Below are 288358 nucleotides of genomic sequence, written 5' to 3'. Positions count from 1 at the left end.
TGAAATTTTACCGGTGAAAAGAAAATACTGACTAAAAACATACTTTGGTGACCTCATCACCCTTGCGTTGATCCAAGAACCTTGGCCATCTGTTCACTACGTCAGTTAAAACTGTATTTACACCTCAGACTGGATATTACGTGCATACCTTACGTGAATATGTGTGGTAACTCTGCACCTCTGAATCTTGGTAACGGATAGTTATAGTGAAAATACTTTTCTAGGTTCAGGGAGAGCATTGGCGACGCTTTTCAATGAATAGAAAATACAGAAGCGCTCATCTCCACGTTAGGTACTTTCCGCACACAAATATCTTAGATTTACGCTTGTATCTTGACAACGAATATACATTTTCGAGAATGGCGTTTATATATGAATGTCTAAAGTACGTACAGTTAATATTTGAGCCATTAGATGTTTATTTAGCTGCAGTCCCTTGTGTAAAAGCGCCTAAATCCGTTTTTATCCGGTTTTGTGCATACGTACGGTTACATTGAACCTCTGGATCAAGTTAACAAATAATGATATCGAAAAAATGTTTCAAAGTTCTCAGAGAACATATGAAAATAATTTCGACGATCTGCCATGAGTGAGATCATAGAGAGACCATACCCTCAATTGACCCTTTTCGTATCGAAAACTGATTTTTCGGGGTTTTCTCACGAATTACCCGGGTTCAAGCATTGTTGCAAGCTACCTAACGCCCACTTAGACCATATCTAATGCAAAAGAACCAACTGAGCTGCCCAATTTTCCTGGGCTGCAGGAAGTGTACAATGTGGAAATTTTTAACCTATACTGTAGGATAGCTACAGTATGCCCGTTCTGCCGATAAGGTGTACAAATGGCCGCTAGGCCAGGGGCTATCAAACACACTTGACCCCTTATCTCCGTGACCAGTATAACCCGTGATATGACCCACTGATTAACACTTTCTCGGACTACTTTTTGGAACACGTTGGTACTGTAACAGCAACAGAAAATGGTATAATCTTAGTAGGGTTCATTGTAAATAAGAAGGTAGGGCAAAGAATGAGTTACTGTGGGCAGATTATACTCACCACGAGGGAAACTGAAGCCAACAATCAGAGGTCAGGCATAAAAGCCGCCGCCACCAGCAGAAGATGAAGTTACTTTTGAATACATAGTGGGAACAGACAATGATCAATGTTATTACTAATAGTTGCTATTAAAATCATTCTTGATAACAAATTTATTTATTCAGGTAACCGGTTTCGACCACGTCTGTGGTCATCTTCAGACCTCAAAGTCCAATACAAAGTCTGATCAGAGGGTTACATACATAAAAGAAAATTACATAAAACTACAAAGCTATTAAGCGATGAATTACCGAAATGCCGTATGAGCAGGTAAATCACTGCTAGATAGAGCAGTGCAAGTGTTGTTTATATACTGGGGGATCCGCACATTTGACAGAATGATGTCATCGCTTACTAATGGTTTAAAAAGTGAAATGACAACGCAAAATTTCGTAATTAAAGGAACAATGACAAGAATGAAAAATAAAAATATATGGAACTTATCTGGTACACCAGCTACTGTCAGATAAAATATCTAAAAATATTTAACATATGAGATAAATGAAAATCGTTTCGACGGTACATGGGCTGCCCTATCTGGGCCTGTTGAAGAGCCATTTAGAAGCTACTGGTGGCCATGGTAAGTATAGACGCCATTCCAAAGATGTGGTAGCACGCTACTTTCAAACGAGGTTGTTGTAATATCGATAGATAAACACTGTCACGTCAGACGACGTACCATGAACAGCAGCATGTTGTTATGAAAACAATAAACGCTCTACCAGAGCGGTTTCCATTAAGGAGGCTGCAAAAATCGTTAACTGACGTGTTGTAGTAAATGCTACAAAGATACAATTCAAAGGTGTAAGAAGAGACATCAATTTATAAACAGAAAGAGATTTTCACTCTGCATTGGAGTGTGCGCTGATATGAAACTTCCGGGCAGATTAAAAGTGTGTGCTGGACCGTGACTCGAACTCGGGACCTCTGGCTCTGGCGGCCAAGTGCTCTACCAACTGAGCTACCAAAGCACGACTCACGCTCCGCCCTCACAGCTTTACTTCTGCCAGTACCGCGTCTCCTACCTTCCGAACTTTACAGAAGCTCTCCTCGCAGGGGAGCTGCTGTAAAGTTCGAAAGGTAGGAGACCAGGTACTGGCAGAAGTAAAGCTGTGAGGACGGGGCGTGAGTCATGCTTGGGTAGCTCAGTTTAATCAGCCAGGAAGTTGAATCTATTTGTATTGATTATAGGATAGATAATAATGATTAGTTCTTGCAGGTGAAACCTGAGAAAGAAGGTATTCGAGAGGGCACAGTACATGTGCATATTCTTACATATTGCCAATGACACTCCTATATATACAACAAATTTTACATGTGACAATATTAAACGGCATTGCTAAGTTATATTTTACGTATCAGTCTTATAAACAAAAATATAGTTAAAGAATAGTACTATAAGACTAATAATAAAACAATGACAGTGTAAGGTAAGAAATTAACAGATACCTGTGACGAACATACAAGCAGGTGACATACATTATTGGTCGATAAAATATATGCACAAAACTGTATATATGATAACAGTTTATATTGACTTTTTTTCTTAGTAAAACGTAAAGGAAGAGGAAGAAATGGCTAAAACTTATGAGACAGACTACGTTGTAATAGATTAAGATCAGTTGCACATAAGTATATAAAAATATTTATGAAACAAATATAGAAACATAAGTGGTGTATATACCGATAGTCAGAAAGTAAAGGGAATTTAAAATACAATACTACATGTCATAGTGTCAAAATATTAAAATGATTTTAATTTGCATTATGCAGTGTTAAAGTGAGACAGAAGCAAATATTGTAAAAAACAGATTGACCGTCACAAACTAATTTTTGGCAAAATAATAAAGGTTTCAAAGTATAAAATGTTTCATAAAGGTTTGAATAATTTTGAAATTGTATCTGTGCAGCATTTACTACAACACGTCAGTTAACGATTTTTGCAGCCTCCTTAATGGAAACCGCTCTGGTAGAGCGTTTATCGTTTTCATAACAACATGCTGCTGTTCATGGTACGTCGTCTAACGTGACAGTGTTTATCTATCGATATTACAACAACCTCGTTTGAGAGTAGCGTGCTACCACATCTTTGGAATGGCGTCTATACTTACCATGGCCACCAGTAGCTTCTAAATGGCTCTTCAACAGCCCCAGATAGGGCAACCCATGTACTGTCGAAACAATTTTAATTTATCTCATATGTTCAATATTTTTACATATTTTATCTGACAATACCGCCCCTGGTGTACCAGGTAAGACCAATGTATTTTTATTTTTCGTTCTTTTGATTGTTCTTTCAATTATGAAATTATGCGTTGTCATTTGACTTTTTAACTCATTTCTTAGCGATGACATCATTGTGTCAAAAGTGGGTGGAGCCTCCAGTATATAGGTAACACTTGCACTGCTCTATCTAGCAGTGATTTACCACAAGAAGGAGGATCCTGCTCATACGGCATTTCGGTAGTTCACCGTTTTATAACTTTGTAGTTTTATATAATTTTCTTTAATGTATGTAGCCCTGTGATCAGACTTTGTATTTGACTTGTAGGTCTGAAGATAACCACAGGCGTGCTCGAAACCGGTTACCAAAATAAATAAATTTGTTATCAAGAATGATTTTAATAATAACTATTAGAAGATGAAGTGATGTAGCACGTGAGGACACTGAGTGCTGTAATGTATTGATTATTCCTTGCTACTATAGTGTTATCTTGAAGCTGTGGGAAAGGAGGAGAGGCGCTCCAAGGCGCGGAAGCAGAGATGATGCTGAGGGCAGACGTAACTAGGAGAGATATTGTTACATGGAATAGACGGTTTGCGAAAACGCGTACCCCCAGACACGGTCCCAGGGCGGTAGTTACTCTTCAGCGAATTAGCATGTAACTTCATACGTCGTCTAGACGCTGTGGTAGGTTGCCACCTGAGAACTTTGTAACAAACAGGCACGTATTAGCGTATAAAGCCAGCTTGATACCAGCCCTGAAAACAGCAACGTCAGTAGGCTCACAAGGGTTAGAAAGAGAGCGAAAACGCCAAAAAACTGTTGACGTAGCAGTCCCTACTCTGGGGAGCCCGAGGGGCTGGGCTTAATGACGTACAACAATAATGTTGTAAGCCTTGTTTGGCAGAGAAGTTACGTTTAACTTTCAGCGGAACAATGTTGATACTAAATACGGACTTAGTTAGTGCAACTGCATTAACATCACCGCCTTAGGAGCAGGAGAGGGGACCTAACTAAACCGTGATTGGCAGGCTGGGTGGCTTTAAGTGGGAAAGACAGTGCCCCCACGCGACTCTTTAAAATCCCTATATTCCGCATTTTGGCGGAGTTCTCAGTCAGACGATCTGGGTGCTGAATCCGCGTGGGTCGACTCCAGCTCGGTCCAGCTCCGCGTAAGTCTGCTCCCTCACTTGGGGTGCCTCAGTGAACAGTGTCAGATTCCGTATGTTTTATTTTGCAATTAAGTTGTTGCCTTCAGATGCTGCTAGTGTTTGTTACTGTGGTTAGCGTCCACACCTGGGACTTCTGCACTGGTTTCTGTTGTAACAGTGTTATTCATGCTTTTTCTAACCTTAGAACTAGCCTCCAGTACACTAGTTAGTCCTGTCTGGAATAAACAACTATTTCAAAACCCTGTTTGTCCAAGAGTCTCCACACCGAGTTCCCTACCAAGTCTCACCACCTCCATTTCTAGTAAATATATGTACCAGTGTTCGCTCAGGTAGAAGAAAACAATCAAATGCCTTCACTGTGAGTTGTCCTTCTGCCTTCTGCTCTGTACCTCTCGGGAGTGCAGACTGAGCAGTAACCCCTTTTCTCCCTCTCCTCCCTATGTCAGGACATGAAAGTGTTTATTTTAGGGGAACAAATGAAAGTGAGACTAAGAGAGTAATGGGCTAGAAATGCGAATGAGCGAGGAGGAAGACTGGGATCCGTAATAAATTTCTACTGGTAACTCAGCAGATACAGTGCTCAAGAGTCACAGAAGAAAGAGGTATGCTTGAAAACGGATTCGAGACATGTAAAGTTACCAGTTGGGGTAAACCATTGTTAGATAGAGATTCCAGAAACAGGTATTATATTCTAAGGTGTACTCAGGAGTGCATATAGGCTCAGGTCACAGTGCAGTAGTGTAGAAGGTAAGGAGAATCATCCGGAAGAATCAGTGAGGAAAGAAGTGGGAAACTGAAGTACTCAGTAATGAGGATGTGGTTTGAAGTTCTCAGAGGCTGTACTGCGATAGTGAAACCAACAGCAAGCAGTTTCGTTGCAGGACAACGAAAATCCCTGAAACAGATTCGGAGAATATCAATAAGGGATTCAAAAAGAAAGTAAGTGAGAAGAAAGGCCATGGCCTTGCCACAATGAATACACTGGTTCCAGTGAGATCACCGAAGTTAAGCGCTGTCGGGCGTGGCCATACGTAGATGGGTGAGCATCCAGCCGCCATGCGCTGTTGCCATTTTTCGATGTGCGCTCAGCCTCGTGATGCCAATTGAGGAGATACTCGACCGAATAGTAGCGGCTCCGGTCAAAGAAAACCATCATAACGATCGGGAGATCGGTATGCTGACCACACGTCCCTGAGGATGACACGGCGGTCGGATGGTCCCGATGGGACACTTGTGGCCTGGTGACGGAGTGATAATTGAGAAGAAACGTTTAGTGGCACCAAACATACTTCCATTTACCAATGAAAGTAGCAAGTTAAAAAAATCGGGAAAAGAGGGGTACGTTAGGATGTGACACAGAACTGGAAGTCTAGGCAACTGAAAGCAAAGTTGCTGCAAGAAAAATGTGACAAATCGACAACGATCTGGAAATCTGAAAGGCAGCTTCAGCACATCGAAAAATCAGTCTTGGCAGTATGAAAAGAAAAGCTGCCAACATTGAGGATGCAAAAGGTTCAAATGGCTCTGAGCACTATGGGACTCAACTGCTGAGGTCATTAGTCCCCTAGAACTTAGAACTAGTTAAACCTAACTAACCTAAGGACATCACACACATCCATGCCCGAGGCAGGATTCGAACCTGCGACCGTAGCGGTCTCGCGGTTCCAGACTGCAGCGCCAGAACCGCGCGGCCACTTCGGCCGGCGAGGATGCAAAAGGAAATCGGCTGTTAAAATGAGAAGAGAAAGCGGATAGCTGATAGGTAGAAAGCGTGCATTGATCGCCCTAGCATAGAGGAATAGTCTACTAACTCGACAGAAGAACAAATAGACGTCGATGAGGAAGATGAATGACATGTAACTCTTAACTTCGATGTTCACAGAACTTTGGAATACTTTCGAGTAAAGGTGGCAGCAGGAAAAGACAACATTCATTCGGAATTTCAAAAATCAAATAGAGAAAACAACTAAATTGGGTGATCATGAACGCAGCAGTAGTTAATAGAGCTCTGACTCCTCATTGATGAACATGTATTGACTGAAAGTCACATCTACCAGATGCAGTCCCCTGTCCTGTACTTCCTAAGTAAAGGGAGGAAACTGAATAATTTGGACGCCCTGGAGATCAGTAAACATAGGCTACATAATCTTTGTTTAGTATCAAATGGTTAAACACAACCTAATATTCCCCCCTCCCCCCCCCTCCTCATGAACATCGTTAAGAACCTTGTTTCCCCAATTCTCCCACACTGTGTACATCATTCTATTCCTCAAATGAACGTAAAACGTAAAATAACAATTTAAAACACGTAACAAATGTAAGTAAATTAATTAGAATGAAGATGAATGGTTAGATGATGTAATTAGATATGTTGAAAATACGCCCACGCTACATTGTGCACAGCATATTTTCCAAAAATATTATTTCAGAAACCAGCTTTATTACATATGAATTACGTGGCTTGAAAGCTTCTGTAATTTATGTTGTAACAAAAGGTATCAAGTTTCATAAGTAATTAATGTTGGTGGGATATTCTCAAAATTTTATGTTGTTACAAGAGTTTATGATGCAGGTTTCAATAACGTTAATTACGTATCAACCTTTACCTGAAAATCACTCTTCATATATCGTCGTTTGCGAGGTGTTTCCTCTAAACGTAATATTCCAAGTAACCTTTAGTGGTTATGCTTCACCCCTCAAAAGTAAAATTTTGTACAACAACAAAAAAATAAAATAAAGAAAAATGCTTATTGCATTACTTTGCCTCCTCTACACAACCACCAAGTTTCATAAGGTTCGTTTATTTACACTTGGGAATGTTCCGTTTTCAGGTAGGCCATGAGCAGTATCAAAGAAACGATAAACATCTAGTTCAACTCACTGTCTACCCAAACCGTCAAGAACTGCTCCAACAGGTGCTGAAGAACACATTCGCCCATGAGGCAGAACAATGAATCTCCATTGATCTCTAACTTTCAGAGCAACTACACTCCTGGAAATGGAAAAAAGAACACATTGACACCGGTGTGTCAGACCCACCATACTTGCTCCGGACACTGCGAGAGGGCTGTACAAGCAATGATCACACGCACGGCACAGCGGACACACCAGGAACCGCGCTGTTGGCCGTCGAATGGCGCTAGCTGCGCAGCATTTGTGCACCGCCGCCGTCAGTGTCGGCCAGTTTGCCGTGGCATACGGAGCTCCATCGCAGTCTTTAACACTGGTAGCATGCCGCGACAGCGTGGACGTGAACCGTATGTGCAGTTGACGGACTTTGAGCGAGGGCGTATAGTGGGCATGCGGTAGGACGGGTGGACGTACCGCCGAATTGCTCAACACGTGGGGCGTGAGGTCTCCACAGTACATCGATGTTGTCGCCAGTGGTCGGCGGAAGGTGCACGTGCCCGTCGACCTGGGACCGGACCGCAGCGACGCACGGATGCACGCCAAGACCGTAGGATCCTACGAGGTGCCGTAGGGGAGCGCACCGCCACTTCCCAGCAAATTAGGGACACTGTTGCTCCTGGGGTATCGGCGAGGACCATTCGCAACCGTCTCCATGAAGCTGGGCTACGGTCCCGAACACCGTTAGGCCGTCTTCCGCTCACGCCCCAACATCGTGCAGCCCGCCTCCATTGGTGTCGCGACAGGCGTGAATGGAGGGACGAATGGAGACGTGTCGTCTTCAGCGATGAGAGTCGCTTCTGCCTTGGTGCCAATGATGGTCGTATGCGTGTTTGGCGCCGTGCAGGTGAGTGCCACAATCAGGACTGCATACGACCGAGGCACACAGGGCCAACACCCGGCATCATGGTGTGGGGAGCGATCTCCTACACTGGCCGTACACCACTGGTGATCGTCGAGGGGACACTGAATAGTGCACGGTACATCCAAACCGTCATCGAACCCATCGTTCTACCATTCCTAGACCGGCAAGGGAACTTGCTGTTCCAACAGGACAATGCACGTCCGCATGTATCCCGTGCCACCCAACGTGCTCTAGAAGGTGTAAGTCAACTACCCTGGCCAGCAAGATCTCCGGATCTGTCCCCCATTGAGCATGTTTGGGACTGGATGAAGCGTCGTCTCACGCGGTCTGCACGTCCAGCACGAACGCTGGTCCAACTGAGGCGCCAGGTGGAAATGGCATGGCAAGCCGTTCCACAGGACTACATCCAGCATCTCTACGATCGTCTCCATGGGAGAATAGCAGCCTGCATTGCTGCGAAAGGTGGATATACACTGTACTAGTGCCGACATTGTGCATGCTCTGTTGCCTGTGGCTATGTGCCTGTGGTTCTGTCAGTGTGATCATGTGATGTATCTGACCCCAGGAATGTGTCAATAAAGTTTCCCCTTCCTGGGACAATGAATTCACGGTGTTCTTATTTCAATTTCCAGGAGTGTATTAATCCCGATCATCACTCAATAAGGCAGCTTGAAATCTAGGTGACAAATTGGCAGGGAAGAAGGAATATTCTGCCAGAACAAGTAAAATTCATTTCTGCAACGACGCTACCTCAGGAACTTGTTTCTCACTAAAAGGTCCATTTACAGGAAGAATTTTCACGCCAAACTCACTACTGTCGCATAGGAACTGGGATAATCTAAACATAACCCGAAAACGTTACTGAATAATTTCATATTCTTACCAGACGTTAGGTATTCATCAAAAATACCTTCATGTAGCTCTGTGCACCCCCACAAACTATCAACCTATAGCGAGGGAGAATGTATTTAGTGCATATCAAGGATACCTTATTACAATCCACCAGCGTCTCTGAACCACATTCGGCTGCTATATTGTACACTGTATTTCTTATTTCTTGGTTGTCACTGGGAATAAAAGTACTTGTTGTGGTATACTTTATTCGAACTACTCGTAGAAAGTGGAAACGTATCTTCGCTTACATTTTCTATGAGAACATATGCCAAATCCACTGTCGTGAGGCACTGAGCTTACACCATGGAACTGGATGAAGTATAATAGATATCCAGGGCAATCTTCTGGAAATAAAATTTACATTCTGTTGATACCGTTATTTCACTTCTCGAATCTTTGTTTCACAACATCTTAACTCATTAACACAGTTTATTTTCACGTAACTCTACGAGTGTATTAGAATGAAATACAGATCTTCACCATCGTATACCAAACACTATACCACTCAAGGAACAATAGAAACGTATTGCCAAAATTTCTCGATATGTTCTGTAAGGAACTCGGAAGCCAGAGATGTACCAATAATCTCCTGGGTCGGCAACGAAGGCTCTTCAGATTTATGCTCAAACCTGTCTATAGCAAGACATCAAATAACGTCACTCATCTTGTGAATTTTTGAAACCGTTCTTTTCTCTTCGTTGTTTTTGTGACATTGTTGCAGCTTTATCACCTCTACGTTTTACTTACTTACGTCTGATATGAATAAATATTGCTGTCATCAGTCTACTTACAAACATGTATTCTTTGTCTGCCCCATATGGTATATGCTAAATAAATTAATAGGCTGTCGTGGCTGAATATGCGGTTGCCTTAAGGTCCGTCGTACAGTTGCTGAAATTGCGTCACGAAGTTCGATCGCAGAGTACCCACCAGTGGCCACGCTGAGCCTTGGGGATTGGCGGTTTCGCGTCTGTCCCGACGCGGCCACAGAGCGCTGTAATCCCCCGCAGCGACCCACACAAACACAATGGGCCCAGACGGCCTCAGAACGCCTCTGGCGGTTGGCGGTGATCGGCTTTTCGACCGTTGAAAACCGGATCCTCTCCAGGAGACTGAATTTAATTTCTGCTAACAATTCCTCACATCGTTTCTCTTTTCTTGAGCCGCCTTTGTTAATCGGATACTAACATACCTATATTAAACGCTTACCAGATGTAAGAAACTACCCGTAACTTGACTGTATCGAACAGTACTCGTGTAGCGCATGACTGGTTAATGCCGGAGAAATGATAGTCATTTATACTTTTCCTCCAACAAGTAGATCAATATCTGTGTCCACCTATACATATGCGAACGTCAACCACCCAAAACCAGAAAAAACTGTAGGCATTATAACAGTCATGTACATGAACAGGTGGGCTGCCACATTCATCGGTTACAGTCAGCTCTTGTTGAGGCAATATGCTCCTCAAGGCAGTGCAGTTTATCGGCTTTTCTGATTTTTGTTAGCCTTATTGTAGTTCGAAATTCAATTTTCATACCCGAGAAGAATTTTGTCAAAGATGTTGGGAATTCTACACTGATCAGCCAGAACATTACGACTGTCTACCTGATAGCAAGTATGTCCACCTTTGGTACGGATAACAACGGCGAAGTGGCGTGGGACTGACCAATGAGGCTTTGACAGGCTGCTGGAGTTAGCTTTCACCACATTTGCACACATGGACAAGTCACCCAATTTCCATAAATTCCGGGGAGGGAGTCGATGAGTTCTGACAGACATTCAGTTACATCCCAGATGTGTTCAGTCTGGTGCGATGGGATGTCAGCACATCTCTCGGAACTCGCCACTATGTTCCCCATATCACTCCACCACACTCCTGACCTTTGACTTGGCGCACTATCTTGTTAAGAAATGCCTCTGACTTCGGGAAATATGATCGTCATGATGGGGTGTAAATGGTCAGCAACCGATGCACGACACTCCTTAGCTATCATGATGCAATGCAAGAGCTCCACTAAAACCATTAACGCCCACGTGAATTGAGCCGTGCTGCGGCTCGCGTTGGCGCTGTTCGTAGATTTCCGACTTCTGTTGGAGGCCAGACCGTATCGTTTAGTTGGCATGGGCAGTTGTTTGTCTTCTTGTCGTCTTGACTGGCGCCACTCGTTTCGCGAGCGTTGCCTGTCCGCTAGTGGGAGCAGCGGCGATTATCGATATGTAGTAACTGTTGCCCTATCTTAGGGGCGACGTCATTGTTTTTCCGTGTCGTGTGAGTGTGGCAATTCGGCCTCGGACTCATGAGGAGCCAGGTTCCAGTAGTGCGAGAACACGCCGGGACCAGGGTGGCACGCATGGACTGCCGGATGTAAGGGCTGTGGGCATGAGGGTGCACGACCTCGTCGTAAACTGGATGCAGCAAGCATTAAGATGAGTGTACTTCAATCCAAGTAGAGCGGAGTCAGTCATCCGTGTAGGCCCCATAGTACGTACGTGATGTTCTGACAGATTATCGTCGCGCCGTCATGTGCAGTTAGGTGGATCTGCCTACCGCTTAGTACTTGAAGACCCTACCATGTGAAAAGCACTTGGCTCAGTGATTAGACGGTGTGGTTACTCAACTGTGAATTAATAAACCAGTGAAGACATTTGTTTCATTCGGCCAACCGTCGTTCGAGTTGTCACATCTAGTTCAGTATGCGTTGTGTGGCTAACGACGTGTGTTTGCTGATTCTGGTTGGTTACATTTCGGTTTTGCCTCGCACGCAAATCGAGTGGGGTTTTAGTTACTGTTAGTTTCTATGGTTTTCTGTACTGTGAACTTGTTTGTTCAGATTTTCGGGTTTGTGGAATTGGACGGAAATCTGGTAGTGGTTCCTTTCTCGTTCCGGGCGCTGTAAACACAGTATTGGTTCAAATGGCTCTGAGCACTACGGGACTTAACATCTGAGGTTATCAGTCCCCTAGAACTTAGAATTACTTAAACCTAACTAACCTAAGGACATCACACGCATGTATGCCCAAGGCAGGATTCGAACCTGCGACCGTAGCGATCACGCGGTTCTAGACTGGAGCGCCTAGAACCACTCGGCCACAATGGCCGGCAAACCAGTATTCTGGGGACGTAGTGCAGACCGACGGTTGCGGTTTTGGCGTATTGTTCCATTGTAGCATTTGGTTTATCGAACGTCAGGTGGCTTCAGCAAGATTATCATTAGTAATTCATTAGACTGCCACTAGTCTGAGTTACGATCTTGTGAAGTGAATGCAACTCTTGGCTGCCTATCTCATCGTTCGCGAAAGTGTTTGTTGCCTGACCTCAGAGGTCGATTCCTAGAGCACCGCCTGCGACTGGTCCTTGTGTTGTATTATTGTATTATTTATTACCATACCTTGTAATGCCTACATTGAAGCTTATGTATGTCTAGTTGATTTTCAGGTCGCTTTCTTGAATAAATCTGGCAGTGTAAGGGTTGAGTTACAAGGTTACCATAATTTTATTTCACCCGTTTGGTGGTCAGTTGCATGTTTCTTTTAATTAACCTTTGCTTGTATTTGCTGTTTTACAGTAGGGTTTTGAATTTTTTTTATATATTTGCCGTTCCTCGCGTGTAAGGCCTTCAGCCGTGATTGTGGTCATTTGCTTTGAAAAAATAATTCGATATCTGTACTTTAGCAGTAAGCCTTAGAACCGTATTTACTGCCATTCCTGGCGTCTGATACCTTCTGCTACGTTTGTGGCCACTTTCTTTTAATATTTCAATACCTGTAAGTTGTAATTGCAACGAGTTCCTAAACATTCTTAATTTATTGTCATTCTTGGCGTGTAAGGCCTTCAGCCGTGATCACAGTGGCTTGTTTTTCTTTGAACATTATCTGTATCTGTATTTTATGCTGATTTGCTAAATTGTAACGCACTGAAAACACTATTATTTACACAGTTCTTTATTCGTTCATTAATAACGTGTGTTTTTTTTTATTTATTGTTGAGCCTGGAATTACTGTTTTAAAAATCTATGTGTGTAACTGTAAAAGGCAACCAATAGTAACTGATCACGGCCCTGTCCACAATCGTAACCGAATCCTACCTTACCTTGACCACTTTGGTCTCGTGAATAACCCCCAGAGCATAATAGAGCTTCCGACAGCTCGTCTCCGTCCTGCAGTACACCTGTCAAGAGCTGTTCCACTGGAAGGTAACGGATTCGCGCCCTCCCATCAGCAAGATGAAGACGTTATCGGGATTCATCAGAGCACGCAACGCTCAGCTACTGCGCCAACGTCCAGTGCCATTGGTCACGTGCAATGTCACAGTTGGCGACGTCGTGATGTTAACATTGCCACATGCATAGGTCTTTGGCTGCCGAGGCACATCGTTAGGACTGTTGGGTTCACTGAGTGTTCAGACACACTTGCCAGTCTGCCAAGCATTGAAGTCCTATGATAGTTAAGCCACAGTGCGCCAGTTGTCCTGTTTTACCAGTCTGCTCACCCTACGACATTCGACACCTGTTATGAGTGTTGCCCGTCCAAACCCACTCCGTCTAACTTGATTTCATCTTGGCTTCGCCACGTGTTGAAGACACTCACCACAGCAGTCTTTCAACACCCGACAAGTCGTGAAGTTTCCGTACCAACCTTCCGGGCCATGATAATCTGTCCTCGGTCAAACTCAGATAGATGGCGCGCCTTCCCCTTTCTATTCATAGACAGCCCCACGCTCACTTTTACTACATAGACCGTGTGTGTGAGTGTGTGTGTGTCTGACTAGCTCTCATGCCTCGTCAGATGACGCTGCTATCGCCTGTTCGTGTTTTTCTTGTGTAACTGTGTGGAATTTTAATCCCAATCAGACACAATATTTTTCTCTCCGTTATTTCAGGTTCAAGCGACACCTGGTGAAAATATTATATCCGATTGTGCTTGATGAACAACGTGATTAGGTTTCTGAATTACCGTTCTGCGTAAAACTTTACGTCAAATCACGTCAAGTTTAACTCAGTGCATAAAAATTTCCTGCGAATAAAAATATATTTAATATCTCTTCATGCTTTACTAACATGAACAATAGATGCCTGTTAGGAATCTCCATTGGTCACTTTTCGATTATTACCAACCACGTGTCACGCGCAGTGTTCTGTACCATTCCAACAGAGAACACATGGGGGAAAACCAATGCACTTGTTCACTGTCTTTGTATCCCTCCGTTAATTCCTGTTACTGTATAGTCATCAACTAATAGCTGATGAAGTGAAAACTGCAACGGGAAATGGATGCCTGTTTCACACATTTTAAAGAACAATTTCTAGAACTTAATCATAGCTAACACTTGGTTCAAGAATCATAAAAGAAGGCTGTATACATGGGAGAATCCTGGAGATACTAGAAGGTATCAGATAGAACACATAATGGTAAGACAGAGATTTAGGAACCAGGTATTAAATAGTAAGACATTTCCAGGGGCAGATGTGGACTCTGACCACAATCTATTGGTTATGAGCTGTAGATTAAAACTGAAGAAACTGCAGAGAGGTGGGAATTTAAGGAGATGGGACCTGGATAAACTGACTAATCCCAGAGGCTGTACAGAGTTTCAGGGAGAGCATAAGGAAACAATTGACAGGAATGGGGGAAAGAAATACAGTAGAAGAAGAATGGGTAGCTCTGAGGGATGAAGTAGTGAAGGCAGCAGAGGATCAAGTAGGTAAAAAGACGAGGGCTAGTAGAAATCCTTGGGTAACAGAAGAAATATTGAATTTAATTGGTGAAAGGAGAAAATATAAAAACGCAGTAAATGAAGCAGGCAAAAGGGAATACAAACGTCTCAAAAATGAGATCGACAGGAAGTGCAAAATGGCTAAGCAGGGATGGCTAGAGGACAAATGCAAGGATGTAGAGGCTTATCTGACTAGGGGTAACATAGATACTGTCTACAGGAAAATTAAAGAGACCTTTGGAGAAAAGAGAGCCACTTGTATGAATATTAAGAGCTCAGATGGAAACCCAGTTCTAAGCAAAGAAGGGAAAGCAGAAAGATGAAAGAAGTATATAGAGGGTCTATACAAGGGCGATGTACTTGAGGACAATATTATAGAAATGGAAGAGGATGTAGATGAAAATGAAATTGGAGATACGATACCGCTTGAACAGTTTGACAGAGCACTGAAAGACCTGAGCTGCAATAAAGCTCCGGGAGTATACAACATTCCATTGGAACTACTGACGGCCTCGGGAGAGCCAGTCCTGACAAAACTCTACTATCTGGTGAGCAAGATGTATGGGACAGGCGAAATACCCTCAGACTTAAAGAAGAATATAATAATTCCAATCCCAAAGGAAGCAGTTTAATAAGTCACGGATGCTAAATACTAACACGAATTATTTACAGACGAATAGAAAAACTGGTAGAAGCCGACCTCGGGGAGGATCGGTTTGGATTCCGTAGAAATGTTGAAACACGTGAGGCAATACTGACCCTACGACTTATCTTACAAGAAGATTAAGGAAAGGCAAACGTACGTTTCTAGCATTTGTAGACTTAGAGAAAGCTTTCGACAATGTTGACTGGAATACTGTCTTTCAAATTCTGAAGCTGGCAGGGGTAAAATACAGGGAGCGAAAGGCTATTTGCAATTTGTACAGAAAGCAGATGGCAGTTATAAGAGTAGAGGGGCATGAAAGGGAAGCAGCGGTTGGGAAGGGAGTGAGACAGCGTTGTAGCCTCTCCTCGATGTTATTCAATCAGGATATTGAGCAAGCAGTAAAGGAAACAAAAGAAAAATTCGGAGTAGGTATTAAAGTCCATGGAGAAGAAATAAAAACGATGAGGTTCGCCGATGACATTGTAATTCTGTCTGAGACAGCAATTTACTTGGAAGAGCAGTTGAACAGACAGTGTCTTGAAAGGAGAATATAAGATGAAAATCAACAAAAGCAAAACGAGGATAATGGAATGTAGTCGAATTAAGTCGGGTGATGCTGAGGGAATTAGATTAGGAAATGATACACTTAAAGTAGTAAAGGAGTTTTGCTATTTTGGGAGCATAATAACTGATGATGGTCGAAGTAGACTGGCTATAAAATGTAGACTGGCAATGGCAAGGAAAGCGTTTCTGAAGAAGAGAAATTTGTTAACATCGATTATAGATTTAAGTGTCAGGAAGTCGTTTCTGAAAGTATTTGTGTGGAGTGTAGCCATGTATGGAAGTGAAACATGGACGATAAATAGTTTGGACAAGAAGAGAATAGAAGCTTTCGAAATGTGGTGCTACAGAAGAATGCTGAAATTTAGATGGGTAGATCACATAACTAATGAGGAGGTATTGAAGAGAATAGGGGAGAAGAGGAGTTTGTGGCAGAACTTGACAAGAAGACGGGACCGGTTGGTAGGACATTTTCTGAGGCAACAAGGGATCATAAATTTAGCATTGGAGGGCAGCGTGGAGGGTACAAAACGTAGAGGGAGACCAAGAGATGAATACACTAAGCAGATTCAGAAGGATGTATGTTGCAGTAAGTACTGGGAGATGAAGAAGCTTGCACGGGATAGAGTAACATGGAGAGCTGCATCAAACCAGTCTCAGCACTGAAGACAACAACAACAGATATACAGGTTTAGATTTCGCCGCTGGTATGTCAAACTGTGAGAACTCCAAGACTCGACTGTTTGGAGTAAAAAGATCAGCTGTTACGCCAACCCAAATCGAGGCTATAGTTCGGAGATTCAGTTGAGTTGGGACACTTTGGAAAACAGAAGATGGTTCTGTTCCTCACAAAAGAATCCTTGTGTTCCACTGTGAAGATGCGGAGACAATACTGCGTGATAATGGAACCGTTCTTACGGACAGGGCATTTTACAGTATGTCAGACAACTGTACACAATACATTCCGACTTCGCAAGCACAGAAGAGACAATGACATCTCTTTCATTCCCTCCAAGACAAAATTCTAAACAAATATGAAGAATTTAAAAATACGATGTCTTGGTGGTCACCGAAAACTGCAGATAGGCTCTGAAATGGTTATAATTAATGTATATGGAATTTCCACGACGTCATGAAGTCTCTACAGTTGACAGCAACGGGTCGTCAAAAGCTTGATACTTTGCATAAATATGAAGCGACAAGAAATCCGGGAAGCATTTATCTAAGAATGTCATCGCTAAAAACAACATTTTCAGGTCAAATGGATGTATTTAAAGGGGTAGTAGTCATAATGTGTTCTTTATTTAATAGCTTAATTCAGAAAACCAGACTGCTACAGCAATATCAGAAAAATGTTTCGTTCATGGCCACAGCTGTACAGGAAAAACCGATTCTTAAGTCAGCTCTTCGTCTCATTGAAAGAAATAAAACCACACAGATAATATTAAATAGTAAACACTACCTAATATTCTGCAGAATATATGTTTATTTGATCACGAAATTGATTTCCGCTTCATATTCATGTTCAGGCGAAAACTGAATGTCGCAAACACAGAAATAAAAGACATGTAACTAACACATATATTATTCGCACAGAATATACGAAAGAAACAAAAATGTTGGCATGTAGAGTATTTACGTAGAAGATTTTATATTTTTTGTGACCCAGAAATATTAACATTAAGAAAAAAAGGAAACAGTGTTTTTGAATGGGGATACATTTAACAACTGACGAAAAGTGAAGCTGAAGGTCTAATTCCATTCATGTACTTGCAACTAAGACTTCATTTAGCATAGGTGAAAAAGAAAATTGAGAATGGTCATTAAATATTGAGTTGGAGTTCTCTGTCTTGTGTTTGCGACATTCAGTTGCCTGCTGAAGATGGGCTAAGAAACTGAAAGCTGTTCGTGATCAAATAAATATAAATTTTTCAGAACATTAAGAAATCTTTCCTGTCTAACATTACTATCAATTTCTGCCAAGCACCGTTGGAAAATTCAGTTAACAATAAAAGCACAGATGTTGCCGCAAGCAAGACTGCCGAAGCAACGTTTTCTCGCTGCTCGTCATGTTGATTAAATTACTACTGTGTCGGGAGCAGGCGAGGGCCAAGTGTAGAGTTGTGGCGTACAAATCCAGTAATTAATTTTGGTCGCATCCAGCAGCATGCAGCTCTCTCGGTGCTGGGAACGTTTCTCACAAAAAGCGTATATATGTTGTGACACGAACAGGCGTTGATACTGGGCAAAGTAAGAGTCCGCTAATATGATATACGGCGTATGTATAAGCTTTACGTGAAGTGAGGTCACAATACACTTCGAATAAAAGCGATTTTCAGAAGAATATATGGTACTGGTGTTGTGGAGGCAAAAGGGTAGTTACTCTTTCGCCTAAGAGTGTACGACTGCGTTATATAATCCCAAATCCAAAGTCCTGGCAATTTGTCTAGTGGAGTGGTTCGTGATTTTATTGTCTAGAGGTTCAGATTCTCAAATTTTTTGAAGTTGTTTGTATTACGTCGGTTCCAGTTTACAATCATAGAGAAAAAATGAGTTCATTTTTTATGCCGTTTATTGCACTTGCAGCCATTTAAGTTTCCGCCTTACATGAGAATAGCTGCCCATTCTTGATGCAACATGAAGTATTTAATTTGTTTTTACAGACAGACAGTGAAGACTGCCACACGTCTCTCAAATCTGGCTTAATAGTGCAGATTTGCCAGTCTATTTCGTCTTTTTGTGCGCATGGCTTTTCCACACATTAATTAATATACAGGGTGGTCAGAAAAAATCTGAAAATCTTGTAAGTATATTGCAGGGTAGTTTGTGCTAAGAAATAATTGTTTAGAAAACATTCGATACCTTGCGTCGTTTTCGAGTTAATTAGGGCTGAAGTTATCCGATCAATCCGTTGCGTGGGCAGATTCAAGCAGCCCATCACAGATGGTGTCGCAAGCGTGTTATTAGTTTGGTTTCCTAAAACTGAACAAGAGGGCGATACAGAAACGGGATGTGGGAAGGTAGTAAAGCTCGAAACCGAGATGAAGGCTGGGCAATCTCGTGCATTATCACCCACGCTACAAGGCTAACGACCTAATTGGCTAACTTCAAAGGTAATTGTCCTCGAAACAAAACTTAGTATCGAATTTTTTGCTAACAATTATTTTTCATCGCAACCTATCTTGCAACATCCTTACTTTTCACACTGCTTCTGACCACCCAGTATAGCTTTCGTGGTTGAATTTGTCTGTGCTTCTGATACCACCCACAGCCAGTCACTGTTTTTTTCACCTCATGCTGTTCCTGGTGACCGTTGTGCACTGTAGTGGTTGTACAGTGGTGCTATTGTGGTTGTGAGGAGGTGAATGTTTGTTGTGGCTGCCAGGACGTCACCTGTGTCTTTTCCATCAATGTCTTTTTCAAAGGAAAATCTTAGAAACGGCACATATCATATAGATCTGCCAAATCATCTTAAGCGATGAGTTCTACGAAACACAGAGGAACACCTCATCCAAAAATTTATTCATTTACAGAGAGAAACTACGAAGATAAAGAAATATTGAGCATGGGTGGACAAACTATAAGTAGAATTTAAAATACTACTACATCATAGCAAAAGCCAACCACCGGAACTGTTTATAACCTGTAATACGTTGTCACAAAATGTAAATTAAATCGTAAAAAAATATGTACATATTCTAGGCCACTGAAGATGCCTTGCAGAGAATAAAGACGAAACGAGTATGGCACGAGAACATTCAGCTGCAGCTAGATGCTCGAAAAATAAAAATAATCAATAAACTGTAATATTACACGCAACTGAGAAAGACAGGACTATAAAAGTTGAAGAAGAAAAATTGATTAAGTTCAACAAACAAATGAAGGAGTATAGCATTTGGTATCAGGCGAAGAAGAAATGTTTTAATCCAGTGATACAATTACAAATCAAGACTAAACCGCAAACTTCTTAAAACGGAAACCCTAAGTACTTGTGTTATCATAAGACCTCGAAAAATGCAAACGGGAATATTAAATGGAAAAGAAAAAGGCTATTATTCATACCACGAGTATCACCCAAGTCAACTAACATATAATAGTTTTAAATTGTCATTAGCTCTGTTGGGAAAGTACCAGAGGACCAAGGGCTGATAGAAAGCACTCATGCTCAAAACGTTAAGGGGCTAAAGGCTGGCTAAAGCCAGAGTAAAGTTCCGAAGGATCTGATAGTGTTCAGAAAGGATAGGCTTAATACAGTTACCTGTGCCGTATTTGGAGCTGTTAGAAGTAGTTCATCTTGCAGCAAAATTGAAGTGCCAGTTCCTGTGAATTTGTGTGGGTAGAAATCATTCTTGGAAAACGGAATAAAAAGTAATAATTGGGTCCCTTTACCGACTTCCTAACTACGATGATACAATTTCCGAAAAGTTCAAAGAAAACTTCAGTGTAATTTTTAAGTCATACCCGACTCATACGATTATAGTTGGTGGTGTCTTCGATTTACCCCCTACATGTTATCGAAAACACGTGTTTAAATCCGGATGTATGCATAAAACTTCATGAGAAACTCTGCTAAGCTCATTCCATTAAATTTATTTCAAGCAGTTAGTTCATGAGGCCACACTGATTGTACATGACTGTGGAAAAACACTTGACCTACTAGTGATACTTAATCCTGAGCTGATAACGAGCATGAAAACGGATACAGGGATTAGTGAACACACGCTCGTCGTAGCGAGATTGAATACCGTAACTCCCAAATCGAACCCAAAATCCCCTAGAAAGGCTATCTTTTACGAAAGCTCGAAATTTAGCGTGGACCTCAGTGCGAGATGGTTATAATAGTACCCACAACAAAACTATATCTAGAAACCCGACAGAAAATGTAAAGACTATGCTAGCAGCAAGACACAATCAATGCCTTCAATGCGCAACAGCAATGGAAATACACTCCTGGAAATGGAAAAAAGAACACATTGACACCGGTGTGTCAGACCCACCATACTTGCTACGGACACTGCGAGAGGGCTGTACAAGCAATGATCACACGCACGGGACAGCGGACACACCAGGAACCGCGGTGTTGGCCGTCGAATGGCGCTAGCTGCGCAGCATTTGTGCACCGCCGCCGTCAGTGTCAGCCAGTTTGCCGTGGCATACGGAGCTCCATCGCAGTCTTTAACACTGGTAGCATGCCGCGACAGCGTGGACGTGAACCGTATGTGCAGTTGACGGGCTTTGAGCGAGGGCGTATAGTGGGCATGCGGGAGGCCGGGTGGACGTACCGCCGAATTGCTCAACACGTGGGGCGTGAGGTCTCCACAGTACATCGATGTTGTCGCCAGTGGTCGGCGGAAGGTGCACGTGCCCGTCGACCTGGGACCGGACCGCAGCGACGCACGGTTGCACGCCAAGACCGTAGGATCCTACGCAGTGCCGTAGGGGACTGCACCGTCACTTCCCAGCAAATTAGGGACACTGTTGCTCCTGGGGTATCGGCGAGGACCATTCGCAACCGTCTCCATGAAGCTGGGCTACGGTCCCGGACACCGTTAGGCCGTCTTCCGCTCACGCCCCAACATCGTGCAGCCCGCCTCCAGTGGTGTCGCGACAGGCGTGAATGGAGGGACGAATGGGGACGTGTCGTCTTCAGCGATGAGAGTCGCTTCTGCCTTGGTGCCAATGATGCTCGTATGCGTGTTTGGAACCGTGCAGGTGAGCGCCACAATCAGGACTGCATACGACCGAGGCACACAGGGCCAACACCCGGCATCATGGTGTGGGGAGCGATCTCCTACACTGGCCGTACACCACTGGTGATCGTCGAGGGGACACTGAATAGTGCACGGTACATCCAAACCGTCATCGAACCCATCGTTCTACCATTCCTACACCGGCAAGGGAACTTGCTGTTCCAACAGGACAATGCACGTCCGCATGTATCCCGTGCCACCCAACGTGCTCTAGAAGGTGTAAGTTAACTACCCTGGCCAGCAAGATCTCCGGATCTGTCCCCCATTGAGCATGTTTGGGACTGGATGAAGCGTCGTCTCACGCGGTCTGCACGTCCAGCACGAACGCTGGTCCAACTGAGGCGCCACGTGGAAATGGCATGGCAAGCCGTTCCACAGGACTACATCCAGCATCTCTACGATCGTCTCCATGGGAGAATAGCAGCCTGCATTGCTGCGAAAGGTGGATATACACTGTACTAGTGCCGACATTGTGCATGCTCTGTTGCCTCTGCCTATATGCCTGTGGTTCTGTCAGTGTGATCATGTGATGTATCTGACCCCAGGAATGTGTCAATAAAGTTTCCCTTTCCTGGGACAATGAATTCACGGTGTTCTTATTTCAATTTCCAGGAGTGTACTATCGATAACAGTTGTGCTAAGGCAAATTTACTAAATACAGCCTTTCCAAATACTTTCGCTAAAGAAGACGAAGTAAATATTCGAGAATGCGAATGAAGAACACCTGGAAAGCTGGATAACTTAGAAGCAGATATCCTCGGAATAGTGAATGAACTTAGATCACTTAATAAAACCAAGTCTCCCGGTCCAGATTATATACCAGTTAGGTTCCTTTGAGAGTATACTGATGCAATAGCTCCATGTTTAACAAGTATATATAACCACTTGTTCGACGGAAGATCCGCATCCAAAGACGGGAAAGTTGCACAGGTGATACCAATACACAAAAACGCAGTAGGAGAAATCCAATACTCAATTACAGGTCCGCGCTACGAACGTCGGTATGCAGAATGATTTTGCACCGTACGAGGGTTGGAACTTAAATAGTAGCAACTATTTATCCACAACCAATACAAAAGAGTTACATGTTTGTACCTGTTACTGTCCTTCAAAATAGTCACCAGAGTTATGTAGAACCCATTGCCAGAGATGTGGAAGGCGTAGTGTACCGTTAGCAGAGCCCGTACTGCTGATTGTGTGACTGGAGCGGTCTAAAGTTATGGAGATTCTCATGGACGACAGTGATGGTGTTTTCCTAACGCATTACGTTCCTCCTCGGCAGAAGGTCAATGCACAGCATAACTGTTCGTTTATGGAGCATCACCTGCGACCACCTTTGCGAAAGAAGCGGTGACACTTCCTACGCCACCCACCCATCATTTTACACGACAATGCGCTGGCGCATACAGCACAAGTTATGGCTGCTCTGTTCGGCAGATGGGACTGGGAAGTACTGTACCATCCACCACACTCCCCGGCTTAAGTCCTTGTGACTTTGATTTGATTCCGAAGATGAAGGAACCACTTCGTGGCATTCGCTTCAGAACTGTTTCAGAGATTCGACAGGCAGCAGTCCGCTCCATTTGCACCATCAACAGAATATGCCCTGCTAATGGTATACTACGCCTTCCACACCGCTGGCGACGGGTTCTACACAACGTTGGTGACTACTCTGAAGGCCGGCTGGAGTGGCCGTGCGGTTCTAGACGCTACAGTCTGGAACCGAGCGATCGCTACGGTCGCAGGTTCGAATCCTGCCTCGGGCAATGACGTGTGTGATGTCCTTAGGTTAGTTAGGTTTAATTAGTTCTAAGTTCTAGCCGACTGATAACCTCAGAAGTTAAGTCGCATAGTGCTCAGAGCCATGTGCACCATTTTGCACTACTCTGAAGGACAGTAACAGGTGCAAACATTGTAAGACGTCCATGACTGAGGAATTTATTGTTAGCGCACTTGAGCAGATGTAACTTCGATGGATTGCTCAAGCGCTTCCTGCGATGTGTGTGTTACAATAGAATAGCACAGCACAGAGCAGTGGAGGCAGCAATAGTAGTAGTAGTAGTAGTAGTAGTAGTAGTTGGAATCGGGTGGTCGGGTCAAGTGGCTCTTAGAGAGCAGTTGTCTAGTTGTATAGGTCACAGAGAGCACTTATATCCTATATGGAATTACCAGGGCCGGTCGTGGAGAACGATGGCGGTGCCTGAGCGATCTAGTATAAGGTAAAAGCAAAAATTATTATTTCTTACTGCCGTGCGCGTATGTAATTTGCAACAACTCATTTTGTACTATTGTTATATCAAAGTCAGATGTAAGTAATTATCAATAATTTTTCAATAATAATCTTTCTTATAAAGATAAAGTTTGACAGTCATTCATCTGAATTTAAAGTTATTACTAATTGCTCCTATCCATAGTCATGCCAATTATCGTAAACAGAATCATTTTTTTTATACATAACAAAATCTGGAGGCCAGCATTGCACTGGGCCGTGCCCGAAAAGTTTCTTATACGAGCAGATATGTATGAATTATCCGGCAACATAAATGAGGTAAGAATTTCCAGTTTATTCAGAACGACTTTTCAGGTCCACGACGCAGCATTGCTGACGTCCAGATTTACCACTTTAGATTCACAGTCAGTTAATTATTGAAAGGTTATATATGAGGCACAATTTTACTGGGACTTAGTCATTATTATTGCGAGGTTACGGAAATAATCTGTTGGAAGGTTACACTTGGCGACAGTCGCCTAGGATCGTATTTGTTCTTTTTTTTTTGTGAATTTCCGAGAAGTAGTCAGTTCATATCTGCTCCTATTTACCTAATGTTAAATGTAGTCCGCACCTGGCGCAACGTATTTACTAATTTGTCTCTCCTTCTTTCACAAATCATCGGCAATTTATTGCTCTTTGTTGTTATTGTATTTGTTAAATGTTTTGCTTTATCCTTCTTTGATTTTGTGCCTATCATTGACTTGTGAAAATTCCGCAAAAAACTGCCAACAGTACATCACGATGAATAATTTGACTGATAATACTAGCGACACTCAGTGTCATAATGATAATCCTCCAGTTACAGATAATCAGTGTGTGACGAACACCAGTAATGATCCTAATCTAAATGTTGAGCAAACAAATTCAATTGCGTCCACAGTAAATTTAACGACAATTGATGACGTGGCACGTTCCGCTGCGATGAACGCTGCCCTGTTTGACACACCTGATTTGCAAAATTTAGACAGTGAGTTAATGTTTCTTACGAAGATGAACAATGTACTCGAAATGCGTCTAATTTATTTGATTCCGATGTAGTAACCAAAAGTGCTCATCCAGTTAGCAAACCTTTCCAAGATTCAGACAATGACCAATCGGTAGCCGGCCGAAGTGACCGTGCAGCTAAAGGCGCTGCAGTCTGGAATCGCAAGACCGCTACGGTCGCAGGTTCGAATCCTGCCTCGGGCATGGATGTTTGTGATGTCCTTAGGTTAGTTAGGTTTAACTAGTTCCACGTTCTAGGGGACTAATGACCTCAGCATTTGAGTCCCATAGTGCTCAGAGCCATTTGAACCATTTGAACCAATCGGTAACAAAAAACGTGACAAATGTAGATACACCATCACACAGCACAAAGAATAGCGTCGCTAATTTTGGCATGGATCAAGTTGTGGCATTATTGCTACAACTTAATGTCCAGATACACGTGTCCTGTAACGTTTTTTTTGCAGAAGAAAAAGGGGCCGTAAACTTTAAACCGTGAGATTGCACAAAACATGTTAACTTTTGGTGAATTGCGAATTTGCTGCACGAATGTGCAGCTGTGAATCGAACAAACCAACTAATGAAAAACAAGACAGGTCGATCAGACAAACTATTGAGAACTTTAGAAAGATTAATGAACAGATTACAGCCGTTGCCGTGCAATGTAATGAAACTAAAGAACAATTATGTGGAGTACTTAAGGCTTGTGCTAGGAATAGTAGCGAAGCAATTGGATCCGTTGCACAAGAAATACAGGGCTATTGGAAATGATTGAAGCGACTTCATAAATTCACTGTAGCTCCATTCATTGACATATGGTCACGACACACTACAGATACGTAGAAAAACTCATAAAGTTTTGTTCGGCTGAAGCCGCACTTCAGGTTTCTGCCGCCAGAGCGCTCGAGAGCGCAGTGAGACAAAATGGCGACAGGAGCCGAGAAAGCGTTATGTCGTGCTTGAAATGCACTCACATCAGTCAGTCATAACAGTGTAACGACACTTCAGAACGAAGTTCAACAAAGATCCACCAACTGCTAACTCCATCCGGCGATGGTATGCGCAGTTTAAAGCTTCTGGATGCCTCTGTAAGGGGAATTCTACTGGTTGGCCTGCAGTGAGCGAAGAAACGGTTGAACACGTGCGGGCAAGTTTCACGCGTAGCCCGCGGAAGTCGAAGAATAAAGCAAGCAGGGAGCTAAACGTACCACAGGCGACGGTTTGGAAAATCTTACGGAAAAGGCTAAAGCAGAAGCCTTACCGTTTACAATTGCTACAAGCCCTGACACCCGATGACAAAGTCAAAAGCTTTGAATGTTCGGCGCGGTTGCAACAGCTCATGGAAGAAAATGCGTTCAGTGCGAAACTTGTTTTCAGTGATGAAGCAACATTTTTTCTTAATGGTGAAGTGAACAGACACAATGGGCGAATCTGGGCGGTAGAGAATCCTCACGCATTCGTGCAGCAAATTCGCAATTCACCAAAAGTTAACATGTTTTGTGCAATCTCACGGTTTAAAGTTTACGGCCCCTTTTTCTTCTGCAAAAAAAACGTTACAGGACACGTGTATCTGGACATGCTGGAAAATTGGCTCATGCCACAACTGGAGACCGACAGCGCCGACTTCATCTTTCAACGGGATGGTGCTCCACAGCACTTCCATCATGATGTTCGGCATTTCTTAAACAGGAGATTGGAAAACCGATGGATCGGTCGTGGTGGAGATCATGATCAGCAATTCATGTCATGGCCTCCACGCCCTCCCGACTTAACCCCATGCGATTTCTTTCTGTGGGGTTATGTGAAAGATTCAGTGTTTAAACCTCCTCTACTAAGAAACGTGCCAGAACTGCGAGCTCGCATCAACGATGCATTCGAACTCATTGATAGGGACATGCTGCGCCGAGTGTGGGAGGAACTTGATTATCGGCTTGATGTCTGCCGAATCACTAAAGGGGCACATAACGTACATTTGAGAATGCCTAAAAAAACTTGTTGAGTTTTTGTATGTGTGTGCAAAGCATTGTGAAAATATCTGAAATAATAAAGTTATTGTAGGGCTGTGAAATCGCTTCAATCATTTGTAATAACCCTGTACGTAATTCACGTGCAGTCACAACAAAATTACTTACAGATGAAATCAGTGCAGTCGCTAAACAATGTTCAGAAAACGCAACACAGTTACGAGACAAATTTAAATTAATGCCAGCAGAACTTTCACGCACTCTGGCTGCGAAAGTCGACAAGAAATTCAAACAACAGAACAGCCAAATTGACGAACGTTCCAATCACCACCTTAAAAACAGTGAAACGCGTTACCGTAAATTCATACAGGAACAGAAAAAAAAAGAAAGAAATAAGTCATTGAAACTATTACTACACAGAGACGGGAAGACAAGTGTAAGTTGTTTACGAAAGCAAAAACATACGTAGACACCAACATTGCTACAGTATCAGACGAAACCTGTACTATCAAACAGTTGAAAACTGAATTGCATGGTGAAATGTCCGATCTAAAAACAAAAACAGCCACTAGTATTCAGACTTTGGAAAATACATACACAGTAGACTTTCAGTGACCAGCAGACTTAAACAATTGGAATTAATACAGGATCCCGATGCCATTAAAGCAGACGTTAAGAAATTAAAACCACACGTAAAATGTAAAGACAAATGGTGCCAGCGACACTAAAAATGACGAGCAGGTAAAAGCACTGACTGAAAAATTTGATGAATTAGCCAGTCGTATTGACGTTATCGGAAATAACAATGACACCAAATCAGACGATACGTGACCAGTTTCGTTCAGTCAAACACCTGAGCTCCAAAACATACAGCAGACAGTCAGTGAGATAGGTACATCTAGTAACACATTACGTAGAAAACTGTCATCTTTAGAGCAAGAAGTGACAGAAATGAAAAATGTTTCAGCCTCTAACACGTCACAGCATATGTCACATTCTGAACATTTGTCGCAGTCACAAAGCCAGTATAACTTACGTAATTTACAGAGAGTATGTGACTTAGATTCCGAACAGACACAGACAAACAGATTCTCATAAATCCTGAACCTGATCTGACATTTAGAAACGATAATTTTGATTACAAGCACTTTATATCCGTTACGAAATTTAAGGTATTTAAAAATGATAGAACACAAAAACATCCTTTAGACTCGATACAACAATTTGATTTTGAATTTCCATCGACTTGGCCTGTAACGCAGAAGCTAAAATTTATTTGCAGTTTTCGACCTCAGAGGATTCATTATGCTCCGATGAATATGTGCCATAGCGAACACAGGACCCCGCGCCACAGCCGTGCTATTTCTTCTTTAGTTTTCCGCACTGCTGCCTACTCTTTTACTAACCTTTATATCCATCAAAACAACTCTTCAACTATCGATCTATCTAGGATTAGGAATGAGTATAGAAAACCTGATATGAAAAGTTTTACATGTAAGTCACAGTTTTCATTAGACACTCCAAAAATCACAAGAACTACCAGCATAATTTTAATAACCTACCAAATTTTAATTATCAGTATCGTCAAAATTATCAGCAACAGCAAACACATTTTGGCGACAATAGAGGCTTTTCCCCACAACAACAATAAAACCAGCCGGATAGCGTACCTAACCAACAATGTAATGTGCGAGGTCAACCAATCTTTAATGTTTCGCCGCGCGCTCGTATAGCGTCCGCTTCGCCAAATAGTAACGCACAAAACAAGGAAATCAATAAATACAGAAGACACATCATTTCAACTCCTACCGCAACGTGCCGTATAGTAATGACTATCATGACAGACGTAAGAGTAATGAGCACAGTTTTCAGCGCACGTTTAATAACAGTGCGTTTTATCAGCAGCAGTATCATCCACAACAACAGATTATCATGAATGAACCAGACAGTCGATATCATACCGAACCAGATACGTCAGGACGAAGTAACAGAACAGTACAAATAGTTGATACGTTACAGCATCCTTCCGCAAATAACAGCGCGTCAGAAAATTTTTTTACTAGATACAGCGCAGGTTGCATCCTCCAGCAACGTAAGCAATACTTATGATACACAGAATCGTGTTCACGAAAGCGTCATTCCCTTTGGCGACAACCGAGACACACTTTTACATGAAAACCCGTTATACAAAAAACCATTTCCCGCTGTATTTTTGAAGTAAAGATTGGATCATCCAAATTTTCAGCAGTAATCGATTCTGGGTTACCTATGTCAGTTATAAATGAAGAAACTTTCAACGTATGAAATAAAGACAACACCTATCCTATGTTACAATTAGGCAAAACTAAAGTAAAAGCAGCAGTATCTGGTAACGAATAATGAAGATTTTCTTCTTTTTTGCAGATGAGTGTAATGATAAAGTTTATGTAGTTATTTAAGTATTTGTTGTAGTTCTATTTCACAGGATGCCGTATACCACGTAGTATAATGACTGAATGTGTTGGAAAGGGACGCCTGGAGTACATGCATATTAAGCTGATATGTCATTACCTGTTAATTAGAAGTTTACAACTTTTCAGCATAATATATATTTCTTCTTTCAGCCTAATAATCCACTTTACCTTTTTTCCAGGAGAAGCTTTTCATGACATTAAAATCATTTCGGAAATATGTCGTTATGTTATATGCCACAAGCACTTAGTTATTAAACCTGTTCTAGAACGCATTTCTTTTATCCATTTGCCTCTATCATTCGTGAATGTGATCACATATACTCTACTTGTTTGATAGCCTTATTACAGTTGACTCACAACGAATGATGTTGATAATCCTTATTTCTAGCCCGCATCTCGTGGTCGTGCGATAGCGTTCTCGCTTCCCACGCCCGGGTTCCCGGGTTCGATTCCCGGCGGGGTCAGGGATTTTCTCTGCCTCGTGATGGCTGGGTGTTGTGTGCTGTCCTTAGGTTAGTTAGGTTTAAGTAGTTCTAAGTTCTAGGGGACTGATGACCATAGCTGTTAAGTCCCATAGTGCTCAGAGCCATTTGAACCATTTGAACCAATCCTTATTTCCAGCAATAAGTGAAAAGCAAATATTTTCATGCCCCAACAATGGTCTATTGATCCCAATGCAATGCATTGCTATAACACTAGTCCCAACTATTACCAGTATACAACTAAATAATCCTACCTGTTTAAGATATATTTCTAGTCCTAAATATAATGCAAATTTTTCTGATGTATTAATTCCATTATGTCTATCTATTATTGGACTAAACACCTTGAGTACTAGTTCCAGTGTCTTATTTTTTAAATGTGTCTTATGTCACGTGCTAGATATCCAATGTAGTCACTAGTAGCTTGCTGCTACACTCAATAATTTCCGTTTTGAATGATGACTTCTCAATAACACTGAATAATGTTCTGTAATACTCAATAAATACTTTGTAACTGGCCAATGAGTGCCAATAATTGTTCAAATCAGATGAATCACTAGTGTAATTCTGAATGATGACTAGCATAACGCTTAATGTTTCCTTCACCTTCTGAACTAATTACCATCAATTACTGCGATATCCATATGTCTTGTCCATCCTAATGATCATGGAGCACTATATTTGCGTTTTGCACTAATTCTGTATTGCTGTAAGAGTATGGATTCTACAAGAATGTGGTGTTGACATCAAGCTGTCCACCACCTTGAAAGATGGAGATGTTATTATGGACCTACTGTTTGGTGTAACTAATGTACTACCAAAATGATACCATAAAATGTTAATACAACATTTCAGTGTCAGGGCTACACTGATAAATTCGTCAGGGAAGAGAACATCAGATTGTCTCACTTGGTGTTGTGCTTCTATAGAAAGATATGGAATTTTAGTGCAGCTATGTACAACCTACTGTGCTACAACCATAATGCTATACTTCCCATTCCTTTCCTAATACATGTAAAGATGCTAAAGACTTATACAGCGCATGTACACTTTACTTCATTTCTCAATGTGTTTAGTTCTTGAAAAAAATGTTAAAGACTTATACAGTGCATGTGCAGTTTACTTCATTCCTCAATGTGTTCAGTTCTTGTATAAATGATAGACTTATATAGTGTGTGAGCACTGTATGTCATTTCTTAATATGTTCTGTACTTATATTATTTATCAATAATGTGATATATATATATATATATATATATATATATATGTATATATGTATATATATGTATATGTATATAGACTTAGTAAACTAAATGTGTTGTAGGAACATTTTTTGCTCATGGCAAGTCCAGTTGACTCACCATCGCTGCCAAATTTTTACCCCCCAGTGGAGGGTTGTGTAAGAGGTCCATAACTAAAGAATTTATTGCTAGCACACTCGAGCAGATGTAACTTCGATGGATTGCTCACGTTCTGCCTGCGATATGTATGCTACAATAGAATCGCAGACCAGAGAGCATTTTCGGTAGCAGTAGTTGTAGCAGTAGCTCGCAGTCAGGTGGTTGGGTCAGGTCGCTCTAAGAGGGCAGCTGTCGAGTTGTATAGCTCACGGAGAGCCCTTATCTTTTATATGGAATTACCAGGTCTGGTCGTGGAGAACTATGGCGGTGTCTGAGCGATGTAGTATAAGGTAAAAGCAAAAATTATTATTATTTATTGCCATGCGCATAAGTAATTTGCTACAACTCATTTTGTACTATTGTTATATCAAAGTCACATGTAAATAATTTTCAATAATTTTTCAATAATAATCTTTCTTATAAAGATAACTTTTGACGGTCATTCATCTGAATTTAAAGGTTTTACTAATTTCTTCTATCCATAGTCATGCCAATTATCGTAAAGAAAAATCAGATTTATCTTATACATAACAAAATCTAGTGGCCAGCATTGCACTGGGATGCAAAAGAAAAATTTCTTATACAGGCAGATATGTATGAATTATCTGGCGACATAATTAAGGTAAGAATTTCCTGTTTATTCAGAATGACTTTTCAGGGCCATGACACAGCACTGCTGACGTCCAGATTTACAAGTTTAAATTCACAGTCAGTTAATTATTGGAAGTTATATATGAGTCACAATTTTATTGGGAGGTTAGTCACCATCATTATTGCAAAGTTACGGAAATAATCTGTTGGGAGGTTACAACACATAACTCTTGAGTATCGGTTGTTAATAAACAGTTGCCACCATTTAAGTTCCAACCCTTGTATATTGAGCTCGAACATTATGAATAACTACGAAGGGAACTTTTTATTGAATCGTAATTAACACGGATTTAGAAAACATAATTTTTGTGAAACAGGTCTATGACTTTACTCACTCATGTTGAGTGCTAAAGCTAAGGAATTTCAGATTGATTCCGTATTACATAGGAAATATTGGAAAGTCATTGGATAAGAAAGAAGTGATTTTTGCCGTTCCCCAAGGTAATGTTATAGGCCCTCCACTGTTCCTTGTCTCATAAATCATCTAGGAGTGGTTCTGAGCAGCTGCCTTAGCTTGTTCGTAGAGATTGCTGCCGTTTACCGTCTGGCAAAGTCGTCAGAAGATCAAAACCAATTGCAAAATGATTTAAATAAGATATATGTATCGTATGAAAATCAGCAATTGATACTAAGCAGCAAAAAGTATGAGGTTATCCACATGAATGCTCAAAGTAATTCGCTTAACTTCCTTTAGACGATAAGTCAATCAAATGTAACGCCGTAAATTCAACTTGAACCTTCTGCCATGTACTTAAGTGTGATTTGCAAAGCAGCCACTTAGATGTGGAACGTACCTCGGATTTAAAAGGCTGCAATATTTGGTAGGATTACCGAACAGCAGAAGTATTGTTGAAGTACGAGGATAAGCATTCCAACCTTGTGAACTGAATTGAAATAAATTCGTTTCTGACACGGATAACTAACGGTAATGTGTTGTGTTTGACAGTCTTGGCATCCAAAAGCTAAAAGCTAAATATACATTATAAAAATTAGTTTGTATACGTTAGAAGCTGTTTTAAATGGTGTGCATGTGGGATGATTCATTGCACTTTATCTACAGTTCAGAAAACAAATAGAAAAATTGAAGCACGTTCTTTTCAGCTACATTTACAGCATGCGCAACTATGTACAGCCAACCATAGCAAAACACTCAAATATATAAATCAAATTTTGATAATATACTGTGTGAACAAGTTTCTCTCCTTAACACATTTAAGATGTGATTTTACTTTCAGTTCTCGCAATACTAAAGAGATAAGACTAAGTGGAATCCAAAGTATACCCAGAACCAATTACCGCAGTCTGAAAGAAGAACAAGAAGATAGACGTAATCCAAATTTCGTTCAATTACGTCTGGAGCAGACTTTTTCCTATGGAAAAGAAGAAAAAGAAACTAAAGCACTCCTATGTCAGTAAAGATAAAATTATTTTCTGGATAATATTAATAAATAGTGTAGCATTAGAAGAAATTATAGTTGCAATAATCAATGACAAAATGAAAGGGGGCAGAAATATATGACAGGAATATTTAAATAGGTTGGTCAATGTAGAAAGCAAAACGTTGTCTATAACTACACGCTGTTGGGCTGAAGGACAAGTGGAATACCTAGAAAGCGATCGTGAAGGCGAGAGCTGGAATGGGTTGTGTGTTGTAAAGGATCTGCACTTGAAAGATAAAGAACAGGAGTAGGAATAGAATAATTAATCAAATAGAGTAGCATTCGTCATGGCGGTGAAGAGTAAGACAACGTTAATACAGTATTAGCTGATTCCAGGAGCGTTCATTGAGAGGTTCCAGAACTACTTCTGTTTATATTAGTCTAGACAATAATGCAGATGTAGTACTAGAGATCGAAAGGCAACTGAAACCAGACGCCAGTAGCAATGACATTCTAAATTGCGATTGAAATGTTTTTCGTGATGATGCACAGTGCAACAAAGTTGATGGAGCCCTTTTTCGAAACCCCGCAATCGTCTCCCATTGCAATGCGTATGTTTGGAATTCGGACTTGAAGGTGACTCCAGTCTTCCTCCGTAATGGTGCAGAAGTGTGGCGCCATGCGACAGCACTCTTGGTGACGCTCCAAGCAGCAAGCCGTCGACACATCCGAAAAGAAGGCCACAGCTCAGCATCTGAGTTGTAAAGTGGGTTAATGACGCCACATTGGTATCAAATTACACCACATTTCTGCCCAGAGCCGTGTTGGACGTGCCACACGATGGGAAGGATTTCGTCACATGCTCCTAATACCCACATTTCCTCTCTTCTTCTAACGTCTCTACGATGGATGTTAGAACCGCACCATCCAGCGTTGAAATCGATCCGTTATATTATGGATGGCCGGGGAAAACATTTCACACACATCGCCGTTCAGAAACACGAAAAGGCCTCATAGGGTGGCATAATGGGCGTCAACGACACCACCCCTTTCCCAGAGCCACTAATTCCAACACATTTCGATGCTGAATACCACGGTTCACAGTGCGATGGGTAACAGGAAGATTTTATTCACAACCTCTGACACTGCTGACACCCTCGAACGTTTTAACCCTTGTGTAAGGACAAGTGGAGCTGCATCCCATTGTACGTGATCGCACCTCTTTGGAGTGCAGCGCGACTGCGATCTTCGCTCTCATATTCAGTTTGGATTCACTAGGGACCGTTCAGCCCCTTTAGACAGAATTATAACGTGGTCAGAAGCCATGGGGTACTTACGCTTTTTCAACCGTTCTCTTTTCCGCCATCACGTGATTTGATCAACATTAACATAAGCGTGAATAAGAACACTAAATTCTGCAATACGCAGGGTGCCACCCTAGTAACTTTGTTTCGCGTGCTACAAATGTACTTGTTAGAAACTCTGACTCATTCACACTGGCATCTGTTCTAGCACCTGAAGGGAGGCAAACCCCATCCAAGAAATGGCGAAGGGGTTGCCTAACCGCCACATGCGAGACCATCCGCCAGGCTGATTTCGTATCGAAGTTTCTGGATGTATATTTCTACGTTCTGTCTCATCACAAAAGGGGAAAAATATATTCTGAGGTTTGATATGACGTCATTTCGACTGCAACTTGAGTGTTTCCAATGCTTTTTCCCCCTATCATCATCAAGAATAAAAAGTAATACTTCATGCTGCGCCTGGCACCGTTTTCCGTTTATATGGGCATCATCGCAGCATCTGCCACCATTCAGAGAGGGCTGAAGTGACACGTGCCCGGGAGTTGATTTGGGCGGTTCGCTGTAGCTCCAGTCCGACGAGGGGCCAGTGACTTCAAGTGACGTAAGGGGTAGGCGCCTTATTTGAAATTGCCGCTCCCGCTTCCCTACAAGCGTCATGCACCCGTTTTCGCTCCTTTCGCATACACAAAGTCCGTCATCACGTCCTAATAAGTGTGTGTCCATGGTCTCTGTTAAAATTGTTGCTGTTTGTTCTAACGATGGCGACTGAACTCCCGGTACTTGGCCACTTCTAGTAAATGTAGCATCTGCTGGTGGTAGTCTTAAAAATTCAGGACCAGGGAGGCAATTCCTTTGTCGGCTGCCAAGCGAATCAACTCCCCGTTCTCATTTAATTTGAATAAGCACGTCCTTCTTGTTAGCTACTGTTACAGTTCAGTGGCTTAGCTTCACTTCCACTCATATCCATCGTCAGGAAGAAAGGGAAGTCATTAAAGGGCTATGGTTTACTAGAAGAATTGGTGAAGAAATTAGTGCCTCATGCCACTAGACGTCTCTGGTTTCATTAACTGCTGATTATACGCAATGGAATGTGTACCTGATTGACCTATAGTTAGTGTAACAAGTTCACCCACGTACAGCAGGCTACCAAAACATCTGGCAGGTTATTAGCATCCAAATTGGGACATCGTTTGCACCATTCTGTGAACTCTCAGGAATTTGATGAGATACTCAGAAAAATGAAAATAGGCTGAAACGATGTTACTCAGGAAACTGTGTCACTTTTTTATGAGGGTGCCAGTGAAAGATCGACTGTCTCTTTTGGCCCAACACCTCTCACATAGAATCTTAAAGTTGTACCACGACGAATATTATGGCAGAGCGGTGGCATAATCTCTGTCTGTGGCAGTTGCAAATTTCTTCATGGAGCACTTTGCGAACATAGCTCTGAGCCTGGTGACTTTGCGTCCGTCTTGCTTTCTACAACATCTTCCTGACGTGCTTCACTTTGAAAATGCACTGCAGCAGATAGTCGATCACATGAACGTTTACTTTCGAGATGGAGAATCATGGTGACCTAACATTCTTGGATGTTTTAGTTGAGCAGTAGGCTGAAAACCAGCTTGGTCTTTCAGTGTACAGGAAGTCAACGTACGAGGTGTGGCTAGAAAAAAACCGGACTAGTACTGGTGAAACAATAAAACGAATGCAATAAGGCTGAAAGTCGCGTGGTCTGTCACGTGACTCTCGCTCCGCCTACTGCTCGAGTTTCATCTGCCTCCTGGACTCAGTCTGCCCGTGGCGTCTGTTTTAAGTAGTTGACGTTTTGTCTGTGCGTCGGAAAATGTTGAGTGTACAGAAAGAACAGCGTGTTAACATAAAATTTTGTTTCAAACTAGGAAAATCTGCAAGTGAAACGTTTGTAATGTTACAACAAGTGTACGACGATGATTGTTTATCGCAAACACAAGTGTTTGAGTGGTTTAAACAATTTAAAGATGGCCGCGAAGACACCAGTGATGACACTCGCACTGGCAGACCATTGTCAGCAAAAACTGATGCAAACATTGAAAAAATCGGTAAACTTGTTCGACAAGATCGCCGTTTAACAATCAGAGCAGTGTCTGAGTTAACAGGAGTTGACAAGGAAAGTGTTAGGCAGATTCTTCATGAAAGTTTCAACATGAACAAAGTGTGTTCAAAAATGGTCCCAAAGTGTCTCACAATTGAACAGAAGGGACGCCGAAAAATGATTTGTTCTGACATCCTGGAAAACATTGAAAGTGATCCCACCTTCTTACAAAATGTTATTACTTGCGATGAATCGTGGTTTTTTACTTACGATCCCGAAACTAAACGCCAATCGATGCATTGGAAAACTCCTGGTTCTCCACGACAAAAAAGCACGAATGTCAAAATCGAAATTCAAGGCAATGATGATTGTTTTTTTTGACATCAAAGGGATTGTGCACATTGATTGGGTACCAGAGGGACAAACAGTGAATCAGCATTACTACATTTGCGTCCTGGCTACCCTACGTGAGCGAGTACGGAGAAAACGGAACGATTTGTGGAGAAAAAAGTCATGGATCATTCACCAAGACAATGCCCCAGCTCACAGTGCGTTGTCAGTGAAGACGTTTTTGGCAAAACACAACATTCCCATCTTAGATCATCCACCCTACTCACCTGATTTGGCCCCCTGTGACTTTTTTCTTTTCCCTAAAGTCAAGTCAGCTTTGTAAGGAACTATATTTGAGACTGTTCAAGCAGTAAAAGAAAAAGCGACGGAAGTAATGTATGGACTGACCGAAAATGATCTGCTGCATTGCTATGAACAGTGGAAAACTCGTATGGAGCGGTGTAGAGACCGAGGAGGAGAGTACATTGAAGGAGATAACATGAAATTGTAAATAATTGTAAATAAATGTTTTTTCCAGCATCAGTCCGGTTTTTTTCTAGCAGCACCTCGTACACTGATTGATACTTGAACACCAGTTGTTTTCAAATCGCTCATGAAGACGTTAGCACACAGAGCAAAGATTACTCCTGATAATGATTATCTACAGTCTGAACTGAATCATTTGAGAACTGTGTCCAGAAAGAATGGTGACAGTAAGGGAGATATTGCCAACACTTTCAGGTACGACCGACTAAGGACGCTTTGTGAATCTGCAGGAAAGGCCATGCTGACTGTTTTTCTGTGATACTGTGGGGTAACGATGGGCAAGTTTGCACATGAGGTGGAGAGACATGGACTGAGACCGCTGTTCCGGCCCGTCCCCGAGACACGAGATATTGTGCGCCCTGCTAGAAACTACATAGCCCTTCATGCCCCCGAAAGAGACCAAAGACGGATTCTTGAAGTTTGTAGGGAGGTGGGAATGGCAATTTCAAATGTGTCGCAGACCACTCGTGCCTTCTGGTCTCGGAAGCGGACTGGAGTTGCTCAGAGCTCTACAATTCTAATGCGCACGCGTCACCTCGGCCTGTGATTCGTGGGAAATAATGCAATAAGTGGAAAACCGTGCCAGTCCCTGATGTCTGTGGTCTTTTACTACTGTCGACGGTGGCGGAGATAGTCACTGAAAATTTGAGTGCTATATTCGAAATGATCCGGCTTCTAAACAAAGAAGATTTTGTTCAGCAATTTCAACGCGAAGGTCTCCAAGGATACTGGCCAAGGGAGTTCAAGTCAGGACTATGGTGAGGCCGCCAGACATTCAGGAACATTATAGCACACAAACCATGGCCTCACGGACGATACTTTGTGATCGGGTTTGTTGTCATGCTGGTACAATAATCTTCTACAAACTGTTCCTCTACTGCACCCAGTACACACGCCTTAAAATTTAATCATATCTTTCGTCATTTAGCACCTTAAGCTAAAGGGACCATACCTGAACCCAATTTCTTAAAACCACCTCTTCTGTACGTCACTGTTGCCACTGCATGTGATGTCAGGTACGTACCATAGGAATTGGCGAAACGGAAACTCTTCCATCGGATTGCTACACAGCGTTGAGTAATATATCAGTCCAAAACACTCGTTTCCAGGTATCGTCCTTTGGCGTCACATTTTACACCACCTGAAGGGTCCTTTATCACTGGCTATAGCAATGTACGGATTGGGAGTTGCTGTTTGACCATTGTAACTCACTGCATATAACACCCCATTCTAAGTCATTGTGCTAGCTGGATTGCGGTTAGCACTTTGGGATTCATGAATAATTCCTTCTGCATATTTCATGCGTATTTTTATAACCATCCTCCGCAATGCCTGTTCCATAGAACTTGAAACTGTTTGGTCTCGATTTAGCTGCGATTGTTTCTTCACGTTTCTATTGCACAATCACATTTTCAACTTGGGCCGTTTTAAAAGGGTTGAAGAGTCCTTGATGGATTTCTTAAGAGGCATCCATTGTATCATTCTGGTGTTAATGCTTCTCTACTTACAAAATATCCCCCCATTTCTTTTGTTCGCCTCTCGTGAATCTGTTGATCTGTTCCGCTTTACGTAGAAAAAAGTGATCAGATGGGTATAACAGTAAAACGATGAGTACCATTTGTCCAAACATTATGGCCTCCAAACGGAGGTTAGAGTGTAGGTCGAAATACTGAACTCCTTTGTGCAAAACTACTTCATTCAGGAAGATTGCGTGGCAGTTTTCTCTTTAAATCGTAGCAAGTACGTCAGACATTCAGGTGTCGAATAACAATAGAAATTCAATAGAAATTCAACTGAAATTACTCAACAGAGGACACATTGTAGGATCTGATGGGATATCTGTATGATTCTGCACAGAGTACGAAAAAGAACTTGCTCTTCTTCTAGCAGCAGTGTTCTAAACGTAGCTGGCGGAGGTGTAGAATCCTAGTGATTGCGAAATACATTCCACCTTGTTCATCAGTACCATTTTGCATTTATATAGGAAATAAAGGAAACCGAGAAAGCAGAAGCGTGGTTTGTTACTGTTTCATTTTTTAAACGCGAAAGTCTCACAGAGATGCACAGCCAGTTCCAGAGGCAAACACTAGACGTTGTGTATAAGCATGTGGTTTACCGTTAATATTATACTAGCGAACTTTCCTACTAAAATATTAATTTCTCCTTTGTGCTTCCCGTGGAAATACCATGAACGTAAAATTCGAAAGATTCGAGCTTATAGAGAGGTCTTCCAACTATCAAAGCATGTGTGGTGGATCCTTGTCGGGTTGTTTAAGTATGTTTGTCTCTTAAGGTATTTCTTTAAATTAAAAGAATCTGAAACCCTTGATGTATATTATCTGTGGTCGTGAGAGATTGTTAGACCCTTCAGCAGTGAAGGTCGCCCAGAAAGATGACGTTTTGTCGGAACTAAGCCCAAAAATTATCAGGAGAGAGCAGAGGGGGAGCACGTCATACGTATCTATCTGGAGACCAGAGAGAGAGTCCTATCTTTAACCGAGTCCTGCGCTCAACAGGTAATTTCTTTCCCACACCCCTTATTGGCTGTCGAAAAAGTTGTGCTTGTTGGTCAGTGCATTTTATCAAAACAAACATTCTTTGAGAGGAGGGATCCAGCTAGGCTCGTGGGTCAAAGTGAAGTGTAGTCAGACATCGCACACTAAAATTTAAGTAGAAAAATCTTAGAAATGATACCTAAAATTCGCAATTCACCTCTTCCTCCTGACGCCCCCACCACCCCCCCTCCTCCGCCAATTCTGGATAGGCGATTCTCCCTTTCAGGCTCACATATATTGATGGTAGGATGGCATGTCATTGCCCCTTTTTACCTGTCCAGCAGCTGCCCTAGAGTCATACTGTGACACTACTTCCTAGTGGTTTTAAGTTTCCTACCTGGGCCTTCATCTTTATTGGTGCAATACCCAAAGGTAATTTGTTGTAATTAAAAATTGGAGCGCTTCCTCATCCATTTAATGCCCAAAAGGTGTCTTCCCCAAAGATTCGACTGTGACAAAATGTAAATTAGACTATATTTTTTTATTTTACTATTTTATTACAATTACTACTTCATATCTAAATATTTATCTATTGAGTAGAAAAGGAGTTGTCATTTAGGAAACATTTTAGTATGTTTTTAAATGCTGGTCTGTCCAACTTTTCATGCTATTAGGTAGATGATGAAACACTTTTATGGCATCTTAATTCATCACTTTCTTTGTAAAAGTCATACGTAATCCGGAATCTTGATCATCCTTTCTTGTAGCATGCTAGCTATGCACTTAGCTGTTTTTTTAAACTGGGGTGGATTATTAATAATAAATTTCGTAAGTGAATATATGTATATTGAAGGTGCTGTGAATATTCCTAGTTCCTTGAATAAATGTCTGAATTTATTTGCAGTAATCCTAATAGCATAAGTATCTGATCTCACATGTTTCAGCTGTTCATAAATGTGTTTCTTCCAATTCAATTTCTCAGCAATGCACACACTCATGAAAGTTGAATATTCTACCTTAGCAACTTCTGTTAAAAGTTTCTATTTCTCAATGGTGTTATGCCATTTATTGCATGTAACGGTATACACAGTGTTTTCCTTTTTTTTTCAAAATTTAGTGAGATTCCATTAGCAGGGAAGCATTTAATAACTTTCTAAAAGATATTATTGACAATTTCATCAATTAATTCTTGTCTGTTGGGTGTGATTAGTACACATGTATCATCAGCAAAGAGAATTAGCTAGGTATCTTCCTTATTGTAGAGTGAGAAGTCATTAATATATATTAAGAGCAATGTGGGACCGAAGACTGAACCCTGTAGAACACTGCCTCGATATGTCTCCAGTTAGAGGAATCCGCTGAACCTTTTAAACTATCTGTAGTGTTAATTTCAACATTTGGCATTATTCCAATTAAATATGATGTAAACTGTTTGTGGACTATCACTCTCATAGCACAATAATTAAGCTTATCCGGAAGAATTTCATGATTCACAAAGTCAAAAGCCATTAAGAGGTCACAGAAAATCCCTGTGGATGATGTTAAGTTATTCAGTGCATTTAAGATGTGATCAGTGGAAGCACAGAAATAGCATTTTCTCTTCAAAAGCCTTTCTAAAAATCAAACTGACATTTTGTTAACAGTTCATTTTTACAAATATATAAAGCTACTTTTGAATACATTACTTTTTCAAGGCTTTTAGGTAAAGCTGTCAGAAGTGAGATTGGGCAGTAGTTGTTAGCATCAGACCTAAGTCCTTTTTATGCAATGTTTTAATGATAGCATATATTAATCTGTCTAGAAATGCCTTGTTTTAGTAAGCTAGTACATATGTGATTAGCAATCCTACTACTCTGTTGGGAACAACCTTTTAGTGCTGTGGTGAAAATACCATGGGTTCAATGTGCGCTTTTCCTTTTGAATTACTTTATTATTTTCCTAATTTCAGTAGGAGAGATAGGTTGAATTTCTGTATTATCAGTGTGCATAGGTATTGCCACATCCAAATACAGCCTTGCATTTACTAATGAACAGCTGCATCTTATTTTCTCTGCAACACTTTAAAATTTTTATTGAAAGTGTTTTCGATTTTTAACTTTTTGTTAGTAAATTTTTCAGTGCGTTTGATAGAAATACAGTCTTCCTGTGCACTCAGTCGCCTTGTTTCCCTTTCAACAATAAGCCAAACTGTTTTAATTTTATTAACAAACTTGATGCACATACTTCAGAACTTCTGAATAACTTATCTTTTCACAGTACAGTTGTTTTTATAATGTTAGACTGTTTCTGGATCAATGCTCCTTCTATATACATTTCCCTTTTCTGTTTACAGGATGTCTTTATTCCTTTAGTGAGCCGTGGCTATTCTTGTAACAGTTATGTTTCACTGTTTTCGTAGTGAAACTATTTTCTAATACACTTATGAAATAGGCTAAATTTTAAAATAGCATCCGGTTTCCTGTACACCTCATCCCAATCTAACTGTTGCAGGCTTCCCGAAAATTTGCTATTGTTAAATCAATAATTGAATGCACTGCTTTGGAGAACAGCTTTGTATGGCTATATTGAGCTGTGTCATATACCTTAATCAGCTTTCCATTGCGGTCAGAAAGCCCATTCTAAACAGAAAAAGTTTTAAATTGATCAAATTTATCTTGGTCTATAAAAATATTATCTATCAGTGTGTTGCTTTCCTGTACTACCCGAGTAGGAAAATCAATAACTAATGTCAAATTGAAAGACGAGGTACTACTTCAAGGTCACTTTTTCATAATACCTACATGGAAATCCCAACAAATAATAATTCACTTTCTTCTGTCTGACAGATAGCACAACAAAAAATACAAGTTCTTGAGAAATAAGTGCAAATTTCTCAGTTGGGACCCATACACAGCCAGAGCTATAAATGTACCATTATTTAATTTAAGCTCAAAGGCTCATGTTTTTTGTGTGTGGCTCTGCACAAAATCTTTTTGTTTCTAAATTTTTCACATTGTGATAAATTTTTACATGTATGGAACACCTCCTCTATGCATAGTGTCTCTACTTACATGTATTGTAAACTTATACCCATCTACATTTACCTTTCCCACATCTGCATATGGCATGCACTTAGCCCATGTTATAAGAAAGATTCTTAGTGATGGTTTCTTGTACTCTCTTCAGCTTTCCACTTGTGCTGGAATGGAAAGATGTTATATTCCTTTTTTTTACGTGCTATAGTTCACGAACTTGAAAGAATAATGAAGACATGAACTTTGTCCACTAATCAGAACGTATTTCAACAGGACTTGCAAATAGGAGAACCAAATCTGTAGCAAAAGCTTTTGCCTGTTTTTCTGCTGTCATGTCAGCAATCGGAACCAAGATCAGGCAGGGTGAAAAGTGATCAATAATCGGTAACATATACATATGTCCAATCTGTGTTTCTGGAAATGGTCCTAGTATGTTGAAAACCACTATTGCTGGAAGTCTTTGCGATGGATTTTAAGGCTTCGTCTATTGTGCTCACTGTGTGCACAGATATAATCTCGGTACTGTGCTTTGAGCTTTCCATCACTTTTTACCTAGTACTTGAGTGTTTTTTGCCTGTTTTGTACTATGACTAACTTTAATACTGTCATGACACTATACAATAATAAGTCGATGAAGTGCTTTTAGTATAATTAATCAGTTCCAGTGTGGATTTATGCCCTTTAAAATACCATCTCTTGACAAAAATTATGGTAGGGTGGCGAACTTCTTGCATCCTACGTCCTTCTCCTGCAAATTTTCGAGGATTGTCATGAAATGCAGGAGTGTATTCACTTAGCTTGATGGCCTGTCATATCAACTGATGACTCAGATAACTAATTCTAGGAGTGACAGTAGAATTGTATTGCCAGTCACTACTGTGAAACATCTACTGTAAATAATGTATAGTACTTGTATTAATTTATGCTGAAAACCAGTGCCACGATTCTCGGTAGCACTTTAACTAAATTCTGTTTCATTAAGCTGTTCAGACGCATAACCAGTGGGTTTCTCGACATCATCTTGTTTCTAACTTAGAAGACAGCTAATGGTATAATCACTAACATCACATGACAGAAAGAAATGTTTTTGAACCCAGATGAACGAATAGAGGAGATTTAGTCAAAACATCTTTAATTCGTTGCGTCGGCACATCACATTCACCAATAATTTAAAAAGGCACTAAATTTTTCAGTAACTTACAGTCTTTCGTGACATAGTCTTGCATGAATCTGTGATAATAATTGGCAAGATCGAGAACTGATTGTAGTTCATTTACGTTTATTGCTGTGGGAAAATTATCAACGGCTTCAGTGGGATGTAGATCTGGTTTAATGATAACAGAGCTTATAATGTACCCCAGATATTGCACCTGAGAATTCGCACAAGAGCACCTCTCTAATTTCGGACTGAAAATAGCAGGTTGTAGATGTGACAGTACGCTTCTTAACTGATCACCTTGTCCCTCGATTGCCTGCGGAAAGTTAGTGATATTCCCATATCATACTAGTCGCTTGGTGGGTGTCAGTCCCCGCAATAATAAATCTGCAAACAGCTAAAATGTAGTAGGCGCAATTCTTAATAAGAGGCATTTAGAGGAATTCATATAGCGCAAATGGGATAGTAAACGCAGTATTGGGTCCGTCCTCAGGAGCTATTGATATATTCTGATATGCTTACCTCGTAAGTTGCTTCGTAAGACATTTGTAATCTCCCAAATGGGTAATAAATCTCTCAACGCGAGGCAGCAAATATGTATCCAATGCGGTTGTACAAGATACCACTCACATTTTCACACAAAGATGGAAATTTTGCTCTCCAAAGACGCTATTTTTAGGTGATTGTAAGAATGGACGGTGCCCGTGGGCTAGAGGAATGATGAATTATTTACACGTGTAGCTGCAGCTGAATGAACTCCTCCATGACTGATTTGAAATAATAGGGAATGTGATTTGGTTAAAAAATGGCTCTGAGCACTATGGGACTCAACTGCTGTGGTCATAAGTCCCCTAGAACTTAGAACTACTTAAACCTAACTAACCTAAGGACAGCACACAACACCCAGCCATCACGAGGCAGAGAAAATCCCTGACCCCGCCGGGAATCGAACCCGGGAACCCAGGCGTGGGAAGCGAGAACGCTACCGCATGACCACGAGATGCGGGCGAATGTGATTTGGCTTCTGAGGCATTCCCAGGCACAACTTTAACCTGCATCTGTTGCTAGTAGATACTGTCTTTCCTAGGAGAGCCACAAGAATCCCTCTTATAATGGATGCACTATTTTTACGTCCAGCTCTGACAGACGCATTAACTACTCTCTCAATTGGCTCATTGAAGCGAGTGTGATTGAGCGATCTTCCCAGATGGCAACAATTCTTTGTGGAAGGTTTTCTGTGTCTCCTAACATATTTTTGAGTCTTCAGAAATTTCTGAGTGTCTCTTTCTTGTACGCTGACCAGTTCTGCTCCACACAGGATCATAAAGTTATACATTCCAAATCATATACGCAAAATGAAACACACAACTCTCCATTAATGATTCATTTCTCATGTCTTTTGAAGCTATCTGGTACTTCGTTTACAGCGCGCAGATAGACCAGAAAGATACTTCTGGCCGACTCTTGGATTTTCGGCTGTTATCCAGAGAACTTTCCACATTCCACCATAAATAGTTGCAGTGGCACGTGCCTTCAATGTTAAGATCAATGGTTTAATGTGGAATTGAGAAACAGGCATTTTCTTCGAGTTACTTGCGCCTTTGCAGTGCCTTTTCCATCCAATCAACGCACTGAGTCACCAAATTAACGGATTAAGAGTGAAAGTCCACGACTCTCTGCGTACGAAGTCATTGCCGAAAATGACATCAGAGTCCTGTTCTCTTTTCCTTAGCACCTCAGTATGAAATAAAATTTTCTTTTATTGTCCTCTACTTCGGTAAAGTATAATCCCTATGGGCTAATAGTTCTATTTCAAATCCAGTTAAGTGAGACTGAGGTAGCTTCAATACCTACTAAGCAATGAAACAGTAAAAAGGAGTAATAACCTGAGTGCTCGTCTCCGTTAAAACCTTGAGCGGCTTGCTTTTATTCTAGCCTCTCATAAGCAAGTTTGTCACCTCAGTTAATCCTTGATAGCTTATGGGATTCCCAGATTTTATTGATAAACTGGAGTTGCAGCTACACCAGCTACTATCTGTATTAACCAATCTATTTCTTCTGTTACCTCTAGAACCTCACATAGTTCTTCTCGACCTCGGTTTGCTTATTCTGTATTTACTGTCTGCGCTTAAATGGCTGATCTCTCTGCAGTGAGAACAGCAGAGGGCATGACGCATTTTGTTTTTGTGTCTGGGTTACTTACTACAGTTACAATTTCTCTTCGCAGTGAATATAGGACGTGGATCATTTCCGCAAAAAGAAGCCGTTCTCAGGCTGTAGACACAGCTTCTTGTCAGGACGCGGATGAAGTAATTTTTATTTCTATGGCCACATCCGGATTTAAATCCTTGATAATGCCGTCCACAGTTCTCGCCTCTGCCTCTTCAAGAAGCACGTCATTTCTTCCCTTGTCCGGTCTCAGGACCTCAGTACGACAGGAGACAGCTCGTACACGGTCGGGAAAATAGTTAAACCTTTCTTCACTCCACTGACAAAATATGGAGAAACTAACACTCTTTTTGTCAAAGTATCGGCTAATACATTAAAATTTCTCTCATCGTGAAGTGAATCAACTGAATGTACACTGAATCTTGGGTGTCCATTTACTTAATTCGTGCAATATACTATAGGAACCTGTAAGGCCAAGGAAATTTTGCCACTAATGAACATGTTTCACACAAATGTGAAGATATTTTCAGATTTCTTCCTCATGAGTGGAGGTATGAAATTAACACCAGAAAACTTCATCACACAGTACTGCAACTCTTTCGACGTGTCTAATAGGGTCATTAAGCTCTGCCTGTGCGGTTAAGTCTATTTAGCGATGAGACTGCGATGCTCCAGCAGCGCCATTTTCGTAATAGCTAGTTCCGTTATATTATAAAGCAACGCCTCAAAGGTCCTTTGCTTCCAGTGGTGAGGTCAAGTCTCTATGTGGAATATTTAATTTATATTGTTATTTTCAAATTTTTCGTTTCTTACACTGAACATAAACCGAAATAATGTTCAATATTTTGTATTTATAAATATTTTCATAAAATTCTAGGAAAGGAAAATGCAAAGGATAATTTGGGTTTTCAAATAAATTTCCAAGAAAAGATTGTCATTATAGATCACAGAACGTCTTACTTATTTACTTTCATTTTGACCTTCGAACAGCCATTAGCAGCTGCATGCGAACAGTGGGTACCTCGTGCAGCTAAAATCAGCTCAACGAGAGAGAAACAAATAAATCTCGAGGGGACTGCATCAATCTACGTTCCAGGGTTCATCACCAGCTATCCTCGACAATATTTGGCGAAATGCTGCATTACGCATGGTTTGTTGTCAAACAGTGTGAAGAGAGGTCTTTTGTGAATGTGAACCATGTTGGTTTCTCTGTAGAAACTTTAAAACATCATATAATTGTAAATATGCAATGCTTGTAACGTGTACAAGATGTTGGGGCAGTTACATCTTCTTTTACTTTTACAATGAATGTAACCTCAGCACATGCAAATTATCAACCATAAAATAATAAATTTATTTATAATCCCAAATTTCCATTGGCTTTATTTTTCATTTCTTTGGTTAAAACATTAATAAATACAGTGCACTGAGCATCAACTCAGTTTAACTGTAGTGTAAGTAACATAAAAATTTAAAATAAAATGTTGTTTCTGGATAGGCACTCAACCTCACATGCATCGGATTATCTTTTGTACTCTTCCTGTTGTGCCACCTGTTGCTTGGCAACTAAACTAAAGCTTCTCCCCACCCTCCCCTCCACACAGAGTGGGACACTGACCAGCTTTCGTTTGGGTACCGTGCGACTATGTGGCAGAACTAACAGCACCTAGTCCTGTGGCAGCTTTCGCCATGGCAAAACAGAAGGAAAAAGGGTTAGGTGTCGGGTGGCAGTGAAAGGGTACAGTACCGCCCAACATTGAAAATAGGTACGAAATTCTTGTCAGAACAACACATTTTTTGTGTAAAAGTAACTCAATTTCAATTAATACAGCGTAGCCGGACACCAGTGTGGGAAAGAATGACAATTTATTTATTTAATTGATCACATGTGCACTCCCTCAAAATAAATCCCTACATCCAGTTTGGTGAGATCTGTGAAAGGAATGAATGTATGGTCGTCTGCTAACCACAGTTAGTGAATCGGAATATATGATCATCTTTGAGTCGATCCTTTGGCTACCTTTGGTGAGACCAAAGAGATGGAAGTTACCAGAGCTTTGAGCGTCTGAAATGTGGCTGACCAATAAGGTAGCAGGGTGCTTCTCCCACTTCGAGAGAGGTGCGAGAGAATCGGAATACGGCCATGTTTCAAGCACTCTGCCGCTGAACCTTCTGCTGTAAAGACCTGTTTTTTTGTTGTGCTCCGGAATGAAAGAGTGGAGGCATGGTATGGATGTGGAATATTTAAGATTAGTTAGAATTAATAATTTCTCTTTCACAGGACCTTTTGTGGGGAAAATTACAAAGTGAGGCAGGTAATTTTAAGGGGATTGTAGTAAACCAACGGTCACAAAGAGCCCACGTGTAGATATAAGTTGAGATACTTCCGTGAGCTTAAGCTGAAATATTTAAGAATAAATAGCGTGTGTATCATAAGTTGAAGTATTTAAGAAATATCATTCCGTGTGACGCTGAATTTAAACTCTGAGAGAGAATCAAGGTGAGTCGGCCGTTTTTCCAGCAACGCCACATGGCTTGCATTGCACAGGAAGACGTGCGTTTATCTCCAGAGTTCACATTAGGAAAGTAGAAATTACAAAGTGGGGCAGTGTCGTGTGAAACTGGGATAAATATTGATTGAAGTGGGAAAGCGGAAAGTGATGAAGTTGTAACCGTTCTTTGTGTAATATTTCATATTGTTGTGTTGTGTATGTATTGTAATTTGGGTATGTGTGTTTTGCATGGGAGTAGCAAGGTAGTTTCGAAAGATTTGTGGGTATGCCTGTTCCTTCTGTATCGCTCGATCTGGAGGAAAGTTTCGTGAGGATTATTGTGAGAGGCGAAGTGTGAGGTATAATAAAAGATCCACCATCCGATCCAGGGAGTGCACTGTTGCGGTAAATAGATTACGAGACCATAGTATAGAGATTCACTAACGTAAAGCCATGCCCACTGGGCGGAATTTCTCATGTGATTTTGTTGTAGGTTGTAGAATTTGTGTGTTTAGGAATAAATCAAATAGTGAAAAGAAAGAGATTGGTGGCCTTTTTCATTAAATTGTATGTTATCGTAATGTCCCGAATTTATATAAAAGCCGTTAAATCAAAGACAAAAGGTAAATGTGGTATTGCCAGTGCGTAGTGTACAGTCAGAGTTCTATAAATCACTGATAGTCAGATGCGTGTTTCCGTTGCGTATTATTCATACAGGAGGATAATTTGTAACTAAATAGTAAGATACGAGAATTCATGTTGCTCGATAAATTAAGGAAGATTCCACTCGCTTGGCAAACCACACATCTTGCAGGCCTGACTGCTTGATGCCACAGTAAGAGAAAGGCAAGTGGGTGCCTCTCATAATTTCGACCCTGCCAGGATTCCGTTTTTTTTTGCCACGATAATTTTGTTACCTGGGTATTTAATTTGTTGCCAGGATTCCATTATTTGCCACGATAATTTTACCTGGATATTTAATTTGTTGCCAGGATTCCGTTTTTTGCCACGATAATTTTGTTACCAGGATATTTAATTTGTTGCCAGGATTCCGTTTTTTGCCACGATAATTTTGTTACCTGGATATTTAATTTGTTGCCAGGATTCCTTTGCCAGGATCGTTTTTGTTAGGATATTTTGTTTTTAGGGTTTGCTGTTAAGATTTTTTTTTATGGAATGTATTGTGATAGCGTTAAGAAGTAAAATTTTTTCTGTTTGCAAATTCTTTCTGGATTGGTGAGGATCTTTTATTTTATTTTATGTAATTAATTGCTATATCGCACAAGGCTGGAAGATCGTTTCATAATTTTTTTTGCGTAATGTCCGTAGTAACTAGGTCGCAGTCGAAAAGTGTAGCCACCATGGAGAATAGCGATTCTGGGGTGGACGTAGCAGTGCAGCAGGAAGTAGCTGTTGACCATGGGTTAATGAGCGAGAAAGACAAACGCTCCGAAGGGGCTGTATTGTTCAGTGGACCGCTGCAAGGGGAACCTTTATGCGGCGGGCTTTGTCCACAAACGCGGGCTTTTCCCGACGACGCGGGCTCGGGACTAGGTCAGGTATTCAGTGAAAGTGAAGCTACCCTTAGCGAAGCTACCGTTTCTCAGGCGAACGAGGTGAGCGCGTCGAAAGTAGGAAATAACGATGTGATACTGCAGTTTTTACAAGCGATGAGTAGGGAGACTAACGAAAGATTAGAAGCGATGAGTAGAGATAATAAAGCGATGAATAGGGAGACTAAGGAAAGATTTGAAGCAACTAACGAAAGATTAGAAGCAATCAATAGAGATAATAAGGAGAGAGATAGGGAGAATAAGGAGAGAGATAGGGAGGCTAAGGAGAGAGATAGGGAGGCTAAGGAGAGAGATAGGGAGACTAAGGAGAGATTGGAAGCAAATAAGGAAAGATTGGAGGCAATTGATAAGGGAAATAAAGAGGCAATGAGGAAGCTACACACAGTTATCGATGAGCGTCTGTCCGCAGTTAATAATCGGTTAGATGAGGGGGAGAAGAATCTGGATGCGGTGCAGCAAGAATGTGATGCTGTGAAAGAAAAGGCCAATAATTTGGAGGTACGAATAAGTGCAATAGAAAGCGATATTACAGAACATAGGGGCGTGTGGCCGGATGAGCGAATCAAAGAGATAGTGGAGGACTTACTTGCAGATAAACAAGGGGCATTAGACAGCGTGGAAGCTCAAGTCACACGGCAGGAAATGGCGCTAAATAAACACAGGGATGAAGTTGCGGAGGTAGTGGTCAGAATGAATACGATTAGCGCAGATGTAGAAAAGATCAGTATAAGAGGCGAAACAGGCTCTGACAGTACGCAGCGAGAGGTTTATGCCGACCAGGAGGAGATACAATCACTATTACAGTTTAAAGAGGCACAATTAGAAACAAATAGGAAACATAGGGAAGAACTAGCACAGTTGCAATTAGCGTGCAGAAGCGAAGGTGAAACACCACCAGGTAGACTGCGGAGGGAGAGTGAGATAAATTCAAAAATCGAAAATAGGCAGAAAGAGGATGACGAACTCAGAGAGTTAGAAGAACGGTTGTGTCGGATAAAACAGGTGGCAAACCCAACTGGGTATAGCCCAAGGTCGGAAAACATAAATGCGGAAGAAGAATGTAGGAGACACTTCGTGTCGGTACAAACGTACACTTGTTTTCCGGATCCTGATAATTACCAACATCCATGCCTGTGGCTGTCTCAATTTCAAGATTCATTACCTTCATCGTGGGGACCGCTCCTAAAAATGAAGTTTGTGTGTAACCATTTGAGGGACGAGGCTAGAGCGAAAATGCAGGAAGTTATTAAAGACTGTAGTAGCTACCAGATGTTTTGTGACAAATTTTTAAATGAATTCTGGTCGAAAAGTAAGCAGGACCAGGTTAAGCAAAGCATATTGATGATGCCAAATTGTAACGAAGGTGGTATAAGAGATCCAGTGTCGTGTTATCAGGAAATGCTGAGACGAAACAGGTATTTGGATGTGCCATACGAAACTGGGGAGCTCATTAGGATCTGTATAACGAAGTTGCCAGTGAGATTGCGCAGAGATATAGTGATAGCAGGCAGAGGCTTGAACGATTCTGCGTCATTTCAGCACTTATTACAGGAACTGGGTAACGAGAGCAACATTGTGAACGGCGACATGACTCTTAGGTCAGGCAGAGTTGAGGATAGGAACGGTAGAAACTATCAGAATGACAGGAGAGCATGGAATCAGAGGAATGACGGAAATGGAAGATGGCGAGGAAATAGGGGGCAGAATTCATGGGGATATCGACCAGCAAACCGGGAAGATAGAAGATGGGACAGAGATGGAAGAAGGGAAAATGAAAATGATGGGCGAAGAGAGGATAGGCAATTATTGGGTTCACGACAGGACAATCATTGTCACAATGACGGAGGGACAAGAAGGTGACTACTTGATAGACGGGTACAAACCAGGACTATTAATGATGTAAATATTAGGTATATCGATTACGGAAAACTAAGGGAGAATCTGTTAGAGGAGGTAGGAGATGTGGGGAGTGAAGTCCACCCAATAATTAGCGTAGAAATAAATAATATAATCGTACCTTGTGTCATCGACACAGGCAGTGTAATGAGTGTTTTGAGGGAAGATGTGTTCAAGTGTTGTAGCCTTACGAAACCATGGCCAACGTTGCCATTGCAAAGGACAACAGTGAGAGGGGCAATTACAGGAAAGGGAATTGAGGTGAAGTTACAAGCGCAGGTAGACTTCGTGTGCCAGGCGAAGAGGTTTAGTACAGTGTTCATGATTGTGTCATCTCTAACTGTTGAAGGGATATTAGGGGTTAATTTTTTGAACCAATATAAAGCATTCGTTAACATGAGAAATGGTTCGATGGAGTTGAAACGAGATTCGGAGGAAATTACATTAAGATTCGACGATTGCTTACATGGTAAAGATAATGCACACTTAGCATTATGTCTGGCGGTAAAGTCCGGTAAACAGGCACAGAATACGGGGTTCGAACAAGAGAAGAAGGAAATTCATAAATGTTTGGAGGAGGAGATCAGGGAGAAAATCTGGCATTTACGAGGGACCACGGTCTACGGGGAATTGCAGAAAATTTTATACGAGAATAGAAAGGTATTTAAACATGCTGCGGGTACAATAAGAAATTTTGTGTATAGATTCAAGGTCAAGCCACATAAACAGTTTAGGGCCCAAGTGTACCCGATACCTGTTGTGTACAAAGAAAGAGTGGAAGCTGAGATCGAAAACATGCTACAACAAGGGATTATCGAACCAGCATCCAGTCCGTACAACAGTCCTTTAGTTTGTGTTGAAAAAAAGGATGGGTCAATTAGATTAGTTTTGGACGCAAGAAGGATTAATAAGATAATAGAGCCAGAGACAGATCGGCCGCTGACACTTGACGAATTGCTACAAAAGTTCCACGGGATCAGAGTTCTCAGCTCAGTTGATTTGAGAATGAGTTTCTGGCAGGTGGAGTTAGACAGGGGGTGTAGAAAATACACTGCTTTCTTGTGCTACGGGAAATCGTATCAGTTCCGGAAACTACCATTTGGGTTAAATGTATCATCCGCGGCATTTATCAGAGCGCTAAATACTGTCATTCCTAATGAAATAAAAGATAAGATAACACAGTACGTGGATGATGTCCTGATAGCCGAAAGAAACTGGGAAGACCACAATAGAACGTTAGGCATATTGCTCGGTGCACTGGAGAGACATGGGGTGACCGTGAATTTGAGAAAGTCAGAATTTGGACGAAAAGAAATCGAGTTTCTAGGTCACATTGTGACACCAGAGGGAATAAGACCAAATCCAGACAAACTCGAAGCAATCAGAGATTTTCCGGTGCTAAGAACAAAACGTCAGCTACGGGGTTATTTAGGATTAATCAATTTTTACAGAAGGTTCATTAAGATTGGGGGTGCATCGACACCCAGACTATGTCAGCTGACTGGAAAGAAAACGGTATGGAATTGGGACCCTGTTGCGCAGGAAGAGTATGAGGCGTTAAAGAAGGCACTGCTATCGGCACCTCTTCTCGGGCATCCAGACCTAGGGAAAGAGTTTTGTATGGCCACGGACAGTTCCCGTAGTGGACTTGGGGTAACATTGTTCCAAGAGCAAGAGCAAGGAGGAGAAGTAATACAACAACCTATTGCATTTGCGAGCCGAGTGCTTAGCAAAGCTGAGAGAAATTACACGGTAACTGAGCTTGAAGCTTTGGCAATAGTATGGGGTTTTAGTAAGTTTAGATACTATTTGTATGGAAGGCATACTAAAATCTATACTGACCACAAGTCACTACAGTTTCTGATGTCGGCCAAACTTAACCATAGACGACTCGCTAGGTGGGCACTCTATTTACAGGAGTTTCAGTTTTCGGTCATGTATATTCCTGGGCCACAGAATATAGTGGCAGATGCGTTGTCAAGGAATCCAGTAGGTCACGGTCAATGCTTTGATGAGGAGGTAAACGAGAACAGATATTATATATTGTATATGCAGGGCGTGCCGTTCGAGAAATACATAGGGACGGTACTCACAAATATCGCGAAAGAGCAGGATAAAGACGCGTCATGGAGAATGGTGAAGGACAGAGTTAGAGGGAACTTAGATGCCAATATAGCACGTTTTTATACAATTCAGAACGGGGTCCTTTTCTACCGTAGAAATCCGAACATACAGGACTGGGTGTTGTGTATACCAAATGAAATAGTCAACAAGCTGATCTGGTACACTCACCTAAGTTACGGGCATTACGGGGCAAGGAAATGCTGTAAGAAGTTAAGGGAATCAGTTTATTTCATTAGTATGGAGAGGAGGATCAAGAACGTGCTTGGTAGTTGCAAATTGTGCCAGAAGGCAAAATCGTTAACTATCTCATGCAAAGCACCGCTTTTTCCGATAGTGCCAGGTAGATTGAGGGAATTCGGAGCAACAGATTTGTTTGGCCCGCTACCTAAGTCAGTGCAGGGATATAGATATGTTTTAGTAGCAGTGGAATTGGTGTCAAAGTATGTGACTTTTACCGCATTGAAACGTGCGACGGGAAGGACAGTGGCAGCAGCGATCGTTAAAAACTTTTTGCGAGAAGTAGGAACTGTAGAAAAGTTCATAGCTGGCAATGGACCGCAATATAGATCCAGACAATGGCTAACCACACTGAAGAGAAGAAGGATAAAACCGGTGTTCATATCCCGATACCATGCTGCAAGTAACCCCAGTGAAAGAGTGGTAAAAGAACTGGGAAAATTGTGTAAGATCTATTGCCATAGGCAACACAGAAGTTGGAGTATTTTTCTCAAAGATTTTCAGGACATCCTCAATGAGCTACCACATGGAGCAACTGGATTATCACCAATTACGGTACTAAAGAATGAACCACCACCAGATCGAGTCAGGGAGCTGGTAGATTTTCCGCGATCAGGAAAGCAGAGGCACACAGAAATTGTCAAGGTTGCGATAGAGCGTATTAAGAAAGCAGCTAAGGATAGGCAGGAAAAGCAGAAAGGAAAGATCCGTAAGATCGAATTGGCAGTAGGAGACAAGGTTCTAATTAAAACTCATCGATTATCAAAGAAGCACAGATTCCTAACTAGCAAATTCTTTACTGTGTATAGTGGACCATTCAGAGTGAGGCGGATTGTCCATGAAAATGCTGTACTGATTGAGACGATCAAGGGAAAACAGTCTCGTGGGCTTCATCACATTTCTAACATCAAATTATGGAAAAGTTAAGGATAGATCTAAAGTAGGCAATTTATGGTAGATAGTCAGTGTATTTATTTGTGGTGTGTAACGTTGTGCAGGGTCAAATCGAACATAAGAATTTTCAGGCGGGATGTCAGGAAGTATGACGGAATAGACTGGTCAAATGAGTCATGAACAGGAGTCGACAGAGTGGTGTATGTACGTATTTTTTGTCGTAGGAATAAGGATCAAGCAGAAACGACGTGATGATTTATGAGGGAATAAAGATGGTAGATAGAGAAGCGACGTGATAAATAGTAGTGGATAAAGGTGATAGGTAAGGGAAGAAGCGACGTGAAGCAGTGTGATTAATAAATAGAGATTCGACGTGATGAAACAGTGGTAAATAAAGGTGAGTAGAATTGAATAATGTGGAGATGTCTTAGATGTATGTTACAGAGAGACCTGTGTATGCTGCAATAGAGATTGATGCGAATGGCGAAGGAAGACCAGGAAATGATGGAGTAATGGACGGACGGAGAGCCGAAATACGAATGAAGAGATGAGGACAACTGCACAATGTGAAAGGACATAAAGGGAGTATGAGATCCAGATGGTGAACGTTGTGGAACACTGACGTAAGATGTAATATAAGTGTAAGATCTAATTCTTAGCATAACATTTGCGATTTGGCAAAAATAATATTTATTGTTGCTGTTGTTGAAGCCTGGTACCAGGATAACTAATCAAAACGGTACCAAGAATGTGTACAGTTATTTTGCAGGTTGAATAATTTGTGTATTTTTGTTTCTTAGATGAAATGTCGCAATTCTAAGTTGATATTTAGCATGAAGCGAATGCGGAGGTAAGCCGATGGAGAGAGGTGCCAGAGTGAAAGGACGAATTCGGAGACTGGAATGCTATCTCTGAAACAGCTTCATGTATTATGTGGTTGAGTATAAGGGAGCTAAGGTATGGTATGTTGTCGTGAGTGTGGTGGTGTTAAGGTTAGCCGACTTCTAGACCTATTCTGTTAGTGTATCTATGGATTGAATGAGAGGGAAAATGTGATGTCTGGTGAGTGAGAGTCGTAGAGTAGTGTGATCAATGCGCACACTCCTGTAAAGGGGATGCTACCGTTCTGTAACTACAAAATTATTATGTATTGTTTGATTGGGATGAACCTCGATGGCAGGTCAGGATCTGACATCATGTGGATGGTTCATACATGTCCTAGAAATGTTGTTATATATAATAAAAAGGTAAAACATATAGAAAGATACTAATTTCAGTCTGTCACAAGCACAAAGGTGCATTGTATGTTGTAGATTTAGAGTCATCAGTTTCTAAAATGTTTGTTGTGTTAGGATGTTAAAGTAGTTTACTATTTAATAACATGTGGTAGGTAATTGTGAGCTATGTAGATTATTCTTATTTTTTGTTAGAACACTTTCAAGGGGTATTAATTTCAGTGTGTCACAAGCACAAAAGTTCATTGTATATTGTAGTTTTAGGATAAAGTTTCTAATATTTTCACTGTGATAGGATGTTAGAGTAGCCTACTATTTGATATTGTAATTATGAGCTGTATAGATTGTTTATTATTCCTTTTGTTTTTTTTTTACACTTTCATGTTTTGTATGAGGGACGACAGGTACAATGAATAGAACGAGTGTGAGCTGTCTATAGAAAAGAGATAAATGTTGATGTTGTATGTGTAGAAAACTAGGGTGTATAATTTTAATGTAAGAATTTCCTTTTGTCTGTAATGTTGCGAGATGCACGGAAGGCTAACTGATTGGGTGTCGTAACGCCCATACCGCTAGCGGGCCGAGCTGACGATGCCATGGCGACAGGCGACAGAGCCGCGGCACTCCCCACTCCACTGTCGGACGGGGTACACTCCACGCGCCCGCTACAGCAGGTCAACGGCCTGGGGCGACACGCACGTACCACTGGCCATTCATGAGTTCCGCCACCCTTACGACTGGGGAAGGTATCCCGCGGAGGCAACAGCGGGTGGTTTCTTCTGCTCAACGGCGCGCGCAGCGGCGCTCCTGCAGAATGGACGAGGCGCGGCAGAGCCCGGCGAGCATTTTTTTTACCAGCAGCTAATAACTAGTACTGGACTGTGGAGCCGTGAAACAAGATGACTGCGACTTTCCATAATGTGGAAAGTGAAGGACTGGTGTTTCCACGTTGTGAGTGGTGGAAAAGATTTTGTCTTTAGCAGACAGGACGATCGTTTTGTTTTGTCTTGACCACTGAATGGTGGGATCCATAAACTTTTGGCAGTGACTTGTTAAGTGTGCTTTGTGAATTGCACGTGGGACACTTGGTATACTTAGAGGACAGTTGTCGTTTGGTGAACAATTATTGTATGAAGGCAAGAAACTAGAGTGGGACATTGACATTTGCGTCTGTAGTAGGAGACATTTCTTGAACTGGTGCGGGAATAAGTGCTGTTTGTTGAAACTTACGACTTTTAATTACACCATGAACTGAAAGGACAGAACCGTGGGTAATAGTAGTTGTAGGGCCATTTTTTTGGACGAACAGATTCGTGTGGATGGTACTCTGACAGTGACTATGACATTTGTGTTTAATGTGAGATACAGTTTACTGTTCGGTGCGTGTTCAAAATGCCGATTTGAGTGACTTAAAGACTTTCGTCCGGGTAACCATGGGAGAGCTTTGACACCGAGACAGTGTTTCTAGGAAAACTATCAGCAACTTTTTGACCCCAAGAAAATCACAGAATGAAAGGTTTCCGTGTGACTCGCAAGATAGGGAATAATGTATTTGTAATTGTGTAAATGTTTTTTTTATGTGTTTCATTCCTGAAGGGACAGCAAGTGTAATTGTATTTCATCAACATTTGTGTTCAGAATAGTTAGTGTTTGTTTTTTGTCTGTTCTGGGTTATCAAGTTCACGTAGCATGTTTATTAGAATATTTAGTACAATGATGCTCTAATTATAAGCCAGTGGCGTAATACTAACGTAGCGGTTCATGTAGCATTGATCAGTAAGATTGTCACAGGGGACAAGAGTTTGCATTGCACAACAAATATCGGAATTAACTGATGTATTTTGATGTCGTCCATAGTAATAATCTTGTTGGTGTTTTGACTGAAGCCACTTATTTTTATCACAGTGGTGACATTTCACACTAAAGTGTAACGAAGGCTAGTCGAAATGCAAGTTCTTGTCGTCTATATGTGTGACAACAGAGAAAGTATTTTTTTTTGTCTTAGAATTAGTGAAATTTGGATTACTCATAAAAATAACGAAGATCCCAGTAACTAAAGCAAAATTTTATCTCAAGATTATTTTTTCATTTCTATGATGTGATGTTTTATTTGTCATGTAGATTGTTGTAAATTTGTATGTGTACGTTACTCCGGATTGTGGAGAGTACAATAATGCAACAACTGCCAATTTGGTAAAGTAACAACATTTGGTCGTCAGTTTGAGGTCACCAGGGGAAAAGGTCTCCTCCTGGTTACTTTGATGATTTGCTACGTTTGTTCTAATACAGTTTTCTTAAAAAAATGTTCGGAACTACCCTCGCATTGCAAGGATAGTACCGTGCCATTTTTTTCTGCATGGGTAGCCGGTGGTGAAAGGGTACAGTACCGCCCAACATTGAAAATAGGTACGAAATTCTTGTCAGAACAACACATTTTTTGTGTAAAAGTAACTCAATTTCAATTAATACAGCGTAGCCGGACACCAGTGTGGGAAAGAATGACAATTTATTTATTTAATTGATCACATGTGCACTCCCTCAAAATAAATCCCTACATCCAGTTTGGTGAGATCTGTGAAAGGAATGAATGTATGGTCGTCTGCTAACCACAGATAGTGAATCGGAATATATGATCATCTTTGAGTCGATCCTTTGGCTACCTTTGGTGAGACCAAAGAGATGGAAGTTACCAGAGCTTTGAGCGTCTGAAATGTGGCTGACCAATAAGGTAGCAGGGTGCTTCTCCCACTTCGAGAGAGGTGCGAGAGAATCGGAATACGGCCATGTTTCAAGCACTCTGCCGCTGAACCTTCTGCTGAAAAGACCTGTTTTGTTGTTGTGCTCCGGAATGAAAGAGTGGAGGCATGGTATGGATGTGGAATATTTAAGAGTAGTTAGAATTAATAATTTCTCTTTCACAGGACCTTTTGTGGGGAAAATTACAAAGTGAGGCAGGTAATTTTAAGGGGATTGTAGTAAACCAACGGTCACAAAGAGCCCACGTGTAGATATAAGTTGAGATACTTCCGTGAGCTTAAGCTGAAATATTTAAGAATAAATAGCGTGTGTATCATAAGTTGAAGTATTTAAGAAATATCATTCCGTGTGACGCTGAATTTAAACTCTGAGAGAGAATCAAGGTGAGTCGGCCGTTTTTCCAGCAACGCCACATGGCTTGCATTGCACAGGAAGACGTGCGTTTATCTCCAGAGTTCACATTAGGAAAGTAGAAATTACAAAGTGGGGCAGTGTCGTGTGAAACTGGGATAAATATTGATTGAAGTGGGAAAGCGGAAAGTGATGAAGTTGTAACCGTTCTTTGTGTAATATTTCATATTGTTGTGTTGTGTATGTCTTGTAATTTGGGTATGTGTGTTTTGCATGGGAGTAGCAAGGTAGTTTCGAAAGATTTGTGGGTATGCCTGTTCCTTCTGTATCGCTCGATCTGGAGGAAAGTTTCGTGAGGATTATTGTGAGAGGCGAAGTGTGAGGTATAATAAAAGATCCACCATCCGATCCAGGGAGTGCACTGTTGCGGTAAATAGATTACGAGACCATAGTATAGAGATTCACTAACGTAAAGCCATGCCCACTGGGCGGAATTTCTCATGTGACTTTGTTGTAGGTTGTAGAATTTGTGTGTTTAGGAATAAATCAAATAGTGAAAAGAAAGAGATTGGTGGCCTTTTTCATTAAATTGTATGTTATCGTAATGTCCCGAATTTATATAAAAGCCGTTAAATCAAAGACAAAAGGTAAATGTGGTATTGCCAGTGCGTAGTGTACAGTCAGAGTTCTATAAATCACTGATAGTCAGATGCGTGTTTCCGTTGCGTATTATTCATACAGGAGGATAATTTGTAACTAAATAGTAAGATACGAGAATTCATGTTGCTCGATAAATTAAGGAAGATTCCACTCGCTTGGCAAACCACACATCTTGCAGGCCTGACTGCTTGATGCCACAGTAAGAGAAAGGCAAGTGGGTGCCTCTCAGCAGATAGCAGCCAGTGGCAGATATCAGCCGGGGCTAGCAGGTAGTGGTGCGCTGGTGGAGTTAACGCACCCAGACCACAGATGCGACCACTATAAAGTGGACCACACAAAGGCAAATATGTCGAGGCAAACCCAATCAGCAGGGGATTGGCCGATTGGTTGGCCTGTGAATGGGTACCTTAACATAAATGGCTGCAATGAATTGTACTCAAACATCTCAAAAGAAAATTTGAGTGGAAAATATTTAAGAGATATCAGTAAAAAGTCGCTACACCCCGAGGTTAGTTATGTGAGTTGTATAAATCGTTATTTTGGGAACTTCTCAACTCGAATGGGAAAGAGGAGAAGTTACAATGGTACACAAAATACCCTCTGACACATACCATAATGTGGTTTTCCGAGTACACATGCAGATGTAGAAGGTCTAGCACAGATAAACGTATTACAATGACAAAATGCAGCTTGTTTGAGCACGTACATCCAATCTGCAAAATAATTATTGGTCTGAGAATTTTATATGCTAGTAAAGTTAACATTACTGAGCCCATGCAATTACGATATGTGAAATTTCTGTGTACATAAAGGTCTGTTGACAAGTACTTCAGCCATCACTACTATGTTCAAACAACAGGAAGTACCAGTTTTTCTAATAAGCCTGTGGAAAAGTAATCAATGTTGCCATGTTCACTTTCAATTATTTTATATGAACTAGCAAATGGTCTTTTATGTGAAACAAAGTGTCTGTATCGAGGCTTATTTACCTGCTGAAAATTTAGAGATAGTTAAATAACTTTCAATAACTGTTTATAAGATTGTACAATGTTTTTGTAATGCTTGTCTACCTGAATAATGGAAACCATCCTCCAAAAATTCTATTACATTACGGTGAATAATAGGATATTCTGACTTCCCATATAATTCCCACATATAACAATAGCTTTAAGCAAGGTGTCAAAAGTGGGAACCAAAGCATAAATTTGAATTCATAAACTGAGGTCAGACTCAGCACTTGCAAAAGGTTTATATTAAAAGAAAACAGGAAACGATAAACATATGCCACAGCCGAAAGTATGAACCGAGATTTTAGTGACTGGGATAGGAGAGCTGGGTTTCATTAACTGACGAGGTTGAGGTGAAGGATACAGAACAATCAGGTTGGAAGCCGATGACGGGTGCACCGATCACCCAGTAACAGCCACAGACACTTCCTGTAACCAACAAGGGGTGGCCATGACCTTCGGATCACGGATGTATTTCAAACATCATACACGTTTAGTAGTCCGTTAGGAAAACATAATGTGCAAGTAATAAGGCGCGCTAGTTATGCAGTTTCTAGATCATCGCAAGAGAAGTTGTGTCGTGCGTTGCGACTTTGAGCACGAGCTGGCGGCGGTCATGGAGTTATTTTCAAGCTTCGTACTTCAGTGGATCGATGGATTGTGTCCTGGTTATCTTTCTTCGTAATCTATATTCTTTTCAACGCAAGCTATATGAAAGGTAATGTGATGAAAAGATCAGTGTTTTTGCATGAACTTTCATTTAATTTCCAATGTTATTTCGCTGTTTGCCAATTTCTATTACTACAACAACTATTATGCAACTTTTATTTCTATAGGCGAGTTAAAAGCCTTACCACACGCCTTGAAAGTTATTCATATTTGATTATTAACAAACGACGAAGTGCGTCTAGTGAAAAGGTTATGAAAATACGTTCAACCGTACATCGCCAATTTTCGGCACCGACATTTACGAAAATGTTCTACGCATGGTCTTCATACAAATTGTCGGAAGAATGAGAAATTGTTCAAAATGTCAACGAGTTTTGGTTTTCTTTAGAAACTCTGAGGTTTCCTTGTTGATACGGGATAATTGTGTTCATACCATGTAGTAGGTGCCGTTTTATTTTATTTTTACCGTGTCATTATGAAAAATATCATCCAGCATCTTGTAATGTCGAAAGCACATCCGATGATTAATCGTACAATACCCTGATATGATATTCTCGCATATTGTAACTCATGGTTTTAATGAATAAAGTTCCCTCGTCCTTGAAAACTGATTGTGCAGATCAAAGCGTCCAGTTACCAAACAGTTGTCTTCAGGTGCAAGGGATCTCAGAAATCACAACAGGAGTACATATTCAATAAAACTTCATGCATTTTGACGTCTACTTGTCGATAATTATGAACATAATGTTTCTTACAATTACAAAATTCGGTAAATAATCAAATGAAATCAGAAATTCAATAAAAGTTGTGCAGATATACGTGTCTTTTCATAAAATAATACCTTTCAAATCTAATGTCTATAAAATAGTATCATTAATATTCGAAAAAACCTTAAATTTAAAAAAAATTAGTGAAACTCGATCCAACGAAGCACCGATTAAGGGGTGGAATACTAACCCCATCACCTCCGCCGTCTTGTAGTCAGTGTCGTAAAGCACCGACATATCACTAACACATAAAACTTCTCTTGCGGTTTTCTCTAAATCGCCTAAGTAGTACATCTTAGTACTTGCATTTCGTGTTGTCCTAATGGACTACTAAGGATGTAGGAAATCTGAAGTAAATCCGTGATCCGAACGTCGTGGACCTCACAATGAGAGGTCGGTATAAGAACGAAGCCAATGTAAAATTTGAAATTTTCCCGGTGAATCACCGTTCAAAAAGATTTCGGGCTGGCAGCTGGTCGTCGTAAACTTCATTGCACGATATTTCGGGTTGAAAACTGCCAGCCATCTTCAGGTGAGCCGAACGAGGACTGACGAAGACTTTTTTTTTTCTTTATTGTATTTCAATTCCCCATTGGGGCAGGCTGGCAGCAGCATATGCACTGCTCTTCAGCCAAAAGACATAGAAGAAACAATAGAAACCAGTGAAAAATATACAAAGGAGAGAATATGGTGAACATACATATAAAAAAGGGGGAACATCATGGAAGGCAGTAGACAAAAGAAGGGGCGACTGTAAAATGGAGATAAAAAATGCAAAAAAGTAGCGCACTAAACATAACAATGACGTGGCACACTGACGAAGATCAAAACGGAGGATCTGCCAGGTGCAAGGAGATGAGGGGGACTCGAAGAAGGGAGGCAGGGGAAGAGAGGGAGGAGATCGGCGGGGGGCGCGCTGAAGAGGGCCAGTTAGGGAGGGATGGGGGGGGGGGGAAGGAGAAAAATCCGCTCTGGGAGAAGGAGGGGAGAGGTAAAAGGGGGCCCTGGGAAGGGGAGAGGAACAAGGTCAGGTTATAGGTGGAAGGAAGGGTGGATGTCACGGCAAAGTTCATCATCCGGGAGGGGGAGGCGCTGGAAATCGCCCTAATGAAGGAGATGGAGGGTGTGGAGGTGGAGAGAGCGAGGGATACAGCGATAGAAGTGCGGCAATGGGCGGGGGGTGGAGAGGAAGGAGGAAACCAGAGGGTTGGGGGGATCAAGCCTGCGGACATTGTAAAGGATGGAGAGATGCTGGAGGAACAGGAGGAGGTGGGGGAAGGGGATCAGTTCATACAGGAGCCCTGTGGGGGAAGGAAGGCGGATACGGAAGGCAAGACGGAGAGCATGACATTCTAGGGTTTGGAGGGCCTCGTAAAAGCGGGTGGGGGTGGAGATCCAGGCAACACTGGCATAACAGAGGGTAGGATGGATGAGGGATTTGTAGGTGTGGAGGATGGTAGAAGGATGCAATCCCCATGTCCAGCCAGACGGGAGTTTCAGAAGGCGGAGGCGGGAATGGGCTTTCTGCTGGATGGTCTGGAGATGAGGGGTCCAGGTGAGGTGTCTGTCGAGGGTGAGGCCAAGTTATATCAGGGTGGGGGTGAGCTGGATGGGATGACCATAAATGGTGAGGTATAAATCATGGAGACGAAAAGAGCGAGTGGTGCGGCCTTTGATGATTGCCTGGGTTTTGGAGGGGTTGAGACAGAGGAGCCCCTGGTTACACCAAGTGGTGAACTGGTTAAGGTGGGTTTGGAGGGTACGTTGGGACCGTTGAAGGGTAGGATAGAGAGCCAGGAAGGCGGTGTCATCAGCATACTGGAGAAGGTGGACTGGTGGGGGTGGCTTGGGCATATCAGCCGTATACAAGAGATAAAGGAGAGGGGAGAGGACAGAGCCCTGGGGGACGCCAGCAATGGGATAAAAGATACGGGAGTTGGTGTTGTGGAGGGTAACATAGGAAGGACGGTGCGAGAGGAAGGAAGTGACCAGACAGACAAAATTGATAGGCAGGGCGTAGGTTTGGAGTTTAAAGATGAGACCGGGATGCCATACACGGTCATAGGCATTTTGAAGGTCAAGGGAAACAAAAATGATGGAGTGATGGGAGTTGAGCTGGAGGGACAGAAGGTGAATGAGGTTAAGGAGTTGGTCTTCAGCAGAGAAGGAGGGTCAGAAGCCACACTGGGTAAGGGGGAGAAGGTGGTGTTGGGCTGAGTAAGGTGCTGATGGAAACGGTGGGAGGGGATGGATTCGAAGACCTTGCTGAAGATGGAGGTGAGGCAGATGGGATGATTGGAAGAGGCGGCAGAAGGGGGTTTGTTGGGTTTGAGGAATAAGAGGACGCAGGAGGTCTTCCACAGGTCAGGGTAGAAGCCAGTAGAGAGGATGACGTTATAGAGATGGGCGAGGACAGTCAGGAAGGAATAGGGGCTTTCTCGAAGGTGGTGGTAGGTGACAGAGTCGTGACCAGGTGCCGTGTTGCGTTTGGACCGAAGGGGAGTGTTTATGTCAGAGGGAGCAACTGCCCCAAGTACTGGAGACTAGGAGCAAGTGGAGTGACCGAGGTATCGGCACATTCCATGATGGTTGGGAAAAGAGAATAATCAAAGTGGGGATCATCTAGGATGGAGAAGACCTCGGAAAGGTGGGAACTGAAGTGATTGGCCTTACTGAGGTTGTCAGGAAGGGGGCGATGTTATGGAGAAGGAGGTAGTGGTGAGTGGAAAGGGAACCAGTAAGGCGATGGAAGGCAGACCAGTACTTGGAGGAGTTGATAGGGAGGGTGGTGTTGAGTCGTGTGCAGGTCTGGCACCAGTCTCGCCGTTTCGTTGCTGTAATAAGGTTCCGTATGTGTCACTGCATTTGCCGGTGGCGTTGGAGTGTATCCCTGTCACGAGTGTGCAAGAAGGAGCGATAGAGGCGGCGGGATTCACAGTGGAGGAGGACAGCCTGAGGAGGGAGAGTGGGACAGTGTGGGTGGATGATTTTAGTAGGAACATGGGCCTCCACGGCGTCAGTAATCACCTTCTGAAGGAAGGACGAAGCGTGGATGATGTCGTCAGGATGGCAATAGGTAAGAGGGTGGCTTTCGACCTGGGTGGACATGGAGTCCTGGTAGGCATCCCAGTTGGCACTGTGGTAGTTATGGACGACGTTGGGAGGGGGTGCTGGATTCGGAGCCGGAGGGGGGTGGTGAGCAGATGTTATGAAGAGAAAGACAGGGAGGTGATCACTACCCGTGGGGTCAAGAACAGCGATGGCGATACACCCAAGGTGGATGGCGGAGGCAATGACAACATCTGGGGTGGTGTCACTTTTGGGCTGGGTGTCACCTTGGATCGTGGAGAGGAACTGATGCCACTGCCAAAGGGTGGCAGGAGTACGGCTATGGATGTTGTGGTTGGCGGCAATCACATAGGTGGAGAAGGTGCAGTCAATGTGCGAGGTGAAGTCATAAGGGAGAGGAGCAGTGGAGCAAACATAGATGGTGGCATAGGTAATGGTGAGGGAGGGGAAGAAGACGCTCAGTGGGGTCATTGAGGAGAGGTTGTGGCTGGACGGGGATATGCTTAAGGTGGCCTATCGTGACTCCACCCTGCACACGAGGACCAGGAGTGTCAGTGCGGTGGAGGATATAGGGAGAGGTGTGGATAGAATGGTGGAGCTGGAGGAAGGTTTCGTTCAAGAGGAAGGTGTCGACCTGGTGGTGGGAGAGGGTGTGCATGAGTAGGTATTTGTTGGAGCGGAAGAGCAAATGTTCTGGAAGAGGATGCAATACTTGTGCTGCACCATGGTGGGAAGGAGGGGGGGAAGAGAATGAAGGGAAGAGGCTTAAACTAGGGTGTCGAGGCAGGTGAAGGTGAAGTGGGCTTGGTTGTGTGAGTACATGGCGAAGGTGTTCAGGTGGAAAACGGAGCGAGCGGCAAAGGAAATTTGTTGGAAGGTGTGGGGGTGCTGAAAAGGGTGAATATTTTGGAGTACAATGGTAAGGAACCGGATGATGTCCTCGGCCGTGGGGGGTGGATGGAGGGAATTGTTGGGATGGACAGGGGGATCAATGGGATGAGCAGGGACTGTAAGCTCAGAGGTGGCTGGAGGGGGTTTGGCTTTACACTTGTGGGAGTAGGTGGGATGGGGGCCATTGCAGGTATTACAGGAAGGAGGAGCAGTGAGGTTGGGGCAATTCTTAAGAAAGTGGGAGGCCTTGCAATGGGGACAGGTGGGGGGGGGGGGGAAGGGTTGCTGTAGGGAGTGAGGTGGTCATTGTACATCAGGCACTGCTGACAACAATAGGATTGCTGAGGGGATTTGGAGGATTCAACAGGGTGGCGACGGTGGTATATCAGGGCACCCTGGGTGAGGAAATGGTCGATGGAGGGGGTGGACTCAGAGAAGACCCGCATGAGGTAGGTGGGACCAGAGGCATTGTGGATACGGCAGGCAGAGCAGATTTCTAGGTCTGGGTGGTATTTCAGTCCTGCCAACTCTTCATCCTCCATGATCTTGTGGGCTGAGCTTGGTGATCACAGCGATGTAGTTGGGGGGGGGGGCGAAGGGGAGGCTGGGGCTGATGAGGAGTGGAAGAGGAAAGGAAGGGTGTCAGAGAGGCGTGGGGGCCAAACATAACTCGTGGGAGTTTACGGAGTAGGTCTGTGTGAAAGGCTGGGGATGGGGACATGATAAGGACTGAGTCCATGTGGGGAATGAGTTTGGAGATGGGAGCACGAGGTAAATACTTTCGTTTCTCCATGGTGAGGGTACGAGCATCGAGGAACTGAGGATCGGGAGTTGACAGGACAAAGGTATCGAGGGTGAGGGCCGGTGTATGGGTGGCTGGAGGAGGGGTGGTGTCCATGGAGACAACAGAAGGAGGGGGAGGTGGTGTTGACTTTTGTGGGAAGTGGCGGGAGTAGAGTCGGTAATGACGCGCGTTTGGGGTTTTTTGGAGAGGCTGGGAGGATGAGAGAGGGACAGGTAGGAGAGTTAGGTGGTGGGTGGCAGATCCCTGTGGCGTAGTGGAGGTGCTGGGAGAAACAGCCAGTTCAATGGTGGCGATGGTGGCTCGGCGCGACGTGATGCGTGTGGGAGAGGCAGTTGATGAAGCAATGGGGGTGGTTGAGAGAGGGGAATCTGACCACCTGAGAGGTGGTATCAAAGGCGGCAACAGAGGCGTATGTGATGGTGGGGGTAGTAGTGGGAGCTGTTGAGGGTGTGGAGGCTGGAGGAAGGGTGTAGAGGTGTGGGTATACAGCAGGGGAAGAGATAGGGGGATGGGTAAGTGGGGGAAGGGGATAAGGTGTAAGGAGGAAGGCCAGGGGCGGCGCTCCAGGAAGCGACTGTCTTATATAGTGTGCTGACAGTACTGCCGCGCATGTGTTGCAGTCTCAGAGACAGAAAGGCCACACTGCCCAGCGACAGCGCCCTCGCTGGCGGAACTGCAATGCTCAGCTGCCCTCGGTATTGTCGCTGGCCACAGCTATCGAAGACTTCTGTCCTCTTCGTCTCGAGCAAATTTCGGAGATGACGGGATTCCATGCGTTACTCAATTGGTAACCTCTGTCACGGTTCATTAAATTTCCCGCAAATAGTATTTCCACGGATTCTTTGACAGTGGAGTCCCAATAATTTACTGCTGTGTCCAAAATCTAAGTTTCGTCGTACTCCATTGAATGTCCATTGGAAATACACTGTTCCACAACTACAGACTTATTGGGTTGCAGTAGACGAGTGCAACGTTGATGTTCTGTACTACGGTCTTCCACTGAGCGCGTTTCTGTCCTATATGGGCCATACCACATTGACGCGGTATTTTGTACATTCCCGCCTTCCGCAGTAACAAATCATCCTTCACCGATCCCAGCCAATCCTAAATCTTAAATGGCGGACGAAAAACTACTTTCACATGAAAATTATTAAGAATCCTCGCTATCTTGAAGGAGTATTTCCAACTAACGGAAGACAACCTAGGGACTTGGCTGGCGTGTTCTCCTCTTTATCCGCTTTCCGGTTCCTGGCTGTAGTTGTGAAGGCCCTGTTAATTTGCTGGGTCGAGTATCCGTTGTCACTGAACACCGTCCAAAGGAACTTGCCCACTTTTCTAGTTTTTTTTTTCTTTTTGTGGAAACCTATTGCCTTTTCCTTTATAATGTGCCCAGATATCGTGGTTATCTTCGTTCTTTCTTGGTGTAACCACTTCCACGATGCATTGTCAAGCTGTTCAAGTTAGGGCGTCTTCAATGTATGACGATTCTTAAGAGCGATTTCACTATTTATCGTCAGTGTACAGGGTAATCCAATGATAGTGACCAGGCCAAATATCTCTCGAAATAAGCGTCAAACGAAAAAACTACAAAGACGAAACTTGTCTAGCTTGAAGGGGGAAACCAGATGGCACTGTGGTTGGCCCGCTAGATGGCGCTGCCGTAGGTCTAACAGATATCAACTGCGTTTTTTTAAATAGGAACCCCAATTTTTATTACATATTCGTGTACTACGTAAAGAAATATGAATGTTTTAGTAGGACTACTTTTATCGCTTTGTGATAGATGCCGCTGTGACGGTCACAAACGTGTACGTAGGTGGTATCACGTAACATTCCGCCAGTGCGAACGGTATTTGCTTCGTGATACATTACCCGTGTTAAAATGGACCGTTTACCAATTGCAGAAAAGGTCGATATCGTGTTGATGTTTGGCTGTTGTGATCAAAATGCCCAACGGGCGTGTGATATGTATGCTCTTCGTTATCCTGGACGACTTCATCAAAGTGTCCGGACGGTTCGTCAGATAGTTATGTTGTTTAAGGAAACAGGAAGTGTTCAGCCACATGTGAAACGTCAGCCACGACCTGCAACAAATGATGATACCAAAGTAAGTGTTTTAGGTGCTGTTGCGGCTAATCCGCCCATCATTAGCAGACAAATTACGCTAGAATCGGGAATCTCAAAAACATCGGTGTTGAGAATGCTACATCAACATCGATTGTATCGGTACCATATTTCTATGCATCAGAAATTGCATGGCGACGACATTGAACGTCTTGTACAGTTCTGCCACTGGGCACAAGAGAAATTACGGAACGATGAAAGATTTTTTTGCATGCGTTCTATTTAGCGACGAAGCGTCATTCACCAACAGCGGTAACGTAAACCGGCATAATATGCACTATTGGGCAATGAAAAATCCACGATGGCTGCGACAAGTGGAACATCACCGACCTTAGCAGGTTAATGTATGGTGCGGCATTATGGGAGGAAGGACAATTGGCCCCATTTTATCGACGGCATTCTAAATGGTGCAATGTATTCTGATTTCCTGCGTAGTGTTCTGCCGAAGTTACTACAAGGTGTTTCACTGCATGACAGAATGGCGATGTATTTCCAACATGATGGATGTCCGGCACATAGCTCGCGTGCGGTTGAAGAGCTTTTGAACAGCAAATTACATGAGAGGTGGATTGGTCGTCCAAGTACCTTACTATGGCCCGCACGTTCACCAGATCTGACGTCCCCGGACTTCTTTCAATGGGGAAAGTTGAAGGATATTTGCTATCGTGATAAACTGAGAACGCCTGACAACATGCGTCAGAGCATTGTCAGTGCATGTGCGAACATTACGGAAGGCGAACTACTCGCTGTTGAGAGGAATGTCGTTACACGTATTGGCAAAATCATTGCTGTTGACGGACACCAGTTTGAGCATTTACTGCAAAATTGGTTCAAATGGCTCTGAGCACTATGGGACTTAACATCTGAGGTCATCAGTCCCCTAGAACTTAGAATTACTTAAACCTAACTAACCTAAGGACATCATACACATCCATGCCCGATGCAGGATTTGAACCTGCGACCGTAGCAGTCGCGCTGGTCCGGACTGAAGCGCCTAGAACCGCTCGGCCCCCACGGCCGGCTGGCATTTATTGCATTAATGTGGTATTTACAGGTAATCACATTGTAACAGCATGCGTTCTCAGAAATGATAAGTTCACAAAGGTACATGTATCACATTGGAACAATCGAAATAAAATGTTCAAACGTACCTGCGTTCTGTATTTTAATTTAAAAACCCACCTGCTGCCTACTGTTCGTCTAAAATTGTGAGCCATATGTTTGTGACTATTACAGTGCCATCTATCACAAAGCGAAAAAGTAGTCCAAGTAAAACATTCATAGTTCTTTACGTACTACACGAATATGTAATAAAAATGGGGGTTTCTATTTAAAAAACGCAGTTGATAGCCCTTTGACCTATGACAGCGCCATCTAGCGGGCCAACCATAGCGCCATCTGGTTTCCCCCTTCAAGGTAGACAAGTTTCGTTCTTTGTAGTTTTTTCGTTTGACGCTTATCTCTTGAGATATTAGGACCGGTCACGTTCAGTGGACCACCCTGTACATTATTCAATGTCTTTCCGATTTCTGCTTCGATCTTTTACTGTCGTAAGCCTACATCGAGTTCCTCGGCAGTTTTTGAAGTGATTCCCTTTTGTCTGGTCTTCATAGCACTGGCAATTTTTCGATTTAATGAAAGAGTAACGTGTCTACGTTTCACTCCTGATGTGTAGAAAAAGCGCACACAGCTGTACAGTACACACAATGTAAAACAAATATATACAACAGTGAAACGAATACAGAAGAACAATATAAAACGACCGAACAGTACGGACTAAAAACTTCACAGTGCACTACTATACAAAAAACACAACGCCAGAAACGATTCAAGAGATCACGGAGCACTATAACAGACAATAGATAACAACCATTACCTGTAAAACTGCAATACAGTAAACAACAAAGTCTCGAAGTGCAGTCAGTCACCGCCACGAGTCGGTGAAAGTTTGCTTCGAGCACGGTTGGATCAACCGGAGCATCGGACCAGCCGAGGGAGGACGAAAGGGGTTCTACAGCATACTTGAAAATACTGCGTGGAATGTAGGATGGAATGCTTTAATTGATTTATGATAGTTATTATATATAGGAGAAACACTGTAAGAAATAAAACGACTCACTATCTTGTTCGTCGTTGACCACTTTTTCTTCTGACTTTTTGTAATTTACTCTTACAAAAATATTCAGCTCCTTCATTAAATCCACTGTCAGTAATTTCTGGAAGTGATGGAGTATCTTAAGGTTTTTAGTTTGTGAATGGGCGTCTAGTAAATCTGGTTGTCACCGTAACAGTTGATGTGCATAGTATGTGTAGTATGAAAGTTCCTCTCACTCTGTCTTATGTACTAGAGATTGAGTTGGTTGGGTTGTTTGGGGAAGGAGACCAGACAGCGAGGTCATCAGTCTCTTTGGATTAGGCAAAGAAGGGGAAGGATGTCGGCCGTGCCCTTCCAAAGGAACCATCCCGGCATTTGCCTGGAATCATTTAGGGAAATCACGGAAAACCTAAATTAAGATGGCCGGTCGCGGGATTGAACCGTCGTCCTTCCGAATGCGAGTCCAGTGTCTAACCACAGCGCCACCTCGCTCGTTTATGTGCTAGAATCAACAAGTTTTGCGTTTCATTTCGTACATTTCTGAATTCTACGAGAACTTATGTTGATATTGTTTATAACCTCAAGCAATTTCTGCAGCAGTTTTTAGATTTGCAAAGTACTCTCACTTCATGTGACATTCGTAAGGTTGCTATTTTATAACTACAGAAGGTATGCCACCACAAATTTGATTGGACCTTATTATTAATTCATTTCATAAATCCAAATTTTTTTTCGTTTTTGTTTTTGCATTTTGTCATTCACGCATGGGAAATGATTAGCGAACGCAATTTGTTTGTGATGGCTAATTCCTTCTCAATGTTCTCTTCGTTTAAAGGGATTTTAAAAAGATTGGAAACATTCAAAACAAGGCAGTGCAGTTCTAGTGAACAATGCCGCCTAATTATTCTGGCTACTGCTATCTTGAGATAATAATATACAATTTGTAAAATAATGTTCAGTATCAGTTTCAATAACCTAAGCGCTTAGATGTAAGGCGTCGAACGTTGTTTTGTGAGTTCAAAGTTTTTATATGATGACGGAGAGGTTGGCGGGGTATATAGAAAGGCGAATGTAGGGTCTGTGCCGCTAATGCCCCGTAATGTTCAGTTTTTCTGAAATTGTTGCCAGTGAAGAGTACATTTGCCTGCGATTTGGGAATGAAGTCATAGATTTCGTTGTTTCCTATAATCCAACCAACCCCCACACATTCTGGTTATTAATTACTGAGATATTTACATTTTAGCTAAAAGACAATTACGATGTATTACCCGACAAAAAGGGGCGAAGCCCCGTCGTGCGTATCTTTGCCTCATTTGAGATAAACATGGATAGAAATAGATGACTGTATAATAAATACACTTGAAACAACTCTTTGTAACAATTTTGTATTGTAGCTAAGAAACAAACACAATATTGAACTGAAATGTCTCGTAAATTTGAACATATCACATAAAAGTACTTGTACAAAAATAATACTTTCTTCTCCTCGAAAGAAGGATTAGTAGGTTAACCTGAAAGAATTCAATTGCTGAAGCTAAACTATCTACATAGATACTCCACAAGCTGCTGTATGGTTCTTGGCGGAGGGTACCCTTACCAATACTAAATATTTCCTTTCCTGTACCTCATAAATGGTGTACTTTATCATGTCCTCTAATTCTTCCTTGAAGTCCGATGCATTTGTTCTGCTCCTTCGTATATTTATTTGCCAAATAGTAAGTCCATACTTATTCGTGTGTCATTGTCGTTCTCTGGGAGAATAAGATGAACAATCAACAGACTGACTGTTGAGACTGGTCACTATTTGATCATTTCATTTTTTTTCTTTTTTTTTGCGCTGATGTAATGAACTCTAGCTGACGTCGTTATCTTTCTATAATACGGTCTTGTAATACTGTCTTTTTTTTCTCTGGCAGGCTTTTTTTTTCCTTATCACTCCTCTTCTATTCGTTTGTTAGTGGATGTCTACGTTGAGATTTCAATGTTTTGCCAGAAAGTTTCCCCCAAAATCTCTGTTTTTAGACAGCGGAATTACATCTTCAGGTGTGCTAATTTCACGCAGTGTGTGTTTAATGTCATCTGAAGAATTGTCGTTACATTGTAGGAGCTGCTGACATTTACACCAAAAATGCTGCCGGTGTAGCCACCGATTTGACATTTTTATTAAAAATGTGCCATTACTGATCCTGGAGACCAACTGGAACAATTATTTCGCAGTGAAAGTGATGCTTAAATGCAGGGGTGTCAACGAGTAATTCTTTGATTCTTCTTCCCGAACACTACATTATAGCATGTTCAAGTTACATTTTAGTAGTAAAAAACAGAGCGCCCTTTCATGGGACTGTAAGTTTCATTAAGACAAACTGGCCATCTAGTGCTCTTGTCCTGAACCGATGTCAGTCAATCTACGACTCGATGCGTGTTTTTGTCCCACGCTGTGCTTTACCCCCACCTCTTCTACGGTACACGGATCAAGAAAGTTATTTTCTAAATCCCGAGAAATAAGGAAACAGCGAACAACGATTTAGTGCAAAGTGGTAGATGGAATTAGAAAACACCAAGTACGGACGCAGCTGCGCGTATCTGTGAGAACTGTAACTTCGGAAAAGAGGATAAAATACCTTCTGCACCATCCCAAATTTTTCGCCGTTTAATATCCGTTGATAACTTGTACTGTACTTCTAATTCTGAATCTATAGGCTTTGTCACCGGTCCTATATTTAATATATTAACAAGCCAGAGCCCTTTCCTTCAGATGTAGTCATAAAAAGTCGTAAAAATATGAAAATTGATTAACTATTTACTGACAGTTTATTTTTCTAGCGACCAGCCTGTCTAAATTTTGCTGCCTCAGTGACTTCATTCTTGAATTGTGTAACAGAGACTTAACTAATTGGCAATTTTGAGTATTAACTGCACTCGTTCTGCACTTTCACTGGAAAAACTGAAAGATACAACACCAATTAAGTGTACACTATTACATTTATTCTGCGTTTAGCTTAGTGAGTGACTTCTGCTGACTTGGTACGTACCTTGTTGTTACGTTAAAAGTGAATCAGTTGCTCATTTGCTTAATATAAATTCAATTCAGTCTCTCAAAAATTAAAAGTAAATTGCTTGCTTTTTTTCCGAAGTTACCATTTCGTTATGCTGATGCATTTCTACGAAATATTGATTCTCCTATTGTCAGTCATTTATTTAACCAGAAACATAATTTAACTTTGATCTCAAACTTTAGTATTTCAGATTAAGCAACTGCTTTCGGATTCATTTATTTGTTTAGTTATCTTTGCCATTACCTTTCTTGAGATTCTGGTTATCCATTGCCCTAGTGAGCTGACGACTTTTTAATTATCCTGTTTTTCGTAATCAGTATTTTTTGCATAATTAGAATTTTTGTAGTAAAAATATTACGTCGTACTACCCCCCCGCCCGCCCCCGTCACCTTTGTGCGGTTCGTGAGCGACTGCATTATATTCCACCCATTTCTAAATTACCATCAGTATTTAGTTCAGGTTTAGAATAGATTCTTCCTTTAGAATGATCTCTTGTGTACTTTCCTACTAACAGGCATTATTTTCCTTCGACAACAATAGCATTACTTCGCAATCACGGTCAATCATATCACAATCCAATAGGCCGATTAGGAAGGGGGAGGTTACAGAACCATTTATGGGTACTAATAGCTGATGTGGTGATGACGATGAATAGACATAACACAGTCTAAAAGTCTTTTAAATGTTACTAAAACTCTAAAAAAAAAGAAAAACAAATTAACCAACTCTTTTTGTAAGCTTACTGGTACCACATATATTACTTGTTTCATGTCTGCTTACATAAATTCGTAAAAAGTTTAGCAAGTAGTATAAAATGACAGATCAGTAACGCACTCATCAGCCACTGAAACTACTTTATGATGAAAGATTGACTGTTTCAATACAGTAGCCTCGGTCTTCGAATGCCATATTTCACATCTGAACGAGATTCACGGTGCTACAAAACAAAAAAAATTCATTATTTCTAATTACGTACTGAGATACTAAGATTACGTTTTACGTTACCTGGTGGCACGACCTGATTTTATGCCGGCACCATTATTTTCCTGCCAGCGCGCTTCATCTCGTCCCCTCCTGTTCCATACATCATTTCCTTTATCCTCTACGGAGCCCATAGCAATAGTTCCAAGGTTACCGCTTATCCTCCAGAGAGGATTTTCATATATTGGACTTTTTTTCCCTCGGGCTTTGGCGTCCAACGCAACATATCCAGGCACAGAAATGGAGATTTCTCTTGGCAGAATTTTTACTGAACTGTCTCCTCAAAAGTTTCAATGCAGTAACCGTGTACAGAAAATTTATGACCGAACGACTAGAGCTATTTACTGATAACTGCAGCTGTTACGAAAAGTACACATTTCATTGGATGGCGAAGTAACTGTTCCAGTTAATGAATATGTCGCAATGTATTCAGAAACTGACTACATGTGAGTAATTACGGCATAGAAATGTAACACTGTTAGATATCGTTTCTTGTCAAAACGTTTTTTAACTTGTTACAAAGTCATAGAATAATTTTTTTTTTTCGAAAGGTCTCGCAAATTTCTGATGTCAGTTGTGGTGCTTGCGTTAAAAATTAAAGTTGTTAATAGTAAAATTATAATTTCGGCCAAGTTTTGTAGACGAATATACACTACTGTCCATTATAATTGCAAGACAAACAAGAAATGCAGATGAGAAACGGGTACTGATTGGACAAATATATTATACTAGAACTGACATGTGATTACATTTTCACGCAGTTTGGCTACATAGATACTGAGAAATCACTAACCAGAACAACCACCTCCGGCCGTAATAACGGCCTTCATACACCTGGGCATTGAGTCAAACAAAGCTTGGATGGCGTGTACAGGTACAGCTGCCCATGCAGCTTCAACACGATACCACAGTTCATCAAGAGTAGTGACTAGCGTATTGTGACGAGCCAGTTGCTCGGCCACCATTGACCAGAGGTTTCCAGTTGGTGAGAGATCTGGTGAATGTGCTGGCCAGGGTAGCAGTCGAACATTTTCTGTGTCCAGAAAGGCCCGTACAGGACCTGCAACATGCGGTCGTGCATTATCCTGCTGAAATGTATGGTTTCGCAGGGATCGAATGATGGGTAGAGCCACGGGTCGTAATATATCTAAAATGTAACGTCCACTGTTCAAAGTGCCGTCAATGCGAACAAGAGGTGACCGAGACGTGTAACCAATGGCACCCCATACCATCACGCCGGGTGATACGCCAGCATGGCGATGACGAATACATGCTTATAAGGTGGGTCGCCAAACACGGATTCGACCATCATGATGCTGTAAACACACCCTGGATTCATCCGAAAAAATGAAGTTTTGCCATTCGTGCACCGAGGTTCGTCGTTGAGTACACCATTGCAGGTGCTCCTGTCTGTGATGCAGCGTCAAGGGTAACCGCAGCCATAGTCTCCGAGCTCATAGTCCATGCTGCTGCAAACGTCGTCGAACTGGTCGTGCAGATGATTGTTGTCTTGCAAACGTCCCCATCTGTTGACTCAGGGATCGAGACGTGGCTACACGATCCGTTACAGCCATGCGGATAAGATGCCTGTCATCTCGACTGCTAGTAATGCGAGGCCATTGGGATCCAGCACGGCGTTCCGTATTACCCTCCTGAACCCACCGATTCCATATTCTGCTAACAGTCATTGGATCTCGGCCAACGCGAGGAGCAATGTCGCAATACGATAAACTGCAATCGGGATAGGCTACAATCCGACCTTTATCAAAGTCGGACACGTGATAGTACGCATTTCTCCTCCTTACACGAGGCATCACAACAACGTTTCACCAAGCAACGCCGGTCAACAGCTGTTTGTGAATGAGATTTAGGTTGGAAACTTTCCTCATGTCAGCACGTTGTAGGTGTCGCCACCAGCGCCAAACTTGTGTCAATGCTCTAAAAAGCTAATCATTTGCATATCACAGCATCTTCTTCTTGTCGTTTAGATTTCGCGTTTGTAGCACGTCATCTTCGTGGAGTAGCAATTTTAATGGCCAGTAGTGTGTGATACGACGAACTGTAACACATTACTGCGAAGAGCTTAGCCACTCAAGAAAATAGCCATGTTACGTTCCTGAACTTTCACATATAGTCTTACATTACTTGTATGCAGTAGGCTTCCAAAAGCAGATATGAATCCCTTCAGTGCCATTTCATCCCCACTCCCCACCGAAAGCGGTACGAAATGGCATGAGCCTGTCAGAGCTCTTCAGCCATGTAGCTATGATGAAATGTAGTGTAGCAAAAAACATATACGTTGTCCTATATATCTAGACGATTCAACATTTTGTCCCGTTAAGAACCTAATAAATTTATCAAGCAAATGTTTTTTAGCTACCAGTGCGATGCTAAACAGCTTGATTGTATTGTAACTTTGTTCGCTATGAAGACAAGAGAAGCAGTACATCTTTTTCTTTTATAATAGCGTCCTATGGTTTTGTTCGTTAATACACTTCCTCTACTGAAGACTTGTTTACAAACTATTACGTATTCACGTAAAGACTACATTCACCCCAATAAGAAACAGGAACGGGAATCTTTAATAGCATTCTGTATTTCTGTAACCCACAAAAAGAGGCAGAACATTCGAGTGTAATGAAAGTGGTAAACATGGACTCTGTGTGATAGGTTAGTACCTGCGTTGGATGAAAGAATTCATCGCTGCTTCCAGTCTCTCTTGCTGAAGTGAATTAAAAGCTAGCACTGCAACTACACTGGGATTTAAGTAGCTGATAATGCTACCTAACCAACAGAGGACTAGTGGATGACCTTAAATTGTATATGCCTCGTCTGCAGATTAGGAGGTCGGTTGGGCACAGTTGCTTTAAGCCCTTATGGAAGCATTGATTAATTATACGGCCTACTTAACGAACATTTAGTGTAAATTTCATGAATACATCAGTAATTGAATGAATTAGTAAATGAAGGAAATAAGAAATTAATAATCCCTCAGGATAATAAGGTACCTTAACCGCAGGATTAGAGTTCATTATTAGTTTTATTCAGATAGAATACAAGTTACTGAGGATTGGAGGCTTTTCGCGGACTAATAAGCCTATTTAAACACTGTGAGGCAATAAGTGTGACGGCTGTGAGCAAGCGGCATTGTGCAACGCACCAAAATCAACTACACTATGAAGCAAAGCAAACATTGAATCGTGTGTGAGATACAGAGACGAGCGGGTGTGCCGGGACTTACCCCAGTTCACTGCTAGCATCTCCACGTAACCTTAACGTGACTGCGCGTAGCGCACAAGTATTGCCCCACAATTAAAAATGAAAAGTATTCCACGTTTTTAGGAAAAATCAAAGGTGCTAAATAAGGGACTTAGAAACGTGAAAATTTGTTTTATGCTTCAGTTTATCCCAAAAATAATAACTGAAAGATCACGTTAAGCTACCTCTTATCGTTTTTGAGTAATTAGGTAAAAACCAATTTTGTAACTAAAATGTACTCAATTGTTGAAGATTAAGTACCTGTGATTTTAATGATAGAGTTTTTGGTTAAAGTGGATGATAAAACATACCAAGTGAGAGAACTATAAGAAATTTGAAAGTTGTAGTATTCGTACCTGCTGACATAAGTTCTAGTAAAGATACGGCTCAGAGGTAACGATCTACCGTTAGTTCCACTATAAAAATTCTAGAAGGCAAAGTTTTCATTCTAGCGTGCTGAAACTTTGTCGGTGATTTAAAACAATTTAACTGAATTCAAATAAAAATTAAGAGGTTTCTGAAGTAATTTGTTACAATATTATTAAAGTTTATGTGCCCGAGAAAAAGGTCGTTTGGAGGCTACTGCAGTATGCAGATAGCCGTAGACAACAGATGTTCCCTCTGCCGTCCGCTCCGGCGCCCATATAAATACAGCCCGAGAGGCAGTAGGAAGGTTCATTTCGCTATCAGCCACTGTAAGATCCACGTCTGTTAAACGTCGGATCGCGCTCTGCGTCGGATGACGTCAGAGCCGAAGTGTGACAAAGCGCGTGTTTTGTGGCAAAAACGGATAGTGAACTCGCGAGGACTGTACACCGTCCTGGATCGCATGGAATTTGCCTAAGTAACTGTTAGTGTACCGTCCGTGTGAGTAACAATTCCGCGTAAGAAGTGGTGAGTTTATTTTCACTCTTATGGCGAGCATTTATTTTGAACATTTATTGCAAATTTTCATTTGACTGATTTTAGTCAGGGCGAAAGACAATCTGGTAGTAATATACTGTAGAGGTCGCCTCTGAATTGCAAAATGTGCTGGTAGAATAGAGAATCTCCAAGTGTTGTAATTGAGAAGCTTTACGTACTATAAATTTGGACTGGAAATTTATACTTTTATTTGAAATCATAGTCCTGATCTCTCAGGGAAATAGGAGAATAGAAACTTTCCTTTCAGTTGGCTGGATCAGAATATGGCCGTGCAGTCTGGAAACTAAGTTCATTATGTTTCCCTCTGCTTTCTGGCTGACCACTAAATTAGTTGCCAGGCAAGCGTGATTAAGACAGCGTTTAAATAATTTTTAACCGCCGCCCCACAACTAGATAACAGCCTAGAATCCAGTAAGTTCATTCAGGCCTATAGACACCAAACGGTTCAGCATAGCAAAGTCCAGTCGGTTAGTGTAGCACTCATTGTTCAAATATTTTCTGATATTATTACTTCTGTTGCGATGAAAAATTTCTTAATATCTAATAGGAGCACACCTAATTAAATGCCTGTGCCTCACTGACTGCTCAAAGGTTACCAGCTAACGTACCCAATGAGACATGAACATCAGAACACCACAAACTCGATCTGGTTGCCTATTTAAGACTTTTGTCATGTGGCTTACCACTAATCATCTCGGAACTAGGCAACCATTCTAATAAGTAAGTATTATACCATCATTACACATTTCAAACATTTCGAAAACATATTCTCATAAATTTAGCAAACATGTATAGGGTGTACCAAAAAAGTGTTACAAGGCATGGTAGTTGTAGAAGGGCACCGTGTGAATATACTCTGCTCATAAACCGATGTTGGAAAACGCTTCTTGTGGGTGCCAGCGTCTCTAAAATGTGGAGGATATTGACAATTACAGACGTGTGATGTCCAGTGAGCGAGGGACTAGGCTATCAGGCATCCATGTCCAAACCATCTGTGGTCAAAGCTGTCATTCAAATGATCACGTACCACAGCGTCGAAGAGTGCTAGAGCACCATCCTGCTGGAATCATTTAGTCGACGGATGTGCAAAGGCCGGCCGGAGTGGCCGTGTGGGTCTAGGCGCTATAGTCTGGAATCGCGTGACCGCTACGGTCGCAGGTTCGAATCCTGCCTCGAGCATGGATGTGTGTGATGTCCTTAGGTTAGTTAGGTTCAAGTAGTTCTAAGTTATAGGGGACTGATGACCACAGCAGTTAAGTCCCATAGTGCTCAGAGCCATTTGAACAATTTTTGATGTGCAAAGACACCTCATCCAACTAGGGTAAGACCTATCGCAGTAATGTGACCATCAACATGCACAGGCATGAAGTACAGATCAATGACTTAGTCATCAAGCTGACCTCCCATGCGTTGCCAACAAAGTGACATTGGTGGCCTCGGATACGCAGACTCTTCCATCCAAAAATGGCTTTTTCTGTTGTTGAACCTGTAGTCTCTGGTACAGGTGCACTGATTAGAAAACAGGATACATCTTTGGAAGTGAGGATCCTGGCTACTTTGTTCAGGCTATCGACAGATGTGGACACAACGAAAGAAGTCATCCTGAGTCATCACATGAACCTTCTGGAGTGTGTGAGGACGAAGTTGCTTATCATGCAGGAGGTTCCATGCAGGCATGTGGTTCACGTTAATTCTTTATGCTACAGTTCGGATGCTCATAGAAGGCTGCTCTGCAAACTTCTAACTTACAGCTTCTTCACCTCTGGTGTACGGCCTTTCCAGGGGCGCAAAACATGGTAACTATTAGGTCCTAATGTAATCGTGGTCTAGGAGTTGCGTCTTTGGCTAGAATTCGAGCCATCCTGGATCCCGTGTTAGAGCTTCGCCACTGCTTAAATTTTGAGTACAACTTATTAGCAATGGCGGCCACGGACCTGCGGCATGAGACGTCGCCAACGGTCTTGCCAGAGTGCGCAGGCGAGAACAGATGTTCAGGGCATTCTCTTGCCTTCGGGGTGGGGTACGGCCCCTAATAAGCGGAAGAATCAGTAATTATCAGCGTCATGAGAATGTAGAAGGCAAGGGATAACAGTCCATTACAGACAGATAAGATGTATCGACAGTATATATGGCCTGTAATTGAAAAAGTGTCATGACTTTCTCTCTATAAGCAAAAGATTCCAGGTTAGTCCCACTATAGAATTTCTGATAGGGGACTGCCAAGGGGGTGGTGACATCAGAAAAACATTGAATAACCAACGAAAGGATAGCGTCCTAGGAATCGGGGAGAGCGAAATCAGAAATTTTAACGTGGTAACGAATACAGAAAATCTGTGAAGGGAAATGATAAGGCTCAGTCTGGACTTAGCGGCGTGCAGTGAAGTGAAATGGAAAGAGGACAAAGATTTCTGGTCACACGAGTATAGGGTAATATCAACAGCAGTAGAAAACGATATACTGTGAGTAGGATTCATTATGAATAGAGGGTAGGGCAGATAGTGAATTACTGGGAACAGTTCAGTGGTAGGTTTGTAAGCACCAGAATCGACAGCACTCCAGTAGTTCAGGTATACATGCTGACGTTTCAAGGAAAAGATGAAGATTCTGTATGAGTAATTCAGTACTTAACTTAGATGAAAGTCTAATAGCCATGGGGGATAGAAATATGGTTCTGGATGAAGGAAAAAAAGAAAGAGTTACGGGGAAATACGAACTTCGCAGTGGGAGTGAAAGAGGAGAAAGACTAAGTGAGTTCTGGAATAAATTCCCACAGTAATAGCGACTATTCTGTTCCGTAGTTACAAGGGAAGGAGGTACACTTGGAAAATGCCCGGAGACACGGGAAGACTCCAGTTAGACTGCATATCTAACTTAAACTAATTTACGGTAAGGACAAAACAAGCACCCATGCCCGAGGGAGGACTCTAAAGTCAGGAAAACAATAAGAAAAGAAGTGGGATGTGGAAGTACTACATAATGAGGGGCGACGAAGTTCTCTGAGGCTATGGATACTACGATTATGAACAACTCAGTAGGCAACTCATCTGAAGAGAACTGGACATCTCCAAACGGAAACGATAGAAGTTGGAAATAAATATGTTGTTGCAAGGAAGGTAACTGCGATGAATTACTTCAGTTGATCAACGTAAGAAGGAAGTACAAATATATTCCCGGAAACTCAGGAATACAAAAATATAACACACTTAGGAATGAAATATATTGGAAGTGTGGGGTAGCCAAGGCGAAATAGCTGCATAAAAAATATGAAGGAATAGAAAAAGAAATAATTGTCAGAGGTACAGACACAGCATATAGAGAAATTCGAAATAGTCTTTGGTGAAATTAAAAACCAGTGCGGTGGCACTAGGAGCGCAATGTGAATTCCACTGCTAAATCCACTAGCGACAGAGGAGAGGTGGGAAGAATATACTGTAGGTCTTTGTGACGAGGTTAACTTGTTTGATGAAGTGATAGAAGAAGAAACTGGAGTCAGCAGGAAAGAGGTTGTAGATCCAGTATCAGAGTTGTAACGATGTTGGTTTAGTTTGCTATGAAAGCGGTGCTGATAGACAATAAAAGCGGTTTAAAAGCTGTGAGCTGTCTGGGGAAGTTTGCATTACTGCGCAACTGTTTCACCAGGTATCCAGTCCAGCTTACCAAATTCCCAACCAGACTAACACTAATTATAATCTTTTAATAGTCATACGACAACAGGTGATATATATTTGTAAAAAAGAGAATTTAAATAAAAGGAAATAAATCAGTTTATATTTGGAAATTTATTTTAACATTGATCATGGATATTTCAGCATATTGAACTTGATTCATAACTAAACTGGTGCCTTATTTAGGACTGTGAAAATGTGAGTTTGTAATCTTATGGAACACATCAAATATGGAGCCAAGATTGGAAGACTGCATACAACACTCCATTCATAAAATAACACACAAAGAACGTTGAAACATATGCAAGAGGAAATTAACCACAACCAACCGATTCAATTTTCACCCAAAGAAGTTACGTTCGTAGCGCAATCCTGTCCGTCATGAAATTACCACACACTGGTGTACTAAACTCATACTAACTCTCTGTGAAATCTTCCCGAAAAGAATAGCTGAGGGCTACTTTGAAGCTTACACCACATGCTTCATGTGGTCAACTTAGTTTACACAAAGAGTGTAACTCCACAATAATTTTGATAATTAAAATAAATTACATCGAAACGCAATTTACTAAAGAAAAACCTCAAACTGGTTACTATCGTCTTATTATTAACCTGATGGGTCAAACAATTGTATAAGCACGTGGTACTGGTCTCACAAAGTACACCCCAAGTGGGTTGAACATAAGGAAAGTTGCTATATTGAAAAATATTGTCAAGACGAGACGTTATAATCTCACACACATTCGCATTTAAGATTGATGATCAACACGTGGTTCCACTTTACTCACAAATTAGTGACAAAGCAACTACTAGAAGATATTCTGAACTGTACACTCGAATCACACTGCGTTGCAATTTAAGATAACATTAGATATTTTAGAGCTAAACCTGAAATAAAGGTGATTAAATTTTCAGTTAGGCTGAACTTAAGAAATCTATTGTCCTACGGACTTAGCAGACACGTGCTTAGCCGGAGATCTTACCACCTCAGACGCTCGCCGCGGACACACTGCCCTGGTCCCTTCCTGATGGTGGCTCACAAATACAAACGGAAGTGGCCAGAGAGGCAGCTTCCTATACCAACATGACAAGGGACGGACAGGACCATACTAAGGATAGAAACCTCTCTGCTTTTAGAAAGCGTAGCTACCTGTTCCGACGTTGGTCCTACTGTTCACTAGCAGACAGGCTTGTCTGCTACCCTCAAGCATGCAACTAGAAATACATTTGGTCATTCATCCTCTCACACAGAAGGGAAGTGGGATGACAGTATCTTATCATATACAGTATATAAATGAAAGCGGATGTAGGTTCCGTATGAGACTGTGTGACATGAATTACATATAAACTGTGTTTAAAAGTGTAGTATTGTGACAGATCGTTCTTGTTTATGTTTAAAAGTAACACGTTCCACTACTCAGTCTGCTCCCAGATAGTCAGAAACGCCACAAAAATTTAGAAGAGGAATTTATGCCGTAAATGACAACAGATTTAAGAAATTAACATGAAAGGATTCCAACAGAGACCATTCAGAGTCTCAGGCTAAAAGAGCTTGGGTCGACATAAGATCCAATAAGGAAGAAGGGATAGATAACCTTCTGTCGGAATTTCTAAAATCATTGGGGGAAGTGGTAACAAAACGACTATTCATCTTCACGGATAGAATGTATGAAACTGATATACCATCAGACTTTCAGAAAAAATTTCTCCACTCATTTCCCAAGATAGCAAGAGATGACAAATGCGATAATTATCGCACAAGCAGCTTACCAGCTCATGCATCAAAGTTAGTGACGAAAGTAATATACAGAAGAATGGAAAAGAAAATCGAAGATCGGTTAGATAGCGGTCAGTTTGACTTTAGGAAAGCTAAAGACACCAGACAGGTACTTCTAATATTGCAGTTGATAATGGAAGCGGGACTGAAGAAACGTCAAGACAAGTCACAAGATTTTCGACCGTGGAATAAAAGGTTGGATAATATAAAATCGTGCAAGATCTACATCTACATCTACATCTACATCCATACTCCGCAAGCCACCTGACGGTGTGTGGCGGAGGGTACCCTGAGTACCTCTATCGGTTCTCCCTTCTATTCCAGTCTCGTATTGTTCTTGGAAAGAAGGATTGTCGGTATGCTTCTGTGTGGGCTCTAATCTCTCTGATTTTATCCTCATGGTCTCTTCGCGAGATATACGTAGGAGGGAGCAATATACTGCTTGACTCTTCGGCGAAGGTATGTTCTCGAAACTTTAACAAAAGCCCGTACCGAGCTACTGAGCGTCTCTCCTGCAGAGTCTTCCACTGGAGTTTATCTATCATCTCCGTAACGCTTTCGTGATTAGTAAATGATCCAGTAACGAAGCGCGCTGCTCTCCGTTGGATCTTCTCTATCTCTTCTATCAACCCTCTCTGGTACAGATACCACACTGCTCAGCAGTATTCAAGCAGTGGGCGAACAAGCGTACTGTAACCTACTTCCTTTGATTTCGGATTGCATTTCCTTAAGATTCTTCCAATGAATCTCAGTATGGCATCTGCTTTACCGACGATCAACTTTATATGATCATTCCATTTTAAATCACTCCTAATGCGTACTCCCAGATAATTTATGGAATTAACTGCTTCCAGTTGCTGACCTGCTACTTTGTAGCTAAATGATAAGGGATCATTCTTTCTACGTATTCTCAGCACATTACACTTGTCTACATTGAGATTGAATTGCCAATCCCTGCACCATGCGTCAATTCGCTGCAGATCCTCCTGCAATTCAGTACAATTTTCCATTGTTACAACCTCTCGATACACCACAGCATCATCTGCAAAATTCTCAGTGTACTTCCGATGTCATCCACAAGGTCATTTATGTATATTGCGAATAGCAACGGTCCTATGACACTCCCCTGCGGCACACCTGAAATCACTCTTACTTGGGATGACTTCTCTCCATTGAGAATGACATGCTGCGTTCTGTTATCTAGTAACCAATCCAATCACACAATTGGTCTGATAGTCCATATGCTCTTACTTTTTTCATTAAACGACTGTGTGGAACTGTATCGAACACCTTGCGGAAGTCAAGAAACACGGCATCTACCTGTGAACCCGTGTCTATGGCCCTCTGAGTCTCGTGGACGAATAGCGAGAAATGGGTTTCACACGACCGTCTTTTTCGAAACCCATGCTGATTCCTACAGAGTAAATTTGTAGTCTCGAGAAAAGTCATTATATTCGAACATAACACGAGTTCCAAAATTCTACAACTGATCGACGTTAGAGATATAGGTCTATAGTTCTGCACATCTGTTCGACGTCGCTTCTTGAAAACGGGGATGACCTGTGCCCTTTTCCTATCCTTTGGAACGCTACGCTCTTCTTGAGACCTACGGTACACCGCTGCAAGAAGTGGGGCAAGTTCCTTCGCGTACTCTGTGTAAAATCGAACTGGTATCCCATCAGGTCCAGCGGCCATTCCTCTTTTGAGCGATTTTAATTGTATCTCTATCTCTCTGTCGTCTATTTCGATATCTACCATTTTGTCATCTGTACGACAATCTCGAGAAGGAACCACAGTGCTGTCTTCCTCTGTGAAACAGCTTTGGAAAAAGACATTTAGTATTTCGGCCTTTACTCTGCCATCCTCTGTTTCAGTACCAGTTTGGTCACAGAGTGTCTGGACATTTTGTTTTGTTCCACCTACCGCTTTGACATAAGACCAAAATTTCTTAGAATTTTCTGCCAAGTCAGAACATAGAACTTTACTTTCGAATTCATTGAACGCCTCTCGCATAGCCCTCCTCACACCACATTTGCTTCGCGTAATTTTTGTTTGTCTGCAAGGCTTTGGCTATGTTTATGTTTGCTGTGAAGATCCCTTTGCGTCCGCAGCAGTTTTGTAACTCGGTTGTTGTACCACGGTGGCTCTTTTCCATCTCTTACGATCTTGCTTGGCACATACTCATCTAACGCATATTGTACGATGGATTTGAACTTTGTCCACAGATCCTCAACACTATCTGTACTTCAGACAAAACTTTTGTGTTGAGCCGTCGGGTACTCTGTAATCTGCTTTTTGTCAATTTTGCTAAACAGAAAAATCTTCCTACCTTTTTTAATATTTTTATTTACGGCTGAAATCATCGATGCCGCAACCGCTTTATGATCGCTGATTCCCTGTTCTGCGTTAACTGTTTCAAATAGTTCGGGTCTGTTTGTCACCAGAAGGTCTAATATGTTATCGCCACGAGTCGGTTCTCTGTTTAACTGCTCAAGGTAGTTTTCAGATAATGCACTTAAAAAAAATTCACTGGATTCTTTGTCCCTGCCACCTGTTATGAACGTTTGAGTCTCCCAGTCTATATCTGACAAATTAAAATCTCCACCCAGAACTATAACATGGTGGGGAAATGTACTCGAAATATTTTGTAAATTATCCTTCAGGTGCTCAGCCACAACAGCTGCTGAGCCAGGGGGCCTATAGAGACATCCAATTACCATGTCTGAGCCGCTTTAACCGTGACCTTCACCCAAATTATTTCACATTTCGGATCTCCGTCAATTTCCTTCGATACTATTGCACTTCTTATTGCTATAAACACGCCTCCCCCTTCACTGTCCAGCCTGTCTCTGCGGTATACATTCCAATCTGAGTTTAGAATTTCATTACTGTTTACGTCTGGTTTCAGCCAACTTTCTGTCCCTAGTACTATATGGGCGATGTGACCATTTATTAAGGAGAGCAGTTCTGGGACCTTTCTATAGACGCTCCTGCAGTTTACTATTAGCACATTAATATTGTTATTCCCTGTTGCATTTTGCCTACTCCTACCTTGCCGCATCTCAGGAGGCATCTTGTCGGGCCTAGGGAGGGAATTCTCTAACCTAAAAAACCCCCATGTGCACTCCACACGTACCCCGCTACCCTTGTAGCTGCTTCCGGCGTGTAGTGCACGCCTGACCTATTCAGGGGGACCCTACATTTCTCCACCCGATAGCGAAGGGCAAGAAATTTGCACCCCAGATCTCCGCAGAATCGTCTGAGCCTCTGGTTTAAGCCTTCCACGGCTCCAAACCAGAGGACCGCGATCGGTTCTGGGAACAATACTACAAATAGTCTGCTCTGATTCCACCCCGCGAGCGAGGCTTTCCATCTTCACCATTTCCGACAACTGCCTGTACTAACTGAGGATGACCTCTGAACCCAGACGGCAGGAGCCATTGGTGCCGATATGAGCAACAATTTGCAGTCGGGTGCACCCAGTGCTCTCTATCGCCGCCGTCGGGGCCTCCTCCACATCTCGGATGATAGCCCCCGGCAAGCAGACAGACTGAACACTGGCCTTCTTCCCCGACCTTTCCGCTATTTTCCTAAGTGACTCCATCACCCGCCTAACGTTGGAGCTCCCAATAACTAATAAACCCCTCCCCCCGTGTGCCTGCTCGGACCTTGCTGAAAGAGCAGCCATATGTCCACTCACAGGCAGAGCGGGCGATGCCACACGGCCAGCCTCCACATTTACCCTCCGCGTCGTGCGGCGCGATCGCCGCTGAACCCGCCACTCCCCTTGGGGAGAGGGTAGCCCAACCGTGCCCCATACCCGCGAAGATGTCTCGACAGCAGGGACAGTGGGTGAAGCATGTAACACCTGGGGTGTACCATGCGACGCACCAGACTCCCCACTGCCGCTACACTCCGAGGCAGCAGCCTGAAGACAGCTGACCGTGGCCATCAACACGCTCAGCTGTTCGCGAACAGTGGCCAGCTCCTCCTGCATCCGTACACAGCAGTCACACATCCTATCCATTCTAAGAAATCAAAAGCTGTAGAGAGTTAATCAATTTTTAACTAGACTGCTAATTCACTAAAGGCGGCTGATTGTTGACTAAACTGTGATTGCTAGCCACTTCTTGTAGAAAACAATGAAAATAGGACTACCTGTCTCTGGACTGTATTGAATAAACACTAGCACTACCGGCACTATGCTTGACTAAAGGGACGCTCTCTGACTGTATTCAAAACAAACACGAAATCTATCGAACACTATTTCTAGCACTCGACAATTAAAGCATCCTAAAAGCAAAAACACACGGAAGAAGAAGTGACAAGTAAGAAAAATACAGTTAATACTTAAATTAAGGTAGTTCGCTGCACAGCAGACATGAAGCACACGGCAGTTAGGAATTCTGAGGAAAATAGGAGTTCGCAATACGGAAACACGAGTAACATACAGTATGTGCAAGAATCAAGAGGAAACACTAAGACTGGAAGTTTTTCGCCCTTCTGTTCAATCTATACATCGAAGAAGCAATGAAGGAAATGAAAGAAAGGTTGACGAGTGGAATTAAAATCCAAGGTCAAAGTATATCAATGATAAGATTCTCTAGTGACATAGCTGTCCTCAGTAATGTGAAGTAGAATTACAGGATCTGATGTATGGAATGAACCGTCTAATGAGTACAGAATGTGGACCGACAGTAAAACGAAGAAAAACGAAAGTAGTAGAATGAGAAGTAACAGAAATGACAAGAGCGAGAAACTAGACTCCGGAAATGGTGATCACAAAGAAGACGAAGTTCAGAAATTCTGCTACCTAAACAGCAAAGCAGTCAACGAGAGACAGAGCAAAGAGGCCAAAGAAGCATACCTTAGTCATGTTCATCTAGAAAACTAAGCGGATAACCAGATCGTAATCACACCCCTGTCTAAATTAGTATAAATTAGGATAGGCAACGCGCTCTACATCACAGAACACTACTTGACGTGGATGTTACTGCTGCCACTTCTTAGACCGTGGTATTTCTTGGTCACATTTGACACAACTATCACACAATGTGAACATTTAACATACAGACAGGCCAGAGAATCTGTTATTACTCGCCTGATGTCTATACGCATCTGCGACATCTTTCATATCTGTAAAACAGCAGGTATGGACAATTAGTACCTAAAGACAGAATACAGTAAAAGTGTGAAATTGTAAAATAAAATACGAAAATAGAACTGATGTTAACTGTGACGCACTACACATGTGCAAAATGACCTTAATGCGAAACGTGTGTGTATCGTAAAGCGTAGTTGCATTTCGGATTTGTATTCAAAGTGGATTAAATATATGTCAAATTAGACACTTCCTCATGCACGAGAAGGAGTGTGTCCGAACCGAGTTCGGTTTGAACGTTGTTTTGTATACAAATCGTTTCGGAGATCCAGATGGTACGGCGTGGGGTGTCATGATGTTGCATTGATGCTGTGAGCTCGAAATCTTCGAACACTGTACAAACACCGATCAACTTGAAAGACGTATGTATTCATTACCAGCGATGGCGAGGCATGACAGAATCTCTGACCAGAGAGTTATTTATCGTTGCTAGTCTGCGCTCGACCGCGCTAGTGTTCAGTTGTACTCTGTCTGTAGTAGTAGCCAGTCGGATACGGTAGTAGGGAGTGGACGGTTGTACTGAGCAGGCGTCGGCATGCGTCGATGGCGTGTTTTTCTTGCGACTCTGGTCAGGATTGTGGTGGACGATGAGTATTGTTGTAGAAGGCAATGAAGCAGCATTGCGCATATCTAGTAATGTGTTAATTGAAAATTTAATTTGTTCAGAAAAAATGCCCCAATAATAATTTTTTATAAAGTAACTCTTTTAAAGAAAAACATTCATTTCAATTTAAAAAATATTTCCTATGCATTTCCTTGCAAGAATAAAAAAAAAAAAAAATATAGGCCAGCATTGCACGAAGCTGTGTCGATAAATAAGAGCAGGTATAGATGCAGTTTTTAGTGAGGTAAGTATTTTGCTTTTGTTATTCGGAATACAGAGCCGAAGGTCAGCGCTGCTTTCCTTATAAAATTTACCAGATATTATTATTTCTGCTGAGAGGTTCCATTTGGGTCATGGTTCACTATTTAATTAATAATATTGTTATAGGTTTTTGGTCAATTTTCATTCCTTAATTTTTGTGGGGAGTTTAAGCTTGGCTCTATTTTGCATTTTTATTCTTTTATTTCTCCGGGGAGGTTACAAACTATATTGTGACACTGCTCTCCTTCTCCATGTCCGTCTTTTCAGTGGTGAGTTCTTGTCTGACCTTATTTTTATGTGTGACATTGCATGACTCCATTGAACAGCGCAGGTGGAGGATCTCTTAAATTTAGGAGGCATTCGACGAGTCGGTTGTCCTGCCCCGTCCCCGAATCAAATAATCATCGAAAATGGAATGCTTTGGGGAGAAGTACTACAGCACATTTTCTTGCACCAAATAGCACGCGTTGTGATCACACATCCTATTAAGAACTAGGTCTCGCCCCCCCCCCTCCCCCACTTCGTAATATCCTGGGAATCATCATGAAACGCTGCGAATTCACTGTAAATACGGCCTCTGAGTATAAGTGTTATTGCTGTTAGTGTCATTGCGTATTTCTTTCAGTTACCTTCTGTACCATACTGTAATAGTTGTTTCTATATACAGTGAGAGTTTCAGCGATCTATATTACACATCACACGAAAGTTACTTTCGTCATTATGTTTGAAACATCCCCTTTAAAAAATTAATGAATTATTGTGCTGGAAAACCTCTTACATTATTTGATTTTCAAACAGCTGAACAAAGCTGAACGTACTCAGACATTTCTCTCTATACTTATTCTGATCATCACTAAACTGAAACACAATATTTTTAGCGCAACGCAATCTGACTTTCAATAATCCCTACAAAAGAATGGCCCTGACTAACAATGACCTATACCTTTCATGAATCACTTACCTCACAAAAATCTTCGTTATTCGAATTACTGCAATACAGCGAGCGCCACTGCTGCCAGGTAAATAAAAGATTCTAACTACTGAAGGCACTAACTACTGATAGGCATAGTCAGCAAATGAAAGATTTTGATGGAGAATAAACAATGTATTTGCCTTAATAATGTTCAAAAGTCATAATATATATATATATATATATATATACGAGGGCGGTTCAGAAAGTAACCTCCGATTGGTCACAGTGCGGGTTGTGGGGGGAGTAGCGACGCCATCTGTGCGTTCACGCACTCAACAGGTCAGTCGGCATCAAGCCGTGGTCGAGTGGACGTCGTACCTGCGCTAGTTTAGTTTTTGTGGCAGTTTGAAATGTGTGCTGCAATAGAAAACCCCGCCAAATGTGAAGTGCGTGCTGTCATAAGGTTTTTTACAGCCAAAGGATATTCTGCAGCAGCTATTCATCGTGAGCTTTGTGCCGTGTACGGACCAAGAGTTATGAGTGAAGGGGTTGTCCGTGAATGGGTACGTTTATTTAAAAGTGGACGAGAAAACGTTCATGATGAAGAGAGGAGTGGTAGACCATCATTGGTGACTGACGAACTCGTTCAGACAGTTGATGCAAAAGTTCGTGAAAATCGACGTTTCTCAATGTCGGAGTTGTCTACTGGTTTTCCACAGATTTCTAAGACTCTCTTGTACGAGATAGTGACAGCAAGATTGGGTTACCGTAAGTTCTGTGCACGATGGGTGCCCAAAATTCTTACCGACCACCACAAAACTCAAAGAATGGCCTCTGCATTAGACTTTCTGTCACGTTATGAGGACGAAGGAGAACCATTGTTAAACAGAATCGTGACCGGTGACGAAACCTGGATTAAGTACGTGAACCCTGAGACAAAAGAACAATCAAAGATGTGGGCACATTCAAATTCGCCTACCAAACGAAGAAAAGCCTCGCAAGATTTTTCTGCCAAAAAACTGATGGCAACGGTGTTTTGGGATGCCAAAGGGGTGTTGTTGGTTGAATTCATGGAACGTGGTACGACCATTAATCAAGACGTGTACTGTGAAACAATAAAAAAGTTACGACGGGCTATACAGAACAAACGCCGTGGTATGCTGACTTCCGGTATCGTTTTTTTGCACGATAACGCCCGTCCTCACTCTGCTCGCGGAACAACGGCCCTTCTTGAGTCCTTCAAGTGGGACGTTATCAACCATCCACCTTACAGCCCAGACGTGGCGCCAAGTGATTATCACCTCTTCATGCATTTGAAGAAATGGCTCGGGTCACAGCGGTTTGATGACGACGAAGAGCTCAAAGATGCGGTCACAGGCTGGCTCCAGGCACAAGCGGGTGATTTTTATGCAGAAGGAATTTCAAAGCTTGTGAAGAGATACGATAAGTGCCTCAATCGCTATGGAGACTATGTAGAAAAATAGTGCAAAGATGTAGTTGTAAGATGTATATATTAATATATTTTTATTTAACTTGGTGTATTTTTTTAAATCAACTGGAGGTTACTTTCTGAACGGCCCTCGTATATATATAATATACATATATATATATATATATATATATATATATATATAATGACTTTTGACTTATATATATATATATATATATATATGTATATATATATATATATATATATATCAGTTTATGATATCCAGTATTACAAATTTACTCTTTCTGACGGACACACGTCCAGATCGTCCGCTCTTAAAATTCTGCCATCTCTCTCCCCACATCCACCACTGCTGTTCACATCCAACTGCCCAACACTACAATAGCGAATATTCCAACAGTGCAAACCAGCCACAGACTGCACAGAGCGCTGCCAGTGATTTTCATACAGAGCGCTACGTGGCGTTACCAACATAAAAACCTAAACAGCCTACTTACAAGTTTTGGACACTGGTGTACATCCAACAAATACTATAACACGATCAGTGTAAGTGCTTTCTGAGATGAAGATCTTCTCACAGGAGAGAAAACCATGTGATGTTTCCTACTCAATTTACGAAACTTCAGCTCAGAAAAAATTTATTATAATTCAGAAGGTCAGGATGAATAGTGTACTGAAATGAAATATCGCTCTTTTCAGATTTAGTTTATTGCACATCAAACACGTGCACTTCAAGAATTAGCAAGCAGATAAAAAAAACTAGGAAACAAAATACATGGTGACAGATGATATTGATGGCTGGCAAATTATTAAAGGGAAAGGACTTAAAGCTATATCGTTGACTCCCTCAAGGAAATGGCAACACTCTCTGACTATACGTGAAGTACTGACCGACGTAGTGAACCGCTAGCTGAACGTCAGTACGACTTAGGTTGGTTGAAATGCAGGGCTGCAGGCCAGATGGACTCACTACAATGAATACTAAATTCTCAAAGATTGTCAACAGACCCATGCCATTGTGCTCGCCACTGAACTGCCCAATTTCTAATGGTTCACCATGGACAGTTGTCAATGTCTATAATATTCACCAACAGCCGGGTAACTTAAGATATTATTTTATTTTATTTTGAAGGCTACCGGTTTCAGCATTTCACTATGCAGTCATCAAGCCCCATACGCATTTCTCCAAATAAGAGACACGTTGACAAGAACTGCCGAATGGTTGATGTGAAGACTGGCCACAGCTGCACAGCTGCAAAGGCCGTGGGCGACATACGCTCACACCGAGATGTGCAGAAAATCAAGGTCGGCGCTCCCAAAACGGTAGCACTCCGCCAAGTTGAAGAGCGTACAACGTACATCGGCCGAACTGCCTAGGCCGTCCTCTACGGTGGACATCCACCAAATGTCTCAAGAATCTCTCCTGTCCTCCCTCCTCGACAACATATCGTCGTTGAGGTGCCAAAAATTGACCCCGCCAATGGCCTTCGAATTTACGCCAATTGCTTACTTGCAACACTGCGCGAGAGCTCCCGCCTAGACATGTCATAGCAGTATTCCTCCAGTGAGAAAGTTTTCCACCAAATGATATGCTCCACCCCGTTAAACGTGGCGCCAGAGAAACGCATGTGCATTTATACCTACGACGAACAATACTTTTATTCCGAGAGTAACTCGCAAAGGCTGTGGGTCGCACACCCGTGGTGGGCAATATGCCTCTGGAATGCAGGCCTCTGTCAATTGAGGCCTGGATGCTGTCCTGGAAGGGCCTATATCTGTTTCTTTCGCCTCTGACGCCCTGGTCACGTCTCCTTGCCTTCCTCACCGACACAGGAAAAAACCTACTGCCACAACTGTTTTTTATAGTGGCAAGAAAGCTCTGTCATTCTCTGTCATGCCTATCACAACTCATTCTGATGGCTCGTTACGTAGCTGAGATGGGTGCAATGTCTTGCACGGACTAGGCAATTAACAAGGATTGAAAGATGGTGTTCCCGAAGGGTAGCAACCTTTCAACTATGCCGAAAGCATTGCACTAGTATGACGGCTAATGCTAAAGAAAAATACGTTTTGCAATGTAAAATAGGTTTCGCTGTGTAATACATGTATATATAGTTTCTGAAACACGTATTCTATCTGGCAACTTTCGGTATATCTGGGCCTCTCTCACTTTCTTTAATGGTTCTTAAACAAGATATTAACTATGATTAAAGTATCAAACTGATTTCCCTTTCATTAATTTAATCCAATCGTGCTCCCAGTAAAGTTTTCCTTCTTTTCTATATATAGGTTGAAATTTAAATAGTGGCAACACTGCTGTGGAGACACTATGCAACGGAATCTACTATTGTTGGTGGTAGCACGCATTGTTGAAATACCTATCTTACCTCCGAGCAAATGGACTCGCCCGTCCTATGTCACCGTCGTGCACACAATCGAGGGAAACACAACTAAAAATGGGCATCAAATTTGTCCTTTGATAGATGTTTAAGATATTGTTTTCGCAAAAAATTTGGCTATTACCGAAACGATTGCTAATAGATATGCCTGTAGAAGGTCCAAAAATTATATTTATAATTTATAATAATTTACTATGAGTTCCTTTTTAAATATTCTGACGATGATTGTTGTTGTTGTTGTTGTTGTGGTCTTCAGTCCTGAAACTGGTTTTGATGCAGCTCTCCATGCTACTCTATCCTGTGGAAGCTTCTTCATCTCCCAGTACCTACTGCAACCTACATCCCTCTGAATCTGCTTAGTGTATTCATCTCTTGGTCTCCCTCTATGAATTTTACCCTCCATGCTGCCCTCCAACACTAAACTGCTGATTCCTTGATGCCTCAGAACAAGTCCTACCAACCGATCCCTTCTTCTAGTTAAGTTGTGCCACAAATTTCTCTTCTCCCCAATTCTATTCAATACCTCCTCATTAGTTATGTGATCTACCCATCTAATCTTCAGCATTCTTCTGTAGCATCACATTTCGAAAGCTTCTATTCTCTTCTTGTCCAAACTATTTATCGTCCACGTTTCACTTCGATACATGGCGACACTCCATACAAATTTTTTTCCGAAAACGACTTCCTGACACTTAAATCAATATTCGATCTTAACAAATTTCTCTTCTTCAGAAACGCTTTCCTTGCCATTGCCAGTCTACATTTTATATCATCTCTACTTCGACTATCATCAGTTATTTTGCTCCCCAAATAGCAAAACTCCTTTACTACTTTAAGTGTCACATTTCGTAATCTAATTCACTCAGCATCACCCGACTTAATTCGACTACATTCCATTTTCCTTGTTTTGCTTTTGTTGATGTTCGTCTTATTCCCTCCTTTCAAGACACTGTCCATTCCGTTCAACTGGTATTCCAAGTCCTTTGCTATTTCTGACAGTATTACAATGTCGTCGGTGAACCTCAAAGTTTTTCTTTTCTTCTCCATGGATTTTAATAGCTACTACTTTTCTTTTGTTTCCTTTACTGCTTGCTCAATATACAGATCGAATAGCATCAGGGAGAGGCTAAAACCCTGTTGCACTCCCTTCCCAACCACTGCTTCCCTTTCTTGCCCCTCGACTCTTATATCTGCCATCTGGTTTCTGTACAAATTGTAAATAGCCTTTCGCTCCCTGTATTTTACCCCTGCCACCTTCAGAATTTGAAAGAGAGTATTCCAGTCAACATTGCCAAAAGCTTTCTCTAAGTCTACAAATGGCTAGAAACGTAGGTTTACCTTTCCTTAGTCTTTCTTCCAAGATAAGGTGTAGGGGCAGTAGTGCCTCACGTGTTCCAACATTTATACGGAATCCAACTGATCTTCCCCAAGGTCGGCTTCTACCAGTTTTTCCATTTGTCTGTAAATAATTCGTGTTAGTATTTTGCAGCCGTCACTTATTAAACTGATAGTTCGGTAATTTTTACATCTGTCAAAACCTGCTTTCTTTGGGATTGGAATTATTATATTCTTCTTGAAATCTGAGGTAATTTCGCCTGTCTCACACATCTTGCTCACCAAATGGTAGAGTTTTGTCAGGGCTGGCTCTCCCAAGACTGTCAGTAGTTCTAATGGAATGTTGTCTACTCCTGGGGCCTTCTTTCGGCTTAGGTCTTTCAGTGCTCTGTCAAACTCTTCACGGAGTATCATATCTCCCATTTCATCTTCATCTACATCCTCTTCCATTTCCATGATATTGTCCTCAAGAACATCGCCCCTGTATAGACCCTCTATATACTCCTTCCACCTTCCTGCTTTCCCTTCTTTGCTTAGAACTGGGTTTCCATCTGAGCTCTTGATATTCATGCAAGTGTTTCTCTTTTCTCCAAAGGTCTCCATAATTTTCCTGTTGGCCGTATCTAGTTTACCCCTAGTGATATATGCCACTACATCCTTACATTTGTTCTCTTGCCATCCCTGCTTAGGCATTTTGCACTTCCTGTCGATCTCATTTTTGAGACGTTTGTATACATTTTTGCCTGCTTCACTTACTGCATTTTTACATTTTCTCCTTTCATCAACTAAATTCAGTATCTCTTCTGTTACCCAAGGATTTTTACCAGCCCTCGTCTTTTTACCTACTTGATCCTCTGCTGCCTTCGCTACTTCATCCCTAAAAGCTACCCATTCTTCTTCTACTGTATTTCTTTCCCACATTCCTGTCAATTGATCCCTTACGCTTTCCCTGAAACTCTGTACAACCTCTGGTTCTTTCAGTTTATCCAGGTCTCATCTCCTTAAATTTTCACATTTTGGCAGTATCTTCAGTTTTAATCTACAGTTCATAACCAATAGATTGTGGTAAGAGTCCACATTTGGCCCTGGAAATGTCTTACTATTTAAAACCCTGTTCATAAATCTCTGTCTTACCATTATATAATCTATCTGAAACCTTTAAGTATCTCCAGGGTTCTTCCATGTTTACAACCTTCTTTCATGATTCTTGAACCAAGTGTTAGCTATGATTAAGTTAAGCTCTGTGTATAATTCTACCAGGCGGCTTCCTCTTTCATTTCTTTCCCCCAATCCATATTCACCTACTACATTTCCTTCTCTTCCTTTTCCTACTGTCGAATTCCAGTCACCCATGACTATTATATTTTCGTCTCCCTTCACTACCTGAATAATTTCTTTTATCTCATCTTACATTACATCAATTTGTTCATCATCTGCAGAGCTAGTTCGCATATAAACTTGTACTACTGCAGTTAGGCGTGGGCTTCGTGTCTATCTTGGCCACAATAATGCGTTCACTATGCTGTTTGCAGTAGCTTATCCGCACTCCTACTTTTTTTTATTCATTATTGAACCTACTCCTGCATTAACCCTATTTGCTTTTGTATTTATAACCCTGTATTCACCTGACCAAAAGTTTTGTTCCTCCTGCCACCGAACTTCACTAATTCCCACTATATCTAACTTTAACCTATCCATTTCCCTTTTTAAATTTTCTTACCTACCTGCTCGATTAAGAGATCTGACATTCCACGCTCCGATCCGTAGGACGGCAATTATAGTTTCTCCTGATAACGACGTCCTCCTGAGTAGTCCCTGCCCGGAGATCCGAATGGGGAACTATTTTACCTCCGGAATATGTTACCCAAGAGGACGCCATGATCATTTAATCATACAGTAAAGCTGCATGCCCTGGGGAAAAATTACGGCTGTAGTTTCCCCTGGCTTTGAGCCGTTCGCAGTACCAGCACAGCAAGGCCCTTTTGGTTAGTGTTACAAGGCCAGATCACTCAATCATCCAGACTGTTGCCCCTGCAACTACTGAAAAGGCTGCTGCCCCTCTTCAGGAACCACACGTTTGTCTGGCCTCTCAACAGATACCCCTCCGTTGTGGTTGTACACCGCGTGACCGCTACGGTCGCAGGTTCGAATCCTGCCTCTCGTATGGATGTGTGTGATGTCATTAGGTTAGTTAGGTTTAAGTAGTTCTAACTTGTAGGGGACTGATGACCACAGATGTTAAGTCCCATAGTACTCAGAGCCATTTGAACCATTTATTTTTTGTGGTTGCACCTGCGGTACGGCTATCTGTGTCGTTGAGGCACGCAAGCCTCCTCACCAATGGCAAGGTCTATTTTTCATGGGGGTGGAGGCTGACGATGATTATAAGGCCGGAAATATATTTGTTTATTTCATTCAGACTAACTACGACACTGAAGGCTACATCTAAACCTTAGAAGAAACCAAGATTCCGACTGTTGGCACCACAGATACCGTTGTCTGAGTCCGTGGGGTAAGACCTAACAGAAGTAGAAAACGCAAGCAGCATTGTAAATTACACACATTAGAGCAGTATACCGAGTCAGAAAAAGAGATTTGTCAGTGCTTACTCGAGGTTGACGACGAGCGCCACCGTATTGGCGTTCCAACAATCTGACTGAGAAGCCCTTTATGGCAAAAAAATGGGAAAAAATTGAGTTTCTAAACGCTTGTGGCAGCACCCTGTTTCTATTTGTAGTCGACCCGCCAGTCCACCGACTTCTTAAGAACATCGGCCTTATCTGACGTGCAGTGTTGCACCTCCGGGTTGCCTCTATCCAACCACATTCTAATTCCTGCCCTTGTCCTATTCTGTAAGTATGGTTATCACTGATTTTCACGTTAACAAACTCCAATCCTGGTAGCAACAGAATTCTGATGAAAGCTAAACGTCACTGCTACTGCTGGTTACTTGACCCCATCCTCAGACGTGGGGGACAGATGTTACAGCAGTTTTACATACTTCCTATCTCACTCTATGCTGGGTAGGCCCATGGACGTTGTTGTTCTCAGGACCAAGCTGCAAGCTTGCTGCTTATGCTAAGACGTGCCTGTTTGTCACTGTCTTCTACTATGACACCTTACAACAGCGTCTAGGCTTCACATCGATTTACAAGTTAACCCTAGCAATAGCAAGGGATTTTCCATAACTCAAATTACCATTGAGGGAGTGGGGGGGGGGGGGGGGCGAGGAGTGTACGACCATATCCCTAGCCGAAAGAAATTGATTAAAAAACAAACTTGTTAGTTGTAGCTGATTTATACTAACAATGTACTTTTGAAGAGATTCTGTAAGTGAGGAACAAACCCTGAAAAAACCTAGAGCACACACACTACTGGCAATACCAATGCACTCTCTATGACGTGTAATACCGACTCTGTGACCATCACAACACATTAAAAATCCAGATATCATTCATTTCCGTTGACTTTTACCCTCAATACAATTTTTAAGGAGATATTAACGTATAAGTAACGTTCCGAACATGGAATTATTGAATACGACCTTCTTTGAGCAAAATGACATCTAATAGTGAGATTTAAATTCTTGAGTTACGTTTAACTGAAAAATTTAAAATATGTGTGGAATCAGAATTAATTATAAACTATCTTTTTTCAAAATTTTTATAATATAAAATAACTCACTAGGTTACAGTATTTTCAAAATATGGGAATAAAGTTTCCACCCCCCCTTTTTTTTGGTATTGCTACGGTTAATTCTCTGAAGTGAAACCGCTACTCTGGGACAGCTAGCAAGAGCGTCTGCAATTTGCAGGGCTCAACCATTACAGTTTACCTCCGGTAATTTGCCTCCACTAATATAATGGCTTGCATTTTTGATTGCTTTCTGTGTTTCTCTGACTTCCTGTCTGGAGTACCCTCGTTTGCTTGCAGCGCCCTTAACAATATACAAGTGAACTCGTCATCAATATATGACAAAAGCACGTAATGAAATGAAATGTCGTGTGGCTAGGACCTCTCGTCAGGTAGACCGGTCACCTGGTGCAAGTCTTTCCAGTTGAAGCCACTTCGGCGACTTAGATGTCGAAAGCACGTAATAATTAAAATTGAAACAAATGAGCTCTCGGTCACAATATTTAGTCTTATTAACTAGGTTTCAACACTTCTAAGAGCGCAACCTGTGGCAGTACAGGAATGAGCTGCCCTTAGAGGCTCGCCTTCACACATTCCTTTTGCATATTTTGTGACCAGAGCCCTTCTGGCATGTTATTTATTTTACACGTGACATGTATGTACTGTTCTATCTTGTATCGTTAGTCAGTACTTACACTTTTTATATAATTTTTTTTTCTTACCACAAATTTGAAATTATGTTATAAACCACTATAAATGCCTAAATTCTGATTAAGGCACTCTTAGAAGTATTGAAACCTGGTTAATAGGTCAAAAAAATTGTGACCGAGGGCTCATTTGTTTCAACTTTAATTTACGAACGGTCACTGAACCCAGCATCCATGTTCAAAATTTTCAACGTAATAATGTTTGCTGGTCACCGATGCTCTGAATTGTAAAACTAGCTGAAAGCAAATCACAGTAACAGTCTAAGGTCCCAAGTAAACGTCATTCAGAGATAAGATTATAAACAAAATCTGTACAGAAATGGAAATCGTTACTAATTCAGTTTCTTTAATGATTTTTTTCGTGCTCTGCAGATGACGAAGAGATGGATGAAATGTATGATGAGATAAAAGAAATTATTTAGATAGTGAAGGGAGACGAAAATTTAATAGTCATGGGTGACTGGAATTCAATAGTAGGAAAAGGAAGAGAAGGAAACGTAGTAGGTGAATATGGAATGGGGGTAAGGAATGAAAGAAAGGAGGTTGTATACATGGAAGAGGAATGGAGATACTAGAAGGTTTCAGATAGTTTATATAATGGTAAGACAGAGATTTAGGAACCATGTTTTAAATTGTTAGACATTTCCAGGGTCAGATGTGGACTCGGACCACAATATATTCGTTATGAACTGTAGATTAAAACTGAAGAAACAGCAAAAAGGTGGGAATTTAAGGATATGGGACATGAATAACCTGACAGAAACCAAGGCTGTAGAGAGTTTCAGGGAATGCATTTGGAACAATTAACAGGAAAGTCGGAAAGAAATAAAATTTAACAAAAAGTAGGTAGCTTTGAGAGATGAAATAGTGAAGGCAGCAGAGGATCAGTTAGGTGAAAAGAGGAGGGCTAGTAGAAATCATTTGGTAACAGAAGAGATGTTGAAATTAACTGATGAAAGGAAAAAAATATAAAAATGCAGTAAATGAAGCAGGCAAAAAAGAATACAAACGTCTCAAAAATGAGATCGACAGGAAGTGCAAAATGGCTGAGCAGGGATGGCTAGAGGACAAATGTAAGGATGTAGAGGCGTATATCACTAGGGGTAAACTAGATACTGACTATAGCAAAATTAAAGAGACCTTTGGAGAAAAGAACCTGTATGAATATCAAGAGCTCAGATATAAACCCAGTTCTAATCAACGAATGGAAAGAAGAAAGGTGGAAGGGGTATATGGAGCGTCTGTACAAGGGCGATGTACTTGAGGACAACATCATGGAAATGGAAGAAGATGTGGATGAGAATGAAATGTGACATATGATACTGCGTGAAGAGTTTGACAGAGCACTGAAAGACCTAAGTCGAAACAAGGCCCCGGGACTAGACAACATTCCATTAGAACTACTGTAGGCCTTTCTAAGGACAGCCCTGACAAAAATCTACCATCTGGTGAGCAAGATGTATGAGACAGGCGAAATACCTTCAGACTTCAAGACGAATATAATTATTAGAATCCCATAGAAAACAGGTGTTGACAGACGGGAAAATTACTGAACTATCAGTTTAATAAGTCACGGCTGCAAAATATCAACACTAATTCTTAACAGACGAATGGAAAAACTGGTACAAGCAGACCTCGGGAAAGATCAGCTTGGATTCCGTAAACATGTCGGAAAACGTGACGCAATACTGACCCTTCGAGTTATCTTAGAACATAGATTAAGGAAAGGCCAACCTACGTTTCTAGCATTTGTAGACTTAGACAAAGCCCTTTCAAATTCTAAAGGTGGCAGGGGTAAAATACAGGGAGCGAAAGGCTGTTTACAATTTGAACAGAAACCAGATGGCGGTTATAAGAGTCGAGGAGCATGAAAGGGAAGCATTGGTTGGCAAGGGAGTGAGACAAAGTTGTAGATTATCCCTGGCGTTATTCAATCAGTGTATTGAGGAAGCAGTAAAGGAAACTAAACAAAAATTCGGAGTAGATATTAAAATCCATGGAGAAGAAATAAAAACGTTGAGGTTCGCCGATGACATTGTATTTCTGTCAGAGACAGCTAAGGACCTGGAAGAGCAGTTGAACTGTATGGACAGTGTCTTGAATGGAGGACATAAGATGAACATCAACAAAAGCAAAACGATAATAGTGGAATGTAGTCGAATTAAATAGGGTGATGTCGAGTGAATTAGATTGGGGAATGAGACACTTACAGTAGTAAATGAGTTTTGCTATTTGGGAAGCAAAATAACTGATGATGGTCGAAGTAGAGAGGATATAAAATGTAGACTGACAATAGCAAGGAAAGCGTTTCTGAAGAAGAGACATTTGTTATCATCGAAAATAGATATAAATGTCAGGAAGTCGTTTCTGAAAGTTTTTGTATAAAGTGTCGCCATGTATCGAAGTGGATCTGGACGATAAATATTTCAGACAAGAAGAGAATAGAAGCTTTCGAAATGTGATGCTACAGAAGAATGCTGAAGGTTAGATGGGTAAATCACATAAATAATGAGGAGGTATTGAATAGAATCGCGGAGGAGAGATATTTGTGGCACAACTTAACTAGAAGAAGGGATCTGTTGGTAGGATGTGTTCTGAGGCATCAAAGGATCACCAGTTTAGTGTTGGAGGGCAGCGCGGAGGGTAAAAATCGTAGAGAGAGACCAAGAGATGAATACAATAAGCAGATTCAGAAGGATGTAGGTTGCAGTAGGTTCTGGGAGATGAAGATACTTGCACAGGATAGAGTAGCATGGAGAGCTACATCGAACCAGTCTCTGGACTGAAGACTACAACATCAATAACATTATTATGAAGTAAAAAAGATGTTGTAGGTGTGAAACTGTGATCCGACGTAAGAGAGACGCAGATGGCCTCAATCAGACCTGGTTAATTAAATAAATAAATACATAATCAAAAAGCAGCATGCTAGTGACCGATTTATTTTCCTTGGAACAGTGAACTCAGTAAATTTTAGTTGAAATTTTTACACTATCCAATCTATGTCCTGTTCTGGTTAAATATCACGACTGGCCACTAGTCCACTCTCGTAATTTATTTAGTTGCGTGGTGATAATTTTTTCTTTGAAACCTCATAGTAAGTACCTCAGCCATTCTTCAGAGAAAATGCAATTATCACCAACTGCTTGATATTTATGCTTTCTCACGCAACGCTTCGTCAAACGTTATGTTTCCTCCTCGTAGCTGATGCGGTACTATTCGTTGGCAGTCTCGTTTTAATTACTAAGCTTCTGTATGTCTGTATGCAGCTTCGTTTGACAATCGCTTGGAACTAGCAAGTCTGCAGGATACGCATATATTCAGTTTCCATTCGACAGCCGCTCTCACACCGTATGTTGTCTCTATCCTCTTCAACTGAAATAGTGTAATGAAAGACAACGTTAATATTATACTCATTTCATATACGCTTTCAAATCAAATCACCGATGGATTTAAATGACGCTATTAACGAGTGTGTGGAACGCTATTGGATTGATTGTGCGTCGAAAGCAGGAAGAGAAAAGCAACAGTTTTCCAGATACGCGTCACTTACATCAGAATGTACTGTGGTTAAATTTTTTCTGGGGCTGTTACGCGAAGGTTTCGTGTTTGATTTCACGCTGAATGCACTCTGGAGCTTGTCAGTTGAGGAGCATATATTAATAACAGCCCTCTCCAATTGCTCCTTGCTATTAAAATTAAGCAGCCTCCTAGTCTGTGCATAGCTAGGCTACAGATGTTCACACACCCTCGTATCTACCACGTTCATCTGATTCACAATTTTGCTATGCATAATCTTCAGAACAGAAAAGCTTAAAAAAAGATGAATTTTGAAACCATTTGTGGTGTGAAACATGGCACTCTCCACAGACCAGACGAATTCGAAACTCTAGTCGCCAAATAACTACTTGTGATCTGGGCACGTCACACATTTTCAAACACCGTCCAATCCCACGGGCCCTTAGCTCTTGAGGCAAGCACAATGAACGGTGAGAGGAGCCCAACAAGCTTCACCCCTATGTAACGATATTAATTTAATCGCCAGTAAACCTTAAGTGAAGCAGACTCAACCCAGGGTGGGGCAGGTTATTTGTAAAAAGAGAATGACAAGCGAGAGACGCTCCCTTTGTTCGTCATAATAAATGTTAATATGAGAAGAGAGATTTTTGTTGCTTTTCTTAACTTATCGAACCATCTAACTCATTAATGCAGCGCATTTAGGATCGGTGTAGGGAACTCAGTAGATAAGCTTTCGTCTAGTTTGTTAGTTAGTTACATGTTCCACATATCATTTGAACGTTATTTTGATCGAAAGGATGCGGAACGAGTCAGTTCACAGGATATGTATACATGATTAGTGTTAGAATTAATGAATGCACATTTTTTTGTGCTTTTCATTCTAGTACAAATATTTAACTGGCTACAGTTGTTGTGTAGAAGTTCGTCACTGGAAGAGAAGGGGTTGTCCAGGAGAAATTCTTTAAAATTAGATTTAAAATTTCAAACGTGCTTCGCTATGTGTCAGACATTTTATGCTAAAGGGAAATAAAAAAAAAATATTTTTGTTGCTGCATGTTGAACTTCTGTCTCAGCCACTGATAGCTTCAACAATGGGTAATAAAGGTGTTATAGCTTTGTAGATCACCGTTCTTCTCAACCTGTGATGTACTGTTAATACTGGGTGTTGAGCGATGTCCTTAGGTTAGTTAGGTTTAAGTAGTTCTAAGTTCTAGGGGACTGATGACCATAGATGTTAAGTCCCATAGTGCTCAGAGCCATTTGAACCTTCTTTTTTGTACTGTTAATGACAAATTTCATTAGCGAAAATATGTATTGTGACTGCGAAGTTAAAATGCCTAGCTCCTTGAAGAGGTACCTACGTGAAGTTCGTGGGTGAACACCACTTATTGTTCTTACGGATTTCTTTGTTTCGATCGGTACTTTCTTTCTAAGTAATGAGTTACTCAAGAAAATAGTTCCACACGACGTTATTGAGCGAAAATATTCGGAAGTTCCCCACACTTCATACGCCAACTGCTGTTACGTTCGTGCCGAGGTAATAGTGTACATTAAATGAAGAAAGAGGGAAGTAACGGGCAACGTTCTTCTCTTCACGGATTGAATTGATTTTTGTGATGCAGCACAGGAACCGACAACAACATGTAACCTGGAGATGCATCTTTTAGTGTTTTCGTTGTTTTGCAGTAGTCACGGAATATTTGGTACCAGCACCACGAAAAGCACAAGCGGCCTGACTCTGAAAATAATTTATTAGAGTACCTCAGCAGTTCCAGTAAAACAAAATTCATTTTTCTCCTACTTTTAAATATTTCAACGCGGTGACATTTGAATCTCACTAGGAGCTCCGTTGCTGTTTGTTTGAGCATGAAAACGTAAGAAGTATTATCGTTGTATTTGTACGTTATCCCTATCCATAGATAATGAGGCAGCAGTCTGGAACGATATGGCACGAAAGAAATATAGTCACCGGTCACGGAGAAATACATTCGTCCTCTCATGCCACAGTTGTGACTGGCCGTGGGAGTGACCATAAAAATTTAAGAGGACGAGAGTAACGCTAACAGTACTGTTCAGCGCTACACCGAAGCAGGGTACGACTGTCTTCTGACGAAGGTATTTGGAGTAGCACTGCTGTTCTGGAGGAACAGAAAATGTACTCTCAGGTTTTCTACTCTCTGGCGCTGTTAAACTTATTAAACTGTACGAGGTGTAGCGCTTTTCCCGCTCTGCCGGAAACCGATGAAGAATTGTTCAAAGCAGAATTGGGACATCTGACGCGTGACGTTCTGTCGCTGTACTTCAACTATACGTGCGTAGCGACAGTAACGGAAGGCGGAGACTCGGTGGTGAGCGACGTGGCTGTCGGCACGTCGTCGGTGCGGCTGTCTGGGGCGCTGGAGCAGCGACTGCTGGTGTTCGCGCTGGACGCCGACTGCCTGGGGGCGGTGGTGCGGCGCCGGGACGCCGCGGGGGCCGTGGCGGCGCTGCTGGCGGCGACGCGAGAGGCCTCCAGGCGGGCGGTCCGGCGCCTTCTTGTGCTGCCGGTGGCTCGGTGGGCGCCCGTCGACACCACCGCACTCTTCGCTCTGGAGGACATCAAACTAGCACCAGACATCGTAGTGGCTAGGCTCGTGGAAGAGAGCGATAGGTAACTAAACTACGTGATAAGTTACATCTGTCGCATGCTCGGAGATACCGTGGTGTCACGAAAAGTCCAATTCGCGGCTAGGGTCAGACCATTCGATTCCAACGACACTTATGATACGAATTACTGCCCCAGACACCATGTGTACCTAACGGGGGGGGGGGGGGTAGTTTCCCATAAGAGCCATCTAGTTCTGGAGCTTCAGCAGCAGTTTCTTGCATTAGTCTCTTCGTTCTGACCTCCGCCTTCCTCCGTTGAACTCTTCCGTCAGCTTACTAGAGGAGGAAGGTGCCGGAATCTTAAGATAAGGCTGAACATCTTTATGGGCCTATAGTAAGCAGATCCCTCTGTTTGCTTCTCCCAATTATTGGGGAATATCCTCGTACCATAATCGTCTATGCTGACAACTCAGATACTGATGAGCACATCACTTTTTCCTTCACACTCTCTAGGGGGCTGTGAACAACATTCACAACCGGCCGGATGTGTTGTTAGAATATCTTTAGTGGCCGTTAAACATCCCCTCTGTTACGTGTAGGCCTCACGGGATTAGCCGAGCGGTCTACGGCGCTGAAATCATGGACTGTGCCGCTGGTCCCGGAGGGGGTTCGAGTCCTCCCTCGGGCAGAGGTGTGTATGTTTGTCCTTAGGATAATTTAAGTACTGTGTATGTTTAGGGACTGATGACCTTAGCAGTTAAATTGGGGTTGGGTTGTTTGGGGGAAACAGACCAAACTGTGAGGTCATCGGTCTTATCGGATTAGGGAAGGACGGGGAAAGAAGCCAGCCGTGCCCTTTAAAGGAACCATCCCGGCATTTGCCTGGAGCGATTTAGGGAAATCATGGAAAACCTAAATCAGGATGGCCGGACTCAGGATTGAACCGTCGTCCTCCCGAATGCGAGTCCAGTGTGCTAACCACTGCGCCATCTCGCTCGGTGCAGCAGTTAAGTCCCGTAAGATTAGACACAAATGTTTTTGGTTAAGTGTACACTCGCAATCTGTAGTAACTCTCCAAGCATCCTCCACGCCATAAACCAATGCGTCATCGGAACCAGATGGTTTTGCAATACACGATCCTCCTCGTCACGACGATACTGGGAGCCCGATTGTTTCCTTCTAAGACGCAAGTCATGCAGGGATCCTGAAGACCAATTATAAATGGAACCTACTGAGCTCGAAACCACGAAAGCGAGCAGATTGGGATTCGAGTTGCGGTCGACACAGAGTCTTTATCTTTTGAAAGACTGGAACAAAGAACAAGCAATGTATCGCCAAGGCGTCCACGACTGTGTGGCATTTTTCCCGTCGCCTCCTTAAAGAGAATTTAGCGTCATTTACCGAAGTACATGTCAGTTATTCTTGGCTGTCTCCTGGTTACAATCTGAGGCGACAGGATCCACCCCATTGTTATTCCAACCCAACTCTTTAGGTGGTCCATCTCGTCATAGAGCGACCCATCTTCATTGTTTTGCAGCGAACAGTCTTGACACCTCTTTAACTCTACTGCTAGGGGACTACTTCCAAGGGGCGGATCTGTTTTACCTTATGTTCGTGCGAGTGGTTTGTATAATTCATAATCTTATCTCCTCTTTTACCATTCTGTGATGTTCGCGCTCAGCCAGCATTTACGGTGAAATGGGGGGGGGGGGGGGGGGGGAGGGCTGACGGGCCTTTTTTCCTGGAAGAGGCTAGGCGCGGTTGGCCGGTTGCGGACGCTCGGGCCTCATGGTGGATAGGAGAATGGAGGGAAGGGTTATCTCCGGCTGCTTCACTACGTGACACCTTTCCTATCTCATTGTTGCAGTTCCTCACCGCTCACCTTTCGATGATCTCTCTAGTTCCTTCCCCTTTCTACGTGGCTCTCTGCCTCACAAGATGTCGCAAAGCTGAAATTGGCAATCGACGAATTTTTTTCTCCTCTAAACCTTTAGGCTTCAATTATTAACTGACAACAACGATGTTTAGCCTCTCTGAACCTCCATAAAAATTCATTTAGTGCTTCGTAGACATACGCGGAAACATAAGAACAACCCCCCCACCCTCCCACGTAGATTACGATCTCAGTTCTGCAAAGAAGAGACTCCACAAGTTCTTCGAGTAGGCCATATCCAGGTGAAGTCAGTGATTGATGTTTAGATTCAGCAGAGTTAAGCAGCTATGACGTTGTTGACTGCTACGATTGACATGGTGCTCCTAATAGTCGCAGGTATTTTCTACGGGCCAGGCGAGAAGCTATTCAAAGCCAGCGTGGTTGTGAAATCAAGAACTTCAGACATCACAAAACATCCACAGCATGGGAGGCAGAAGATTTGTTGACGGAACTAAAGCTGGGAGAGGTGGTAGTGCCGCTGGACGTTACCTACACCCTAGACGCCGAGCCAGAGTTAACGGCTCATCTTGCATTCGGTGAAATCTACAGCGTGCATCTTTTGAAAAGAGGTCATACCGTTACGCCTCCAGCCAGATACTGTCCTATTTCTGAGTTGTCTGGCCGACTGAAAACGTGTTGATTTATATCCCACAGTCAGCAATGGCTCTTAGCACGGTAAACTAACTCCATCCGAAACATTCCATGAAGGTCGAATGGCACCGACCGGCCACCGTGTCATCCTCAGCCCACAGAAGGTGTCGATGTATGAGGATACGGAGGGGCATGTGGTCAGCATACCGCTCTCCAGGCTGTATTTAGCTTTTACGACACCGGAGCAGCTACTTCCGAAAACAAGTAGCTCCTCAGTTTGCCTCACAAGAGCTGAATGCACCCAGCTTGCCAACAGCGCTCGGCAGACTTCGAGGGTTACCCATCCAAGTGCTAGCCCAGTCTGACAGCGTTTAACTTCGGTGAACTGACGGGAATCGGTGTTGCCACTGCGGCAAGGCCGTTGGCCCTTAGCGAGGTACCCAGTTCCTAAAGTCCGCTGCATACAGTTCCCTTCGCAACGTTCGTCGGAAAGTTGTTCAGATATTCATTTTCTCACACCAGTAATCCTTCTCGTGTTTCAAACCGACAGTGTTTGAAAAGTGTGGCATTCTACTCCGGAACACGTCGGCGAGAATCTTTTTGCCATTAAGTTTCTTAAGTTGTGTTACGTGGCTCCGAGGGGTACACCATTTCACAGTGCCGTCATGAGCATGTCCAGATGCGATAGCTGCTCTCTGCATACTATTACGACTGCACAGCGGCTCTTCTTACTGACCTGATTGTATAAAACCACTGGCACGTATAAAGAATTTTTCTGTCGTGAATTACACCATCGCTGGCGGGTCACACGCTCGTTAGATTGCAAGTCTACATCATTTACAGCGCTCTAGTGCTATTTTAATTTCTTTACCAAAGCGTTTATTTGTCGTTGCGGCCTTGAGTCTGAAAATTGGTTTGACGCTGCTCACTAAGCTACTTTATCCTGAGCAAGCGGCCTCATCTCTGAATAATTACTACAGCTTACAAGGGATGGCCGGAAATTCGAAAAAAGGAAGAAAATAAAACAAAATAACTTGCCTAATACGGCGAACTAACAGCGTTGGCATTCAAAACAGCTACCAGTCGACTAGGAATGGATAAAGACAAGACTTGTATGGTTTCCAAAGGAGTGTTATACTATTATCCCTGCAAAATAGTGGCAAGTTAGGTAACGATTATGAAGGCGGATGGTGATCATGACTCTTCTCTCCAAAACGCAGTACAAATGCTCAGTATTGTTGAGATATGATGACAATTTTCCAGTTGAGACACGTCAGTACACTCTGTATCATGGGATGAACCTGCCAGCCAAAATGGTCACATAATTCTTAACACTAATGTGACCTTGCAGAGTGACCAAGGGCCCCATACAATACTACGATACGTCTGCCGAAATCATAATTCACTTTTGTGACTGAATTGGAATTACTAGAATTATGTTAATACCTTCAGCTTCTGACGGACGTTGATATATATGAACGGGGACAGGTGAATATGTGTGCCCCGAGGGGGACTCTAACATGGGATCTCCTGCTTACATGGCTGACGCTCTACCCATCAGAGCCACCGAAGGCACAGAGGATGGTGCGACTGCAGGGACTATCTCGCGCACGCCTCCCGCGAGACCCACATTCTCACCTGGTATGTCCACACACTACATTCGTAGTGTCCCACCTCAACACACTTAAAGTCGGCCAGAGTTGGTAACGGTGTGGCAACGCTCATCCGACCAAGTGACTTTCTTCCACTGCTTCACAGATCAGGTTTTTCGGCTTCGGCATCACTACTTCTTCGTTTCTGAAGAAGAGAAGTTTGTTAATATCGAGTATTGATTTAAGTGTCAGGTAGTCCTTTCTGAAAGTATTTGTATGGGGTGTAGCCATGTATGAAAGTGAAACATGGACGATAAATAGTTTAGACAAGAAGAGAAGCTTTCGAAATGTGGTGCTACAGAAGAATGCTGAAGATTAGATGGGTAGATCATTTAATTAATAAGGAGGCATTGAATAGAAATGGGGAGGAGTTTGTGGCACAATTTGACAAGAAGAAGGTACCGGTTGGTAGGACATATTCTGAGGCATCACGGGACCACAAATCTAGCAGTGGATGGCACAGTGGAGGGTAAAAATCGTAGAGGGAGACCAAGAGATGAATACACTAAGCAGATTCAGAAGGATGTAGGCTGCAGTACATACTGTGAGATGAAGCAGATTGCACAGGATAGAGTAGCATGGAGAGGTGCGTCAAACCAGTCTCAGGAGTGAAGACCACAACAACAACCAACTTCTTCGTTTAGGAATTACAGCTCGTCCTGTAGTTCCTTGCATATGGACCTCCATTCATGATATTTTGGAGCTCAAAGGGTTCGTGACTGCGGCAGTCCCTTCCTCAGTGATTTTTACAGCTGTCCTCCTGATATTTTTCGGCACAATGAATGACAGTCTCTCACGACCACTCCACACACACTTCGGTTCGCGTTGTGCCTTAATGGAATACGTTTTCCCGCTCTCCCTGTATGCGGTATAAATCTTCTACACGGTGCTTCTTGAAACACCAAACATTTCGGCTATTTGTTGCAGAAGCATCCACCATACTAGGACCAACAATCTGCCTACGTTCGAATTCACTTACCTCCGAAATAAAGCAATCACAACTACCCAAAGCACTGACCCGGACGGACAGTTGCAACATGAGGAGGACTATGCATTGGTGCTGTTCATGGTCAAATACAACAGAAAAACCTGCAGGTTCGGTCAGAATCTGCATTTTTGTTAAAGCATGCATTTCTGGTGGTGCTTACATATATTTGCATAACTCATGTGCATACATTTGAACGTGCTTGCTGTTTTCACATGTATTTGCGCCTCTGGAAGTTTTACCCCACACACCGTCTCCATTGCCAAATTATTAAGTAATTGTTGCCAATACTCGCTTTGGTCCGCTACACAATTCACCAATCACTAATCGAAAGTAAATAATTATAACACTCGAGCTATCTCAGTGTTTAAGAAACATTTTGAAATCCGACCACGGGACTAGAACACGTAAAGTGCTAACAATTCGTACACCGTAACCTGCTGGCTTCTAACAATATCCGCCGACGAATTACACAAAAGTTAACAGTTTAAAGTTAATAGATCGAAAGATTACATAAAGCACGACACATAAAGTTTCTGCGGAAACGAAAGTTATAGGTTATCATTAGCCATCGTAAACTCCTCCTCAATAGGCAGTCACCACCATTCAGCTAGTGGGTGGCTACATTTACTGAGACTTCTTCCTGCTGACCAAATGTACGAACACCAAAATTGCTATTGTGAAATGTTTTAAGCTTCAGAATGTTTCTCTACAACTGCGCAATAGGCTGTGAGCTGTTACTAAATTTGAAAATAAATAGCATGAATAGAAATCGATATGTGATGCGTCATTCCTTTCGACACATCGAAATCAAACACATAACCAGTTGGTAGCTGCCCTACACTTCTTTATTACAAACACAGACACAGATTTTTCAAAATTTACTCAAGCAATTTTCACTAATTGAAATAATGTTCATAAAACCCCATGAATAAAATTTAACTGAGATAACTGATCACTTCAAGACTTACATAGGAACTGGCTTCCATATCAAATTCTAAAACTGCTTCCATGGACTGATTTTAAGCAATTGTAACAAATTAAAGATAATACCAGATTAATACACTCGACTAACCCCTCTTTAGCATTACTCACAGGTACGAGGTTCACATACATTTAATAGCTAGAATATAGTAATAGGATATTAAATAGTCTTAACATGGAGCCACTACAATTTTTATGTTGAAAATTAGTGATGGACGCTAGCAGACCGAAAGATGCTACCAGATAGAGGAAACTCACGGACGAGAAGGTAAAATGGAGATATACTCATCTTTGGGCTACAATTAAGCTTCCAGAAAACCACAGCGCTCCACCGGAAAGATGGAATTACAGGACATTTGATGTGTTGGCAGAAGAGCCAACACCGTGTTGCTAGAGGAGGCCGAAATGCACGCGTTTAATCTCACGCAGACTGGCGTGAGGTCTGGAACAAGGTGAAGTAATTATCCTATCAAGTAAAGAACGTACTTGCTTAAATACTTAACTTTAATCCATAACTGGAGAACATAGCTCTTGTTGATACATTAATTGCAATCTCAATATAAACTGGTAATGGCGCCTTGCTAGGTCGTAGCAAATGACATAACTGAAGGCTATGCTAACTATCGTCTCGGCAAATGAGAGCGTATTTGTCAGTGTAGCATCGCTAGCAAAGTCGACTGTACAACTGGGGCGAGTGCTAGGACGTCTCACTAGACCTGCCGTGTGGTGGCGCTCGGTCTGCAAAGACAGCATTCTGGCGCATCAGATAGACAAACATATCTACTCAACTGGTTATAAATAAACCTTTAAATTATACACGGCACCAATGAACCCAAGTCTGTCTAACCTAGATGAGCACTTGCCCAGTAAGGGCTCTTAAAATTTGATTAGCCAATTCTCTAGAACAGAGAAATAAAGTAATAACATAGGAACAGAAAATAGGAAAATTATTTCTGCCCAATCTTGAACGTCAGGCGCAGAATTACGTACTATTTGGCATGATCTCTAGCTACGCATTAAGCAAAGCTTCATGTCTATTGGTTGTGCGTAGCTAGCACTCCCTTAAATACCATCAACATATCAAGCGCCCAGACCAAGTATAGTGACAAATAACTGAAACAACCAAGGTAGTTTTCAGTGCACTCGGGTATTCAATTAACGCAAATAGAACCCACCAAGTAATAATTCGACGACTCCAGTTCGTTCACTTTGAGTGACATGTAACAGACGCGAAGGAAATCTGTCCTTCATATCTCCAGGAAATCCCAGTCACTATCAGCAGCGGATCTGCATTCAAACGGCGAAACACGCCGCAGTAGCTGCCCAAGCTCCTTCGTCGTACCGACTCGGTCACTCGCCAGCACCACTCGTCCCTGTCGCTCACACATATGATACCCGAACGCAAGCCCCTGCGGCGCGCGCGACACAGTTAAATAGCCATCCGCCAAAGACGCGAAGAAGACAAGCAGGCATCGAAAATCGACTATCAACGGTCAGGATAACAATTGATGGAGACTGGCACCAGCAGCGCACCAGCTCAATATGTTTTCGTCATAGTTGCTGTTAGGTATTTTAATTACACGTTTGTCTGGTTCAGAAATATTTTATTAATCTTCTGGCGCATTTAGGCCACCAGCGATCTTCAAATCGGTATGACACAGACTACGAGACCACTCGTTTGTATTGCGCTTCTACTCTCTGATCTGGTGGGTGTAATTCCAGTAGTAGATCTCTCCTCAAGGTCCCGTCTGCTAATTAGTGAAGTTACGCAACGGAATCTGGATAACGTCTTCTGGTAACAGGGGAGCAAAGCACTGTACTCCGAGTGGGGTCTGGATCTTCTGCAACTCCTTACTGCGGCATAGGATTTATTAATTATGAAAGCAAAGTTATAGAATGCAGTATGCTGAATTTATTTAATTAACAATATCAAACTTTCCAAGAATGGGCCACTTATTCTTCACACTCTCGTCTTGAATAACACGAGAGCTGTTAGGAGAGTAAGGAATCGTCGGTCGCGAAATGGAAACCACAGTGAAAATCCGATGAAGCCTTGCACACATGTGTTGGGCAGTGACTCTAGTACGCTCTTCGATAGCATCACGTCGCTCTTCTCAGTTCTGAGTAAATAATTATAGTACTGGAACCACCTGAGTGGTCGTATAAATGTTTCTAAATCTGACAACTGGACTAGAGCAAGTATACTGCCAACAATTCGTATATCGTCTCCTGCTGACTTCTAACAATATCCGCCGATGATTTACACAAAAAGCAGCTTCAGGTAACAGTATAAAGTTAGTAGATCAAACGATTGCACGAAACACTTCACATCAAGTTTCCGAAGAAACGAAAGTTTTTGGCTATAATTAGATCTCTTGCACAGTGAGCGCGAAAAGATCCCTACCAAATAGTCTCTCTTGCCCTATACTGGTGCCTGCCGGGAGATTTCGCCAGATTTGACGTAACCTTGCACAACATAACTGTCATGTATTCCCTTCTGCATGACAGTTCTCTGTCGCACATTGCAGGGCAATTAGGTCGCTCCTGCAGTGTTTTCGGTGGGAAGTGTTTGATCACCAATCATACAGTCCGACTTGGCTCCCTCTGATGTCATGTAAGCTCAAATGAACCGCTGGCTATGAAGACAACAATTTGCGCTGAGAACGATCTGCAGTCCAGCGTAGAAGATTGTCGGAAAGCACAGGACACTACCTTCTACGACGAGAACAGCGCTACGGCAGAAGTCTTAAGTCGGAGTGACGACTTCATAGAGAATTAGCTGGAAGACGTAGCTAACTGTTGGAAATAAAACAGTTTTGATTTTCACTGTAGTTCCAATTTCGCGACCAATCATTGTTTACTTTCCGGAAAGCCATCATATAATGAACAATGGTTGGTAACGTCCAGAGATGGGTAAGGATATCAATCAAGTTATGACGCGATCCTATCATACATATAGATGCGCTAAGTCATGTGGTAGGTATGCAGTGATTACTTGGGAAGGAGTTGATAGTGAATGAATATAACTCCCTTACTGATGCAGAGCGACCGTTCTGGGGGCCGCCGCTTCTAGCCAAACAAACAAATTATTGCATCTATCTGCCCCTGACATGCCGCTGCAGTGATATAATATTACCGTGACCTCTGCTGGCCGTCATCGAACGGTAGTCACTCGGGGTAGTCCTCCATCACTCCCTGTCGTGTGCGCTCCGCTGACGTCCTCTGACTTCGCATGTTGTTTGCTAGACAGCGCGAATCCGCTTCTTTGTACTTCTTACTTAGCCAGCTCCATTCCGAATCCTGAATCTCAATGTCTACAATTCCTTAAAAAAAAAAAAAAAAAAAAAGTGCACTCCAATCACTATCCAGACTTACCTCAAATTTTCTAACCTATCTCCAGCTTGGACGCCACCATTGCACGTGAGTATAATTTTACAGTGTCCTGTGTTCCCTCCTTTAGTACCTTAAGAGCTCCTCCTCTCTCTGTCCACTTCTCTAGCACCCATCACCGTTCAATCAGTGGAACCTGGGACAGGCGCCAGACCACACCTATCAATCGCGAGGCGTGTTCGCCCCGCCAGCGCGATCTCGCCACCGTGGGAAAACAGAAAAAAAACACTTCCTACTCTTTAGCATCGGTTGGGAGAGACACCCGCTCCACGATAACGTCACATACGGTCGAGTTTCTTGGTCTGATTTCTTAAGACGCTATCTACACCCTGAGCCCATACTCCTACTCGCCGAAATAAGCATTCTGTATACCATCACACCAACGGCGTGTTACTGCCTGCCATCGGCAGACGCTCTACGCTTTCCGGAAGGTGAACTGGCATTTTTATCACCGTAGCTGCGTCCCACAGCAGTACCCTAGAGCATGAAGGATCAACGATCCACGCCAACTAAACCTGTTTTGGCTCTTTCTCCCAAATGTCAGTTCACGGCCCATCTATGAAAGAAGTAATTTACTCTGACCCGTCCACGGATAGAGTTGTTTTCATCAGAATCAACAGCAAACCAACACCGACGCAAAAGCTCAGGTATACCTAACAACGTCGCAAGCAGAAGAGGAAAAGATAGACTGAGTGGATAATTCAATACGAAAAAGGGGACGAATGAATAATAGTAATGAGGGATTGGGATGCGATTGAAGGGGAAGAAGCAGAAGAAAGGGTTGCGGAAAAATAGGGGCTTGGTAGTGGGAATGACAGAGAAGAAAGACTAATTAAATTCTGCAATCAAATTCAACTGGTTACGCTGAATCACAAAAGGAGGAGGTAGACTTGGAAAGTCCCGGAGACACGGGAAGATTGCAATTACATTACATCACGATCAGACAGAGATTCCGAAATCAGATCATGAATGTAAGGAGTAGCCAGCAGCAGATTAGGTTCAGATCACAATTTAGTAATGATGAAGTGTAGCTTAAAATTTCGAAGACTAGTCGGGAAGAATCAGTGCGTAGTGAAGCGGGATATGGAAGTTCTGAGGAATGAAAAGCTACCCTTGAAGTTCTCTTAGACTATAGATTCTGCGATAATAAATAGCTCGCGGGCAGTTCAGCTGAAGAGAATTAGACATCTCTAAAAGGAGCAATCACAAAAGCTGGAAATAAAAACATTGGCAAAAGGAAGGTGACTGCAAGGTACCTTGAGTAACAGAAGAAACACTTCGGTTGACAGAATAAAGAAGGAAATACAAAAACATTCGTTGAAATTCAGGAACACAGAAATGCATGTCACCTAGGAATTAAATAAGTGCAGGGAAACTAAGGCGAAATGGCTATATGAAAAACGTGAAGAAATAAAAAAAAAAGAAATGATTCTCAGAAGGAGTGACACAGCATATTCAAACGTCAGAACAGCCTCCTGTGAAATTAGAAGCAAAGCCGATAATATTAAGAGTGCAATGGCAATTCCACAGATAAATGCAGAGGAGAGAACGCATACGTGGAAAGAATACATTGAAGGTTTCTATGAGGGTGAGGACTGCTCTGATGACGCGATACAAGAGGAAATAGAAGTCGTCAGTATTACAATCATAATTTAAAAGAACTTTGGAGGACTTAAGATTAAATAAGGTTGGTTCAAATGGTTCTGAGCACTATGGGACTTAACATCTGTGGTCATCAGTCCCCTAGAACTTAGAACTACTTAAACCTAACTAACCTAAGGACATCACACACATCCATGCCCGAGGCAGGATTCGAACCTGCGACCGTAGCAGTCGCGCGGTTCCGGACTGCGCGCCTAGAACCGCTAGACCACCGCGGCCGGCATTAAATAAGGCAGAAGGTACAGATGACATAGCATTGGAATATTTAAAATCATTGAGGGCTGTGTCAACAAAGCGATTATTCACGGCTGCGTAGAGAATATATGAGCCCTGCGATATGCCATCAGGCTTTCGGGAATATATCGTTCACACAACTCTGAAGACAGCAAAAGCAGATAGATGCGAAAATTATCGCGCAGTCGGTTTAAAAGCTCATGCATCGAAGATAACACTCAGAATAATATAAAGGAGAACTGAAAAGAATACAACAGTAACAAATAGTAACTTTTAGATGCTTATTAGTTTGGCTTGAGGAAAGGTAAAGGTACCAGAGAGACAGTGGAAGCAAGACTGAAGAAAAATCAAAACACGTTCACAGGATCTGTCAACCTAGAAAAAGTGTTTGACCTTGTAAAATGATGAAAGATGTTCGAACTTCTGACAAAAATTCTGATACAACATGTACAAGAACCAAGATGGAGCAATAAGAGTGGAAGACCAAGAGCAAAGTGCTCGGATTAAATAGGGTGTGAAGCAAGGAGGTAGTCTTCCATCCCTACTGATCACACTATACATCGAAGAAGCAATAAGGGATATAAAAGGAAGGTTCAAATGTGGGATTAAAATTCAAAGTGAAAGAATATGAGGGATAAGATTCTTTGAGGACATTGCTACCCTCAGTGAAAATGAAGAATTACTGAATGTGTCGAATGGAACGAAGAGTCTGATGAGTCAGAATACGAATTGAGATTAAATCGAAGAAAGACAAAAGTTATGAGAAGTAGCAGAAATATGAAGAGCTATAAACTCAACATCAGAATTGGGGATCACGAAGCAGATGAAGTTAAGGAATTCTGATATGTAGGCAGCAAAATAATCCATGACGGACGAAACAAGGAGCACATAAAAAGCATACTAGTACTGTCAGAAAAGGGCATTCCTCTCCAAGAGAAGTCTACTTGTATCAAACATAGATTTTCGTTTGAGGAAGAAGTTTCTGAGAATGTACGCTTGGTGCACAGCATTGCATTGTAGTGAAGGAAGGACTGCAATAAAACCGGAACAGGAAGAAAATCGAAGCATTTGAGATGTGGTCCCAGAAAAGAATTGTGAAAGTTAGATTGAATGATAAGAAATGAAGAGTTTCTCCACAGAATCAGCGAGGAAAGGAATGTACGGAAAACACCGACAGGAGGAAGGGACATGGTGACAGGTCAACTGTTGAATCATCGGGGAGTAACTCACATCTACTGTAGCTGTAGGGAGCTGTAAAGGGTAGAAACCGTAGAGGAAGACAGAGATTGGAATACAGCCTGGATAACTGAGGACGCAGGTTGTAATTGCTACCATGAGGTGAGAAGGTTGGTGCAAGATGTGAAAAAGGGAATATTTTCCTCGCCGGCCACCATTCGTGGAAGAATTCATCTTTCCAGCATCCGTTTGCGTGGATGCAGGCTTGTTGGGACACTAACATCGGCCTGGTACAACAAGATATATGGCTATATGTTCCGATATATTCACGCTACAACCTGGATGATGTCGTACCTATTACATTTGTAATTGATGATGTTGTTGGATAAACATACTATCAAATAGATGTCATGTGATCTAAAGCCCGGTTATCAAAATTTTTCGCTGAACTACGTGGTCCCAAACACTTTTACTGACACCAGCTTTGTGCTGTGCCGTCATTTCTGACAAAAGTTTGCACCTGCCCCGCTTTATAGTGCAGGCAAGATTCCGGCATCCGCATTCCACGGTGCATGGACGTACAACACCTTATTGCTACATTTTGTTTCACCTTCCTTCATCCACTTTCCATCAACACTCACTAGAGCAGCATACCAACATCTGACCAGCTTCGCTCTTTCCGTGATCCTCCTTCCGAGGTGCAGGGCTGTAATAACCCGTCCTTTGTGAAAATAGTTTATGTCATTTGGTTTCGCCATTTGAAGCCTTATCGTTACTAGAATGATACAACTTTCGTCTCTGCTGAGGTTAATAACTTCCCTTACCGCGTCACGTGCCCACGAAGCCCAAATTTAAATTAGTCACTAGCTTCTTACCCCTGACTGTACTTGTTTATCGGTAATTTTCTTAAAATGATTCATGCTGAGTAGCTAAGCTATTGCACTTGCAATAATCTCAGCTGCCCTCACGTGTCTGTCAGTACCAGGAAAGCACAGCTTTGTTCCCCACTGCTCCTATGCCCCAATGTGCGACTGTGAAGTTTTCGCAGCAACACTGCTGAGCGATTCATGAGGAAGGAAGTTAGTAGTAGCGCAAATCTTTAGAATGTGGACATTATTCGACTAATTTAATATTTTTTGCGATACTCTATGTTCACTGATGTAAACAAAGGTGTCCTATCGCTTATTTCATACTCTAAGTGTTCGATTATTTCGTATATTATTATCCTTAACATTCTAAATTATCCTATGTCCTTCCTCATGGTTCAAGCAGTCCGGATACCAAATTTAAACGCAATCGGTTAATCAGTTTAGTCGTGAAAACGTAATAGACAGAGCTATTTCTGCATATAACAATATTAGTATGGAAACATGGATTAAACACGGTGAGGATTGTACAAGCAACGTATTCATTAAACTGAATCGTGTTATGTAGGACATATGATCAATAAAAGCATTTTCACGAATGTGATACAATTCAAATGTAGAGGAGTGAACAGCTTTTTCGAATAGTAAAAATCTTTCCCTACAATGCATTGGATTACAATATGTTTTTCTCCTGTGATCCGATTTTGATGAAATAAAGCTATTTGTTGTCGTATGCGAAGCTCGAGTTACCTGTGAAAACATCCCAGAAATTCGTTTACTAGGTCTGGAGATCAGCGTAGCAACAAAAACAAAACAAAAAATTCACAAACACAGTGGTTTTAGGTAAAACTTTAAATCATTATACCTTTTCTTTCTGTGATCCAATTTCGATGAAACGGTATGTTTATATTACCTGTGTAAACCCAAGGAAAATTCGTCTACTAGTAGTGGAGATAAGCAAGTTCAGACTGCCAGGCAGACACGACAGTTTCATGGTTTTCTTTATAGTATGTATTGTTGGAGGTGGCAGTACAGGCTGCATTCAGTTTCGCGGTGAGCAGTAATAAGGATATTTTGGCTCTTCAGTGCAGTAAATTATATGTATCTGTCACTGGCAGGACTACTGATCTGTTCACGTACAAACGCTCGATAAAATACTCTGATGAAGTAATCTATAGTTTACAATTAGCTGATGTTTTAACCACGAAGCTTATGGAAAACCTTACCGCTACAGGTGTGCCTTCCAACAGTGAGTTTCTAAAACAGTGATGGGTAGCACAACATGCGAAGCATAGGAGCGAATTCTGTCAGAGCGCAATCAAATGGCGCCAGTACTTGAAGGCTGACGGAGGTAACTGTGCGCCACAGGCGACCAAATGCATAAGAAAGTGTCATCAAAGGAAATGACACGCTAGTCACTGATGTTCCTACCACAACGCATAATTATTTCCCTGCATTCTGGTTAGGGAAACGATTACACCACGTAAGTTTCTGTGCTCAAAATGCTGAACTACCGAAAAGTCTGACACTCTCTTTATGGGCTCTAGGTGAAACGCAAAGGTATCTCATTAAAAAAAACCGTGATGACTTGATTTCTTAAAAAAATTCTGTAATTGTAGAGACGGTGTGACTCTTTGCATTATCACATTGCACAATATCTAATAAATAAATACATAAATTCATTCACACAGTTTTCTGTAACACTGGATACTTCGAAATACCTTTGAATAACATAGTCCCACATTTATTTTAGTGGTATTTGTATTTCAAGTGTGTTAAACATATCTTTGCCAGGTATTGGTCCCCTAACATTTGACGAGTACGTTTGTCATTTTCTTCGTTCTTATTTCTGTCCTTTACTTTTGCTTCACATACTGTGCACTAACATGCAATGAGTTAAATAACATTGTTGGCAGTTTCAGTGTACTTTTTCTTTGTTTTTGGTGTTATCATCTGTAGCGGCATGTAGGCACCTTATCGGCTGTAGACGATAGCGTTAGACGATAACTGCTTATAATTTATCTAAGTTGATGAACAGTTCCATATAGGACACTTGCAACGTATAGAGGCGGGAAACGACCACAAATACGCTTATAAGAATCAGAGATTTTCAGTAGTATCTCGCTCTCTTACGCAACTATCTTAGTCGGCTATTTCATTAACAATATTAATTTCTACTTTTCGGCGAGGGTAATGAGAGGAAAAGAACTGTCGTTGTGCAAAAGCTAATTACGTTTAAATTCGACGTGAACTTAACCTTTAAAATCATAATAGCTTCGCAGTAACAAGGACAGTCTTCAGCTCCGAAAGCCCTTATCGGACATGTTTCGTTGAATGGTTCGCACGCTGAAACTTTTAGATGGCCCAGCATTGATATCTGCAGGAATTTGCAGATAGGTTTCATTTTTGTCACACAGAACGATTCTTTTCAGTCGTCATTGGTCCCGTTGTTGCAGGATATTTTCTCGGCTGCAGTAATGTCGGAGATCTGAAATTTTACCGGATTCCTGATATTCAGGGTACACTCGTGAAGTGGTCGTACGGGAAAATCCCCACTTCATCGCTACCTCGGAGATGATGTGTCCCATCGCTCGTGCGCCCACTATAACACCACTTTTAAACTCACTTAAATCCACGTCAATACAATTTTCTTGGGTTTGTGAGCGCATGGTCAAGACGTATAACTACCGACGTTTCGATCAATGTTGCAAGTGACCTTCTTCAGGGTGTTTTTGTTGACAATCCCAGAAAAATGTTATTGGCTGTGACGATGGCCGCGGAAGCCTAAGTTTATATTCACTTATATCTTGGTAACCTGCCATTGTAGCAGCAGTAATCCATCGAACAACTGCGCCAGGCACTTGTCTTATATAGGCGTTGCCGACCGCAGAGCCGTATTTTGCCAGTTTACATATCTCTGTTTATGAATATGCTTGCGTATACCAGTTTGTTTACCGCTTCAATGTAAAATGGTTATGTCATGTCATAATTAAAATCAGGACTGACGACATAGCCCTCTGCTCTGCGTGAGTACCTTGAAGGGGCGATTTTCTGTTAATTTATGGACATGGGTTCCTTCTCAAAACTTTATTTACTAAGTCCTTTGCCGGCCGGTGTGGCCGAGCGTTTCTGGGCGCTTCAGTATGGAACCGCGCGACCGCTACGGTCACAGGTTCGAATCCTGCCTCGGGCATGGATGTGTGTGATGTCCTTAGGTTAGTTAGGGTTAAGTAGTTTAAGTTCTAGGGGCTTGATAACCTCAGATGTTAAGTCCCATAGTGCTCAGAGCCATTTCAACCGTTTTTGAAGTCCTTTCTACAACCATAGAAGTCTGCAAGAGTATTTGAGCTTTCTGTGTACACTGTCTGGCAAAAAACTGAAGCTCCCAGAACGGAAGAGGTTTCAAATGGTTCATGTGACTTTAAGCACTATGGGAATTAACATCTGAGGTCATCAGCCCCTAGACTTAGAACTACTTAAACCTAACTAACATAAGGACACCATACACATCCATGCCTGACGTAGGATTCGAACCCGCCACCGCAGTAGCAGCGCGGTTCCGGACTGAAGCGCCTAGAACCGCTCGGTCACAACGGCCGGTAGAAGAGGTATCTCGATATTACACAGACAGTTCATAGCGACACGTGCCATGTGGGGACGAACATTGTCGTATTGGAAAAAAGCACCACGATTGAAGTGGCCGCTACAGCACCGACACAAACAAGGAAACACAGAAGTAGCGATGGCCGGTGGGAGGAGTCCAAAAGGATCTGTACATAACACATTCAAATTAATAGAACCTGTATTTCTAACAGGAAAGAAACATAACGTAACTTCTCGTTATGAAGTGAAGTGATGTGCTTTCCGCGCCTCCTACAAGCAATTATTTTACACTATATTACTACTCGCAGAACGCAGGCTAAGTGCCATTTTCCCGTTAATCAGTACTAATGCTCTCTAGGCCTGCGACCAAATTGGGTCCAACCAGCGATCGTTGGCTGGTTAAGGCAGCGTTGACAGTGGGCGCTCAACTCTTGTCTTCCTAGAGGTGTGGCTCTTCCCGGTCTTTGCATTGCCGGGCGGATCAGCCATTTTCATAGGTATATATCACAGAATGAAAGCTTAAATATAAAGTATATTACTCCATTGTTGACTTCTTTTCTGCAATTTTCTGTATTTTAGATCTGAAGATGGTTCGTCAATGAGGTGAAACTAGTAATCACTAAAGAAATTTTAGCGATCTTGACCTAGGATTTTTATTCACACATTTCGCATGTGAACAAATGTAAATGCTTCTGTGGCTGAAAGTTTACTACATTCCCGGACACCGTATTTGTCTATGGAACATCTTTCCTAAGCAACCGTTAAACTCATAGGAAAATTACTTCACATAAACAAACATATCTAACGAGGTATGCACATTAGTACAAGATGTTCTACATCTATAACCACTGTGAGTTATGCACAGAGACAGAAAAACTGTCAAAAATATTCAAAATATGTAGCGAAGGCGGAAGCCACAAAAGCTGAAAATCGAAGAGAAAGAGCTCGTGGTGCACAAGGTATTAGGAAGCGTGGCAGCTAATTACCAGTGCTATTTAATTTGTGTGTGAGGTGCAATAAAGAAAATGAAACTGAATTCCAGCGCAGGACGAAATGAGGAAGGGAGAGATTAACAGGCTACATAAATATAACCTGTCCAACAGTAGGGCATTGTCAACACCCAGACCTCACAGTGAAATCAGTCATAGTAGAGGATCACATCGTGTTGTAAATGACGTGTTCATTGTTACTGAATGTGTAGTGCGAGAAATATCGGATTCCTATAATTCCTATATAAGTAAGGCTCTAGTTGAACTGGGAGTACAACATAAATATATCAAGAAGATGCGTAATTGTACGCTCCTGTTCGAAGGAAAGCTATCCAAGTGAACAAGTTATTAAATACGAAACTACTTCGGGAATATGCTATCAACAGCTAAATGTGTATTTTTTATATCTGTTCGAACTGCTTGGGTCATCGGTCCTTAAGCTTACACGCTTCTTGATCTAACTTAAACTTACACACCCATGCCCGAGGGTGGACTCGAACCTCCGACGGGGGGAGTCGCGCGGACCGTAACAAGACGCCCCTGACCGCGCGGCTGCCCCGCGCGGCGCTAAATGTGTACTGGGCTAAATTACTGTAAGGGGGTTGTAACATGCAGGGACATTATGGATATAGATGCCAAAGAAATTCGACAGGATCAGGAAAGCAATGTGTCACCAAAGTTCAAAATTTTATCAAAAGCGTTAATGGTGAATACCAGAAGACACCATGTTTTATCGTGACATTCAATTTACTGACAGTGCTTGAGTATATTGCAGCAGGCTGTCTCTCTCTTAAAGTTAGGGCCCATTTAAATAAACTAAACATCTGCTTTATGCATCGACTCATCGGCCACGCCACAATGATTTACAATGATCATGTTACATGCGGAGATGCGGTTCCGTTGCACACCAGGCAGTTATTCAATGCACTTTCCCACCAATGTGTGTCAGTTGCTCCAGAAATCATCCAGTTTCCTTTTCGCAGAAGAGATGAAAATCCCGGAGATTAAAGTCACACGACGCATCCTGTACTTCGACGTGAAGAGGGCTTTAGCTGACTTTCACGTAGTCAGTGCATCATAACTGAAGCAGTGCTTGTGTTGTACATAGGAGCCGATGTCCGTAAGTGTCATCCAACGATGCTACAGGGCGTCAAAGTTACAGAACCCGGCACGCCTATAAACGTATGAATATAATACAGGGTCATCCTGATGTTACAAACTTTCTAGGGTGATGGAGAAGGAATAATATATCAGTTTTAAATAAGGGTCCCGCACCAGAAACGAACGAGTCGAAAGTTACAAGGGAAAACCGTTCTGATACATCTGACAGTTGAATACAAGTACTGGTGTTTTTTTTCAGAGATTTTAGGGTAGACAACGTTCATAAGTGGTAATATGGAGCAGAACAATGAAAAAATGTCAAATATACATGGGCTATAAAATGCATACCTCAGGAGCTATGAGCAATTTTTCAGCTTCGCTACTGTGAGACATATCTATCTTTGACGCTCTGGAGCGGCGTTGGATGACATTTCCGGACATGGGTTCCTATGTAGAACTTGATCTAATAAGTCTCCTCTGCAACATCTAAAATTGTGTAGCATGAATTGTGGTACACCCTGTAGGAACGCACGTCTGCATCACAAATCAAATAATGAGGCTTCCTTGTAATTGAAATAGATGGTGGAGTCGAATTCTAATGTCGGAAAGAACAACAGACCCTCATGGCAGACAGGAGAAAATTTCTGTTACAACACAGTCTTGCCACCATCCCCAAAATCCCAGTTCGGGACGAAAAGCAACAGGCCGAGACGATCTCGTCCCAAACTATCACACCATGCGACATTGGTCCTGTTTTATGGATCAGATGGTGACCATATAATGGGTGGTAAGGACGGCGATGTTTGCCTTAGGGAACCAGCAGATCCCTAACGTAACTCTCATCCACTTCAGCCAACCTACGCTGGAGGAACTACAGGGCTAAAGACAGAGGAAATGTCGAAGTTAAGACGGATTTCATACGACAGTGGAATTTGAATTCGTTGAAGATACTTGTGGAGGAACTATGTCTATCAGCTCAAGGTAAGCGAATATATATACATGTCTCCAAGAGACGCCCCTGAAGTATGTGACTGTATTCTCCACAAAAAGGAGGCCTTATCGGAGAGAAAACTATAGGAGTGGCTGTTTTGGTGAACGATGCATACCATACCTTTCTTTTCTCAACCAGCCTATAAGCTGTCGCTCTACCAGCACCCGAGCGTCATAATTTAACCAAAATTTCCCACTATATGTCCCCACATGAGGTGGTAGACGAAATGGCTCTCAGTGTGTGGAGATATCGCAATGATACTACATAGATTTCGTTACCTTTTTCCTGAAAAAAAAATGGTTCAAATGGCTCTGAGTACTATGGGACTTAACTTCGGAGGTCATCTGTCCCCTAGAACTTAGAACTACATAAACCTAACTAACCTAAGGACATCACACACATCCATGCCCGGGGCAGGATTCGGACCTGCGACTGTAGCAGTCGCGCGATTCCAGACTGTAGCGCCTAGAACCCTTTTCCTTAGCTCTCCTCTTTTTTTTCTATTTTCTTCGTCAGTTGGAAGATTTAATACGGTATGGATTTTGTAACTTCATTTCATCGTAAAAGTTTCTTTCTGAGTGCGTCATGCAAATGGTATTTTTATCTTTATGATGTTATGTACTTGCTCTTTTATTAACGTATTATTTAAATTATTTTCCGTAATCATGGTAATATGAAATTTTGGTCTTAATATGAAACTTTAAAAAACCGCATTTGGTGAAATGTGAAGCGAGATGTGTTGAGATGCAGAAATATATCGAGATGTCTATAGATGAATGACAGCAAAGGAGTCCGTAGAGAGGGAAGGAAGTGACAGTCGTTTCGTGTGAGTGGGGTAGTGGCGTGTCATTGGCCGAAGTGAAAAACTGTTTTACCGATGATACGTGTTTTGATTTCGATACGTACCATGTGCAAGGAAACTAATAAACAAACGTGTAGCATTGCTTCTCATTCTGAACTGCTATTCAGGACATTAATCTTGAAATTACGACACGCAGATCGTAAAGCCGCGTGGATCCTGTGCGTGCATTGTGTCTAGTGTAAATGGCATAAACTGTATAGTGAGTACCGTAGACGATCAAATTAAATTAGAAATACTTTAATGCCCTTTCTACTTTTGAGCTGATGTTCAGAACATCTATCTTGAACGTACGATCGCGGCATGGTTGCTATGAGAGTACGGCATCCACTGTGAAAAGTATGAACTGTTTGGCTTGTAATGCGGGTTGTTAACCAAATTATCGACATATTAATGTACGTTCTATGTATGGACTGTGGTACTTTGAAACGTTCCGACTCATGACCGAAAGGGAAACAGCAAAATAAAAACTGTGGCTATTGGCGGCTAGCAAACGTTATGACGTCGGCATGCGCCACGTGTTAATTGAATGAAGTGTGCCTTACCTACGTTGCTAGCTCCATACACGTTAATCAAGAGCATTCTGCAACTACGGACAGACTGTTTCAGTCAAGAGGTTTAGCATGACAGGATAATCAATGGAACGTGCGCTTATAGATTATAAGCAAACAACGCGGACGATGACGATATGCCGACAACGCCAGTTAAATAAAGGTTGCTATTGTACATCACAGAAAAGCTAAATCATCGCGAATTATTGCTGAAAGAATTTTGTGATATAAGTTTCATTTGTGTTAAAGTGATGTTATTTCCTCATATTCTCTGGCTGTCACATAACTAAAATTCCACTCAATTTCGAATCACATTTTTAGTAACTTTCGCAAGTAAAATCAAAATTAAATTTGTTCCTTAAATACATTTCTACCACAGACAGATGTTAAAATTCCACAAGCCCATTATCTTTTGACACTGTAGTCATTCCTGAGAATGAGTACTATTTTTAGCAGCGATACTGAAGTCTTTAGTCTTTATTTTTGATTCGCGTTTTGTTTTGTATACATGTATTCCTCTGTTGTTTGCCACTTTTATTTTCAGTGTTTTCATGTTGCTTGTTTTTTGTCTTCATTTTCGTGCTGGTCATTGTCATATGCCCCACACCAAGCTAGCAGACAGCAGCCAAGCACAACTAGTCAGTGTGTTCTCATTGGTGAACTACTTTAGTAGTGGGAAAATTGGATTTTGGTAGAAGTGTAATGACCTACGTTAATTCAAATGCCAATATTCGTCATGCTATGGGCAGCGTGAGGTCTTAGTTATGTCTGTGATAAAATTAGTAATTATTTCAATTTTTGGGGGAGACAAATTCAATTAATCTTGAGAAGTCAGCTGACTCAATCCCTCTGTTTATTAGATATTGGGTACTGAGCATGGGAGACATGTCAGAATTCCCTCACTTGTTACCTGAATACCATTTCTACTAACATTATTATTAGATGGGGTTCCTGCTTCGTCACAACTGTGCTCCTTACACAGCTACCCTCTTCTGTGGAAATTTCAATATACGCAAAGTGCTTTGTAGTTCTGCAACCACTTGCCCCAGGATTATATGACTTGGGGGGTTTCTAATGTCATCATTTGCGTGTCTAATCAACATATGGCATGGCACGCACTACAGCACTGCGGTAGAGTCGTTCAGTGGCATCGATTTCCCAAAATGCTCTCTTGCCCTCTCAAATATTGCACTGTGGAAAATGTTCCAAATCTTGCGTTTAGATGACGACCTTCCTGTTGTAGTCATGCCATCTGTGGGCCTGTGTCATCTTCACAGATAACGGGCGAGAGCTTAGGGTAGATTTCCGCTGCCTTGGTCGGCAACGGGCCTGGCGCCGCTCTCTTAGCGACCGACAGACCGATCTAAGTTTGTTGTTTGGGGGAAGAGACCAAACAGCGAGGTCATCGGTCTCATCGGATAAGGGAAGGATGGGGAAGGAAGTCGGCCGTGCCCTTTCAAAGGAACCATCCCAGCATTTTCCTGGACCGATTTAGGGAAATCACGGAAAACCTAAATCAGGATGGCCGGACGCGGGATTGAACCGTCGTCCTCCCGAATGCGAGTCCAGTGTGCTACCACTGCGCCACCTCGCTCGGTTACCGATCTAAGTGCCAGTGTGAGAAAGGGCCGAGCCATCTCATGTTGGTCTGTTGACGTTCGAGGCTGGAGCTGTAAGGCAATAATAACATTATTCCATCTATCTCACTTTCTTAAACACACCTGCCTTTATTCTGATGTTCCGTAACATTTAAGTTCGGAACTTACTTCGCGCTTATCTGTTGATACTTAATTAATCAGTAGTTGAGCGTCGTGGCGCGTTACGGTCTTAAATATCTTGTAAATTGAATTGCTATCAGTCCTCAATTGCTATCAGTTAAAGTCTTAGGAAGCGTGGTGGCGCATGCTTCTTAATTACAACTCTTAGTTGAAAGGTTATTAACAGTTAAAATGGCTCAAATGGCTCTGAGCACTATGGGACTTAACATCTGAGGTCATCAGTCCCCTAGAACTTAAAACTACTTAAACCTAACTAACCTAAGGACATCACACACATCCATACCCGAGGCAGGATCCGAACCTGCGACCGTAGCGGTCGCGCGGTTCCAAACTGAAGCGCCTAGAACCGCTCGGCCTTACCGGCCTGCTTATTAACAGTGTTTGCTAAGCGACAGAAGTGCATGTTTCTAAAACTGCAAATATTATCCAAGTTGTTTTGAAAAGATAAATAGTTATTGTCGGATGGTTTAATAAACGCCAGGTGCGCATTTTTCGAAAGTTGCAAATTACGTTTAAACTGTATTGCAGAGAAAAATTATGATTGACAGATAGTCCAGTAGACGACAGGCGCATATTTTCTTAATTCTAAACTTTCTTGAAATTCTTGTGAACGTCTGCTTTCATATCTGAGAATTGTTTACTGTGTTACCAGAATTTCATTCAAGTATTTCGTAAAGGAAGAAATATGCTTAATTGTGTCCATGCAGCCGGCCGCGGTGGTCTTGCGGTTCTAGGCGCTCAGTCCGGAACGGCGCGACTGCTACGGTCGCAGGTTCGAATCCTGCCTCGGGTATGGATGTGTGTGATGTCCTTAGGTTAGTTAGATTTAAGTAGTTCTAAGTTCTAGGGGACTGATGACCACAGATGTTAATTCCCATAGTGCTCAGACCCATTTGAACCATTTTTGTGTCCATGCACTCACTGGTTAAACTAGCGCAAATAAATTGCCATCATGCAAACTGTGAATATGCTGTTGCTGCGCTAACCCTCCCACTCCGCAGCCTGGTGTGCTGACCCTTGTGATCTGTCCCTATGAACGTCGTTTCAGTGTCAATCAGCCCGTCGTTACGGACCACTGTGGTGGGGTTCTTGATTACAACATGACCTGGAGACAACATGTGGATGACTTCACACTGGGAAGAATCATCGGGGAACTAGAAAAAGGACGAAGTGTGACGAGTGTAGCTCAGGAGTTTGGTATTACTCACAGCATTATTTTACGTGCTTGAGAGAGTTACGAACCACAGGCACTGCTGATCGAAGGAGAGGATTTGGATGACCACGACCAACTATAATAGAATGTGTCCGCTACATTGTGCAAAAGGCTAGAGGGGCCTCGTGTAAAACGACGAGTGCAGTTGCAACTACATTTAACAGGACGGCAAGGCACGCAATCGTATACTCCACAGTTGTGCAGTGACTATATGCGGGTGGTCTCTTTGTTCGACTACCAGCACGTTGTTTATCGCTGACACTCGCCCATCGGCGCCACAGTTTCCGATTGCATCAAGAGAGTAGAAACTCGACTGGGGTCGTCTGCTCTCCTTGGGGAGAGCAGACTATGTCCGAATACTGATTCCGGGTGTGCACTCATGTAGCAGGAGGTGGTAGCAGGAATGCACCCAGAAACGTTGTTTTGGTGGTCCAGATGTCAAGGTGTGGGGACGCATAATATTGCATGCACGTAATATCTCCAAATCTTCGAACATAATGGACGCACTGGTCAACATTATTGTGACACTGAACTCCCTCCGAATTTGAGCCTCTTCATGGGTTCTTTCGTTTCTGACTTCACTTTTGTGAATGGGAATGCGCGACCACATCGAACAGGACAGGTGCAGAATCTCTTAGAATGGGAGGAGATTTGGCGAATGTTTTGGCCTGCTCGTTTCCCCAACTTAAATTTCAACAAGCACTCGTAGGATGCCATAAGGAAACGTACTGCTACACGCCCACATGTACCAGTGACCTTGAAGCAATTGATAAACGCGCTAATGGAGGAATGGAGCACCATACCACAATAAATCATTACCAACCTTTTGGCCATCATGTGAGCACCTTGCTGAAGATGCTGTGGTTATCACACACGCTATTAAGAACCATTCTTTCGTTTTTGTAATATCTAGGGGAGCATAAAAGATCGCGCCGACTTCAGTGTAATAGTTGTCTTTGAATATTAGTTTCTGTTCGTCCCATTTCATACTCCTTCAGTTCCCTTCTGCATATAGTTCTTTCACTGTGTGGTCCAAGTTTCGAGCTAGGTTATTTCGCAGTGACGCATCATCTGGACGTAACTTTCGTCCTTACGTTTTGCACAAAAGTGGACATAAATGTATGATAATTTATTGTTGCCGAACACGACCTGAGGAATAAAAATGAAATCTTATTTCTGCAGAGACAGATATTACCTCTCACTTGAAACTAATGATACTCAGTCATCAAAGAGGGCCGGCCGGGTTGGCCGAGCGGTTCTAGGCGCTACAGTCTGGAACCGCATGACCGCTATGGCCGCTGGTTCGAATCCTGCCTCGGGCGTGGATGTGTGTGTTAGGTTTGTTAGGCTTGAGTAGTTCTTAGTTCTAGGGGACTGATGACCTTAGATGTTAAGTCACATAGTGCTCAGAGCCATCTGAACCATCAAAGAGGGTGCCCAAATTAGAATGTGTGTGTGAACGACTTTAATGTAATATTCAGTTTTCACAAGTGTGAGGGGAGGGGGGGAGGGGGAGAGGTGTACTAGATACCTGTGTTTGGTATTTTTCCCCCCATCCATGATAGTTGGGCGGTCAGTTGTAGAAGTAGTTCGTTTCAGAAAATATCCCAGTGGTTGTCAGTGGTTGTCAGTATCTCGAAGAGGGTTTCCCGTTCTGGCATTAATCTACTACCCAAGATAAACCTAACGATAACCTTGATCGGAACCGGAGGATTACATCCATTTTGCATCGAGGCACTGCATATTTTATACATAATTCTGTTCCTTACTCCTAAAGGCAGAGTTGGTACTTCGAGTAATGGTCCACTGGAGGGTTTAGAGACTTTTCGGCCAAATACCAGGCGGACTGGTGGAGGGACAACGGGAGTCACGATTGGAAACATATGAGAATTGATTACCAGTTCGAGCACTTGACTTACAGGCAAGGAAATCCACCTTTGTCAGAATGGGTGGATAGGATCTATTTTGACATCATTTCTGCATAAAAATGTCCCACTCTAAATATATGAAAGCCAGTGTACATATAGATGCTATTGTTTATGTGTAAAAGTGTAAGGTGACGATTTTGTCGACATGCCATGTGTACCTAAAATGTACAGTGGGACAGTATAGAAATATGCGGTACTGTTGATTGAGATGTAAACAAAGACGCTACAAGTGACTGTCGCCAGTGTTAACCTTAGTCGGAATTGCGCCGTGCGTAGCACTATAACGATCACGCTTCCCGGGCTAGCACCATTGCTTGTACTCTGATATTGGCGACTGTATAGTTGTGGAAATCAGTATAAAAGCAGGGTTCCTACGAAAGTAACATAGAATGTTTGAAGCTTACAGGCATTGAATTTATTATGAAAGTGGTAGACAGATGTAACACATAAACACCCATGACAGAATCACATATTTTCTTTCATAAAACAAATAACTAAACAGGGCGTTCGCATTTCCTGGTTGGAAATTGCTATATAAGCACTCACTCACCAGTTGTGGTATTGCGTTGTTAATACTTTGTCTTTCCTCTGTTCTTATTACCTCGAAAATTCTCTTTGGCATGGATTTTGTTAAGGTTTTTAGTTGTTGCAGTGAATTTGTCACCCACCATTCTCGTATCGTTCTTTTCAGCTCATATACGGCCTCAACCTGCCTTCCATTGCGATAAACACGCCTTGTAAGTATTCATCAGAGGTTTTCAGCATGGTTAAAATTCAAGTGACGTTCAGGTTGGGGCAAGGCATCGATATCTTTAGCTTCAAACCACGTCTTTGTTGTGCAGAAATCTGCACAGATGCATTATCTTGTCGAAACATTAGTCTTTCGTCCCTAGTCCTCATACGTGCTAATCTAATCTGTCTCTAGCATCTCAGTGTGAATATTAGAGTTCATTATAGTGTTCATTCAAACAGTGCGTGATTTACGTTTAGTGCAGAATACTGGCCATATCATAATACTTCCGCCACCAAAATTTCTACTCATTCACACCTGCTGCTCTGTTTCCAAATTGTCACAGTCATACTGGGTGCCATTCGGTCAATCCGAATTAAAGTTCTTCTCATCACTGAAGATCACTTTATCAAATTCTCAAGTCTATGACCAATTTTTTTCAGTAAACTTCAATCTAGCCTGCTTGCATTTGGCTGCTGGGGTGGGTTTCTGTAGTCGGTTCTTGATTGCGAGATGTTTCCATTTGAAAAATATGTCGTACACTCTGGCACTTAATGGAAACCGAAATCTGCAATAAGTTCAGAAGAATAACTGTTTGTGACTGTCGATCAGCGATGAAGGAACCACTTCGTTACCTCAGTTCATTTTGTGCTTTGCCCATATTTTCGTTCCGTCCATAACGTTCGCCAAATCTAACGACATTACAAATAACTGTACTTGAATTGTTCAACTTTTTGGCGATTTTACGATTAGATAGTCCGATTTCCTTCTATGCGCTGATTTTTGCCTTTTCATCACATGATAACTGTATTCCTCGAGGCTATGCCACAATCGTGGTTTTTGAACATAATACACATTGTCAGTAATAGTGTCTGTTTCGTGTCAGCAGTAAACGCACGTGCACACACAGATTAACACGGGACAGAGCCGACCACCTTCATACCAACTTACACACTGTACCACATGTATCGTTGATGTCTTGTCATATACCGTACTACTGACGTCAAATGCAATAAACATTTGACTGCATTTCTCTGTGTACTGTATCTCATACTATTGCATGCACACCGTGTGCTACTAAACCAACCGACAATGCCTTTATAGTGACTTTCACTTCTGCAGTTTGTCTTTTTGGATAGCGAGTGTTTATCTGCGAGCGCGCTGTGCGCTTAAAGGGCAGTGAAGGTCACCGTAGCCATGGACAAGGATTTTGTGCTCGGCGGTCTGCCGCAAATTAAGGGAGGATTTGTTGGTACTTGGCCGTTCGCATGCACGAGGCTACTGTGGTCCAGTTAGAGTCAGTGAGTGGCGCCTGGAGTAAGGTTCGGTGACTGGCCCACGAATGGAGAGCGGATGATTAGCATGGCAGCTTGTATGTGCGGAATTACTGTGAATTTGCAGAGATGGAGGTATGGTAATCGGTGTTCGATGAACGAGCCGCTGGTGTGATTAACTTCTGACCTCGTCCGATACACGGAATTATTTTGTGGTCATGATGTCTGTGTATTTCATTGCGGTAAGGAATCTTCAACTGGAACAGTTACTATAATCTTATAGAAACGATATTTCGATAGTTCAGAACTATCTCCTGCGTCGACATAGTGTGGAATGACTGAATCTATTCACTACGGCTTCCCACAGTGCTTTAAGTGTTTGAAAGGCACATTTGCATGCTGAGCTTTTATTAGCGGAAAAGGTAATTGTAAGTAATAAAATAAAAAAAGTACTTTAAACCATAGATATAGTCCACGGCTGTATATATATTGTCTGCAGCCACTGGAAACATTTGAAGATTTTTGATCGTCATATTATTGGCGAAAGAGAAAGAGTCACCTCTTGCTTCCTAGGTCTTGTCCAGATCGGATGAATATGGCGCACAGCCATTAATACTAGAATATTTCACTAGTTGCAACCAAACGGCACGTGTAATTTCATAATTCAAGTAGTAATGTAAGTGTAATAATTTTAAATTGTGTTTTTATTTCAGGATATAGTTATTACTAGCTTATGTACATTTTATTTTGTGTCTTTAGTCATTGTAAGATTGTTGAGTGACTTGGCATGGCAAAAGGTACCTTACATTTAAGCAAAAAGTCGTCCAGCTCGATCCACCGTCGTCTTCGGGTGCTGTTTGATAACTATGTCCCATTTTAGAGTAAACACAGAGAGAAGAAGCACCGCTAAAAATACATGAACGGACCTTTAACGACAATGCCATCCTCAAGCGCCGAGAGCTTGTATAATTTTTTTAAATTCGTTACTATAATTCATTGTATGGTCTCGATCCAGTTACGAATGAGCCAAAAAAAATTAATTAAACTGTGTTACAAAATGAGCCGACAAAAGTCGCGGGATAGCGATATCTACATATACAAATGATGACGGTGTCGTGTACATAAAGTATAAAAGGACAGACCATTGGCGGAACTGTCATTTGTACTTACCTGATTCATGTGAAAAAGTTTCCGAAGAGATTATAGCTTCAAGGCGAGATTTAACAAACACTGAATGAGGAATGGTAGTTGGAGCTAGACATATGGGACGTTCCATTTCGGAAATCGTTACGGAATTAATATCCCAAGATCCAAAGCTTCAAGAGTGTGCCGAAAATACCAAATTTCAGTCATTAGCTCTCATCTTGGACAATGCAGTGGCCGACAGCCTTCAGTTAACGACCAACAGCAGCGTTCGCGTAGAGTTGTCTGTGGGCACAGACAAGCAGTACTGCGTGAAATAACAGAAGAAATCACTGTAGGACATACTACGAACATACCCTTTATGGCAGTGTGGTGAAATCTGGCGTTAGTGGGTTATGGCAGCAGACGACCGACGCAAGTTCCTTTGCTAACAGCACGACCTCGCCCGCAGCGTCTGTCCTGCGCTCGTGACCATGTCGATTGGACACTAAGCGAATGGAGAACTGTAGCCCGTCGCGCGGAGTGGCCGCACGGTGAGAGTCGCCATGCCACGGATTGCGCTGCTGCTCCCGCTGGAGGTTCGAGTCCTCCCTCGACCATGTGTGTTTGTGTATGTTGTTCTGAGCATACGTTAGTTTAAGTAGCGCGTAATTCAAGGGACCGATGATCTGAATAGTTTGGTCCCTTAAGGGGGAGAGGGGGGGGGGGGGGACCTGTGGCCTGGTAAGATGAGGCCAGGTTTAAGGTGTCCACACCCTGCCTATCAAACCCATGTTAATTTAGGCAAGTATTTGACCCATTTCTGAAAGAAAACTATTTGATGCAGGACCTTAATAATTTTACTGTATGTTACATGATGTTAATAAAGTCAATTGTACTAAAATCTACTTTATTCATTTTATAGTTTTTAAGCAATACTTTTTTTTAAATTTATTAAAAAAATATTACGTTTTTTCTGCAGAAAATATTTTTTGTGAAGAATATTAATGAATGTAGTACCAGAGGTGGCTTTTAATGTTATTCAGAGTCTCTGAAAATTTCATTCATTTATCTATGATAGTTTCGGATATAATAGGGCATATGTACTGAAAATTTTAGTTTGCGAAAAATTGCCTTTAAACAAAAAAAAATTTGAAATTTGTTACTTACAGTTATTTAAAACTGCCTTGCTGCATATGATGGCCCTTCTTTGGCCTCTAGCAGGTCTTCCAGCTTCTTTTTCACCTTCTTGGATGTTTGTCTTGCTTTCTTGGTCATATTAGATGCAGACCTGTCTGCATCGCCTATCCTCATTTTATCGCAATGTTGCAGCCCAGTGATCATTTTTTCACCAGGATTAATTCCCAACTTTTTCAGTACCCAACACTTCCCAATGTTACCACAATGGAATGTAATTACCACATCATGAACTCCTAGTTTCATTGCATGTTGCCTACAAATACAGTTTTAGGAACGCGGTTCCAACTTATGCTGTTGAAACATTCATTTGGGTTCTGTGTCTGCCCATGCAGACATTTCCTTAGAGGGTCAGGATTAGCCAAGTCTCTGAAAACAGGTTAAAGTGCTGTTATAACAGCAGCAGGAAGAGAATGCTGGTGAGAATAATATTCCGCAGTTGCCTGAGCCCTATTGCATTTGCACCACGAATTTTCTCCTGATGGACAGAATCCATGTCATGGCTTATCAGTAGAGGACTTATGGAAGAATCTGGCCCAAACATCTCTCTCCATTGCCTCCAGATTTTCTTTTTTTCTCCTAATTGCTTATCCATAGTATACCTGCACGTTTTCTGTAACAACTACTCGCAATCACACTTGAACAAAACTAACCGAGTGTTTGAAAGCGTTTTATTTACAAACAGCAGAAACAAAAGACTACCGACCGTTGCATTCCAGGGATAGCCAACACACTCGGGAGTAAAAAAAAATCCCTAACGTGCAATGTAGGGGATGTAAAGATCTAAAATATATGCAGGAAAGTGGGTGACAGAAAAGTGGTAGTGGCAGATAAACACACGTGGTAGGAAAATGCTCTTTAAATGCTCGAAAATTTTTTTTCAGAAAATCGTTTTCAGAGTACTTAATAAAACCTTAATCTGTCGAAATATGATGAAAACCGAAAACCGATTTTTTTTTACCTGAACGACGGGGTGGTCCCCTTGTGTTGGTAAGAGCTGACCCTATGGCCCCAGTGTGGCGCTGACCCCACGAAGACATGGACCCAAGTTGTCAACAACGCTCTGTACAAGCTAATGGTGGCTCCATAATGGTGTGGGCTGTGTTTACATGGAATGGGTCGGGTCCTCTGGTCCCACTGAACCGATCATTGACTGGAAATCATTATATTCGGCTACTTTGAGTCTGTTTACAGCCACTAACGGACTTTATGTTCCAAAGAATGACGGAATTTTTATGTCATCCGGCTACAATTGTTCGCAATTTGTTTGAAGAACGTTCTGAACAATTCGAGCGAACGATTTGGCCACCAGACCGCCCGATATGAATCCCATCGAACATGTATGGGACATAATCGAGAGGACAGTTTGTGCACAAAATGCCGCACCGTCAACACTTCCACAAATATAGACGGCCATAGAGGCAGGATGGCTCAGTATTTCTGCACGGGGCTTCCATAACACTTCGAGTCGTAGCACTACGCCGGGGAAAGGAGGTGCAACACGATATTAGGAGGAATTCCATGACTTCTGTAAAGTCTGTGGATACTGTTATGCCCTTTGTATCGATGTATGTTCTAAACGAAAAGTTGTCTTGCTAGATATAGCTTGCCACAAGTTTTGAGATGATAGACAAACTCCAGTGGAAGACTCTGCAGGAGAGACGCTCAGTAGCTCGGTACGGGCTTTTGTTGAAGTTTCGAGAACATACCTTCCCTCCTACGTATATCTCGCGAACAGACCATGAGGATAAAATCATAGAGATTAGAGCCCACACAGAGGCATACAGACAATCTTCCTTTCCACGAACAATACGAGACTGAATAGAAGGGAGAACCGATAGAAGTACTCAAAGTACCCTCCGCCACACACCGCCAGGTGGCTTGCGGAATATGGATGTAGATGTTTTGTTCACGGGGATTCACGATACATAGTGTTTATTTATGATCTTAAGAAGCTTGTATAGGGAAAATGTCTTCAACTACAGTTGGCTCGTTTTCCATGTTACGAGTAATGCATCTGTGTACTGGGTGGCTGCACTTGCGACAACTTCAGCTGCGTACAGAAGTCGCAGTTAAATCCATTGTTAATACTACACTGCCTCAGGTTAGTTGTTGTCAGATTTCTGTGCCTTCTATTTATTGGTGGACTGAGGCTCCAGTTCATAGGTTAATGTGTCGCCGATGTTCTCATCGAAAGCATCCGAGCTCCTGGAGAGGAAAGCTTCGTTTCTAATTATTAACTTTACTGCAATTATTTACTCACTGATTTTTTATTGGTTGATTGTACACAAAGTGAAGACTCCATGCTGCCCATGTTTGCTGCACCGGTTACAGTTCTATGATATCAAAGCGAACACATTGCGAAAGTTTAATTAAAAATATTCTTATGTCTTCCCGTTATTTTTGTTTCGTTGAACGTCGCATGGTTGGTTACATGCTGCTCTGATACTGGACACACTGTTAATATTTGGTGTCATATTCTCTTTTGCTTGTTACTATGATGTTTGGAGCCAATGTACTCGCATAAGTAAGGAGTGCAACTTAGCGTTGTGACCAAATTATTATTGCAGTGTTTCTATAAATGTATAATTATTGTGTTATTAAATCAATCAATCGATTCCATCCATTTTTCCCCTACACGCCTTCCCTCCATGACATCAGGTAAACAAGTGTGATTCCTTTACTGTAAGGTTAGCTAATTTCTTTCCTGAGACGACAGTGATGTAAGGTCGAAAACTAGCTTATTTATTTAAAATTGGTAAGGTCACCGAGAACGTGCAACAGAAGTTTCATAGCTTCTGCTAAGGTGATAGTTGACGTAAGACGATAACACATGCACCAGCTAATGATAATCTCTGTGTCTCATAAGTATCTGCATCCTCAGAAAATTTCATTAGAGAACCATATTTTCTGCATGAACCTCTGTCATCCAGTGTTTTTTATCATCAGCGTTCATCAGCCTGATTTCACGTGTGTCTTGTCCCCAGCAGGTTCGACCTGATTTCCGTGCGCTTCACGGGTCGGTTGACGTGGAGGGACGAGGTGGTGCTCGGAAGCTGGGAGCGGGATCGCGGCCTGCTGCCGCCGTCTGCAGACCTCTTCCCAGACAAATTGTCCGACCTGCAGGGCCGCGAGTTCGTCTTCGGCACCTTCCACTACCCGCCCTATGTCGTGCTGGACGATAAGGACCCAACTTTCCAGGACGGCCTCGAGTCCCGGATGATACTGGAGTTCCTCAAGAAGGTTAATTTCTGTTTCACGCTGTATCTTACACTCATTTATAGAAAGACTTAATTCTTCCAACTTTGACTCTTTGTAGAGTCCAACGACCTGTTGGTTCTCCTTTAATTTCGTTTATAGCCCATCGCAAAGATACAGTTTTTAATTGAGTGCTATTTTGCCCTTAGATAGTGTCACAGATAATTCAAATCTACATGATTCACAACAAATTTTTACGGAATTCTCATTTTTTAACGTAATAACTTGAATTTCAACGACTGTTTACAAACGTTTCAATAAAAGGGTCTGCTAATTTACGAGTCCTGAGTACAAAATTACAGAAGTGAATTTTATACTGAAATCGAAGAACGCGTTCTTCATACGTTTAGATGCTCTGAACATGAATATCACGATTAAAATTGTATCATAGCTCAGAGTTACAAGTAAGTTGGACATCACTTTTCACGTCTATATTGCTAACCAAATCTCTCCGTAATATCGACCATAACTCAGCAGCATACCAATAGTCCACCGTCCTATGTACTGCAAACACATTGAGGTGGCAATAAAGGACGTACAGTCATGCTAAAAAGTATCCGAACGACCTGAACTGCATTTCGCCTGATTCGCATGCAACCGACATAACGCAGCTGTCTAGCAGGCCCTCTACTCGCTCCTTGGTACAGTCGTTTGACTATTGAAAATGGTTCCAACAAGTCACCACTAGAAAACACTGCTCTGTATCGCAGTAACTCAAGATGTAAGGTTATACTAGAAATATCAGGGAACAACTTATCACAGATAAAACTGTCCTTACGGCTTGTAAGCTCACATTTATTGCAATAAGTGACATACATGAAATGTTACCACTCACATAATTACATAAGATAGGTAATGCACGTAGTAAGTTCGTCGTATTCATGATTTCCTCTTCAAAGTAACCCACCGTACATGTTATTTAACACAAAATGACATTAAAACTTTAAGTTATTTATGAGCAGCTAGTTGAGAATATGTATGAACTTGAAATGACACAACGAACCGTCTCGTTCTGCATATGGATTCAAACCTAGGTCATGAAGACTAAGATTCGTGACTGACGAAAAAAATAAACAGTCATACCTGACTAGACATACAGAGAGTATTAGTTAGCAAATATCAACTCTAAATTACATAAGGTAAACATTTTTAATGGACGCGAATTCCTACCCAGCATGTGTTGTCCCTGATAACGAACTACGAGAGATGTTAAATATTGCTTATTCACAAGTAACTTACTGGAAATGCCATGAGGTAAAGCTTAGTGTTGGACAGGGATTCGAACCCAGAACGTAATCAGATTGTTATCTAAGCACAATCAACTTTGACATATCCGATTTTCTCGGCAGAAGCTAGATGTTTTAACAGAAATAACGAGACGAAACATTAATTTTTCCTTCCCAGAACTCCAACCCGGCACCTATCGCTTGTATATTCCAGAAAAATGAATGTTAAATATGGAGTTTGTTACACCAGCAGCGATATGTGAGCATGTTTGAACTAGAAATAATATGACGAAGAGTTCAGTGCTGACTGGGATTCGAATCCCACACATATCGTTGTTGACTACACAAAAAGAAACGTCAGCTATCGAATTTTTCTCCGTCAGCAGCTCGGAATAACATCCTTTAACTTACAGTGATCTCTCAAATAGTCCTGTGTCTCACTGGGAGTCAAAATCGTCATATTTCGTTAGTGTTGACAGCGAATGAAAATGCATTAAAAATCAAAATTATTATCCACCAGCAGGTAGGTGTTCTCATGCTAGAGCCTGATAATACATAATCAAAACTTTGGTGCCGGGCCAGGATTCGAACCCATACACGCCCAATATGTGGAGATGTTGAGGAATCTGAAGTTTTGAACAAACAACAAATAGTAGTCGAGCTATATTGACACGAAGGGATCAAATACCGCGTTAACGGCGGTCTGAGTTGCATTTTAAGTTCAGAACAAATTTCATCGACATGCAGAAGCTCAAATAAAAGATGGAATAAGTGTCCTGCGACCCTACATAGCGTTTGTTTCGTCACTAGAAATAAATAACTAGTATAAGGAAGGTTACTGCTGATAAAGTTCCCACATATAGGCACTCCTGACTGTATTGTGGTTCAACCTGACATCTACTTCGTAGAGAAGAAATATCATGTATAATGTGAATTTCAGACCGCAATGTCATTTTAACTTCTTCACTTGGCGTATCCAGAAGAGAACAGAATCTGTTTCTGACTATTAAAAATCATCGGCAGATGTCAGAATCGAACACAGATCATCAGCATAGCAACCGAGCATCAATCCAACAATGCACCAAACCCTCTACAGTGCAGCACGTTCCCTCTATCATAACACTGTTGCGGCACACCCGATGAGAATTGTGACACACCGGCTCCCTGTAGTGGTTTGCAGCATATTCAGTATATTCATTTACTTGGTTGACCGAATCGCCATGAACTAGCTGCCTCGGCTACTCAGTGCATACATTCGACTCTATTTTGTAATCACCGAAATAAAATCACGTACCTGCCACCTACATAGAACTGCCAACAGTGTAGGATGCAAGAGTTTAAATATAAAGTGTTCCTTTCCATTTGAGCTACTCTATTGCACTATCTGTTTGCTGAAAACGTCGTGCGGTGCAAAAGAAAAGCTGAAACTGTCTGTCTCTCAGAAGTCTAGAACCGGTCATACGCATTATCTCACACCACTGTGGAATTTGGAAGTTCCGGAGGAACTGTCGTTGATTTCTGGAGGTGCTGCCGCTGCGTGTTAGGTGGTAGCGTAATGTTAAGCGTCGCGCACCGTAGATAAATCGTCACGAGTTCAATTACATTCGGTCCTGCATTTTTAGAATCGGAATTCTACTGTCTGCTGAAGTTATCAATCTAATGGAACCTTAAACATAATTCCCTTCACTTCTCAACCCAAAATAGCCGCATGTGGAAAAAGGGGTAACTTCTGCCACACTTTGTTCTTTTCAGGTTTAACAGCTGGCCAGGCAGCAGATGCATCTCGAAGCTTTTGTATTATGTATGGGGAGAGCGCATCGTGCCAAAATAGAAAAGTATTTTCTACATTAGCTGTCGTCTGGTAGTGGCATTTTATTCTTCTTCAAACCTTGTTTGACAGCTTTAACTCTGAACAAATTTTCTACATGGATATAATCAATAAACTACATGTGCAATGTTAGATTGTTATAGATACCATTAGAGAATTCGCATATATCGTTGATGATTAATTTGTCTCTCATGTTTAGTATTGTTTTAACAACATTAAACGAAACCTTACGAAAATTGTGCACTGTATTATAAGTAATGAAATAAAACTACCCACGATAACCTTACGACGAAAGTCTATTTTTATATAACTGAGTATCTGTACAGAAGCGTGCCTCTATCGGCAAGAATTAGTAAAATACTACTCACTTAGATTTCGATTGGGTCTGCATTTAATTGGTATGCTGTATCATACTCAACAGGTATGCTAATGTGGCATTTCATAAATAAAGTTATGTATTCCTAGAAACCCAAAATTTGCTTGTCAGCAGCGGTAAGAGGCGTCCCCTGTTGTGCAGCATTGTAAGTTTTTCACCATTCCACTATGAGATGAAAGTATTTTCTTGCGATTTCCTTATCTATGTTTGATCTGACTGCTTGTAGCTCTTTCACAGAAGGTATAAAAACGTTACTGTCTGCGAGACCGGAACCGCGAAAAATAACAGATGCCTTTTCACAGCTCAACATGTCACCACACAGCTAGCGAAGAGACCTGTGTTGTGCCTTCCTCTTGAGACGCCAATAGGGGTTAGAACTCGTAAATCGCTAGTTAAAGGACGATATTAGTAGCGATTTCCACGTGCACTGGCTTTCGTGGGCTGAAAACCGTAAATTTACAATCTCTTGTTACACCTCAAGCGATAATAAATCAGCTTATTCAATGGAAAAGACAGGAAATATCAAGCGAACTTTTAGCCTTAATTCCGTGCACTCCAGGAAGTAACTCGTCGATCACAGAGTTGCCAAACGTACCTTGTCCTGTTGCCAAATCTCAGTTACAGTACCAGCAGGAAGAAGACGAACCGATGTGATCCTACAGCGGTCTGGAAAGTGACCATAGCTGACGTCTCAAAGACGCAGCTGCTACGGCCTGGAATAGGTAATGCGTCTGATTCGCATTTCTGTAACAATGTTTAGCGACTGGAGCGTTGTTAGTAATAATACTCAGAACTGAATGCAAACTAACCATCATAAATCAGTAACTCTCATAGTTTTTTTTATATTTCTTTCGTAACTGTACTCAAAACTAAGAAACTCATTCACGGACGTTTTCGTGCCTCGCCGATAGTCGAGCACACCAAAAAAATAAAAATAAACAAGAATGTGTGTGTGTGTGTGTGTGAGAGAGAGAGAGAGAGAGAGAGAGTGAGAGAAAAGTATAAAAGAATGTGAGAGAGGGTAAAAAAATGTTGTAAAGAAATTGAATACCGCTTTGTAAAGAAATCTTTCATTAAAATGACACGTTCCACATCATTACAAAATGTCGTATTCATGATTTATGGAACAAGTATTAATGTAACCTAATCTAATGATATCATATTGCTGTCTAGTCGTCAACTGTCATGAATTGCCGAAATTTTCGCCAGTGTCTGTAACCAAATCTAACTTGAAAATAAAAGACGACAGTTTTTGTAATAAACTGAGACTTCTATCAAGACCCTTTCATCCATGTTAACTAACCGCGAAAGATGTCTGATATGCCCCCATTCAGAAGCAACAATGTGTGTATGCATTTAAGGATGGATCATGTGATGTGAAGTTCTGTGACGGTGATACAAACCCAACACGTAATCGGATTGTTAACTAAGTAAAATCAAGTGTTACGTATCGGTTTTTCTTACCAGCTGCTAGGTGTTTGAATCTAAAATAAGGATACAAGTTTTTGTGCTGAGCGACAATCGAACCACACTTCTATCGTTCTTCTTTATCGTCCACGAATATAGCTTAAGTATGAATTCCTTGGCAATACATGAACAGACATTAAAAATGCACATTGGTTTTCACTAGCAGGCCGGTGTGCACGTGATAGGACTTGAAATGATGAATATTTTTGAACTGGATCAGGAATCGGACCCATATACTTATCTCTGGAGGAGACCTAGAGTAGATTGCAGTCTTGGAGAAAGGAACGGAATGATTAAACTGTGCTGTTCCGAGAGATTCAGGTCCTCCAAAGAGGAGATAAGAATTCGAATCATAGTCCAGCACCAAATTTATCAACGTCTCTAGTTCAATCAATTACAAGTAAAATAAGAGCCCTGTTCCTTTAAATAGCTATCGGTTCATAACATAAAATAAAATTTTCTAACGTAAGTAATTCTATTTACCATGACCTCCACCTATGTCATTTCCCAAAGTATAGCGGCTCTGTCCAGTTGGGAATGAAGGAACATGATGTTTAATGCGGATTCTGGATTATAACGTCTTTCTATTGAGGTTATCAGAGGTAAGTAAATGCCTGATCGCACACATTGCACTTGTGATAGTTCGTTCCACCAGACCATTGTGGCCACATTTCCCAGCCCCAACAGTGTGCTGTAACGGATGATGTGCTTAGCTTACAAAATTAGTCACGGTAGAAAAAATGCGAGTCTATGAAATGGTTAAGTAGAAGCAAACTTCTGACTCTATGCCATATTCACGTCATCATGATGTATAGACTCTTCTAGGCAATATGGCCTCGATGTGAAGCCATTTTGAAATTTTCACTAAGTAAGGAAATTTCTTAGTTCGAGAAAATCCACTGTGAAGTGTGAAGTTACCGGATAATTCGATTAATGCTATCATTATTACTATCATTTTCTTCATTCCGCTGCTGGGACACATGTGCTGGAAGATCATTTAAGGCCTTTTGGTCATTACAGAAGTAGTTGCCCAAGAACAGGTTCTTTCTCTGCCTACGGAATCCTATTCGTGTTAATATCAAACATCAGCAACTACTCGTAGATTACATTAAAACTTAAAATGATCAGATGGCTCTGAGCACTACGGGACTTAACTTCTAAGGTCATCAGTCCCCTAGAACTACGAACTACCTAAACCTAACTAACCTAAGGACATCACACACATCCATACCCGAGGCAGGATCTGAACCTGCGACCGCAGCGTTCGAGCTGTTCCAACTGAAGCGTCTAGAACCGCTTTTCATATTTTTTAATTTTTTTATTTTTGCAGAGTTGCAAACGTGGGTGAGCTCCACTTACTCTTCAGCACGGTCAAAACGGTAGGGCTCGTCCGGGATATTTGTACCTTTCGCGGGCAAGTGCTCTACCATCTGAGCTACCTTTATTTTGTTAACTAATTATGATTTGGGTTTTTGCCACTGCGTTTTATTTTTTTTAACTTGCGTGTGTGGCAGGCAGGTGGCGGCAAGGAGGGCAGGAGTCCCTTAGTCCGAGGCCCGGCTACGGTGCCGCCCCTACGCTTGTCACCACTCACATTGACCGTAAAGGAACTGATTTTTTTGTCCCCCTTGGGAAAGCATCAATTGGGGATTGAAGCCAGACCATTCGATTGATACATAAACGGGTGAAGGTTTTAGAGCTCGAACAGCTATCCAATACCTGTTCTATTGAGTGCAATATGGAACAAATTACCGTACTTGCGACGATGATCCGCGTAGTGTCTAATTTTAATATATTCCGTTTCCATGTGTAACAGAAATTCGCTGTAATTGTCGCCCGTCAGCTGATTGAAGGCATGACTTGTATAGTGGCCCAACAGCCACATGAAGGCATTATTTTTAATTGGCGGAAAATATTTGACGTCCGGCCTGGCAGTAAGTTCGTATCTACGGTATTTTCAGAAGTCCTAGTTATAAGAGCGACTTATTGAGGACACTTTGTCAATTGCGCATGCGGTGACTGCAAGTATGTCTGTGGAGAACAGTATCCACTCGGTGACAATCTGGACAATGGCCTGTGTCGCTTAGCCCAATCGAACCGCTCGGCCACTCTGGCCGGCATTAAAACTAAAGTAATTGATGAAGACGTTAGCACCAGTGGTACAGCACTGCTAAATATTCAAAATGATTATCAACCTGAGTTCATCCACAAACTGAGGTGTATTTATAATATTGAAGCTAGACTGTGTATCCTTGTCTTCCTTGAGTGGGCATCAGAATGCGTTCACACACAAGTATACGAGGGTAATCCCAAAAGTAAGGTCTCCTAAGGGACACGCAAGTGCCAACGCAGGCACAAACGAGAGACCGTAAATTTTAATGCCCAGCGGAAGCCATGGTAGCAGTTGCGCGGTAGTAAAGTGATAAAGAGCAAGACTGCAAATACGAAGGTCACAGGTTCAATCCCCCTCCACGCCCACGACTTTTATGTGCCATTTTACACTTATTTCCCCTCGGGCAGTGTTTGTTGATGTTAAAAATGCCGAGTTGCACTGTGGTCCGAAAGCGACATTAAACTGCAGGTTCCCCTATCAACTGGCTAGGTAAGTCAACTCAAAGGTCGGAGGAAAGCAACGGCATACCACCTCCAACAAGACCGTGCCTATTAAAGCACTGTGATGTTCAAACCACTCTTCCGACTGATGACTGCTTTACTTTCTATGAGTTCCAAAGTTAATGATATTCGGGTTATTAACATTTTTGTGCTTTCATGCTGTAGCTTTGATACGAGTTAACATAAGTAACCGGCCGAGCACTGTCACCGTTCGAATTGTCAAGGTGGTAGACGACGATGCTCTTGACCCCAGTTACAATCTTGGTCATGGCCATGTTTCAGTTGAATACCTTTATGTGACTTTCTGCGTATTTCAAGATATACTTTTATACACTTGGTACGCATCCAAATTGATATCTGATAGAGCTGCATTTAGCAACATGAATCAGCTATGTTTTCCATGCAATATAACGAACATCACGTCAGTGCAGCGACATTTCGTCTGTGTGTTGCTCATGGTGAAAAAAATATATGTGTTTTGCTTGCTTCTGTGATAGGTTGCACCCCACTGAATGCGAGGAAGCTCACGAATAGACTGTCAATAACTGGAATTACGGAATAATACACTTGAAAGTGGTATTTTTGCATTATGTATGCCAATGAAAATAACTGTAAACAGGTTATATGCCTACTTGCTTATTATTCGCGCTCCTCGATGCTTTCCTCAAAAAATAAAACTAAAAATAAAAAGGGAGAGAGAGACAGAGAGAACCAAACTGTTATTACTAATGTGACAGAAAGCGAAATACGTTGTAGATTCACCTGAATTATAACAACAGCACCGAGAGGAAAGGAGCGATAAAAATTTTGTCGACGTGTGCTTTTGGTTATTAGATATCATGTTACGTACGCTCGCGTTTTACCTCAAGACTAGGGTCCTAGACGAGAGTGATGTACTCAGTCTGTAGTCAACAGTGTAGCAGTCTATAATGTTGCCAGATCGAGCATATTGCTGGACATAGAATTCTGAGGGGAGCACGACTGTGTTGTCTAGCTTACGTGAAAGACATTGCGGTCAGTTTTTTTCTCTAAGACTGTATCTACAACACATATTGCACGCTTAGGAACCATAATCATTAAAAAAATTAATTTATGAGAGTAACGTTAACAATAGCGTTCGAAGTATTCATTGTATTGTATACGTGTGTGTCAACGCCTTCCAATGCCCACTCAAGGAAGACAAGGATACACAGTCTAGCTTCAGTATTATAAATACACCTCAGTTTGTGGATGAACCCAGACTTAGGTTGATAATCATTTACAAAATTTAGCAGTGCTGTACCCACTGGTGTTAAACTCGTTTTCAACCAATGATTCCCACAGCTACAGGAACACTACTTGTGATACCTCTTGGACAAAATACTTATGCAGTGCTATCAGATGAAAAGATCAACCAGACACAAACTGTGGGAAGCTTGTTTCGCAACCTTCGTACCTGGATAAAGAGCTTTTCCTATTTGATATATCTGTGAACGTTGCTGCGTAAGACGATTTAAGAAGAAACTAAATTCCTTCAGATACGCCAGTTTTTAAAGAAATCGTCTTAACGGCACTATATCGTGGTTTGTGAATCGTTTACCGGCCGTACTCTGCCGCATTTCGCTGGTTGGAAGGCAAAAAGTTTGCAAATTTCTCAGAAGGGAAATGGGGACGAAATGGCTCCCACTGGAAGGTATTGTTGTTTTATTTAAATGATTACAAAATCAGGTAAAACGAACAGTGAGGTTGTCAGTATAAGCACATTACTGTTGTCAGTATGATATTGCACCGCCCAAGCCCTGTAATGATAAAGGGCCCGTTTAGGTCAGGCATATTGTATACAGACGTGGAAGAGAGAGAACCACAAAATTCTACAATCCGTATCCATACACACAGAAATTACTGTTACAGTGTACTTATGGAGCCCAATGAGTGAATTGCATACTTTCCGGTGAGGAAGAGCACTGGCAAACAGTCTTCGCTACCTTAGGTTACTTAAACTGGTGTCACAATGAGCTAGAGTGTATGGTCAGCGACTAAGCGGAAGGACAATGAGGAGAAAGGGGGTTTTGCAACTATGAAATACTTTCCTACATTATAGAAGCGTATATTAAATTTTAATTAAAATTGCGAAAATTTTGAACTTGGATAGCTTAGAATGAAAACCTTTCTGTTTATTGCAAGGAAAACAATTGATTTTCTAAAACATTCTCTGTCATACACAACTTGAAACAGGTCACGTCGACTAAATCATATGGAAGAACTGACAGCGACGTATATCGGAAGGCAGTAAGATCCCTTGGCATTTGGTTTGGCAGTATTCGACAGCCATTTCTAGGCGCAAGTAAATGATGAAAGGCGTGTTTTTGTTATCACGTAACGTCTTCATCAATTACTTTAGTTTTAATGTAATCTACCAGTAATTACTGATGTTTGATGTTAACATGAAAAGGATTCCGTAGACAGGGAAAGAACCTGTTTTTGGGCAACTACTTCTATAATGACCAAAATGCCTTAAGTGATCTTCCAGCACATGCGTCCCAGCAGCGGAATGAAGAAAATGGAAGTAATAATGAAAGTATTAATCAAATTATCCGGTAACTTCACACTTCCCAGTGGATTTTCTCGAACTAAGAAATCTCCTTATTTAGTGAAAATTTCAAAATGGCTTCACATCGAGGCTATATTGCCTAGAATAGTCTATACATCGTGATGACGTGAGAATAGCATAATCTCGGCGTCAGAAGTTTGCTTCTACTTAACCATTTCATAGACTCGCATTTTTTCCACCGTGACTAATTTTGTAAGCTAAGCACATCATCCGCTACAGCTCACTGTTGGGGCTGAGAAATGTGGCCACAATGGTCTGGTGGAACGAACTATCACAAGTGCAATGTGTGGGATCAGGCATTTACCTATAAGTGGTAAAAACAGATTTACATCACCTCTGATAACCTCAAGAGAAAGAGGTTATAATCCAGAATCCGCATTAAACATCACGGTCCTTCATTCCCAACTGGACAGAGCGGCATTACTTTGGGAAATGACATTGGTGGAGACCATGGTAAACGGAAATACTGTCGCCAGTAAACTTACTTACATCAAAAAATTTTCTTTTCTTTTATGAACCTATAGCCATTGTGAGTAAAGTGGAACCATGTGTTGATCAGTAACTCTAACTAAGATCATCAATCTTAAATGCGAATGTGCGTGAGATTATAACGTCTCGTCTTGACAATATTTTTCAATATAGCAACTTTGGGAGACTACATACAAAACTGAATTCATAAAATAATACACGAAGAACGTTGAAACATATGCAAGAGGAAATTAACCACAAACAACCGATTCAATTTTCGCCCAAAGAAGTTACGTTCGTAGCGCAATCCTGTCCGTCATGTAATTACCACACACTGGTATACTAAATTCATGCTAACACTCTATGAAATCTTCCCGAAAAGAATAGCTGAGGGCTACTTTGATGATTACACCACATGCTTCACGTGGTCAACTTGGTTTACACAAAGAGTGTAACTCCACAATAATTTTGATAATTAAAATGAATTAAATCGAAAAGCAATTTACAAAAGAAAAACCTCGAACTGGTTACTATCGTCTTACTATTAACCTGATGGGTCAAACAATTGTATGAGCACGTGGTACTGGTCTCACAAAGTACGCCCCATGTGGGTTGAACATAAAGAAAAGTTGCTATATTGAAAAATATTGTCAAGACGAGACGTTATAGTCTCACGCACATTCGCATTTAAGATTGATGATCTTAGTTAGAGTTTCTGATCAACACATGGTTCCACTTTACTCACAAAGTAGTGACAAAGCAACTACTGGTAGATATTCTGAACTTCACACTCGAAATACACTGCATTGCAATGTAAGATAACATTATATATTTTAGATCTAAACCTGAAATAAAGGTGATTAAATTTTCAGTTAGGCTGAACTTAAGAAATCCATTGTCCTATGTACTTAGCAGACACGCGCTTAGCCGGAGATCTTACCACTTCAGACGCTCGCCATAGACAGACTGACCTGGGCTCCTACCGAGCGTGCTTCACAAATACAAACTGAAGTGACCAGAGAGGCAACTCCCTATACCAACATGACAAGGGACGGACAGGATCATACTAAGAATAGAAAACTCTTTGCTTCCAGAAAGCGTAGCTACCTGTTCCGACGTTGGTCCTACTGTTCTCTAGCAGACAGGCTTGTCTGCTACAATCAAGCATGCGAATAGAAATACATTTGCTCATTCATTCTTTCACACAGAAGGGAAGGGGGATGACAATATCTTATCATATACAATATATAAGAAAAAGCGGATGTAGGTTCCGTATGAAACTGTGTGAATTACATATAAACTGTGTTTTAAAGTGTAGTAGTGTCACAGATCGTTCTTGTTTATGTGTAAAAGTAACACGTTTCACTGTTCTGTCTCCTCCCAAATAGTCAGAAACACCACAGTAAATTTAGAAGAGTAATTTATGCCGTAAATGACAACATATTTAAGAAATTAACATGAAAGGAATCCAACAGAGATCTTTCAACATCCATGTAGAAAACTTGTTCAGAGTTAAAGCTGTCAAACAAGGTTTGAAGAAGAATAAAATGCCACTACCAGACGACAGCTAATGCAGAAAATACTTTTCTATTTTGGCACGATGCGCTCTCCCCATACATAATACGAAAGCTTCGAGATGCATCTGCTGCCTGGCCATCTATTAAACCTGAAAAGCACAAAATGTGGCAGAAGTTATCCCTTTTGCCACTTGCGGCTATTTTGGGTTGAGAAGCGAAGGGAATTATTTTCATAGTTCCATTAGATTCTTAACTTCAGCAGACGGCAGAATTGCGATTCTAAAAATGTATCAAGGAATGTAATTGAACTCACGACGATTCATCTACTGTGCGCAACGCTTACCATTACGCTACTACCCACCACGCATCAGCAACACCTCCAGAAGTCAACGACAGTTCGTCCGGAACTTCCGAACTCCACAGTGCTGTGAGATAATGCGTATGGCCAGATCTAGACTTCTGAGAGACAGACAGTTTCAGCATTTCTTTTGCACTGCGCGACGTTTTCAACAAACAGGTAGTGCAATAAAGTAGCTCAAATGGAAAGGAACACTTTATATTTAAACTTTTGCATCCTACAGTGTTGGCAGTTCTATGTAGGTGGCAGTTACGTGATTTTATTTCGGTGATTACAAAATAGAGTCGATTGTATGCACTGAGCAGCCGAGGCAGCTAGTTCATGGCGATTCGGTCAACCAAGTAGATGAATATACTGAACATGCTGCAAACCACTACAGGGAGCCTGTGTGTCACAATTCTCATCGGGTGTGCCGCAACAGTGCTATGATAGAGGGAAGGCGTTGCACTGTAGAAGGTTTGGTGGATTGTTGGATTGATGCTCGGTTGCTGTGCTGATGATCTGTGTTCGAATCTGACATCTGCCGATGATTTTTAATAGTGAGAAACAGATTCTGTTCTCTTCTGGCTACGCCAAGTGAAGAAGTTAAAATGACATTGCGGTCTGAAATTCACATTATACATGATATTTCTTCTCTACGAAGTAGATGTCAAGTTGAACCACAATACAGTCAGGAGTGGCTATATGTGGGAACTTTATCACCAGTAACCTTTCTTATACTAGTTATTTATTTCTAGTGACGAAACAAACGCTATATAGGGTCGCAGGACACTTATTCCATCTTTTATTTGAGCTTCTGCATGTCGATGAAATTTGTTCTGAACATGAAATGCAACTCAGACCGCCGTTAAAGCGGAATTTGATTCCTTCGTGACAATACAGCTCGACTACTATTTGTTGTTTGTTCAAAACTTCAGATTCCTCAGCATCTCCACATATTGGGCGTGTATAGGTTCGAATCCTGGCCCGGCACCAAAGTTTTCATCGTGTATTATCATGCTCTAGCGTGAGAACACCTACCTGCTGGTGGATAATAAATTTGATTTTTAATGCATTTTTATTCGCTGTCACCACTAACGAAATATGACGATTCTGAGTCCCAGTGAGACAACAGAACTATTTGAGAGATCACTGTAAGTTGAAGGATGTTATTCCGAGCTGCTGGCGGAGAAAAATTCGATAGCTGACGTTTCTTTGTGTGTAGTCAACAACGATATGTATGGGATTCGAATTCCAGTCAGCACTGAACTCCTGGTCATATGATTTCTAGTTCAAACATGCTCACATATCGCTGCTGGTGTAACATACTCCATATTTGACGTTCATTTTTCTAGAATATACAAGCGATAGGTGCCGGGTTGGAGTTCTGGGAAGGAAAAAATTAATGTTTCGTCTCGTTATTTCAGTTAAATCATCTAGCTACTGCCGAGAAAATCGGATATGTCAAAGTTGATTGTGCTTACATAACAATTCGATTAGGTTCTGGGTTCGAATCCCTGTCCAACACAGCCGGCCGGTGTGGCCGTGCGGTTAAAGGCGCTTCAGTCTGGGACCGCGTGACCGCTACGGTCGCAGGTTCGAATCCTGCTTCGGGCATGGATGTGTGTGATGTCCTTAGGTTAGTTAGGTTTAAGTAGTTCTAAGTTCTAGGGGACTGATGACCACAGAAGTTACGTCCCATAGTGCTCAGAGCCATTTGAACCATTTGAACCTGTCCAACACAAAGCCTTACCTCCCGGAATTTCAAGTAAATTACTTGTGAATAAGCAATATTTGACATCTCTCGTAGTTCGTTTACTGGGACAATACATGCTGGGTAGGAATTTGCGTCCATTAAAAATGTTTACTTTATGCAATTTGAAGTTGATATTTGATAACTGATATTTTCTAAAATCGATGTATATCACTCTCTGGCTGCTTAGTCAGGAATGATTTTTAATTTTCATGTCGCGAAATCTTAGTCATCATGGGCTGGGTTTGAATCCATATGCAGAACGAGACGGTTCGTCGTGTCATTTGAAGTTCATACATATTCTCAACTACTTGTAACGTAAAGCTTTAATGTATTTTTATGTTAAATAACATGTACGGTGTGTTACTTTGAAGAGGAAATCACGAAGACGACGAACTTACTACGTGCATTACCTATCTTATGTAATAATGAGAGTGGTAACATTTCAGGTATGTCATTTGTTGCAATAAATGTGAGCTTACACGCCATAAGGACAGTCTTATCTGTGATGAGGTGTTCCCTGATATTTCTAGTATCGTGGTATAACTTTACAACTTGAGTTATTGCGATACAGATCAGTGTTTTGTAGTGGTGACTTGTTGGAACCATTTTCAATAGTCAAACGACTGTACCAAGGAGCGATTAGATGACCTGCTAGACAGCTGCGTTATGCGGGTTGAATGCGAATCAGGTGAAACGCAATTCAGGTCGTTCTGATACTTTTGAGCACGACTGTACATCTCCACTATCGTGTTGCAGTCAAAAAACTTATAAGCATGAATGCGTTCGTCCACAAGATACCTGTCACTTTCCGCTCGCCTGTTTACCAAGAACAGTGTTGTTACATTGCGAAACAGTGTCACGCATGCAGCTGATGAGGGGTTAGAGTGGACGCTCAGTGTGTATTACCCCAACAGACGGACCAACGAATGTCCCTTTTTGAAACTTCCTGGCAGATTAAAATTTTGTGCTGGTCCGGGACTCAAACTGGGGACCTTTGTCCTTCGCTGGAAAACGGTCTTGGGTAGCTCAGTTGGTAGAGCACTAGCCCCAGAAATGTAAAGTTCCATATTTCGAGTCTCTGTCCGACACACAGTTTTAACCCGCCAGTAAGTTTCATATCGGTGCAAATTCTGCTGCAGAGTGGAATTTTCATCGCCTTCGTGATTTTCTCTGTGCTGAGTCGTGGAAACGTCTTACACAAATACTGAAATGCGCCTCCATTCGTGAGTGCTGTCAAGAGACCCAAAAAATGTGCAATAGAAGAATAACTACGTTCTTTAGCAATATCTTTGACCGAGGCACCAGATTTGTTCGGTGCGACAGCGACGAGATTCCACTGCTGCAGTCGCAAGGTGAAGAGTTCGGCTTTATGCTTTTGAAAATCTAAATGCCTACTCATATCACTGATTTCACGGTATGTGATTTTGTAAGGTTCTCCAGACGGCAGTGTTAGTGTAAATGTAGGGTCTGTGTCACTGGCGGTGTATTGCACATTTTCGGCTGTATGTATCGGTTCAGCACCATCGCTTACACTGCTTCACGGCTGTACGTGTAGGAGAACGGGTATAGAAAATTCCTCTTCCTCTTGGTACTGACTTCTTTGCTCAAGGGAGGTACCATACAAAAATAACAGTCCGGTGCATGATTTGTGGGTTAACACCGAACTTCATGGAGAAATGGAGAAATTTCAAGCGTTCATTGTAGACGAAATGCGCAACATACGCGTACAACTCACAATTTTTCTAGGTCTCCAACTTGCTACCCAAAATACAAGGCTTATGCTTCTCTCAGAGCTTCGGTCAATGGTCGCCTTCTTGAACCACAAATAACATCTGCAAAAATACGTCAAAAGTTACAAGGTTTGTTACTGCAAGTGCGGGGAATCTTTGTAAAAGCATGCAAGTGCACAATAATACAGTTCATCGTCTTCAGCGCGTCACCTCACCCATTCACTGCCAAACACCGCGATACTCCCTCCAGCAACGAGAGAACCATCACAGCACAAGAAGACGCAGCCGTGACCAATTACAAAATCGCGTCTGCTTTCTACATTCTAAAATGCTCACGTGCCTGGATGGTGCATGTGAGTTGTGGCGTAAAGCAACATTGCCAAATTGTTCTCGAATAATCCACGTAATTCACTCATAGCAGAGGAGTCCTTGTTATACTGATTTTGCATGTAGCTGTTATAATATCACTTAAGTGTGAATGTGAAATGTAAAACTTTATTTACTTGTAACTGTGAGCTAGGAGTCTTTTTTAATCTTCCTGTTGGCGTTCAGCGCATCTGAATCTATAAGATACGTGTACTTTCTTTTGTGTAAAAGATAAAAGAGAAATTTTGTCGATCAGTGTAATTTTTCAACATTTAAGATAATTTCCCAGTCAGTAACCAGTAATATAGGAGGGCATACTTAAAAGCAATACCTGCAATTTTTTTATTCTGTTCTCAATATCGGTTGAGGTATTAAATGTGCATTTTACTTAGCTGACTTTCTCGTTTGTCTGGCGCAAGTTGCAAACCTCTGCCACTAGAGGGTTCGAAAAATGTTCAAATGTGTGTGAAATCTTATGGGACTTAACTGCTAAGGTCATCAGTCCCTAAGCTTACACACTACTTAACCTAAATTATTCTAAGGACAAACACACACACCCATGCTCGAGGGAGGACTCGAACCTCCGCCGGGACCAGCCGTACAGTCCATGACTGCAGCGTCTTATACCGCTCGGCTAATCCCGCGCGGCGAGGGTTCCAAATTGTAGCGTGTAACATGGCGAAGTGTAATTTATCCACGTCGGTGCGTGAGCAACACGGTGCCGTAATCGAGTTTCGAATTCGAAGAGTTCATCAACATTATGAAGTAAAGGTTATAGGCCGAGTAGAATGATTTTTTAACCCTGATTACATTGTCAGTCACTCGGTAGTTAATGACTTTAATTTAGTAACAGTTTGCTATGTCCAACAGCTACTTACAGTAATGTGTAAGAAGGCTGTTTAGGTTTTCTTATTGGTAACGCCACGTAGCGTTCTGTAAGAAAATCACTGGCTGTGCTGTGTGCAGTCTGTGGCTGGTTAGCATTGTTGTAATATTCGCCATTGTAGTGTTGGGCAGCTGGATGTCAACAGCGCGTAGCGTTCCCCAGTTGGAGGTGAGCCGCCAGCAGTGGTGGATGTGGGGAAGTGAGATGGCGGATTTTTGAGAATGGATAATCTGAAGGTGTGTCCATCAGAAACAGTACATTTGTAAGAATGGATGTCATGAACTGCTATATATATTATGACTATTAAGGTAAATACATTGTTTGTTCTCTATTAAAATCTTTCATTTGCCAACTATGCCTATCAGTAGATAGGGCCTTCCTTAGTTTGAATCTTTTATTTAGCTGGCAGTAGTGGCGCTCGCTGTATTGCAGTAGTTCGAGTAACGAAGATTTTTGTGAGGTAAGTGATTTGTGAAAGGTATAGGTTAATGTTAGTCAGGGCCATTCTTTTGTGGATTATTGAAAGTCAGATTACGTTGCGCTAAAAAAATATTGTGTGTCAGTTTAAGCACAGTCATATATAATTTTTCTAAGGGGACGTTTCAAATGTAGTGCCGATTTCTCTGCAAACTAAGCATGTGGTAAACTTAGGATATAATCCACTAGCTTCTCGCTGCTTATTGCGTTAATACAGTGATAGGTCAGAACGTTATGACCACCGACCTCCTATTGATATAGACGCTTCCAAATGATAGCAGCGTCACGGCACATGAACTAGAAAGAAAGGGGATGGAGGGCGAGTTATCTGACTTTGACCGAGGACAGATTATGATGACCCGGAAGCTCGGCACCAGCATTTCGGGAACTGCAAGACTTGTCGGGCGTTCGAGGAGTGCTGTGATGATTGTCTTCAACATGTGGTGAAGCCAAGGCTATACCACAACCTGACATCGTAGAGTTGGGCGGCCACCCCTCATTGCAGACGTCTTGCGTCGTAGGCTGGGCAGACTGGTAACACAGGACTGGGGCAAACTGTAGAGGAACTAACGTCAGATTTTAATGTTGGACAGTGTACAACTGTGTCAGAGTACACAGTCCGCCGAACACTCTGAACGATAGGCCTCTACAGCCGACGACCCATGCGTGTATCACAGTTAACACCCCAACATCGGCAACTACCCACTGAAATGGGCACGTGACCAACGGTACAGAACGTTGGCGCAGTTGCTGAGCGTTTCATGGTATGATGAATCCGTCGTCTTCCAGGGGAACGGCTCTTTGACACCTACGCTGCGGAACGGAGACAAGATAGCGGCGGCTCCATTATGCTCTAGTGAACATTCACATGGGCGTCCATGGATCGAGTGGGGCTCGTGCAAAGCACAATGACGGCCAAGGAGAATCGTACACTGCTTGCAGAACACGTACACCCCTTCATGACGCTCATTTTCCCCAATGGCAGTGACATTTTTCAGCAAGATAATGTGCCATGTCACAAGACCAGGATTGAAATAGATTGGTTCAAGGAACACAGTGGCGAGTTTCTATTGAAGTGCTGGCCTCCCAATTCGCCACATCTGAACCTGAGCGACACATCTGGGATATTACTGAACACAGCGTCAGAGCACATCGCGCTCCTCCCCGGAATTACGGGAATTAGGTGACTCGTGTGTGCAGAGGTGAAGCCAAGTCCATACAGTGAGCACCCAAAGCCTCACTGCTTTCATGTCACGACGCATCGCCGCTGTTATCCGTGCCAAAGCTGGACATACCGGCTTTAGGTAAGTGGTCATAATGTTCTACTGACCAGTGTGTATGTTTGGTGGATATTATATTTCCAGTAAAAAAACTTCGTCCTCACGCTTTGTTGGATCTGTGGGCACCTACTGACGACCGTGCCATCCTCTTTGAATGGCGTCATTAGATGTTGTGTGGAGGGACATGGATTCAGCACATTGCTCTCCTGCGTTGTCAGTTTTTGCAACCTGGAGCCGGTACTCGGTCAACCAGCTCACCCACTGTTATCATGAAGCTGGGTGCGTCCTGTTCCAATCCTCCCACCAAGGAAAAATTCCTGGTAGTAACTGGAATCGAACACGGGTCCTCCGCATGCTAATCAGTCGTGCTGACTACTTAACTGTCGAGGCCAGTTAAATACTTAATTGTACATTTTTAAACTAGAATGGCTCCGATCATTTTCAACAGACCAGGTTAACGTCTGAGGTCAGTCGTGTACTTGGTACAACTGAGTAAGTGCGTGTAATGTAGGTGCCATTGTGAAGTGAAGAGGTTTGCACAGGAGAGGAATTCGTGGCTGACTGCCATCAAACCAGTCAGAAGAGAGAAGACTTAAACCAAGTTTACCGCAATTCAACTATTACTCCTAGCTGTTACCGATTACACGCCATTTCGACGGATGAGACTGGGAGGCCATTAGGAGTGGTCTCGTCTACCTTTGGGTTTGGAAAATCCTATGCTCAGTCACTCGTCCACAACATAATCTACTCTGCCTTGCATAGAAGACATGGTCAGATGTCAATGCAACTTCGTGTAAGTACTCATTATCGGCGGGTTTTCCATTCTGTGTGGCTTGTAGAACGGCCACCACAGCTAATTAGTATTGCCCATGTTTGGTGTTCTTACCAGACCTTGTGGTATACGAATCGTGAATAGTGTCAGAAGTTGAATGATCAGTGTGAAGGACACGGAGATGCGGCATGCTCATGTTTGTATACACTGTTATCAGCGTCTTGCAGACTCTGAAATGGACCTGACAGTGGGACTCACACTGGGGCTGGCTAATCGAATGTTTCATTTTACTTATTTGTTGTGCATTCGGATGTGACAGTGGCCCAGTGTTGGAATGCATAAGAACGTGAGGCCAGTCATATACGTTAAGCTTCCGGTCGACCACCACGAGGAAGGCTCACCGTATTTTGTATCAAACAAAGTGGCGATGTTTCTCAAGGTGTGGATGGTATGGGGAGCGTTCGGGTATGATATTTGCTCACGCTTAATAGTGACTGAAAGAACTTTGGTAGCACAATGGTACGTCATGGATATCCTGCGTCCTCCTGTGTTATCTCTCACGATACAGGACCGGTGTTACCATTTTCCAACAGGGTAATGCTTACCCTTACAGAGTTTGTGTCTCTATGAACTGTCTGTGCGATACTGAATTACTCCAGTGGCCACAAGATCTCCAGATCTGTTCTGGACAGAAAATTTGGGGAACCAGTGCCAGTATACTAGCTACCATGAACTTGCCACAACAGCTGTGGCTCAGCTTGTCTCAGAAGTGGCTAAACGCCTTTACGAGTCCTTCTCCAACAAAATGAGTGCGTCCATATTCATTATAATGCCAAGTTGCTTGCGAATTTTTTGCAGATTTTGAAAGCAGAGGAATAACATTACATACCCTAAGAACCCACGAAATTTCATTTTGATTCGGGCAGCGTATTTGGCCTGGCCTGTTGCCTGTCTGACTGACAACATCCTTGACCTTGTGATAGCTGTGACGTAGGTAGAAGGTGTGGCACGTAGCAAAAGGCTAAACCCACGTTCTCTCTGCTCTGTCTCTCTGTCTCTCTCTCTCTCTCTCTCTCTCTCTCTCTCACACACACACACACACACACACACACCACACAAGGTCACAAAAACCGTAATTTGCATTCTGTTTGATGTAAAAACGGGTTTGACTATAAACAAAACGTTTATCTTGGATGTAAAAACAACATTCATGTTTATGAAAATTGTCATTTCAGGAATCATATTTGCAAGCATCCAGGAATTAGATAAAACGTATGTCTTACTGTTATCGACATTATTGGAGACAGCAACCGTACAAGAATATGTTTTCTATAGCGCAGTCAACTGGTCGCAACAAGATTGTATTGTAACGTGGTTTCAACACCAACTGCTTGTGTCTTCTTCAGAAAATCTAAGAAGTTTCGTGTAGTAATGCATGAACATATTTATGAACAAAATGCTCTCGTCATATAAAATACTTCGTAACGAGACAGTATTTAAACCATATAAATGTTATAGACATTGGGAGTCATGTACAATTTGTAATTGTCAGTAAAATTGTCACCGTGTGGCGTAGCACACAATACGCCTAAAAGGGCTGTAGGAGGAAACAGGACATTGTTGATGGCATCAGACTTAGAAGTAAAATCTTGTTCCAACCGGTTTACTGTATTACGCAAACCATAAAACATACGTAATATAAGGAAAAATAGATCATCTATTGATTAGGGAAACACCAAGGTTGGGGTAGCTGGCAGAGCACGGTGAGTGATCTAAGCATGCGTAAGTAGCAGAAGTCTATTACGAGCTTTCACACAAAGCAGACGAGAAACGCATAGGTTCAGATAATTGAGGGTTCGCAGATTTGCATTATACACCACTACTGGATTGGCAGCGGTCGCAGTTGTGATGAAATGAATACAGTATCAACATTAAACGTTTTATGTATGAGCATGCTATGTGCTGTAGCAAGTGGACGGTATTACTAGCACCACCTCACGATGCTCGCAGCTCTCGTCATCACCATGTAAATGGGAAAAAAATACGTTTCCAGTACTGTATGGGTACATAGACGAGTGAGTGTATTCATGTTTTGAATACAGTATCTAAAAGTGGACATTGAAATGCCGTTTTTACCTAAAATCTCTGGGCCTTTATTAGCATACTACATCTTGTCGTAAAGAGCACATTCTTGCAGCATAAAAATGAGGTAATAAATTTCATTGATAGTCATTGATAGTTACAGCAACCATCTGCATCTTTTTCTTTTCCATCAGTCCGCTGATTATTTGATGCGCCACGAATTCTTCTCACAACTCGTATATCTCCCAGTCTCCGCTTCAACAATTCTTACCCTCTACAGGAACCTCTGTTATCATGCAAGTTATCCCCTGATACCTTAACAATATTCTATCACCTTGTCACTCGCTCGGATGTGCGTGTGCATTAGAGCGCCCGCTTTCGTGACAGGGAGGTGCGCCGACGCTGGATCGAATCCGCACGGTTGACTGACGACGAGAGTCGGTCTGTCAGCTAATCTGGATGTGGTTTTTAGGTGGTCTCTCACACCCCACTAGGCGAATATCGGGCTTGCACGAACGTCCCACTTCAGATACACGCTACGCAAACACTTGGAAAAATTTCTCAAACTTGCACATAGAATTCACTCTGGACGCAGATAGATGGGGTATACTAAATCCGTCTCGAGGCTGAATAGGAGACGGAAGACCTAAAAAGTTTAGTTTGCGTATTCCCAGAACCAGGAGTAGCAGCAACAGCCTATTATTTTCTTTTGTCATTGTTTTCCACTTACTGCTTTCCTCGCCGAAAAGGTGAGAAAACTTTTCATGTCTTATCAGTCCACTTATTTTTCTGTATACTTATACAGTAGTGAAACGTTCGTTCCGTCCTTCGTTAAAGCTTCTGTGGCCTCGCGCAAAATGACGATCACTGTCGCGGCCGGAAACCATTCTCTTTTGTGCGACATGGCGCGTTCAACACCAATGAGGAGACCTGACCCTCTATACCTGGGTCCGTTTATTGACATATCCGGAGTAATGGTGTACACTGATTCATTAGCAAATCAATATAAATAAGGATCTCCTACATCGCTTTAACCAAGGAGACAGTATTCAGCTTGATAACTCGAAAGCCAATAATGAAAATTACTGTACGTCTCTAACCACTTTCAGCAAAGAGCCTGAGATCTGATCATTGATCTGGAGGAATTCACAGCTAATAGCCTGCAAAACACAGATTTTTAGCAAATGTAGTTGTTCATTATCCTACTAACAAACAGGAACACAGTTCGAAGACAACAGGGAAAAGGAGACTCGAAACCATTAGTTTCAGATTTACATGGAAACAAATACCGATATGGAAGGATTGGGGAAAAATCTAGCCCCTCTTCTCCAGGCATAACATAAAATTACTTCCTCCGGCTGAGGAAACAGGATGAGGCGACTACAACAATGAAACAGCCCAGAATAACTGGACGGCTAGGAAAATGTGTTACGGCACTACACCTCAAACTCTTCGGTTTTTTTCTTTTCGGGTTTCCCCATAGACCTTGATTCACTTCTTTACAATGCTGTGTTCCAGACGTACATTACCAGAAATCTGTTCCTAATGTAAAGCCCGATGTTTCGTACCAATAATCTTTTTTTGGTCAGGAACGTTCTGATTTTTTATGCAAGTCTACTTTTTATGTGCTGCTTGCTTCGTCCGTCATACCGTGCTTCTAGGGTCACACAATTCCTTCACTTATCTGTTTCGCCACAAGTTTGATGTTAAGTTTATCGCTAATCCCATTGCTGCTACTCTTCATTATTTTCGTCTTTCTTCGGTTTATTCTCAATCCATATTCTGTGTTTAGTTCTTTGTTCAGTCCATTCAGCATGTCCTATAATTCCTTCTCACTTTCTTTGCGAGCAATGTCATCAATGAATTTTATCGTTAATGTTCTTTCGTCCTGAATTTTAATCCCACACCTGAAAATATATTTTATTTCTGTCATTGCTTCTTCAATGTAGAGATTGAACAGTTGGGAAGAAATACTTCAACCCTGACGTTACTCCTCTTTAATCTGGACACTTCGTTCTTGATATCTTAGTGTTACTGTTCCTTCTTGGTTCTTAAACATACAGAATATCACTTGTCTTTAACTGTAGCTTACTCCTGTCCTTTTACGGATTTTGAATGCATTTCTTCAGTCGACAAGTCCGATAAAGGTGACTCGATAAATCCTAAGTTTTGCTTACATTATCAGGCAGAACATCAGAACTGTTGCTCCTGAGTTATTACCTTTCTCAAACCCAGACCTATAGTTACCTAAGAGATCGACAATTTTCTTTTACATTCATCTGCACAATATTCTCGGCAAGAATTCGGATGCATAAGCTAATGAGCCAGTTTTTCGATAACAGTCGCACTAATCTACCGTCGCTATTTTTGAGACTGCACAGCTGATAATTTTTCCGAGTGTCTGATGGTACGTCAGCAGCCATATTGATTCTACACAGTAACTTGAACAGTAGCTTGGTTGATATTCCCGTCAATTATTTTGGATATTCCGAAGGACTGTTAACTACGCGTTCCACCTTATTTGATAGCAAGTCTTCCAAAAATCTATATACACAGAATTTAATGCTGCATCTGCTATATCTCCCAAACAGACTCCCAGTTTTTCTCTTATTTCAGCAGACACTTCCTCCCTCTCATAGACGTCTTCAGTATATTCTTTCCACCTGTCTCCTTTCCTCTAACAGCCTAAACCTCCCTTTACTGTTATGCTGACGCCCTTGCTCCTAATTTCGCTCTAAACTGCTTTGTCTTTTCTATTTGTAGAGTCAATGCTTCTGATAACAGTAGTACTTGGAAAATTTTGCTTATTTTCATAACCATTCAATGATTTCATTAGTTCCGTATTGCTAAACAGATACGTACTTAATGGGATATTCCAATGTGGTTACCACCGTGTGCATGATTTTTGTTCTATCCTTTGTTGTGGCACTGTAATGACATTGTTTCTGATGAAGGTATTGCTAATTATGGGCTATAATTTCTTTTTCTTCTTTTCTGTTGTTTCCTTTTACTCCTTAATTGTGTCTTTGATGGTCTGAAGTATTTTTGCGGTTTTGTTCTGAAATATGAAACGTTACTATGTTTTGCTTCATTTGTATTGCTACATGAATCACCTTTTAATTGAGTATGCAAAAGATTCGGATAAATTCTAGTGTGCGATCCCACCCATTGGATTCGAACAATGACGTCATACATAAAACAAAGAAGATACAGAGAGGCGATGTTTGAAGGTAGAGTGGATTATTCAAAAACAAACGAATGTATGGCAGAAGACAATACAACAGTGTAATAAATAATACACAGTCACAGTTCACGAGATTAATCATATTGAACTAATTATATCGGAAAGACATTGAGTTACCTTAAAAGAAAGTAACAACACAAAACCAGGAAATACACATACGTGAAATAAATTATCAGAGGTCGTGCGAGTACGTGAAAGAACCCCAGACGACCTTTACAGTCCCCTACAATATCACGTTACGTAAACTTGTAATATTGTGAAACATAATAAAAATTTAATGTAAGGGAATTACCGCGTGGAAATCGGGGTTTTTAGTGGAGACAAACCAAAAATCAGCGTAACAATCGCAAAATGAAGTTAACAGTAATATATAGGAAACGTAAAAGGACACTAACGGGAAATAAGAAGAACGCAACACAGAAATCCTGAAAGAAATGGCACTACAGTAGTAACGAAAATTCGTGGAATAATATGAAGTCTTGGAATTGGTAAATGGAATTAACCTACAGATCAGTTCTAATTACCAGTTCGAAGGTTCATTGTTGTCAGCGTTCTTTCGGTAAGTGCGTCCAATTCTTTGATCTAGAATTCCTACTTTGTGTAGCTGAATGTGCTACTGCGAAAAATAATTAATCCTGGAATCGGTAACTAGAATTAACCTACGTAGGTCTTATTCTAGCTGTCATTTGCTAGGTCCGTTATTTATTGCATGTTTGTAGAGGTTCATAGAACGACATCACACAGCTAAAACCTTAACGAACTATCAGTCCACACGTAATGAAAATGACTTAATAAAAGAACCTGTGATCGACAGTTGAACGGTATCATACATGAAAATTTCAAAAGAATGTATAGTGCACACTACTCAAAAAACGCGACAAATAAGAAACCGAGCTTCGTTATCTTAATGGTTTTGCCGTAGGTTTGTACAGTGGTTTGTTGAAGGATTTATGATCATTATTTTCAGCGTTTTTGCATTGCGTGTGTCCAGTTCTTTCTTCGAGAATTCTTGTTTTTGGTATTGAATTCTGCACTACTCCAAAAAATAAAAAATTTTGGAACCGGTAAATAAATTTGAGCTATACAGGTCATTTCTATTTGTGTACTACGGCGAAAAACATGAAATCTTGGAATTCTGGTAGCGCTCTTAGGTTCCTGCTTAACCATACCCTCGGAAATCGCGACATATGTAGAAGAAAGAGCATAATGTACATCAGTTACTAAGACAACCACAGACAACATTTAATAATCGGCGACCTTACATTCTTCGCATCGTAAACTCATGACGTCACACAGGTGTCATTGGTCAGAGCTGACGGGTGGAATCGGACACTAGATTTTACATGCAAATTTCCTTTCCTCTGTAGCGCTGATGTATAATGCGCTGCGTAAAACTAAGTGTGGGGCAACCGAAGAACGGCGAACAACTTCGCGGCTTTGACCAATGATGTCATACTTTTGTCATAGATATTAATTTGTTTATCTTCGAGCCATAGACAATGAATCGATTATCTACTGTGGCGAAGCGTCATAATCGTAAATTGAAACAAAGGAATGTATTATTTGTTGTGTCGGTAGCTGGGCCGACACCGTGAAGTTGAGATGGCTGAAAAGGCAAGCTAGACTAACGCAGACGGGCGTGAAGTACTGGAACAGGATACGTAATTAATGTTAGGAAGAAAAGTACGGAGCAGGTTTAATACTTAACTTTACTCAATCATGGTGGTACATCGATCTTGACGATACACAGGAGACTTTAAGTACAATCACTGTATGGCTAATGGCGCCTTGCTAGTTCGTAGCCATTAACTTAGCTGATGGCTATTCTGTCTCTCGGCTAATGAGAGAGAAAGGCTTCGTACATGTGGTCGGTAGCTAGGTTCTCGTACAACTGTGGCGAGTGCTCTCTCGTATCACGATACCTGCCTTGGTGGTGGCGCTAGGTCTGCGATTACACAGTGGCGACACGCGGGTCCGACATGTACTAAATGGACCGCGGCCGATTTAAGCTACCACCTAGCAAGTGTGGTGTCTGGCGGTGACACCACATTATTGTCCCTGGTTCCTACTTTTCGATTGACCTATGTAGGTAATCTTAAGTACAGGACACAAATTTTACGTTTGTTGCTTGCTTTGACTACGCTAAGACTAGTATTCTAATACGGGATGCAAATACGACGTTTGTCGCTTTTGTCGCTAGTAACCTAGCCTTCATTTCACCTTTTGCCCTATACAGGTTAGGTGAAACACAGAATACAAATTTTACATTTTTTCGCCTTCGATAGTACTAGTGTCCTATTCTTGAGTTGATACTAGTACTAGCGAAAGCGAAAAAACCGACATACGTGAAATTTGTATAAAAGTCAACCAGTGTAACGTATATCACTTTATTATACAGGTTTATCAAGTGAAAAAAGCGATATGCATCATATTACGTTGGAAATATGGATTTACTTGATACATGTCCATGATCTGTATTCTCTGTACCACAATGTTTTGTTTCTTAAGATTCTTCTATGCTTTTAAATCATTGCAATGTATCATTTGTGGTAGCCTGTGACATCATTGCTCAGCTTCGACGGGTTGTAACCCTTTCTGTCGTATGAATTGATGAGTAAGAGCCATGTCGATAGTTGCAGGTGAAAAGTGACATTCAGAAAGTGTATGGCGTCGTGGCCTGGCCTCGTTTTATGTTGTATAAACATGTTAGATATAATCGCACGAATATTCAGGGGCTTTTTCTTATCATTCAGTGATGGCTTAAGCTGAACTTCAACATGAACGTTATGAAGCAAAATGTTACACTGTGTGGATACTGTGAGCTTCGTCGAATACTATAAACAGCAGTGACAATGTATATGGGTAATTACTATGATTGTCGTTGTGAGAACTGAACTGTTTGCGCTTAACTGAGATGCACAAGCTAATGTACTTTAATATACTGATTTCTTTTGCTGCTTGATAAATGGCGGAGCGTGTAATCATTAACTGCCGCCATAGGTACTTCCAAACTGATATTAACCTGTGGCACTGTTTTCTACAGAACTGTGAATTTGCGATAGTGACTGCTAAACATGTACAGGTCGTAGTATCGTCATCAGTGGGTAGAACTGAATATTGAAGTGTTTTAAAACTGTGCACGGGACGGTAGAAAGTGTGTAAGCATTATTGTAATCGTACGCATACGAACGTGTATTTATACGCCAACAACTGAGTTCTGCCGGACATAAGGAATGAAACGAAGAATGGAATAACCGCCTGCAGCAACACATTTCAAGAAAGAGGACGTATCTGCTGCCATTTCATAACTGATCTGCCTGCTTTAATTACGCCACCGTTGACATCACAACTTTTGGTCATCAAAAAGATAAGTTACTACGCCAAGGGCCCTCCTCTATAAAGACTAAAAACTCTTCAAACACATCCAAATGTAGTTTCTTTTTGCTTTGGAGTGAACTTTTCTCAGTATTTGATTTCCTTAAATAATTGTAGCTTTTGTAACGCGTATTTGCAATCTGTATTGGCGTTGTTAATTCGTTTTAGTTATTTTATTTCAGTTGTTATTGAGAGTGATTTACGTATTCTTTTGGAAGGATGTGTTTTTATGAATGTGAACAGTGTTTTCATCAGGTGAATTTAGGTGTTTTGTTGTGATATATATCACCCCTCGTAAATTTTCATGTCCATCATTAAAATCCTGAGTGCCCACCAATCACAGTTAGGCAGCTCGTCTGCTATTAGTGTAAGGTACGTTATAGGTTGAAATTTTGAATCTAATAGTTGTCAACTGCGTAAAGTGTGTTTACTTTCATAAGAAGTCATATTACTACATACTCGCGAACAGTGCGAGTTTATTCGGCTCTTACTGTTATAACTAAACTAAATTATGGCCACTCCCTTAATTATTTACGAGTTTATTGATTGGCGACTCCATAGAGTGCTGTGTGCACAACGATCATATAAGTAAAATTTGAAGGAAGGTCAAACTTGGCAGTAATTTTGATGATTTATTGACAGCTAGATCTATTTTCGATCACATAATGATCATCTTCAGTGCTTTAGCGTACAAATTAAAGCTCGTATGCACTGGTGTCAAGTTATTTTCAGTAACAAAAGCTATGAAACGATCACAATATTGTGATCTTTTCATAGCTTCTGTTAGTGATAATAACTTGGCACCAGTGCCTACGAGTTTCAATTTGTACGGTAAAGCACTTGAAGATGATTATTATGTGCTCGAAAATCGATTTTGCTGTCAATAAATCGTCAAAATTACGGCCAACACTGACCTTCCTTCTAATTTACGAGTTTGTTTACGGGAGTTTTCATGTATTATGTTCTTTTGATGTTTGTTGACAAACTATATCGTGGTTGCTGTCGTTAAGTAAAACGTTTTTTTTTTTTCAGTGTAAATAATTGAAATTCTCTGCGAAAGTTACGCAGAGTGGATATGTCAGAACCGCTTTCTTCAAATATGGCTCAGTTCGTGACACGACTAGGTAACACAGCATGTTACGGCTTAATTTCGTTACACTACAGAGCCATTTTCTTCACAAGCTCTGTTCCATATTAGTTGAGAAATGTTAGTACTGAAGTCTTGGTAAAAGCAGTAAATGATAAAGACTTTCTCTCTTTCATATAATCGTAAGTAGTTACAGAAGGGCAATGTAAGCTGACAAATGGTAACTACAATCAAGTCAGCCTATCTAAATTGTTGAAAATAGGTTAACCATGAGTTCAAAAAGTTGTAATTTTTGCGAGACTACTAACCGAATTTAGAAGAGTCAAACGCAGTTAAGTTCTTCTGTATTACAAATACCCTACTAGCAGCGAAAATTATTGTAGTTCCTTCTGAAAAATCGTACTTTGTTTAAACTAATTGCTCGGTAACTATTGAAAGTGGTTATGCGTCATTTAGTGAGATGTACTGACTGGGAGATACCGTGGGTCAGGTTCAACTGCCTATTTGGGAAGGCCTTTCCTATCCTTCTCGCACACTGACACCTTTCATTCGCGATGTGAGAGATTTGGCTGTTAAATGTATCTGATACACTTAGATGACTTTAATGAGTATGTGTGTGTGTGTGTGTGTGTGTGTGTGTTTGTGTGTGTGTGTGTCATCTTCGCATTGTAAGGGGGCCACTGAAATTAACGGCCCTAGCCGACGGACGGATCGCTATCCTTAGTGTCACATGGTGTAAGTCCATGAGACACTGGGGAGAAGTCCGTCCCCGCTACCTGAGTGGTCAGCGCGACAGACTGAGAATTCTAAGGGTCCGGGTTCGATTCCCGACTGGGTCGGAGATATTTCTCCGCTCAGGGACCGGGTGTTGTGTTGTCCTAATCATCATCAATTCATCCCCATCGACGCGCAAGTCACCGAAGTGGCGTCAAATCGAAAGACTGGCACCCGGCGATCGGTCTACCCGACGGGAGGCCCTCGTCACACGCTTTTTTTAACAGCAGAGAAGATTCGTATTTAATTCAGGACTGGCGAACAGGCACTTCACACCACGGCTCCCTTTCTTCCTTTCCCGAAAGGCTAAGAGAATAGCCAACAGTGGGCGAGCTACCCAGATAGCCACTGAAGTGCCGGCAACGCCTGGCGTTACACAGCTTCGGTGGTCTGACGAGAATCTATATTCAACGAGGCAAGCCCGTGGGCTCCCATTTGGGTCAAACAGAATTACGACATCTTAACCAGCTCGGGGACTATCTGAGCGGAAGATATTAGCTTCATCACCCTGTATAACACTAGCAGTAAAAATAAATTTCCTACCTGAACGTATCGTACAGGTGAACGCGACCTGCCGCCTCACGCTGGAGACGGAAGACAAGTGGGGCCAAATCTGGGACAACGGGTCCGGGAACGGATTGATGGGCGCCGTGGTGCGCGATCTGGTGGACGCGAGCTACTCGTCGCTCGGCTACTGGTACTACGAACATATCTGGCTGGACTACTCGCGCTCCTACTACCGCACCGGCATCACGTGCCTGGCGCCCAGGCCACGCCCACTTCCTGGCTGGCAGGTGCCTCTGCTGCCCTTCTCTGCTTACCTGTGGGCCGCCGTCGGGGTCTCCGTGCTCGTTGCCACCGCCGCCCTCTTCATCGCCAAGACCAGCTCCACCAGGCTGCTCGGTACGTACTGAAGACCCATATTATCGCCCTCTGCGTTTCTGTGTACTCTAAAACTTTGTTACCACCTCCCTGTTAACGGGCTGGTCCACCTGAGACGCCCTGCTAAACCCGCAGGACAGGACGGGCAGTTTAAGTTGTGGAAAGGGGCCAAAATAAGCGGCTGTCAGTTACACTCGAACATACAACCTTTTATTTGATCAAACATTACATGAGAGAAGGAAAAAAAAAAGAAAACATAGGTTTACTATTGGAACTTAATCAGCGGCTGAATGCGCCGTACAATCCCTTGCCTTTAGGGCAAGACCACTTTAATTTAAAAGCGACTAAAAGCCAATAACTTAAAGTTCAACCAAATTCAGAAATGTAAAAGACAAACCCTTATCTTGAAATACCTCCTTAATTAGGCTGAAGGCCCAAAGGATCTAACACTTTAAGAGCAAAACAACTTAAATTCAAAATCGGCTGAAGGCCCAACACTTAAGACTCAATAACATAAACTTTAAAAATGCCAAAGGCATTAGGTAAACAGTTTTCAAAGTAGAATGAGATTTTCACTCTGCAGCGGAGTGTGCGCTGATATGAAACATCCTGGCAGATTAAAACTGTGTGCCGGACCGTCACTCGAACTCGGGATCTCTGCCTCTGGCGGGCAAGTCTTCTACCAACTGAGCTACCCAAGCACGACTCAGGTCCCGCCCTCACAGCTTTACTTCTGCCAGTACCTCGTCTCCTGCCTTCCAAACTTTACAGAAGCTCTCCTGCGAACCTTGCAGAACTAGCACTCCTGAAAGAAAGGATACTGAGGAGACATGGTAGAGCACCTGCCCGCGAAAGGCAAAGGTCCCGAGTTCGAGTCTCGGTCCGGCACACAGTTTTAATCTGCCAGGAAGTTTCATATCAGCGCACACTCCGCCGCAGAGTAAAATTCTCATTCTCGAAACATCCCCAAGGCTGAGGCTAAGCCATGTCTCCTCAATATCCTTTCTTTCAGGAGTGCTAGTTCTGCAAGTTTCGCAGGAGAGCTTCTGTAAGGTTTGGACGGTAGGAGACGAGGTACTGGTAGAAGTAAAGCTGTGAGGACGGGGCGTGAGTCGTGCTTGGGTAGCTCAGTTGGTAGAGCACTTGCCCTCGAAAGGCAAAGATCCTGAGTTCCAGTCTTGGTCCGGCACACAGTTTTAATCTGCCAGGAAGTTTCAGTTCTTAAAATAGGCTGAAGGCCCAAACCATCTGACGCCTTAAGGGCAAACAACCTTAATCTAAAGATCGGCTAGACGCCATGCAACTACATACAACAAGAACAAACAAGAAAAGGCAGAAGAGCCACGGGCGCTCAGAAGTTCCGAGGGTCGGCCTGGAATTCCCACTAACGCTCGCTTAGGTGAGACAGGCAGTCGGCCCAACCATTGTCGATCCGACAACAACCCAACCGCCAGACAATCAACGGACGCACGGACAAGATAACCTCCGCTTCACGCAACCAGCACACAAAAGGGAGTTCAATGGAACAACGTAGAACGTATTGGCGCCCACAACCAATTATACATTGAGCTGTCAAACACCGTGCTGGGCAGCGACAACACGATGAGGAAAATACACTGCCTGAATTTACGTCGCCAGCCGGTGTAGCCGAGCGGTTCTAGGCGCTACAGTCTGGAACCACATGACCGCTACGGCCGCAGGTTCGAATCCTGCCTTGGGCATGGATGTGTGTGATTTCCTTAGGCTCTGAGCACTATGGGACTTAACTTCTGAGGTCTTCGGTCCCCTAGAACTTAGAACTACTTAAACCTAACTAACCTAAGGACATCACACACATCCATGCCCAAGCCAGGATTCGAACCTGCGGCCGTAGCGGTCGCGTGGTTCCAGACTGATGTCCTTAGGTTAGTTAGGTTTAAGTAGTTCTAAGTTCTAGGGGACTGATTACCACAGAAGTTAAGTCCCATAATGCTCAGAGCCATTTGAACCATTTTGAATTTAGGTCAACGGCCATGGCAGGTACCCGGAACGTTAACGGCCACAAGGCAGAAGATTCCGCTGGTGCACTTTAATTCAAATAACCAAATACAGTTAAACTCCACCGGAGGGTGGCTAAAATATACCAACTTGTGAACACACGATGTTACTCGCTTGAATGTCCCAACAGCCGACAACGAATTCCAAACTACACAATGTGAAGAGTCGTGACTTGCTGGTGGATTAAGTCAAAACTCAACTCTCATGTCCAGGATCGGTGAGCCAAGAAACTTGTAGCAATGGAAACAGCACCACACACTCCGACACCGCATAGATGCCGCCAGCGGCCCGGCCAAACCACAAGCCGTGGAGTTCTCCTCGCTGCTCCACGCCAACCGACCAACTGCCCGCACGCAGCCCAGAGGGTAACTATAAGTGCCAGGCCAAAGGTAATCCTAGGTGCGAATATCGGTACACATCGCTGCTGCCACCGGCGGAAAGAGGGGATAGCTTAATCGCTATAACCGCGGGAGACTAAACACAGAATAGCAACCAAAGTTTAACCCAACGCATAGCATGAGCCAGCAGTAAAAGTGATTCATCCGACTTGGCGACGCGTTTCCAACGATGCAAGGTCCAATTTTGATGCTCTCGTGCCCACTGCAGTTGTTATTAACGATGTCATTGTGTCAAAATAAGAATAAGTAAGGTGTCGTCTTTTGAGGAGCCCCAAGGTCAGTAATACGCACTACATGTCATGTTCCGAAACACTAGTGGCCACAATAGCATTGTACTGTTTATGAGATGTAGTACCATGTAGTACCAAGACTTACGGGGTACCACTGCCCTTTGAATTTCGACATAAGTACATTTATGGTTCATTTGAATGAAGGAGCGAGGACTGAGGTCGGTAGCGCTGGCATCTAAGCCAGCTCCACTGGAATAACAGCTGTCTCATCCTCTAATAAAGTCGTTATTTGACAGTAGATGAGTTAGCTGAGAAGAGAAATATAAAAACAAAGCCACCAGTAGAGAATATAGACCAATAAAAAAGAGATTTACATTGAGTTAAATTAGGATAATCGAATCTGGTTACAGGAGAAATGTAAAGCTGTAAAAGCATACCTCACAACGGGAAAGGCAGAATCCGCATATTGATGACAATCTCAATGAGCAGGAAGAGGAAGCCGAAGAAGATGAGATGGCTAATGTAATACTGTGACACGAATTTGACAGAGCACTGAAAGGGAATGTCAGAGAGTTTTAGCCTATTCCATTGTTACTAGCTATTAACATGGAAAAAGAAGTAAAAGAAACCAAGGATAAATTGGGAAAATGATTCAAATTCAAGAAATAGAATTAACCACTTCAAGATAGGATGATGAGGCTATAATTCTGCCTGAGACACCAAAGGTGCTGGAAGGCTGGTATGAGGAATGACGCTCATCCTAGAATGAACTTTTACGGAAGTGAAAGTAGGCCAATTAAGTCTGAAAATGCCACATTAAAAGTAGTAGACTTGTTTTTCATTTTGGAAGTACAACGTAAGGATCGGTCAAAAAGTTCCAGTCTGAGGGTGTTGCTGCACCATATGTATAACGTAGCACGACTCCGATGCGGGTGTATAAGCATCGACATGTAACCAAGGCATTAGTGTGGCATTCAAGTCTTTCCAACGTGAGTGAGGCAAGTGCAGTAATGTGAACAATGGCGACATTATTAACAAATGCGTTCAAACACGTCCAACGTGCTGGTATCCTTTCCGTCGTTGCCGAAGGACAAACACCGGTAGACATCCGTCAGAGAACGAAGAACTTTTATTGGACAGCATGTCTGTTAAAAACCACAGTTGTGGAATGGCGCTCCATCACGTGCTGCTGCTTCCTGACAACTCACGTCCCCATACAGCAAATTTCTTAATTCAGAAGTTAAGCCAACTCAGTTGAGGGGCGCTCGAGCACACACCCTGTAGTCCTGATCTCTCCCTATGCAGTTATAACGTCTTTGGTCCCTGTGAAAAGGCTATGACGAGGTACGTTGTTTTAACAAGGTTTTCAGCCTAGTGCGTCGGCGCGATGATTGCCTCCTTGCTCATGGCGATATCTCCTGAATGGCGACCAATTCTGGACCACGCGGCCTTCGAACGGAAACGTCTTGGCCGTCACTTGTAACTAACACGGTTAGAATTACAAGAGGTATAAAATGCAAGCTGGCAATATCAGTAATGGAATTCCTGAACAAGAAACATTTGTTCACCACGTTTCCGATGCCCGATTTGCACCTTCTCGTGCCGCGGCTTGTACGATGCTGTTTCGCCGCTACCGCCATGTAGCAACACTATCCAGCAGATACTACAGCTCTGACTGTTATGCGTGTATTGCTGTCTCTGTTGATCACATCACAGAAAAGTAATTTGTCTCCGTTATGTCAAATGTTCATATCAGAATTCCACTTAAAATTACTTTTGTTAGTAATGAGAAAACAACTGACATTCTGTTCATACATGCTGTCACGTGACACACCTGACAAATGGTAACTGTTTGGGCTGAATTCGTCTACGCACAGTTACGAATTTGTCAGTACCGTCAGAAACACCTGGTGAGACACCCATTGTAGTCACGTTCATGGATCGTGACAGACTGCCAAAGTAATCAGCAGCAGAGGTCGCAATATGGGAATTCGACTGTTTTCTGAAAACTCTTTTAAATAGTTAATTATGTCATTTTACGCTCACAAATCTTTTTTTCTCCTGAATTTCAGTGTTTCTTTATAAAAATGGAAATGAAATGAAAATACTTTGAAAGCCCGCTAAAACGCATCATTCTAGTATGTGATGCCTGTGACATCACTGTCTAGCCCGCAGCACCCACTGTCATAAAACCAGTTCACAGTGATATCTTGTTTTGGAATTTACGTTTCGCAAAATGGGTCACAAACGGTGTATAATACCACACTGCACAAATACATCTATTAAAGTTGCTAAAAAATTGTTTCCGAGTGTTCTAAAGAATGAGAAGATGCATAAAATATGGTTGAATTGCACCGGCCAAATGCCACCTCGTCGATGCACAATGCCCATTACTCAACTAAAAAACCCTTGCACTCTGAATTGAACGTTAATTTACCTGTGAGATATGATTTCCCACTGTTACAAGGATGGATAGCTTCATCCAGCGACATTAAACTCTTAATGAAAATTGTCGTTATACCCAGTGTTATGTATCTCATTCGATAGCTCAGATAGATGCCGCCACGGTAGCTCAGTGTGTTCGGTCAGACGGCTGGTTGATAACTGAAAAAAAAAGGCAGACTGAATAAAAGAATGAACGATGAACAGCTGTCAAGAGACGTCCGTCTGGACAAAAAGCAACGAGCAAAATGGAACCAAAGAAAAATTGATAGACTATCAGACTTTATAACATGATCGTCTAATTTTATAAGATGATATCGACTGATTCGAATTCAGCCAAAACAATATTTTAACTTATTTGCAAAACGACTCGACACTCCTGTCATGAGAAAACCAAATCAAAATTACAAAACTTCGCCATCACAAAGAGAATATTTTATGTTTTCCTTGACGTTTACATGCGCTTACATTTGCGATCGCTGTCCACACGCGTTATCTACAGAAAGATTTTTCTAGTTAATATGATCATACACCTTTTACTTTATTAGGAACAATAGCTTTTTATCTTCGTATAGTCCAGCTAGGATCGTTATTGTTCAAATTTTTTAAGTTTTATCATCTGATATAAAGATAAAGTAAGTTTGCTTCAGACACTGACTTTAGTTTGCACTCACAAACATCAAAGTCCTTACTTTTGTGTTACCTCTATGTTGTACATGCTTTATATCTCTTACGATACAAAACTACATACTCCTACATCTAGTTGTACTGTGGGAGTATGGCGATATGTGCACTAGTAGCAATGCTTTTCAAAAATTGAATTGTTTGTACGCAAAGTAAATGCATTTATTCTCAGTTGTCCATTTCTCAGACTAAGATTAAACTGAAGCTATATATAATACATCCCACCAACAAAACAGCGGATCCAATAAGTTCTTGCTAACGCTATTTTCGTATTTTGTGAAGAACTTTTTCAAGTACATGACCCTTATAGGATTTGAACCTGTATCCTCCCCATCCCCATGCACAAACGCTGTCCGTTGCACCACAGAGCGTATTCCCATTGCACTGCCTCTGCTGTGTCTTGTGTAGAGGAAATCAGCACTAATATTTGCCAAGAATGACTTTACTGTGCATTGGGTCGTCTTTCATAGCCGATAGTCGATAGTCTAGATACAAGATACGGACCCATTCGCAAAGGATTTGCAGTTCCTTAATTTTGAGCGAGTTTAATGATGTTGCAGGAAGCAGGGAAACAATGTCGGTCCTTGCACATATCGCCGCTATAAATGAGTGGACCATAAACGCATCGACATTCAGGAGGTAGCCACTATCAGCGGTTACAAAATTCCTTTCTATTGTTGATTTAAAATTGCAAACTCTTTTTCTATCACCAAGTAGCTGAAGTGTTTGCAGAAGAAGTATGTAAAAACTTAGTATCTTCTATAGCTTCGTCTTACTTCTAGAATGTGACGTTACCAGAGCTTCAGCCAATAACAATGCGTTTTCGATCCCGTGACCATTTTTTGATAATTAGTGATTTTTAAACTTCAATTGCACAAAAATAACAGATATTTTGTGAGAATATTCACCGGTAAATTCTGTCTGAATGTGAGAATAACAACAATCCGCACCATATTTTTAACATAGAAAAATTGCCTATTCCAAGGTTGGTGGCGTATGGATAACTTTTGACCCCGTATTTTCGATCCTGTGTAACTTCACTGTCGGACATGAGTCCCTGTTCTTAAATTCTTCCTCCTGTAAGACTTGACAGCACTCCGAAGTTATTCGGTACCATTCCGAAACATCTATAAGAACAGCAATAATCTGTGGAATATAATTACAGGGCTCCTAAATACCTATTGTCTGCAGGTGAGGAAAATGACACAGTGTTGGCCGGCGGGCGATACTCCACAGTGGAGGACTGCTTCTTCCGGTCTTTGGGCCTGCTGGTGCTGCAGACGCCGGACGTGGAGCGGCGCCACACACGTGTCGTGGGCCCCACGCGCCACGTGCTGTCCTGGCTGTTGATCGCCTACCTGCTCGTCACCGCCAGCTACGGCAGCGGACTCTCCTCCGTGCTCACCATTCCCAGGTACAAAATAGACTGCACCCATCAACTGAATTATTTCTGTGAAGCATCAGCAGCTTTTCATTGCTGTTTTGCAGCTATTGTAAGAGACAGTCAAACGAATACTAGACAGACAGGAAAAAGGTACATAAACTGTTTATTATTTCAAAATTAATCTCCATAGCACTTAATACACTTATCACACTTTGAAACAAGACTATCAATGCCTTCTTGGTGTGGTTTGACAGTTAAAATACAGTACCCTATATTTATAGTTTGTCACATAAATGTAAAATTTGCAACGTATCTTAAGTACTTTAGACAGGTGTAATGTAGTAAGATCTGTGCCCGTTTGCTACAGGTTCCCTTTTTCATTCAGCTGTGAGTTCATAGTGTATCTAATTAGATTGTCCTACACAAGAACAGAATAATATATGTATAGATTAATTAAAAATTAATCAATTAATTATGTATTATAATGATGTGCCGTGACTAGCAGTTTTTATTTTTATTAATGCAGTTCTCATGCTGTATATTGGAATGAATCTACGTGTACCATTGAGTGATGTGCAGTAACTTACCAGGTACTGCATACTGCACATAATACATATATACAGGGATGTCCATTGATCGTGACTGGGCCAAATATCTCACGAAATAAGCATCGAACAAAAAACTACAAAGAACGAAATTTGTCTAGCTTGAAGGGGGAAACCAGATGGCGCTATGGTTCGCCCTCTAGACGGCGCTGCCGTAGGTCAAACGAATATCAACTGCGACTTTAAAATAGGAACCCCCATTTTTTATTAAATATTCGTGTAGTACGTAAAGATAAATGAATGTTTAGTTGGACCACTTTTTTCGCTTTGTGATAGATGGCGCTGTAATAGTCATAAATGAATGGCTGACAATTTTAGACGAACAGTTGGTAACAGGTAGATTTTTTAAAATAAAATACAGAACATAGGTACGATTGAACATTTTATTTCGGTTGTTACAGTGTGACACATGTACCTTTATGAACTTATCATTTCTGAGAACGCATGCTGTTACAGCGTGATTACCTGTAAATACCACATTAATGCAATAAATGCTCAAAATTATGTCCGTCAACCTCAATGCATTTGGCAATACGTGAAACGACATTCCTCTCAACAGCGAGTAGTTCGCCCTCCGTAATGTTCGCACATGCATTGACAATGCGCTGACACATGTTGTCAGGCGTTGTCGGTGGATCACGAAAGCAAATATCCTTCAACTTTCCCCACTGAAACAAAACCGGGGACGTCAGTCCGGTGAATGTGCGGGCCATGGTATGGTGCTTCGACGACCAATCCAACTGTCATGAAATTTGTTATTCAACACCGCTTCAACCACACGCGAGCTATGTGCCGGACATCCATCATGTTGGAACTACATCGCCATACAGACATGCAGTGAAACATCTTGTAGTAACATCGGTAGAACATTACGTAGGATATCAACTTATATTGCACCATTTAGATTGCCAAAAATAAAATGGGGGCCAATTATCCTTCGTCCCATAATGCCGACCCATACATAAATCAGCCAAGATCGCTGATGTTCCACTTGTCGTAGCCATCGTGGATTTTCCGTTGCCCAATAGTGCATATTATGCTGGATTACGTTACCGCTTTTGGTGAATGACGCTTCGTCGCTAAGTAGAACGCGTGCAAAAAATCTGTCACCGTCCCATAATTTCTCTTGTGCCCAGTGGCAGAACTGTACATGACGTTCAAAGTCGTCGCCATGCAATTCCTGGTGCATAGAAATATGGTACGGGTGCAATCGATGTTGATGTAGCATTCTCAGCACCATTGTTTTTGAGATCCCCGATTCTCGTGCTGTTTGTCTGCTACTGATGCGGGGGTTAGCCGCGACAGCAGCTAAAACACCTACTCCGGCATCATCTTTTGTTGCAGGTCGTGGTTGACGTTTCACATGTGGCTGAACACTTCCTGTTTGCTTAAATAACGCAATTATCCGGCGAACGGTCCGGACACTTGGATGATGTCGTGCAGGATACCGAGCAGCATACATAGCACACGCCCGTTGGGCATTTTGATCACAATAGCCATACATCAACACGATATCGACCTTTTGCACAGTTGGTAAAAGGTCCATTTTAACACGGGTCATGTATCACGAAGCAAATACCGCCCGCACTGACGGAATGTTACGTGATACCACGTACTTGTAAGTTTGTGACTACTACAGCGCCATTTATAACAAAGCGAAAAAAGTGGTCCAAACTAAAACATTCATGTTTATTTACGTACTACACGAATGAGTAATAAACATGATGGTTCCTATTTAAAAAAACGCAGTCTATATCCCTTTGACCTATGTTAGCGCCATCTAGCGGGCCAACCATACCGCCATCTGGTTTCCCCCTTCAAGCTAGACGAGTTTCGTACTTTGTAGTTTTTTCGTTTGATGCTTATTTCGTTAGATATTTGACCCATTCACTATCAATGGACCACCCTGTATATTACTTACCAGGTATTGTTACTGCAGAAAATTCATATATATATATATATATATATATATATATATATACCTAGTAAGTTACTTACCAGATACCCCATAAATGAGTAGCATTTCCACCTTCTCTTCGTTGGTGTACATTCAACTCACACAGCTCTTCAACTGAGAGTGGTTGACGAAATGACGGGTGTGCACTCTACTTATGTTTACATTTTTCCTCTGTCAACGTCAGCACGTGGATGTGTTCCATTACCCCGAGTACCTGCACTAAGCGCTGGGAGCGTCAACGTCAGTGTTGTGTTATGCAATTAATAAAGTTGTGTTTCAGTGAATGGCACACTCTGACACATTTTTGAATAGGTCGTTAGGCGAGGAAATGAATTACCGAATAAAAAATTCAGGGTGCCAGTTAAAAAGTCATACCGCTGTTTATATCTTTGTAAAAAATAAAGCTACAACTAAGGCAATCATGCTGATTGATATCCCCCTGACGGCTAAACAACATTTGCCTGAAATGGGACACCCTGTATATAATCCTGACCACCCTGAATAACTGTTTGTCCATATGCAAATTACAAAATGTTTCAGGCAAATGTTCTTTAGCCGTCACGGGGATATCAATAGCATGATTACCTTCGTAGTAGCTTTGTTTTTTTTACAAATATATGAACAGCGGTATGACTTTTTTAACTGGCACCCTGAATTTTTTATTCGGTAATTCATTTCCTCTCCTAAAGGCTTATTCAAAAATGTGTCACAGTGTACCATTCACTGAAACACAACGTTATTAATTACATAACACAACACTGTCATTGACGCTCCCAGCGCTTAGTGCAGGTACTCGCAGTAATGGAACACATCCACGTCCTGACGCTAACAGAGGACAAATGTAAACATAAGTAGAATGCACACCCGTCATTCCGACAACCATCGTCAGTTGAAGAGTTGTATGAGTGAATGTACACCAACGAAGATAAGGTAGAAATGCTACGCATTTACGGGGAATGTAAGTTAGCATAACAGTAATTGTAATACTGTTTTCTTATGTGCGGTTACATTTAGTACAGTGATTTATCGTTTGACAGGCTGTCTTCCCTACAAACTGCATCGACATAACGTTTCTTTTATTGTTGTTGTTGAAGGTAGGCGAAATGCTACGCAGACAGCGGAATATATCCTGACAAGAATCCACCTTCCCGACGGATGTTTTCTCGTCTTGTTGCGAAGTTTCAGGAAACTGGAAGTTTCAACCCACGCCAACGCAATCGTCGTAGCACTATCACAGACGCAACTGCCAAAGTTACTGTTCTCGCTTCCGTTGCTACGAATCCACATGTGAGCACACGACAGCTTGAACACGAGATTCGCATTCCTAAAACCAGTGTACATCCTATTCTCACACGTCACCGGTTCCATCCTTACGATGTATACCTACATCAAGAATTGCATGGGAATGATTTCCAGAATCATGTGCAGTACAGTCAGTATTTGCTGACGAATGTTCCTTCTCAAACAAAGGACAGGTAGATACAAGGAATATGCATTATTGGTTCAGCGACAACCCACGATGGATTACACAGGTGGAACAACAGCGTCAGTGGAGAGTTAATGTCTGGTGTGGGATGCTTGGTACTACAATTATTGGTCCTTATTTCACCAATCGTAGGCTAAACAGCACAGCGAAAGCCAACTTTCTCAGACGAATTCTTCCTCCTCTTCTGGATGAAATGCCGCTAAGAACCGGAATGCTTATGTGGTATCAACACGGTGGATGTCCAGCACATAATGCCTCGCGTTCCCGTCATGTTCTGAACCGAAGGTATCCTGCCAGATGGATTGGTCGAGTAAGAACAGTTACTTGTCCCGCTAGGTCTCCTGATTTACGTCCTCTGGACTTTTTTCTTTGGGATGCTTTTAAGAAGTCTATCGTGATATTCCAACACCTCCAGAAGACATGCAGGAACGTATCGTGCTTGCTTGTAATTCTCTTCAGCAGGCAACACTGGAAGCAGTAAATAATTCTTTCATTGAACGAGTGCACCTGTGTTTCGGTGTCCAGGGTCACCACTTTGAGCACCTTTGAATGTTCTACTCCTGGGAAATGGTACAGGAGATTCAACGTCAGTTTTGTGTTACGTTTTTACTTGGTTTTCATTTGTTTTCTGACGACTCATGTACATCTACATACATACTCCGCAATCCACCATACGGTTCGTGGCGGAGGGTACCTCGTACCACAACTAGCATCTTCTCTCCCTGTTCCACTCCCAAACAGAACGAGGGAAAAATGACTGCCTATATGCCTCTGTACGAGCCCTAATCTCTCTTATCTTTGGGGTCTTTTCGCGAAATATAAGTTGGCGGCAGTAAAATTGTACTGCAGTCAGCCTCAAATGCTGGTTCCCTAAATTTCCTCAGTAGCGATTCACGAAAAGAACGCCTCCTTTCCTCTAGAGACTCCCACCCGAGTTCCTGAAGCATTTCCGTAACACTCGCGGGATGATCAAACCTACCAGTAACAAATCTAGCAGCCCACCTCTGAATTGCTTCTATGTCCTCCCTCAATCCGACCTGATAGGGATCCCAAACGCTCGAGCAGTACTCAAGAATAGGTCGTATTAGTGTTTTATAAGCTGTCTCCTTTGCAGATGAACCACATATTCCTAAAATTCTACCAATGAACCGATGACGACTATCCGCCTTCCCCACAACTGCCATTACATGCTTGTCCCACTTCATATCGCTCTTCAATGTTACGCCCAAATATTTAAACGACGTGACTGTGTCAAGCGCTACGCTAATGGAGTATTCAAACATTACAGGATTCTTTTTCCTATTTATCTGCATTAATTTACATGATCTATATTTAGAGTTGGCTGTCATTCTTTAAACCGATCACAAATCCTCTCCAAGTAATCTTGTATCCTGCTACAGTCACTCAGCCGGCCGGAGTGGCCGAGCGGTTCTAGGCGCGTCAGTCTGGAACCGCGCGACCGCTAGGGTCGCAGGTTCGAATCCTGCCTCGGGCATGGATGTGTGTGATGTCCTTAGGTTAGTTAGGTTTAAATAGTTCTAAGTTCTAGGGGACTGATGACCTCAGATGTTAAGTCACATAGTGCTCAGAGCCATTTGAACCATTTGAACCACAGTCACTCAACGACGACACTTTCCCGTACACCACAGCATCATCAGCAAACAGCCGCACATTGCTATCCACCGTATCCAAAAGATCATTTATGTTGATAGAAAACAACAGCCGACCCACCACACTTCCCTGGGGCACTCAAGATGATACCCTCACCTTCGATGAACACTCACCATCGAGGACAACGTACTGGGTTCTATTACTTAAGAAGTCTTCCAGCCACTCACATATTTGGGAACCAATCCCATATGCTCGTACCTTAGTTAGGAGTCTGCAGTGGGGCACCGAGTCAAACGCTTTCCGGAGATCAAGGAATATGGAATCCGTCTGATAGCCTTCTTCCATGGTTCGCAAGATATCATGTGAAAAAAGGGCGAGTTGCGTTTCGCAGGAGCGATGTTTTCTAAAGCCGTGCTGATGCATGGACAGTAACTTCTCTGTCTCAAGGAAATTCATCACATTCGAACTGAGAATATATTCGAGAATCCTGCAACAAACCGATGTTATGGATATTGGTCGGTACTTCTGAGGATCCGTCCTTCTATCCTTCTTATACACATCCGTCGCATGCGCTTTTTTCGCGTCGCTCGGGACTTTACGTTGGGCAAGAGATTCGCGATAAATGCAAGCTAAGTAAGGAGCCAATGCAGTAGAGTACTCTCTGTAAAACCGAATTGGAATCCCATCAGGACCTGGCGATTTATTTATTTTCAACTCATTCAGCTGCTTCACAACCCCAGGGATGTATATCACTATGTCCTCCATACGGGAATCTGTACGAGAGTCAAACGGCGGTATGTTTGTACGATCCTCCTGCGTGAAAGATCTCTCAAATGCTAAATTTAAAATTTCAGCTTTCGTTTTGCCGTCTTACGTTGCCAGGCCAGACTGATCAGTAAGTGACAGGATGGAAGCCTTCGACGCGCTTACCGATTTTACGTAAGACCAGAATTTTCTTGGGTTTTCAGCAAGATCTTTTGCTAAGGTATGACGGTGGTAGTGGTCGTATGCTTCGCACGTCGCTCTTTTTACAGCAGCACGAATCTCTAGTAACTTTTGCCAGTCCTCATTCTCCCGATCTTTCTTGTACCGCGAGTGCAACTGTCTTTGCTTCCTGAGCATTTTCCGAATAGCGCTGTTGAACCAAGGTGGGTCTTTTCCGTGCGTAACCCACTTTCTCCCCAATGCGTGATTTACAATGTGTTTAAAATTTGCCCATAATTCTTCCACGTTCATCGTATCGGAAGTGAATGAAGTCGATTTGTTTACTGATTGTGATGCTAACAACTGCTTATCTGCTCTTTCTAGTAAGAATACTCTCCTAGCCTTCGTAACCATAGTCGTAATGAAAACATCATGATCACTAATCCCTGTCTCAACACTGACACCGTCGATGAGGTCTGGTCTGTTCGTGGCCACCATATCTAAAATATTTCCACTACGCGTTGGCTGTAGATTTAACTGCTCAAGAGAGTTTTCGGATAATGTGTTCAAAAGTAATTCACACGACGGCTTGTCTGTACCACCTGTAATGAATCCATAGACATCCTAATATATACTAGGTAGGTTGAAGTCGCCTCCGACTAATATAGCATGAGCTGGGTACTTCCGCGATACATAGTGTAGACTCCCTTTGAATGATTCTAGAACTGTTACGGTGCTACCTGGTGGCCGGTAATAACACCCACCAACAAACTTTATTTCTCCTAGCCCTGTTAAGCGCAACCAGATAACTTCTCAATCACACTCTACTTCGACCTCAGTAGACACAATATTTTTGTCAACTGCAATGAAGACACCACCTACTACGGTGTCTAATCTGTCTTTCCGATACACATTCCAGTCCTCACTAAATATTTTATAACTTCCTATCTCAGGGTTCATCTAGGTCTGTCCCGAGAATAATTAGCGAGCCACACGCTTCCTGGAGGGCAGTAAATTCAGGAGCTTTATTCCGAACACTGTGAAAATTTACTGATAATACCTTTATAACTGAAGTGTCTTTACACTGCGCGCGTCCTGATTTCCCTGCCTGCACGTCGACTGGTGAGTGTTCATCAGGACATCTCGCACTACTGCCTAGCCTAAAAAATCCTCATGTGCACGCCACAAGTACTCTGCTACCCGAGTAGCCGCTTCCTTTGTGTAGTGCACCCATGACCAATCTAGGGGCGTCCTACAATTCCACACCCAATAGCGCAAGTCTAGAAATCTGTAGCAGAGACCGTCACAGAGTCGACGAAGCCTCTGGCTGAGACCCTCCACTCGGCTCCAAACCAAAGCACCCCGATCAACTCTTGGAAGGATGCTGCAAATAGAGAGTTTTGCTTGCACCCCGTGTGCGAGGCCAGCGGTATTCATCAACCGCCAGACGCCTGTACGAACTGAGGATCGCCTCAGAACCCAAGCGACAGGTATCATTGGTGCCGACGTGAGCAACTACTTGCAGACGACTGCACCCCGTACGCATGATAGCCGCAGCAAGGCCGCCTCCACGTCTTGGATGAGGCCCCCCGGCAGACAAACAGAGTGCATGTTGGAATTCTTTCCAGCCCTGTACGCTATTTCCCTAAGGGGCTCCATCACCCGCCTAACGTTTGAACTCCCAATAACCAGCAAGCCTTTGGCCCCGTGTGCCTGCTCGGGTCCTGCTGAAGGAGCGGCCACCTGCCCACTGACAGGATGAACGGGCGATGCCAGCCGGCCAGCCTCCACATTGACCCTTCACCTCGAACGCGCGTGAACGGGTTGCAGTCCGCCACTCACCCTGAGGTGAGGGAGGCCCCAACGCGCCGGGTACAATAGAAGGTGCCTCGGCGGCTGAGTCAGCGGACGCTGCAAGCGACACCTGGGGTGTCTCAAGCGATGCGCCAGACCCTCCGCCGTCGCTGCACCTCGAGGCAGCAGCCTGAAGGCGGCTGACCGTGGCCAAAAGCACGCTCAGCTGCTCGCGAACCGCGGCCAGTTCCTCCTGCGCCGGCACACAGCACGCACACACCCAGTCCATGCTACTGCTAAGATCTGGACGTATAGAGTTGCGACAAATAAAACAGCAATATGTGACTGCACCGTTACGTCACCAGCGCCAGATTGAGCTGCGATATATGAACAATTACTTACGAACCAAGCAATCAAATGACCACGACTACGCCACTATACAGATATTGCAATGCGATCCTACCCCTGTCTTAGTACAAATGACAAACGCCTACGCGATGTTACACTCTACCGTTATTAAAATTTGATACTATCCCTTTCTAATTCGAAAATACGCAAAGTTCCGAAAAATTTCATCACACAAGCACACAAACACACAAAGTAATTTGAATTAAACCTGCGGAACTAATACGAAAAACTGAATATACGACTAGTTTCTGCTACTGCTGCTCGCACACGTCACTCTGCAAGCACAGATGAAACTGCACTGGCCTCTATCTGCTGCTAACTGACTCTACGAAATAAACATAAAGCACTGGTTGTCCAAAACAAACAACTGGCTAACGACTCCACGAATTTATACTTTACAGCTATCAATAAGCAATATAACTCCTCTCAAATACGAGAATACGCAAGGATTTTATGTAATTAAATATGCAAGCGCACAAACACTCGGAAAGAAATTAAGAATCAAACTACAAAACAAACATAAAAGCTAAATATGCGAGTTTGTGATCCCAGGCTCAAAGTCAGTGTTGTGTTATGTAGTTAATAACATTGTGTTTCAGTGAATGGTACACTGTGGTACATTTTTGAATAGGCCTTTAGGAGAGGAAATGAATTGCCAAATAAAAATTTCAGGGTGCCATTTAAAAACGTCATAGCGCTGTTCATATCTTTGTAAAAAACAAAGCTACTACGAAGACAATCATGCTGAATGCTGTCCCTCTGACAGCTAAAGAGCATTTGTTTGAAACATTTTGTAATTTGCGTCTGGACAAATAGTTATTTCGAGTGGTCAAGATAAATGGGGCACCCTGTATATAGGTAAGTCACTATACATCGTTCAGTGGCATGCATAAATTCATCTCCACTATATGTATCGCATGAGAACTGGATGAAAAAACTAAAAATTTCTGATAGTTACTGCACATCATTATATATACGAGGGTTGGAACTTTAATAGTGGCAGGTATTTATTTACAGCACGTGCAAAATGGATATTTGTTTCAAAGTTTTACTGACCTTAAATGTAGTCAGCAGCATTGTGTATAACCCGTTGCCAGCGATTTGGAAGTCGTAGGATACTCTTAGCAGTGCCAGTTGTGTTGACAGTTTGAGTGGCGCGGTCTATTGCCCGACCAATTTGTCGCAGTTCTAAAGCGAATGCCGTGAAGTGTTTCCTTCAGTTTAGAAATCGAGTTGAACTCACGAGCGCTTAAGTCTGGGGAGTGCAGTAGGTGTTATAGCACTTAGCAGATCCATCAGTCAAACAAATCAGTAACAGCTTGCACTGTACGTGCTTGAACATTGCCCTGCAAAACGATGGTCAGGTCCTGCAGAAAGTGTCATCACTTCTGTCTCTATGCTGTTCATGTTTGGAACACAACCTACGACCAGCTTAGAGACAGAAGTGATGACACTTTCTGCAGGACTTGAGCATCATTTTGCAGGACAATGATCAAGCACATTCACTGTAAGCTGTTTGTTTGACTGATGGGGTTGCTAAATGCTATACCACCTACTGCACTCCCCTGACTTTAGGCCTCGTAAGTTCAACTCGATTTCTAAACTGAAGGAAACACTTCACGGCATTCGCTTCAGAACTGCTTCAAATTCGTCGGGCAATAGACCGCGCCGCTCAAACTGTCAACACAACTGGCACTGCTAAGAGTGTCATAAGACTTCCACATCACTGGCAACGGGTTATACACAATGCTGCTGACTACTTTGAAGGTCAGTGAAGGTCAGTAAAACTTTAAAACAAGTATCTATTTTGTACGAGCTGTAAATAAATAGTTGTCACTATTAAAGTTCCAATCCTCGCATATATATATATATATTGCACATCATTCAGTAGCACATGTAAATTTGTAAATTTCTTTCCAATATTTTTTCCGCGGTCTGCTTTGGTATTACATATTGTTTCTCTGTGCCTCAGATGGTTTGCCTTATTTATGACTGGAATGGCCCTGTTCCAACATTCACCCTAGTAGGATAGGAAGCCGGCAGCAACTGTAGAAGAAACGGCCCAACACATGAAAAGACAGATAAAAAATTTTCTTCCCTTAACGACGCATGGTGCATCGGTCTGGCGGTAGGTGAGTATGGCCCCACCTCACGTACAGCAGGGCAGCATTGTAATGCCTGTAGCAAAACTCTTTATTACCTTCACAAAAGGAATTAACTGCAGAGGTGTGCGAAATCAATCTACCCGTAAATTACCCGTGTTAACTATCACGTGTAGTCTATTTCTTATAGCGAGTTAATGTTTATTAAATTATATTTTATTGCGCCGAGGACGTATTTAATCGTTCCTCTCCTGTTATCGCAAGTGCCTGTCAGACGTTTGTAACGCCGAACTCAACGAGTTTATTTCTTGTCCAAAGGTGTGGCACTGGTATCTCGTTACAAAAACCTTGGCAAAGGCTGAAACGTCGGGCTTGTGGTTCAGTGACCAGCCACTGTGAACAAAGCGCTGGCGTTGCTGTAGCGCTGTAATTTAAACAGTCGACAGTGCACCTCAGTACTTAACAGTCATCTTAATCCTATGAGTACACGTCGCGTGTTCAAAGTGTTCGATGTGTGAATTGCGCGACTAACAGCTTCTGGGAGTGATCACTCCATTGCAACCATATTGTTCGTGACATCACTATATACATTTTCCATGTTGTTGCATTTCGCGGTATATGAGTAAGTACTACAGTTGCTTTTTCTGTGGTGCGTAATTTGGCGCCTTGTGCAACTGTTTCATTTGAGATGCGGTGCTACAGAGGACTGATAAGGTAAGAAATGAGGAGGGTCTGCGCAGAATCGGACAGAAAATGAAAATGTTTAAAACACTGCCAAGGAGAAGGGACATCTGTTGACACATCAAGGAATGACTTCCATGGCATAAGGAGATCTGTAGAGGACGAAAACTGTAGAGGAATACATCCAGCAAATAACTGAGAACGTAGGTAGTAAGTGCCACTCTGAGATGAAGAGTTTAGCACATGTGAGGACTTCGTGGCGGGCCGCATCAAAGCAGTCAGAAGATTGATGACTTCCCCCACCCAGAAAAAAGCCTTTTAAATGTCATCCGCAGCAGCGTAACAACACAGCAATATCTCGACGATTCTACTGCCCGTTTTGTTGCCGGTCATGCCAAGCTATCCGGGGATTACATCTAAGGCAGATAATGGTCGCTCGCACAGGGCGAGAGTTTCTATTGCTTGTCTTCGTGCTTGCCAAACTCAACCTTGGCCAGCAACGTCGCATCTCCCATTCGGTTCTCTCATCAAGTGAGAATGTTTGGACCATTATAGGCATAGCGCTCCTACCAGCTCCGAATTTTGACGAGCTAATGCGCCAATTGTGGCACGATGTCCCTCAGGATAGCATCCAAAAACTCCATCAATCAATGCCAAGCTGATGAACTGCTTGCTCAATTTATGAAGCTCATTCTCTTGAATAACATCATCCAAATTTTCTGAAATTGTAACCATTTGCTTGTCTGTAATTGTTCATCACATCTGCTGGTTTCCGTCTCATTCGAATAACCTCTTGTGACGTCTTTCTTATTCCTCAATGTACACTCATCAGATAGAACGTTGTGACGATCGGCCGTTTATCAATATAAACCCGTTCTGGCGATAGCAGCGTCACCGGGCGGGGAATGACTGCTAGACAGACAAGCACACACGGTGTATGTAGTATAAGTGAGTGTGCCGTCCCTGTGTTGAATGGGGAAGGCACACGATCTATCTGAGTTTGACCAAGGGCAGATTGTGATGGTACGGAGCCCCGTCACGAACATCTGGGAAACTCCACCATTTGTCGGGCGTTTGAACAGTGCTGTGGTGAGCGTCTTCAATAAGTGGCCAAACAAAGATAAAACCACTTCCAGACGTCTTGGGGTTGAGCGACCACCCGTCATTACAGATGTCGGACGTTGTAGGCTGCGAGATTGGTGAAACAGGCATCGTTCAATATGCTCTAGACATGTATGTTCCGAGTAAGTTTTTATGGGATGGAAACATCCAACATGGGTCAATAGCCGTGTTAGAAAAGCTCTGCGTAAACGAAGATCACTTCATATCACTGTAGCGCAACTAACATCAGACTTTAATGCTGGGCAGAGTACAAGTCTGAACGGACAGTGCATTGAACACTCCTAACGCTGTGTCTCCGCAACCGATGACTCATGCATGTACCAATGCTAACAACACGACGTCAGCACTAAGACTGAAATTTGCACGTGACCATTGGCACTGGACGTTCGCACAGTGGTTCAGCGTTGCATGGTCTGATGAATCCCGATACCTTCTTCATCTTGTTGATGGCAGTGCACGAATCCGTCTTCTTCCAGTGGAACAGCTCCTTGACTTTTGTGCTGCGGGACGGAGACAAGCTGGTGGCGGTTCCATTATGCCCTTGGGAACATGCTGAAATGGCAGCCATGGGTCCAATAGAACTCTTACAAAGCACCATGACAGCCAAGGAGTATCATAGACTGGTTGCAGACCACGTACACCCCTTCATGGGCATCATGTTTTCTGACGGCAGTGGCATTTTTCAGCAAATTAATTGGCCAAGTCAGAGAACCAGGAGTGTGATGGAATGGTTCGAGGAACACAGAGACAAGTTCCAATTTATATTATGTCCAAGTCACTCAGCAGTTCTTAACCCGATCGATGTCGGGTGTGGCTGAACGTGGCGTCAGAGTTAAGCCCCATTCCCAAAATTTACGGGAATTGGAACCTTTTTTGTGCAAATGTGTTGCCCACTCCTTACAGCGACCTTGCACGGCATCGCTGCTTCCAAACCACTACAGGGATTCGTGTGGTAATTTTCTGGTGAGGGTAACGTCTTAGACCTCCTGCCAACAAACAGACCTGAACTTATAGAATCAACTAACGTATGGGAAGGTATCAGTAATCATAAGGCTGTGCAGCATCTATGATGAATATCTCAGCAGTCAGTATCAAATATTCGGTGATGTGGACGAAGATGTGGAGAACAAATGGAAAAAATTCAAAGACATCGTTCAGTATGCCCTAGACAAGTATGTTCCGAGTAAGTTTTTAAGGGATTGGAAAGATCCACCATGGTTCAACAGCCGTGTTAGAGATGCACTACGAAAACTAAGATCGCTTCATCTTAGATTCAAGAAAAGCATAAACGTAGCTGACAAACAAAAGCAGAACGAAGCGAAAACGAGCTTAACGAGAGCGATGACAGAAGCGTTCAATGATTTTGAAAGTAAGACGTAGTCAACCGACTTGAGTAAAAACCATAAGACATTTTGGTCGTATGTAAAACCAGTAAGTGTGTGGGGCGGCTGGTGGAATAATTGTTGTTATATTTTAAATGTAGAATGTAATGCAGAAAAGAAGCATTTCCCGGCCGATTAACCATGTGGGGCGGCGGGTGGAATTAATTGTTATATAAATGTTCCTATTATTTATGCTGTCTTTTGCCGTTCTCAACACTGGCTCTCTAACTAAAATATTGGCCACCAGAAAGTGATTAGCAAAACGTGAAGCCTGTAATTAGAATTCCTAGTGCCCACTTCATCTGAGAAATACACTTATAGCTACAGCTTATAGCTCTGAGGAATTAGTAGATTGTCTGGGATTCATAATCAAAAACGATTCTCTAAAATTGTACACTATATTCTGAAAGTCACATACCAAAAAGAATCCACACAATCCAACTAACAGAGCAGTTCAGAGTCTAATGCGCTGAAGCAACTACAACTGTTCAAATCAAATGTTTATGTGAATGCTCGCCATAATTTGATGATAATGTTCGTCCAACGCCACGCTAAATAATGGTAGAATGTCTGTCCCGCGGAGGCACGTGAAAATACGACATACGCAAACTGAAGATAGATCATTAAAGTTATCCCAGAATTAACACTTCACTCGAAAACGATTTCATGGTTACGCGTATCCCGAGTAACTTGTTACGGCATCCGAGGCTGTTTATAGCAATGATACCGACGCGACGCGACTCCCGACACAGGTGGTGTGCTATTCAGCGTCTGGTGAGAACTGGGGCCTTCCTTCCTCGCACAGCGTTCTTATATATAAAGCCGCGTTGCGGACGGTTAAGGGAACGCCTGATCAGATCGGGTCTCCCGACTAGCCGCTGGGCTAGTAATGCACCACTTTAGGTTATCGAATAAATCATTGCATCCTTTGCTGATGGCCGATGAAGCTCTCAATTTAAATGTGCATTCAGCACACAGGTAAGTAATCACAATAAAAGTCTGACGCGGTTAAGTCAAATATTTTGGGCGAGACAATTAATTTAATTACACTACACGCAGTAGACGAGCTCTGAAATTGCCCTTTGGAGATACGCTACCGCTATAGATTTATAGTTATTCAATTGAAACTTCTCACATCTTTATGATTATAGCGGATCTCCATCCTACTTAAATTTAAACATCCTAGCCTTATTTGTTCGCCTACTTAATCTATCTTGCTTCCTTAATTTTTAAGACGAAAACCAGAAAATTATGAATTACAACTAAAATTTTAATTTGTGAGATCCAAAATACTGTTTCTACTAAATTATTGTGAAAAAGCAATCTAAATAAAAAATTTTAAGTTTCTAGCTCTTTTCTGTTGCGCCAATGATTTTTACAGAAAAACGTCCGAATTTCGAAAATGGTTAAAGTTATTGACTAATATTCAACACATATTGATTTAGTATTACTCCTGACATGCTAGAAACGTTTCAGGTTATTTACATGATTTTTAGAGTATTGCGCAACATTTATGACATCAGAGGTAGTTACAGCAGACTAGGATGGCACACAGAGGAAAGACTGATGATAAATTTATAAGGCGTGAGTAGGCTGCTTCCCTACAAGTGGGTCAAAATCATAAAATCATTCAGTCAGTGACCATACTGGCACCGAAACGGAAGATAACAGAGAAAAGGTAGATATACGGAACTTGGTCATCCGAAATTGTTTGACTGCGAAAGATCGAAACACCGTTCCTCCCTTCAATCGTCGTACGAACGTCCAAATGGCAGATATTCAGATAACCGATCGCGTGATTGGAATGCTGCTACAATTGCTTATTAGTGGAAAGGCGTCAGGACCAGATGAGATACCTATAAGATTCTATAAAGATTATGAGAAAGAACTTGCTCCCCCTATAGCAGTAATTTATCGTAGATCGCTTGAGCAACGAAAGGTACCTAACGCCTGGAAAGGCCATGAGACAGATCCACACAATTATAGACCTATAACGTGGACTTCAATCCGTCGTAGCATTATGGAACATATTTTATGCTGAAGAATTATGACTTATTTCGAAAATGAACATTTCCTCTGTAAAAATCAACATGGATTCCGCAAACAGAGATCGATCTTGCTCTGTTCCTCCATTAGATCCACAGCGCAGTGAACAACGGCGCTCAGGTTGATGCCGTATGCCTTGATTCCAGTAAGGCATTTGACACTGTACCACAATGCCACTTAATGAAAAAAATACGAGCAGACTGGCGATTGGATTCAAGACTTTCTTGCAGATAGAACTCTACACGTCGCTCTTAACGGAACAAAATCGACAAATGTAAAGGTAATATTCGGAGTACCACAGGGAAGTGTTTTATGACCGTTGCAGTTTACAATATGCTGTACATAAATGATGTAGTAGACAGCGTCGGATGCCCTTTAAGGCTATTCGCAGACACCAAAGTAGCAACCTCAGATATTGGTAAGAATTTGCAGAACCTGCTGAGAACTGATGAATGGTGCAGGCACTGGCTGTTGGCCTTCAGCGTGAATAAATGTAACATATTGTTCATCATCATCATCATCATCATCATTTATTGCCTTATCGGGCCTTTAAGGCCTACAGCAAGAAGAACAAAAGGAAAAGTAAAGACAAAAGACTTACAAAAGTACTCTATACAGTAGTAAAAGTTACATATGTACATTACAGCTTAAAGAAAAACGAAAAAATAAACAGGGCATTCAATCAAAGGTTTAAAAAGCAAGAGGGATACATTACAGAAACAAAAAAACAAAAAAAAAAAAACACACACGCAGTGTCTGTCAATTACACGAGAGGAGGGAGCTGTTGCAGATGGCAGTCCATCTCATCCGGTCGTTGGCGTCCTCCTCCACGGCTGCTGGTTCCACTTCTTTCAGGATCGTTGTTATCCTATCCTTCCATCGAGTTCTTGGGCGTCCTCTAGGGCGTTTTCCTGTGGGTTGAGAGTTGAGGACTCTGTTTGGAAGGGATCCGTCTGCCCGTAGGATGTGGCCAAACCATTGGAGTCTCTTCTGCGCCAATATTCGTCCAATGTGTGGCTTTCCATACCGCTGGTATAAATCTTCTTTTTTTCTTCGTTCCCATTTACCTTCCATGGCATTGTAGATGGGTCCATATATCTTCCGAAGTACCTTCCTTTCAAATGCACATATTGCTTCTTCTGCTGTTGCTGATGTTGCCCAAGTTTCACAGCCGTATAAAAGTACTGGTCTCACCAGTGTCGTGTATAGGTGGATCTTGTTCTTCTGCGATATCAGCCGAGATCTGAAAAGATTGTTCAGGCTAAAGAACATGCGATTAGCATTTGTTATACGTTGCTGTACTTCTTTCGTTACTTCACTTCTATTTGTTAGTATGGAGCCCAGGTACTTGAACTCTTCAACTCGTTCGAAGGTATGCCTGTCGACATCAATGGAAGGAGGGAGATCTCGGCGGCGTGATACAACAAGATATTTAGTTTTTTCCTCGTTCACCACCAGCCCAATTTTCTCTGCATTGTGGAGGAATCGGGAAGTATCCCTGCGTACTTGCTCTAGAGTGTCGCCAAGGATCACAACATCATCAGCAAATGCCAAGATTGTGTCTGCTCCCACCATCTCCATCTCTCTGGTTCGACAAGTGTCACGGCTTACTTTTTCCAGGGCCAAATTGAATAATATTGGCGCCAATGGATCTCCTTGTCTCAATCCATTTTGTATACTGAATGATGGTGATAGTTGATTACCAAACCGCACTTGGGCCGTAGACTGAGAGTAGCAAGCAGCAATTAAGCGGATGTATTTTGATGGGATGCCAAGTTCCTCTAACGTTTCCCATAACGTGGCGCGGTCAATGCTGTCATATTGTTCATACATAGGAAAATAAATACACTACTGTACAGCTACACTATTGATGACAAATAGCTGGAGACAGCGTCTGTCGTAAAATACATATGAGTAACTATCGAGAGTGACCTTAAGTGGAATTACCACATAAAACAGATAGGGGGAAAAGCAGACACCAGACTCAGATTCGTCAGAAGAATCTTAAAGAACATTAGTTCTACCACGAAGGAAGCGGCATACGAGGCACTGGTTTTCCGGATTATTGAGTACTGTTTATGTATCTGGGGTTCCTATGAGGTAGGACTGATAGTGGAGATAGAGAAGATCCTACGAAGAGGGGCGCGTTTTTTTAAGAGATCGTTTAGCCGGCGAGAGAGCGTTTCGGAGACGCTAAACGAACTCCACTGGCAGACGTTACAAGAAAGGCGTTGTGCATCATGGAAACATTTACTATTATTTCGCGACACCACTTTTCGGAAGGAGTCGGCCACATATTATTTCCCTCCACGAACATCTCGTGTATTGACCACGTGGAGAAGATTCGAGAAATTTGAGCCAATACAGATGCGAACCGACAATCATTCTCCCCACGCACTATTCGCAAGTGCAACAGAGTTGGAGGGACTAGATAGTATTACCGAAAGTACCCTCCGCAACACATTATTTGGTGTCCTGCTGAATATGATGTAAATGTAGATGTGGAGACGCGTCGCCGCAGCTATCGATGGCGAGGATGGACATACAGGCTATTAGGTAGGTGCTCATAGTGTTCTGGCTGATGTATATACATCACTACAATAATATGCGGCTCACTAACAGTCACACATCATTGGTGGAACACTTTGAAGTCTTCGTTGGTATTGTCACATCCTCCTTACCCTACCAGATTCATGTCAGACTAACTGGATGTTTCCAGAATGAGATTTTCACTCTGCAGCGGAGTGTGCGCTGATATGAAATTTCCTGGCAGATTAAAACTGTGTGCCGGACCGAGACTCGAACTCGGGACCCTTGCCTTTGACGGGCAAGTACTCTACCAACTGAGCTACCCAAGCACGACTCACGCCCCCTCCTCATACCTTTGCTTCTGCCGGTACCTCGTCTCCTACCTTCCAAACTTTACAGAAGCTCTCCTGCGAACCTTGCAGAACTAGCACTCCTGAAAGAAAGGATATTGCGGAGACATGGCTTACCCACAGCCTGGGGGATGTTTCCAGAATTAGATTTTCACTCTGCAGCGGAGTGTGCGCTGATATGAAACTTCCTGGCAGATTAAAACTGTGGGCCCGACCGAGTCTCGAACTCGGGAGATTTGCCTTTCGCGGGCAACTGCTCTACCAACTGAGCTACCCAAGCACGACTCACGCCCCCTCCTCACAGCTTTACTTCTGCCAATACCTCGTCTCTTACCTTCCAAACTTTATAGAATCTCTCCTGCGAACCTGGCCTCCGCAATATGCTTTCTTTCAGGAGTGCTAGTTCTGCAAGGTTCGCAGGAGAGCTTCTGTAAAGTTTGGAAGGTGGGAGACGAGGTACTGCCAGAAGTAATGCTGTGAGGACGGGGCTTGAGTCGTGCTTGGGTAGCTGAGTTAATAGAACACTTGCCTGCGAACGGCAAAGGGTCCGAGTTCGAGTCTCGGTCCGGCACGCAGTTTTAACCTGCCAGGAAGTTTCATATCAGCGCACACTCCGCTGCAGAGTGAAAATCTAATTCTGGAAACATCCCCCAGGCTGTGGGTAAGCCATGTCTCCGCAATATCCTTTCTTTCAGGAGTGCTAGTTCTGCAAGGTTCGCAGGAGAGCTTCTGTAAAGTTTGGAAGGTAGGAGACGAGGTACTGGCAGAACTAAAGCTGTGAGGACGTGGCGTGTGAGTCGTACTTGGGTAGCTCAGTTGGTAGTGCTGTTGTCCACGAAAGGCAAAGGTTCCGAGTTCTAGTCTCGGTCCGGCACACAGTTTTAATCTAACTGGATGTTGTTTTGTGGCTCTTACACACGATTTAAATTGGCCTCCTGACGATAACGGAGACACATGACATCGTGTTTCTCCGTTTTCCGTCACTTTGTAAACTATTACTTTGCCTGGCATGGCATTTTACGTGCATATTTTTCTTTCACAAGTAGGGTAATTGTGAACTTCTGTGTCTCGCAAACACATAAAGGTTGTTTAAGACAGGAATCTTAGCAATATATCGTAAAGACTGCTGCCATTTGCTGTGTATTATCGTCTTGGAACCTGTGACAGATCAAAAATGATTTTTGGGGCGGTTCCTCAGAAATTGCCTACGAATTTACGCGATTGCATCATTTAGTCACTCTTCCACAGGTATGAGTGTCAGTTTAATTAAATCATGAGTTTTCGCGGGTATATCCTTCATCAGACAATTTATTTAATTTTATTTATAGTTTCTTCCGTTACTTTTGGGTACAAGAGTTCCATATTTGAGGTTGAATAAAAAGGACACTATTTTCTTCTACTGATTTTTGTTAATTTCAGACCCTGAGCATTATGGGACTTAACATCTCAGGTCATCAGTCCCCTAGAACTTAGAACTACTTAAACCTAACTAACCTAAGGACACCACACACATCCATGCCCGAGGCAGGGTTCGAACCTGCGAACGTAGCGGTCACGTGGCCCCAGACTGAAGCGCCTAGAACCGCACGGCCACATCGGCCGGCTACCAGGCTGTTCACCCGAGATTTATTTCGTCATAAAATACGCCTGGAGAAATTGAAGAATCTTTTTTTTTAACATTTTAAGCAAACTCTAGGTGGTGGACGATATTATGCACGACACATAAAATACACAATCCTATGCTGTTACAGGTTATATAGTTGCGGTTTCATAGTTTGCAAGATCGCTACAGTGGTTGAAAACTACCCAACTGAGGACTAGTAACTAGCGCAACAAGAATATCTTACATTGCAAATTACGTTTTTGTGCAACGGGCAATATTGAACACAGTACATGGTTAAAACAAACTATATTATATCATTACACTTTACTTACTACTTATACAAGTAGTGTAACTTTGAATCTCTGTATCTTTGAACCCTAAAAATATATCAATAAAATTCATAAGGTAGTTCTAGATCGCTATCTTAGTTATATATTGTACGAATTTCAGCCATTTCCTGTGCACAGCTATATCTTGGGATACTCTGATGGGTTTTGATCAGCTAGTGACAGCGAAAACATAGTAAAAAGATCTCTCTTTTGGGGGTTTTCCGAGGAACCGACAATGAACTAAAGGTGCCTTCAAGTTCACCGTACATCACATCAAATACAGGAAGAGCCAAACTATTTGCTCCATTTGTCTGAGCTGCAGGAAGTCTGAAATATTAATAGCTTGACCCTGTACTGTCGTATGGTGAAACTAAGACGTTAGTTCTGTTGGGTACACAAATGGTCCTCAGCTCATGGGCTATCCAGAATAATTGGACCTACCTTTTCATGACCAACAAAGCCGGAGATATGAGCACCTAACAGTCGTGTTATTTATCGCAGCGTTTTGGAGCTTACTGTAATCATACCGTCGCGTGGATACCTATTACCCGTATTTCCTCATAGCTTGTCCCAGTTTTTCTTAGAATTTCGAACATCTTGCACCATTTTACATTATCGAATGCTTTTTCCAGGTTGACAAACACTGTGAACTTGATTTTTCTTCAGTTTTGCTTCCTTTATCAATCACAACGTCAGAACTGCTCTCTGGTGCCTTTACCTTTCCTGTAGCAAAACTGTTCGTCTTCTAACAGGTCCTCAATTTCCTTTTCCATTTTTCTGTATATTATTCTTGTCAGTAGCTTGGAAGTATGAGCTGCTAAGCAGATTCTGCGATAATTGTCGCGTTTGTCAGTACTTGCCTTCTTCGGAATTGTGTAGATGATGTTTTTCCGGAAATCTGAAGTTATATCGCTATTCTCATTCATTCGACACGCCAATTTTAACAGTCGTTTCGCTTCCACTTACCCCTGCGGTTTTAGAAATTCTCTATCCCTTTTGCCTTATTTGATCTTAAGTCTTCCACATCTCTTTCAAATTGTAAAATGGTTCAAATGGCTCTGAGCACTATGGGACTCAACTGCTGAGGGCATTAGTCCCCTAGAACTTAGAACTAGTTAAACCTAACTAACCTAAGGACATCACAAACATCCATGCCCGAGGCAGGATTCGAACCTGCGACCGTAGCGGTCTTGCGGTTCCAGACTGCAGCGCCTTTAACCGCACGGCCACTTCGGCCGGCCTTTCAAATTGTAATTCGAATTCTAGATCCCCTGTATCTTCTCTATCGACTCCATCTTCTTCTTTTATCACGCCATCAAACAAGTCCTCCCCCTCACTGACACCTTCAATGAACTCTTTCCACCTATCCGCTGTCTCCTCTGCATTGCACTCTTAATGTTACCGTTCTTGCTTTTAATTTCATTGAAGGTAATTCTATCTTTTCTATACGTTGAGCCAGTTCTTCTATGGTTCATTGTTTCATGATTTCCGTATGTTTTTCGTGCAACCATTTCACCTTAGCTTCCCTACACTTCTTACTTACTTCACCCCTAAGTGACTTGTATATCTATATTACTACATTTCTCTGGACATATTTTTACTGCCTTCATCCATCGATCAGCTGAAGTATTTCTTCTGTTACGTATGCTTTCTTCGCAGTTACCATCTTTGCACCTACGTTTCCTTTCCAAATTCTATGGCTACTCTTTTCAGAGATACTCTGCCTACTGAGCTGCATCTACACTCCTGGAAATGGAAAAAAGAACACATTGACACCGGTGTGTCAGACCCACCATACTTGCTCCGGACACTGCGAGAGGGCTGTACAAGCAATGATCACACGCACGGCACAGCGGACACACCAGGAACCGCGGTGTTGGCCGTCGAATGGCGCTAGCTGCGCAGCATTTGTGCACCGCCGCCGTCAGTGTCAGCCAGTTTTCCGTGGCATACGGAGCTCCATCGCAGTCTTTAACACTGGTAGCATGCCGCGACAGCGTGGACGTGAACCGTATGTGCAGTTGACGGACTTTGAGCGAGGGCGTATAGTGAGCAGGCGGGAGGCCGGGTGGACGTACCGCCGAATTGCTCAACACGTGGGGCGTGAGGTCTCCACAGTACATCGATGTTGTCGCCAGTGGTCGGCGGAAGGTGCACGTGCCCGTCGACCTGGGACCGGACCGCAGCGACGCACAGATGCACGCCAAGACCGTCGGATCCTACGCAGTGCCGTAGGGGACCGCACCGCCACTTCCCAGCAAATTAGGGACACTGTTGCTCCTGGGGTATCGGCGACGACCATTCGCAACCGTCTCCATGAAGCTGGGCTACGGTCCCGCACACCGTTAGGCCGTCTTCCGCTCACGCCACAACATAGTGCAGCCTGCCTCCAGTGGTGTCGCGACAGGCGTGAATGGAGGGACGAATAGAGACGTGTCGTCTTCAGCGATGAGAGTCGCTTCTGCCTTGGTGCCAATGATGGTCGTATGCGTGTTTGGCGCCGTGCAGGTGAGCGCCACAATCAGGGCTGCATACGACCGAGGCACACAGGGCCAACACCCGGCATCATGGTGTGGGGAGCGATCTCCTACACTGGCCGTACACCACTGGTGATCGTCGAGGGGACACTGAATAGTGCACGGTACATCCAAACCGTCATCGAACCCATCGTTCTACCATTCCTAGACCGGCAAGGGAACTTGCTGTTCCAACAGGACAATGCACGTCCGCATGTATCCCGTGCCACCCAACGTGCTCTAGAAGGTGTAAGTCAACTACCCTGGCCAGCAAGATCTCCGGATCTGTCCCCCATTGAGCATGTTTGGGACTGGATGAAGCGTCGTCTCACGCGGTCTGCACGTCCAGCACGAACGCTGGTCCAACTGAGGCGCCAGGTGGAAACGGCATGGCAAGCCGTTCCACAGGACTACATCCAGCATCTCTACGATCGTCTCCATGGGAGAATAGCAGCCTGCATTGCTGCGAAAGGTGGATATACACTGTACTAGTGCCGACATTGTGCATGCTCTGTTGCCTGTGTCTATGTGCCTGTGGTTCTGTCAGTGTGATCATGTGATGTATCTGACCCCAGGAATGTGTCAATAAAGTTTCCCCTTCCTGGGACAATGAATTCACGGTGTTCTTATTTCAATTTCCAGGAGTGTATATCCTCAGAGAACTTCAAGCATTCCTCTTCCTTTCTTAGTACTTCCATTTCCCACTTCTTTGCGTGCTGATTCTTCCTGACTAGACTCTTAAACGTCAGCCTACTCTTCATCATTACTAAATTGTGATTTAAGCCTATATCTGCTCACGTGTACGCCTTACAATCCAGTACTTGATATCGGGATCTCTGCCTAACCATGATGCAATCTAAGCGGTTTCTTCCCACATCTCCAGGCCTTTTACAAGTGTACCTCTTTCTCTTGTGATTCTTGAATACAGTATACGTTATTACTAGCAGAAAGTTATTGCCGAACTCAATTAGTCTTTCTCTTCTCTCATTCCTACTACCAAGCCCATATTCTCCGGTAATCTTTTCTTCTACTGCTTTCCCGACAACCACATTCCAATACCACCTGACAACTAGATTTTCATCTGCCTTTATGTACTGAATAACACGTTCAGTACCCTCATATACTTTCTGTCTCTCCTTCATCTTTGCTTGTGACGTCGGCTTGTATACCTGAAATATTATCGTTGGGGTTGGTTTGCTGTCGATTCTGATGAGAATAAGGCTATCACAGAACTGTTCACAGTAACTCACTCTGTATCCTACCTTACTGTTCATAAAAAATCCTACTCCCGTTATTCCATTTTCAGCTGCTGTCGATTTACCCTATATTCATCTGACTAGAAATTCTGGTCATCTCACCATTTCAAATCACTTATCATCTCCGTTTTCAGATTTTCTATCTTACCTACCACGTTTAGAGTTTTGACAGTCCACGCACCGACTCGTAGAATGTTATTCATTATTGGGTTACTTTATCCACCTCCCGGAGATTCAAATGGGGGACTAGTCTGGAGTCTTATGTCAATAGAGAGGTCACCATCAAACTCTTTTTATTTACAGGCCTCATGTCCTTTGTATGCAGGTTATGTGTCTTTAATGCAGTGGTTTCCATTGCCTTGTACACCGCCATGCTATTGATCACTGCTGATTCTTCTGACTTTTAGTGGCAATTACTCACCATAAAGGCAATTGAACGCACTGAAGCTCTGTAGCTCTTTCACTCTCTTTGACGTGGCTGTTGGCAGAACGAGTGTAACTTCATATGCCGGCCGTCTTTGCGGATGCTTTTTTATTCAAAATTAATCAGTGGCGGGTTCGAACATGGGACTGAGAACGTTTTGATTACTTATCAAGACTGCTATCACTAGACCACGGATGGTGCTCCAATAAAAGAGGCATAAGTGATAGATGACACTCCATCGAAATTTCTAGTCACTGGGGAAAATGGCAACCAAATGACAGTTCCAGCTGGTGTGTAAAATCTATGAAACTGAAGAGATACTAACAGACGTTGGGGAGTTATTATGCATACAATTCCGAACATACCAAAAGATAACAAGAAAATTATTGCATAATCGGAGTAAGAGGGCACATATCCAAATAGCAGACGAAAATGGTATACAAATTATTAGAGCAAAAAGGCTAACCTCTTGGCAGACGGCAAGTGTGATTTAAGAAAAATTAAAAGCACAACAGAATCATTTACGTCATTGAGGTAGAAAATAGAAGCAAGATTTAAGGAAAAAGAAGACGTATTCATGAGAATTAACGAAATAGAAAATGCGTTCTAAAAAAAAGTTGTAGCTAGAGGAAAATAAGAGTAATAACACAATATGTATAAGAACCAAGAAGGATCAATAACAATGGCAGACGAAGAACATTCTGCTCGGCTGATAAAGGTTCTAGGAGATGCAACTTTTCTCCCACTCAGTTCAATCCGCACATTGAAGAAGCTTACTTACCTTTAAGGGCTTTACCACTATTCAGGAGTTCCCTTTTATTCCCATTCGACAGCTTTAGATCAAGGCAGTCATCCTTTTTCAGTTCTTTCTTCCTCTTTATTCCCATTACTTCCGCTCTCCATGTTAATCTCCGCAGTCCACGCTTTATTCTTCTTGGCGGCTACCTCCTTCCTGACAAACCTTCCAGGATCGCTTTTGGCCATCGTCCTTGCTCCCTTCGCCCTACCTTTGTATACCGCTGAAGAGGTCTATTCTCAGTTCTTTGCACGACTGGTTATTCCGAATCCATTAGCTCCCTGATGTCCTCATTTCATCTCCGATCCGTCCTGGATATCCCATCTGCCCTCCTTATGCCATCCATCTATGCTTCTCTGCCGCTCCCCCATGGTCAAGCCCTCTGCAAAGTATATTAGTATACTTTCCACTACTGTTTACAGAATCCTTTTCTTTCTTTCTTTTGGTATTACCCAGTTCCACAGAAGCCCATTTAGCATTCTAATTGCTCCTCTTGCCTGCTGGAACCTGCGTTCTACATCTGCTTCACAGCTTCACGAGGATTGTGTAATCGATCCTAAGTATTCGAACTTCTTTAGAGGTATAAAAGTTCCTTGCAGCAGTGCTATACCCCTCCCATCCCCTCCCACAACAACATATTCTGCTTTGTTCGTATTTAATCTGAGCAAGCTCCTTCAAAGACTTCCATTAACTTTATCATTTACCATGACATTCTCTTCACTTGGTGCTGTTAGTAGCTGCTCATTGGCAAGTAATAATGAGTGGATAGTACCACACTGGGAAGGAATCCCATGCTTCGGCATGACTGATTCCACCGTTCCAGTATATACTGCATATACATTTTAAGTGGGTCAGCGAAATACTGCAACCCTGTCTAAGTCCTTTCGAGTTTTCAAATATCTCCCTCAACTTTGTCCTTAGTTTAATTGCTACATATGATTGGTGGTATATTCTTTGAATTAAGGATATCTGTTGTGCTTCTACAAATATATTCTCCAACGCTTCCCATAGTCCTTTGATGAATAGAGAAACATATACCTTTTCTAAATCCACAAACATTAGGTGTATTATTTAAGACTCAAAACGTGATCCAGACAAGGTCGTCCAACTGCCTGTCACTCTTGCATCTTTCCCCCAGTTTCTTTCTTTTTTTCAGTACAACTCTCAAAAGTCTGCTGATAGAAACCATAACACTTATTACCCTATAGTTATTTGGGTGCTTCTCGTTTTTTTGTAGATAGCAGTTATGTATTATTCTCACCCTTCTCTTGGTATTTCCTCCCTCTCCAAAATCAGACTGAACAATTTACATGTAAGTCTCACCATTTGAGGGGCCCATGTTTTCACAGTTCAATCACAATCCTACCAGTCCACTTGCCTTACCATTCCTTGCCTTTTTTAGCCCCTCTTTCATCTCTTTCTATAGTATAAATGCTATATTACCTAACTTACTACTTGTTTTGTAGACTTCTCCATGTGGTCACTTCTTTTTCTATCAGAAGTTCTTCAAAGTGTTTTTCCTTGACCAATAAATATATGCTTTATTGTAAGCGCGAAATTGCTGGCCCTTTTTATCTTCCTTATCATCCTCTATGGCTCTCCGATATCCTATATCCAAGCGAATGCTCTATATCCCATCATATACTATTCCCTACACTTTGTTGTTAATTTATTACTCCACTTTCTATATACCTTGTACGTATTCCAGTCCTCTTGGCTCGAAGAGCTTAACCATATATGATATACTTTCATCTTTTCCTCAACCACCTCCTGCACCTCTGCTGTCATCCATTTAGTTCTTACTCTTCTCTTTCTTTCCCTTCCTAAAGCCTCCTCCGCTTCTTTCTTGGCTGTTTCAGGAAACTGCACAGCTCATTGGCACTCCTGTCCTCCTCCACTCAATCCTGTCATAGGTTTAGTCTTTGCTAATAGAAACTTTTCACACTTTCTTCTTGTAGCAGGTATATCCTATATTTTCAATCCCCTATAGTTCTACTTCCAGAATTTTCCTCTTACTTATTCTATTTGAACTTGGTCTTAATCGGAAAAGCAATTGTTGAAGTAACTGCAAACTGATTAGAGCTAAACTCTGCTTCTCTTTTTACTGTTACAAATGCTTCTTGATTACCAACTTCCTCCACACTATTACATTATAACTGATTCTACATTCTTGACGAATTGGCCCAGTTGTACTTATTTATTTTTTATGCAGGAATTGGCTATTCATAACCGTGCGGTTATGAATAGCCAATTCCTGCATAAAAAATAAATAAGTACAACTGGGCCAATTCGTCAAGAATCTAGAATCAGTTATAATGTAATAGTGCAGAATCGGCGAGGAAAAAGTGCATGGTAAACACTAATATCGTAGCACATGTTCTATCATCCTTTTTTCTTAACTTCAATGATACTCGAGGGAGTTGCGTATGACCAAATTTGTAGCTGAAGACGTAAGTCGTTAATACAGCCAATAAATAATTTAACACGTTGCATGTAGGTGCTACTCTGAGATGAAGAGTTTCTCACAGGAGACCAAGTCGAGTTGGACCATGACCATATCACACCAGAAAGATGACAGACGAAAAAAGTCTGTTTTTCAGTGTAAAGTAAGTTTTGCTGTGTAATATATACTCTGTAAATCACTGTGTTACATATCCATCTGCCATCCCCGGTGTCCTGGTATCTCTGGGTCTTCTTCTTTCTTTGATAATGCTTAAACAATGTGTTACGTGTTATTAAATTGTGATCTGCGAAAAATTCTACCAAGCTGATACCTCTTTCATTACTTTTCCCCACTCGAGGTTCCTCTACATTTTTCTTTCTCTTCCGTTTCCTACATTACAATTCTATTCCCACACGAATTTTCGTCACCCTTAACAGAATGAATAATTTTTTTATCTCATTATACATTTCATCAGTTTCATCATGTGTGTATCTCGTAGGCATATATATATACATATACATATATATATATATATATATATATATATATATATATATATATATATGGGTCTTCTTCTTTCTTTGATACTGCTTATACAATGAAGGATGGGATGGAACTTATCAAGGATTACACACAGGAGCTGTAGCAATTGGATTACGATGAGGAATAATCCTATTTATTGCATCATTAGTATTATTCTTTGTATCATTCTTCTGAGCCTCCTTTAGAAGAAGACTAGCACCAACAATTGAACTAGGAATATTATGACCTCCAATAGTAATTCAACCTTTCAATCCTGTACAAATTCCATTACTTAATACTGCTGTTCTTTTAGCCTCAGGAGTAACTGTAACATGAGCACATCACATTTTCATAGAATCTAACAACACCCAAGCATTACAAGGCCTGTTCTTCATAGTACTATTAGGATTACATTTCAAAATACTTCAAGCATATTATTATTGAGAAGCACCTTTTACTATTGCAGACGCAGTTGCAACAGGTTCCCATGGACTCCACATAATTATTGGGTTAATTTTCTTAATAACAAGTCTACTTTGACACTCAATAAACCAATTCTCATCAAGGCACCACTTTGTATTTGAAGCAGCAGCATGATATTACACTTAGTAAAGGTAGTATGATTATTTTTATATATTTCTATTTACTGATGAGGTAGATAATTGTTTTTCTAATATAAATAGTACATTTTATTTCCAATGAGAAAGACTGATATAAGTCAAGAAAAACAATCTTAATTCTATTTACAAGAGTTTTTATTAGACTCATTATTCCAATAATTGTTATAATCCTTGCAACAATGCTATCAAAAAAATTAACCAATGACCGAAAAAAGATCACCATTCGAGTGTGGGTTTGATCCAAATAGATCAGCATGAATACAATTCTCCCGTCAATTCTTCTTAATCACAGTGATTTTTCTAATCTTTGATGTAGAAATCGCACTAATTCTACCAATTGTAATTATTTTTAAAACATGAGATATTATAATCTGAACACTACTCACAATGTTTTTCATTCTAGTCCCATTAGGCAGGCTACATCATGAATGAAATCAAGGATCCTTACAAAGAGCAGAATAAAGAGCTGTAGTTAACCATAACATTTGGGTTGCAATCAAAAAGTATTGATATAATCAATCAACCTTTAATAGATTAAGAAACGAAATATTGCAGTCACTTTCGACCTGAAAGATTGGTAAATAATATACCCTTATTTTTATTCGTTGAAGCCAAATGGAGGCATATTACTGTTAATAATATAAATGAACTATAAAAATCCAATAAAGGAAATGTGAAGCCAATATGAAAACTGCAGACTTTTTATATTAGTGATTAAACTCCGTCAATATATCTACAATTTGTATAATTTAAATAAAGCATTACATTTTCACTGTAAAAATAATATATTTATATTTATAAATACCTGTAAGTAAAAATACATCCTTAATATCTTCCGTGTCGAGCTCTAATTATAAGCTATTTAATCATAAGAAAAATAACAACACTAACATAAATATTCAAAAAATAAAAGTTTAAAGGTAAGTCTTAAAGTTAGAATCATATCTACCTTGAACATAACTAATTAAGTAAAAAAAATAATGTATATAAACCCTGGCCACCAAATAACTCACCTCGACCATAATCAATTGATTTTGATGAATAATAATCCAATTTCAAAGGAACATATCTAACAAACTTACTTGAAAAGAGGTATAAATCATATAGAACCAGCAAATCTAACAAAAGAAAGCATCTTTAAAGAAAATAAATTATAAGAAAAATCAAACTTAGAAACAAGATAACCCAGATAAACACCTAAAACAACAAGTGTAATCATCAAAAATTTTAAATAATAAGCAAACCAATCACATGAGAGGTAGGGAAAATGAACTAGGATATAAGACTGCCAGCAAAAATGCAACAAATAATAAACCAATTATACCAAATGAAATATAGTAACCCTTTTCTTAAAAAATAACTCTAAAATAAAAATCATTATCTCCAGATATTGAACAATAAAATAAACGAAAAGAATAAGAAGCAGTTAAACCAATTATTTCATCTTAAACAAACCATTTTAAGAATCAATTCCTTTGAATAAAATCCAGGCAAAAAAGGTATACCACACAAAGGCAAACTAGTAACATTAAAACAAACAGAAGTTAAAGGCATAAAATTAACACTTAAACCCATAAAATGAATATCCTGAGAATCCTTTAAATTATGATTTATTATACCCACACACATAAATAACAGTGTCTTAAATAAAGCAAGAGCCAATAAATGAAAAATTGCAAGCTTTGGATAACCCATAGCCAAACTTCTTATTATCAAAACCAAGCATGCCTTCAAGTAGAAAGAGCAATAATTTTCTTTAAATCATATTCAAAATTAGCATCCAATCCAGCTATAAATATTAGTATACAACCAATTAAAAGTAAAAATCAACCACAATTATAAGTACCTAATATTGTTATAAAACGAATCAATAAATAAACTCCAGCAGTACAAAGAATAGAAGAATGAACAAAAGCAGAAAGAGATCTAGGAGCAGCCATAGCAGCAGGAAGTGAAGTGGAAAAAATGGAATTTGAGCTCTTTTAGTTATAGCTGCCAAAACAATTATTATAGTAATAAGCTTTATTTCAAAAGAATTAGAAATAAAATCATAATAATAAATATAATTTCAAGCACCAAAATTTAATATTCAAACAATAGAAATTAAAATAGCAACATCACCAATCCGATTAGAAAGAGCAGTCAAAATACCAGCACTATAAGATTTTACATTTTGGTAATAAATAAATAAACAATAAGAAACCAAACCTAAACCACCCCACTCTAATAAAACTCTCCTCAAATTAGGACTAATAATAAAAACCCTATTGAAAGGATAAATATTAAAACAATAATAATAAAACGATTTATATTTTTCTCTCCTGACATATAATCCTCTCTATAATAAATTACCAAATAAGAAATATACATAACAGGACATAAAAATAAGGGATATTCAATCCAAAATAAAGTTATAACAACCACAGAGCCATTCAAATTGAAAATTTCTCATTCAACAAAAACTCTATGATCAATTATTAAATAATAAATTCCAAAAATAGAAATTATAGTTCTCGAAAAGAACAAAGAAAAAGCCCAAAGAACAAATAGAAAATAGATTCACAGCCTAAGATGAAAAACTTCATATCATTGATCCCGCAGAACAATATTTTAAATTAAAATACTTAAGCAACTTTTACAAAGAAATACTCGCCTTTAAACAAAGAATATGTAAAGGTAATCAATGCAGAAGTAAAAGATGATATTCCCGAAAATAACCAGAGAACAGGTATAAACCTCAGAATAATAGTTTCCATGCTGAGAATAAGAAGACACACACACACACACACACACACACACACACACACACACATATATATATATATATATATATATATATAATGTATAAAAAGCTCTAAGAAAAGACAAAAAATTTAAACCAAAAAATCTAATAGAAGATCAAGTCATATTTCTATTTAACAATCGAAGTTCACCTACCAAATTCAACAATGGAGGAACAGCCATATTTGATTATCTTAAAAGGAATCACCGCAAAGCCATTATAGGCATCATATTAATTACTCCACTGTAATTAATAGTCAACATCTACCTAAATTTTCATAAATAATATGATATAAGATTTTACATTTTGGTAATAAATAAATAAACAATAAGAAACCAAACCTAAACCACCCCACTCTAATAAAACTCTCCTCAAATTAGGACTAATAATAAAAACCCTATTGAAAGGATAAATATTAAAACAATAATAATAAAACGATTTATATTTTTCTCTCCTGACGTATAATCCTCTCTATAATAAATTACCAAAGAAGAAATATACATAACAGGATATAAAAATAACGGATATTCAATCCAAAATAAAGTTATAACAACCACAGAGCCATTCAAATTGAAAATTTCTCATTCAACAAAAACTCTATGATCAATTATTAAATAATAAATTCCAAAAATAGAAATTATAGTTCACGAAAAGAACAAAGAAAAAACCCAAAGAACAAATAGAAAATAGATTCACAGCCTAAGATGAAAAACTTCATATCATTGATCCCGCAGAACAATATTTTAAATTAAAATACTTAAGCAACTTTTACAAAGAAATACTCGCCTTTAAACAAAGAATATGTAAAGGTAATCAATGCAGAAGTAAAAGATGATATTCCCGAAAATAACCAGAGAACAGGTATAAACCCCAGAATAATAGTTTCCATGCTGAGAATAAGAAGACACACACACACACACACACACACACACACACACACACACACACACACATATATATATATATATATATATATATATATATATAATGTATAAAAAGCTCTAAGACAAGACAAAAAATTTAAACCAAAAAATCTAATAGAAGATCAAGTCATAATTCTATTTAACAATCGAAGTTCACCTACCAAATTCAACAATGGAGGAACAGCCATATTTGATTATCTTAAAAGGAATCACCGCAAAGCCATTATAGGCATCATATTAATTACTCCACTGTAATTAATAGTCAACATCTACCTAAATGTTCATAAATAATGTTCTATAAAGAAAATAATCCAGAAGAAAATAAACCATGACCAACTATCAAAGAAAGTGAACCTGTACAACGCCATCAATCTATAGTTGTTAACCCACCAACAACCATTCTTATATGAGCAACAGAAGAATATGCAATAAAGGACTTTAAATCAACCTGACGAAGACAAATAAATCTAACAATAACCCCACCAGATAAACCTAAACACAGCCAGAAATAATTAAACCTTAAACCCAAATAAGAAATAACCTTTATCACACGAAAAATACCACAACCAACAAACTTCAATAAAACACCAACAAGAATTATTCTACCAGAAATAGGAGCCTCTACATGAGCCTTAAGAAGTCATAAATGAACTGAAAAATTGGCATCTTAACTAAAAAGGCTAATATTATAAAGACATAAAACATAACATAATAAGAACCAAAATCAACCAATAAAGGGAAATATAAAGTGTTAGAAAAATCATAAACCAACAACAAAGGCAATCTAGCAACCAAAGAGTAAAAAATTAAATAGACACCAGCCTGCAAATGATCAGGTTAATATCCCCAACCCAAAATCAAAAGCAAAGTAGGAACCAATCTAGCCTTAAAAAATATAAAAAGAAAGAAGATTTAATCTTCCAAATGAACAATTAAGACTAATTATTAAAATTAAAACCATATAAACAAAAAAATTATAATCATAGGAACTTAAATAAACTGAACCTCTAGCAGTAATTATTAAAGAACAAATTCAAAAATTCAACAAAATTAAACTAAAAGAAAAAATCTATAAAAATAATATCTAATCATATTCAAATCAGCATATGAATATACACAAATTATAAAAAGAAAACTGTACAGGAACATTAAAGAATGAACCAACCACCAACAGTTATTTAATAAACAGAGATGGATCAAAAAATAGCTATAAATAAAGACTTTAACATAAACCAAAAGATAACCCAAAAGAATTAAAAAATCATTACCATGTGATTGAAATATAAAAACCAAAATAGATGGACCTAAAGCAACATCACAAACAGAAAAACTAAAAAAATAACATGAAAAAAATAATCATATTCAAATTCAATAAGAAAAACAATAATTAATATGAATAAAGAAAGAATAATATACTCCAATCTCAGAAGAACCAACAATAAGTGCTTACTTCTAGAAGAAAAAACATAGACACCAGAAAAATGTACCAACAAAGAAGTAAAAATAGAGAATATAAACATTAGTTTCAATAGTTAAAAAAAACACCAATCTTCTAAACCTGAAATAAGTCTAGCCCCCACTTTTAAAACTTCAGAGGGGGAAAGCAACCATCATCGATCCCCAAAACCGACATTTTAAATAAACTAACCCCTGAAATGTTTAAAATAATTATTATATCACTATCAAATGTAACAAATACTATTTTATTAAATTAAGTCATCCAATATAAATAACAAATCTTATTATCCTATAAAGTTCCATGGTTGGGTTAGTAACAGGAATAATAATGGAAAGTTATTGACTATGATACATTTTTTCCTAAACATTTCATGGTGGTATATTAGTTCTATTTATTTATATTACAAGAATTGCATCAAACTAAATATTTCAACCTAAATAAGTTACTATAATTAGCACCTTAACAATATCAGTCCTTATTATATCAACACAAATTATCCCACACATAACAATATTTACAAACTTCTTCAAAAGTACCGAAACCATAACTATTGATAATTCAATCAATTACCAAGATATAACAATATCATCAGAAAAATGGAGTTGTTGTTGTGGTCTTCAGTCCTAAGACTGGTTTGATGCAGATCTCCATGCTATTCTATTCTGTGCAAGCTCCTTCATCTCCAAGTACCTACTGCAGTCTACATCCTTCTGAATCTGCTTAGTGCATTTATCTCTTGGTCTCCCTCTACCTTTAATATTTTTACTCTCCACGCTGCCCTCCAGTACTAATTGGTGACCCCTTGATGCCTCAGAACATCTCCTACCAACCGATTGCTTCCTCTAGTCAAGTAGTACCACAAACTCCTCTTCTCCCCAATTCTATTCAATACTTCCTCATTCGTTATGTAATATACCCATATAATCTCCAGCATTCTTCTGTAGCACCACATTTCGAAAGCTTCTATTCTCTTCTTGTCCATACTATTTACCGTCCATGTTTCACATCCATACATTGCTACACTCCATACAAAACTTTCAGAAACGACTTCCTGACTCTTAAATCTATACCCGATGCTTCAGAAACGCATTCCTTGCCATTGCTAGTTTACATTTTATATCCTCTCTACTTCGACCATCATCAGTTATTTTCCTCCCTAAATTGCAAAACACATTTACTTCTTTAAGTGTCTCATTTCCTAATCCCCTCAGCATCACCTGACTTAATTCGACTACATTCCATTATCCTCGTTTTGCTTTTATTGATGTTCATCTTATACCCTCCTTTCAAGGCACTGTCCAGTCTGTTCAACTGCTCTTCCAAGTCCTTTGCTGTCTCAGACAGAATTGCAATGTCATCAGTGAACCTCAAAGTTTTTATTTCTTCTCCATGGATTTTCATACCTATTTCGAACTTTTCTTTTGTTTCCTTTACTGCTTGCTCAATATACAGATTGAATAGCATCAAGGAGAGGCTACAGACCTGTCTCACTTCCTTCCCAACCACTGCTTCACTTTCGTGTCACTTGACTCTTGTAACTGCTATTTGCTGTCTGTACAATTTGTAAATAGCCTTTCGCTCCATGCATTTTACTCCTGCCACCTTCAGAATTTGAAAGCAAGTATTCCAGTCAACATTGTCAAAAACTTTCTCTACATCTACAAATGCTAGAAACGTAGGTTTCCCTTTCCTTAATCTTTCTTCTAAGATAAGTCATAAGGTCAGTATTGCCTCACGTGTTCCAACATTTATACGGATTCCAAACTGTTCTCCCCGAGGTCGGCTTCTACCAGTTTTTCGATTCGTCTGTAAAGAATTCGCTTTAGTATTTTGCAGCTGTGACTTATTAAACTGATAGTTCGGTAATTTTCACATCTGTCAACACCTGCTTTCTTTGGGATTGGAATTATTATATTCTTCTTGAAGTGTGAGGCAATTTCGCCTGTCTCATACATCTTGCTCACTAGATGGTAGGGTTTTGTCAGGACTGGCCTTCTCTAAGACTGTCAGTAGTTCTAATGGAATGTTGTCTACTCCCGGGGCCTTGTTTCGACTTAGGTCTTTCAGTGCTCTGTCAAACTCTTCACACAGTATCATATCTCCCCTTTCATTTTCATCTACACCCCTCTTCTGTTTCCATAATATTGTCGTCAAGAACATCGCCCCTGTATAGACCCTCTATATACTCCTTCCACTTTTCTGCTTTCCCTTCTTTGCTAGACTTGGGTTTCCATCTGAGCTCTTGATATTCATGCAAGTGGTTCTCTTTTCTCCAAAGGTCTCTTTAAATTTCCTGTAGGCAGTATCTATCTTACCCCTCGTGAGATAAGCCTCTACATCCTTACATTTGTCCTCTAGCCATCCCTGCTTAGCCATTTTGCACTACCTGTCGATCTCATTTTTGAGACGTTTGTATTCCTTTTTGCCTGCTTCTCTTACTGCATTTTTGTATTTTCTCCTCACATCAATATATTTCAGTATCTCTTCTGTTACCCAAGGATTTCTACTAGCCCTCGTCTTTTTACCTACTTGATCCTCTGCTTCCTTCAGTATTTCATTCCTCAAAGCTACTGTATTTCTTTTCGCCATTCTTGTCAATTGTTCCCTTATGCTCTCCATGAATCTCTGTACAAATTCTGGTTTAGTCAGTTTATACAGGCCCCATCTCCTCAAATTGCCACCGTTTTGCAATTTCTTCAGTTTTAATCTACAGTTCATAACCAATAGATTTTGGTCCGAGTAAGCATCTTCCCCTGGAAATGTCTAACAATTTAAAACCTGGTTCCTAAATCCCTGTCTTACCATTATATAATCTGTCTGAAATCTTTCGGTGTCTCCTGGGTTCTTCCATGTATACAACCTTCATTTATAATTTTTGAAGACGTGTTAGTATGATTAAGTTATGCTGTGTGCAAAATTCAACCAGACGGCTTCTCTTTCATTTCTTAGCCCAAATCCATATTCACCTACTATGTTTCCTTCTCTTCCTTTTCCTACTGTCGACTTCCAGTCACCCACGACTATTTAATTTTCGTCTCCCTTCACTACCTGAATAAGGTCTTTTATCTCATCATACATTTCATCAACTTCTTCATCATCTGCAGAGCTAGATGGCATATGAACTTGTACTACTGTAGTAGGCTTGGCCACAATAATGCGTTTACTATGCTGTTTGTAGTAGCTTACCCGCATTCCTATTTTTTATTCATTATTAAACGTACTCCTGCATTACCCCTATTTGATTTAGTATTTATAACCCTGTATTCACCTGACCAAAAGTCTTGTTCCTCCTGCCACCGAACTTCACTAAGTTCCAACTTTATCCAACCTTAACCTATCCATTTCCCTTTTTAAATTTTCTAACCTACCTGCCTGATTAAGGGATGTGACATTCCACGCTCTGATCCATAGAATGCCAGTTTTCTTTCTCCTGATAACGACGTCCTCCTGAGTAGTCCCTGCCTGGAGATCCGAATGGGGGACTATTTTACCTCTAGAATATTTTACTCAAGAGGACGCCATCATCATTTAATCGTACAGTAAAGCTGCATGCCTTCGGGAAAAATTACGGCTGTAGTTTCCCCTTGTTTTCAGCCGTTCGCAGTACCAGCACAGCAAGGCCGTTTTGGTTAGAGTTACAAGGCCAGATCAGTCAATCATCCAGACTGTTGCCCCTGCAACTACTGAAAAGGCTGCTGCCCCTCTTCGGGAACGGCACCTTTGTCTGGCCTCTCAACAGATACCCCTCCATTGTGGTTGCACCTACGGTATGGTTATCTGTATCGTTGACGCACGCAAGCCTCCCCACCAATGGAAAGTTCCATGGTTCAGGTGGCGGAAAATGAAGTAACGTTCATTATTACAGTAGTAATAAGATATAATTATTTTTAGCATTATTAGCAGTAGTTGAAATCATTAATATTAACCAGAGTCGTATTCGTAATATAAGATAATTTACAAATGAATAAACCCTTACAATTAAGACATCCTTTAATTAAAATTATTAACAACTCTTTAGTTGACTTACCTGCACAAACAAGTATTTCATTCTGATGAAATTTTGGGACCCTACTAGGGCTGTGCTGGTGATGCAAATCGTAACTGGACTATTTTTAGCTATACACTACACATCAAATATTGAAATAGCATTTAGTAGTGTAGTACAATTCTGTCAGGATGTAAATAATGGTTGAATCTTTCGAACTTTACATGCAATTGGAGTATCTTTATATTTTGTTTTCATTTATTTGCATGTAGGACGAGGAATTTACTGTGGATCTGATATATATATATATATATATATATATATATATATATATATATATATATATGTACACTTCAGTAATTGGTAATATCATTCTGTGGTGCAACAGTAATTTCTAATTTATTATCAGCAATTCCATATACAGGGTGAGTCCCCTGGATATATTTCGTAAACCACACCAAGTACTGACGAATCGATTCCACAGACCGAACGTGAGGAGAGGGGCTAGTGTAATTGGTTAATACAAACCATAAAAAAATGCACGGAAGTATGTTTTTTAACACAAACCTACGTTATTTTAAAAGGAACCCCGTTAGTTTTGTTAGCACATCTGAACATATAAACAAATACGTAATCAGTGCCGTTTGTTGCATTGAAAAATGTTGATTACATCCGGAGATATGGTAACCTAATGTTGACGCTTGAGTACCACTCCTCCGCTGTTCGATCGTATGTATCGGAGAGCAACGAATTACGTAGAGATCCAAAGGGAACGGTGATCGACCTAAGGTACAGAAGAGACTAGAACAGCACATTGCGTCCACATGCTAACAACTCTTTATTGGTCTTTTTCACTGACGCACATGTACATCACCATGAGGGGTGAGGTACACGTACACATGTGGTTTCCGTTTTCAATTACAGAGTGGAAAAGAGTGTGTCCCGACATGTCAGGCCAATAGATGTTCAATGTGGGGGCCATCATTTGCTGCACACAATTGCAATCTATGGCGTAATGAATGTCGTACACGCCGCAGTACATCTGGTGTAATATCGCCGCAGGCTGCCACAATACGTTGTTTCATATCCTCTGGGGTTGTAGGCATATCACGGTACACATTCTCCTTTAACGTACACCACAGAAAGAAGTCCAGAGGTGTAAGACCAGGAGAACGGGCTGGCCAGTTTATGCGTCCTCCACGTCCTATGAAACGCTCGTCGAACATCCTGTCAAGGGTCAGCCTAGTGTTAATTGCGGAATGTGCAGGTGCACCATCATGCTGATACCACATACGTCGACGCGTTTCCAGTGAGACATTTTCGAGCAACGTTGGCAGATCATTCTGTAGAAACGCGATGTATGTTGCAGCTGTTTGGGCCCCTGCAATGAAGTGAGGACCAATGAGGTGGTCGCCAATGATTCCGTACCATACATTTACAGTCCACGGTCGTTGTCGCTCTACCTGTCTGAGCCAGCGAGGATTCTCACGGACCAGTAATGCATGTTCCGTAGTTTCACTGCCCCGTGGTTTGTGAAACCCGCTTCATCGGTAAACAGGTAGAACTGCAACGCATTCTCTGTTAATGCCCATTGACAGAATTGCACTCGATGAATAAAGTCATCACCATGTAATTGCTGATGTAGCGACACATGAAACGGGTGAAAGCGGTGACGATGCAGTATGCGCATGACACTACTTTGACTCAGTCCACCGGCTCTCGCAATGTCCCGTGTACTCATGTGTGGGTTCATGGCAACAGCAGCTAACACATCAACTGCACCCGCTTCTCCTGTGACGGGCCTGTTACGGACCAGTTTGCATTCTACGACCATACCTGTTGCATACAGCTGGCGGTAGATGTTTTGCAATGTGAGGCACGTTGGATGCTCTCCGTCCGGGTACCGATCTGCATACACCCTGCAGACTTCATCTGCATTTCGTCGACACTCGCCGTAGATGAGTATCATCTCCACCTTTTCTGAGTTCGAACACGCCATGGTCACAGTTCCTACAACACTACACTATCACAGACGACTGGTAACACGGTGTACTACTGTTGGCCTGCGTGGGGAGACGAATGCAGAATAACAATAGCAGCAAGCGCTACATGCGGACACTGTGACAGCTAGACCAAACCATAACAGTGCACTACAGCCACACTCGTAAACACGGTCGTCATCGTAAACATGTCCCTGCAGATGCTGCTCGCCGACCGTGGCCCGTGTTTGTTACAACACGCAACTGAACGTCGGAGGTTTCAAGCGTCAACTTTAGGTTACAATATCTCCGGATGTAATTAACATTTTACAATGCAACAAACGTCACTAATTACGTATTTGTTTATATGTTCAGATGTGCTAACAAAACTAACGTGGTTCCGTTTAAAAAAAACGTAGGTTTGTGTTAAAAAACATACTTCCGTGCATTTTTGTATGGTTTGTATTAAACAATTACACTAGCCCCTCTCCTCAGGTTCGGTAGGTGGAATCGGTTCGTCAGTATTTGATGTGGTTTACGAAATATATCCAGCGGTAACGTTAGGTGACTCACCCTGTATATATGTATATATATGCCTATGTGATACACAGATGAAGAAGTATATATATAAATATATATACACACTCCTGGAAATTGAAATAAGAACACCGTGAATTCATTGTCCCAGGAAGGGGAAACTTTATTGACACATTCCTGGGGTCAGATACATCACATGATCACACTGACAGAACCACAGGCACATAGACACAGGCAACAGAGCATGCACAATGTCGGCACTAGTACAGTGTATATCCACCTTTCGCAGCAATGCAGGCTGCTATTCTCCCATGGAGACGATCGTAGAGATGCTGGATGTAGTCCTGTGGAACGGCTTGCCATGCCATTTTCACCTGGCGCCTCAGTTGGACCAGCGTTCGTGCTGGACGTGCAGACCGCGTGAGACGACGCTTCATCCAGTCCCAAACATGCTCAATGGGGGACAGATCCGGAGATCTTGCTGGCCAGGGTAGTTGACTTACACCTTCTAGAGCACGTTGGGTGGCACGGGATACATGCGGACGTGCATTGTCCTGTTGGAACAGCAAGTTCCCTTGCCGGTCTAGGAATGGTAGAACGATGGGTTCGATGACGGTTTGGATGTACCGTGAGCTATTCAGTGTACCCTCGACGATCACCAGTGGTGTACGGGCAGTGTAGGAGATCGCTCCCCACACCATGATGCCGGGTGTTGGCCCTGTGTGCCTCGGTCGTATGCAGTCCTGATTGTGGCGCTCACCTGCACGGCGCCAAACACGCATACGACCATCATTGGCACCAAGGCAGAAGCGACTCTCATCGCTGAAGACGACACGTCTCCATTCGTCCCTCCATTCACGCCTGTCGCGACACCACTGGAGGCGGGCTGCACAATGTTGGGGCGTGAGCGGAAGACGGCCTAACGGTGTGCGGGACCGTAGCCCAGCTTCATGGAGACGGTTGCGAATGGTCCTCGCCGATACCCCTGGAGCAAGAGTGTCCCTAATTTGCTGGGAAGTGGCGGTGCGGTCCCCTACGGCACTGCGTAGGATCCTACGGTCTTGGCGTGCATCCGTGCGTCGCTGCGGTCCGGTCCCAGGTCGACGGGCACGTGCACCTTCCGCCGACCACTGGCGACAACATCGATATACTGTAGAGACCTCACGCCCCACGTGTTGAGCAATTCGGCGGTACGTCCACCCGGCCTCCCGCATGCCCACTATACGCCCTCGCTCAAAGTCCGTCAACTGCACATACGGTTCACGTCCACGCTGTCGCGGCATGCTACCAGTGTTAAAGACTGCGATGGAGCTCCGTATGCCACGGCAAACTGGCTGACACTGACGGCGGCGGTGCACAAATGCTGCGCAGCTAGCGCCATTCGACGACCAACACCGCGGTTCCTGGTGTGTCCGCTGTGCCGTGCGTGTGATCATTGCTTGTACAGCCCTCTCGCAGTGTCCGGAGCAAGTATGGTGGGTCTGACACACCGGTGTCAATGTGTTCTTTTTTCCATTTCCAGGAGTGTATATATATATATATATATATATATATATATATATATATATATATATATATATACTTCTGTTGTAGATATTTACCTATTGTACATCTGATTGATCAGTGTCATGTTTATAATAATTTATCCGCATTCTTCTTTTCTGATCCTTTATTGGACTTACTATTGCGTTACCCCTATTTGATTTTGTGTTGCTAATCTTGCATCCACCTGACCAGAATCGTTTCCTTCTTGCCGTAACACTTGAAATAAGACTGGCTAATTCCAACGTATACATTCCTTCTTTCTGTTTCCTAACCTACCTCAAAGATTAAGTAATGTAATAATCTACACTTCGACCTGTAGAATGCTGGATTTGTTTCATTTGATGACAGCCGGCCGCGGTGGCCGTGCGGTTCTAGGCGCTGCAGTCCGGAACCGCGGGACTGTTACGGTCGCAGGTTCGAATCCTGCCTCGGAAATGGATGTGTGTGACATCCTTAGGTTAGTTAGGTTTAAGTAGTTCAAAGTTCTAGGGGACTGATGACCTAAGATGTTAAGTCCCATAGTGCTCAGAGCCATTTGAACCATTTTTTTGATGACATCGGCCACGTTAGTAGTCGTCGTTTGTAGATCCAAACTGGGAACTAGGACTATTTGGCATTCGGAATGCAGTAGCGTTGCATGTCCCCAGTGAAAACAATGGCTACAATATTTCCTGGCATTCAGCAACGCCGCAGCATCAACATGATATGGGCAGCCTCTCCATCACGGCAAGATCCATTGTTCATGGTTCATGGTGGAATCATTTCAGACATGGGTATGTGTACTTAGTACCACAGATGATGCCTTCCATTCTATTATGACCCAACTGGATTTTCATGTTTATTGGCGCAGGGTTACCTATTTTTCACTTGGTTTTCAGAAAGTTCATTTTTGCACTGAGCATAATCAGTGAGCTTCTGTTTCTTCACTGCAGGCTATACACAGTACAATGTAATAAAAGTATATGAACTGTAATTAGCGTCACAAATCTGCTCGGGAGTTACCTAAAACTGTACAATTTATTTACTGTTGTGAGCCACTGCTTTAAATCATAAGGAAAAACATTTTCCTAGTGTGATATTTAGCATTGCTGTTCCGAACGCAGAAGTCCCAATTGTCTTGAGACTCGAAAGCTGTATACGGAACTGTTTCTTTCCTCAATACATCCTGATCATTAAGTGTCAGTCGGTGAACAAATCGCCGTTTTCGGTCCTACTACTGTGCGATTTCATTGTATTGGATATTGGATCTGTCAATCTATTATCAATAATTTATATGTGTACGGTCACATTTCAAATTTTGCTGCCTTTTTCTAAAGCTGCCTTCACTCATTTCTGCCGGTCCATAAACTAATGGAGTTTTTACATCATGCCAGACGTAAGTAATGTCTACCCCATGAATTGTCAAAACCAGGTGCAATATGACGTTTCCCGAAATTAGCTGGCTGAAAGCGAGAGTTCCGAAAGGCAATAAATTAGAAAAGGCAAACATCTGCTGGATTTTAGGAGCTGTAGAACCATTTTCACACAAGGTTAGCGCTTTAAGTAACTGTATCTGTGAATATAAATACACTATCATGATCGTTACCCAGAAATTATTTTTTTGTTTTGTATTATTGAAATATGTCTGATATGATCATAAACTGATATATGGAAGACCATGGAATTTAATAATTTGCTGGCAGACTTTACTGTTGGAGATCATCTAGAGCTTATCATGTCCAACACTAGATTATATGTCATGGTAAAGTTTCCAACAGGGATATAGGGACTCAATGCAACATCCATGGGCAGTTTCAATTCAGACCCAATTACCTTCAGTTACTTTGGTTTACAAGTCTCTCTAAGCGCGACAGTAAAATTTTGACAACCAGATATGCTGACCAATTAGTTTCAGGTCATAGAAGAAAAGTAGTATACCGCAGAATCAATACAACGTCTCGAACATGGTGTTCCCTCAGGTCTGTAAGTATAATAATGACACACATAAACGGTCTAAAAAATAAAACACTCGTAAAATACATTAAAAACAATTTATAACTTCGCTGTATTTTATTTTATGGGCATTAGGTAGTGATACGGTTTATGTTTCGTCTCCTAATGCTGGACGTCTCATGAGAGACTATAATGATGCAGAAAGAAAGTTCAGACCTGAAAAACTTCAGCGAACTAAGTACTTTATACTTATCTCCGTCAAGATCGGATTGCGATGTCGTCAGACCACTGCCTAACATGGCGGATTCGCCTCTACGTGCGTTGTGTGGTTTGTAGTGTGGAAGAACTGGCAACTGATTGAGGACATCACGAGTCCACTATTGACAGGATACATATAATTAGTTCTGCATGCTTATCTTGTTTGCTTTAATCTGCTATCTGAATCTACGTGGCCTCTGATGACGTCTCCAGGATTAGGAGACGAAACATGGAGCACAGAAGTATGGTATGGTCATGGTCTGACGCCCGTGTAACAAAATGCACCTACCCACAGCCAAATGAAACTGAAAGAAATTAATGACATGTCGCTTCACAGACTGTCAAAACATGACAATGCATTCTTGTAACTGACAGCACTTTAATGTAAAAAAACCGGTTTTACATTTCGAATATGCCTGGTAGCTTTCTGATGGGGCTCGCATTTGTAACGGCACCCAATCACCGTGAAAAAGAAGTGAATTTGTTCGTAGCATATTTGGAGCTATGTTTTGAGAAGCAAAACCGCACTGCTTTGGAAGAGGTATGTTGCGGGTATAAGCCGGCTTGCAGTTCTGGGGGGAGAATGTCGCGTTCCCGGCGGGGCAACAGCCGCCGGCCCGGACTAAGTACTTGATAACGCAGGAAACAAGGTGTGAAGGGGCAGCAAAGCGCCGCCTGAACCCGCTAAAACAACGCCGCTACACAAAACGCCTACCACCGCGCAGCTCTCTGTGAATGCCGACGTTACAGACGAAGAGGCGCCTACAAAGCCAGAATTCTCTAGTACCTGAGCGCTGAAAAGAAACAAGCGTATTTTTTTTTTTTTTTTTTTTTTGGATGTGGAGTGAGTTTCTTTCACACGAAATGGTCCGAACAAACGAAGCTACTGAAATAAAGTCTCCCCCCCTCCACACACGCACATACACACACACACACATACATACACACACACACACACACACACACTCCCTCTCTCTCTCTCTCTCTCTCTCACTCTCTCTCTCACACCTCACTCCCACCCACTCACTCACACACACACACACACACACACACACACAGACAGAGAGAGAGAGAGAGAGAGAGAGACAGAGAGAGAGAGAGGGGGGGAGAGAGAGAGAGAGAGAGAGAGACAGATACGCCTGCTGTACTTAGAATCCGATAATGAGGCAACTGCTGATAAAAAAAAAAATTGTAACGCCGCCTACTGAAAACCTTCTACAAACAGGAGAGTTGACCTTTTTTATTTTTTTTATAATAGGGATTATCGGCATAAGAGGCAGAGGCAGAATTAGGAATGTGAATGTACACAATTCCAAGAAACGCTTGTTGCTGTACGTCGCATTTTGATGAAGTTACAAAATGGCACAGTCAGTTATTCGGGGACGGGGGGGGGTACGTAGTTTAAATTCTTCTGATGTGATGTGGAGTGTTGAAGAGTTGATTCTGCAAGCATTTTCGCCGGTGAGACTCACTGGTAATTCCTCAAAATGGCAACTAGTCTCATTCTCAGAAATGCTCGAGACACCAAGGATTCAACCTGACAAAACACATTATGAGAATATAAAGTACAGTGTTTCATTTTCTCTCCGATCTCACTTCAAGCATAACGTTGCTTCTTAACTCGGAGGCACTTATTTCCTGTGAAAGTGATGGAATCTTCCGGGCGGGGAGTTTAACGGACACAATATCAACGCAAATATCCCTATATTCAAAGCATGTTTAATTCGCTTTTTCTTGGCATATCTACAAAAGAGTTAAAGGGGGTGGAAAAAAAATATGGAAACAGAACGATAAATGCATGCCTGAGCATAAAAAGCCTGCAGGTTTCGCTTTTGTAACTGACGACGAATGGAACCTATGCATTGTCGTCAATACGCTGTAAGCGTCAGTTGTGGTCTAAGCAGTGTTCTGAGTATACAGGGTGGTCCACTGATCATGACCGGGCAAATATCTCACGAAATAAGCGTCAAATGAAAAAACTACAAAGAACGAAACTCGCCTAGTTCGAAGGGGGAACCAGATGGCGCTATCGTTGGCCCGCTAGATGACGCTGCCATAGGTCAAGCGGATATCAACTGGTTTTTTTTTAAATACAAACCACTATTTTTATTACATATTCGTGTAGTACGTAAGGAAATATGAATGTTTTAGTGGGAACACTTTTTTCGCTTTGTGGTAGATGCTGCTGTAATAGTCATAAACATATGGCTCACAATTTTAGACGAACAGCTCGTAAGATGTGGGTTTTTTAAATTGAAATACAGAACGTAGGTACGTTTGAACATTTTATTTCGGCTGTTCCAACGTGTTACCTGTACCTTTGTGAACTTATCATTTCTGAGAACTCATGCTGTTACAGCGTGATTACCTGTAAATACCACATTAATGCAATAAATGCTCAAAATTATATCTGTCAACCTCAATGCATTTGGCAAAACGTGTAACGACATTCCTCTCAACAGCGAGTAATTCGCCTTCCGTAATGTTGTCGGTGGATCACGATAGCAAATATCCTTCAACTTTCCCCACAGAAAAAAATCCGGGGACGGCAGATCCGGTGAACGTGTGGGCCATAGTATGGTGCCTCGACGACCAATCCACCTGTCATGAAATATGCTACTCAATACCGCTTCAACCGCACGCGATTATGTGCCGGACATCCATCATGTTGGAAGTACATCGCCATTCTGTCATGCAGTGAAACATCTTATAGTAACATCGGTAGAACATTACGCAGGAAATCAGATTACATAGCACCATTTAGATTGCCATCGATAAAATGGGGGCCAATTATCCTTCCTCCCATAATGCCGCACCATACATTAACCCGCCAAGGTCGCTGATGTTCCATTTGTCGCCGCCATCGTGGTGTTTCCGTTGCCCAATAGTGCATATTATGCCGGCTTACGTTACCACTCTTCGTGAATGAAGCTTTGTCGCTAAATTGAACGCGTTCAAAAATCTGTCATCGTCTCGTAATTTCTCTTGTGCCCAGTGGCAGAACTGTACACGACGATCAAAGTCGTCGGCATGCAATTCCTGGTGCATAGAAATATGGTAGGGGTGCAATCGATATTGATGTAGCACTCTCAACACCGACGTTTTTGAGACTCCCGATTCTCGCGCAGTTTGTCTGCTACCGACGTGCCAATTAGCCGCGACAGTAACTAAAACACGTACTTGGACATCATCATTTGTTGGAGGTCGTGGTTGACGTTTCACATGTGGCTGAACACTTCCTGTTTCCTTAAATAACGTAAATATCTGGCGAACGATCCGCACATTTGAATGATGTCATCCAGGATACCGAGCAGCATACGTAGCACACGCCCGTTGAGCATTTTGACCACAATAGCCATATACCAACACGATATCGACCTTTTCCGCAGTTGGTAAACGGTCCATTTCAACACAGGTAATGTATCACGAAGCAAATACCGTCCTCACTAGCGGAATGTTAAGTGATACCACGTACTTATACGTTTGTGACTATTACTGCGCTGTCTATCACAAAGTGAAAAAGGTGGCCAACTACAGCATTCAAATTTCTTTACGTACTACACGAATATGTAGTAAAATATGGGGGTTCCTATTTTAAAAAACACAGTTGATATGCGTTTGACCTATGGCAGCGCCATCTAGCGGGCCAAGCATAGCGCCAACTGGTTTCCACCTTCAAGCTAGACGAGTTTCGTTCTTTGTAGTTTTTTCGTTTGATGCTTATTTCGTGAGAAATTTGGCCAGATCTCGATCAGTGGGCCACCCTGTAAATGCGTGCATTAAGTCAGATGTGAGTATATTCGGACACGGGAAAATTGTTGGTAATTGTATGGTGGGTGCTGCTGTAACCAAGGGCGCCAAAGTGTTTGGTGTTTCAAGAATCACTGTACTGAACATTTATACCGCATTCAGGGAAAAGCAGAAAATCATCCACTGAGTCACAATGCTTACGAAAGCGTGTCATGAGTGATTGTGACACACGGTCATTAAAAAGGGCTGTGACTAAAATTAAATAGATAATTGCTGCAAAAGTCACTGCAGAAATGAATGTCGCACTCGTGGATCCTGTCAGTATCAAAACAACTCGAAGGACGCTCCATAAGCAGGAAACTCCGTGTTGCAATTTCAAAACCATCATCAGTGATCAAACTCTCGTAAAAGAAAACGTGGTGCAGAAGCCATAAAACATGAATTATGGAGCAATGGAAGAAAGTTATTCCGTCGAATCAGTCTTGTTTCACACTGTTTCCAACTTCTGTCCGAGTTTACTTCACAAGAGCAAAACACGGCCGTAATGATTTAGGCAGCCATAGCGTGGTAATTCCATGGATCCCTTGGTTACCCTCCAAGGTCGCACTACTGCTAAAGACAATGTGTCAAATTGGGTGCAATGGAATAATATTTGTTCACCAGTGATGACGCTGTTTCCCAAGGGGACAGGCCACTGTTTGCACAGCTCGCCCGTCCTGGAGTCGTTTCGTGAGCACAAGGATGAACTGGCGCATCTACCATGGCCTCCTAAACACGGTATTATTTTTCAGGAAGAAAACCATACAGCACCTGTGTTATCCATTCTGAGACGAGTGGAAGCCGTTTTGTACTACAACGGATTTCCTATACCTTATTAGACATGGTAATGGGTTTTTAATGTTACCATATATTTCCCAGACAGATTCATTACTAAATTTCTCTCATGTACGTAGATGTGCTATTGTGGCAGCAAATAAACTGAGGGAGTCCATTAAATAGAAATTAATTATGTGCCTGTACCGCGGTTGTGAACTGTAGGTTAAAACTGAATGTGCAGCAAAAAGGAGAGGATTGAAGAAGATGGGAGTTGGATAAACTGACTAAACCAGAGGTTGTACATAGGTTCAGGGAGAGCATAAGTGAACAATTGACAGGAGTGGGGGAAAGAAATACAGTAGAAGAAGAATGAGTAGCTTTGAGGAATGAAGTAGTGAAGACAGCAGAGGAGCAAGTAGGTAAAAAGACAAGGGCTAGTAGAAATCCTTGGGTAACAAAGGAAATATTGAATTTAATTAATGAAAGGAGAAAATATAAAAATGCAGTAAATGAAGCGGGCTAAAAGGAATACAAACGTCTCAAGAATGAGATAGACAGGAAGTGCTGAATGGTTAAGCAGGGATGGCCAGAGGACAAATGTAAGGATGTAGAGGCATATATCACTAGGGGTAAGATAGATACTGCCTACAGGAAAATTAGAGCGACCTTTGGAGAAAGGAGAAAGACTTGTATGAATAACAAGAGCTCAGAGAGGAACTCAGTTCTAAACAAAGAGGGGAAAGCAGAAAGGTGGAAGGAGTATATAGACGGTCTATACAAGTGCGATGTACTTGAGGACAATATTATGGAAATGCAAGAGCATCTAGATGAAGATGAAATTGGAGATATGATACTGCGTGAAGAGTTTAACAGAGCACTGAAAGATCTAAGTCGAAACAAGGCCGCAGGAGTAGATAACATTCCATTAGAACTACTGATAAAATTGGGAGATCCAGCCCTGACAAAACTCCACCATCTGGTGAGCAAGATATATGAGACAGGCGAAATACCCTAAGAAAATAATAATTCCAATCTCAAAGAAAGCAGATGCTGACAGGTGCGAAAATTACCGAACTATCAGTGAGAATGAGACAGGGTTGCAGCCTATTGCCGATGTTATTCAATCTGTATATTATGCAAGCAGTAAAGGAAACAAAAGAAAAATTCGGAGTACGAATTATAATCCATAGAGAAGAAATAAAAACTCTGTAATTCTGTCAGAGACAACAAAGGACTTGGAAGAGTTGCTGAACGGAATGGACAGTGTGTTGAAAGGAGGCTATCAGATGAGCATCAACAAAAGCACAACGAGGATGATGGAATGTAGTTGAATTAAATCGGGTGATGCTGAGGGAATTAGATTAGGAAATGAGACACATAACGTAATATATGAGCTTTTCTATTTGGGGAGCAAAATAACTGATGATGTTCGAAATAGAGAGGACATAAAATGTAGACTGGCAATGGCAAGGAAATCGTTTCTGAAGAAGAGAAATTTGTTAACATAGGGTTTCTGAAAGTATTTGTGTGGAGTGTAGCATATATGGAAGTGAAACATGGACGATAAATAATTTAGACAAGAACAGAATAGAAGCTTTCGCAACGTGGTGCTGCAGAAGCATGCTTAAGATTATTTGGTAAGACCACATAACTAATGAGGAGGTATTGAACAGAATTGGGGAAAAGATAAATTTGTGGCACAACTTGACTAGAAGAAGGAGTCAGTTGGTAGAACATGTTCTGTGGCATCAAGGGATCACCAATTTAGTGTTGGAGCGCAGCGTGGAGGGTAAAAATCGTAGAGGGAGACCAAGAGATGATTACACTAAGCTGATTCAGAGGAATGTAGGTCGCAATAGGTACTGGGAGATGAAGAAGCTTGCACAGGATAGAGTAGTATGGAGAGCTGCATCAAAACCAGTCTCTGGACTGAAGACCACAACAACAGCATCGTGGTTATTAGTAACATAACGATTACGCATTGGTGTTTGATTCATGCGCCGCAGGTCACTATTCATTGAGGTGAAAATATGTCACAAATGTCTTTAACTGGTCAAGAAATTATTTTCAACTGACACAATTATGGCCGACAATCTTCGTGGGGAAGATTTCGAAACATATTTTTCTGAAACCAACATGTTTTTACGTTTCTACAGTTGTTCGGATGACATTTTCTGTGTATCGTTGAAAGCCTAGGTTTACTTCATAAGGAATTCGATCAGTTGCTGCAACACACACAAAATATTGGTTCATTTTACTATAACTCTTTAATATAGAAGTATAATACTTAACTTAAAAGCAGTCCGTTTCCACTTAACGGACAACAGATTTTTATCACTGTTGTCCAGTACAAGAATACTGATTGTACTTGAATAGTACGAAGGGTCGACTCAGTGCGAAGTATATTTAACTTTAAAATTTGGTACCCAATTCTGACTAATAATGCAAGCGCTGCTGGATCTGAGCTATTTTCATGCAGCAGTAATCGAAGATTGCGCTCTAACGTAAGTTGTCTTCCGTTAGCGGTGGCGTATGGAACCTCGTGAGGGAGTGTTTTCAACAACGACTCTCATTCGTGACTGCGTCTGGTAGCGACTGTCTTTAGCTTGTGGTGCTGTCGTGAGGTATCAACCAGAACCTGAGCCTTCGCTCTTCGGACGACTCCACAACACATTTGTCACGTGACAGCGTGGGAGGGGGGGGGGCGGGACACTTTCTTCGGGTACACATTCTACCATTGAGGAGTAAGTGACGGAACCCTTCCATACCACGATTTCTGGTGAGACAAAATGGTGATGGTACGCTGGGACACGTCTGTGTACAGAACATCTAGATATACTCTTCCATCGCTTTCTTCTATTGTGGCATGCTTTGTTTGAGGTACACAGCACTTTGCTCTACGTCTGCTGACAGGTTACTCTCAGGGATAGAGTCTAGAATGTAAGGGATAGAGTGTAATGACAGATTTTACCAGGTTAGGTTGCAAAGTGACAACCTCAGTTGCAGTTACTTTCTACTTATTTACGTCCAGAGACCTGCGGTATTTTGGAAATTAGACATGTTACCTGAACTTCTATAAATTATCTATTTATGGTACAATACTGGCGATCGTTATCATTATGTCACCACAATCAAGATTCGTATTGGAGACGAAATCACAAGTAACATTTCAAGAGAATAGGTACCAAAGCGTTCTGTATTACAGCAATAGAAATTCCCATATGCGAGAGAACCATAAAGTAAAAGCATAACGCGAATAATTGCTATGAGAGTATCACTAGTGTCTTATATTTTATGCGAACTGGTTCGTGTCAATCCGCCACCGTAGTGAAGGCCGCCCCTGGTAGCTGAGTGGTCAGTGAGACAGAATGTCATACCTAACGGCCAGGGTTCGATTCCCGGCTGGGTCGGAGATTTTCTCCGCTCAGGGACTGGGTGTTGTGTTGTCCTTATCATCATCATTTCATCCCCATCGACACGCAAGTCGCCGAAGTGGCGTCAACTCCAAAGACTTGCACCAGGCGACCGTTCTACCCGACGGGAGGCCCTAGCCACACGGCATTTCCACACCGTAGTGAAGACTACGTATTCTGGACGAATTAATTGATAACTATATCAATATAAAACTGCCAAAGTGTTTGCGTACAACATCAACAAAAGAAATATCACGATCCCACAAAAGCAGAAAATCAAAACTCGAAGTTAAATAGTTAGTACGTGCATATGTGTATTTCCATCTGAAAAGTAACTGCTTTTCACTGAAAATTTAGTGTAATCCCGCTCTAGCATGTAGTATGTTAAGATTCCCGTTACTTTAAACAATAAAATCGGTACGGAAACATATTGTTAAGCCGTTCTTAATAGCAACCAGATGCTCCGATGTTTTAACTTCGCATCATCATTTTTGTCATCAAGAAAAGCCTTTCGTAAATTTTCACCCAAACATCACAATTCTGGCCCAGAAAGCCACTGGAGAGTAGCTGCCAAGAGATAGTTTAGTGACTAAGCAACAATGAGAACCGCCCTCATGAGGTTAAATTTAAACAGGGAATCCGTCTGGGAAAAAGGAAAGTTCCTTCCTGGTTAGCAATTCATGAGGGCACTGATACATCCCTGTCATTAATTAATGTATGAGTTTTCGACAGCTAAATCGAAGCGCCACTCCTCGCAGGTACGAACCCCCCATCAACACGGTGCGGGACCTGCGCGACAGCGGACTGAACTGGGCTGCGACGCACATAGCGTGGCTGAATCCTCTGAGAGGCACCGACGAGCAGGTGATCATAGACCTGTGCGAGCGGTTCAGAGCGCTCAAGGAGGAAGACATGAAGGCCCGCTCTTCCACCCGCGACCTGGCGCTCGGCATAGAACGGTTGCCGGCAGGTGGGTTCTTCAAGCGCGCGCAGTCTGGGTCAGGGCTCAATCTCTGACGAAAGTAAGTAGACAAAGAAACATGTGAAATACAAACAATCCTGCTAGAACAACATCCGTATCTGAGCCAACAATAATAATTTTTACACGCAGTAGTACATTCGATAAAAACAAAAAGGAAGTTCGATGTAACATTATAGAAAACAACGGTGGGCTAGGTGGTGTAAAACCTAAGTTAATGTCAAAGCGACTGAAGAGGATACTACGGGCGACTGCCTGGATAAAGAAATATGCAGTGAACACCAGAACACTTAACACTGTGTGTGCTGTGACCTCGAGTGCCGTGTACAGGACGCGGTGTACCACCAGCGAGTGCAGAGTATTGAGTGGCGTACACGGAGGAGGAAACAAACTGGTGACCCAGAGTGCAAGAGTACTGCCATCTGTTGACGGGAAGAACAACGAGGGACCAACTAACCCAGCCGTCCACAATTTTCAGTCAGTGATTTATATTCAAAAAGAAAAAAGAATTACAAGAAAGTTGCATGAAAAGCGTTAAGAGCAGATTGTGAGTGTTAAAGTAACATACGGAACAGGAGCACTACAGAACTGTAGTAAAGCTAGTACGAAGCCGGCAACTTAAAATTTATGTATGAATCGTAAAACACAATGAAAATTTTTTCTCTTTCCATGAGTGGCACGCAAGTTTCTAATTTAGTGGGGATATTTATGGCGACTTGGAATAACGTGCCACAGTCATGAGATAAAATAACACACATAGGTACCACTCCTATAAAAACATCTCACTACCCAACGAAATTGATGGTAACAAAACCTTAAAGTCCACACTTTCGAAAATTCCTATACCAATTAATTTCTAGCAGCAATAGCACTAAAGGTACACATTAAAAGTAGGATCAATACAAAAACTGCTTAACTAAACGACGGTGATTCAACAAGAATTACGGGAGATAAGACGAGAGAAAAAATTTCACATAATGAATGTCAGGTAAATGGTCAGGTGACGACACAGACAATGTCTCACTATAATGCGCCATAGTCGTAGGATAAAAAGTTAAACATACGCAAATTTCTAGTAAAAGAAGACTTTACAGCTATTTAAAATATAAACTGTGCTGAACCCTGCATTCCTCACTTTAGGAAACAGGCACAAGCCTTATAGTGGCTAAGCCTTGTTAAGGGCCACAAAAGCAATGGCGAAAACATCGACCAAGTTCAGAGATATAGATGTACAATAATGTAAGAAATTGAGGCTGGTTACTGCTTCAAAAAAGGAAAGTTATTCAGAAGGGCTGCGCGCTTAAGCGAAGTTCACATATTTCTTTACCCAGGCAGTCGCTTTTCCATTGACAGGTTTTACCGCACCTACCCTGATCGCTGTTTTCTAAAATGTTATGTGGAACTTCTTTTTGTTTTCTGATATGAACTACTGCGTGTTAAAACAATTATTAGCTTCGGTCTCTTGTTTATTTTCAGTATCACACCTGATTATGGGCATGAAAGAGCCCGAAAGCGGTCATGCTTTAAGTATTGAAAAATAAAATGTACCTTACAACTAAAGCAGTATGTTATAACTCTATATGTGAAGTAGGTGATTCACTGTATTGCCTCAAGCATTCGTCGCAGTAAGTTGCTTGTGATGCAATGGCGCTCTTAGAAATAAGTGTAACTGAATTATCAATTCTAAAAATATCTTGTCAACGTGGGATACGTGCAGTCTGCTTAACTTAATGAAGCAAAGATTATAAAATTATTTCACTAAACTGTGATTAAGTAAAGTCGTCTTGATAACGTGTTGGACAATATAAAATATTCCTGATGAGCTGTGGCACAATTTACCGTTAAAACTAACCATCAAAAGGTTCATAGTTTCTTTATGTCGGCACAACTAAGCAACAACATCACAGATCAATTTTACGTAAGGGAATCAACATAAATGCAAGTTTAATACTCCGCCACTGTTTGTTGAAAGGACGTCGTAGGATACTACGTTTCCTTTTATGACCTCCTTGTAACGCTTGTTTTAGTCATCAATCTTACGTTGTCAGTCTGAATTTCTGAAGAAAACGACACATTCATCACAAGGGACTCGATGTGACGCGTATCACATATTCTTTAACGTTCTGTAGTTAATGCATAATCATGCAAGATCACTTTAAGAATTTACCAAAGGTTTTAATGTAGTATCTCGGGATAGGAATTCGCAGGGTTAAAATCAGCTAGACTGTTAATTTTGTCGTCCGATGTAGAATATGGAATTGCCATACTGTTTGTTCCAATTTATCGTATGCAGTGGTACTGTTAGAAAAAAGTGAATTAAATCTATTAAAGGCACACACACACACACACACACACACACACACACACTGTTAAACCTGGTTCTTAGAGCATCTAGACAGCAATTTGTTCCAGCAAGATACAGTATGACGGTTTAAATTAGATAAGAACTAAAATTTCTTTTGACGTGTTGCTCATTCTGTTATGAAACGTACGCTTTGTTTCAGGATATTTTGCTGTTGGCGACTACATAGAAGAAGAAGCCGCCAGCAAGTGGCTGCGGCCAATGCAAGAGGACATCTACTGGGAGATGAATAACATTATGGTGCGCAAGGGCTGGCCGCACCTTCAGCATCTGGACGACCTCATCGACCGGCTAATCGACTCTGGCCTCATACTGGCCTGGGAGGGTCAGGTTAGTACTTTCAATAAACCCAATATTATTTTTGTATATTATTGCGGTACGTTTGCAGGTCAATGTTTACATCAGAAAATCGTACAGCAGTGCTCGATGTCACTTTATGCAAGTCTTTCAACCCATCTTTAAAAGCATGAACTGGGTAGTTCTCCCAACCACAGTAACATGCAGCACATTCCCACATCAATGTCCCATTCGGATAAGATTTAGTTTCGTCCACTCGCGACGAGATTCATCAAACTATGAACTTTCATAGTTGGTTTCTAATCTGGTGCGGGTTGCGGGATGGAAGTTCATTGCAGCATACTTTAGGTTGAAACGTCCCCTTTGAACAATTCTACACGACTGTGCTTAAACTGACATAAAATATTTTTAGCGCAACGCAATCTGACTATCAAAGATCCCTGCAAAAGAATGGCCCTGACTAACATTAAACTGTACCTTTCACAAATCACTTACCTCACAAAAATCTTCGCTGCTCAAGCTACTGCAATACAGCAAGCGCCACTACTGCCAGCTAAATAAAAGATTCAAACTATGGAAGGCACTAACTACTGATACGGATAGTTAGCAAATGAAAGATATTAATAGAGAACAAACAATGTATTTACCTTAATATCATCACAAGTCATAATATATATATCAGTTCATGACAAATTACAAATCTCCGCCATCTCTCTCCCCACATCCACCACTGCTGGCGGCTCACCTCCAACTGCGCAACGCTACGCGCTGTTCACATCCAGCTGCCGCTGCCCAACACTACAATGGCAGACAACAATGCAAACTAGCCACAGACTGCACACAGCACAGCCAGTGATTTTCATATTGAGCGCTACGTAACGTTGCCAATAAGAAAACATAAACAGCCTACTTACATAGAGAAAACATAAACAGCCTACTTACATAGCCCCCATGCTCCCCACAAAAAATTTTACAAAATATTTTTTGGGCAGTGGCCAATAATGATTTGATAAAATTTTTCATAATTACAATAACAAACATGTCAAATGCACACACTTATTGATACAATGTTGGTCAAAAGTTAAAATTTTCTCACAGTCCATAAAGACAGTCCTAATCGTACATAACAGTAGAATAGCAGTGTTTTTTCTCAAAGTCTGAGCAGTAAAAGAAAATGCACATGGAAGTAGTGGATTTCCATGCAGTCTTGAAGAAGTAGTGTTGTCCTTCCAATGGAAAGACAGTGCTGACTCTTGATATGCATACAGGTAATGGGCCACAACAGAGCAAACCCACAGCAGAGTCAGTCGAAATTTTGAAGAGTATTGGTAGGTAGGTCATCACAGAGCAGACCCACTGTAGTCCTGGTAGAGATTACGGTATTGGTGGGCCACCAGAGGTGCAGACCCACTGCAGTCCTTGTAGAAATAATGGTATTGGTGGGTCATCAAAGATGCAGACCCACTGTAGTCCTTGTAGAAATTACGGGTTTGGTGAGCCATCAGAGGTGCAGACCCACTGCAGTCCTTGTAGAGATAACCAACAGCCATCTGTTGTGACTGTGCAGGTGCACAATCACCATTGAAGTTTCTTGCGGATAATATAGCAAGTCCATAACCACCACTTGTGCACTCACAAAGTTTTTGGAATTGTCTTTAGAACCAGCAATGCTGTTATCCAGTCCCTTGCTGAATTATTAACACACGTGCAAACACTAACAGTCCCAACTTCTCACATATTGTCCATATACTATGACCAACAGAAACGTGTGCAGTGAAATGTAACTAACAAGTTAAAAATATCATGAACTGGTGACAATTACAATTTTATAACATAAGAATACAATAAAGGTACAAAATACATCATTAAAAACTTAACAATATAGATAACATTTGTAGTACAGGCTTTACAAAAGAATAGAAATAGACATATACGTCAGTGTTACAGGAATTATGACATGAGTACATACATAGAAGATCAGAATAACTTGCGAAACATCAACTTCACACATGAGCATTTAAACAGAATGAATAATGTCTAACATCTTTACAAAGTAAATAACATATTATTAATGCCAAGTCTTTCAATAAACGGTTTTACATGTGAAATGTGGTGTAAACCTTTACTCTTCCTAGTACGCAGAGTTTCAACTTCAACGCAATTATCATGTGGTATACGTCGGATTCTGTAAGGTCCATTGTAAACTAGAAAGAATTTGTGACTCAAGTGTTTCTTCTTATGTGACAATGAATGAGCTTTAATGAGAACCTTCTGACCAATATACAATTTCTTTGCATTTGCTTTACCGTGTAGTTTTCTCCTTTTGTCTGCTGCAGATTTTATATTTTTAAGAGCCAAATCAATTATGTCTTTGTGTCGAAGTTTACGTGTATTTGGGAAAGGTACAAGCTCTCTGATTCTGTTCGGTGGTTCTTCATTCTTTAGTACAAGAGTGGGTGGTAAAGCAGTGGAATCATGAGGCATTTCATTCAGCACATTTTGAAATAAGTGTAAATATCTGTCCCAATGCTGATGCTTTCTGTGACAATAAAGTCTGCAAAGCTTATTGATTTCTTTCATAATCCGTTCAGACGGATTACAATGTGGTGAGTACAATGAAATAAAAACAGGTTTGATTTTATGGTTGCGAAGCATGCGTGACCAAACAGCAGATCTGAATTGTGGTCCGTTATCTGAAATGACTTTAGCAACGTGGCCAACTTCACGTAAGAAATTTTTAACAAAGGCGTTGGATACAGATCGTCCAGTGGCTTTACGTAACGGAGTGAAAGAAACAAATTTTGAAGTAAGTTCAACAGCGACTAGAACGTACGAAAATCCATTGGATGTTCTGACAAGGGGTCCCAAGAGATCAACAGCAGCAAATTCTTTTAATTTAGAAGGAATGATAGGAAACAGCGGAGCACGATGTGAGATAGTAGATGGTTTCGCCTTTTGACAAAGTTTACAAATAGACAAGACTCTTCGAATTCGCTTTTCCATATTGTTAAAATAACAAGTCGTTCGAAGAATATGATAACATTTTCGTGGGCCAAAATGTGCGTAACTGAAATGAATGTACCAAATGAGCTTATTAACAAAATCGTCAGGAATGCAAAGTACCCATAGCTTGTCATCAACAGTGCAGCGTTTGAACAGTATGTTGTTTCTAACCAGATAATAATGCCGAATCTGAGTGTGTGTCTTTTCATGCCATTTATTTTTGATGTCTTTCCAAATCGGATCTTTATCTTGTTCATGAGCAATGTCTTTTAAAGATGTGGTGATGAAGTTTTCAAAGGCGACTTTCTGAATGTAAAGAATACTGAAATTTTTCTCGAGGTTGCCTTCTTTGTTACTTTTCACAAGCCCAGCCGGTGCGCGTGACAGTGCGTCCGCAACAATGTTCTCCTTGCCGGGAATGTAGACTATTGTGAAGCGGAATTCTTGCAGAAACAATGCCCAACGTTTTAACCTGTCATGATTTAATTTTGAAGACATAAGAAATTGTAATGCACGATGATCACTGTATACTTTTACGTGCTTACCAGAAAGAAAGAAACGGAATTTGTTAAATGCCCAAACGATAGCTAAAGCTTCTAATTCAGTAACGGAATAATTTTTTTCAGATTTTGTTAGCACTCGGGTAGCAAAAGCAATGGTTTTCTGAACGGTAGTGTCATTTTCTATGGCTTCTTGAAATAAATGGGCACCAAGACCGACTTTAGAAGAATCTGTGCTAAGGCAGAAATCTTGTGACAGATCTGGATGAGCTAGTATTGGCGCATTAAGTAGCGATTCTTTCAAAGAATTGAATTCCAACTGTGCTTGTTCGTCCCAGTTCCAAATAGTATTTTTTCCAGTGAGAGAACAAAGTTTTGGTGTAACAAGAATTTGCATATTCAGAAAACGACGGTAAAAATTTACGAGACCTAGAAAACTGCGGACTTGTCTTTTTGTGGATGGAACTGGAATGGCTCTGATTGCTTCTAACTTTTCAGGATCCGGCTGAATGCCTTCAGAAGAAATAATATGTCCCAAAAACTTCACCTTTGTCCTACCGAATTCAGACTTTTCCAAGTTAACTGTAATTCCAGATTCTACAAAAATACGTAACAAACTGTTGAGGATGCGATTATGTAGTTCCCATGAAGCTTCTGCTATTAGAATATCGTCCACATATAAGGTGATGTGACGTTTTAAGAACTCAGGTAATATCGAATTTAGCCCGCGAATGAATGCTGCTGAAGAAATGTTCAAACCGAAGGGAAGTTTTCGAAACTGATAACAAACGCCGAAACAAAGGAAAGCTGTGTATTTTCTACATTCTGGATGAAGTTCGATCTGATAAAAGCTGGATCTGAGATCAATGGAAGACAACACTTTTACACCATTAAAATTTTGAAGAAGTTCTTCCATCGTCTGCGGCCTGTCTGTTTCAGGAATAATGATAGTATTGATTTGTCTCGAATCTAAGACAAGCCTGATCGATCCATTTTTCTTCTCAACAACATGTAACGGATTGTTGTATGAGCTTACTGCAGGCTCAATAATGCTCTCGTGAAGCATAGATTGTATTTCTGTTCTAACACGGTCCCTATAATGCGCCGGAATTACGTATGGTCTAACACAAAATTTAGTATGCTCACGAACACGAAATTGGTATTGAAATCCCTTGATTGTTCCTGTTTTGTGAGTAAAAACTGTGGAATGTTCTTGTAAAATCTCAAAAAGGTCCAGCCTATCAGTGTCATTACAATTCTCAATTGTTTGAATTTTATTCTGAATTAACTTATTAGTGTCAAATGCGCCGTCGATATCATCCCTGTCAATACTTGCAGAGTGATTGTTAGTGTCTAGTTCCGTAGAAAAGTCCGAACTGTTGTCTAACAGAAGGTAAAGCCGATTAATTTCCTCGTCATGGTTTGAGAGCCAATCTTCAAATTTCAAAGCTATTGACTTACCTTCTTTCTCTAAACCTATTTCAGCATCGTGAAAGTTTAAGATTGCTTTGCATTCATTCAAAAAGTCTACTCCCAATATAATTTCCGTCGACAATAATGGAACAATGAGAAAGTTCATAGAGAAGCTGTGGCTTTGACAAAAGAATTCTAAATTGGTTTGTTGGCGCACATCTACACTTTTTCCAAAGATTGCACCTTGTAATTTAATCTTACGTAACGGAAGTGTGGGGCAATCGTTCGATTTGTTGCATTTGCTAAAGGCTGTTTCACTGATTACTGAAATGGGACTGCCAGAGTCAAGTACTGCCGTAAATTTTACGTCATTTACTGTAATGTGAATCACAGGATATGCAATGTTGTTATGTTTTACGTCGTGTTCTTGGAGTAAGATGTCCCTAATGTCTTCCATTTTTACGTAATTACTAGCTACGGCAGCTGCGTCGTTAGTTTCATACGTGCGTTTTGTGGCTGCCTGCGGTATGAGTCATTGCCTATTGTCTCTTTGTTGGCGCGCGTCGTTATTGGGATTTGGAGACCTAACTTCTACAAATTCACCGTGACGAGAGGGCCCTGCCCTGTTTAAATCCCGCCAGTTCTGATGCAATTCAGGTCTGTCGTTACGATCACATCGTCTGTCGTCATGTCGGTAGTTCCTGTAGTTCCTTTCTTGTCGGTTAAGTGGTGGAGAATTTCTCCCTGAATCGTAACTGCGCGTTGGACCGTTGCGTCTAAAGTTATTCTGTCTCCCTTGATAATAATTATTTTGGTTCCCAAATTGTCTGTTTCTCTGATTGTCTCTGTGATAGTCACTACCGCGGAGAGGTGATCTTTCCCTGTAATTATTACTACTCTGCCAACGGTTGAAATACGGGTGGTGTCTATTTCGCTCAAGATTTGTGTTGTGAGAATAGCCTTGTCGCGTCCAGTTATTATTTCTTTCATCGCGGAATTGCGACTGATGTGATCTGTAATTGTTGTGCTCCTGTGATCCGCGATTGTCAGTGTCACTTTCCAGTTCTTGTAACAGTCCCTGAAAAGCTTCAATGTCGTCTTTGCAACGTCCTGCCAAAATAATATGTCGTAAATGTTCAGGTAATTTGATTAAGCAAATGCGGATGAGTTCTGAGGGGCTGTATGGGTTTGACAGGTACTGATTCTTGTGCAACATGTCTTCAAAATATTTCACAAGACTGGAGAATTCAGATTGTTCGAAATGTTTCATCATTATGATGCCATGTTTTACGCGGTCTTGTGTGGCTTGAGACCAATATGCTGAGAGGAAGGCATGGTAAAATTCTCCTTCACTGTGGCAATCGTGAATTACCGATCGCATTCTTACAGCTGGTTCATTCTCCAAGTAGCCACACATAAATTCTAATCTGTGCTCCAATGACCAGTTGGGAGGAAAACAATGAGAGAATTGACGGAGCCATGCTTGTGGATGAATGTCGTTGCCAGAATTCTTAAATGTTTTGAATTTACGTGTAGTAATGAACAGCTTATAGTCAAAATCATCATGTCGTCGAGTCGCATATCGGTCATTGTTAGGTCGTGTCGGCCGTTCCATCTCAAAATTCGGTGCACATTGCCAATTTCTTTCATAACTTCCGAAATGCCCTGTGTTATTATTTTGTGGCTGTTCCGTATTTCTGTGTCCCTCCTCCCGTATTGGGGCGCGAGTATCCTCTGAAATACGTAATTCTTGTATTAACTGTGTCAGCTGATCTTGTACATCCCGGATTTCTCTTTGGTGTTGCGTATTAATCTGATTCTGATTTTGTTTGAATTTCCTAATTTGTTCACACTCTTCAGTGTCAGTGAAGGCTACAGGTCTTGTGTCATTCAGATCATCACCTACCTTTGTAGATAAGTTAGTGACCTGATCCGAAAGTTCGGCTACTTTCTCCGATAGTGAACACATTTCCTCAGTGTGTTTTTCTGAACCAAGTTTCAGAATGTCCATTTGTGTTGAAATCGAATCTACTGTGTCCTTTAAGTTTTCCTGAGTTATTGCAAGTTGCGTAACCGAATCGGTAGATGCAACTGAGTCAATTTTAGCCCACAAGGTCTCATGATTTTCATGAACAATGGCTTGCAATTCTTTTATGGCTGCTTCGTGATTCTGTAATGCATTTTCATGCCGCGAAAAAATAGGTTGAAAATGCTCACAAATTTGTGTTTTTACGTCATTACAGACTTTTTGACATTTCGATTCAATGTTATGTAACTCAGTAGTTAAATCTTCACGTGTTTGTTCAAGCGTGGTGTGAAGATTTTGTTCCATTGCGTCTAACTGTTGCTGTGTTTGTCTCTGGTGTTGTTCCATTGTGTCTAACTGTTGCTGTGTTTGTCTCTGGTGTTGCTCCATTGTGTCTAACTTTTGAAGATTTTGTTCCATTGTGTCTAACTTTTCAAGCTTTTGTCCCATTTGTTGCATTAACTGTAATAACAATGCACTGGTGTCTGAAACATGTTCCTCAGTGCTTTTCGGCAGTGAATTTGCACCGGCAACATTCACATTTTGACAAGCGGAAAATGTGTCTTGACTCATTTGAGAAAACGGTGAGGACGCAAAACCTGAATCTACAGTATTTGCAAAATTGTGTCCTGTCATTTCGGATTCCTGAGGCGAGCTGTTGCCGACCGATCGATCGATAATGCTTCCCTCTTCACTAATTGTTTCACTGTCCGTGCCATTGTTTGCCGCCCGCTCCATTTCCCTATGCACGATTACCAAATTACTACTTTGAACATCAGTTAATTCATTACTCGGTGGCGCTAACACACTGCTTTCATTTTCACTGTCATTTCTCAGTTTACTTTGGAGCCTAGTGTTACGTTTTTCACACGCCATTATTGTCACAGTATTTCACACGACAACACAGAAAAACACAATTTGAAGATCAAAAATAAGAGAACACATTGACATAGCACTGAAAATAATATCTAGTTAATTGCAAGCGCAGCTGCGAAATACTTAGTGCAAATCTACATGCATGCCACAACTGTTTTACTATACAACAATGAAAGACTGCAACTACAAAGGAAATTCTCTCTATAATTACGCGCTAGCAATAAACAAAATCTACACTAATTACACAAACTACAAGAAAAAAATCAGAAGATTCCAGTGAGGTATCCTAGGCTAAGGGTCGACATATGAAACGTCCCCTTTGAACAATTCTACACGACTGTGCTTAAACTGACATAAAATATTTTTAGCGCAACGCAATCTGACTATCAAAGATCCCTGCAAAAGAATGGCCCTGACTAACATTAAACTATACCTTTCACAAATCACTTACCTCACAAAAATCTTCGCTGCTCAAGCTACTGCAATACAGCAAGCGCCACTACTGCCAGCTAAATAAAAGATTCAAACTATGGAAGGCACTAACTACTGATAGGGATAGTTAGCAAATGAAAGATATTAATAGAGAACAAACAATGTATTTACCTTAATATCATCACAAGTCATAATATATATATCAGTTCATGACAAATTACAAATCTCCGCCATCTCTCTCCCCACATCCACCACTGCTGGCGGCTCACCTCCAACTGCGCAACGCTACGCGCTGTTCACATCCAGCTGCCGCTGCCCAACACTACAATGGCAGACAACAATGCAAACTAGCCACAGACTGCACACAGCACAGCCAGTGATTTTCATATTGAGCGCTACGTAACGTTGCCAATAAGAAAACATAAACAGCCTACTTACATAGAGAAAACATAAACAGCCTACTTACAAGGTGACATCTGAAACGTCTGTGTCCCGAAGATCGACCCAAGGTGAGTTGTGTGACTTCAGCCGTGTTACTGTTAGATTGTAGAAAGCACCATATGTAACATATAGGACTCTGTCTTTTTAAGAATTTACACGATGGCCGCTTTCTTCTGAGAACTGGAGGAATGGGTACTGCATTCAACATGGAACAGGAGGACAACTCCCTGGCAGTGTCAGTAATGGTCTTCGTGGCCTCATTCAGGCGTGTATATATTTTAATTACGTGGGCGGTGTTTTCTCGTGCAAGTGCCACAATATGCAGCAGAGGAATACACAAGTGGAGCTGCAGCTCTGCGTAGCGTATCTTCATTTGCCCCCCCCCCCCCCCCCCCGCCCAACCATCACCCCGTCCCATTCGTTTCCGGCTACTTCGTGGAGGCGATTTACCCTTGAGCTATGCACCTCTCACAAATGTGTGGATTCCCATTTAAATGATAATGTCCAATCGAGAGTGACACCTGCATAGTAGGGTAGTCGTCATGTGAAATTCTGACTCAATGAAATAACACATTTAACTTGCTGAGAACTTCTTTATTATGTGAACAGTATGCTGTGATCTCTACTTGGGTTCTGCTCCTTCCTTCATCTGAAAAAGTACTGTTTCCTTATAGTAAGATGCTCTACCAAGATATCCTCACAATGCTTTGTATATACTTCCACTGTTAGAGGCAATCTCTTGCAACCAAAAGAGTATTTCGTTTTCCATGGTGATTATACTTCAGTTTGTGGAAATAGATGACACTTTCTGGAATGCAGACTGTTTTAGCGTTCTCTGACGTACACTATGCAGTATTTCCCTGAAGGTTGTATTCTTTGTATCCCTCTACGTTAGAAACTTGCAGGTCTACGCTAAAATCGTGATGATGGTCTTTCGTTCTTCGGCCTGCTCTGCAACCGTGGATAACGCAAGCCGGTCGCTAAACGAATTCCTGAAAGCATTCACTTCACTAAGATATCAGTTTAGAACTATGGTAGGGTACATATTTGAATCAAACGTACTAAAAATCGATTAAAAAGAAATAACTACTAAGTTGCATCGTAATTACGTCTGTATGCAGTCGAAAACCTGTGATGTGTTTACTGACAAAATGAAGATCTTCCGAAGAAGGGGAGTTCTTGGGTAAAAGTTCCTCTAATTGGTTCCCTATGTCACTTCTTGTCTACTCTCAGCTAATACTATAAAAGAGGGGTTATTGTTTTCATCATTCTTCCAAGCAGTTTGATGTGGCCTGTCATGATCTGATCTCTTGCGCCGTTCTGTGCATCTCAGAGTAGCACCTAACTTATCGTTCTTCAGTCTGAACCGATTCAGTGGTTAACACAATGGAATTGTAGTCTAGTGGATGACGGTTCTAATGACTGAATCCAGTAAGATCGAAAGTAATAATAAATAAGAAAATTTTAAAACAGGCATCCACTTCAATCATCTACGATATGATATTAGTTTTAACTATGTCCAAGATAGTGAGAACAAGGTTAATAAATATCAATTGGTACAACTGGAAGACCTGTGTGAAGAAAAATAGAAAAAAGACAATTACAATTATATAAAGTTATGGGTTTATCTCCTCTTGTAAATGGTTCCATCTCGGTAACTAAAATAAAAAAAATTACCTGTACAAGCAGTAGTAATTAAGTTTTTCAGATATGTAAGAGGCTCTCATAAAATGAATAAAATAAGGAATGAAACAATAATTGAGAAGAAGGTTAACAAATATCAATAGGAACAACTGGAAATCCTGCGTGAAGAAAAATTAGAAAAAAACACAATTAAAATTTTATAAAATTATGAGTTTATCTCCTCTTGTAAACGGTTCCATCTCATAGACGGAAACGAAAATAGAAAAATAACCTGTACAAGCAGCAGTAATGAAGTTCTTCATATATGTAAGACGCCCAAATTAAATGAATAAAATAAGGAATGAAACAATAAAATTAGTCTTTTCGGGTTTGCTGCCGGATCCTAAAATCAACTTGACTCGATATTTCGGCGATCCAACTGTTCGCCATCTTCAGGAAATGCTGCTTCTGCTGATGAGTCCCGCTGAGAACTGACGCAAGATTGCAATTCGACGTCCTATATAGGCCACCGTTCAGTACACGGCGCATGCGCCGCCCATCACGGTTTCTGACTTCCAAAACAGGGAGGTGGCGCCGCCCTTAGTGAAACACTGCTGGCAACGATATATCGCAATCAAGGCCGCACCGAAGAACGTTCAGTTTTGATGCGAGATAATACAGGATTCCACGTTTTGCTAAGAGGAAACCCATTGTCCCTGTTGATTAAATTATCAGCCAACCTAATTTCGATCGCCTCTTTATACACACTATTCCAAAAACCGGAAATGTTGGCAATTACAACAGTTTCCTCAAATTTCATTTTGTGTCTCTCATTCAGGCAGTGTTCTGCTACGGCCGATTTTTCCGGCTGTTGTAGCCTCGTGTGACGGCGATGTTCCACACACCTGTCATTCACTGTGCGAATAGAACGGCCAACGTAAGCTTTCCCACATTGACACGGGATTTTGTACACCCCGGGTTTCCTAAGTCCCAAATCATCCTTCACAGAGCCGAGCAGAGCCCTAATCTTAGAGGGTGGACGGAACGCACTGGTAATGTTAAAACTCCTTAAGATTCGTCCAATCTTAAACGATAAGCCTCCAGCATAAGGAAGAAAGGCCACAGATCTATGTTCCTCTTCGGACACCTCCGGAGACGGTCCAAATTCCATAGCCCGACGAATCTGTTTCTCGGTGTATCCATTTTCCTTAAAAACAGTCATCAAATGCTCAAGTTCTTGGGTTAAGCTGTCTGCGTCGGAAATGGCATATGCTCTCCGTACCAAAGTCCTAAGGACGCCACTACGTTGGTGTGGTGGATGACAACTCTTAGGGTGCAGATACAAATCTGTGTGTGTCGGCTTTCGGTGAACGCTGTGTCCCAAAGTTCCATCTGGTTTTTTTATAAACCATTACGTCTAAAAATGGAAGCATCCCGTCATTTTCAACCTCCATAGTAAATTTGATACGGGGATGAAGACAGTTGAAGTGGTCCAAAAACCTGTTAAGAGTATCACGTGCATGCGGCCATACGAAGAAGGTATCGTCCACGTATCTCCAGAAGTACGTTGGTTGCAAAGCTGAAGTCCTCAGTGCCATAGCCTCGAAGTCCTCCATAAATAAATTGGCGACTATGGGTGACAAAGGACTACCCATAGCCACTCCGTCATTCTGTTCAAAAATGTTACCGTTAAATAAAAAATACGTGGAGGTCAGCACATGACGACAAAGCTTCACCCGCTCTTCATCCAGTTTTTCACTAATCAAAGTAAGGGACTCTTCCAGAGGAACTCGTGTAAATAGGGATACCACATCGAAACTCACTAACAGATCTGAAGGACTCAACTTCAAAGATCCCAATCGTCGAATAAAATCCACCGAACTGGATATATGGTGTTCACATCTGCCAACAAATGGACTGAGAGCAGATGATAAATACTTTGCCAAGTTATAGGTCGGTGCACCCAAATTACTAACAATAGGGCGTAGAGGATCCCCTTCCTTATGCAACTTAGGCAGACCATACAAACTAGGCGGAACGGCAGCACCAGGATGAAGTTTCTTACGTAAATCATCTGACAACGAACTCTTTTTCAGCAGTGAAAGTGTCTTACGTTTGATCCTTTCTGTGGGGTCATTCCCTGTCTTGGAAGTCAGAAACCGTGATGGGCGGCGCATGCGCCGTGTACTGAACGGTGGCCTATATAGGACGTCGAATTGCAATCTTGCGTCAGTTCTCAGCGGGACTCATCAGCAGAAGCAGCATTTCCTGAAGATGGCGAACAGTTGGATCGCCGAAATATCGAGTCAAGTTGATTTTAGGATCCGGCAGCAAACCCGATAAGACTTTCAAGACTTATTACGCCGGGAAAGCCTACGTAGTCACATGAAGTACCTCTACGGGTAGGAGATGGTGAAGCTTGTACAGAAGTTAGATAAACTTCGGAGGAAGAAAGGAAAGCTGTTGAGTATACTCGCCTTCTTGCTGAGATGCCATGACGAAGGTATTATTCCTAATTTCGCCAGATTTATTCATTTTATTAACAGTAAGAGAGCTAATAGGATTAATGAACGTGCAAGCCAAGCACTTTTAAGAGAACGCATTCGTTTTACCCGCAGACAGCTGGATATTGTTTCCAAAGATTTATTTTGTTTACACTTGAACTTGTCATCGCAGTTTTCAAGGGATGTTTGGCAGTAGGTTGATGAATCCACGTGGGCGCTATCAGATTGGACACATAGGAGCGCCGTTACCAGACAATCCTCGAAATTTGAACGGCTTCTTTCTCGTTCTACAGCATCAGAAGTGGATAAACGTCGGCGTACTGTGATTAATCTCTCTAACAAGGCGTTGGATGGGCCCACAGTGTCGATATTGGAGAAAGGTTTAAATTTTTCGCCCTCTCCCAAGAGACTTCCTATCACAGAGTTCATTTGCTCTGTAGAACAAGCAGTACACAGCCTACCCGAGGATCAAGCAGAGGAAATAAGGCAAGAAGTGTCGCACACATTACGTCGGGCTCGACCACCGCGGGATAACATCTCTTCCGCAGAGAGAGCAGCCATTCGTTCCCTTAAGAATGATGACGAAGTAGTAGTTTTACCAGCTTACAAGGGGAATGCCACGGTTGTAATGACAGGGGATGATTATGTACTAAAAATGGATTCTCAACGACCCGGCGTACAGAAGACTATCTAATGACCCCACAGAAAGGATCAAACGTAAGACACTTTCAATGCTGAAAAAGAGTTCGTTGTCAGATGATTTACGTAAGAAACTTCATCCTGGTGCTGCCCTTCCCATCTAGGTTGTATGGTCTGCCTAAGTTGCATAAGGAAGGGGTTCCTCTACGCCCTATTGTTAGTAATTTGGGTGCACCGACCTATAACTTGGCAAAGTATTTATCATCTGCTCTCAGTCCATTTGTTGGCAAATGTGAACACCATATATCCAATTCGGTGGATTTTATTCGACGATTGGGATCTTTGAAGTTGAGTCCTTCAGATCTGTTAGTGAGTTTCGATGTGGTATCCCTATTTACACGAGTTCCTCTGGAAGAGTCCCTTACTTTGATTAGTGAAAAACTGGATGAAGAGCGGGTGAAGCTTTGTCGTCATGTGCTGACCTCCACGTATTTTTTATTTAACGGTAACATTTTTGAACAGAATGACGGAGTGGCTATGGGTAGTCCTTTGTCACCCATAGTCGCCAATTTATTTATGGAGGACTTCGAGGCTATGGCACTGAGGACTTCAGCTTTGCAACCAACGTGCTTCTGGAGATACGTGGACGATACCTTCTTCGTATGGCCGCATGGACGTGATGCTCTTAACAGGTTTTTGGACCTCTTCAGCTGTCTTCATCCCCGTATCAAATTTACTATGGAGGTTGAAAATGACGGGATGCTTCCATTTTTAGACGTAATGGTTTATAAAAAAACCAGATGGAACTTTGGGACACAGCGTTCACCGAAAGCCGACACACACAGATTTGTATCTGCACCCTAAGAGTTGTCATCCACCACACCAACGTAGTGGCGTCCTTAGGACTTTGGTACGGAGAGCATATGCCATTTCCGACGCAGACAGCTTAACCCAAGAACTTGAGCATTTGATGACTGTTTTTAAGGAAAATGGATACACCGAGAAACAGATTCGTCGGGCTATGGAATTTGGACCGTCTCCGGAGGTGTCCGAAGAGGAACATAGATCTGTGGCCTTTCTTCCTTATGCTGGAGGCTTATCGTTTAAGATTGGACGAATCTTAAGGAGTTTTAACTTTAACAGTGTGTTCCGTCCACCCTCTAAGATTAGGGCTCTGCTCGGCTCTGTGAAGGATGATTTGGGACTTAGGAAACCCGGGGTGTACAAAATCCCGTGTCAATGTGGGAAAGCTTACGTTGGCCGTTCTATTCGCACAGTGAATGACAGGTGTGTGGAACATCGCCGTCACCCGAGGCTACAACAGCCGGAAAAATCGGCCGTAGCAGAACACTGCCTGAATGAGAGACACAAAATGATATTTGAGGAAACTGTTGTAACTGCCAACATTTCCGGTTTTTGGAATAGTGTGTATAAAGAGGCGATCGAAATTAGGTTGGCTGATAATTTAATCAACAGGGACAATGGGTTTCCTCTTAGCAAAACGTGGAATCCTGTATTATCTCGCATCAAAACTGAACGTTCTTCGGTGCGGCCTTGATTGCGATATATCGTTGCCAGCAGTGTTTCACTAAGGGCGGCGCCACCTCCCTGTTTTGGAAGTCAGAAACCGTGATGGGCGGCGCATGCGCCGTGTACTGAACGGTGGCCTATATAGGACGTCGAATTGCAATCTTGCGTCAATTCTCAACAGGACTCATCAGCAGAAGCAGCATTTCCTGAAGATGGCGAACAGTTGGATCGCCGAAATATCGAGTCAAGTTGATTTTAGGATCCGGCAGCAAACCCGAAAAAACTTTCAAGACTTATTACGTCGGGAAAGCCTACGTAGTCACAATAAAATCAGATCTAAATATTTTTTCAGTTAGTGACAAGGTGGAAGAGAGCAGAATGAAATTGAAGGATCATGTTGACACAGTGATGGAAAACAAATTTAAAAAAAAAAAAAAAAGGTAATGAATTATTTGCTGATTGAAAAGAGAGAAGTAGTTAGTCGTCGTAAGACACTGATGAGTGTGTAATAGAGATCGGAATATCTAATCCTAGGAAGTAGTTGATGATTTTACTGTCACGTATTTTTACAAATGATTGTCTTTGACTCCACTCATCAGCATGCCAAGGATAACACAATGGCGTTAGTAAACACTATACTGTTTGACTTTCAGGTTGTCACGGCAAATTAAACCACTTTCTTGTCGCGGCGATAGTTTTGGCGATGTTTTTTCTAATCTTTGGTATCTTAATCTTTACAGAGGATTGCAGAGTTCATTCCATCTTTTGTCTGTCGATTTCTTGTGCAGCCCTTAATGGGCTATAGAAAGTGGCGATTTCAGCTCATAGCACCGACATGACTGCGCTGTACATACCCGGCCCCTATCCCCCACTCCCACATCTTAAGGTCAATAGCAAATTTGCACTTTACCCATCAAGGCTAGCTAAGACTGCATTGAGTTTTACATTTCTAAAGCGACAATGGTAGACTATGAAGAACACAATGACTGTAAATTGTACGTGTACACAAGTACACTTCATGTACTAGTCCAAATACGTAAAGAAATACCTGTTTTTGCACTCGACAAAAGAAAAAAAACGGTCAAATATCAAGGTAGACGCGGTTTTTGGTCCTTCTTAAACTACACGGCTCTCAAACTATATGGGGTGCAATCATGTGCGACATTCAAGCAAGTTGCCATTTCTACGCAAGTAAGTGCCAGATGAGGCACACTACAGTCAATTTGGTTGAGATCTAAGCTGTTAAAAGCTGGTTGTATCGACCTGTCTGACAGTTGTTTACTAAGTTTTGATACACCCGTATTAATAATAACGATATAAACGGACCTTCTTTGGATATACTAATGAAATAGCTAATTTTCAAGGTATAGCAATATTCTACCTGGAAAATGACATTGATAACATAACTATCAAACGTTTAAGATAAAATTACCTATGTGTAGCTCCTGTCAAATTTATTTCTTGGGGAATGCACATCTAATCAACTTTATCATTTAAAAAAAATTGAAGGAAATAGTCAGATTCTTTGGAAAATGGTTTGTCTAAAAGTAAGAAGTAAAATAAATTAAACATTTTATGCATGCCATTTGTTGTACATGATTTGGGTCATAATTTGAAGGCGAGTCAGCTATATCTCTAACATATTATATTTGTTATTTTTGTACAATTCACTTCAAGTAAACATTCAATTGACTTCTTGCTTTTTTTCTAATTTTCAAGTTTTGTTCAGAATACTTGATCTTATCGACATCTCATTTGCTTCCCTACTGTCTTCAGTCTTCACAATGTGTTTAAGTTTGCACTTGAATCACACTTACGTAAACTTTAACGCGCTAAGTAGCTTGCTCTTAAAACTTTTTGACATCTCATTTGTCTTCCTAGTATCTGCTGTTCTTGAAATGTTCAAAATTTTGTATTTGATTCGAAAGAAGTGATTTTAAAAATTTTTTGGCCGCAAAATAGATATACCTTCAAGCGATGAACTTTTTGACACATAATTTGCGTTTCTAACGTTTTCTGTTCTCTAAATGTCCTAAATTTAGTACTTGATTCGAAGGGGGCTCTTTTGATTCTTAAATATCATAGCAATACAACTTTTCAGGCGCGTAATAGGCCTTGAAGACATCAACCTTTTGACATTTTATTTACAATAACTGATCGTGAAATATTTCAGTTTCCGTCAAACGACTATTTAAGTTTTTTAATTACCTTGATTACTTTCAAGTTATACTAGACCTCACGCCGGTCAGTTTCATACACAGTTTGCTCATTTTCCAGCTATTCAGTTGAAAAACATGACAAAAATCGGTTGTGTAATTTATAGGCTGTCTAGCTTTCACACTGCTCAAACATTTGACGGGAATTGAAGTTTTAGTATCTTCCTCCCCCTTGGATGAATTTGTGCTGGCGTCTATGGAAGCAGAGTAAAGTATTTCCTTCGACCTCAAATCGTCGTGTTGGCAGGTGACGCGACGATGGCTGGCACCCCGAGTGCAGCTCGCGGTCCAAACGGCGTTCCGGCTGCCCTCGGCAGGGGCGGAGCCGGTCAAGCTGCGGCTGTCGCACGTGCAGGGCGAGTTCGCGCTGCTCGCCCTGGGCCTCTGCCTGTCGCTGCTCGCCCTCCTGGCCGAACTCGCCATCCACAGGTTCCTCAGCGGCGGGGGCACCGCTCTGCCCTTCAACGTCAACTTTCTAGCGGAGCCACCTCGGAAGGAAATGGCGATCACGAGGGTCTATGGACCGCAACTGGGAAAGGCCAAACGGTCTGGCCCTGTGGTTGGAGGTCTGAGAATGGCGGGCCGGAAGCGTCGTTCATAACAGTAGCGTGCTGTAGTAGTGAACAGTAGTACAACAAAAAATAAACACAGTAGTTAATGTCTGTCAAATATTAGTACAACTTATATCACTGTAACTTTACATGTAGAATTACGAGGGTTATGCAGACACTAACGCGCCGCATTTTTTTCTTCAAGAATTCTTTATTGACCATAATGTGAATTACACACACGACTGATGGTGTTTTATCTACACATCTTATTTTTTCACGTAATCTCCATCCCGTTCTATAGCTTTCATCCAGAACGAAACAAGGGCGAGCATGCCCAGTCGGTGACCATCCTTGTCCTGGTGGCGGAGCCAGTGCTTCACAGTGTCAATCGCCTCTTCATCGTCCCCAGCATGTCTTCAACGAGTGGCATTTGAGGGGGCTAGGCCAGGACTGTAGGGTGGATGAAGTAAAACTGTCCAACTCTGTTTTGCGGTGTGTTCAGCAGTCCGCAGACTTACGTGGGGCCGAGCGTTATCGTGTTGCAGCAACACATCTCCTGGGTTGCTGTGGCGCAGATGTCACCCGAAGCGCATCTTCAGTTTAGTTAAAGTGTTGACATATGTTTCTGAATTAATGGTACTGCCGCTTGGCATCACATCTATGACAATCACACCTTCACAGTCCCAGTACACGGCGATCGGCGGAAGTAGTCACTTTGAATTTTTTTTTTCTGCGCGGAGTGGGAATGGCGCCATTCCTTCGACTGTCGTTTTGTTTCAAGGTCAAATGGGGTACCCATGTTTCATCAACTGTTACAATCCGGGACAAGAAGTGTGGTATCGATGGCTACGATGCTACGGCGTAGGTAAAAGTTCTTAGGTTGGCACTACGACACCGACACCGACGACAGCGCCCTCTAGCCGGCGCTGTGCAGCTCGACGAGCGCCGCTCCAGATTCAGCCCATTTTCTCGCGAGCTGACGACCAACCAACATTGTTTCATCTTCATAGTGGGCGAGCCACTACCGATTTTGTCTGTGTTAGCTTTGATACATCCGGCTTCGCACCTACGTGCCCATCTTTACGAAAAGTTACTTATATGTCATTGACTAGTAATCTCTATTAATTTTACTTTTACGTTAAAAGCATTAGCGACATTTTTACCTCACCTGCTACTACTCGCTTCCTACATTCGACCTACCATTCAGTTTACAGGAGCAGACCCACGCGCCGCCTTCCAGGCGCGATACAAAAAGAAGGCTTCCCCTCAGCTTCAAATTGTTGCAAAAAACCAAGACAAATGTTTTTTTCTGTGCGATTTATGATCAACCGTTTGACACCGCTGGTTCCATCTTGCACGCACATTTGAATATCCAACAGTCCGGATAATTGCATCCTCTTTTCCTTAGCTAATTTGCAGATGTACTGTCAACTGCCGAGTCGTAATGTGTCTGTCCTCGCGAATGACAACATCAGCTCGCTGCACCGTGTCAGGCGTGACAGCCGTGCATAATCTCCCTAACCGCTGCAAATCGTGGAGCTCCGTCGAACAGCCTTCTGATGACCTCAGCTTCCGTTCCCAGCGACTAACTCTACTTCCGTCGGCAGCACATGTTTCATAGACTTTGCACGAGCGTTTGTGAAAGTTCCCCACAGTTTCTTTCTCTGCAATGAGAAATTCAATGACGGCACGTTGCTTGTAACGTACGTCATCTAAAGACGCCTTGCAGCTGTACTGTCAGAAGTGACGGAAACTTGGTATGCTCACTCAGGAGACTATAAGTTATATATAAGTAGCGTTTCGCATTCGTAGCATTGTTTTCCGCTGAGAAAAAGAAAGTGCTGCATTACTTTCTGGGCAACACTCGTACACTGAAGGAAGAAAATGTAACACCCTCAAGAACAAGCCCATTTTATTGAAAAGTGAAGTGTTGGTAGTTCACCGTTATAGGATTACATAATAACAAACTCAGACAAAATGAAGTACAGTAACGGTTGGCCAAACAGTCGCATCAACACACGGTGTACCCCACTCTGGCGACAGGGCAGGTGTGTATACTCGCAAGCAAACGATCTTTAAGGTGCCTAATGGCACACTGCCATTGACTGTCACAAGATATTCCCGAATAGTTCTTGCTGGCTCTAGATAACGAGTAAGTTCCCGCTTCACCATGCCCCATACGTTTTCAATTGATGTGAGATCTGCTGATTATGCTGGCCAGAGCATTGCATGTATGAAGAGCACGTTACGTCGCTGCAGCTGTATGTGGACGAGCTTTGTCCTGCTGGAAAAGCACATCACCTACCGGGCAAAGAAATGACTGGAACAGAGGATAACAACCTCTGCTATGTAGCAGGACCTAGTTACTTTACCATTCAGAATTACCAAGTGTTACCGTGAGCTGTAGATGCTTGAGCCCCTCACCCTGAATCCTGGGGTGGGACCTGTGTGTCGTAAGAGAATATACTCCAAATCAGACCGCTGATCACGTCTGTGCCGGATTTATGTAATCTATCAGTCACGTACGGGCACAACCAGCTCACATCACTTTCCCTCCAGTCGACGTTTTTTGATCAGTGTAGCTTCGCGTGGCGATATCGTGGTGTCAGTGGTACTCTGGCGAGAGGCAAACGTGATCTTAGTCTTGCTGGAGGCCGACGGTTCCCCGCGGTCCACGGTGACCCTTCTGGTGCATCATGTGCCCATATTTCTTCGCTGGAAGATATTCGATCGTCCACTGCTTCTTTAACAAAGCTTCGCTCTTGATGTGCGTCTCTAGACGTACAGACGTACGGACGTACAGAACCTGGACTACGGTGACACGAGTGTTCCACAGACCACTGCCGAAAACTGCGACAGACCACCGATACACTGTGCCCAACTTGTGCAGTAAGCAGTCTATACGTGCGTTCACTTTTCCGTAAACGCCGGCCGCGGTGGTCTGGCGGTTCTGGCGCTGCAGTCCGGAACCGCGGGGCTGCTACGGTCGCAGGTTCGAATCCTGCCTCGGGCATGGGTGTGTGTAATGTCCTTAGGTTAGTTTGAACCATTTTTTCCGTAAACCTATAATGCCATCCAGATCAAATGGATAAAGTTGTTCAACTGGAGCATGTACCCTATAATGAATGTTACAAACACCGTTCAGCTCTGAACTCGGCAAAGTTGCTATCTCCCGAGTAGAAACAGAGGGCGCACAACAGGCCTCTACTGCGCCATCTCGTCGCCTATGACAGTGACAAATGAATCACTAATACTACAGTCATTCAGTACGCACATATTATACCCCGGTGTCACTGAACACTGTCCTTGAAGACGTTACAGTTTTATCCCAAACTTATAGTCCATAACAAAATAAACATAGTTGATATGACATTTCAAGTTCAAAACTTCAGCCTCTGTAGTAGGATTGGAACAGTGACTTCTGATAAAAACCTGAGAAGGTTTCGTTAGTGTTCCACACTAAGTAAGCCACAGTAGCACAGATATCCTGAGGAAATCTTTCGAAATCTACCACTTGTGGTCGAACACTGCTGACAGAGTCCCATGGCAGTAGAACAGAGCTGGAGGACAATTTTAGCAGAACCGAATGGAGCCGAGCCACGTCGTATGGTAACTCTGCGTTGATGGCGATGATATGGTTGACGTGACCACCAGAAGTGAACTGATTTTCACCTCTGCTGCCATTTATACCGCCATTTTTGCAGTTCTCCAGAGGGCCGACCTGAATCGCCAGCGGGTAGCGTAAACACCGCTGCTTGTTGCGGAGCCATTTAAACCAACAGTGACTACAGTGTCTGTCATTGATGCGTCTTCACCTGTCGATAGCAAGGTAGCCAGATGCCACATGTACCCTAGAATGTCACTTGAACCCTAGAATGAATGTCATAAACACCGTTCACCTCTAAACTCGGCACAATTGCTGTCTCCCGAGTCAAAACAGAGGGCGCACAACAGTCCTCCACAGCGCCATCTCGTCGCCTATGACAGTGATAAATGAATGACTAATACTACAGTCCTGAAGTATGCACATATTATATCCCAGTGTCACTGAACCCTCTCCTTGAAGCCGTTGCAGTTTTGTCCGGCACTTATAGTCTATAAGAAAATAAACATAGTTGATATGACATGAGAAGTTCAAAAGTTCTGCTTTTATCGTAGCATGGGAACAGTGACGACTGATAAAAACCTGAGAAACTGTCACCAATGCTCCACACTAAGTAAGCCACAGTAGCACAGATGTCCTGAGGCAGTGTTTCGAAGTCTACTACCTGTGGTCGAACACTGCTGACAAAGTCCCATGGCAGCAAAACAGACCTAGAGGACGATTTTAGCAGCACCAAATGGAGCCGAGCCACGTCGTATGTTAGCTCTGCGTTGTTGGCGATGATATGGTTGACGTGACCGCCAGAAGCGAACTGACTTTCACCTCTGCGGTCATTTATACCGCCATCTTTGTAGTTCTCCAGAGGGTCGAACTGAATGGCCAGCGGATAGCGTAAACACCGCTGCTTGTTGCGGAGCCATTTATACCAACAGTGACTATAGTGTCCGTCATTGTTACAACTTCACCAGTCGATAGCAAGATAGCCAGATGCCACATGTTGTATGTATGGTAAGACAGTGGACCTATGAGGGAAGTACTTCAAATTGTAACACAACATTGCTGCCCTATGGTGAACCTCATTTTTCAAATTATTTCTTTTCTTAGTGCAACTTCCTAGTTTCGTTCTATTGTACAAAAAAAATAGTCGAGTGTAACACAGGAAAAATAAGAATAGTGAAATTAGTGACTTTAAACATTACACATAGGTAGCTACTTAACCACTAACTTTACTATATTCAACTTAATTATTAAGGTTGCTGGATTATCTTTACTAAAAAGATGTACAGGTTGGTCAAAAACAGTCTGACAAATTTGTGAGCGTGTTGCAGGGGAGGGGGAAAATTAATATTAAGAAAAAAAATCGATACGTTGCGCCATTTCCGAGTACTTTAGCATCGATATTAGCCAATCTGGCCGTTGCGATCGAAATCCAAGCGGCCCCTCCAGAGATGATATCGCCAACCGTGTGTTTCGTTTGAATTCCTAAAACCGAACAAGAGACCTGTACAAAAATTGTACATAGGACGGTAGTAAGGATCGTGCGTGAGCCAAAAGCTGAGCAGTCTCGTGTAACTATTACCTACCCTATGAGAATAACTGACACTTATTGTTTCTGCGGAGGGGTCGCTTGGATTAGAGATTGGAACGGCCTGAATGGCTTAATTCATTGCAAATTAAATAGGAAACGGCGCAACGTATCGAATTTCTTTTCTTAACAGTTGTTTTTCGGCACAATATACCCTGCAATATCCTTACAGGCTCTTCAGACTGTTTCTGACAACCTATGTAACACAACTATGTAGGCTAAAGTCTTGCACCTAGTGGATAATGCTTTTAGGTACACATAATGTCCTTCGCGGGTACTTCAGTCTAGTGACCGGTTTTGAAATCACATGAAGGAATGAGCACTAGAATCTGTCATAAGCAGTTTCCTCCATTTTGTACGTTTTTATTGTAGACGGAGGTTGTGTTTCGTGTAACACTTTTAAAAATTTCGAGTTATAATCATATAAGTACTGTACTAAATAGTACAGCTATTTGGAATACATTTTTAATTCATTATTTAGATATATTTACAGCTAGTAAAATTTTCTACAGTTTTAAGGTTAGATATATAGCGTATGGACGGTTAAATCATATTTCGTCTGTCGTGGATCATCTTGTACCTTAAAACACAGGAATGTCTTTTGCTATGGAACGTGTGATATTTGCAATTTAATTGAGTAACAATGTAATTGTTAGACGGCTAAATACAGTATTGACAAAACCTTTCTTGATTTAAATTTCAATTAAATATTTGTTCCTAACTACACGTCCATGTTGTACCCTGGAACATGTTTTCACATTTGGAAAAACCTTAATTTTTTTGAAATTGGAGAAAAAACTGCATTACATCAAAACTTAATGCAGTCATTTAAGGGTGAAAAAAAAAGATATACTTATATTTCAGGATTGGCTGGAGGCGAAAGTGTGAAAAGTGTTCCAGGGTGCAATGAACTCTTAGCTGTGTCAAGCACGTTTGAGAAATTCAACCACCAGTTTGCGAGAATCCGCTACGGTATGATTGTAATCAGATGTGTAAGTTGTTAATTGTGTATATGTAAACATGTCTAGATCTACCACCCTTGTATCATCTCCACTGTGAAAACGCAAGACAGAGCAAAAGTCAGCAGCTGGACAGCGCAGACTCCAGAGATGATACGGCGTTTCGGAGCAGCTAGCCGCTACACGAGATCAACGACGGCTGATTCTTACAACCAATGGATTGTCAGAGGTCGAAGATACACTACGTGTTCATCAGTTTTACTGGTTTCCTGTTGAATTTGGCACGGAGGCTAGAAAATTGTTTGCTAGAGCTGCGAGAGAGGGGTTCAGCGTAATTTCGTAGGAGGAATGCCGGTATCGCTAATCATTGGCGGGAGATCAGCAGAGATTTGGAGTTGATGTCTGGTGAGGCCAGACAGGTAACAGTGCAGATTTACTGTGTAACGAGTCGAGATGCAGATGACTACCGCCGATTGTAGTGACCTTGAGTGATATCCCGTGAAGACCTGTGATTATTTTTTGTTTGGCTCCGTTCAAAAAGTAGAGTTCCGCTCCTACGATATATCTTAGTAGTGGCAAGGGCGATTTGTGAGATTTTGAGTTTGTGAAAGGGTACGTAAATTTTTTGAGAGATGAAGGGTCACATGTATAGGATAACAAGTCCAGTTCTTAGTGTTTGCTATTAGAATGGTATTTTATGGTATTCAATCGTTCGATTTTCTGTGATGAATTATTAGTTCGTGGTTTCCCACTCCCAAAGGCAATTGGGTGGTAGCAAGTTCATGTTACTGGATAGTGTGGTGTATTGATCCATTGAACTATTACCTATAGCGGCTGTGGTTCGGAAGTAGCAGTAGCAGAAATATTCACAGATTTAAAAGAATTTTATCCATAGTGGATGCTGTTGAACTCCGTGACTCCGCTACAAGTCACAATAAAAGGTTATTTATTTGTCACACGACCGGTTTCAGGCTTGCACCCATCCTCAGGTGTTTATACATTATGTACATGTTTTCATTGCTGGAGATCACTGTATAAATACAAAATAAATATTTGCTGGTGATTGAACAGATGCAAGTGGGACAACTGTAAATGGTAAGGCAGCATTTGTCGAAAATACATCTGTACTTATATGAAGATGAAGCATCATTATTATAGTTACGCTGTGGTGACAGTTTTTCCACTTTATTTGTTTGTCACACGACCGGTTTCGGGCTTGCGCCCATCCTCAGGTGTTTACACAATTATGTACATGTGTATATTGTTGGAAATCACTGTATAAATACAAAAAAAATATTTTCTGTTGACTAAACAGATACGTGGAAAAACTGTCACCACAGCGTAACTATAATAATGATACTTCATATTTGTGAAGTACAGATATATTTTCAACAAATACGGCCTTGCCACTTACAATTGTCCCACTTGTATCTGTTTAGTCACCAGCAAACATTTTTTTTATTTACACAGTGATCTCCAGCAATATAAACAAGTACATGAATGTATAAACACCTGAGGATTGGTGCAAGTCCGAAACCGATTGTGTGACAAATAAATAACCTTTTATTGTGACTGATGGTGGAAACTTTTCCACACCCTATTCACAAATTTAGATTGGTTTGCGGTCAAGTTGTAACCAGACAGTAACTGAATTTGCGCCTTAGACGGATTTGGATGTTTGAAAGCTGATAGAACTAGAAAATTGGCGATATTTTAATGAAGCTCGAAATTTACCGCGGACTTCAATGCGAGACCCTTGTAATAGTTTCCACAACAAATCTTTGTCCTGAAACCTGGCAGAAATTCCATAGAGATTCTGGTCCTATGTGAAGTATGCCAGCGGAAAGACACTATCAATGCCTTTTCTGCGCTATAGCAAAGGAGATACTGTCGAAGACAGTGCTGCCAAGACACAGTTACTAAACACAGCCTTCCGAAATGCCTTCGCAAAAGAAGACAAAGTAAATATTCCAGAATTCGTTTAAAGAACAGCTACCAACATGAGTAACGTAGAAATGGATAACCGCGGATTAGTGAAGCAACTTAAATCACTTAATAAAAGCAAGTCTTCTAGTACAGACTGTATGCCAATTAGGTTCCTGTCGGAGTATGCTGATGCATTAGCTCCATACTTAACAATCATAAACAACTGTTCGCTCAACGAGAGTTCTGTACCCAAAGACTGGAAAGTCAAGTAACATAGTAGGAATAATCCGATAAATTACAGGCCCATATCATTAACGCCGATATGCAAAAGGATTTTGGAACATACAGTGTGTTCGAACATTGAGCTCACTGTCGGTTAGACCACCAGTGACAGAGCACCTCAAGTTCCTGCAGCTAATAAGGCAGTACACCGTTCATTTGTTACATATTTTTACGAGATTTAAGCAGGAGCAACTTATTTTCAGTTATCTGCGTAGTTACTAGTTGATTTTTATAGTTTCTTGTTTGTTTGAGTGATCACTAGGCACAAACTTCTATTTTAATATCAGTGTAGCGTAGAGTACCGCCGTTGCTATTGACCCTTGTATCGACCCTCGTATCGTACAGGCTTTTGATTGTTTTTGTTAGAAAAGCTCAGTGTCAGTTAGACTGTCAGTGACAGAGCACCTCCAGTACCTGCTGCAAATAATCCCAGTACACTGTCCGTTTGTTACATATTTTTACGAGCTTCAAGCAAGAACGACTTCAGTTAATGGATAGGAACTGTGATTGCTGTGTGCAGATGCGACCTGAGTTGGTGACCCTTCCCTCGCAGCTCCAGGCGGTGTTGGCATCACCGGCCGGTGTGGCCGAGCGATTCTAGGCGCTCAGTCTGATCAGTCAGGAACCGCGCGACCGCTACGGTCGCAGGTTCGAATCCTGCCTCGGGCAAGGATGTGTGTGATGTCCTTAGGTTAGCTAGGTTTAAATAGTTCTGAGTTCTAGGGGACTGATGACCTCAGATGTTAAGTCCCACAGTGCTCAGAGCCATTTGAACCATTTTGGTGTTGGCATCCATCACACCGCTTGAGGCAGCTGCCAAAGAGCATCACTGAGGGAGGGAGGGGGGGCGCTCGCGGGGATCCGAGGGACGTCGAGCACGTCCCACATGTCTCCCAATCGGTCTACTGCTGTGGCTGGCCCAGGTACTGATTGCACTAAGGTGGATCCCTCACCTTTGGCCGAGTGGGAAAAGTCTGTCAGGTAGTGAAAGACTTTTGGAGGGGCTGATGGTAGGGCCTCCCCGGTTCGTTTGACGTACCGGTTTCGAGCGTTATCTGTGGCTGACGAAGTCTCTGAGCCAAATGCAGTCGTCCACCCTATTCCAGAGGAAGCTTATCGGAACGCAAGATCTGGGCATTTACAGAGGGTGGGTTTGCTCGTAGTTGGGAGCTCCAAGGTTAGTCGTGTAATGGGGCCCCTTAGGAACATGGCTGCCAAGAGGAGAACAAAGCCAGTGTGCAATCCGTATGCATTCTGGAGGGAGTCATTCCGGATGTGGAAAGGGTGCTTCCGGATTCCATGAAGAATACAGGGTGCAGCCAACAACAGGTAGTGGCTCATGTCGCTAATAGTGACGTGTGTCGCTTTGGATCAGAGGATATTCTCTCTGGTTTCGTGGGGCTAGCGGAAATGGTAATAACTGCCAGTCTTGCTTGTGAGATTAAGGCGGAGCTCACCATTTGCAACATCGTCTATAGAACCGACTGTGGTATTTTGGTGCATAGTCGAGTGGAGGGTCTGAATCAGAGGCTCAGGCGGTTCTGTGACCGTGTAGGCTGCAAATTCCTTGAATTGCGCCATCGGGTGGTAGTTTTACGGGTTCCGCTTAATAGATCAGGAACCCACTACACACAGGAAACGGCTACACGGGTAGAGAGTGCTGTGTGGAAGGGACTGTACTGTTTTTTAGGTTAGAGTGCCTCAAGAAACAACAGAATGGGCGTCTGTCTAAAAGGGGACAGGTAAAACAAAGTAACGTATTTGCAGAAACGATCGATATTGCTCGAAGCCCTAATAGAAAGCACTGAAGCTCAAATAGTTATAGGTACGGAAAGCTGGATAAAATCGGCAATGAGTCTTGCTACATTTTTTTTCAAACGTCCCAACAGTGCTCAGAAAGAATAGATTAAATACAGTAGGTGGAGGAATATTTATTGCAGTCAGGAGTAGTTTACCTCGTAGCGAAATTGAAATAGATAGTTCCTGCAAAATATACATATCAAAAAACGTTCTCCATCACTCCAGTTCTCAGAACTCTGGAAGAGTGTGAATATTGTATCTTAGACACAGTCCCTTTCACTGTTCAGAGATGTCACTAAACCCCCCTAAAATGTAAACAGCCATGCATGAGCAGCACCTATTAGATGGAGGGGGTTCGAGAGCGGATCAGTTCCAGTCATTCCATCAGGGAGGAGGTACATGGCTCGTTTTGTCTGTAGTTCAACCATGTCTAGACGGTTAATGCCACGGTTCCATCGCTACCGCATTGTAACTTTGTGGCAGGAAGGGATCTCAGCAAGTGAAATGTCCAGGCGTCTCGGAGTGAGCCAAAGCGATGTTGTTCGTATATGGAGGAGATATAGAGAGACATTAACAATCAGTGATATTCCTCGCTCACGCCACCCTAGGGCTCGCCTAGTGGATGACCGCTACCTACGGATTATGGCTCGGAGGAACCCTGACAGCAACGCCACCATGTTGAATAATGTTTTTCGTGCAGCCACAGGACGTCGTGTTATTACTCAAACAGTGCTCATTAGGCTGTATGATGCGCAACTTCACTCCCGACGTCCACGGCGAGATCCAACTTTGCAACCACGACACGATGCAGCGCGGTGCAGATGGGCCTCTCAGGATTGGCATCACGTCCGATTCACCGATGTGTATCGCATATGCCTTCAACGAGACAATCGTTGGAGACTTGTTTGGAGACAACCTGGTAAGGCTGAACGCTTTAGACACACTGTACAGCGAGTGCAGGAAGGTGGAGGTTTCCTACTGTTTTGGTGTGGCATTATTTGGGGCCGACGTACGCCACTGTCGCTCATGGAAGGCACCGTAACGGCTGTACGATACGTGAATGCCATCCTACAATCAATAGTGCAATCATAACGGCATCATATTGGCGAGCAATTCGTGTTAATGGACGACAGTTCACTCACCCATCGTTCACATCTTGTGAATGACTCTTCAGAACAACGGCGTCACTCTACATAGTGGCCAGAATGTTCTCCAGATATAAACAATATGGAACATGCCTGGAGTAGATCGAAAAGGGCTCATTATGGACAACGTGACCTACCAAACACTCTGAGGGATCCACGCCGAATCGCCATTGACAATTGGGACAGTCTGGACCAACAATGCGTTGATGAACTTGTGGATACTATGCCACGACGAATATAGGCATGCATCAATGCAATAGGACGTGGTACTGTGTATCAGAGGTATCGGTGTGTGCAGCAATCTCTACCACCAACTCTGAAGGTCTCGCTGTATGGTGATATAACATACAATGGGTGGTTTCCAAGCGCAATAAACAGGGCGGAAATGATGCTTATGTTGATTTCTATTCCAATTTTATGTACAGGCCCCGGAACTCATGGAACCAAGGCCATTTTTTAATGTATGTAGTATGGGTATAGGTTTTACGTGACAAATGGACTAAACTCTTAATTGGATCGTTTTACCGACCCCATGACTCAGAAGATACAGTGGCTGAATAGTTCAAAGAAACTTAAGTCTCATTTCAAATAAATACCTGAATCACAAAGTTATAGTCAACGGTGACTTCTATCTACACTCGATATGCTGGAAAAATTTTATGTTTAAAGCCGGCGGCAGGCATAAAACGTCATCCAAAATTGCACTGAATGCTTTTTCAGAAAATTATTTTGAACAATTAGTACATGAGGCTACTCGAAACGTAAATGGTTGCGAAAGCGTACTTGACCTCTTAACAACATATAATCCTGGATAAATAGGGAGTATCATGACGGTTACAGGGATTAGCGACAACAAGGCAGTTGCTGCTAGGCTGAATAGTGTAACCCCCTGAACCATCAAAAAGAAACGCAAAATACATCCATTTAGAAAAATCTGACAAAAATGCTCTAAACGCTCTCCACTTCTTCTGTTCTGATCATGTAAGCGTAGGAAATATGTGGAACGATTTCAAAGAGATAGTATCGACGGCAATTGAGAGCTATGTAGCACATACAATAATAAGTGATGGTACTGATCCACCATGGTACACAAAACAGGTCACATCGCTGTTGCAGAAGCTACGAACAAAGCATGTCAAATTTAAAAGAACGCTAAATCTCCAAGACTGGCAAAGTTTTGCAGAAGTTCGAAATATAGCTCGTACTTAAATGCGAGATGCTTATAATAATTTCAACAAGGAAACTGTATCAGAATCTGGCACGAAGCTCAAAGAGATTCTGGTTCTACATAAAGCACACTGTTGGCAAGACACAATCAATACCTTCACAACGCAGAAGTCACTCATGACAGTGCCACAAAAGCAGAGTTATTGAACACTGTTTTCCGAAAATCCTTCACCAAAAAAGACGAAGTAAATATTCCTGAATTCCTATCAATAAAAACATAGAAGTAGATATTTTCGGTGTAGCAAAGCAGCCTAAATCACTTAATAAAGACAAAGCCTCCTGTCCAGATTGAATACTAGTCAGGTTACTTCCAGCATATGCAGATACATTAGCTTCGTATTTAGCAATTATATACAATCGGATGTTCACAGAAAGATCCACTATTAAAGACTGGAAAATTGTTCAAGTTATGAAACGTCCCCTTTGAACAATTATACATGACTGTGCTTAAACTGACACACAATATTTTGTTAGCGCAACGCAATCTGGCTTTCAAAATTCCCTACAAAAGAATGGCCCTGACTAACATTAAACTATACCTTTCACAAATAACTTACCTCACAAAAATCAAGCTACTGCAATACAGCGAGCGCCACTACTGCCAGCTAAAAAAAAAGATTCAAACTATGGAAGGCACTAACTACTGATAGGGATAGTTAGCAAATCAAAGATATTAATAGAGAACAAACAATGTATTTACCTTGATATCATCATATATAAATATAGCAGTTCATGACAAATTTCAAAACTCCGCCATCTCTCTCCCCACATCCACCACTGCTGGCGGCTCACCTCCAACTGCACAACGCTACGCGCTGTTCACATCCAGCTGCCGCTGCCCAACACTACAATGGCGAGTATTACAACAATGCAAAGCAGCCACAGACTGCACACAGCACAGCCAGTGATTTTCATACAGAGGTGGCGTTACCAATAAAAAAACCTAAACAGCCTACTTACATAGCCCCCATGCTCCCCACAAAAAATTTTACAAATTGGATTGGGCAGTGGCCAATACAGATTTGAAAAAAATTTTTCATAATAACAATAACAAAGAAATCAAATGCACACACTTATTGATACTATGTTGGTCAAAAGCTAAAAATTTCTCACAGTCCATAAAGACAGTCCAGATTGTTCATCACAGTAAAGATGCAGAGTTTTTCTCAAAGTCTGAGCAGTAAAAGAAAATGCACACAGAAGTTGTGGATTTCCATGCAGTCTTGAAGAAGTAGTGTTGTCCTTCCAACGGAAAGACAGTGCTGACTCTTGACATGCATACAGGTAATGGGCCACAACAGAGCAAACCCACAGCAGAGTCAGTCGTAGTTTGGAAGAATATTGGTAGGTAGGTCATCACAGAGCAGACCCACTGTAGTCCTGGTAGAGATTACGGTATTGGTGGGCCACCAGAGGTGCAGACCCACTGCAGTCCTTGTAGAAATAATGGTATTGATGGATCATCAAAGATGTAGACCCACTGTAGTCCTTGTAGAGATAGCCAGCAGCCATCTGTTGTGACTGTGCAGGTGCACAATCACCATTGAAGAGTCTTGCGGATAATGTAGCAAGTCCATAAACCACCACTCGTGCACTCACAAAGTTTTCGGAACTGTCCTTAGAACCAACAATGCTGTTATCCATTCCCTTGCTGAATTATTAACACACGTGCAAACACTATCAGTCCCTACTTCTCACATATTGTCCATATACTATGACCAACAGAAACGTGTGCAGTGAAATGTAACTTACAAGTTAATAATAAGATGAACTGGTGTCAATTACAATTTTATAACATGAGAATACAATTACAAAGGTACAAAATACATAATTAAAGAACATAACAATACAGATAACATTTGCAGTAACAAACTTTACAAACGAATCGAAATAACATATACATCAGTGTTATAGGAATTATGACATAAGTACATACATAAAAGATCAGAATAACTTTCGAAACATCAATTTCACACATGAGCATTAACACAAAACAGAATAAATAATGTCTAAACATCTTTACAAAGTAAATAACACATTATTAATGCCAATTGTATTTGAGGATAACAGTATTCCTCATCATAGTGAATGTAGCTTAATATTAAAGGAAGAAAAAATTCTATGAAACTACACAGAGGCAGGAAGAAAACAAATACACAAGGGTACACAAACACATAGTGGGATAACACCAATAGGAAAGGACAGGGTTCGTTTTCAGTGTAACATTTGGTACTGCAGTCCAACCCAAAACTTCATATATCTTTCCTCTTATTTCATCCTTTGTTTCCACCAAAAAAATTCTATCTAAGCATGCTTTCTGTATTTTGTTCTTATTTCTTTCAAAATAATTATTTCTGATTGTACAATACTTATTGGGGCCCAAATCTTTTTCATATAACTTCGCAATGCATTCTTTACCTATTCTCCATATTCAGTTTCTTATATAGTCTACCCCCTCTTAAGCTAACTTAAATATACTGAGCTCAGATGCTAAACTAAGGGACGAGGCAATGCAGCAGCACATAAAACAATTAATATAAACAGCAATGAAAAAAAAATGGAAAATCGCAAAGCAAGCTACAGTAAATCTAAATTACCAAGCAATTCAACATTACAACTAATATGAGGCAATGCGCAGCAAACAAAAAAATTAATCTGACTTAGCAGAGTAACACAAATTAAAGTTCAGTAGCACTATGCCTGGCAAACAGCAGCTTATATCTAAGCATGACATAGCTCAAGCAGAAAAAATATTACAGTAAAAACAACAATGCAGATAAGGGAAATGTATATTCACATCTTAAGGCTATGTAATTAAAGTGGTGCACCACAACAACTTATTGTAAAAGAAATATTACCATGTACTTGAAAAGAATATTATGTGTCCAGTTACTGTTACTAGTCCCTTCTTATTGTTCTTTCCTTTCCAAGTGCTCCTTTTTGAAAGAATGTGGATTACAAAATTATTATTTAATAGATCTGTTGACAGAAAGTGTTCACATTAGCAAATGCGTCTAAGTTTATTTTATAAAACTAATGCTGTAACACAGCTGGAAAACAGGTATCAAATGAAATAAGCAATTACGCAAACCAAAGCATAAAAACATCATTCAATAGCTATGTGGCATTTCGTAAGTCAGTAGCTCTCAACTCTCGTAGAAAGACACTTGTCATAATCAGGTGTGCAGATGTACGAATATTTCCCATCAATTCATAAGCATTTCAGTAATTAGCACAAAGTACGAGTAATCATATGTTTTCAAGTAATGAGCGTGTAATATTTGCGATGCTTTCTACAAAGGAACGTCAATAGCGAGGTTAATGGCCTCCCCTTTTTTTTTCTACCTGTGCCGCTGAAAGGCTAATGGCTTTTTTTTCGGGCTGCTGTCGCTCAGGTGGGTGCCCGCGACGCATTACGTGCAGGTGGTCACTTAACTTTCTTACGGAAATATTTACGACAGCAGTTTCCGCTACAGTGACAGTCTCACATAAAAATATTTCACAGGTCAAGAATTAGCGTTGCAAATCTGTAGAAACAAAATACTATAAATATAAGTGTCCGAAAAAAAAATTATTCGTCATCATTGTGATACAGTCACGCATTTACGCACATTTCATAACTCTTAAAGTACGATTCTTGGTTTCCAACATACTTCTTATTCCTCATATACGGTAGCATCATCTTATTGATCATAAACATATCTCAACAGCATAGTACAACATCGTCGTCATAATAATAACATCATAACACCTCAGTCAAATCTCAAAATAGTCGTAGCTTTCTGCAATAATTTCAAAACCTAAAAAAAATTCTCTGCTCATTTCAATAGTGTCATCTACCTCAAACATACTTTAAAATCATGCTCCCTTACCAAATACATCATTCAAAGCTCTCATAGTATCACAATGATTCCGAAAAAATATGAACAGTTTACAAAGTACAGACAAAATACAGTTTCATAAGTGTGAAGTTACCCAACTGTGTATTGCGTAAACATGTGTCACTGATGTAGTAAAAAAATGTTTATCTCTCAGTTAAATGATCAGATAGCTGTGTAATTTGTGTGTTAGAGAAATATGGTACCGATGTGTAAAGTTGTATAAGCAAATACCATATTAGCTAGGGTTCCTTGTGGTTGCCACACACATGGTACACAAAGTAAGCGCGTACCCCCCTGAGGATTAATGTAATTATACCCTCAGGTGTTACAGATTACAGCAATGGAATGAAATGTATCATGGAAAACTTTCTTTGTAATTCAAAAATCTTTAAAAATAAATGTTTTAAGTACAAAATTAATCACTCAAATACGTGTACTGTAGCGCTAAATGTGCGTCTTGTTGCAACATAATCTGTGTGGAAGTGTCGTAGTTAACGTCCTCCGAAAGCTAAGTTCTGCAGAAGTCAATGTACTTATCTCATAATACACAAAAGTGAAATGCTTTGCGTATAAATGTCTTAGTTATTACGCTTATTGCCGTGATGAGGAAAGTACTGTGCTGTAATGTATTGTTGTGCTACGGAAAAGGCTGTCTCATTGTAGCTATACCACAAAAGTTACTACTAAAACCTGTTTTACTTTCCAGAATAAAACAGAAAACTGTGCAGATATAAAACAGAAACACTGCAAAAGCAACATTGTAAATTGTCACTCATTAGTAGCGTCGTGATAAAAATGTGTAGCTGTCACATAAACTAACCACTGTGCCCTCTGGTATCTCACTGAAAGTACTTTAAATCCAGAATATATTTTCAAGTAAACCAAAATGTTGCATTAAAATCTCATTAGCAGTACTGGTAAATGTTCTAAGTATGTGAGCCTTATAGTCGTTACGTAATCGTGCAACGAACAAGCAAGAATGCACACACACAATAACACTGTGTCGTCTGTCCACAATAACAATGCATTCGTAATTTCTGTTTAAATAAGTTCTCTTGGTTCTTGACTGGATATTTAACTTCAAACATTGTTGCATGGTAACAGATGCTAAGTCTGACAAAGCATATTAGCAATGTAAAGTGAAAAGTTTTATTGCAATGACAAAGTTAAAAAGCAGATTATCTGTCAATAAACGGTTTTACATGTGAAACGTGGTGCAGTCCTTTACTCTTCCTAGTACGCAGAGTTTCAACTTCAACGCAATTATCATGTGGTATACGTCGTTAAACAATACTGGAATTTTTCTTAAGGTTAGCGTCTATGTCATTTTTCTCTGAGCCAGCCGGCGCAAGCGGCTGCCTGCGGTGCGAGTCATTGTCTGTCCCTTTGTTGGCGCGCGTCGTTATTGGGATTAGGAGACCTAACTTCTACAAATTCACCTTGCCGAGAGGGCCCAGCTCTGTTAGAATCCCGCCAGTTCTGATGAAATTCACGTCTGTCGTTTTGTCGGTACTTTACATAGTTTCTTGTTTGTCGGTCATGTGGTGGAGAATTTCTCCCTGAATCGTAACTCCGCGCTGAACTGTTGCGTCTGAAGTTATTCTGTCTCCCCTGGTAATAATTGTTTTGGTTCCCATATTGCCTGTTTCTGTGGTTATCTCTGTCATATTCATTACTACGGAAATGCGATCTTTCTCTGTAACTATTATTACTCTGCCAGCGGTTGTCATATGGGTGGTGTCTGTTTTGGTCACGATTTGCGTTGTAAGAATAGCCTTTTCGTGTCCAGTTATTGTTTCTGTCATCACGGAATTATGACGTATGTGACTTGTAGTGATTGTTTTCCTGTTTTCGCATCCGGCGACTGTCTGTGTCAATTTATAATTCTTGTAGGAGTCCCTGAAAAGCTTCAATGTCGTCTTTGCAACGTCCTGCCAAAATAATGTGTCGTAAATATTCAGGCATTTTGATTAAGCAAATGCGGATAAGTTCTGAGGGGCTGTATGGGTTTGAAAGATACTGATTCTTATGCAACATGTCTTCAAAATATTTCATAAGACTGGAAAATTCAGATTGTTCGAAACGTTTCATCATTATGATGCTATGTTTTACCCGGTCTTGTGTAGCTTGAGACCAATATGCTGAGAGGAAGGCATGGTAAAATTCTCCTTCACTGTGACAATCGTGAATGACCGATCGCATTCTTACAGCTGGTTCATTCTCTAAATAGCCACACATAAATTCTAATCTGTGTTCTAACGACCAGTTGGGAGGAAAACAATGAGAGAATTGATGGAGCCATGCTTGTGGATGAATGTCGTTGGCAGAATTCTTAAATGTTTTGAATTTACGTGTAGTAATGAACAGCTTATAGTCAAAATCATCATGTCGACGAGTCGCATATCGGTCATTGTTAGGTCGTGTCGGCGGTTCCATCTCAAAATTCGGTGCACATTGCCAATTTCTTTCATAACTTCCGAAATGCCCTGTGTTATTATTTTGTGGCTGTTCCGTATTTCTGTGTCCCTCTTCCCGTATTGGGGCGCGAGTATCCTCTGAAATACGTAATTCTTGTATTACCTGTGTCAGCTGATCTTGTACTTCCCGGATTTCTCTTTTGTACTGTGTATTGATTTGATTTTGATTCTGTTTGAATTTTGTAATTTGTTCATACTCTTCTGTGTCAGTGAAGGCTACAGGTGTTGTGTCATTCAGATAATCATTTATCTTTGTAGATAAGTTAGTGACCTGATCCGAAAGTTCGGCTACTTTCTCCGATAGTGAACACATTTCCTCAGTGTGTTTTTCTGAACCAAGTTTCAGAGTGTCCATTTGTGTTGAAATCGAATCTACTGTGTCCTTTAAGTTTTCCTGAGTTTTTGCAAGTTGCGTAACCGAATCGGTAGATGCAACTGAGTCAATTTTAGCCCACAAGGTCTCATAATTTTCATGAACAATGGTTTGCAGTTCTTTTATGGCTGCTTCGTGATTCCGTAATGCATTTTCATGCTGCGAAAAAATAGGTTGAAAATGCTCACAAATTTGTGTTTTTACGTCATTACAGACTTTTTGACATTTCGATTCAATGTTATGTAACTCAGTAGTTAAATCTTCACGTGTTTGTTCAAGTGTGGTGTCTAACTTTTGAAGATTTTGTTCCATTGTGTCTAACTGTTGCTGTGTTTGTCTCTGGTGTTGTTCCATTGTGTCTAACTTTTTAAGACTTTGTTCCACAGTGTCTAACTTTTTAAGATTTGGTTCCACTGCGTCTAACTTTTTAAGATTTTGTCCCATTTGTCTCTGATTTTGTTCCATTTGTTGCATTAATTGCAATAATAATGTATTAGTGTCTGGAATCTGTTTCTCTACGCTTTTCGGCAGTGCATTTGCACCGGCAACATTCACATTTTGACAAGCAGAAAATGTGTCTTGACTTATTTGAGAAAACGGTGATGACCCAAAACCTGAATCTACAGTATTTGCGAAATTGTGTCCTGTCATTTCGGATTCCTGAGGCGAGCTGTTGCCGATCGATCGATAATGCTTCCCTGTTCACTACCTGTTTCAATGTCTACACCATTGTTTGCAGCCCGCTCCATTTCCCTATGCACAATTACCAAATTACTACTTTGAACATCAGTTAATTCATTACTCGGTGGCGCTAACACACTGCTTTCATTTTCACTGTCATTTCTCAGTTTACTTTGGAGCCTAGTATTACGTTTTTCACAAGCCATTATTGTCACAGTATTTCACACGACAACACAGAAAAACACAATTTGAAGATCAAAAATAAGAGAACACATTAACATAGCACTGAAAATAATATCTAGTTAATTGCAGCTGCGAAATACTTGGTGCAAATCTACATGCATGCCACAACTGTTTTACTGTACAACAATGAAAGACTGCAACTACAAAGGAGATTTTCTCTACAATTACGCGCTAGCAATAAACAAAATCTACACTAATTACACAAACTACAAGAAAAAATCAGAAGATTCCAGTGAGGTATCCTCGGCTAAGGGTCGACATATGAAACGTCCCCTTTGAACAATTATACATGACTGTGCTTAAACTGACACACAATATTTTGTTAGCGCAATGCAATCTGGCTTTCAAAATTCCCTACAAAAGAATGGCCCTGACTAACATTAAACTATACCTTTCACAAATCACTTAACTCACAAAAATCTTCGCTGCTCAAGCTACTGCAATACAGCGAGCGCCACTACTGCCAGCTAAAAAAAAATATTCAAACTGTGGAAGGCACTAACTACTGATAGGGATAGTTAGCAAATCAAAGATATTAATAGAGAACAAACAATGTATTTACCTTGATATCATCATATATAAATATAGCAGTTCATGACAAATTTCAAAACTCCGCTATCTCTCTCCCCACATCCACCACTGCTGGCGGCTCACCTCCAACTGCACAACGCTACGCGCTGTTCACATCCAGCTGCCGCTGCCCAACACTACAATGGCGAGTATTACAACAATGCAAAGCAGCCACAGACTGCACACAGCACAGCCAGTGATTTTCATACAGAGGTGGCGTTACCAATAAAAAAACCTAAACAGCCTACTTACAAAGTCACACCAATACCCAAAAAGGGAAGTAGAAGTAATCCGCTGAATTACAGGCCTGTATCACTAACGTCGATTTGCAGTAGGGTTTTGGAACATATATTGTCGTCGACAATTACGAATTACGTCGAAGAACACGATTTATTGACACATAGTCATCTAGGATTCAGGAAATATCGTTCTTGTGAAATACTTGGAGCTCTTTATTCTCACGAAATAATGTGTGCTATCGAAAGGGGATGTCAAATTGAGTCCATATTTTTAGATTTCCAGAAGGCTTCCGACACCGTTGCTCATGAGCGTCTTCTAACTAAACTGCGTGAATGTAAACGTAGGCGTCCGCGTCCGTTGTCAAAGTCAATAAAATTTTTCTGGGTTTGAGGCCTCATTGTCGTCTGTAAAATACCGAAGTTTCGGCGTCTGTTGCAAGGCGCCTTCCTCAGGATGTGTTGTTAACTGAAGGCTTTTGACACTGTACCACACAAGCGGCTTGTAGTTACATTGCGTGCTTATGGAATATCGTCTCAGTTATGTGACTAAATTCGTGATTTCCTGACACAGAGGTCACAGTTCATAGTAACTGACTGAAAGTCACCCAGTAAAGCAGGAGTGTTTTCTGGCATTCCACAAGGTAGTGTTATAGGCCCTCTGCTGTTCTTTATCAATATTAACGGTTTTTGAGGCAATCTGAGCAGCCGTCTTATGTTGTTTGCAGGTGACGCTGTCATTTATCGACTAGTAAAGCCATTAGAAGATCAGAAGAAATGGCAAAACGAGTTAGAAAAGTCATCTGCATCGTTGCGAAAATTGGCAATTGACCCTAAATAAAGAAAAATGTGAGGTCATCCACGTGGGTGCTCCCTTAATCTTCGGTTAAACGATAAATCAGTCAAATCTAAAGGCCGTAAGTTCATATAAATAATTAGGAAGGAACTCATACAAAATGTTGTGGGGGAAAGCTAACCAAGGACTGCCTTTTATTGACAGGACACTTAAGAAATGTAACAGATCTACTAAGGAGACTGCCTACACTATACCTGTCCGTTCTCTTTTAGAATACCGCTGAATGGTGTGGGATTGTTACCAGATGGGATTGACGGAGTACACCGGAAAAGTACAATGAAGGGCAGCACGTTTTCTATTATCGCTAAAGAGGAGGAGAGGGTATGACTGAAATGATATCTTATTTGAGACGGACATAATTAAAACAAAGGCATTTTCTGAGGCGGAGGATCCTTCTCAGTTAATTCCAATCACTAACTTCCTCCTGCGAATGCGAAACAAACTCGTTGACGCCGACCTACATTGGGAGAAACGGTCACCATGAAAAAATTAGAGAAATCAGAGCTTGTACAGAATTATATACGTGTTCACTGTTTCCGTGTGCTATACGAGACTGGAATAACAGAGAATTGCAAATGTTGTTCATAGAATCCCCTGCCAGGTACTTAAATGTGAGTTGCAGAGAATCCACGTATGTAGATTTAGAACATACGGAATCATCAATATAAAGCACGTAGCAATACTAGCGTTCTACGGATCGGAGCGTGGTATGCCAGATCCCTTAATCGGACAGGTAGGTTAGAAAATTTAAAAAGGGAAATGGATAGGTTAAAGTTAGATATAGTGAGAATTAGTGAAGTTCGGTGGCAGGAGGAACAAGACTTTTTGTCAGGTGAATACAGTGATATAAATACAAAATCAAATAGGGATAATGCAGGAGTAGGTTTAATAATGAATAAAAAAAATAGGAGTGCGTGTAAGCTACCACAAACAGCATAGTGAACGCGTTATTGTGGCCAAGATAGACACGAAGCCCATGCCAACTACAGTAGTACAAGTTTATATGCCAACTAGCTCTGCATATGATGAAGAAATTGATGAAATGTATGATGAGATAAAAGAAATTATTCAGGAAGTGAAGGGAGGCGAAAATTTAGGTGACTGGAATTTGAGAGTAGGAAAAGGGAGAGAAGGCAAAATTGTAGGTGAATATGGATTAGGGGTAAGAAATAAAAAAGAGGAAGCCATCTGGTAGAATTTTGCACAGAGCATAGCTTCATCATAGCTTACACTTGGTTCAAGAATCATAAAAGAAGGTTTTATACATGGAAGAATCCTGGAGATACCAGAAGGTATCAGATAGATTATATAATAGTAAGACAGAGATTTAGGAACCAGGTTTTAAACTGTAAGACATTTCCAGGGGCAGGTGTGGACTCTGACCACAATCTATTGGTTATGAACTGTAGATTAAAACTGAAGAAACTGCAAAAAGATGGGAATTTAGGGGGAAGGGACCTGGATAAACCAGAGGTTGTAAAGAGTTTCAGGGAGAGCATAAGGAAACAATTGACATAAATGGGGAATGAAATACGGTAGGAGAAGAATTGGTAGCTCTGAGGGATGAAGTAGTGAAGGCGGAAGAGGATCAAGTAGGTAACAAGCCGAGGACTAGTAGAAATCCTTACGTAACAGAAGAAATATTGAATTTGTTTGATGAAAGAAGAAAACATAAAAATGCAGTAAATGAATTAGGCAAAAAGGAATACAAACGTCCCATAAATGAGATTGACAGGAAATGCAAAATGGCTAAGCAGGGATGGATAGAGGACAAATGTAAGGATGTAGAGGCTTATCTCACTAGGGGTAAGATAGATACTGCCTATGGCAAAATTAAAGAGACCTTTGGAGGAAAGAGAAGCACTTGTATGAATATCAAGAGCTCAGATGGAAACCCAGTTCTAAGCAAAGAAGGGAAAGCAGAAAGGTAAGAGGAGTATGTAGAGGGTCTATACAAGGGCGTTGCATTTGAGGATAATATTATGGATATGGAAGAGGATGTAGATGAAGATGAAATGGGAGATACAATACTGCGTGAAGAGTTTGACAGAGCACTGAAAGACCGGAGTCGAAACTAGGCCCCAGGAGTAGTCGACATTCCATTAGAACTACTGATGGCCTTGGGAGAACCAGTCCTGACAAAACTCCTACCATCTGGTGAGCAAGATGTGTGAGACAGGCAGAATACCCTCAGACTTGAAGAAGTATATAATAATTCCAATCCCAAAGAAAGCAGGTGTTGACAGATGTGAAAATTACAGAACTATCAGTTTAATAAGTCACCGCAGCGAAATACTAACGCGAATTCTTTACAGACGAATGGAAAAACTGGTAGAAGCCGACCTCGGGGAAGATCAGTTTTGATTCCATAGAAATGCTGGAAGACGTGAGGCAATACTGGTCTTACGACTTATCTTGGAAGAAAGATCATGTAAAGGCAAACCTACATTTCCAGCATTTGTAGACTTAGAGAAGGCTTTTGACAATGTTCACTGGAATACTCTCTTTCAAATTCTAAAGGTGGCAGGGGTAAAATGCAGTAACCGAAAGGCTATTTACAATTTGTACAGAAACCAGATGGCAGTTATGAGAGTTGAGGGACATGAAAGGGAAGCAGTGGTTGGGAAGGGAGTGAGACAGGGTTGTAGCCTCTCCCCGATGTTATTCAATCTGTATATTGAGCAAGCAGTAAAGGAAACAAAAGAAAAATTGGGAGTAGATATTAAAATCCATGGAGAAGAAATAAAACCTTTTAGGTTCGCCGATGACATTGTAATTCTATGAGAGACAGCAAAGGACTTAGAAGAGCAGTTGAACGGAATGGACAGTGTCTTGAAAGGAGGATATAAGATGAACATCAACAAAAGCAAAACGAGGATAATGGAATTTAGTTGAATTAAGTCTTGTGATGCTGAGGGAATTAGATTAGGAAATGAGACTCCCAAAGTAGTAGAGGAGTTTTGCTATTTGGGGAGCAAAATAACTGATGATGGTCGACGTAGACAGGATATAAAATGTAGACTGGCAGTGGCATGGAAAGCGTGTCTGAAGAAGAGAAATTTGTTAACATCGAGTATAGATTTAAGTGTCAGGAAGTCGTTTCAGTAAGTATTTGTATGAAGAGTAGCCAGGTATGGAAGTGAAACATGGACGATATCTAGTTTGGACAAGAAGAGAATAGAAGCTTTCGAAATGTAGTGCTACAGAAGAATGCTGAAGATTAGATGGGTAGATCACATAACTAATGAGGAAGTATTGAATAGAATTGGAGAGAAGTGGAGTTTGTCGCATAACTTGACAAGAAGAAGGGACCAGTTGGTAGGACATGTTCTGAGGCATCAAGGGATCACAAATTTAGCAATGGAGGGCAGCCTGGAGGGTAAAAATCTTAGAGGCAGACCAAGAGATGAATACACTGAACGGATTCAGAAGGATGTAGGTTGCAGTAAGTACTGGGAGATGCAGAAGCTTGCACAGGATAGAGTAGCATGGAGAGCTGCATCAAACCAATCTCAGGACTTAAGACAAGAACAACAACAAGCACTACTGAGACTTGGAAGTTAATAAAAGTCGAGTGGCTGGTAAATGTTTCCCTAAGGGTTGTAAACTTACATGTATCGCCAACAACTAAAGAGGTTTAGTGTTATAATTTTTGAATGAATGATATTGTCAGCTTATGGTCCTAAGTGGCTGTGGCATTTAATATTTTATCTTTTTTGTTCATGTTGTTTTTCTCTTATCGTATAGTGGGAAATGGTGTTTAGCATTAATCACAGGACTCACGCTTTAAAATCTAAGATAAGCTATAGTAGTTGGAGTTTACTGAATAAAAGGGTTGCTAGGGTGGCTGAAAGATAATTAGATCTGCCTTATACTTGTACAATATTATGTGATAGTGATTGGACTTATTCGATTTGGTGTGAAATAATATAATAGTTTGTTTTGATAGACAAGTACGAAAATTTGGAAAGATAATTATTACGTCTATCGACAATGATATATTAATATTGTGCAGTTAAGAATTTAAAATCATAGCCAACGTTCCAAATATGGTGATTGACTGTTTTAAGCAGACTTAATAACTGATGCATTGACGGAATTATTACCGATTGACATGGAGGAACAAAAATGTTTGTATGTGTGTGAATTGCACACCAAACTGTTGAGGTCATTGGTCTCTAGACTCACACACTAATTAAACTAACTTATGCTAAGGACAAAACACACACCCTTGCCCGAGGGAGTACTCGAACCTCCGGCGGGAGGGACCGCGCAGTCAGTAGCATGGCGGCTCAAGGCGCGAGGCCATAGAGGAAACGTCTTATTTCGAAAGCCTGTTTATTACGATTTATTTCGACTTTGTCAGAAGTTTTATTATACCAGAAGAAGCTCTCATATAATTGCATCCAGGTAATTATGTTTCACTTAACGTTACGAAAGAAATAATTATATATTCAACACATCTACATCTACATCTACAGGGATACTCTGCAAATCACATTTAAGTGCCTGGCAGAGGGTTCAACGAACCACCTTTATAATTCTCTATTATTCGAATCTTGTATAGTGCGTGGAAAGAATAAACACCTATATCTTTCCGTACGAGCTCTGACTTCCCTTATTTTATCCTGGTGATCGTTCCTCCCTATGTACGTCGGTGTCAACAAAATATTTTCGTATTCAGAGGAGAAGACTTATGATTGGAATTTCGTGAGAAGATTCCGTCGCAACGATAAACGCCTTTCCAGCCCAAATCCTGTATCATTTCTGTGTCCCTCCCTCCCACATTTTGCGATAACACAAAATGTGCTGCCTTTCTTTGAACTTTTTCGTTGTACACCGTCAGTCCTATCTGGTAAGGATCCCAAACCGTGCAGCAGTATTCTAAAAGAGGACGGACAAGCGTAGTGTAGGCAGGTTCCTTTGTAGGTCTGTTACATTTTCTAAATGTCCTGCCAATAAAACGCAGTCTTTGGTTAGCCTTCCCCACAACATTTTCTATGTGTTCTTTCCAATTTAAGTTGTTCGTAATTGTAATACCTAGGTATTTATTTGAATTTTCGGCTTTTAGGTTAGACTGAATTATCGTGTAATACAGCATAAGCTATAACGGTAATGCCGGCAGCCGCCGAGCCGAGCGGCAGCGATAGGAGCGGTAGTAGCAGCAGAAGTTGTCTGATACACAGTAATTTAGTTTAGTTTCTGCGTCTTTTGTTCACGTGCTTCTGCGAAGAAACGAACTAGAAATGTGTATTTTACCGTGTAGATTACGATTAGCAAACTACTCTAAGTTATTGTTTTTACGTAAATCTTGGTGCATATCCTTGTGTAAGGCGGCTTCCTTTTGTACTTTACCCTCCGCCAGAAGCTCCATATCACGCCACTACGTTTAAACCTTTTGTTGGTGCGCAGATCAGTGAATTCCAGTTTGCATCCTTATCTAGTGTAGTAGCTTTCCGGTAAACAGAATTTCTAGTTAGAGGTAACTGCAGATACATCCACTTCAGCAGACAAATTTATTCCTGTCTAAGTGCTTGCTCTCTCAGGGTATAGTCAGAAATCTGCATAGCAGTTATTAGTGTTTCTTTATTCTCCTCGTTGTATTTTGGGTAAATTCCAAACTCATTAGAGCCGTTTGAGATATATTTTTTATACACACTACGATATAGCTAGGTACTGCGCTTGTTGTGAGCGCACACATCTAGAACTGGTTGCTGTCCGTAAACAGATGGAAGCTGCGTTGGCTGTTGTCGAGATGCTTCTGGTTAATGCTCGAGGTTGCGGCGACATCGGGGCGCTGGTGACGAGACCTGCGACAAGTTTGGTGCCGTTGGGATTCCCCTGTTACCTGGTGTCACTGCATCTTCTCATACCCGAAATATGATTAGCCAGAGAGTGGGTAACAGACAATGGTGGATTCACGTATCACTGGGCGGAAGGCGAAAGAGGGAGCAGGTCGCACGGTTGGTTCAAAATGGTTCTGATGGCTCGAAGCACTATGGGATTTAACATCTGAGGTCATCGGTCCCACATACTTAGAACTACTTAAACCTAACGACATCACACACATCCATGTCCGAGACAGGATTCGAATCCACGACCGTAGCGTCAGCGCGGTTCCGGACTGAAACGCCTAGAACCGCTCGGCCATAGCGGCCGGCGTAGCTGGTTCTCTACGCCTTAGCAACAGGTACAAGGTGCTACTCATTGCTGATGATAGCTCTGAGCCAACACGGGATGCATCTCATGTTGGGCCAGCGGCCGATTTTCCAGCTCTGTTCGGACAAGCAACGAGGGTAGGTATGCTTGCCATTCGGAGCTTCAATATCAGGCGGATGTTGGATCCCCTTACGGAAATAGCAAACAAGATGGGAAAGAGTGCCAGTGTGTACTCGGAATGTTTGCTGGGAGGTCTCGTCCGAGATGTGGAAGAGGGACTATCGAGTGCCGCTATCGAGCGCACTGGGTGCAACCGGCTACATGTTGGCTACATGTCGGCACGAATGAGCCTGCCGCTCTCTTTCTAAGGGCATCCTCGGCTGCTTTCGGCGGATGGCTGATCTGGTGAAGGCAATTAGCATCGCATGTAGGTTGCAAGGTAAGCCGTCTATGTGTAGCATCGTACCCAAGGCTGATAGCGGTCCTCGGATTTGGAGCATAGTGAAAGATCGAAACCAGAGACCCAGACGACTCTGCGACGGTATCGAATGCAAATATCTTGACCTCCGCCATCTGGTGCAGAATTGTAGGGTTCTCTTTAATAGTTCAGGCGTGTACTACACGCTGGAAGCGGCTACCAGGGTACTGGAGTGTAGGTGGCGTGCACAGGGGCTTTTCTTAGTTTAAAGAAACCCTTCCTTCGGATCAAAGACGATCTGCCTGATAAATTAGCCACAATGTCCTTAGAGGGTGTTCGTCCTCGCAGATCAGAGATAGAAAGGGTTAATTTGATTTTAGTAAACTGCTGGAACATTCAAGGAGGGGCCTCAGAATTAGTATTGCGTACTAAAGTTTTTAATGCACGTATGGTGTTAGGTTTAGAATGTTGATGGGAACCGATTGTTAATGGAAACTAAATCCTAAGTTATAATTGGCATATATATCGTAAGAATATGTTAGTCGCCAATGGTAGCGGAGCGTATATTGCAATAAAGAATCTAGCGAGGTTATCTAGACTACGAATGTGAATTAATCTGGGTGATGCTAAGTACCTGAAATCCGTTAATTTTGGTAATCAGATGCTTTTATAGACCGCCTGGATCAGTAGCTCTAGTGGTAGAGCCCTTCAAACGGAACTTGCATAATATCACTAATAATGTTTTGAACATGGCTGTGAGCAGCAACCGTAATTGATTACAATGTCACAAATTTCCAGCCAACAGGTTGGAAACAGAATTTAAAATTCTTTAACTAGTTTTCAACGCCAACTAGGGCGCCTTCTTCAGAAGAAACTGTTACCTTATCTAACGATACATTAATAACAGGAAGGCATTACAACAAACACCTAATTTTTACAAATTAAATTGCATAGAAATACTCACGTCTGGTTAAAAGGAAATTTGAGCGACATCGCTCTAGTCAGAACATTAAAACACAATTACAACATTTTCCACTTGAATACATAACACGTATACTTAAAATTTAAAACAATATATAAATATGCCACTAACGGCACTACGGTGGTCGCTGTTACTCACTCGTGACCTATAGCGCTGTAGTGCATTTAGTGGCATATCTATATATTGTTTTTAATTTTGACTATAACTGTTATGTATCCAGGTGGAAAATATTTTAATCGTGGTTTTAATGTTTTGACTAGAGCGATGTCGCTCAAATTTCCTTTTAACCACATGTAAGGTAGCAGTTTCTTCTGAAGAAGGCGCTCCTCGTTTGCGTTGAAAACTAGTTAAAGAATTTTTGAATTCTGTTTGCAACTGGTTGACTGGAAATCTGTGACATTGTAATCAATTACGGTTCCTGATCACAGCCATGTTCAAAAGAATTATGATTTTTTCCTGCCCAAGGGCCCAAGGCTGTATCCAAATATAAAGATGTAAGGAAAAAGATAATCAACACAGGTATGGCAATTGAATTTAATAAACGTTGTGAAGAGCAAGTGCCTGTACCAAACTATGTTAAAGCTTTTCTAAATGTCAAATTGTTCGAAAAAGAACAAAAATGTTTAAATTTCCTGTAAAAAAATCATTTCAGACAAAATCAGAAAGATAGTTTGAACGAAGAAGCATATTATTTCTATCTTGAAATCACTAAGTTGTTTCACGTACAGAACAACTTTCAAGTTGATGATTTTTTGGAATCACATATCTGACAGCTTAGAAAATTATAAGCAGATTGTTTCGAACCGATACGAAAAGAAACTTAGCAAACAATGTCGTCTTTTGCCTGTAAACAAAACAATTCTCAAGGTATCCACAGTTTTCAAAAAAGTGATCGCAAGTTTTACAACAGAATTGTAAACCAAATAGAAAAATCTTACAAATAAGGAATTGTCCTTATTAAAAAAGGCCTCAAGTACAACATCTCTCCTAATGTATCTGACCATAATGTTGAAGAAAATACGTTAATAGACCTTAAAAGTGGTGTCGATTGCTTAAAGATTGATAACGCATGTCAAACTAGAATAACCCATAATGTATGTAACATCGTCAGTCGTAGTTTGTCTGACGCTGAGAATACCATTAGTAGTGACAAAAAATTTGTAATGCTATTAATAAGAAACTTAAAGAAAATAATGCTCTTGTAACAAAGTCAGATGAAGGAAATTCCGTGATTATTGCTAGCAAACATGAATATGTGAGTAAGGCTTTGCAGTTCTTTGAGGATAACAGTATTTCTGAGCTGCAAGACGATCCTACCTCAACGTTGCAAAAATAAATTAGGTCTGCTATCAATGATGCTAAATTTTTAATGAAACCATTAAAAAAAAAGAAACAGTTAATAAATATGAACCCCCAGCCTCCATGATTGAGTTCTCAGTTTAAGGTGCATAAGACTGGTCATCCAATTCGTCCCATTTCTAGTAGATGGATACTGCCTACCACACCTTAGCAGAGTTACTGCACGATATATATTTAAAAAATCTTTGTTTTTCAAATTAATTTCAGTTTTGAATAGCCAGAACTTAGTCTATAAAATAAAAAATTTGGAATGTGATGAGTATACCAAGATTGCTTCGTTTGATATTAAGAATTTCTATACGAATGTACCTGTTCTCTCGACCTTAGGTATTGTGGAAAAAATTTACGGATATGTAAAAAAGACACTACTGATGAGCAAATTACCGATGTCATGAATTTACTACATATCCCGTTGAAATATAATTATTTCGAATTTAATGGACAATTATACGAACAACATGACGGACTCGCTATGGGCAATTCGTTAGCAAGTGTTCTCAGCCGATATCTTCATAAATTCCTTAGAAGAAAATTTCTTTAAAAATTTTTCAGCTTCAGCGTTAGGTATTTTATCTTATTGCCGAAACGTTGATGACATTTTGATTATTTACAAAGGCCCTGATTCTGGTATTGACCATATGTTTAAAATCTTCAATGAACTGCAAGAAAAAACTACGGTGACATGTGAGCGCGAAAATAAACAACGTCAGTTAAATTACTTGGATTTAACATTAACGATAACTGACGATAGGATATCATTTAACATTTTTCGCAAGGAAACACAAACGGATCAGATTGTACCAGCCTCTTAAATGCATCCTGAATCCCATGAAAAAGGTTTTTTTCACTCAGGCATCCATAGAGCTGTTTCCACACCACTGTCCTCCAAAAATCTTGCAACTGAGATAAATCTGTTAAAAGCAATTGCAGTTAATAACGAATATAAGCCGATTACAGTAGATAAGATCTTCAGAAATAAGATCAAAGCCAGAATTACTACTCTCAGCATTGCCTTTAATAACGAAGCTGACTAAACGAAAAAATATTTTTCCATTCCACAAGTAGGGCCAGTATGTTACAGGATTCAGCGATTACTGAGGAACAAACATACCTGCAACGTAGCCTTTTCTACTAACAACGTATTGCATAGCAACCTTATACATAATTTAAAATCAGATCAGTCTTCCCTCCAGAACTCAGGAATCTATGAAATCGGTTGTGACACATGTAAAGGCTATTGCATAGGCCAAACCGGTTGAGCTTTCTCTGCTAGATACAAGGAGCATCTTTTAGGGACAAATCGTTCTAACATTCATAACTTAACCTTTGCCGACAACCTGTTGATCACAGGTTTTAGATTAACATTTCGGAAGACTTACAGATCTTCAAACACTTTTCTCTGAATGATGGCCTCATATTAAATGAACAACTACTGTCTCGCAATAAAAATTTTTCAGTGGCTTAAGGCCGTTACTTAAAGATGTCTGATAGCTAACATTGGTTATCTGCTTCCCTGCTAGGCACTTAAATACAGTTTTCATCTCCCTTGCTTTTATGATTTACATCCCGTTAATTTGTCAGTCACTATTATATTAATTTCGTAAAGATGTTGTTAAACCTTTGAAAATTCTGCTACTAGATGACGCGAGCTGTATCATGTTCACGTCGTCATTTCCTACGGCCCGCTCGCGCAGTCGCTGTTACTCAATCGTGACCTATACCACTGTAGTGCCCTTAGTGGCGTGTTTGTATATTGTTTTAAATTCTGACTATACCTGTCATATATTCAGGTGGAAAATGTTTTTATTGTGGTTTTATTGTTTTGATTAGAGTGATGTCACTTAAATTTCCTTTCAACCACATGTGAGTATTTTTATGCAATTTAATTTGTAAAAATTAAGTGTTTGTTCTAATGCCTACCTGTTATTAATGTACCTTCCTGTGATATTGTTAGGTAAGGTAACAGTTTCTTCTGAAGAAGGCGCCCCTAGTTGGCGATGAAAACTTGTTAAAGAATTTTAAATTCTATTTGCAACAGGTTGGCTGGAAATTTGTGACATTGATATCATTAACAGTATTCCTGATCATGCCGGTGTAATGGGAGTGACTTCAACTTGCCAGGTGTAGATAGGAAGTGTCATGCTATAAAATTGCTGACAGACACAAGAATTCTTGTGCCATTGTTCAGGATATCTCACCCGAAAATTACTTTGAGCAGACAGTTTAAGAACCAACTCATGAGTGTAACGTCTTACGGATGCCGGCAACAAGAGATTTGAACATACCGAATCAGTTAATGTAGAGGAGGGTATCAGTGATCATAAGGCTGCGATTGCATTTATGACAACGAGTCTTACAAAGAATGTTAAGAAAGGTTCAAAGATATTTTTGCATAGCAAGAATGACAGGATACAAAGTCCAGACTATCTGTGCAGGCAGCATCAAATATTCGGCGATGAGGACGAAGATGCGGAGAACAGATGGAAAACATTCAAAGGCATCGTGCAATATGCCCTAGACAAGAGTGTTCCGAGTAAGGTCTTAAGGGATGGGAAAGACCC

The 288358-nt window shown here is 41.7% G+C and overlaps 1 protein-coding gene across 1 annotated transcript; it reads left to right on the top strand.

Moving 5' to 3' along the window:
• The first annotated feature begins 106259 nt into the window (after positions 1–106259).
• On the top strand, positions 106260–255084 carry LOC126456604 (uncharacterized). Its single transcript, XM_050092348.1, has 8 exons — positions 106260–106266; positions 108116–108251; positions 142182–142434; positions 173261–173603; positions 180565–180866; positions 234375–234612; positions 237126–237313; positions 254731–255084. The coding sequence occupies exons 1-8, from the start codon at positions 106260–106262 to the stop codon at positions 255082–255084; spliced, it is 1821 nt and encodes a 606-aa protein (XP_049948305.1).
• Positions 255085–288358: the final 33274 nt, after the last annotated feature.

This window comes from Schistocerca serialis, chromosome 2, assembly GCF_023864345.2.
Source record: "Schistocerca serialis cubense isolate TAMUIC-IGC-003099 chromosome 2, iqSchSeri2.2, whole genome shotgun sequence".
Lineage (NCBI taxonomy): Eukaryota > Metazoa > Arthropoda > Insecta > Orthoptera > Acrididae > Schistocerca > Schistocerca serialis.
This window is presented reverse-complemented; position numbering and strand designations above follow the sequence as displayed.

What these genes read in the sequence shown, in the direction of transcription:
- LOC126456604 (XM_050092348.1), top strand. An exon ending in TGCCTGGGGGCGGTGGTGCG is followed by an intron (nt 108,252 to 142,181) that starts GCGCCGGGACGC and finishes TGTCCCCAGCAG; the next exon opens with GTTCGACCTGATTTCCGTGC. An exon ending in TACTGGAGTTCCTCAAGAAG is followed by an intron (nt 142,435 to 173,260) that starts GTTAATTTCTGT and finishes CGTATCGTACAG; the next exon opens with GTGAACGCGACCTGCCGCCT.